Source organism: Lipophrys pholis, assembly GCF_963383615.2.
Source record: "Lipophrys pholis genome assembly, chromosome: 13".
Taxonomy (NCBI): domain Eukaryota; kingdom Metazoa; phylum Chordata; class Actinopteri; order Blenniiformes; family Blenniidae; genus Lipophrys; species Lipophrys pholis.
In genome coordinates this window covers 20899054-21164752 of record NC_137632.1, presented here as the reverse complement: position 1 = coordinate 21164752, position 265699 = coordinate 20899054, and the positions used below count along the sequence as shown (strand labels likewise).

General features: G+C 41.2%; 7 protein-coding genes across 9 annotated transcripts; 5 read left to right on the top strand and 2 right to left on the bottom strand.

Annotated features, from left to right (window-relative positions):
• The first annotated feature begins 5607 nt into the window (after positions 1–5607).
• Positions 5608–14499, top strand: gjc4b (gap junction protein gamma 4b). Its single transcript, XM_080478512.1, has 3 exons — positions 5608–5994; positions 11745–12921; positions 13010–14499. The coding sequence occupies exons 2-3, from the start codon at positions 11775–11777 to the stop codon at positions 13021–13023; spliced, it is 1161 nt and encodes a 386-aa protein (XP_080334638.1). The 5' UTR covers positions 5608–5994; positions 11745–11774; the 3' UTR covers positions 13024–14499.
• A 5861-nt stretch (positions 14500–20360) lies between these two features.
• Positions 20361–27230, top strand: LOC308118710 (lactase/phlorizin hydrolase-like; the record flags this gene model as incomplete). The annotated part of the gene is made up of 12 exons (XM_080478220.1): positions 20361–20963; positions 21047–21695; positions 21782–23335; positions 23575–23843; positions 23921–24211; positions 24648–24846; positions 24969–25159; positions 25235–25341; positions 25924–26058; positions 26276–26499; positions 26651–26881; positions 26986–27230. 12 exons carry the CDS (start codon positions 20361–20363, stop codon positions 27228–27230), a joined length of 4698 nt encoding a protein of 1565 aa, XP_080334346.1.
• A 5028-nt stretch (positions 27231–32258) lies between these two features.
• Positions 32259–43106, top strand: LOC308118709 (lactase/phlorizin hydrolase-like; the record flags this gene model as incomplete). Its single annotated transcript, XM_080478219.1, has 17 exons — positions 32259–32715; positions 33822–33886; positions 34068–34151; positions 34246–34351; positions 34450–34528; positions 34978–35581; positions 35665–36313; positions 36400–37950; positions 38187–38455; positions 38564–38854; positions 39286–39484; positions 40069–40259; positions 40453–40559; positions 41779–41910; positions 42102–42325; positions 42518–42748; positions 42862–43106. 17 exons carry the CDS (start codon positions 32259–32261, stop codon positions 43104–43106), a joined length of 5484 nt encoding a protein of 1827 aa, XP_080334345.1.
• Positions 43107–46342: 3236 nt separating this feature from the next.
• LOC308118708 (lactase/phlorizin hydrolase-like) lies at positions 46343–56009 on the bottom strand (the record flags this gene model as incomplete). The annotated part of the gene is made up of 17 exons (XM_080478218.1): positions 46343–46710; positions 46919–47155; positions 47922–48145; positions 48248–48379; positions 48491–48597; positions 48681–48883; positions 48993–49191; positions 49289–49579; positions 49688–49956; positions 50212–51762; positions 51853–52501; positions 52585–53257; positions 53348–53432; positions 54139–54229; positions 54327–54404; positions 54833–54903; positions 55397–56009. The coding sequence occupies 17 exons, from the start codon at positions 56007–56009 to the stop codon at positions 46526–46528; spliced, it is 5658 nt and encodes a 1885-aa protein (XP_080334344.1). The 3' UTR covers positions 46343–46525.
• Positions 56010–62688: 6679 nt separating this feature from the next.
• On the top strand, positions 62689–69525 carry LOC308118706 (lactase/phlorizin hydrolase-like; the record flags this gene model as incomplete). The annotated part of the gene is made up of 12 exons (XM_080478216.1): positions 62689–63291; positions 63375–64023; positions 64110–65666; positions 65878–66146; positions 66274–66564; positions 67058–67256; positions 67448–67638; positions 67756–67862; positions 68080–68214; positions 68376–68599; positions 68759–68989; positions 69142–69525. 12 exons carry the CDS (start codon positions 62689–62691, stop codon positions 69348–69350), a joined length of 4665 nt encoding a protein of 1554 aa, XP_080334342.1. The 3' UTR covers positions 69351–69525.
• Positions 69526–97546: 28021 nt separating this feature from the next.
• On the top strand, positions 97547–243329 carry hdac4 (histone deacetylase 4). 3 transcript variants are annotated; one of them, XM_080478328.1, is made up of 28 exons: positions 97547–97704; positions 110319–110510; positions 147250–147312; positions 174974–175171; positions 175723–175868; positions 176698–176848; positions 181114–181234; positions 184025–184143; positions 192401–192529; positions 192800–192906; positions 193772–193888; positions 194075–194288; positions 195481–195698; positions 201899–202171; positions 203990–204176; positions 204591–204724; positions 206368–206470; positions 208374–208420; positions 212959–213066; positions 217623–217678; positions 217823–217910; positions 219550–219669; positions 219770–219867; positions 230339–230457; positions 231069–231202; positions 240629–240713; positions 242420–242561; positions 242752–243329. In XM_080478328.1, exons 2-28 carry the CDS (start codon positions 110489–110491, stop codon positions 242789–242791), a joined length of 3339 nt encoding a protein of 1112 aa, XP_080334454.1. In that variant the 5' UTR covers positions 97547–97704; positions 110319–110488; the 3' UTR covers positions 242792–243329. The 3 variants fall into 3 exon arrangements, with proteins under 3 accessions (XP_080334454.1, XP_080334456.1, XP_080334455.1); XM_080478330.1 differs by lacking the exon at positions 110319–110510 and having other exon boundaries at positions 97560–97704; XM_080478329.1 differs by lacking the exons at positions 97547–97704; positions 110319–110510; positions 147250–147312 and adding an exon at positions 167249–167542.
• A 16846-nt stretch (positions 243330–260175) lies between these two features.
• twist2 lies at positions 260176–262965 on the bottom strand. The gene is made up of 2 exons (XM_080477829.1): positions 262238–262965; positions 260176–260315 (listed from the first exon to the last, which is right to left on the bottom strand). The coding sequence occupies exon 1, from the start codon at positions 262764–262766 to the stop codon at positions 262272–262274; it is 495 nt and encodes a 164-aa protein (XP_080333955.1). The 5' UTR covers positions 262767–262965; the 3' UTR covers positions 260176–260315; positions 262238–262271.
• Positions 262966–265699: the final 2734 nt, after the last annotated feature.

Genomic DNA, 265699 nt, shown 5'->3' with positions numbered 1-265699 from the left:
GGAGTCAGTTCATCCATTGCGAACAGTTTGTGATTCAGTGTCTTGCTCAAAGGCACTTGGACATATGGATGACGGAACCTGTGACCTTCTGATTGAAAGACAACCTACTGAGCCACAGCCACCCTAAATTATAAGTCACCAAAGTTAACTTTGGTGACTTATAGTTTTTTTGTTGGTTTGTTTCTACATAATTCTTACACCGACCACATTCTTACTCAAATAAAGTATTTTATAACACATTTACAAGATTTAAATTGATATATTTTTTTATAGCTCCATATGCAATTAGTGGCTGTAGTGCTATAATTATATGGATGTTTCTTGGCGTGGCACAAACACCTCTTGTGGGATGTGGGATTGTAGGCGTGATATACATTATGGATTTTAGGCCTGTAAGCACATTTTTCCTTCCAGACTTCTTTTTCGTCTTTATGGTGCAGTCAGTGTGAAAACTCTCGACCAGCGATAATAAGCCCACTCACTCCCCTCTTTTACGGATACATTATTGGGCTAAATTAAAGTGAGTTACTCTGATCTGAGGCAGAACCTTATTAGGCACTATTTGGGATACAAAAGACTCCTAAACAACACAGATGGAAAGCATTAGTCTTGCTGGCAGGAAGCTCCACTTCCCTGTTGCACTGTGAATGAAAATGTTTCAGCTCTGGCTCAGTTTGCTGCCTCACAGGTGCAGGTAGATCTGCTAGTTCGATCTTAACATTTAGAAAAGGATGTGTGATTAGAGGGGGGAAACTGTGTTGCATAAACAATGAGACTCCAGGAGAACGTAAAGTCATTAAAAACAAAGTTGCGCAACCATCAGGCCGGGCATGCAGGGGAAAGGAATTTCAACGTGAGCCAGGACGAATACGCAGCCGGTCATTTTTCCTCAAGTCATCTTGGAAGTTTGCCAGGCTAACCCTGCGCTAATGCCATTTAATAAAGTGAGTCGCGCCCCCTCATGCATTTTCCCGGGTGTGTTGGCACGGAGACGGCCTCAAAAATGCAAGTTAAAAAATTAAACCCAGCGAGAGTGTACCGCCAGCTTTTCTGCAAACATCGGGGCCTCATTATGTATGCTTTGCATTGGTGTGCCTGTTGCGTTGACACTGCAAAGATTGTGCTAATGAGGACTAAAGGGGATCCCTTTAAAGTGTATTTGTAACATGAGGATGAATCAACACGTTGTCTGTTATTACAAAAGATAACAGAGGAAACAGTTGGTCAGAGAATGACTCTTGTGGGGGAGAGGCTTTTTTTTTTTTTTTTTTTTTTCCATCTCCGTGGCCTTCTGTGGCTTTTCAGCTCCTTCTTCCTTCTGCTGTCAGAGAAGCTGACCACAACTGCCAAAAGAGGAACGTGGTGACTTTCCTGGTATAAACTTCCACGAGCATGCAGGCGCAACCCGTTCTGGGATGAGTCAGTCATCTGAAGTGTATGCACGGGTGATTGTATTCGTGTGTGTCTAGCAGAAAAGCAAATATCACAAGGATGTGATTCACTGTCGGTCAAGTTTTGACGTGAACGTGAGGGCAAATCTTGAGCAAAACCCTTTCACCTAATTTGGTGGTTGCGGTGTTACAACATCGTATCTGTGGTGCAATCTTCTTTTTATAGTAAAAGTTCAAATTTTAAAATAGAAGAAGAGATTAGGAAACAGAAACAAACAAAGGGTTGTGGGGTTTTATAAAACACTATACCGTGGATGAGTCATAAAATTATATATTTTTTTCTTTTTAATGTCTAAAACTAACTATGGAGCCCACACTGAAAAACAACAACAAAAAACTAATCAACAGAGGAATGTCAAGCCCTCCTTCGTTGGATAATCACAGACCACTTGAGCAAGCAGCTTTAAGCCGGGCTGTATTTCATAAAGCCCCATCTCCAATAAGGGTGTGTACACACCCGGCAGGTTTGCCTCCAATAAAACAAACTCTGGTGGGTTTCATTCTGCAAGTCAACAGGACGTAACTAGAGTCTGAACTGAGATTTCCTTTCATTCATTGCTATGAGCAAGACAGGAATTCCTGCTGCCGTTTTGACTCCCTTCTATATTTTATCAGCTCGTTGTGAGTTCTGACCAACATAACGCTGGATTCAACTCAGCTTTGTATGTAATATGAAAGTTCTACCATCATAAAGGTATCTCATATGGCTTCTACACCCTAATTAAGATGATGTTTTTACGGGAGGGTTTGGGTTGAATTCAGGTGTAAATGCTGTTCTGGTCTGTTTCATTTCAACACCCCCCCCCCATGAAAGCCGTCATCTGCTGCATTCCAGTTATATCTGGACATCGCATTGGAACAACCTGGGTGGTACCGTTTCAGTTAATCACAACATCGCCACAGGTCTTTAAAAAGATAGCGACACATGAAGGAAAGTTCCCTCTTGCTGTAGCTCTTTACTTGTATACACAAAGACAGTTCTCTGTGTTTCATTCAGAAGAGAAGACCACACTTTCATTCCAATTAGCAACATAATGACCAAACTGCATGAGCGAAAAACACCTTAATTGATGACAAAAGCTGCATTGATAAATAGTTTTTACCAGGGGAGTCAAACACATTTTAGTTCAGGGGCCATACACAGCCAACTTTCCTGTTGACTGGGCTGCACCGGTAAAATAGTAATAACCTTAAATTTGACACTTTAAAGTTTCTATTTGTTGTGGTGCAAAATATATGTAATTAAAATGTTGATATTTTCATAATTGCGGCAGAAAATGACAACAATCTCAACATAAAGCCAATTTTAAAAATACCTTCTGATGCAAAATATAGTGAAATGTCATTGAATGAATATTGTGTGGTGTCTGCTATTCTAGGGACATTTCTTTAAAAAAAAAAAAATCTTTTTCCTTTGAATTGCTTTACAGTTTGTTTGGTGGACCAGATTGGGCCTGATGTTTGAAAACCCTGGTTTATGCAAACATGTCACACTGAGTGCAGTCACAATTAACTCTCAACTCTAACACAGTCTTCAACATTGTCCTTTTCTGTACCCATCACTATTGGAAACTGTGAGGTGGGAGAACATCTCAGCCATATTATTAGCTCCTCCTGAAATGTCGACACAGCGCTGACCAAAGACTTGTCTAATAAGACCGAACACAGGACGTGACAGGCGTCACAATCCTTGGCCTCTTTGCAGCAGGTCTTCGTTGACGTGTGCAATGCAGGACTGGACTGAGCGCTCCAGAATATTCAAATAATAACCATAAAGGATCAATAGATTATTACAGTAAAGCAAAGATGATAACCATGATGGACTATTTATCGGAACACACACACTTGTTCAACCAACCAAACTCTGAAGGAGCCACCAGGCCAGGCCCTCAGCCTCCACGTTATCGCCTGTCATCTGGACTGTGGTTTACCAAGGCACCCCACATTACACCCTGTGAATAAAAGCACGCTTGCAGTTCACAATAGAGCTTCTGCTGCACCCTGAGAAGGGGGAAGGGCTTTGCATTCCTCCACTGACCTCCTGTTTAGCAGCAGATATCAAACAATAACCGCCGCTCTTTGTGTGCCTTCACCAAGCAGCCAGTTATCCAAAACGACAAGATGAAGCTCAGCGGTTCCTCCATTAAAAAAAACCCCCAGAAAACGCTGGACCTAATTCACATTTCTGTTCAGAGGAGTGAGTAAACGATGAAGACCGGTCCGGGAAGAACAATGCGATCATTCAATCCGAGTGGCTACCTCAGGAGACTGATGTCTGACTGGATGCCTGAGGTATTTAATCTCGGTGACCGCACGTACCTCATTTAAGTCACTTCTCGAGAAATAGTGCAGCATCAGCCGAGTGGAAACGCAACAGCTCGAGGAAAAGATCACCTTTGATTGATTGCTAATATCACGGTGCAGATGGCAGATGCCACACTCCCCCTCCACCTCAGATAAAGTGTCCATAATGTGCTGAGTTCAGACATCTGTGCTGTTCGCCGTGTGATTTATGACACAACTGATCCGCGTTTGACACGAAAACAGAGAAAAAGCTGGTCGATGACTCTCAGAGTGGGGTCAGGCGAGTGTTACAAAGTGGGGGAGTGAGGAAGCGCATGTGCTGCCCTGGCCAAAGAAAGTGTGACATGAATGAAGGGACCTCATGGTAGCAACAACTTCCGAACATCTGCACGAGCAGGAAGAGCGAGCGGGGGCTGTGTGTTGCTCCACATCCCCAACAGAGATAAGGAGGAGACAATCAGATAGCCCTCACCCACAGGGTATACGATGCACTACTTTAAATCTTTAAATGCATAACACAAACCTGAAGGTAGCACAAAAGAAAGAGGCTATACTTTACAGCGACTAAATGTCCAGACATCTGCACTTTTCTCGGTCAGTGGCTTTTATAAATGTCCAGCTTTAATTGTTTTGCAACGGTAAACGGTACAGCAATTTGCTGTGTGTTGTAAGACAGCAGACATTGGACCAATTTGCGGTGGAGTGAACACGTGTTTGTGTCTCATAAAGATCCAGGAGGCCTCAGAGCTCAGAGTAAAACAGAAAAAGACAAAATATTGACATTTTTTGTTTGTTGAACTAGTATTTTTGTAAGGCTATTGTTTGCACCAATACATTAGAACGTTCTATTTTACAGTTATTCAGTGCATGATTTCATATTTTCTCTGCTGATTTGTCCAATAAAGATTTGTTGGTGTGTTTTGATTCTCAACGCAGAAGAGGCATTACTTCTATCATTATTTTCCTGAAAGGATTTTACAGTTACTTTTGTAAGATTAATTGTTGAATACAGACTATTTTAGACATAGCAAAAGGTGTCAAACAAATTTTTGTTCATGGGTCACATGCAGCCCAATTTCATCTTGAGGTCGCCAGACCAGTAAAATAGTACCATAATAACCTTTAAATTAAAATGTTAAAGTCTTTGTTGTGACGCAGAGTATATGTGATGGATATGTCTGTATTTTCCATGAAAACCAAGCAATTACTCTACTAAACTGACTACAATCTAAACATAAATCCAATTTTAATGATAGCTTTTGGCACAAAATACAGTTTAATGCAAATTTCTCCACATGCGAGATAAATAAAGGGATATCTTATCTTATCTTAATGTCAAAAATCAACTTCCATTGTTGCAACATGCATGTTTTCATAAACTCACCCTGGCCGCATGGTTTCGAGGATAGTTTGATAGCAATGATCTCAGGGTCTCAGTGTTGTGTCTGCTTAAAAAGCTAAATGCATTTTTTTTAAAAATCTATATTTTCTTTGAAATGTTTACCATTTGCTTGGGGGTTTGGCTGAATTGGAGCCTCTTTGCGAGCCGGTTTTGGCCCACGGGCCTTATGTTTGACAACAGGCACCTCTGAGAAGTTAAATGTATTGAAAGATATATATCAATTTGTTCTATGACTGAGTTTTCTGAAGATATTTAAATCATAAGGCAGATTTAAGAGAGGTCCTAGAACAATTGAAGTACCTCCAGGCCTGGCCAAGTGTCCACTTGGTTGGAAATCAAAATAATTCAAGTGCTCAGCTCCTTGTCATTGCTTCCGACTTGAATACTGGGTGTCGCCCTGTGAGAGCTTCTCCTGGTACTCATTTTAATCTTTTAGAGTCTTCCCGTCCCACTGAATCTAAGCTGGAGTTTACAGCAGAGTGAAAAAGGGACGCGGCAGCAGAGATTGCATCAGGAATGCTGGCAGTTGATGGTTTTCCTCCACTCTGCGCAGACAGGGGGTGGGGTGCCCGGATCAATGGGAGGAGAAAAGAGGGGGGAGGTGGAAAAGAGGAGGAGGAAGAGGGGGGGATTTAGGAATATTCTTTGTCCTCGGCCCGCAGTACTACACACAACTGGAGAAGGACGCGGGGCGCTCCTCTGTCTGGAAGAACAACAGGAGAGAAAAATAACCTGGATGGCTTGATAGTAAAGCGGGAGGGCGCTTATTTAAAGAAGAGAAAAAACGCCAGGAAGGAGACTCACCGCAACTTGGACGTCTGAAATTCTCCACTGAAGGTAAAAAAAAAAACCCCACGTACACAAAAAGCGTAGCGGCGGCACAGGGACGCCGCAACAGCATACATTTTCTTACGCGTTTTGGGTTAGTTTTTTTGGGGCTTTAAGTTGAGAATCCAACTCTGGCACGACGCTTGGTGCTTTTTCCGAAGCTTAAAACGGGATTTCCACCCTTTAATGACGCGTGTTTGTCTCCCAGCTGCGTTCAAACGTGTCGTTTCATGGATCAACTTTTACGCGCAAAGACTGGCAGGCGGCTAATTACGGCAGGCAAAATAGCCGCGTTACGCAGAAGAAATCTCGCCAACTTACGGCAGGTTTAAGCAATAATTGTATTGGAAAATCGCTTGAATCACTGGCGCCAGGTGTTTTGTTCGCCGTCGTGGCTCCAGTGTTGCTAATTTCGACTCCACTTTTCAGCTGTGTCGGTGGGATTTGGTGATGGGAGGGAAGCGCAGGGATCAGGGCTGAATTGTGGTTTTCCACTCTTCCTTAAAGCCTCACACCCGCTTGTACGGCTTTAAAATATATGTATCAATATGCGCGAGTTCTTAGCATTTTTAAAAAGACTTTGTTAGGGGATATTTGAGGAAACGACTGGCTCTGCTGGTCGTCGAGGGTTGGCATGGAGAGCATGTGGAGGAGCTCTGCCGCGTCCCGTTAGCCACGAGGAGGGTTTCTCCACATGATTGGGGATTCCAGGTTCTATTTTATCGCGGTTTTTTTGTTGTTTTTTTATAACAGGAATGTCTTATTAACCACATTTCCTTCATGTTAGTATTTGTTTATGACTTTACCCCATAAATGATGAGGATACATGAGGTTGATGAGCGGATGTGTCCCTCCAGCTTTGAACAGCCTGGGTTGTAGTCACCCTCCTCCTGCCTGGTGTTCTCTCCTCTCTCAGCTGAAGGGCTCTTGGGATACACTGGGGTTAACTGTAACTACCCTCCCCAGATGTGAGGGGCCACAAAAGCCCCTGTGTGTGGAATCTCGTGTGCTGCCTGGAAGCAGACTGTTCTGTGTTGAGTGTCCACGGATAGGCCCAGACCGACCAACTGGGCAATGAGTGGAAATGATACATGAAGCTTTTCCCTGCTAAAACACATCCCTCTCTATCAACCAGACCAAGGGTCTGCAACCTGCTGCTCTAGAGCCACATGTGGCTCTTTAGTTCATCTGTATTGGCTCTTTTGAAGCTTTAATGGACATTATATGTAAATGGTTTCACTTATTTGCCGCTTTTCCATCGCTTGAGCAGTCCCCAAAGGGCTTTCCATTGTTGATCACATTCATGCACGGCGCTCAATCCATTAGGAGCAATTGGAGGTTTAGTGTCTTGCTCAAGGACACTTGCAACATTCCAATTGAGGGAAGACCCAGAGCTGCTCTAATAAAACATTTTTATTTTATTTTTGAAGGTTTATTTGCATACCTGGCTTATTTTTAAAGAGACTCTCTAACATAGTTCAAAAGGCTTAAACCACTAAAATTGCAAATAGAATTAGGTTACAAACTGCTAAAATGGTTAAAAAACAGAATCTTTGTTGTTTGTTTTTTTTTTGCCAAAATGTTAAATGCCACAAAAAGAGCAAAATCAGGTCAAAAAGCTGACATGATTGGATAAACACAGTCAAATGGCTAAAACAACCAATCAAGCTAAATTAGTTAAAGTTGGCTAAAAGGGGTAAAACTACCAAAAAAAATGGCTGCATAAACTAAACCCACAAAATGAATTCTGAATTGTAGTCATGAAACGTCATCTATATACATACTACGTATAGAACCTTTAAGCTGTGTGATCTTTCATAATGAAACATGATTTGTGGCTCCAGAAGAATTTCATTTGTTGGTAAGGTTGCAGATCAGAACGGCACGAATGCAGAAATGATTGAAGAATGTCCTTCAGGAGGTAGATGATGGTGCGGATTCTACATATTTGTTCGTCAACATGTGGCGATTGCGCTTCAAGATCCAAGAGCTGGTGCTTGTTCACCAAAAGAAATCAAACCCTCAGATGTTGGTGGATTATTTTGATGCACAATATGTAGACGAAGTTCTAACAAGATGTGGTGTGAGGTTTTTCTTGAGGTATTTCTTCTGGATATGATTACTGGGTGTTTTGAATGTAAGATGCATGGGTAAATGTGAACTGCTAAACCTTTTTCTTGACATCAAAGTAAGACTTCAGCATTTCCCTCAAATCTGTACTTATTCAAATTCACTTAAATGTAGACGATTTAAATTACTTTCCCAAATATTTATTGTCTACAGCCAAGTTTGTGCAATCTTCAGATTCTTTAATCTATTACTTGGATTTAGGAGGAGAATGTCCCTGCTTTGAGTCTGTGTTGGGCTTTCGGGTCTCTGTAGGGAGTTTTCATGTTCTCCTTGTAAGCGTTTTCTCCTGGAACACCACTTTCCCCCTACAAACTTACTTTATAACTATGATAGTGTGTGTGTGATGTACAGGGTGCAGTTGGCTGGGATTGGCTCTGTTGATCTGCAACCCTTTGTTGGATAAAGCATTGTTGAAGACGGATGCATGCATGTATAAATATGTGCACCACAATCTTTTGTTTTCTTCTTGTGTCTCTGTGGCATCAATTGTGACGCACAAACACTGAACAACATCTCGTATCTGATTTAGAGCTGTGTTTTACATCCAGGAAATCCAGTGCCATGCCCTGGTTAAAATGAATGGGCCGTATTGAAGTTGCGCAGATAAAATCCTGATTGAATCTGTTGTGTCCCGGTGGGGAAAGCAATTCACTACCAGGGTTACTTGTGATCTAACAACCTGTGATCTGGACAATGAAAAGGCTGAGGTTTCTTGTCCAGTAGCTTAATTTATTTTTTTATTTTTCCAGCATGTGAGATCACAAAAGTTGGAAAGGTGCATGCATGGGGTGGATTTCCCAGCAGAAAGTGAATCAATACTTAGAAAAGTTAGTATTTAACATGGCAGCCTTTGTTTGATTTGCTGCCTGTTGGCGCTATTTGTAGTTTCACAGTTGAGCACAGGCCTGTGAGGAAGTTCCTTGGATCTACTATCAGCTCTGACAGTCGCTTGGTGCAATTTCTAACCGTTAACCGAGATTACAAGCAGCCGAGCAGTGCCGTTGATTGTTTCTTCTCCCCAGCAGCCTGAATCGAGAACACTGTGGTCAAGTTGTACCACGTCAGTGACGGGGAACACGTTTTATATTCACACCTAATGCTTGATTCCTTATGTGCTGTTCACTCTGTTTCAACTTTTGTGCTATTATGGATTAGTGAAAAGCAGTTCAGTTCAGGTGATGTAGATCTGTCAAAACAATCTTGCGGCAAGTCACAGCAACGGTTGTTGGGATTCCTTTTTTTTTTTTTTTTTTTATTCCTTATGGTCGACTCCCGTGGAAGTCTCTAGAAAGAAGAAGTTATTCTCAAGCACCTTTCACACAACAGGTTGGATCATTATAGTTCAACATGGATGGTGCTTGACAGGAACGTCGCCTCAGTCTGGCATGTTGGCATCTGTAGCCCCCCCCCCCCCCCCCCCCCCCCCCCCCATTAGTGCTGGTTGTAATTTATCAATGCAGATATACTTCCCATTCGGACCAGGGATTCATACCCACACACACCAAGAGATGATGGTCCATGTGAGCACTGAATGAACTGCGTTGTTTATAAAAAGAGCGCTTGTGCCGGGAAATTCAGAAATTTGTTTCACCGCATTGCTTTCAGAGACATGGGATCCTCAGCTCGTTCTACAGCTTTCCTCCATGTGTGTTTCACATGTGAATATTCACTCATCAGGCAATAATCAGTTTTCCTCTTCAAAGAATGTGACGAGCGACAAGTCTCAAACTGCTCTTTTCAACTGTCAAACAGCTGACGTTTTCTCTGCCGTCTTCCCTCATTTAAACTTTGTCATTGTTTTTATCAAAACATCCAACTTTGTGACTGTTGTTTCATAGCATATGTTCAAATTAATGTTCTGAAAGCACATTTTCATCAATTAGTAGTTGTCTGCAAGAAAATGTACTATGACCAGGGTCTATTTCCTTTTTTTCATTTAGTTTCCAGATAGTATGTGGAATGGAAGAATACATCTTTAACAAAACATTTAGAAGACACCAAGTTATTGAATGTCAGTCAAAAACAAAACTAAAGAGTTGTCCTCATACATGGGTTTCCTAATATATTTGGAAATGTGTAGAAGAGATTCACAAACCAACCATGTACCTGAACCTTCACATAGTACTGTTTAGCACTAAATGCTACTGCTCTGCTACACACACACAAATGTACTGCAGAGATGCAGCAAGACTTTATTTTGCAGTCATTGCAAAAAACCTGAAACGTTTGAACACAGTTACAAAGCACATCTGTTCTCCAATTCTCAGTTGACCTAAATTTCTCAAAAGAAAAATCCACATTTCTCCCAAAGCACAAATCATAAGGGCCCGATTTGAAGTGCGCAGAGTTTCAGTCAAATGCTCTTTTTAGGTGGAGCCGCTGACACTGGAAGGCAGCGCCATAAATATTACGTAGCTGCCCACATCCTGGGATAGGCTGAATAAAGTGGAGCCTTTCATGTCGAGGCTTTTCTCTGCGCTGGGTTTCAACTGAGCATTCTTTGAACCCGTCCAGCGCTGGAGTGCCATTTAAAGTAGTGGCTGTCCTCGGACATCCAGCCCTTGTTGGTGTAAAGAGTTTCGGATCGCATTCTGTTAACGCTAACTCGGCTTTCTCCATATTGAGGCACCTATGGGAACCTTTCTGCGCAATGTCGCTCTCTACTGAGTCAAAGAAGATTTCTGCAACAACCTTTGCATTCACGTTTAAGGAAAAACAAGCTTTATGTGGAAAAAATATGAATGTGTGTGTTTTCTTAGAGGGCCAACTTTGTTCAGTATATAGCCACTTTCCTGGTTTCTTCACTGATCACTTTTGACAGGTGACCATATGGACCACAGTGGTTAGACACAAACCAGAGGGCCAATGTGGCGTGAAACCGGTCTCCAACCAAAGTCAAAAGTGAAATGTAGGATTCCTCCTTGGTAAAAGCATGTTGACGCACTTTAAAAAGGCAGATAATTACTCGGCGGAAGTTGTTTTATGAGGTTTGTCGCAGATGGCGTGAAACCACAGGCGCTCCTCATTACCTCTTCGGTGGGAGCCCGATTATTAAACCACGGCTGCCAAGCGAAGGAATGCGACTGGTTTGAGTGTGTAAAATGCTGAGGCTAAATTGTACACAGTTATGTGTAACTGTGGTATTTGCATTCGGGAGAGCTTGGAAACACGGCCTGGAGTTGTAAAGCGCAGCTGGTCACACGTGCTGAAGCTAGACTCTCATGTTTGGGGGGAAAAGTGTGATAAACTTTGTTGAGGTCATAAGTTTATAGTTTAGAAAGTGCAAGGCCAAGTACTTGAAAGTCTTTCACACATTAGAGTAGAACGCCTAAGAAACTTCTTTATGACCTTCTTGGTTAATCTTCTCACCTCTTTTATATGGTTTTTCCAATTGAATCTGACTCATACAACCTGCCTGGAGCCTCCCTCCACAGGCTTTTTGTAATGTGTTAATGTTGTTGGTTTGCGCCTACTGGGGGTTCCTTGTCTGAGAGGAGCTGGGAGTGGTTACTTCGTGTTATTTAATGGCTCCACCTAGTGGCCAACTGGTGTAATCAAGCAGTCTATATGAGCTTTTTTATAAATGAGACACACTTTTTTTTTTTTCTCCCCCTCCTTCTTCACTGCAGGTCTGAAAGTCTCCCCGTCTCGCAGACAAAATGAGCTGGAGCTTCCTCACACGTTTGCTAGATGAGATCTCCAACCACTCGACCTTTGTGGGCAAGATCTGGCTCACGCTCCTCATCGTTTTCCGGATTGTGCTGACAGCGGTCGGCGGCGAGTCGATCTACTACGATGAACAGAGTAAATTTGTGTGCAACACGCAGCAGCCCGGTTGCGAGAACGTGTGCTACGATGCGTTCGCGCCGCTCTCGCACATTCGGTTCTGGGTGTTCCAGGTGATCATGATCACCACGCCCACCATCCTGTACCTCGGGTTCGCCATGCACAAGATCGCCCGAATGGAGGACGACGACTACAGGCCCCGGAGCAGGAAGAGGATGCCCATAGTGAGCCGTGGCGCCAACCGGGACTATGAAGAGGCGGAGGACAACGGAGAGGAGGATCCCATGATCCTGGAGGAGATCGAGCCGGACAAGGAGAAGGATGTGGTTGAGAAGCCCAGCAAAAAGCACGATGGCCGCCGCCGCATCAAGAGAGATGGGCTGATGAAGGTCTACGTATTTCAGCTCTTTTCCCGTGCCATCTTCGAGGCCTCGTTCCTGTTTGGGCAGTACGTCCTTTACGGGCTGGAGGTGTCGCCGTCGTACGTTTGCACGCGCTCTCCCTGCCCGCACACCGTGGACTGCTTCATCTCTCGCCCAACGGAGAAAACCATCTTCCTACTCATCATGTACGCCGTCAGCGCCTTGTGTCTGCTCTTCACCATGCTGGAGATCATTCACCTGGGCATCAGTGGCATCCGCGATTGCTTCTGCGGGCCGAGATCCCGCCCTCCCACCCCTCGCCACCCAGCGCTGGCCAGCCAAAGGTCTTCCATCTCCCGCCAGCCTTCTGCGCCTCCGGGCTACCACACCGCTCTGAAGAAGGACCCCTCGGGCAAACTGGGCTTCAGGGACAACCTGGGAGACTCGGGCCGGGAGTCGTTTGGGGACGAGGCGTCGTCGCGGGAGCTGGAGAGGCTGCGCCGGCACCTGAAACTGGCCCAGCAACACCTGGATTTAGCGTACCAGAACGAGGAGAACAGCCCGTCGCGCAGCAGCAGCCCGGAGTCCAACGGCACGGCGGTGGAGCAGAACAGACTGAACTTCGCCCAGGAGAAGCAGAGCAGCACCTGTGATAAAAGTGAGTCTCCAACCTTCGCCGACCGTGTGTGACCTGTATTGTTGATCGTACAAGTATTTTACTGACGCCTACAAACTCTCTTCTCCAGGTCTCCGTGCGTAGGTCCTCTCCAGCTGGTCAGCTGACACGAGGAAGACTCGAGGGAACAGGGCAGAGCAGTGTGAATGCGTACGTGTGACATTGTGAATTGGCTTGAGGTGGACTGAAGCCAGCCCCAAGCCTTCCAGTGTTATTGGCTGACCGCAGTCCAGCATCAAGTCATAGGAGGACGGGGCGTCTCAATCCAGCAATACTTGAGTCGACCAGCCTGTCTGAAGAGCCAAAGTGCTTACAAACTGCGTCCGTGCAAAAAGAACAATTAAGGTGAACATGTCCTTTTTCCTCAGGGCAGCTATTTTTCTTTTTAAATTTGTTTTACGAAACTTAGAGCTGTTAGTCATTTTTTTAAGAGTTTGTTGTCGGATGTTCGGTGAGTGCATCTCAAGTTTGCCTTAGACTTAAACTGGAACTCCCATTTTATGGCATTTTGGTTAGGTGATCCCAAGCCAGTTGTGCAAAAAAACCAACAAAAAAAAAACAGCTTAAAACTGTAAGACTTTTTTTGTGAGTAAAGTGAGCGAGTGACCGAGCGAGCGAATGCTTAAGGATGCAAATCAAAGGTTAACAGACAGGGCACCACTCATCAAGAAAAGGTACTGGAGGTATTGTCATGCTTATGAAGACTTTTTGAGTTGATTTTCATACAAAGGTGTTTGGACGTTTTTGGGGTCAATGTTGACACTGCACCAGTCGACATTCCCGAGTCCGGTACCTGGATTGTAACTGGACCACACTTGGGGTGCCTTTGTCCAAAGGAATAAACAAACCTGGGTAATGCTTGAAGAACAAAAGAAAAAAAAAAAAACGTATCTCTTGATATTGTCTTGTATGGTTTCACACATTTGATAATGTCCTTTTTATTTTTGTATTAGTTTATGTATTGTGTTGACGAAAGCTTTTGTCACTGTGGCAAACATGTTAAATTTGAAAATTACATTTACTACTGTTGAAGCTTCCGAAGCCCGATTCCGACCAATGCAGACTGAAGACATAACGGTTTGGTACAATCTTGGTTCGATTGCAGCAGTTTTCCTTTTGAATAATTCCATTCTTTTGTCAATATTGTCTAGCTTATTTTATTAGGTACAAGTCATCTTTGACTAAGTGTTTACTTATTTTTTATGCAGACCTGAATTACTTTTGTATTCATGTTCAAAAAAGGGATCAAAATGTCCGTGTTCTTTCAGAAAGCGCCGATTGTTCTCACCGATCCATAATCTACATGAGGGTTGTAAAAAAAAAAAAAAATAAATGAAATCATTTCAATGTGAACTCAATGCCTTGAATGCGCTCTAATAAGATGCCATCTTTTGTTTTTTTTTCTTTTTTGAATATTCTGATAATACCCACAGTGCCACGAGTACCGACTCAAATGTGTTGTCATCTCAAGTTATTTTTGACCAATGCTTTTTGTACTTTTATACTTTTTGTATTGATAGTACTTTGTGGTTAGTTTTTGAAATAAATTTTTTAAAACCATGTTTTTCTTAAGTGTTTTGTCAACATTCTGTTGGAAAGTTGCCAAAGTTCCTTGTCACTACTTTTGAAAGTAAGCCTAGTTCCACACACACACACACACACTAGTCACTTGGAGAATAATTACCTTTATGTTTTCCACGATCATCAGGTGGTGTTGGGAAGATGCTCATAAACCTGAACCATGTGTTTGAACACATTTTAGTTGAGCCAAATTTCATCTCAAGTAGGCCAGACTGGTGAAACGGTAGCATAATAACCTTTAAATGTATTAAGTTTTTCTTTGCCGCAGGGTTTAGTAAAACGTGTGAAAGTCATTTTTGCAAATTTTTTCACTCTTACTGAAACCTGGTGCAAAATGCAGTGAAATGTCAACCGTTGTGCTTTGCAGGCAACTATAAGCTCACTCTGACAGCGTGGCTTTGAGGCTAGTTTATAGCTTATATGACATTGTCACAGATATCTCAGGTTCTGTCTTTTATTGTGCCTGCAACTTTAAAAACCACAAAAGGAATGTTTTTGTTTCTTTGAAATTTTGAGTTTCTTTGGTGGCTTGGTCAGATTACAGCCTCCTGTGGGTTGGTTTTGGCCCCACGGGCCTTATGTACAACCTTCCTGGCCTAGACGCATATAGGAACTAATGAGAAGCAGCAAGACAACTTCATAAACTACCAACCTCTCTATGATGGTCAAAACTGCATTGCATCTAATGTAGAAAGAGAAAATTCCCACAGTTCGATATTTAAGTTCTTACAAAGGCTAAGTAGAAGATTAATGAGGGTTTTCCCACCAGGGAACAATTTGGTTAATTAGTAATTAAGAAAATAGCTTTGGCTATTGTTTCAACTAACAGAACAGAGTAGGAATACTTTATTACTCCCTGAAGGAACAGTGTCGTTCTACACATGATAGAGTATAAAATGGAATATAAAGTTAAGATATCAAATAAGATACAAGATTCCAAAACTAAAAAGCAGACCAAAAACCACATGTATTTAATTTTTTTAAATATTTCCAAATGTCCAAAATAAAATGTGTTAAAAGTCATACTCCCTTTTTTCCCCCCACATTCGATACATTACTGAGCACTCATGTCTGGCAATATAATTAAATAATGTCCAAAAACGAAACTTTCAAGATAAGTTTCAAAAGGACATACTTGAACTTGCAATCCTCCAGCAGCCTCTAGTGGCAGCAGGTGATACCTACACCAAATCAAAGTCCACCAATCAGTTGATCTTCTCAGTGGTTCTCAACCTTTTCTCACTGCTGTAACTGTCAGTTTATAATAAATACTGATTAAAAAGGAAGAAAAATATTCTTACAAATACAATCAGGCAATAGATATATAAATTTGAGCATCAGTGAACACAGCAAACACAGTTTGAACCCGTCATTAACCTCGGGGCAACCTTACAGATGATGCGAGCTTGTTTGATAACATCGATGCCTGTAGTCGTGAAGTTGTGCAGAAGGAAGTGAAGTGCACGGAAATCTAACAATATGTAAAAAAAATTTTTTAAATCCTGTCAGAATCTAGTCTAATCATGGAAATTACTGTTACACACATTTTCAGTGTAGTGCACTTTGGTGCAGTCGTTGCAGGGATGACGCAGAGGTAAGAGACGACCGATTGTTTTTAAAAACTGTTAACACTAAATCCCAAACTTCATGTTTTCCACAGCTTGTACTTAAATACAGAACCTGATAACTTCAATACAAAGATACAGCAGCTTAGTGGCCAGCTTTCCAGAGCAAAGAGCAGTCATGTTTAAGTTAACGGCTCAGGGCTGTCAAGTAGGTCTTTAGATTACATATATATGTATATATATATATAAAAAAGACAACCTCATGATAGTTTTTTTGTTTTGTTTAGTTTTTTTTTTTTTTGCATAAACTGACTGATTGTAAAAAACACGTCCACTCCACAGCAGATAATTGGCCTAGTTAAAATTTACCAGCAAGAAGAAACCATAGTAATCAGTTCCCTTTGATAAGACTCTCATGATTTGCAGCTTTTATGATTATTGTATCGTGAAGGTTTATGATATTGCAGTTTACAACTCAGTTGTAATCTGTTTGGTCATTAAAAATGTATCACAGCAATAGTAATGGTCATTGATGTCGATTAAATTGTTGTATAAATGTCAGATCAGGTGAACAAGAGTTCACAAAAAAATGAGTTGAAGGATAATGCCTGCACTGCCATTTAAACTATTAATAGAATTCCTCTAATCGATCAATACTATCTGTTTGGAACACGGGGAAATAAATAGAATTTTTTTTAATTTAAATGACATTTACCTTGAAGGAAATATCCCGAGAAGCTGATACTGACTGTGGACACAATCATTAACTGTCATCTTGTATGCCAGGATGGGCACATTTCCAATTTCCTACATAATAGCATAATGGTCTTGTAGCTGCTGTGTCATGGCCTTTTGGAAAAAGGGCTAGCAAAGTTCAAACAAACACTGTGTCATACTTTGTGTTTTTTTCTTTTAATCTCCATTGTAAAGTTGGCTGGCAAATCACAGCCACAGTCAATGTGCACCGTCAAGAAATCCAACACAGCTTTTATGACAACGCAAGTTCTGCAAATACACGTGCGTGTATACATACACACATTCTAACTGTTGGCAAAACGTTGAACAACTTGATTTAAAAATTTTTTTACTAATGAGATAACACATGAAATACACATTTTTGAGTTAAAAGGAACAAATTATTGCTAAATATAGAGAACGATTTACACTCACCAAGTTGCAGATAATACGATGCTTTATTCTCATGAATTGTTGCAGTTTTATTAAAAAAAATTGACGCGTTTAAAAGTGTGGCAGATATGCAAATTTGTGACGCCCCTGCAATAGAAGAAATATGTACGAAAGGTGCTGATAAGAAATCAAGCCCCAGAGCAGATTGTTCAATTAGAAAGTGAAAAAAATAAAATAAATTCATCTCTATTTGAACTGCAATCTGACACACAATCGTACACTTTTATGTGGGAAGTAGAGAAAACATATTGTTAACGTTGAACATGTTGCAGGAACAAAGTCCCCCTGTTGGATCAACTCACTGCTCCGAACAAACACAAAACCCCCGACAGATTCTCCAAAGTGGCCCTAAAAGGATGAACTTCTGCTGTCTGCTGATGACCAAGCGTCTTTCTCTTAGCACAGCTTTCCATAATGCAAAACAATATTATCTTCCAATATTACAGCCTGCAGCGTTTTATTGTAGCGTTTACTGTGATGTGGTCAGAAAGACTCTGGACTCTGTGATAACCGGATCTCCAGCCTGAACTTTTTCAACATATTTTATATTTCTAAACCCATAAATGTTTGTTCGGAACCTTCATGTGACTTTCTTCATCGGAAGAAACACTATTATTTAATTATTTGTATGAGTTATGCAGGCAATCTCACAAGCTCTCATTTCCAAGAGGGTTTTGTGAAAACACACACTTATATGACATGAAGTTTTTATCAGATAAATCACAAATTAGTTTGATGTTAGACATTTTCATTCATTTAAAAATATAATAAAAATTAACAAGACCCTTTAGATTTGATTCAAGGTTGATGTTTAAGAATAAGAGTCTTTGTCGTGACGTGTATGTAAAAGAAGCATGCAGGCTGATAAATCAGGTGGCAGCGTTCCAAAGACGATACGGATTATAAGGTTTATCAGTGTACAAATGTGCAAACGGATAGTGATGGCCAATTCAATACAGAAGTGCAATGATGGGTAGGATGTTTACATAACCATTATGAATCTTTGGGCTTGGAGATAAGCTGAATCTCAGACCATGTTTACACGTTTCAAGGGAAAACGCATCGTCTCTGAAACGTTTTTCATTTCAGAAGAATTTCCCGTTTACACAGCAATGGCAGGGATACTGAAAAGGCTGAAGTTAGCGTGTTACGTCACGTGTTGGCGGTTTGGGTTGTTCTTGTGTTGAACGACAACGTTCTTGTTTCACGACAACGGTTTAATGACACGCTTTTTATAAGAGCTCCACCAATCACCTGCGTCCGCGCGCACCATTAAGATCAAATACATTAAGTGGTAAAAATAACTAGCGTGGACAGAAAAAAGCAAAATCAATATAATAATCGGCGTGTGAACTTGGTAAGTTCATTCATTTTAAGCTGTGTAAAAATTAATTACATTTTTATGAGTTTCATCATCATGACATAAAAGAATTTTCGTGATTACACATTTTTAATACAGCCCAAGATATTTGATTTATTTATTTTAGTCTCCATTCATTACTATGAGCACAGAGTGCCTTTTTTTGTCTTTCTTCCTTTCACTAACAACCAATCACAGCTTTATAAATACAGACTACAATTTGTGAATGGAAAATGACCCTCTCTTTGGTTTGCACATCTACCCTATTGCTGAGTTAAAGTTCTGTAAAGCAGACTTGCATTCAAAAGCAGATGTTTTATACTTCATTTGAATTAACAAGAAAGAGATCTGTGTTTGGAATAGTCATTTTAGTCTGTGTATTAGCTATAAGTGTTTGTTGGGACACATGCATTCAGATCTTGGAGAGAAGTTCTCGTGTATGTTGTTTGTTAATATGGGATAAATAGAATTTATTTGTTTAAGGCAAAGAGAATATTTAAAAAATGTGCAGGACTCGATGCAGGTCCTAGATTCAATCTCACAACTTCTTAATTTTCTCTACATGTAAAACTGTTCATATTGGTGCTGTGTGACTTATGTCTGCAGCAATTGTTCTCTAATGAGGCAGAGCAACATCCAGTAATGAAAGTTTTGTCGATCATACTTCCATTTCATAATGTTAAAAACACAATTCAAATATACTCTAATTGCCCCCAGTCTGTGACGGTCAAATGGTTTAAATCATAAATGAATGACTAAACAAACTTTATTTGGTTATTCATTGTTAGGTTACGTGAACTAAACAGCCTCTTATTTCACTTCTATACAGACATTTATATCATAAATCTATTCTGTTTGAACCTCTGTGTTCTATCAGAAACTCGCACCATAAATCCTCACAACAGCATGAGCATGACAGTTATGAAACTGTGTTCTGACTGAAAGTTCAAGATTGTAAACAGGACTCCTATATAAGATTAGCCTGCTTGGGCTCGTTCATTCACAACAAGACAACATGTGTTTGTTGGAGAAAACACACCTCTTGGTGTGTCTGATAGCTGCTTTAAGCAGCTGCATGTGCCTGGAGCATGGCGATGCACAACAGGCCGTGTTTCTTTCAGGCCCAGTGACCAATGAACAGGAGAAGAGCCCGAGCTGGAAAACATCTGAAAACCAGTTGCTGGACACTTTTGCAGCTGATTCCTCCCAAAAAAGGTATTGTATGGCATGAGAAAGCTAGAATAGTTGCATTTGTGTGAACTTACAAACTGTTTTAGATATTGTAGCTGTTTGGCTCACAAATAACATTGGAAAATCAAAGATCATAGTGCAATACGTTTTGAATCCAGTTTTACCAAAAGTACAAAAAAAATAAAGGGTGTTTAAAACAACATGAAAAACAAATTGCAAGTGTATTTGTATGTGAACTTAAAGAAACCTCAGACCATGAGATACAGTTTTGACTGAACTACTTTGGGAATGTTTGTAGTAAACCAGACAGTAATATACAATATTATGGCAGTTTTTTCTCAGTCATGACTCACAATCAATAACAAATTTAATGATATTTGTTGGCTTCGTTCTGAAGTATCTCCTTCTAATTTTGTAATGTTTTCTTTTTTTGATCATCATTCCAAAGGCTTACTGGAGAGACCAGAAATGATGTTCATCAACAACCATCTTCCTGTTCTGGGTCCTACTGCAAAACTTTAAACAAATTTTCCAGCATGCCCTTATCAACGCGAGACTCCTTCCTGAATGAATCGTTCCCTAATGGCTTCCAGTGGGCCACCTCCTCTGAGTCCTTTAAGGTTGAAGGAGGGTGGTCAGATGGAGGGAAGGGTGAGACCATTTGGGACCGCTTTGGGCATGAAGGTCAAGCTTTTGAGAATCAGACCGCTGACCTTGCATGTGACAGTTACCACAAGGTGGATTATGACGTCTACCTGCTGCGAGGTCTTCAAGTCAACACCTTCCAGTTTTCTCTCTCCTGGGCCCGTATTTTCCCTTCAGGCTACAAAGACAGCCAATCAGAAGATGGAGTTCTCTACTATAACAACCTCATCAATGCTCTTCTTGAATCAGGCATCAAACCTATTGTCACTCTCTACCACTGGGATCTGCCCCAGAAACTGCAGGACCACGGTGGGTGGAACAATGCTTCCATTATACAGGCCTTCAAAGAGTATGCAGACTTGTGTTTTTCCAAATTTGGAGACCGGGTCAAGACCTGGAACACATTCAGTAGTCCGTGGGTGGTGAGCCATGCTGGGTATGGAACCGGTGAACATGCTCCTGGTGGCAAGGACTATGTGGTTTCCTCCTACCAGGTAATGATAATACTAATAATAAACATTTTATTGTTTCACTGGTGCTGTGGTGCATTCAACTCATCAATTATTTCTGTTTTCAGGTCACTCACAATATGCTCAAGTCCCATGCTGAAGCCTGGCATGTCTACAATGACAAGTACAGGAAAACACAAGGTGGTCAAGTGGGCATTGCATTAAACTCTGACTGGGCAGAACCAACTGATCCCTCCAAACCTGTAGATGTTGCTGCTGCAGATCACTACCTCCAGTTTATGCTGGGTTGGTTTGCACATCCCATATTTGTAAACGGAGACTATCCACCAACTCTGAAAACTCAGATTGAACAGAAAAGAACAGAGTGTCCGTCCTCCGAGCCCGCAAGACTACCAGTTTTCACTGCTGAAGAGATGAAGAGAATCACTGGAACTGCTGACTTTTTTGGACTAAACCATTACACCTCCCGGTTAATCACCGACACTAATGGTGGCTGCACCCCAGGTCCTGAGGGGGTGGGCAACTTCAAAGCAAATGTGGATCCCTCATGGAACTCTACAGCTTCTGACTGGATCTACTCTGCACCCTGGGGCCTCAGAAGGCTTCTCAACTACATTTCCACAGAGTACTTAACTACTGCCAAAGTACCAATCTATATCACTGGGAATGGGATGCCAACAGAGTACACTGGGGACGTCATCAATGATCAGAGCAGAGTGGAGTACTTGAAGAGTTACATCAATGAGGCATTGAAAGGTATGTGTAGAATAACAATTCTTTCATACATTTCAAACATCTATAAATGCAGTATTGTGGCTAAACATCTTCATTCTTTCCAACAGCTATAAACTTGGACAACATAAATGTGCAGAGATTTACTGTACAGTCGCTTCTGGATGGTTTTGAAGGTCCACAAGGCTACAGTGAACGTTTTGGTCTGCACTATGTAGACTTTAATCTGGCTGACAGACCCAGGACCCCAAAACAGTCGGCCTATTTTTACTCACAGGTCATTGAGAAAAATGGTTTTGGCCCCAAAAACACTAACTTCCATAGTTCACAAGTTAAACACCTGCAGTTAAGGAAGGTAGGACCATTGCCTCCCTCCACCGTCCCATCCGCTGCCAAAGATGTTTGGAGAAGATTCTCAGGTCAAAGTATTTTGGAGAGGAAAGTTTATCATTACGGTACTTTCCCAAAAGACTTTAGCTGGGGTGTTTCAACCTCTGCATACCAGATTGAAGGTGGCTGGAATGCTGATGGGAAAGGGCCCAGTATCTGGGATACCTTCACTCAAAAACCTGGTAACATCCCTGCAAATGCCAATGGAAATGTAGCCTGTGACAGTTACAACAGAGTTGATGAAGATCTTTACATGCTGCGAGGTCTGAGAGTAAATTCATACAGATTTTCTATATCCTGGTCCAGGATCTTTCCTGATGGGAGGCGTACCTCCCTGAACCAGGAAGGGGTCGACTACTACAACAGGCTCATTAACAGCCTTGTAGCAGCTGGTATCTCCCCAATAGTAACACTTTATCATTATGACCTCCCTCAAGCTTTGCAAACTAGTGGTGGCTGGGAAAACACTGAAATGATTAACATTTTTAATGACTTTTGTGACTTCTGTTTTGCCACTTTTGGTGACAGAGTGAAATTTTGGATAACTTTCCAGCAGCCCTACACAATTGCCTGGTCAGGATATGGACTTGGAGAGTTTCCTCCAAACATTAAGAATCCAGGAACAGCACCATACCAAGTTGCACACAACCTGATAAAAGCTCACGCTACAGCTTACCACACATATGATGACAAGTATCGCACTTCCCAAGGTGGAAAAGTCTCCATTGCCCTAAATGCTGATTGGGTTGAGCCTCTCAATCATAATGCTCCCCGTGAAGTAGTCGCTGCTGACCGTGCAATGCAGTTCCAATTGGGTTGGTTTGCCCACCCCATTTTTAAGAATGGTGACTATCCTGATGCAATGAAGTGGCAAGTTGGAAACAAAAGTGAACTCCAAGATCTTTCAGCATCAAGACTACCTTCCTTCAGTGATGAAGAAAAGAACTTCATCAGGGGAACTGCTGACATGTTTTGTGCAAATCATTACACTACAAAAATAGCAAGCCATGTAATAACTCTGAATACCCCCCTATCCGTTGAGAATGACTGGGACTTTGCACTGAGTGAAATAATTGATCAACCAACCACACCAATTCAAAACCAGAGAGCTGTGTCTCACGGCTTGAGAAGACTTCTCAACTGGGTCAAGGAGGAGTATGGGAATCCAGAGATTTACATTACTGAGGGTGGAGTGGCTTCAGATATTTCGACCACATTTGATGACACGGACAGAATCTTTTTCTACAAAAGTTACATTGATGAGGCTTTAAAGGGTGAGTGTGCACATCAGTTTTAAGCTTTGTTTTTTGTTTTTATAAGACTTTTAGTTCCATAATGTAGTCAAAAATGATATTTACATTTGCAACCACTTCTTTTAATCACTTTTTGTGACTTTTGTATTAGTTACGATACTATGCAACATTGCATCTCATCACAAATAGGCTATGTTTGACAACATAAGTGACATTTTTATAGGTTATCGGTTAAATCGATCCTGTCATTTATCATACAGCTCAGAATCTTGATGGAGTGAAGGTGAAAGGATACATGGCTACATCGCTCATGGATTCCTTTGAGTGGCTCAGAGGATACCAACTTGCATTCGGTCTACACCATGTTGATTTCTCAAATCCTAATCAGCCAAGGACACCAAAGCGCTCAGCACATTATTACTCCCAGATCGTAAAAGACAATGGCTTCCCAATTCCAGAGGAGGAGAAGTTTCTTTATGGACACTTTCCTAAAGACTTTACCTGGAGCACTTCCAGCTCTGCATATCAGGTAGGTCATCGTGGCACACCATTTTCAACAGGTTTTTTGGGGAATGACTCCTTACTTTATGGTTATTATCATTTCAGATTGAAGGAGGATGGAGATCCCATGGAAAAGGACTGAGCATCTGGGATAAGTTTTCTCACACTCCTTCCAAAGTGGCCAACAGTGACAGTGGGGACATTGCCTGTGATAGCTACAACAAGATTGAGAAAGATGTGGAAGTGCTTAAGAGACTGAAAGTCACGTCCTATCGATTTTCTGTCTCCTGGCCCAGAGTGCTGCCTGATGGCACTACCAGCTACATCAATGAGGCTGGACTGGACTACTACAGTAGATTAATTGATGCCTTGCTTGCAGAGAACATTCAACCACAGGTAAACAGTGTCATTGTCTGTTTTACTAAAAGCCTTATATTATATTTAAACTGGCAATGGCTGCAATGTGTAGCATTTGAATATACTGTGATAGTTCCCAGAGGAACTAACAGTCTAGGCATGAACAAAAACCCCTGCAAGAGGTTACCTGAGATAATCTTGTTGGGTCTCTGAACTCCAAACATATTCCCTTATGATTTGGCTGCAATATGAACGTAGTCTCAACCACAAGAAGCATCAGAAGAAGCGTTTTAAGTTTCATGTAGTCATTTAAAGAAAATGCTTGCGTGAATGCTAAGGAAGCTTCATGGTGCAATAGTGGATTATTTTCTAATGTAGTCCAGACCAACAGAACCTCAACCTAACTATTGAAACACATGATGTGATGAAATATGGTCAATATGATGACTTAATCACACTCTCTCTCATTTTTCAGGTTACTTTGTACCATTGGGACCTTCCCTTGGCTCTGCAGGATGTGGGAGGCTGGGAGAATGAAACCATCGTCCAGCGATTCAGAGATTATGCTGATGTTGTATTCAGCAGACTCGGAAACAGAGTGAAGTTTTGGATCACTCACAATGAAGCTTGGATTGTGGCCCATCTTGGCTATGGTGTTGGTGCTTTTGCTCCAGGTAACAACTTCCTCTACGTCAAATTCACTTTGCCTTGAACGAATTCAAACATTCATGAATTTTGTCTGGAACTAACATTCTTGAAAACCTAATACAAAACACTATATTTTTGCATGCTCCAGGTCTTGTAGGCAACCAGTATATTGCAGCTCACAACCTGATCAGGTCCCATGCTGAGGCTTGGCATATTTACAATGACAAGTACCGAGCCACACAAAAGGGCATCATCTCTATAACTATCAATTCGGAATGGGCGGAGCCAAGAAACCCATACAAGCAGGAGGACCATGTTGCACAAGAGCGCTACATGCAGGTAGACAAATTTGTCGATTTTTCAGCACATTTATTGCCATGAAGACATTTTCAACTAATCATAACTGTTCCACAGTTCTTCATCGGCTGGTTTGCCCATCCCATCTTCAGAGGCGATTATCCCGAGGTAATGAAAACAACAGTTCGAAGAAGAAGCCTTGCTGCAGGACTGCCTGAATCACGGTAAAACAATGATTGGTACTAACACACACATAGTCCTGACCTTGGGTTGAGACCATGGTGTTGGAAGTTCAATCAATCAAAAAACTGTATGTTATTCTACCGATACTCCCACAGATTATTTCTACGCTCAAAGAAATGGTTTTTCAAAGTGTGGGGCTTCTTTGGTGACGCAAATAGCTTTACAAATGGAGGGAGTTGCAGTCTAAATATAAAGACTTATCAGATCATTTAAAGTATAAGCCAACAACCACTAAAGGGGCAGTGCTTATGTGTTTATGGATCCATTAATATTATGATATTATTACAAGTGAAAAATATGAGGATATCTGACAATCAGTCAGAAACTACTGCATGGTATGAGACACAGAATGTGTGACATGAGAGTTGTTGGGTGGAACCATGTGAACGGGACTCATCCGGCCATACTTTCAAAACGACCTTTAAGTATATAAAAACCGATCTAGATTTTATTTATATAAAGCACATTTATTAAAATTGAACAAAGGACTGAATGGCATGTACTGTATAAGAGAAGTTTCAAAAAAAAGTTTTAAAATGTCTTTTTTTTTTCTTCTTATGCAGACTTCCAGAGTTTACCCCTGAGGAAATCAAGAGGATCAATGGAACTCATGATTACTTTGGCTTTAACTTTTACACATCAGTTCTTGGATTTCATATCGACTCCCCAATCGATCAGCAGAATTATGAAGGTGATCGGTAAGTTGAAATCAAAACAAGACTTTTAAACACAGTAACTTATGAGTGGAGTAATCACAAAAGTAGAATTAATTGTTCAAAAAGGCACCATAGCCTGCTTTGAGAGTATGTCACATAAAAATATATAAAAATGAAAGACACTTGAATTAAACATCAAAATGTTAAACCGATGGTTATACAGTCACTGGTGCTGACTCATCTCTGATCAAATACACAGGGGAGTTGCTTTCATTCCTGACCGTACCTGGATTGATGCGGGCTCTTCCTGGCTGAAGATCACACCATTTGGATTCAGGAGACTCCTCAAATTCATTAAGGATGAATATGGAAACCCACCCGTCTACGTCACAGAGAACGGGATCTCGGAACGAGGAGAGGTGGACTTAAACGACACCCACAGAATATACTTCTATGAGAACTACATTAACGCAGGCTTGAAAGGTATCAGCTTTATTGCCCAATATGTTTTGCATACATTAAATGTAAAAAATAAAAAAATAAAAAAAGCACATCAGGTGCTCTTAGCTTGTCACATTTTCTAATCTTCTTCAGATATTTTGGAAAACCATAACAATTCTGTTGTTATTTTCAGCCCTTGTTGTAGATGGAGTAGATCTGAGAGGATACACCGCCTGGTCATTAATGGACAACTTCGAGTGGGCTGCTGGCTACGAAGAGCGTTTTGGGCTTTTCTTCGTGAACCGCTCCGACCCCAACCTTCCTCGAATCCCTAAAGCGTCAGCGTCTCGTTATTCCACCATCATCAAGTGCAGCGGTTTTCCAGATCCAGTCCTTGGACCTCATGAGTGTTTGGAGCCTGAAGGTACGATGTTCTCATATTCAGAAACAATATACTCACTCAAAGATTTGGGTGCAAATACTGAAGTTCCCCATGTTTTTTTTTCTTTTGTCACCCTCTGTCTACAGCTCCTCCTCCTACAACTGCTACGACAACTACTAAGAACCCTACTCCCCGGCCCATTGTCAGGAAACTAGTGGACTTTTTGGGTTTGGAGCTTATGGCTAAAGATGCTGAAGTGGCACTTTACATCCTCTTTGCTTTTGTCCTCGTGGGTGTTCTCAGCATCGCCTTTGTTGTTTATATGCTCCTTAAAACTAAAAAGCAAATGAAGAATGTGTCCAATGACAACTTGAAGATTGAGAGAATGTGAGAAAAAAAGAAAAGCTTTGTAATTTGTATTTAACTTCCGCAACCTGTCTTGTTTTCTATCCCTTGTGTTATGGTCATGGATGACTGAGAAATGTAAACAGTATATAACTTTTTGTTCTGTTGTTAAAAATTCATAATGCAACATATACAAATATTAAAATATTTAATAAATATTGGTCATGTATACATTATCTTGTCAGTGTCATCATCCATCAGTCCCCTATTATGTGAAACAAAGAAAGCTGGAGGGATGGATGGATGGATGGATGGATGGATGGATGGATGGATGATCTATATACCTTGTCAAAATGTCGGTCAATATTGCTGAATGAGGGCACAATTCAAATGCGCCCCCCCCCCCAACCCTGAATATAATTAAATGATAAAGTGGTATAGAAGTCGGCTGGAGTTACTATGACTCAGTTGTGTGATCAAAGAGTGACATTTTTGACTTAAATATAAAACATATGAGTTACATCTATGAAAGGGTATAGATCGCAAAAGGCTTTACGAAAATAAACAGAGCCCCGCATTGTTTAGTTTTCCTACCAACGTAAAGATGTGTGGGGTTTTGTCTTCATAGACATTGCTCCAAATCTCCAGAGCAAATTATAAGTAATCTTGAAAAATATTACTTTAAGAGACTGTTGTCCAGAATTTCAATTTAAAACTGGAACTCATGACCACCTAGCCATTTGGGGATAATGATGTACCCTCAAGCTATCAAACAACTGCTTTTTTAAGTCACACTGAGAAATTGTGCAAGCTTTGCATCACTATGAAGTCAGGGTTCGACTCAAACCTCTGCAACTAAATATAATCTTCATCGGATAAAAAACTTGCTCGTATAGGAACACATGAGTCATAAAATACTTGCAATGAGACACAACACTGGCAGAAATCAGGTTTTAGTACCTGAAAAAATACATTTAAAAAGCTATTAATATAGTTATATGGACATAAATATAAGGGAAAAATTCAAATCCCATCAAAACACATTGGTAATATTTTAGGGAACACGATGAGAGGTATTTATTTCAAAACTGACATTTTGTCATCAAGGTATTAATAACTAAGGCATACACGAGTAATGTTTTATGATTGACTAGTTGCCATTGTCTCCTTGTAAAAAACTTGTAAACAGTCAGCTATGACTGACAGTCCACTTTATTGTGTCGTTATCTAGAAGATTACTAAACACATTATTTATGTTGCACTGTGTCCTGCTGTGTCAGGACATTTTTTAGGTGAAGGATCAAAAACTACACAGTATCAATAAAGATATTCTGATTATTGAATTCAATAAATTTATACTGAACTTCCGACAGATAAAAAAAGACTGTTGATGGATGACACTCCTCTGTCTCTCTTCCAATCTTAAAGAATAACTTTCCTGTTATCTCTGACCTCTTATCGTGTTTCTAAGTATTGAAAATGTGGTTTACTCGTACCTTTCTCAAACTTAGACATAAAACTGTAATTCTTCTTGTTTGCACAAAATGACCACTCTGTCAACCGGAGAGCTTTTCATTAAACATTGACAGCCCTCCAGTGAATCCCTCCCCTCAGATCAAGAGTCTGCCTGCTATCAGTCGTATGAGAGCTCTCTCCGTTTCCCTCCCTCTCTGAAACCACCTCTATTAGTTGAAGCAGGTTTGTACCTCAGCTGCACCATCCACTGTTTTTTCTTTTGTGTTTATTTACTATATCACTCTTGTAGAGTGTCTTTTAATTCTATTTTTGACATCTGTGTTATCTGTTTTTTCAACCCGACTTTCAAGGAAGCAGTACACAAGAATTCCTATGTGCCCAAACTCTCGGTTTATGTGTACAAATGGCAAATAAATATCTTGAATCACTGTCCATCCAGCTATTAACAGCACATTCATACTGCTCGTCACCTCCCACCTTGTTTACCAGGACAATAGAGGGAGAGGGGTTTAAATACACAAGGAAGGGGTAGACACAGGTGGAACACAGTGATGGGCGCACACAGAGGGATAAGGCCATTGGTTAATTGGAAACACGAGGTGAGACACACAGAGACCTGACAGGTTCATTCAAAATCCTGCTCCTTACTTCCAGAGCCCTCCTCCTCCTTTTGCTTTTTAATAACACAAACGTCTGCACACTCAGGTCCTCCGCCTCCCTCCTCCTGCCCGTCTGTCCATCACTTTGTGCGTTTTCTCCTGAGATGTTGTCACCTAAACAAGGCTTTAACCTGACTGTTTTGATAGTATTTATGACCAGTTTTAATGTAAACACCCCCAAGAGTTTTGAAAGGTGCCTATAAAGGTGTCCACCCGGTGGTAACATCAATCATCTGGGTGTATTGGTCCAGGTCCACCTGTCTTCCAGAAACATTATGCATTTTACTTCTCTGTGTTTGGGAGTTTAAGTGTTTTTATCACCAGAGCTTTGATAGCAGATCCCTGAAGCCTCATACCACAGTCCCCCCACTCTGCCTTGAGATCTGCTGCTGCCACTTCCCACCCTGCCTCTTCTCTAGGAGGTCGTCAGCAGCTGGCCTCACTAGCCTCTGAGGTGAGATCGAATCCTTATTGCGGGATAGGGTTTGAAACAGGTTTTCATCTCACCCACTCACTTTGCAATCTCCCTTCTAAACTCCCACCTTTATGGTTGTTTATTTCAATCAGCATGGATTGACAGCTGGAAGGATTGTAAAATGCGTGCTCTCAGGCTGTATTCCATGATACACGTGCTTGGCCTTGGAAAACTTTACCAGCTCACAGCCAGAAGAAACCACACTAATCAATGCCCTTTGATGAGACTCCCAAGAATCACAGCGTTTGTGATTATTGTATTGTAAACTTTTATCATATTGTAGTTGACAACAGTCAAGAGTTGTAATCTGTTTGGGCTTTAAAAACATAACATCGGACACTTAGTGGCACTTATTGTTCTGGTGTGACTTGCCATCTTTAAATGGTTGTGTGAATGTCAAAACAAGTGAACATTTTTACACAAAAGTTGACTAACTCTGATGGAAAAACAGAAAAGTTATATTGTTCCACGAAGAAAGCTGTTTTTTTGTAGAAAAAAAACACATCAACATTATGGAGGAAATCTGCAAAACGGCTGGCCGTGCCTCTGACTGCAGGCATATACTTGCATATCTTGCATATCAGGATGGGGAACTATCCAATTTCCTACAACGTTTCATAATGTGCTTGCCGCGACACTCGTACACAGTCGCACCCTTTGGGTAACTAATGTTTTTTAGCTGCTTTGCTGTGAAGCTATATTCTATATGTAAATTCAAATGATCTACTTGTCAAATATACACACACACATGCATGCACGCACACACACAGAATTGATCACACTGATTGCTGTTCCCTGCCTTGATGTGCACACGGATTAAAGCACAAAAACCTCCCTTCTTAGTACTTTTGTTCATGTGTGACGTCGGTGGGTTTGTTCTTTAAATCTAAAATCTAAATCACCAGCAAAATACAACTGAAAGCACAATCGGTTTGCATGAGCATGCAATCTCCCCACATCATGTAATATCTTAGTAAATCAAGCCCAGACATTCATATCTGTTCAACACAAAGTTACAGCAGGACACGCTTTAACGTCGCCAAAGTTTATGAATCAATATAACTTTGTTTGGTTACTTATCCTAATAACCTTACAGTGACATCGATCACCATCATCAATCAACCTAAATATATTGTTCTGATGTACTTAGTCACTGTTTCTTTGGTGAAATATCTGTGGGTGATTGATGTTCACTGTTGACATTGACATCTGATAATGAGCATGTCAGAAATAAAAAAATGTATTAAAAAAATTACAATTGAATAAAATTGAGTCATCTCAACAATTGATATGAAAAAATACAACAACAAAAAATACGGAAAAAAAAAAAATAATTAAAAAAATATATATATATATATACAGGGTTGGGAAGGTTAATTGAAAACTGTAATCCGTTACAATTACAAGCTACCTGTTAAAAAAAGGAATCAGTAACTTACTCTAAATACCAAAATAAAAAAGTAATGTACCAGAGTACTTTTAGTTACTTTTGGATTACTTCACCAGCAAACATACAAAATGAAGACAAGAAAGAATAGAATGTGTCATCTGCTCAGTGTATTGACAAATACACAAATTGCACTTAACAGAACAAGTGTTGAACTATCAAAACTCAGAAACAAATCAGGTGTCTAACACTGATTCTGACAACACTCTACAGTTAGATAGTAATAATGAGAGGGACGTTCTTCTGACCACCTCGATCTCCCTTTCTCTCTCTCTCTCTCTCTCTCTCTCTCTCTCTCTCTCTCTCTCTCTCTCTCTCTCTCTCTGTTGTTTTTAATGTTGTTTTTTTCCGGACTAAATATAAATGTTTGATGGGTTTGAGAGGCTGTATTTGGCAGTATAAATCACTGATTGATAATAACTGAACAACCCGCTGGATGTCTTTCAATTTGAAGTAAAGCAGTTGAGAGTGAAAGTCACAAGATTAAATCTAAACTCATTCACCGCACACCTCACACTGTGTAGTATATTACAGATTTAGTTTTGGTAATCATACTACTGAGTGAATTTAAAAATATATCTGGTCTGATCACCCGAACAGATTCCAGTATCTAAAGGCCAAATGTTTGAAATCATTAATGAGTGCAGTATTTATTTGTTTATTCATTGTGAGGTCACGTCAACCAAACCGCCTCTTGTTTGACTTCTGTACAGATATTTATGTCATAAATCTCTTCAGTTTGAACCTTTGATTTGTATCAGAAACTCTGGACCACATCATAAATCCTCACAACAGCATGACCGTGACAGTTGTAAAACTGTGGTCTGACTGAAAGTTCAAGATTGTAAACAGGACTCCTATATAAGGTTAGCCCTGCTGGGGCTCATTCATTCCCAACAAGACAACATGTCTTTGTTGGAGAAAACACACCTTTTGGTTTGTCTTATAGCTGCTTTAAGCAGCTGCATGTGCCTAGAGCATGGCGATGAACGCCAGGCCATGTTTCTTGCAGGCCCAATGACCAATGATTTTGACTGCAGTCTTCCGATTCCCCCTGGTACCAAACAGTACTTTGAGTCCCTCCACAGCAGAGGAGTGACTCATTTCAAATTGCCACTGTCTTGGGAGAGACTCCTGCCTACAGGCCTCTCTAAGCAGCCCCAGCAGGCCGTTGTTCGCTGTTACCAGACCTTGCTGAAACAGCTGCATGAGGTGGGACTCCAGCCTCTGGTCATCCTCCACGGATCAGCAGTTACAGAGTCTCTGAGGTCCAGGTACGGCGACTGGGAAAGCCAGGAGCTGGTAAAGATGTTCCAGCAGTATGCAGAGTTTGTTTTTGTGGAGTTTGGAGATCTGGCACAGACCTGGGTGACCCTGAGCAGCTTGGATGAGCTTCACGAAACACACCTGCAAAATGCCCTCAAAGCACATGCCAGTGTTTACCATCGCTACCACCAGCTTTTCCCAGGCAAAGGTAATATATCAGTCTTTCATTGCTTACCAAAAGTTAATCTGTAGAGTGAAATTAGCATTCAGAGCATGATGCTGTTGCTTTAACTCAAAAAAAGAAAATGGCCATAAATAGTCAAATTAAAAAGATTGATTGTTGAAATCTACAAACCCATTGTAATACCCCCCCCCCCCCCCCCCCCCCCAATTTTGGCCAAAAATTAAAGAAGAAATGTGTTTTTGTTAAAGAATGTATTTTGTATTTCTGTCTGAAAATATTGTATAAATGCAGCTTGACCAGTTGTGCTTGATGGTTGTAGACACCCCCCCCCCAAAAAAAACACACAAAAAAAACTTATAATAGTATGAAGACAGAAGTGTTTTATTTTTCTAAGTTGTTTTTTTTTAAATCACCAGTAAAATCCATCCTCATTGAAGAATGTTATTTCTTCTCTTTGAGATAAGCTGAACACTAATTATGGCAGCACAAGTGATATGAATGGTTCATTGACTGTTCGCCACTTGTTTCAAACCCCAAGATAAGGATGATAAAGACATTCATTTGAAAGGCAGTCAAGGTCTTATTGCCAGATGGTGAAAGTCAGATTTTCCTGCAATGCAGTCACAAACATAATGGATAATGCAATCCCCCTCACCTACTTGGGGGCTGAGTAATCTGACAATAAAGCATGATTGGACTAACCTAATGTCATTACTTTCTACTACTAATTTAATATCACGGTTTCAGATAACTCCATTACTTGTTAGTTTGGCTGTGAATGAAGACATTTTAAAAGCTGTTATAAGTCTCATCCTGCACATAAACTTTGCCATCAGCCAAAGCTTTTGTTTTTTTAAATTACTGTTTCACTAAACTCTGTTTCTGTGCAGAAGGAACGCCTCAATAATTCTGAATTTATCCTGAACGAGTATTTGTAGCAACAGATAAACTTTGGCGTACCTCCCTGAGAGTTGCATGCTGTTGTCTGCATCTTGGTAGTTTATTGCAGCTGTGTTATTTTCATGAGTTCAATAAATCTTTCAAGGATCACGAACATCCAGATTATAGAGTAAAGATACATTTTTATAATATTACATTTATATAAGTTAATCACTGATGTCTTTGTGTAGGTGGACAAATTTCAGTTGGGGTGAAAGCCAAGAACATCCAAATAATCCCAGACAACCAACTGCTGGTAAGATCACACACAGTCATATGACAAAACACAATCTTAGGATTAAAGTAGGAATGATGGCTGTCAGGATTTAATCAATATGATAATGTCAAGACTTTTCCTGATGCAATTAACAGTCTGTGTTATGAAAAAGCATACGTTTTTCACATCAACTGCACTCATACCTACATTATTCTCTCAGACATATTTGGATTTCCTGTCAGTCAAAGTTGAATATGACTGTACCACTGGAAGAAACCTGGCTGAGGAACTGCAGACTGTTATGGTAGGTTGGTTTCAATTACTCCAGCTGCATCAATGGAAAATCTTTTTTTATTTATTTTCTGTTACAAGTACTGAATATTTATGTTTTCTTGTAGGGCTTGTGTAAAGACAAACCTTTCATCTTTTATGAGATGACAATCCAACACTGCTCTCCCACACAGTTCCTGGGAGGTAGTGAAATATTTAACGGTATGCTCAATGGTATGTGGATGAAAAGCTGAAATAATCTTTACAACTGATGGATGAATGGAAGAATATAGGAATGGATAAAAAAAAAACATTTTTGGTATATTCTGCAGTGCTGACTCATGGAGACCCAAATGTTCTTGGATTTGACATCATGGATATGTTACGTGCATCTGACTCTTCTCCACAAAGGTAACAAAGGGACTTAAAAACCTGTTAAAGCAGCTAACACACAACAATGTGTTGTGAACCTGTTTTGCCAGAACTAACACCCAGAAAAAAAAGTATAATATTTATTTCCAGCAATACAGTTGACAACAAACATTAATACATTTTTTTAAACATATTTATATGTAGGCAAAACAAACCTGAGAATATGAATGACAGTTTTGGCAGAACAAGTTTGAGAACATTTACACTAAAACAGGAGGTTTGGGTTTTGTTAGTTAAACGCTACAATTAAAGTACAGAACATCTGTTGGCTTTATACTAATGAATCTCCAACTAATTTAATTATGTTTTCTTTCATTGATCATCATACAATGACACCAAAATCATACCAGAGAGACCAGAAATGATGTTCATCAACAACTGTCTTCCTGTTCTGGGTCCTACTGCAAAACTTTGAACAAATTCTCCAGCATGCCCTTATCAACGCGAGACTCCTTCCTGAATGAATCGTTCCCTAATGGCTTCCAGTGGGCCACCTCCTCTGAGTCCTTTAAGGTTGAAGGAGGGTGGTCACAGGGAGGGAAGGGTGAGACCATTTGGGACCGCTTTGGGCATGAAGGTCAAGCTTTTGAGAATCAGACCGCTGACCTTGCATGTGACAGTTACCACAAGGTGGATTATGACGTCTACCTGCTGCGAGGTCTTCAAGTCAACACCTTCCAGTTTTCTCTCTCCTGGGCCCGTATTTTCCCTTCAGGCTACAAAGACAGCCAATCAGAAGATGGAGTTCTCTACTATAACAACCTCATCAATGCTCTTCTTGAATCAGGCATCAAACCTATTGTCACTCTCTACCACTGGGATCTGCCCCAGAAACTGCAGGACCACGGTGGGTGGAACAATGCTTCCATTATACAGGCCTTCAAAGAGTATGCAGACTTGTGTTTTTCCAAATTTGGAGACCGGGTCAAGACCTGGAACACATTCAGTAGTCCGTGGGTGGTGAGCCATGCTGGGTATGGAACCGGTGAACATGCTCCTGGTGGCAAGGACTATGTGGTTTCCTCCTACCAGGTAATGATAATACTAATAATAAACATTTTATTGTTTCACTGGTGCTGTGGTGCATTCAACTCATCAATTATTTCTGTTTTCAGGTCACTCACAATATGCTCAAGTCCCATGCTGAAGCCTGGCATATCTACAATGACAAGTACAGGAAAACACAAGGTGGTCAAGTGGGCATTGCATTAAACTCTGACTGGGCAGAACCAACTGATCCCTCCAAACCTGTAGATGTTGCTGCTGCAGATCGCTACCTCCAGTTTATGCTGGGTTGGTTTGCACATCCCATATTTGTAAACGGAGACTATCCACCAACTCTGAAAACTCAGATTGAACAGAAAAGAACAGAGTGTCCGTCCTCCGAGCCCGCAAGACTACCAGTTTTCACTTCTGAAGAGATGAAGAGAATCACTGGAACTGCTGACTTTTTTGGACTAAACCATTACACCTCCCGGTTAATCACCAACATTAATGGTGGCTGCACCCCAGGTCCTGAGGGGGTGGGTAACTACAAAGCAAATGTGGATCCCTCATGGAACTCTACAGCTTCTGACTGGATCTACTCTGCACCCTGGGGCCTCAGAAGGCTTCTCAACTACATTTCCACAGAGTACTTAACTACTGCCAAAGTACCAATCTATATCACTGGGAACGGTATGCCAACAGAGTACATTGGGGATGTCATCAATGATCAGAGCAGAGTGGAGTACTTGAAGAGTTACATCAATGAGGCATTGAAAGGTATGTGGAGAATAATAATTCTTTCATACATTTCAAACATCTATAAACGCAGTATTGTGGCTAAACATCTTCATTCTTTCCAACAGCTATAAACTTGGACAACATAAATGTGCAGAGATTTACTGTACAGTCGCTTCTGGATGGTTTTGAAGGTCCACAAGGCTACAGTGAACGTTTTGGTCTGCACTATGTAGACTTTAATCTGGCTGACAGACCCAGGACCCCAAAACAGTCGGCCTATTTTTACTCACAGGTCATTGAGAAAAATGGTTTTGCCACCAACACTAAATTCCATAGTTCACAAGGGAAAAGCCTGGAGTTAAGGAAGGTAGGGCCATTGCCTCCCTCCACCGTCCCATCCGCTGCCAAAGATGTTTGGAGAAGATTCACAAGTCAAACAAATTTGGAAAGGAAGCTCTATCATTACGGTACTTTCCCAAAAGACTTTAGCTGGGGTGTTTCAACCTCTGCATACCAGATTGAAGGTGGCTGGAATGCTGATGGGAAAGGGCCCAGTGTCTGGGATACCTTCACTCAAAAACCTGGTAACATCCCTGCAAATGCCAATGGAAATGTAGCCTGTGACAGTTACAACAGAGTTGATGAAGATCTTTACATGCTGCGAGGTCTGAGGGTAAATTCATACAGATTTTCTATATCCTGGTCCAGGATCTTTCCAGATGGGAGACGTACCTCCCTGAACCAGGAAGGGGTCGACTACTACAACAGGCTCATTAACAGCCTTGTAGCAGCTGGTATCTCCCCAATAGTAACACTTTATCATTATGACCTCCCTCAAGCTTTGCAAACTAGTGGTGGCTGGGAAAACACTGAAATGATTAACATTTTTAATGACTTTTGTGACTTCTGTTTTGCCACTTTTGGTGACAGAGTGAAATTTTGGATAACTTTCCAGCAGCCCTACACAATTGCCTGGTCAGGATATGGACTTGGAGAGTTTCCTCCAAACGTTAAGAATCCAGGAACAGCACCATACCAAGTTGCACACAACCTCATAAAAGCTCACGCTACAGCTTACCACACATATGATGAGAAGTATCGCACTTCCCAAGGTGGAAAAGTCTCCATTGCCCTAAATGCTGATTGGTTGGAGCCTCTCGATGTTAATACTCCCCGTGAAATACTTGCTGCTGACCGTGCAATGCAGTTCCAATTGGGTTGGTTTGCCCACCCCATTTTTAAGAATGGTGACTATCCTGATGCAATGAAGTGGCAAGTTGGAAACAAAAGTGAATTCCAAGATCTTTCAACATCAAGACTACCTTCCTTCAGTGACGAAGAAAAGAACTTCATCAGGGGAACTGCTGACATGTTTTGTGCAAATCATTACACTACAAAAATAGCAAGCCATGTAATAACTCGGATAACTCCCCACTCCTTTGAGAATGACTGGGACTTTGCACTGAAAGAGGAAAGTGATGCACCAAGCACAGTCATCAGTAACCAGAGAGCTGTGGCTTGGGGCTTGAGAAGACTTCTTAACTGGATCAAAGAGGAGTATGGAGATCCAGAAGTTTACATTACTGAGAATGGAGTGGCAACAAACACTGCAACGACATATGATGACACAGACAGATTTTTTTTCTACAAAACTTACATTGATGAGGCTTTAAAGGGTGAGTGTACACATGAATTACCAAAGTTTTTGTTTTTTCAACACTGTTAAGGTCCATGATGTAGTGGAACTTAACTTGACACAACTAGTGTTTTTAAAAAATATCAATTAACCCCACTACCCCTTTTTTTAATCATCTTTATTTAGATTTCTCAGAAAAAATAGGCCATGTTTGACAATATAAGTTACACTTCTCTAGTTTATCAGGTTATATCTATCTCATCATTTATTTTACAGCTCACAATCTTGATGGAGTGAAGGTGAAAGGATACATGGCTACATCTCTCATGGATTCCTTTGAGTGGCTCAGAGGATACCAACTTGCATTTGGTCTACACCATGTTGATTTCTCAAATCCTAATCAGCCAAGGACACCAAAACGCTCAGCACATTATTACTCTAAGATCATAAAGGACAATGGCTTCCCATTGCCAGATGATGAGAAGATTCTTCACGGACATTTTCCCAAAGGTTTTCGCTGGAGCACTGCCAGCGCTGCTCATCAGGTAGGTCAACGCCACACATCCTTTTCAACAGCAACAGATAATAATAATTTTGTAGTGTTTGAATGGAACTGGTATGAGATGTTTTTTTTTGTTTGTTTTCAATTTTAGATCGAAGGGAGCTGGAGAACTCATGGAAAAGGGTTGAGCATCTGGGACAAGTTTTCACATACCCCTTACAGAGTGGCAAACGGTGACACTGCGGACCTTGCCTGTGACAGCTTTAACAAGATTGATGAGGATGTGGAAGTGCTCAAGAAGCTGAAAGTGTCCAACTATCGATTTTCGATCTCCTGGCCAAGAGTGCTGCCTGATGGCACTACCAGATACATCAGTGAAGCTGGACTGGACTACTACAGTAGATTGATAGATGCCTTACATGCAGAAAACATTCAACCACAGGTAGGTAGTGGCATTTTCTGTATCACTAAAAGACAGATTTTATCATTGAATTTGATTGAATTCAGTGTTTTTTTCTTTCTTTCTTTATTTTACCAGATAAGAATAGCATGTGTAGCATTTAAATATACTTGACTTTGCTAGTTTCTTGTGGAATTAACAGGGTGAATCTCTGATTCATCTTGTGAGGGAGATGACACCACCTTAAAATCTGCATCTTCATAAACAGGCTGTGCTGACATATATTACTGTTTGAAAACCACTGTAAAGTGAATTTTGCATTCCGTAATATGGGACTTTAAAGATGCCTACTATTTCGAAAAATGAAAACCTGCATAGACAATTGCCTTGGTGAAAAACAGTCAATATTACTGATGAGAACTTGATCATAGTTCCAACTGTAAAACCCATCCACACTGTTGTTAATTTTTCAGGTTACCTTGTATCACTGGGACCTTCCCTTGGCACTACACAGAGTGGGAGGCTGGGAGAATGAGACCATAGTCCAGCGATTCAGAGATTATGCCGATGTTATATTCAGTAAACTCGGGCACAAAGTGAAGTTCTGGATCACTCTCAATGAACCATACATTGTGGCCAACCTTGGCTACGGATATGGCACTTTTGCTCCAGGTAACAATTTCCTCTATGTCACAGGCCCTCTGCCTTGAACAATCTTGAGCATTCATCATTGAAAAATATTTCTATTATCTAGATCTTTTATGGCACTAATTTTTAATCATCACAGTATTTGTTGGAATATAAACAAAATGCTGCTACACCACCACCACCACTGAAAAGCCTCTATTATTACTTTATTTGACTAAAAGCTCAAACACAAGAAGAAGAAGAAAGAGCTATACAGCAAAAATTTTAATAAAGATTAAAAAAAAATATACAGATGGAAACAGCAGCAGAAAGAAAATTTAGAGTGTCGGAGAAACTGTCAGTGTGATAGGGAAAACAAAAAATGCTAATTGAGGCGAAGAGCATAAATGGTCAAAAGTGGGTTTCCCAACAACAGCTGGTTCTTGATGGTGCGGTTCTGTGTCTGAACATGGAAAAACAAATCAATTTCAAACATCAATGTAACTCCTGTATGTTATTTTTCTCTCCATCATCCAATTGTTTAACACATGTGACTTACAGTATACTCAGTTGCAACTTAAGACGGTACGTAAAGAATCATGCAAAAAAACTATTTTTGAATGTTACAGGTATTATTCGTAAGCAGTACATTGCAGCTCACAACCTGCTCAAGGCCCATGCGGAGGCTTGGCATCTTTATAATGACAAGTATCGAGCAGTACAGAACGGGCTCATTTCCATCACCATCAACTCGGACTGGGCGGAGCCAGGAAACCCATACAAGCAGGAGGACCATGATGCAACTGAGCGCTACTTGCAGGTAGAGAAATACAATAAACGTCAATGCTAGAGTTCTATTTGCCATACGTTACTGCTTTTTTCTCCTTCACTGCTAACCAAACAGATGAGATTTAATCGGTGAGTTCAGCAGGTCCCCCTTGTAGTCTTTCTTGTAGATTATTAACTTTTAAGACACCTTTGACTAATTATGTTGGGTACATATTGTTCTACAGTTCTTCATTGGCTGGTTCGCCCACCCCGTCTTTAATGGTGATTATCCTGAGCTGATGAAAAGAATTGTTCGTGAAAGAAGCCTTGCTGCAGGACTTCCACAATCACGGTAAAAAAAAATTAAAATCGGTACTGTACTATTATATGCACAGCACTGACTTTGGGTTCATACAAGGTATAATATCAGTCCCTAGGCCATGATGTTGAGGTTAAATCCATCAAAACACAGGATCTAAGGAATTGTTTCAAAATCGGGGTCCTCCCATGGTGTTTGTATAAACCTTTTAAAAAAAAAAGAGAGAGTAACTGAAAGAATTTTAAATTCTGAAATAAACTTTAGGGTAAAACCATCAGCTCAACAGTTCAGTCTCAGCAGCATGCTCCATATAAACAATTATCAGATATGTTGACGTAAGTGATAAATAAAAGCTATGCTTGTTAGTGCCTTGTGGATCCAAGAGCCATCAAAAAATCTCATCTACTTACGTGGAAAGAGCATTGGAGCGGCTGTGGCTCAGGTGGTAGTGTAATGTACCAACAATGTAATAATGACCAGTAACATTATACCTGCCAATAATGTAATGTTTTTTTGTCATTTTCAATGTAGTAAAGCCAATAATGTAATAACTTGTTTATAGTGTAATATGATAGTTGAACCATTGCCAAATTAACATTTTGCAAACATTCTAACAAGGAGTATTACTGCAGGCATTATTGGAATAATATTTAAAAAATATAAAAAAAATTCTTGAAAATAAAGCCTCTTTTTTGCCGGTTTTGTGCTTTATCAAGAGTAGGTATAGTGGATGGTATGGACATACTCATTCATTGAGGATACATACTGTGCAACACTCAATTCTGATTGTAAAGTTATTTTAAAAATGGCCAAGATGATTACATTACTGGCAGTTGGTACAATTCATCTTTTAGTCTTATGTCCCCCTGTATATATGGAGAAGGTTGCCTGAGCAAAGCACTGATCTGAGCTCCAGAATTCTCACAATGGTGTGTGTGGGTGTGTGTGTGTGTGTGTGTGTGTGTGTGTGTGTGTGTGTGTGTGTGTGTGTGTGTGTGTGTGTGTGTGTGTGTGTGTGTGTGTGTGTGTGTGTGTGTGTGTGTGTGTGTGTGTGTGTGTGTGTGTGTGTGTGTGTGGTTTGAGTCGTGCTGAAGCTGTGGAAAACTACAATATAAGTGATGTCCAGTTACCATTGCTTATCAGGACAGAAAGTCATTCAAACCACGTGAACTGAACAAAGGATGGAATGTCATTTATCTGAGAATTCTTGAATAAAGTAAAAAAAAATAAAAAGCATTTTCTTGTTATGCAGTCTTCCAGAGTTTACCCCTGAGGAAATCCAGAGGATCAAGGGGACTCATGATTACTTTGGTTTTAACCATTACACAACAATCCTCGCATTTCCTGTGAAAAGAGGGAATCTGCAGGATTATGAAGGTGATCGGTAAGTCGAAACCCAAACAAGACATTAAGACACAATAACTTCAACTAAGTAATAAGCACCGTGGGGTTTTATTAATTTTTTGGCACTATCTCACATGAAAATGTTTACATAAAAGGAAAGGTGCTAGAAATATAGGTCAAAATATTCAAATGAAAATTACACAGTCAACTAATCTCCAATCAAATCTACAGGGCAGTTGAAACTGTTGCTGACCGCTCCTGGATTCAGTCGGGCTCTTTCTGGCTGAAGATCACCCCATTCGGATTCAGGAAAATCCTCAAGTTCATAAAGGATAATTATGGAAACCCACCCATCTACGTCACAGAGAACGGGATCTCTGGACGAGGAGAGGTGGACTTGAACGACGCTCACAGAGTACACTACTATGAGACCTACATTAACGCAGCCTTGAAAGGTATCAAAATGGAGAGCAAACAAGATGTAGACAGATTTAATAGAGCTTTATAGCCTAACTTAGTGCGTATACCTTATGAAAAGAAATCACAAAGAGCTGCATCATAAGTTTATGGAATCTTGTTCACGTTTTCAATATTCTGACATGTTTTGGAAGATTGTACCAGTTTCAGTTGTTGTGTGTGTTTTTCAGCACAAGTTCTGGATGGAGTAGATCTGAGAGGATACACCGCCTGGTCATTAATGGACAACTTCGAGTGGGCTGCTGGCTATGATGAGCAATTTGGACTTTTCTTCGTGAACCGCTCCGACCCCAACCTTCCTCGAATCCCTAAAGCGTCAGCGTTTTGTTATGCCACCATCATCAAGTGCAATGGTTTTCCAGATCCAGCCCTTGGACCTCATGAGTGTTTGGAGCCTGAAGGTACGATGTTCTCATATTCAGAAACAATATACTCACTCAAAGATTTGGGTGCAAATACTGAAATTCCCCATGTTTTCTTTTTTTCTTTTCCTTTTGTCAACCTCTGTCTGCAGCTCCTCCTCCTACAACTGCTACGACAACTACTAAGAACCCTACTCCCCGGCCCATTGTCAGGAAACTAGTGGACTTTTTGGGTTTGGAGCTTATGGCTAAAGATGCTGAAGTGGCACTTTACATCCTCTTTGCTTTTGTCCTCGTGGGTGTTCTCAGCATCGCCTTTGTTGTTTATATGCTCCTTAAAACTAAAAAGCAAATGAAGAATGTGTCCAATGACAACTTGAAGATGGAGAGAATGTGAGAAAAAAAGAAAAGCTTTGTAATTTGTATTTAACTTCCACAACCTGTCTTGTTTTCTATCCCTTGTGTTATGGTCATGGATGACTGAGAAGTGTAAACAGTATATAACTTTTTTGTTGCGAATAATAGTTATATTTATATAATTAATTTTCCAAGTTTTTTAAATGTAGCATTTTGAACAACTTAAACTCCTGTTTTTTATGAACTTATATATATATATATATGTGTGTGTGTGTGTGTGTGTGTGTGTGTGTGTGTGTGTGTGTGTGTGTGTGTGTGTGTGTGTGTGTGTTGAGAAAACTGTATGAGTTTAAGTGATTTTGTCAATGTCGTCATCCACCTCTCCCCTAATATGAAAAAAATTAAAAAAACATATATATACTTGTACTATGCCTCATCTCTCTATAATTCTGGATCTATTGACTTGCACTGTGCATGTCTGATGACAGATTCCCTCATTAAGTTCCAATTAAGGGACATTATTTTTTTTACTTTGGATTGTTCATAATTTCCAGTATTTTTTAAAGCTCAATTTGACTTTCAAGAATAGGCCATGATGTTATTGGGGTCTCACCAGACCTCAGAAAAACAGTGCAGCCCCCAAGCATCAAATCCTGGCCCCTCCCCTCTCAAGGGACACTGACTGCCCCCATGGTCTCTCAGCCAGTCGCTGATTGGTTAGAGCTCACAGACACCTTTGAATGCCCCAACCCAATCAAAAGCCATTGGTGCATTCACACTGAGGTTGCAGCCATGCAAGGTGCTGTCAATCCATTGGGAGCAATTTGGGATTCCATGTCTTCCTCAAGCACACTGTGGACAGGTGGAGATGGGAATCCTACCTGCAACCTTCCGATTAGGAGATGACCTCTCTACCAACCGAACCATGCCACCCCAGAGTTAGCACGGACATGCTAACTGCAAACAGAGGAACACCAGCTTCCTCTCGGCCTGGACAACAACCAGCCCCCTTTTTCAAAGACACTAAGGACATGGTAAATATTGGGCATTACATGAGATGATTAGTCAAACATGATGCTAAGCACTGAAATGTTTAACTTTCATGAAGATGTGGTGATTCTATCACTTGTGAATTAGTTCTGTTGGTCACCACCGTTTGACTGTAGTTTCTTGTGATTTGCCATTTTGCTTGTAGTTCCATCACATGTCTCACACGTTCTCTCTGCATCACACACACACACACACACACACACACACACACACACACACACACACACACACACACACACACACACACACACTCCAGCACTGTTCAAGAATCATAAGTTTCTTTTTGAAAAAAGTAAACAAAAACTAAAAGCAGAACAGAATAGAAAGAGAAAAAAAGAAAAAATGCTGATGTTGAACAGTATAGCTCTTATTGTCGTACAGATTGGACAGGATAACAAATCTTTTGACTGGTTTCAGTGGAGAAACTCGGTAAATTTTGACAATTAATCAATTGATTATCTTTTTTGGTCCATCTGCGAGGGGAAATACTGAGCAGGGATACAACAATAGGGGCTTGTGGGTCCAATGTAAGAATTTTTGAAAAACAATGAAAAGAAAGGTTTTTTTGCACTCAATACCTGTTGTTCTATAGCATCGACAGCCATTGCCGAACGTGTTGTCCTTGACACTGCTGGTAAAACATTGTTGATAACTTCTCAATTTGTCCACCAGAGGACAGTCAAATGCTGCTCCTTGACTCCAACAGTGACATACCATTGATATCCCAGTTGCCTCCAAAAGATGCTTTGACCCACAGACACCTTTGTTGTCTCTTCAGCTGTCCTACCAGTTGTTACACTTACTACTTAAAGGTGATAAAGAGCATTACCTTTGGTCAGACCCATGTTGAAGTAGTGTTGGTTCTCAAGGCTGATACTTCTGCCATCAACAGAATTCTGAGTCCCACAAAGAAGCCATTCAATGTCTTCAACTGGTCTAAACTTCACTCTGCTTTCTTTTGGACACTTCCCCACAATGGAAGTGTCTGTTCATTATTATCTGATCATAAATTTAGAGATGTTATGGAAAGTGACCTCATGAAAAGGCCTGCTGCAAGAGGTTGTTTTAATAATTAGGCCGGAAAAATCTGAGCGATTTTACAGAGCCAGATTTAACAATCGGGGTATTTCTTAATTATTTTGCCGTGAAATAATTAGTTTTTTTTCTGTAAGAGTCCCTTTAAATGACTGTGCATTTGGCGCTATATAAATAAAAGTGAATTGAATTGGTATGGTCCCACAGCATGCAATAGTTTAGATCTGAGACTGGGAGTTCCTGTGTTCAGTGTGCATGTTCTACCTGTGTGTGTTTGTGTTCAGTATCTGTGAGGGACTGTTGACCAGTCAAGGATGTTTGCAGCCTTTTGTCTACTGTCAGTGGAGACAGGTTCCAGCTCTCATAACAGCAATATGGAGAGAGCATTATGAAAGATGAAGATGGATGGATTGATGGTGTGGCTCACAATGTTTTCTTCAATCCTACGGCAGCCTCTAGTGGCGGCAGGAGATTTCTACAGAACTCAAAGTGCATCAAGCTTTCTAGACCAACAGGGCACTTCAAGTAATCCCAGCTGTGAATGCAAGGCCCCTGGAGTCACTGGAGTTTCACCTTTAGCGTGTCTGAACACAGCAAACAACACAGTTTGAACCCAACATTCACCTCAAATGAACCGGCCAAACTGGTATCTATCTAAAGAAATTACAAGGAAATGTTCGGTAACAGAGAGAGTTGTTTCACAACATTATGCTGTTGATGCCAGCAGTAATTATGTAGTGTTGAAGTAATGTCACAAACTGCAAGAACATGCATGTTAGGGCCTGTGACTTGCACAGTTTATTTGCTGGAAAAACAAAACACATTCCACAGAATGTGTTTTGTAATTGTGATATTATATAGATTACTGTATAATACATTGTCAGTGTAGTACAGTGTTTGTTGCTCTTGGTATGCTTACTTACATCATTTATTCCATTTTAATTTAAAATCGGGAACAAGGAGCGGCTGTGACTAATTCTGTGGGCTTTCACACTAGTAATGTCAACATAACTCCTCTGTCTAAAATGCTGAGGGCATGAAAGGTGGTGGAGGTTCATTCATTTTACACCTACAGACAATATAAACCACTGTTTACCCTAACATACAGGTCTTTGAAATTTGGGTGAAAGCTGACTCATTCCACCCACAGTGTGAAACAACAACAACAGGGTGTTAAAAAGACGATATCATGGATCATATTATGGATCTTTATTTATTCCAAGTGTAAAGAACAGCAGTAATAATCAGGATCAAAACATGTTACAGAGAACCCTTCAAGTAGGGTTTCAGACATTTAAAGCTTGCGTGTTCACATTTTTCATATTGAGGAGTTTCATTATACTTCATTCAAATTTCTTCTGCATGTTGATAAATTTAGCCTATTCTTGTTCTTGTTAAATGTTTTTTGGCACGAAAGAAGCAAAAAGATGTACAAATCACACCCAAAACCGCAACAATCAGGAGAGCGAATGTGGTGTAAAGTCCGGTCTCAGCATCGGCGAACGTGAGCTTCATTCCGAGGAAATCCACAGCGTCATCAGTGATTGGTGCACTTGTTCCTACAGGGACAACACAGAGGTACCAGGGTGATCAGGTTTACTTTTTTCTTTTGTTTTTTTAAACGTTGGTTGACACTAAATGTTGAACTTCATGTTTTCTACATTTTTCCAAATTGCCCAAAGCTTCCCCCAAAAATTTTAACTTGTCATTTTTCATTATAAATCTAGTTCATATGGCAGGATATATATGCGAGTGTGTCAGTTTCACCTTCCGGCCCGGGATTTAAGCAGTCATTGGGTCCTGAAGCAGGATCAGGGAATCCGTTACAGCTGATTATTGTTGAGTATGAAGAGACCGAGGACTTGGCTATTCGAGGAAGATTAGGGTCTGAATGATTGACATAGAAAAGGCCAAATCTCTCAGAAAATCCAGTGGCCCACTCAAGATTGTCCATGAGTGACCATGCTGTGTAACCTTGGATGTTCACACCATCTGTTTGGAAAGCTGGAAGAAGAATATTTATACTCTTTAACATACAAATAAATAAAATCAATTGTTCTTTTTAGCACTTGCAAGTCAGTTTTCATGGTTTAAATTCACCACAAATTGTTTTGCTGCATCTATTATACTCAAAATATTATATGACATACTATACTATAATATGATTTGACAAAGGCCCCCTTTACACAACGTTTCAAGAGAAAGCGCATCACCTTTGCGTTTTCCTTTTTAGAAAAGTTTCGCATTTATGCAGCAACATTTTGAAAACAATGCTCACTTACATGGAAACAACAGAAATACCGAAAAAGATGTTTGGCTATTAGTGAGTGCTGTTGTTTGTTTTTGTCACATGCTTACAAAGAACAATACAATATAAGAACTAACAGTGGCAAGTACACAGGCATTTGTATAGACAGATGACGAAGTTGGATTATGGGTGAGTCTCAGCTATGAAACTATCAAGTTCTAGGAGGAGACACCATTGTTGTTGTTGTCCATCTACCCGCACATGTGCAGAAGAACTATTTCCTACGGCCGTGGTGCACATACCCTGTAGCGGTGTTTATGCTGTCCACACGGAGATGGAGTTGGCGCATTTTCAAAAATTTGTGTTTCTATTGACTTCGAGCACCGTTGTCATGTAAACGAACACCAAGGACGCGACGAAAGTTTGGTGTTTTTACTTGAAACCGTTGTTGTGTAAACCAGGCCTGAGTCTCTGTATTATTGATCCTGGACTTAGCTCCATTACATAGGAGTTATACAATACCTTTCAAAGCCTGGTTGATGTATTTTTCATAGAAGTAGCTCCTGTAATTATCATTCAGGTCGATTGGGCCCCGCTCTGAAATGCCATTTTCTGTAATGATAATCAGTGGATCTCCATATTCCTCCTTAATGAAGTTTAATATCTTTCGGAAGCCAAATGGTGAAACCTTCAGCCAGGATGAACCCGAATCCAGCCAGGTACGATCAGCAATTGTTCCTGCACCCCTGTAATTGTTTTAATTAGAAGTTGAATTATAAAAAGACAATGTTGGCAGTGTAACAATGTGCTGGGTTTTTTAGCTTTAAAAAAATACCTTCTTTGCTTACCTGTCGGCGTCATAATGTTGAAGCTTTCCGTAATCCACCGGAAATGCCAGGACAGTGGTGTAGTGGTTGAATCCAAAATAATCATAGGTTCCTTTAATCCTTTGTACCTCTGCTGGAGTAAACTCAGGTAACCTGGAAAAATGGAGAAGAAACTGAACTGAAATACTGTCAAAGAAGAAAAAAACAAAACAGTTCCTAAGATACAGTAATCAGAAAATCCTTAATATACATTTTTAGTATTACCTAGATTTTGGCAGGCCAGCAGCGAGACTTCTGTCCCGTATGATTGTTTTCATCATATCGCTATAGTCACCGTTGAAGACAGGATGGGCAAACCATCCAATGTAGAACTGTCAAAAAGGAGACATAACTTACTTACTAAAAACGTCTGCCACACACCTCAGTTGTTAAATATCAAAGGATCCCGGTGTACCTGCACCACACGTCTTGCAGCATCAACGTCCTCTTGTTTATAGGGATTTCTTGGTTCTGACCAGTCAGAGTTAATGGTGATGGAGACGCGTCCATTCTGACTGGCACGATACTTATCATTGTAGAGGTGCCAGGCCTCTGCGTGTGCTTTCAGTAGGTTATGACCAACAATATAAGGCAGTGTACCGGGTCTGAAACTGATACCTTGACACATGGAGAGTGACAGACATTATTGTTGAGACAGATCAAGATTTGTACTTTAGTCTATGAACTTCTCATTGTTTTGTTTGCATTAGCATTACATAAATCTTACCCGGAGCAGCTACACCATATCCATGACCTACATTAGCTATATTGTATGGCTCATTGATGGTGATCCAAAGTTTCACTTTATGACCGAGAGCACTGAAGATGAGATCAGCATAATCCTTGAATTTTGCGACAATAGTGTCATTTTCCCAGCCTCCAACTTTCTGCAGGGCTTGTGGGAGGTCCCAGTGGTACAGGGTGATCTGACGGCAAAGAAGAAGCATTTAGGGCTCAACAAAGCAGGACACTTTCAGTTACTAATATTTATTTGGGTGAGAAGCGACAAAGACTTGCGCTTACATGAGGCTGGATATTTGTAGCAAGCAATGCATCTACCAGTCTGTGGTAATAGTTGAGTCCAGCCTCATTAATGTGTCTTGTGGTGCCATCAGGAAGTACCCTTGGCCAGGATATGGAGAAACGATAATGTGTCACCTTGAGTTGTTTCAATATAGCAACATCCTCCTCAACTTTATTGTAACTGTTGCAGGCAATGTCCCCAACGTCATCGTTGAACACCCGGAGAGGAGTGTGTGCAAACTTGTCCCAGATGCTGAGACCTTTTCCGTCTGCTCTCCATCCTCCTTCAATCTAAGAAAAGTAAACGCATAACAGGGACTTAACACAATGGAACCCAAGCGAACATATGTGCCGTACCCCGATCTAGCAAGATAAAGATGTTTTCAGCTCTGTGCTCACCTGGTATGCTGCTGTAGCAGTGCTCCAAATGAATCCTTTACTGAAATGTCCATAAATCATCTTCTCATCATCTGGTATGGGGAAACCATTATCTTTTATGATGTGGTAGTAGTAATGAGCTGAATATTTGGGTGTTCTTGGTCGATGAGGGTGAGTAAAGTCCACATGGTGCAGCCCAAATGCGATTTTGTGTCCATGTAGCCACTCAAATGAATCCATAAGGGAAGTTGCAAGGTATCCCTTCACTCTCACTCCATCAAGTTCATAGGCTGTTGTTAAAACACACACACACACACACACACACACACACACACACACACACACACACACACACACACACACACACACACACACACACACACACACACACACACACACACACACACACACACACACACACACACACACACACACACACACACACACACACACACACACACACACACACACACACAGACACAGAAAAGGTCATGATGTAAACTGCAAACAACTGAATGTATCATGCAGAGTTTATTTTTACATACCTTTGAGAGCCTCATCAATATAGGTCTTGTAGTAAAATACTCTGTCGATGTCATCCCACGTGGTCTTTGAGTTTGTTGCCACTCCATTCTCAGTAATGTAAACTTCTGGATCTCCATACTCCTCTTTGATCCAGTTAAGAAGTCTTCTCAAGCCCCAAGCCACAGCTCTCTGGTTACTGATGACTGTGCTTGGTGCATCACTTTCCTCTTTCAGTGCAAAGTCCCAGTCACTCTCAAAGGAGTGGGGAGTTATCCGAGTTATTACATGGCTTGCTATTTTTGTAGTGTAATGATTTGCACAAAACATGTCAGCAGTTCCCCTGATGAAGTTCTTTTCTTCATCACTGAAGGAAGGTAGTCTTGATGCTGAAAGATCTTGGAGTTCACTTTTGTTTCCAACTTGCCACTTCATTGCATCAGGATAGTCACCATTCTTAAAAATGGGGTGGGCAAACCAACCCAATTGGAACTGCATTGCACGGTCAGCAGCAAGTATTTCACGGGGAGTATTAACATCGAGAGGCTCCAACCAATCAGCATTTAGGGCAATGGAGACTTTTCCACCTTGGGAAGTGCGATACTTGTCATCATATGTGTGGTAAGCTGTAGCGTGAGCTTTTATCAGGTTGTGTGCAACTTGGTATGGTGCTGTTCCTGGATTCTTAACGTTTGAAGGAAACTCTCCAAGTCCATATCCTGACCAGGCAATTGTGTAGGGCTGTTGAAAGGTTATCCAAAATTTCACTCTGTCACCAAAAGTGGCAAAACAGAAGTCACAAAAGTCATTAAAAATGTTAATCATTTCAGTGTTTTCCCAGCCACCACTAGTTTGCAAAGCTTGAGGGAGGTCATAATGATAAAGTGTTACTATTGGGGAGATACCAGCTGCTACAAGGCTGTTAATGAGCCTGTTGTAGTAGTCGACCCCATTCTGGTTCATGGAGGTACGTCTCCCATCAGGAAAGATCCTGGACCAGGATATAGAAAATCTGTATGAATTTACCCTCAGACCTCGCAGCATGTAAAGATCTTCATCAACTCTGTTGTAACTGTCACAGGCTACATTTCCAGTGGCATTTGCAGGGATGTTACCAGGTTTTTGAGTGAAGGTATCCCAGATACTGGGCCCTTTCCCATCAGCATTCCAGCCACCTTCAATCTGGTATGCAGAGGTTGAAACACCCCAGCTAAAGTCTTTTGGGAATGTACCATAGTGGTACATTTTTCTCTGGAAATTTGACTGGTGTGAAAACTTTTCCCAGACTACTTTTGATTTAGAAGGAACATCTGAGGGTGACAAAGAGGCTGAATAGTGATGAGGATGCATTACAACTGTTGTTATAACTCTACTTTTGTGTGAACTAAAACCATTTTGATTGATAATTTCAGCATAGACATATGCAGATTGCTTTGGTGTTCGTGGTCTATTTGCGTCTTCAAAGTCGACATAGTGAAGACCAAATCTTTCCCTGTAGCCTTGATTTCCTTCAAATCCGTCCATGAGTGACTGCACTGTGAAACGCTGCACATTTATTCCATCCAAGGATATAGCTACAACATGAACACATAAAGCAAAATATTAAAGGTGTGAAAGCTTTCTTCATTTTTTGTTTGAAAACAGTTCAAACTCTTAACACTAACCTTTCAATGCCTCATTGATGTAACTCTTCAAGTACTCCACTCTGCTCTGATCATTGATGACATCCCCAATGTACTCTGTTGGCATCCCATTCCCAGTGATATAGATTGGTACTTTGGCAGTAGTTAAGTACTCTGTGGAAATGTAGTTGAGAAGCCTTCTGAGGCCCCAGGGTGCAGAGTAGATCCAGTCAGAAGCTGTAGAGTTCCATGAGGGATCCACATTTGCTTTGAAGTTGCCCACCCCCTCAGGACCTGGGGTGCAGCCACCATTAGTGTCGGTGATTAACCGGGAGGTGTAATGGTTTAGTCCAAAAAAGTCAGCAGTTCCAGTGATTCTCTTCATCTCTTCAGAAGTGAAAACTGGTAGTCTTGCGGGCTCGGAGGACGGACACTCTGTTCTTTTCTGTTCAATCTGAGTTTTCAGAGTTGGTGGATAGTCTCCGTTTACAAATATGGGATGTGCAAACCAGCCCAGCATAAACTGGAGGTAGCGATCTGCAGCAGCAACATCTACAGATTTGGAGGGATCAGTTGGTTCTGCCCAGTCAGAGTTTAATGCAATGCCCACTTGACCACCTTGTGTTTTCCTGTACTTGTCATTGTAGACATGCCAGGCTTCAGCATGGGACTTGAGCATATTGTGAGTGACCTGAAAACAGAAATAATTGATGAGTTGAATGCACCACAGCACCAGTGAAACAATAAAATGTTCATTATGAGTATTATCATTACCTGGTAGGAGGAAACCACATAGTCCTTGCCACCAGGAGCATGTTCACCGGTTCCATACCCAGCATGGCTCACCACCCACGGACTACTGAATGTGTTCCAGGTCTTGACCCGGTCTCCAAATTTGGAAAAACACAAGTCTGCATACTCTTTGAAGGCCTGTATAATGGAAGCATTGTTCCACCCACCGTGGTCCTGCAGTTTCTGGAGCAGATCCCAGTGGTAGAGAGTGACAATAGGTTTGATGCCTGATTCAAGAAGAGCATTGATGAGGTTGTTATAGTAGAGAACTCCATCTTCTGATTGGCTGTCTTTGTAGCCTGAAGGGAAAATACGGGCCCAGGAGAGAGAAAACTGAAAGGTGTTGACTTGAAGACCTCGCAGCAGGTAGACGTCATAATCCACTTTACGGTAACTGTCACATGCAAGGTCAGCGGTCTGATTCTCAAAAGCTTGACCTTCATGCCCAAAGCGGTCCCAAATGGTCTCACCCTTCCCTCCCTCTGACCACCCTCCTTCAACCTTAAAGGACTCAGTGGAGGTGGCCCACTGGAAGCCATTCGGGAACGATTCATTCAGGAAGGAGTCTCGTTCGATTTGGGTTTGACCTTCGAACTTTTGCCACACATTATGGTAATTGCTTCTGAAATCACTCATCTCCATGTATTCTGGAATGCTGTGGGTTGTCAAAAAAAGAATTGACATGTGAAAACCAAAACAATTTGTATACCATTGCCATTCCTAATTTATCTTTAGAAATTCTTACTTGATTGATGCATCCTCAATGTTCAGTTCACCTAACATATCCGTCACATCAGTGCCCATAATGTTCAGCGCATTGGTTTTCATGACTGTGAGGTGAATACAGCAGAATGAATCATATATACAGGCATCACATTATGTCGTATTTAAAACGTTTTCACACAAATCATAAAGTTGAAATATGCCAGCCTTTGAAAAACTTGTAATCTTATAAATCACTATCACAGAATGAAATTTAAAAAAATTCCATCCAATAAATAACATAACTTAAAGAGGAGGGATGATCCAAGAGGGACTGATTTGTGCAAATTTGTTCCTTATGTTAGAAAGTTTGACTTCAAATCTGATAAACATGTTCTAAAAGTTTTATCTTGCTCACTCGCTTACACAAGCTCCTTTCTACACCCCACCTCTGATGGTTATTTATTTTTAACAGCTTGGAAAATAAATGATTAACCTTGTTAAACTTTACCAGCTCATAGCATTGAGACAAAACCATAGTGATCAATGCCCTTTAATATGACTCCCAAGAATTGCAGCTTTTATGATTATTGTATTGTAAAGGTTTATGATATTGCAGTTTATGATTTTGTTGTAATCTGTTTGGTCTTCAGAAACGAATTACACAGATGAAAAAATTTGCGTTGAAGGATGATGCATGTAACCGTATTCCCACTTACAAGTTTTTAATTGATGAAAACATATGTGATGAAATCCTTTTTTTTTTTGAACGGATACATTTTGGAAAATGGAATGAAATGAACTCAAAACAAATGAAACTGAAATGACATTTACCTTGCAGGAACTGTCCAAGAAGCTGATACTGACTGTTGGTACAATCACGAACTGTCATCTTGTATATCAGGATGGGCAAACCTCCAATTTCCTACAATATAGCATAATGGTCTGTTGCAGTAGCGTAATGGCCTTTTTAGAAAACCATTAGCAAAGTTCAATCAAACATAGTGGCACCCTTCATCTACCTGCAATGTTTTTAGCGCCTTTGCAAAGTTTGCTGACAAATCACAGCTATGGTCAATGTGCACAGTCCAGAAATCCATCTGTCAAAACATGAAGCACAACACGGCATGCCTTTATCTGTACTGACAGTCCCTTTTTTTTTATAACATGTCTTACAATCGGTAAAAACACACAGCAAACCTTTGACTCCTATTCGAAACACTGGCGGACTATGTCGATTTTTGTAGGTGCAATGATCTGACCTAAAAATCTCATTTGTGTTTTTATGATCAAGAAAGACAGCAGAAATATGTCCAGACGGTGTAAATAAAAATAAAATAAAATCAATCAATCAAAATGAATGGCAAATAAAACCAATTAGCAGAGTGTATTATGAGAAAGTCAGTCGCCAATATTTCAATATGAATTATTCTCTGACACTCAAGCACAAACTCTTATGTAGGGAGTGGGAAAAAACATTCTCTAAAAGGTAAACATTTGAAAGGAAGAAGGAGAAGATGCAGCTTACTGTTGTCGAAGCTTTAATGTGGGAAAGAGTAGCCATATCATTCACTCTCAACCCAATCGACAGCCGTCTCCCTGCAAATATCATTATTCCCATGTTATGTATTGTCCTTGAAAAGTACTGATTTCCTTAACTTGTAAAAAAACAACCATGTTTTAAAAAATCTGATTGCACAAATATATGCAAATAATCAGAAGCATAAAAGTTTAATGTAGAAATGTTACAATAATTGATTACTGACAATGCGCTATGATCATTAATGTCAGTTATAAATATTTTGGTGAAAGGTTTTGGTATCAGTTAGTCATAAAGCAGATTTCTGAGAACAGACATTCGATAACTTTCCCATCACCTATACCCCCATTATCATTCATTGAAATAGGGGTCATGAAGCATTGGAGCCTATATGATCTCAAGATGACCAGAAAGCAGAACATGATGCCTGACGAATTATTGATTAAATAGTACTTAAAATTGCAAGAAAAGATGACAAATAAATATGTTTTAGTCACAACATAATCAAAATGATGCCACTAATACTGCATCACGTCCCTTGGTAAAACTCACCTTCTTCTGGAAAGTGTTGATGGTAGAACTGGTAAATGTTCTGGTTGAGCTGGAGGATATTTTGCAGAACACTGGAAGCACCTGCTGCCTGCCAGTCGTCTTCCAAGTTGCTCAGTGTCACCCATGAGTGTGCAAGTGCTGCAAACTCCTGGAAGGCAAATTCTGCATACTGCTGGAACATCTCTAACAGGTCTTGACTCTCCCAGCCTCCGAACCTCAACCTCAGAGCGTCTGGAACTGTCGAGCCATGGATGATGACCAGAGGCTCAAGTCCCACATCATGCAGCTGCTTCATCAGGTTTCGATAGCATAGAACCACAGCCTGTTGGGGTTGGCTCGGGTGGCCTGTGGGAAGCAGCTGAACCCATGACAGTGGCACTTTAAAATGTGTCACTCCTCTACTCTGCAGGTACTCGAAGTACTGTTTAGACCCCTGAGGCATGGGTTCGCTGCAGTCGAAGGCATCGTTCACCCCGGGAGTCGAGCTTTTGCCTGTCGGCTTTTTCAGTGGACCTGCAAGAAGCATAAAGTCCTCTCCTGAATTCAGATCACTGCTCTCACAACCATACAGGCAAAACAAATACAGACACAAAACCCACAACAGATTTTCCATTGTGGGATGGAAAAAAAATGAACTTCTGTTGTCTACTAATAGCCAACGTTCTTCTTCTTAATGCATTCCTACACAATTCAGAGAAGGAGCATGCGAATATTGCAATCTGTGTTGTTTTATTGCGGCGCTCTGATATGACATGATATGGTTAGAAAGACTCTGAACTCACGGAAGAGATAACTGGATCCCCAGCCTGTATTTGTGCTGGCAACTATGAAATGCAAAAAGCTTATTTAAGTATAATGAAGGAAAGGGCTTTTTCTGATTTATTTGAACCCATAAGTCTTCAAATAGATAAATAAATGAATAAATAATCTTAGAAATCACAATAAATGGGAACTAGAGAAGACTTTGTCTATTTCAAACGTACAAGTGGCATTCTGAGCAACATGTACATCTAATCTAAACCCCAAAAGTATTTCTTCTTGCAGTTGAAATTCTCACGCTCTTTTCAGACCGGACCTATTCTTTGACAGTATCCAGCTAAAACTGTAAACAAACTCTTTGGTTGGTTGTTCAACACCTTAGATAATAAGAATAAAAACCCTGTTAGTGTCTTTGGCTTGCATGATTTGTAAGATGTTTCTTTAGAGCAATTTTACTGAATTTGACCAACATTTTGACTAGTTATTGATCACATATTTTAATCCATATTCTTTCATTCCCAGGAAGGGGGGGCAACCTGTGGCTTGCGAGCCACATGCAGCTCTTTGTCTGGCAGTGCCTTGCAGTTTTGCAATTTGCAGACGGTCCCTGCACAGTTGTGTGGGCTGAGGGAATGAAATTGTTCCTGTTAATGCAGTAAATCCTCCCCTTGCCAACAGTTGTAAGTCCATACGGAGATCTATCCTACATTGTGTATGTATTTTCCCTTTATGTTATTTCATTGTTTGTGTGAGAGGGATCTTATTTTTTCAGCCCAATTTGTACGACGTGACTCTTTGGAGTACTCCCTAAGTTTTGTGGCTCTTGGTCTCTGACTGGTTGGCCACCCCTGACAGGTGTAACTAATTTCGTTGGTTTTCCAATGGTTACACCTACAATCAATTAAGAATCACCAATTACCCAAACATTACACGTTTTTTGAATATGGGTGGAAGTTGGAACAACCTGCACTCTACAGATTGCTCAGCATTAATCTGTGAACACCATAATGAACAACTCTGTTTATGGTGTGTGTGATGCACGCCACACAAACTGTCCTCAGACTGACCCCACATGTGAATAACACTCCAATCACTTGCTACTTTCAACCTTTATCCATGCTGAATGACAAATAAACTCTTTTCACGCATGATGAGGTCAATAATTCTAATAAGGTAGATAGGACCAAAGGTCAAAATAACATGGAAGATCTTTTACAACTTTTATCACTCTGCAATAAATTGCTCAGCTATAAGCCGGTGTCTACCGACAAGGCCATCTGAGGTTTTATAAGCCTTAGTGACTATACAGGGCATAATGTCAACACAATCTAAATGTGGGTGGGGGACTGTCTTGGTTTGTAAAGCAGTCAAGATGGCAGGTCAACATTTTTTCTCCCTTTTGCTCTCTTTTCTGTAGTTTTTCCATACAGTACGAGCCATGCGCAACTTTTTTTTTCACAATACAAGGAGACATTGCAAGTGAGCATGAGCTGCATACACACTCAAAAAGTTGTTTAGTTTACATATCAGAAATATGTTTGATTAACATGAGCATATTGAGTTTCTTTTTGTTGAATGCTTCATTCTAATGTATGTTGTTCAGATAATATGATTAAAACGGATTCAATCTACTTAATCTGAATAGATGGAATTATGCGACATGATTAAATGATATTAACTCAACAAAAAAATTTTTGAGTTCGTGACTGCTTCTTCATCATGTCATTGGTTAATTTTGGGCACACTTTTGGAGAAGATGAGGGCGCCATTCAGAAACACAGTTTAAAAGAAGTGAAGGTCTCACTTCCTGTGTAGAAGTGCATGTAAGTGACGGTATCGTTGAAAGTTGTGCTTCTTTTGAAACTTCAAGTAAAATGAAATGTATTTCCCCATGCCAAACCTCATTCAGCTAAATACTCGGTAGAACCTTTTTCAACTTTAACATCTGAACTCCTCCCAATCATTAAGCTCATTTATTAGCGATCACATAGTTGTTTAATGCATTTATACAATTCATTTAGAAAAAATTATCTTATGATGAATTCCACAAATAAGAGGCAGCTGACCAAATGCTTCTCACCACAATGACTGCAGAATCTCTGTTATGTGCAGATCAGTTTTGAACCTCTTTTTCCAAATGTGATGGAAACCGAAGCGTTCATAAACATAAACAACTGCCATTAGCAGATCAACTTCGACACGTGTGTGGAATTTCAAGTTTGTGCCTGTTTCATTTAGTAGATCCAGCTCATGAAAGAGTGGTAGACAGTAACAACAGGTTCTTTGCTAAAGTAAAATAGACTGTTGATAAACTTGTCATAGTTAAAAGCCCTGTTTTTTTATATGACTGGCGTACTCTGCGGCCTGAAAAAAAAAAAAAGAAGCCTTGTTTGTCAAACATATCCCTTCCCCATATCTTCTTCTTTAATGGTCCGAACATAAATCATGAGGTTGACGTACTTAGTCATGGGAAAACTTGTTATTGTACAGTTGCGAGGATTGATATAGATTTAACTAAGATTTATACAACTAAAAATGACTTTGAAAAAAAAAAAAAAAGAAGAAAAATCAGCATGATGCCAATTTGTGCATCTTGCCCACTTGCTTTTACAATCTCCTAAATTCAAGTTATGAAAGTTGTTTATTTCAATTAAAATACATTGTGAACTGGACCGATTGTAAGAAGCATGTTAAGAAAAGACTTGTGGGCTTTATGATTATTGTATTGTAAAGGTTTATGATATCGGTCTACAGCTCAGATATAATTGCTTGACAATACAATCAAATTTTCCCCTTGTAAATCTTAATTTTACACCGGATGTATTCATAACATAATATGCATGTAGTGGTGTCGTAGAGGTTTGCGAGATAACTGGCAATATTAAAATCAAGCACCTTGTAATGCTTTGTGTATTCTTTTGCTCTCAACCCAAATGCCAGTCGTCTTCCTGTGAATTACTCATAAAAATGTTTCCAGATTATGTAATATCCTGGGCAGGTACTTATTTTATTTTATCTTGCAAGAAGGAACACCTACCTGATTTGAAAATTATTGAGTGAGCAAAGGTGTGCAATGAGGTGCATTCATGGTTATTATACTGATAGAGCACTGATTGATTACTGTGGCAAGGGCCATGATTTATATAAGTTATCAATGTTATGAATAATTTGGTGAAAGGTTTTGATATGAGTTGGACATAAAGCAGATTTCTGCTAATAACCATTGCTTACTTTGTCTTTCACTTATACCCGTTTGTCTTGTATTGAGGTACAGATCATGTCATTAGAGTGCATGCCAGCTCAAGACACCCACTAAATGCAACATAGTGTAATTACAAATACTTGAATAATTGGTAACTGCAACGGCAGAAAGATAAGACAATCAAGTCCCAGTTATAATCAAGAAAATCTGCCTAGTCATAATTGACCTGATCGGGAAACAATTTGAATGAATGCATCGTTCATCCCAGGAGGAGAGCGCTTGTCTTTCTGCTTCGTCAGAGAACCTGCAATCAGCTTAAAGTCCTCCTGAGCTCAGCGCTAACATCTGTATAGAGAAAACATGTACGGACACAAAAACAACAACAGAGTCTCCATTGTGGCCCGGGAAGGATGAACTTCTACTGTCTGCCGAAAGAAAAACCCTTCAAACCAATAGTTTTGTTGTTAGAGGATTCTTACATAATTTAGAGGGATATCATGTTGCTTGGAAAGATTCTGAACTCAGAAGTAATAACTGAATTCCCAACTTGAACTGGTGTGGAAATAGCCTCTTTCATAATCCTTTATCGGGATTATGAAAGATGGCCGTTTTGATAAATGACACTATGATTTTATATAACCAAAAGAGTAATAGCCTTGTTGACTGTGGGCACCTACGTGTGACTTGTGTGTACACCTCAGTAAAACATAATAGTTTGAATGACTGTTGTTTCAATAAACTATTTCTCTCCCAGCTACATTTCTTGTATTATTTTCAAACTTCGGATTAAATTATAAACAGTTAAATTATAAGCAGTTCTTCAGTTGGGAACTTGATGGATGATTAACCATTGAAATCAACAAAACTTAATTTAATTCTTTCTTTTAATCATGAATTATTCTGAGGAACCAGCAGCATTAATGCAAAAAAAATAAAATAAAAAAATAAATAAACCATCCATACTGTCAAATTTGATTTTATATAATATACTTCCTTTATATATTTAAGAAACTGTATTCAATGTGGAAAAGTTTTTATGGTCTCTGTCTGATGTGTTGTAATGAGTCAATGATTACATAGCAGATTTCCCCATCCTCTTGGAGGCTGGGCTACTTCAAGGATACCAAGTGACATTTAGGACTAACTTCACGTTCTTTATACTGACAACATTTTAAAATCGGAATGCATAAAGCCTGGAATAATAACATAGCAGATATTGCTATTTTACCATGGTGGTGGCACTGCGTGTTGAGTAACTTGAAGTTTATTTATCAACGTTTTTGCTTAGTAATGATGATCAATGAGTCACGGATGACACGTTGTCACAATAATCATCTCTATCTCAACATGTGAGCTCTTAATCAGTACTAGCTCTGAGATTGTTATATGGCAATTTCTTATTTCAGGAAATTAAGCAAGAGTTTTATGTATCAGTCAAAGGTTTCCCTGATCAATAGACGCACCAACACAATGCAAAACCGCCTGGTTTTTGATAAAGCCCCAAAACTAGCATGTAAAAAACAAACAACACCCCCGCCGCATTGCCCCCCACCCTCACCAAGAAAAAAAAAAGGAAAGAGTGTGATATTAGTGGCACATTGATATTGGCACATGCTAATCAGCATGCAGTCATCATGCTGTTATATATGCAGGGCAAGGTTGACACATCTAATTTTTCTGCTGAATCATTTTTACAGCGAGTAGCAATGAAATTTATACCCACTGCATCATGATTAAAGCTTACTCATTCCCAGATCAGACCCTCCCCCCTCCAAAAAAAAAAAGGAGACTAGAATGAACCTCTCTGATTTCTTGAAACTGTCACCTCTCACACATTAGGAAGGACATTAACGAGATTAACTCTAAACGTTGTTACCAGAACATTAACAGCTGGAAAAATGCACAAAAAGACACAATTAAAGATTGTACGATCACCAGCAATCGATAGTGGCAAAAATAACATAAAATAAATTGAAGATAACATTTCAAACATAGTTATGTTCGTGAGAGAGGAGAGATATACTGTAGCATGAATCTGATATTTTTGTCTTTATTACATCCAGACTTCATGAGCTCTTCATTGAGATGAGGATTCGATGCGGATCCTACATTTTTTCTCATAACTCCTTCATCTTCTTCAAATGTAAAACAGTTCATATTTACGCTGTATGGATGTATGTCTGGTCATTGTTCTCTGATACAGCAGAGCCAATGAGATGCCTATTAGTAACGCATATTGGTGGGGCACATAATATAAAAAACTATAAAAAAAAAAAAAAAAGAAATTCATCCAGTTATTAATGTGCAAAACACCATTAAAATATACCCTAATCACTCGAAACAAACTCCAGATTTTCAACGGCAAATGGTTTAAAGAATCAATAAATCCTTATTGAATGAAGTTTATATTTGGTGATTCATTGTTAGGTTACGTGAACTAAACAGCCTCTTATTTCACTTCTATACAGACATTTATATCATAAATCTATTCTGTTTGAACCTCTGTGTTCTATCAGAAACTCGCACCATAAATCCTCACAACAGCGTGAGCATGACAGTTATGAAACTGTGTTCTGACTGAAAGTTCAAGATTGTAAACAGGACTCCTATATAAGATTAGCCTGCTTGGGCTCATTCATTCACAACAAGACAACATGTGTTTGTTGGAGAAAACACACCTCTTGGTGTGTCTGATAGCTGCTTTAAGCAGCTGCATGTGCCTGGAGCATGGCGATGCACAACAGGCTGTGTTTCTTTCAGGCCCTATGATCAATGAACTGGAGAAGAGTCTGAGCTGGAAAACATCTGAAAAAAGGTATTGTACGGCATGAGAAAGCTAGAATATTTGCTTTTGTGTGAACTTACAAACTGTTTTAGATGTTGTAGCTGTTTGGTTCACAAATAACATTGGAAAATCAAAGATCATAGTGCAATACGTTTTGAATCCAGTTTTACCAAAAGTACAAAAAAAAGTAAAAAATCGTGTTTAAAACAACATGAAAAACAAATTGCAAGTGTATTTGTATGTGAGCTTAAAGAAACCTCAGACCATGAGATACAGTTTTGACTGAACTACTTTGGGAATGTTTGTAGTAAACCAGACAGTAATATACAATATTATGGCAGTTTTTTCTCAGTCACGACTCACAATCAATAACAAATTTAATGATATTTGTTGGCTTCGTTCTGAAGTATCTCCATCTAATTTTGTAATGTTTTCTTTTTTTGATCATCATTCCAAAGGCTTATTGGAGAGACCAGAAATGATGTTCATCAACAACCGTCTTCCTGTTCTGGGTCCTACTGCAAAACTTTGAACAAATTCTCCAGCATGCCCTTATCAACGCGAGACTCCTTCCTGAATGAATCGTTCCCTAATGGCTTCCAGTGGGCCACCTCCTCTGAGTCCTTTAAGGTTGAAGGAGGGTGGTCAGATGGAGGGAAGGGTGAGACCATTTGGGACCGCTTTGGGCATGAAGGTCAAGCTTTTGAGAATCAGACCGCTGACCTTGCATGTGACAGTTACCGTAAAGTGGATTATGACGTCTACCTGCTGCGAGGTCTTCAAGTCAACACCTTTCAGTTTTCTCTCTCCTGGGCCCGTATTTTCCCTTCAGGCTACAAAGACAGCCAATCAGAAGATGGAGTTCTCTACTATAACAACCTCATCAATGCTCTTCTTGAATCAGGCATCAAACCTATTGTCACTCTCTACCACTGGGATCTGCCCCAGAAACTGCAGGACCAAGGTGGGTGGAACAATGCTTCCATTATACAGGCCTTCAAAGTGTATGCAGACTTGTGTTTTTCCAAATTTGGAGACCGGGTCAAGACCTGGAACACATTCAGTAGTCCGTGGGTGGTGAGCCATGCTGGGTATGGAACCGGTGAACATGCTCCTGGTGGCAAGGACTATGTGGTTTCCTCCTACCAGGTAATGATAATACTCATAATGAACATTTTATTGTTTCACTGGTGCTGTGGTGCATTCAACTCATCAATTATTTCTGTTTTCAGGTCACTCACAATATGCTCAAGTCCCATGCTGAAGCCTGGCATATCTACAATGACAAGTACAGGAAAACACAAGGTGGTCAAGTGGGCATTGCATTAAACTCTGACTGGGCAGAACCAACTGATCCCTCCAAACCTGTAGATGTTGCTGCTGCAGATCGCTACCTCCAGTTTATGCTGGGCTGGTTTGCACATCCCATATTTGTAAACGGAGACTATCCACTAACTCTGAAAACTCAGATTGAACAGAAAAGAACAGAGTGTCCGTTCTCCGAGCCCGCAAGACTACCAGTTTTCACTGCTGAAGAGATGAAGAGAATCACTGGAACTGCTGACTTTTTTGGACTAAACCATTACACCTCCCGGTTAATCACCGACACTAATGGTGGCTGCACCCCAGGTCCTGAGGGGGTGGGTAACTACAAAGCAAATGTGGATCCCTCATGGAACTCTACAGCTTCTGACTGGATCTACTCTGCACCCTGGGGCCTCAGAAGGCTTCTCAACTACATTTCCACAGAGTACTTAACTACTGCCAAAGTACCAATCTATATCACTGGGAATGGGATGCCAACAGAGTACACTGGGGACGTCATCAATGATCAGAGCAGAGTGGAGTACTTGAAGAGTTACATCAATGAGGCATTGAAAGGTATGTGTAGAATAACAATTCTTTCATACATTTCAAACATCTATAAATGCAGTATTGTGGCTAAACATCTTCATTCTTTCCAACAGCTATAAACTTGGACAACATAAATGTGCAGAGATTTACTGTACAGTCGCTTCTGGATGGTTTTGAAGGTCCACAAGGCTACAGTGAACGTTTTGGTCTGCACTATGTAGACTTTAATCTGGCTGACAGACCCAGGACCCCAAAACAGTCGGCCTATTTTTACTCACAGGTCATTGAGAAAAATGGTTTTGGCCCCAAAAACACTAACTTCCATAGTTCACAAGTTAAACACCTGCAGTTAAGGAAGGTAGGGCCATTGCCTCCCTCCACCGTCCCATCCGCTGCCAAAGATGTTTGGAGAAGATTCTCAGGTCAAAGTATTTTGGAGAGGAAAGTTTATCATTATGGTACTTTCCCAAAAGACTTTAGCTGGGGTGTTTCAACCTCTGCATACCAGATTGAAGGTGGCTGGAATGCTGATGGGAAAGGGTCCAGTGTCTGGGATACCTTCACCAACACACCTGGGAGTGGTATCCCAGAGGATGCCACTGGAAATGTAGCCTGTGACAGTTACAACAGAGTTGATGAAGATCTTTACATGCTGCGAGGTCTGAGGGTAAATTCATACAGATTTTCTATATCCTGGTCCAGGATCTTTCCAGATGGGAGACGTACCTCCCTGAACCAGAAAGGGGTCGACTACTACAACAGGCTCATTAACAGCCTTGTAGCAGCTGGTATCTCCCCAATAGTAACACTTTATCATTATGACCTCCCTCAAGCTTTGCAAACTAGTGGTGGCTGGGAAAACACTGAAATGATTAACATTTTTAATGACTTTTGTGACTTCTGTTTTGCCACTTTTGGTGACAGAGTGAAATTTTGGATAACTTTCCAGCAGCCCTACACAATTGCCTGGTCAGGATATGGACTTGGAGAGTTTCCTCCAAACGTTAAGAATCCAGGAACAGCACCATACCAAGTTGCACACAACCTGATAAAAGCTCATGCTACAGCTTACCACACATATGATGACAAGTATCGCACTTCCCAAGGTGGAAAAGTCTCCATTGCCCTAAATGCTGATTGGGTTGAGCCTCTCAATCATAATGCTCCCCGTGAAGTAGTCGCTGCTGACCGTGCAATGCAGTTCCAAGTGGGTTGGTTTGCCCACCCCATTTTTAAGAATGGTGACTATCCTGATGCAATGAAGTGGCAAGTTGGAAACAAAAGTGAACTCCAATATCTTTCAACATCAAGACTACCTTCCTTCAGTGATGAAGAAAAGAACTTCATCAGGGGAACTGCTGACATGTTTTGTGCAAATCATTACACTACAAAAATAGCAAGCCATGTAATAACTCCGAATACCCCCCTATCCCTTGAGAATGACTGGGACTTTGCACTGAGAGAAATACTTGATCAACCAACCACACCGATCCACAACCAGAGAGCTGTGTCTCACGGCTTGAGAAGACTTCTCAACTGGGTCAAGGAGGAGTATGGGAATCCAGAGGTTTACATTACTGAGACTGGAGTGGCTTCAGATATTTCGACCACATTTGATGACACGGACAGAAATTTTTACTTCAAAACCTACATTGATGAGGCTTTAAAGGGTGAGTGTGCACATCAGTTTTGTTGTTTGTTCTTTCAGTTCCACAATGTATAGATAATTCTATTAGTTACATTTGCAACTGCTTATCACTTTTTGTGACTTTTGTATCAGTTACCATACTATGCAAGATTAGTTATAGCAAATGGGCTATGTTTGACTATATAAGTGACATTTTTATAGGTTAATAGTTATATCAATCCTTTATCATACAGCTCAGAATCTTGATGGAGTGAATGTGAAAGGATTCATGGCTACCTCTCTCATGGATTCCTTTGAGTGGCTCAGAGGATACCAACAATGGTTTGGTATATACCATGTTGATTTCAAAAACCCCAACCTACCAAGGACACCAAAGCGCTCAGCACACTATTACTCCCAGATTGTAAAGGACAATGGCTTCCCAATTCCAGAGGAGGAGAAGTTTCTTTATGCTCACTTTCCTGCAAGTTTTCGCTGGAGCACTGCCAGCTCTGCGTATCAGGTAGGTCAACACCTCACATTATTCTCAACAGCGGCAGACAATGTTTTATACTGCAGCGGCGAAGAAGTGTTGGAGTGGAACTGAATTGTCATCTTGTGTGAACAGTTTTAACTTCTTTTGATTTTAGATTGAAGGAAGCTGGAGAACCCATGGAAAAGGACTGAGCATCTGGGATGCGTATTCTCACACTCCTAACAAAGTGGGCAACAGTGACACTGGCGATCTTGCCTGTGACAGCTTCAACAAGATTGATGAGGATGTGGAAGTGCTCAAGAGTCTGAAAGTGTCCAGCTATCGATTTTCTATCTCCTGGCCCAGGGTGCTGCCTGATGGCACTAACAGATACATCAGTGAAGCTGGACTGAACTACTACAGCAGATTAATCGATGCCTTGCTTGCAGAGAACATTCAACCACAGGTAGGTCATGGTACTGTCTGTATGAACAGTGTATGAACACAGTTGCAACCTAAGTTATATTGGGGGGAAAAAAACAAAGATCATGACAGTTAATCCATTCCATCCTCTCCTTCTACTATATTTTGGTCAAGAAATACTAAAGTTTGTTTGTTGAAAATTGTTTGTCAACATGCAATTCCTTCCTAAATCATGAATTCCTGGACTCAGGAATGATCAAGTGCCATTAGTGTTATAACATCAGGCCAATAAGAGCAAACTAGGACATGCATCCTTTGTGAAAATTAAAAAAACAATTCAAGTTTCATGTACTGTAATCTTTCATGTAAAGTTGAGATATTGCTGAGGTGAATGCTAATAGCATTCACCTCAGCTAATAATCAAGGATAATTTTTTGCTTTTGTCCAGACAGTGTCAAAAAAAACAACCCAACTTGCTATTAACTATCACACTTCCAGCTCTAAAACCCATTTGCACTGTATCCTTTATTTTTCAGGTTACTTTGTACCACTGGGATCTTCCCTTGGATCTGCAGGATGTGGGAGGCTGGGAGAATGAAACCATCGTCCAGCGATTCAGAGATTATGCTGATGTTTTATTCAGTCGACTCGGAGACAGAGTGAAGTTCTGGATCACTCACAATGAACCATACATTGTGGCCAACCTTGGATATGGATATGGTAGTTTTGCTCCAGGTAACAAGTTCTTCTGTGTCAAATGGACTCCGCTTTGAACAATTTGAAACACTTGTCACATTTTTCTTTTCTTAAATGTCTCGGCGTGTGTAGTAAAGTAGAAATTACCCACTTTTCATTTAGCACACTAAACATATTATTATTGTTAACTTAAAGGATATTGACAAACACTCTTGATTTGATTGTTGCAGGTATTGTAAACAAGCAGTACATTGCAGCTCACAACCTCATCAAGTCACATGCTGAGGTCTGGCATCTGTATAATGATAAGTATCGTGCGACACAAAAGGGACTCATCTCCATCACCGTCAATTCGGACTGGGCGGAGCCAAGGAACAAATACAAGCACGAGGATCATGTTGCAGCCGATCGTTACATGCAGGTACAGAAATGCATGTCAGCGCAAAAGAAATTGTGTATCATATCATACTGGTTTTACCTTCTTTACTGCTTACCAAATCTGCTCATTAAATCTCCTGATGTATGATTGGTTCCATAGTTCTTCCTTGGCTGGTTTGCCCATCCCATCTTTAATGGTGATTATCCTGAGGTGATGAAAACAGCAATTCGTGAAAGAAGCCTTGCTGCAGGATTTTCAGAATCAAGGTAAAAACCCCAAAAAAAGGATTGATACCATAACGTCCACAGCATTGGCATTGGCTTCATATGAAGAATAATCTTCATCTCTAAAACATGTTCCCTCTTTTGTCTTACTGATACTCTGACTCCACCATCATCTTGTTCAAACTTAAAGGACTGAATGCCATGCATGTGCGAAGTCTCGGGCCAAGTTTGAAATATCCTTTTTTTTCTTCTTTTGCAGACTTCCAGAGTTTACCCCCGAGGAAGTCAAGAGGATCAATGGGACTTATGATTACTTTGGCTTGAACCATTACACATCAGTTCTTGCATTCCATATCAATACAGCGATAGGGCAGCAGGATTATGAAGGCGATAAGTAAGTTGAAGACAAAACAAAACATTGAGAGACTGTAACTTTAGAGTTCATTGTAAACGAAGAGGAATTACACTCACAAATAAGCATGATTGCCCAAATGTTCGTGTAAAAGAAAGTCACACAATTACTGATGCTCAACTAATCTCTGCTGGATTACACAGGTCAGTTGCCGTCATCTCTGACCGTACCTGGATTGAAACGGGCTCCACCTGGCTGAGGATCTCGCCGTTCGGATTCAGAAAACTCCTCAAATTCATCAAGGACAATTATAGAAACCCGCCCATCTACGTGACAGAGAATGGGGTTTCAGAACGAGGAGAGGTGGACTTAAATGACGCTCACAGAAAATACTACTATGAGAACTACATCAATCAAGCTTTGAAAGGTACCAGAGTGCACAGGAAACGAGAAGTAGACACAACTACTAGAGCTTTATTGTCTAATATATTTTGTATAGTATCACATATTTATGGGCTTTTAATTGCTCACATTTTTAAAATCTTTTTGAAGTATTTTGGAAAACTGTACCGATGTTTTTTTTCAGCCCGTCTTGTGGATGGAGCTGATGTGAGCGGCTACACTGCCTGGTCATTAATGGACAACTTTGAGTGGGCTGCTGGCTACGATGAGCGTTTTGGACTTTTCTACGTGAACCGCTCCGACCCCAACCTTCCACGAATCCCTAAAGAATCGGCATCTCACTACACCACCATCATCAAGTGCAACGGCTTCCCAGATCCAGCCCTTGGACCCCATGAGTGTATGGACCCTGAAGGTACGACGTTCTCATATTCAAAAAGAATAGAAATGGTCAAACATTCAGCAAGCTACACTTAATGTGCAATGGTTTGTCTGAATCGAGACTGAATTGGCAGATTTATTCACATTTGCATTTTTCCCCCCTTTTTTGTCTCCCTCTTGCTACAGGTCCCATCACTCCCCCCGGCACCAAGAGAATAGTGGACTTTTTGGGTTTGGAGCTTTTGGCTGAAGATGCTGAAGTGGCACTTTACGTCCTCTTTGCATTTCTCCTCGTGGGTGTTCTCAGCATCGCCATTGCTGTTTATATGCTCCTTAAAACTAAAAAGCGAGCGAAGAAAGTGTCTTCTGACAAGTTGAACATGGAAAGAATGTGAAAAAAAAAAAGTAACTTAACTTAACTTTAACTTAATCCTGACCACCATTTCATGTTGTTTGTCCCTTGTACTATGACCATGGGCTGCAGAGAAATCTGTACAAGATCTTCCTATTTTGTTGTGTTGCTCAAAATTGAAAAAGCTGTGAAAAATTATTTAATAAATATTGTTTGCTGAAGTTCTGAGTCTATGCCATTTTGTGAATGTCATGTTGTCGTCCACCAATCCCCAGTGAGACAGAAAACAAAAATACTCTTGTCCCTCTATATAATTCATGGATGGATGGATGGATGAATGAATATACCGTTTCCAATTGTCAATGTTGCTAAATGACCTCTGGAGGGCGCCAGTCAATTATTTTCAACTGACACTATCACTCATTTCTTTGTTCAATGAGTAAGGTATTAGTCTCATTATAGATGAGAGATCATTTCTGCCTGAAATATAAGATACAACCCATAAAAGACATAGATTGCAAAATTACTTTAAGCGGACAACATATTATTCTTAAAAGAAATTGCCATCCTAGCTTCTTTTTTTTAACCGTCATTCAAAGAAATACATCAAATGTGCTGAAAATGAAAGTTTTCAGTTGCAGAGGTTTAAGTCAAGCCCTGACATTGTGACCTCCCCCTGACTTCATAGTGATGCAATGTTTGCACAATTTCCCAGTGTGACTAAAAAAGCACTTTATTTATATTTGATAGCTTGAGGGTACATCATCAGGCTCAAACTGCTGGGCAGTCATGAGTTCCAGTTTTTTTTTTTTTTCTTTTCAAATTCCTTGATTCGGGACAACAGGCTCTTATTGAGAGGGGTGGGGTCGAATTTGCTTTCACCTCCATCTTTTTCAGGATTATGTCAAATTTCCTCTGGCGATATGGAACAATTTCTATGCAGACACAATTTCAGACGTCTTGCCTTCATGGGGCACTGATTAAAAACCATGACATCCTCCTGGAAGAAAGACATATCTCCACACCTCAACGCAGTGACATCATCCACACAAATACGATCAAGCGGGTCAAATACACATCCCCTCTGCTCCCACCCGCTCATATACTCACATGTCTCCAGGGTGACCGTCCATCTCAACAGGATGTGAGCATCAGGCACTCTGGGTATCAGTTCTGCATGCTGCTTGCTCCTCACCACCTCTGATCAACAAGGGGTCTGTTTGGTATCTGAAACCCCAGAGACTGCCAGTGTGGGGTATGAGTCACATGGGAGGAAAACACGTGTGCCCATTGTCTTGTGAAATGTTTTCAGGTCAAGCTGATTAATGTGTGTAAAAATTTGATGACTTGCTCATGTATGAACCCCTGACCCAGACAACACTTGCATAAGATACGACACTGGTGGATGAAGGGCACCTGCTCAGGTTGTAATTATGTACACTATGCATGTGTAGTTACCAAAACACATGCTTCCCACGGTGTCAGTTGCAGTTTGAATTCAATTATTGAAATGTAACGATACCAAAGTATTTTTGATTGTTTTCTTTTTCATAGAAAAACAGCTTACCGGAATTGCAGTGGTCTGACATGACGATAAAGACAGAGACTCTGCAATACTTAAGTTTTTCAGAACTAAGGTGTAGATTGAATATTTATCTGAGTGGCAAAAGCCGAACAACAACATGAGAACAGCCCTCATCAGACCCTCTCCTTAAGAAAACCACCCCAGACCCAGACATGCTCACCAACAAGACCCATTACAAAATTTGAGTTTTTGTTCAAAGTTCTCGACAATGTAGTAGCTGCTTAGCTGCCTGAACCAAGAAATTATTTGAAACAAGTAACTCTGTTTGCATTAATAAGTCATCAATAAAGTTATTTTAGTATTCAGTATTTTAACAGTGCTCCACTCGACAATCTCCTATAATTGCATCTAATCTTTCACAGTGATGCATAAAATTGGTAATTGGACGACTTATTTAAAGTTAGTTGCACAACATTAATTAAAAAAAAAAAACAACAGCGACCATCACAGTTCCTTCTTTTATCACAACAGAAAGATGTTGATATGCACTGACCCGCTGAATTAATGTCCTACACGTCTCCTGCTCGGCGCAGCCTCTCCATGCTGTGTTTTACAAAGAAGCGACTCAGTGTTTGCTTTCATCAGATGCTTGCTGTGTGGAGGTCTCCCCTTTGTGCCATGAAAGGAGAGTGATGATAATTGTAAACTGCCACATCCACTCTGTGCTCCCCAGTTTAGCGAGAAACAGAAACTCTCATCTGGAATTTTTCAAAGCAGAGAAAATTGCTTGACCTCACGTGTTGTTTTCCTCTGACTGTGTGACGGATCATCATTAAACGCTGTCATCATCACTCAATGGGTGATGACATTTCACTTTAAAAAAAGAAAGAAAGAAGTTTAATTTTTGCAGTAAACTGGGAGGTTTCTTTTCCCTCCTTCTTTCCAGGAAAGAGGGCGACCTCTTCCTATTTGACATACTAAACCAGGAAAACATTATTGTTAAAGAATTGTGTGGGCGGGAAAGCTGGAATGGAAGCCTTGCAAAGATGGAGGAGGAATATTTTCATTCCAGTAACAACAATGTGATACTTTAAGAATGTTTCCAGCTGAGCGGTTGAATTTCTGGAGGTTATAACGGGTGCACTTCTTTCAAAGTTTGATCTTACCAAAACACTCACATTTTTAAAAATGTATAACTTTACAATTTTTATAGGTCTCCACGAGGCCAGTGAACATCAAACTTCCCACGATGAGGCAGGAGTGTTTAGAATGACAAAACTCTGAGGCCCTCAATATTAATTGGATAAAATTGAGGGGAAAAAGCTGAATGTTGAAAAGGTTTATCCAGTGGTCACATAAAAAACACAATATGTTGATGTTTAAAATTTTTTTTTTTAATTTACCAACAATATTTTTTACTAAGGTTTTTATTGTGATATTTATTTTTCCCTTTTATTGTTCATTCCAAATACTCTTCTTTGGAAGAGTTTATATTTTAAGAACCATTTTTACTTTTCATTGCAGTTTTTACTTAATTTCTTGATTACTGAATAGTGATTAGAAAAGTTTTGTTCTCAAGATGGTCTTTAGAGTTCAACTTGTTTGAAATTATAATTCAGGAAATAGAAATCCCTCCTCTTTTCTTGCATTTTTAGATATTTTGGACCATTTCATGGCCCAATGCTTTAGCGTTGGTGCTGTCACATTATGAAGCAATGTTTATGACCAAAAAAAGTATTTTTTTGCGACTTTGCAGCAAATCAGATTGAATTGGAATCACAAAGCGTGTTTGCGTCTAAATTGAAGCTCGCAGCTTCTAAAGTTTCAGATATCTATCTATCTTACCATGCAGTTCTGAAGTTTCTATTACTATTTATATTGGTAAACCTTTCATACATTTTCAGGTTTTTCACGCCACATTTAGCAGCTTTACCCTTCTTTTTCTGCAAATTTTGGACAATTCTGACATTTTAGCTGTTTTCACTATATTGACCATTTTTTAAACAGTTCTGCATGTTTTTCCCCCCAATTTTAACCTTTTTCTTTTAGGAAATGTAGTCATTTTAGGTTGGGTATTTTGTTTCCAGCATTTTTTTCATTTTCTCATTTCTTGTAGTTTTACCAATTTTTCAAATTTTAGTTATTGTGAATTTTTTCAAAGCCATTTTTTGCCAAGAGATAAGAGTCTATTTGAAATGATTCTGACGTGTAAATAAAATAAAAATAAGATGAAATGTTTTTGACCTTTTTAACCTATAATTTACAGTGAACGCTTCAAGAGCCACTACAGAGAGGCTGAAGAGTAAAATGTGTGCAGACCGCTGCCATGGCCCATGATCCTAATAGAGGTAAGACCTAAAGCATAATGTTCTAAACTGCATACACTGCCTGCTTTAGCGGATCTTTAATTCTCATTTTCTGACAATGTTTGCCGCTGAGCCTTATCCTGATTTGGGCCCCGAGACATCTGGGGAACCAAATCAGGATAGCATTCAACACAAATATGACTTGAGCTGTACAGCACTAAGTAATGTACAGACTGTAATAGCAAGATGCAATTAACTGTATAATATTTTCATCTGTTAATTGAGATATGTATCTGACTTTGGTTCAATTCACACTGTTCAACAGATCTCATCAGATATAAATACTATGATTAAAAATCTGCTTTACTTTCACACGTTTCACTCAGTTTTCTCTAAGGGTTAATGAAATTTAATGTAATTGCAGTATGTTAGAAACATTTGAAGACACACACACACACACACACACACACACACACACACACACACACACACACACACACACACACACACACACACACACACACACAGATATACCATCTGTACCATCTGTAAAAAATTAGAGTAATAAATGGCTGTTGGGCGTTGTTGTGTCTGCTTCCCATGGCAACCTCTCAGATGTGTAAACCCAGGTTGGTGAACATGTGGCTGTTTGTTACTCCGAGGAGTTTAATTATCAAAGTATGTTCTCCCTCTTGATCTGCACAATGCCCAAGTGGTATGCACACTATATCTCTGGTTCAAATCCAAGCGCGGAGTTTTCATGTCCCTCGCTTAGCGGAAGTGTGTGAGTGTGTGCATGTGTGTGAGTGTGTGTATGTGCGTGTGCGTGTGCGTGTGCGTGTGTGTGTGTGTGTGTGTGTGTGAGTTTTCACTGTGTACTTCAGTTTCCACACAGAAACATTGCCCATCGTGTTAAATGTAGGTGTGTCTATAATTGCCGCTGCCCTTTCCAGAGTGGCAGCGACCACCAATAATGGAATAATGGCTAATGCTACTCATTAATGTAATAACTTATTAGATTATTGGTAAATGTTATTACAATAATGGGTCCAATATAAAACAATTTATTACATTTCTCATCTTCAAGTTAATATCGTTAGCAGCTGTGGATTTAGACTTACAGTTTATACATATAGTCACCTGTTTTTTTGGAGTTGTGTTTCCTGCCACCTGGTGACTGTAAGTTTAATACCTGCTCTCATTTGACTCCAGTTTTTCTCCCCCTGAACTCTTGAGGGAAACATCTGGTTTTGGTGCAGCTAAATGGTCCTCTGTGTTTAACTGTGTGTGTGTGTGTGTGTGTGTGTGTGTGTGTGTGTGTGTGTGTGTGTGTGTGTGTGTGTGTGTGTGTGTGTGTGTGTGTGTGTGTGTGTGTGTGTGTGTGTGTGTGTGTGTGTGTGTGTGTGTGTGTGTGTGTGTGTGTGTGTGTGTGTGTGTGTGTGTGTGTGTGTGTGTGTGTGTGTGTGTGTGTGCAGAGGAATTTAAACATGTTTCTCTTGGTGATAGTCAGATTCTCCTTCAATGAGTTGCACATTTCAACAAAATTAGATGAATGAGTGGGAAGAAGATATCACTGTGACGCGGATGTTTCTTTAATGAAGCACATTTATAAGATAAGAGATAAGATAATATGTTTGCATATTTGTTTTCTCATTATTTTTTCAATTTCCCTTAATTGTTTTGGTTTATCCTCTGCTGACTGAAATGGATAAGCTTGTTATCACATGTCTAAAGAGAAATACACAGCGCCTTTGTAACAGCTGTGTTAAAATGGCATTATGAGTGAACGATAAGTGAACCTCAATAAGGCATGTGAGATAGATAGGGTTGTGCTGATTTTGTGGACGGGACCCTCGGGGGGGGGGGGGGCTCCGCACATGACTTAGTGAGGGAAACATGGTGGATCTGTGAGGTGGCAATTATGTGAAAGGATTGACAACGTGGTTACCGGCCTACAACTGACAAGAAAACTCTGGTTGCAACTTGCGGTGGTACTCTTCACACGCAAAACTTTGATATATGTTTGGATTTTAGGGCAACTTTGTGTTCTGTGCATTGTATACTTGCAGTGATGATGACTCGGCAACAACAACAAAAAGATCCGAGCTTTGCGAAGGTTCTCCTCTCGTCCACCTCCTCGGTCATCTCCAGGGGCGTCCAGACTCCAGACCCCTCTCGCAGTGTCAAAATATGTGCTAAACAGACTCCTGCAGACTCTGAAGGACCTACTCAGTAGGTGGAGTCCACTTTGACCTTTCTTAGGCCACGTTTCCAGAACATTTCAAGTGGAAACGCAACGTTTCAAAAACGTTTTGCATTTACCCACCGACATGTTGAGAATGAATTCTACTACGTGGGAATGGCAGAAACTCTGAAAAGGGTATAGTAAACACGCCAGGTCAGGAGTGGGAGCTGTCGGTTCTTTTTGTAATGAAATTACACACAAACATAAACATTAACAACGGGCGTACGCGGGCATTCGTACGGACAGACGGCCAAGTTTGATTGCTATTAGTCGTGACTGTCAACTATAAAACTACCAAGTCCCAGGAGAAAATGGACTGGGAGTCGTGACACTCCGGAGGCCGCAATTATTGTTATTGTACATTAACGTGGGCATTTGGAGGAGAACTATTTACTACGGCTGTTTTTCAGGTGTACTTATGAAATGAAGTTGTTGCAAGTAGTTGATCTAATGTCAGAAGACTATCCCTCAAGTGAGCAATTAAGAAGAGTTTATAAAAAGATACAGAACACTGTCACAATAAATGACTTGTAGCTGCTTCAGTCTTTCCCTTTTTACCCATCCATCCACATATTGATCCACCTTCTATTCTGCATTATACTACTCAGGGCGGTGTGGTTGTTGGTACTGATGCGAGCACATAATGAGCAAAGGCACCTTAATGATCACTTGTTGAACTGAGACATCATTTTGACTTGATGATAAACAGAAAAGAAGAAAAATGTGTTATTGTGCATGAACTCTGATACGTGCCACTGCAATTCATGATCAGCGAAGCAACAAATTAATTTTTTAATGTGTGAATCACTGAATTTATTCCATCCATAAAGATGCCAAAACAGCCCGTGGCTTTTAATCTGTGATCGACACGCTGGCTTTGAAAGGGGGAATCGCGGTATGAATGCCATTCATTAAATGACTTTTCAAGCAGGATATAATGGCGTTTTCAACCTCGCGTGGTAATCAAATGAGGATGAGAAAGGGAAGAACATCCTTGGTTAATTCAACTTCAAACACATAAAGGTTGAACGAGCAAATAAATGGCCGACCAGGTAACAGGTTTGAGGTGAACGCAGCACTCGTTTTGAAGTCAGACAGCGACCACCACTGAGTTCGGAGCAGGATCTCTGGTGGGAATCCTGCTAACTCGGTTTGAATGCGCCCTTATGTTTTCACTGCGATCATGATCACAGATATTGCCTTTGACAGAATCAATTTCCTCGTTTTGCGCTCAATGGTGCCGTATCGGCTAAATGCTGCATTCCTCCTTGGCGAGCCCCACGTTACAGGTCCCTGCACGAAATAAAGCTGGGATGGAAACTGGAGCAGGAAATTGAAAAGAGGGGTCCTGTTGTGTTGCGCAGACTGCTGTGCCTGCTGCTATTTCCTCTGCACATGCCAGTCTTGCGCACTCACCAGATGCACATGTGCCCTCCTCGCAGGCCCGCAGGGGAAAATTCTGGTCAGACGTGTAACGCTGTAATACCCACAACTCTTCTGCTGTTTCGAAGCTCGATTATGTTTTATTGTGGGGGTATGGCGTTAGCGCGCCGTCGGCCCACCTCAAGTGGCCCGGTCCTGCCGTCGCACTTCAAAGGACGTGGAGCAGGAGGCGTGGGGCGGCTGGTGTCGGGTTTGGCGTTTCTCTGTGGCTTTGCAGACTGTTTACTGATGTTTACTGAACTGCCAGAGACAGTTCAGAGCGTCGGCTAATTATTTTCAGGAGTGAAAAACAACACTTGAGTCACCACAGTCTGCTTTTGCGCCATCTTAGCTCTTTTGAGTGGATGTAAAGTGGTTCTTGAACACTGATGGAAACACCTACTCTCACCAACACACAAAGGGTTGTTTCTGATATCTGTGATACTTTCTAGTAACGGTCTTAATTTGTGAAAATAGAAGACCCAGTTTACATGACAACATTTCAAGTGAAAATACATTTTCGTTTCAGAAAAGTTTCCTGTTTCCTCGACAGTGTTTTAAAAAACGATGTCTGTTCACACGGAAACGAAATGCTGAAAACAATGTAGTTGGCATGCCAGGCCAACAACAGCCGCAGTTGTTTTTGTAATGAAATCACAAAGACATGCACGGACAACAGTACGCCACAGGCATTAACAATTGTGAATAGACGGAAATTCGTACAGAGAGACAACGAAGTTGGATTGCTCTTATGGCTGACTGTCAACTATAAAATGACCAAGTCACAGGAGAATATTGACTGGGAGTCATGACACTCTGAAGGCAATCATTATTATGATTGTCCATCTACAGCATGTCCAGCAGAACTGTTTACTACAGCCGTGGTGGGCATGCGCAGCAGCAGCGTTTTAGAAAAGTTGCATTTTCCCCCGTTTACATGAAGACGGTGTTGTAGCATTGTCAAAACATTCCACCTTTTGGGGCCGTTTTCAAAAAGTAGCATTTATTTTAGTGGCCCTGAGCACAAAAGGCAACAAACACAACAGAGGTTTTCCATTTTCACATGAAAATGTTGTCCTGGCATTTCCTGAGCAGGCAGGGCTCGCCCTCTGGAAGTCCTGGAACTTAGATTGGGAAACCTTGCTGAAGCAATTTGAATGAAAAATGCCATTCTTCTTCTATTATGCCAAGGTTCCCTTTAAAACCAAGTATGTCCCACCTTAAGTTAAGTTAAGTTTTCTAATTTCCCCCCGTCACAGTTATTATTTATGACCTTGGTGGATGGCAGCCTTCATGTAATCAGCTGTTCTGTAAAAGTATACCTTCACAATCCTGAGAAGGTAATTCCAAAGCCGTTGTTCGCTGCCCACAGGGTGGCTTCAACCGACTTTATCTGGCAGGCTGGACTGTTTGAAAGTCCTAATTAGGTCTGGCTGTCTGCTGCACCGCTAGTCTCTGGCAAACAATTAGCAACAGAAGCACCATGACAGGATGTAGTCCGTCACTCTCGCACCAGGCCGGCTCGCCCTGCTGAGAAAGACCTGTGCCGCTGTCTCCTCTCCCTGCAATAAACAAACACCTGGAGAAGCTTCAGGATCATCAGGTGTCAGGGTTTCTTTGGATCTTATAGCGACCGATTGCACATGGTGGACTTTTTTCTTGTTTATCGGCGTATGGCACGTGTTGTAATTCGATCGTATTGGGAAATCTTTTCAAATAATATACAACAGTATATTATTTAATGAAAAGATAAAACTATTATGACATATGTTATAATTATATAAATATGTACAGCGACTTAAGCAAGGTTTTCTATTGCCAACCATATCTTATTGGGCACACTACAAAATATTTATAATAAACGTGGTGTAAAGGGTGAGAATTGATTTACTACCATAGCTTCTTCTGGCTGGCCTTGGTTTCCACAGGCATGTCCAAAGTCTGGCCCCACGGCCAATCATGGCCCAAGGTCATATTTTATAGGACCAATATCCTGTGTAATGAAATACTATATTTAATGGAATAAACAAAATTAAATAATATGACCCGCAAGTTCGAACTAGAAACACCACTGCATTATAAGGGGACAGCGTGTTTTCAGGAAAATTGGCAAGTTACGGTTGTAAGTTTATTGACGATCAAGCTAAATCAACACAATGTCATTTGAAAGCAAAGAATACATTCCATTGGTCAGGTCCTTCAAGTGGTAAAATTCCTGTTATGTCCAATAACACGTTGACTTTTTTGCATTAACATTATAAAAAGTACCTTTTTTTAAATACCATTGTTGAGTTTTGAAGGCTATTACTGAGAGGTTGAATGAGTAAAATTATAAAGTTTGAACACCGCGTGTCATACAAGATCAAGCACAGTCAGATTTCTTGACTGGATCTCTCACACAACTCAATTAGTTTCGAGTATTTTTAGGTTGACTGGCATTAAGGGGAGGATAGAATGAAAAGATCTTTGACGGTTGATGTCCCCGGATATGTTGAACTAAGAAAGAAACCAGTTATAAAGGCTGATTTGCACAACCCTTTGACTATGATTGTAGGTTAGACGCTCTATACATGCAGCTGATGAATCAGCCTCTGACGCATGAGGGAAATGTCAGCTGATGCGAGTGTGACTCCAGTGCAGATACACACTTCTCAGTTTGAACCAAACTTTTGTACAAAGGCTGTAAATGGCCGCAAATCCACTGATTACTTCACACAATTTGCAGTCCACAGTCTATTTCTGAGAAGATTCGACCACAAATGTGGCAATCACTGATGTGGAAATAAAGCAAACAATATCACTATTATCACATCAACCCCCCCCCTTTTTTTTTTTTAAATCTACTGTCACTGAACACTGAACAACATTTCCATTATTTTCTGCATGTTGTTCCATTTCTCATAATTTCTGGGAAGAAACCATGGCTTTAAAAAAAGAAAGACTGAAGTGCATGGCAAAACTATTATTTATCTTAATTAAAGTCACTTTCTTGACTGAATTGATGAATTAAGATGGTCAAGATACAAGAGGTTGGTTCAAATAAGCTTCGATTTTTTTATTTTCAGACATGATTACTGTTTATGTGCATGTGTGATATGAACTACTGTTTAGAGATATAAACTGTCTGCATAATTGTGTATAAATGTAAATATGTAAATATGTTTGTTTTTTTAATAGTTTTTTCTTTTTTTTGCTGATAGATGCCAAAAGCCATTTAACAGCATACCGTATGAAAGATTGTCAAATATAGTATTCCTCCATAACTTTATTTCATTTGAGATAAAACATGCATTAGAGTTGTACGTTCACATTGTGGGGGCTCATGGTCTATCGAGCACATGACCTATGTTGCATAGCATCTCTCCCTTATGTATGTATCTATATGCAATAGTGGTGAAGATGCAGAAAGAGGGAACAAGTGAAACTATCTCTACATGAATACGTTTTTCTTTTTTTAGCTCAGTGCTGCCAGTTGAAGCCCAATGAGTCACTGTCTGACTCATATGCCATTCACTGCCTCCACTTCTGCACATGTGAGACAGAGTCAAAAGCAGTTCGACAAAAGAAGACCTGTTGACTTTTTAAATATTCAGCCAAAATACTAATTCTCTTCCGAACTTTAAACAAGAACGAAAATGACTCGTTTCAACTTTATCTTAACTCCAAAGTGTGGGAGAGATGGCCTGTAGAAAAACAACAAATCCAAACTTAAACAACACTTTGTTTTCTCCAAACTGTCCACGCCTGCGCTAAGGCACACCACATTAATTGAACCTACTTTGCATGAGATGAGGTGTGACTTTGCGCAGCCGGAGTAATTACATCCAGGCCGCCTCCCCGGAGGGGACGTCCACAAGAACACAATCTGTTGATGCACTTTTAAGGATATTCCATAATGAGAACTTGCTTCTGCCTGTGGATTATAGCCTAAATAGGAGACGGCAGTCAAACTGTGTTCAAATAGCATTTATGAAAGCAGCACATTCATAATGCAGAAAGCTGTGCCTGTAGGGAAGGTCAACACAGTGTGAATCAGTCAGTCCCCATCCAAGTAATTACAAAGACACCGTCAACAAGTCTAATATCCCACGCTCCACCACAGCTTCAATGTAACGTGTACGATCAGGTTTTCTGTCAGACTCCATTCAAATCATTTATTTTAGTTCCAGAAACAAACGATGTGGGGCGTACAGGTTAGGTTTGTTTAGTACGTGCTCGGTAACCTATCAGTGTAAAAAACGTCAGAGCAGGAGCAGATTTAATTAAAACTAGTAAGGCAATGTGTGAACTTGTTGGAGTTCATTTGTTATTTATATGGAAGTCATGCTCATTATCTTTCATCTGTACTTACAGTGATGTGTTTCTCCAGGGAGCGACTCATACTAACGGCCTGCTTTCTCTCACAGCACAAACATGACAATGACTATTTGTGTTTTCGTATAATTTCAAACAAAAATGTTGCATAAAAATGTTTCTTTAAAGATTTATTTGGACTTTTTCCGATGGTCTTGAAATGTCATTGTGTAAACAGAGCCCAGTGGTTTTTCGGTGTGAGTATGTTGATGTTAGTATTTAGGTTTAGTGCCGAAATGTTCTCTTTCTCCACTCAGACTCAGTGCACTTACTTGACTGATTAATGCACGCGTATACACAAAACTCTGAGCGTAAGGGCATAAGTGCATGCTTTGCACTGCAGATTGAGCCTTGTGTTTCTGGTGTCAGTGTGAGTGATAATAGTGGTTCCTCAATGTGCAAACACAAACTTTTAAAAAACAAGTGAAGCAAAACTATTTCAGTACATTGAAATAATAACAGAACAAGCCAGCATGTTCGTCCTCGACTGAGTAGAATTGCTACAAAGAAAACACCTGTTACTCGAACCCTGCTGTGAAGAAAAACGCTCCGCTTAATTAATTCTCTTAATTGAAAACACAATCAAAATGTTCCAAGGGGCTTTGAGTTGGAAGTACTTTCGGAGAGCAAAATGAACAAATTAGTTTCAATTTCACCCAGGAATACAATTAGGACTGAGAGATTCTCTTGACCAGGTGGATTTTACTGCACGAGAGAACAATATTGCACTCTGTTTCACATGGTTATCTCTCGGAGATGGATTCCTGTGTACCATTTATGTGATCATCAGACAAGGCATCCCCAGTAGATTTTGGGGAAAACATGACATGAACGGCACACCGTCCCTAAGTAGTATCAAAAGTAGTTTGCGGTCTCAGGGTGGGTTATGAAAGGGTCTTCACTTTGATGGTACAATTTGAGTTGCAGTCGGAGTGGCAGCCTACAACAGAAATTTGCTTGGGGAGGTAAATAGTTGATAAACTTTACTCATATAACATGTTTTCGCTGCTTTTGCAGGCTGAGCGTTATCTGAACCACAGCCTGTCCTCATAGTTATCAAAGTCACTTCAACAGAAGCCCTGCACATATCTCTTTTAATGTTTGTAAATTGCTATGACTTGAGTACAGCTTCTCACTGAATGACATTGTCACTGTTCTTCAGCTCATGGAGCTCAAGAGATGTAGTTTGCGCTGCTCCTTTCACCGTAGGTCTGAATCCGTGCACAAGTGTATTGCAATGTAGAAATAAAAAGTAAGCGCAGCTACTTAACAACATAAATCAAGTGAATTAATCCGTGGGAGTATAGAACAACCTCCTGGTTATTGTATAATAATAAGAATTTTACAGGAAATTTGCATATTGACAGAAAAATGCACATTTTGAAACTGTAGGATTATAAATACTTTGGGCATGAGCTACTGAAGGTCGGTTCAGATTGGTTTTAATGCTGGTTGTAAAAATTCTACCTAGACAAAACATAAATGAAACTCAAATGAGGTTAGACGTACACTGGAGTTTCAAGAAACCTGAATAAAATCACTGCCGCAGTGGACGAGGAAGGTGTCAAATTACAAATATTTCATAGTGCATGGTTGCAATTTCAGTGTTTGTTTTTGTTTTTAATTAGAGATTTATCATAAAATGGCCAGTTTGACAAAATGAGTTGAGCAGGTGAACACGTTTACAGACAGAAGCAAAAGCAGCTTATTTCAAATAGAAATATGAAAAGCAGAGTGTCAGAGTATTATAAAGACACCCTGAGAATGATTATGACTGCAATCCAGGACTCATGCAATGAAAATGAACTTCATGGTGTAGATAAAAGGGGTTATATATATTCAGCAGATATAATTAACCATATTTACATAATCAAGCAGCCTAGATTTAGCAGAAGAGAAATACTTTAAATACTTTTTAACAGCAAAGTGAGGAAAATTATTATTACATGCAATGGCATTTAGCGGATGCGATTTCTAAGTGGCTTTGGGCAGGTAAGTCCTGTGATTTCACTGTGATGAAGAGTCATTTTTTACGCAGATATATTTACATAGAGGAATGTGTATAAAGTGTCTGGACAGGATGTTTGAGTATCATACTTGTACTATGTGATTCCAATATTTGTTCATTTTTCTTATATATATTTTTTAAAGAGTTACAGTTACATGAATTAATGAGATGGTACAATAAAAAGTGGCAGTTGGGACTTATTGAAAGATATCCAAAAAGTGTGTGTGTGTTTTCACATCCGGAATTCATAAATGCATTTGTTATTGTGACTCTGTCCATGTAAAAGTCAGAAAAATGCTCCCAGTGCCAACTAATGCGGAGCAATGGAACCCACCCACACTTGAACTGTACAACAAAACCAGCAACAATGTCAGTCTTTATCCAGCGGGTTTAAGTGCACAGCCCTGGTTATGTAATGGATGATAATCCACTGTAACCACTGTAATGATGCTCACATCTGGTGTGGCGACTGCAAGTATCAAAGCGCCTCTCCCAACTCGCTGCCGGTCCTCGAGCACCCGCGCCCATGTGTCGGTGTCGTCGGTGGATTAGAGCTGCTGTTCTGTTTTATCGCACTGTTGCAGGACTCGGCTGGAAGTCTTCTCCACACCTCTTAGTCCCGTTCAGACCTTTCCCAGGAGCATTACCGCGCCGGCACGTAAACAAGCATGAAGTCTGGAAAACATACTACTGAGTCAAAGCCTGCGACATGAAAAATGTATCGTGTGTCCCTCGTGTTCGGTTTCTTGGTAATCAGAAACAAAATTTGCTGCAGCAGAACAAGATTGTTCGATTCCAGAGGAAAGTACACACCTAATCCCTGTTAAGCTCGATCTAATGAAAAACATGAGCGCGAGTGAAAGAGAGAGGCAAACTGTTCCGGTTTGGAGGTAAGTGAAGCAGGGATTTATTGATGTGGTATGAAGCGGGTGTAATAGTTCAGTGAAGTGATGTCTCAGTGTTACAGAGGGTCAGCATTCAGACAGGAGCTCAGATGGTATAATTAAAGACTAAACTAAGAGATTATGATGGAATCTCATTTAATTTGATACATTCAAGAGACAAATTTCTTATTGCAAAAGTTATTATCTGGCTCAGCCGAATTCACAAGACTATTAGGAAGGGAAAAGGGAGGAACAAAGCATGGAAAGGGCATGGGAGATATCCAGGGAGACGTGATCACAGTGATCCTCAGTGTCAGGAGACCCTCGAGGGATCACTGAGACCGAACATCGTTTGAATTACTGCGGCCATGCCTGGATGGGCTTAACAGGATTGGCTGGTGTTTTGTGGCTTGGATACCATTAATCCCCCTTATCCACTCGCTGCACCTTAAACTGTGGAGGAAGCATGTGCAGTATAGCGAGCTGTTGATATCTCCAGTTGGTCTTTAAACCTGCAGGAGAGGAAAACATGCATCCAATCCAAAACCACTTACTCATACCATTTGGAAAATGTTTGCAAATCTCCAGGACTTTGATCTTATTAGTCACTGGCATGGACGTTTGTATCAATCTCACCGTGTGCTGTTTTTCACAAAGTCCTAAAATTGTAACATTTCTGAATCACTTTCTCATTGAAACCAAACAATTTTACTATTATTAGCACAATAACATAGCTATTGGCAGTTTGACTAGTCACAATGATATAGGATCAAAATGTCCAACTGCACCTTCTCGTGTTGATTAGTGAAACAGAGGATTACCTGCTCCAATCAGTCAATCAATCAAAAAGACAAGAGAAACAGAGCAAACCACGAAAATGCTGAACGTGATGCATATTAAATTAGGGTCACACACGACAACAATGTGCTATATTGAGCTTCCCTTTTGTTTGACATCCCTAAACCAAGTCAGTGTCCTCCATAGGACATAAAAGAATCGAATATAATTTGTTTTGAACATCTGTTAGAAGTTTGATATTTGTGTCCCCGCATGCTATGAGTGTAAATTTCTTGCATTGACCGTTTTCAAGAATGTAGAATGGCCTTCAGAGTAAATAGAGAATAAAGCTGTATCACAGTGGTGTCAAACACATTTTAGTTCAGGAGCTACATACAGTCCTAGTTCATCTTGAGCAGACCGGAACAGTAAAATAGTCCCATAATAACCTTTAAATTTACACTTTAAAGTTTATCTTTGTTGTGGGGAAGAGTATACTTGATGGAAAATGTCGATATTTTCCCAAAATAAAACAATTTGTACTGCAAATTTCCCCAATCTCAATGTGAAACTAATTTTCAAACTAAAACGAAACAATAGCTCAGCTCAGGTCTCAGTGTTGTGTTGTGTTCACCCCTCTTAGGGAATTTGCTTAAAAAATGTCAGTTTTCTTGGACTAAATTTATTTTTTTATCCGCTGGTTGGTTAGTCGGGCCGAAGTGGAGCCTCTGATGGGCCAGTTTTGGCCCACGGGCCTTATGTTTGATACCCCTGATGTATCATATCAAATTGTATCATTGACCATATCGTATTGTATTGTTTTGTACCTTATCTTGTATTGGACTGTGTTGTGATGCATTGTATCATGTTAAAGGTGGATGACATAATACTGTCATGTCAAATCTGTTGATAGTGTATGAAATCCTATCATATCATGTCATCGTCAGATCATGTCATACCATATGGTTCAGATTTGCATCATTACATATTGCCATCATGCTTTATTACTCCGTGTCATATCGTATAGCGTATCACCGAGTAGAATATCATGTTGTATCGTATCACGTAGTGTCAAGCAGTATCATATAGTGTTGTGTTGTGTCATATGGTATGGCATAGTGTAATAATTTACTGCAATATTGTGATATATATCTTCTATTTTTTCATATATAAGACCTGACTCACTATGATCCTGCATAAAGCCAACTGTATTGCACCTCACGCAAACAGATTGCGTAATGTTTGTTGGTGATTTACTTACAATAACACCTTGAGTGACATCATGTGCTAACAGGAGCATTCAAATAAAGGTTTTCATGCATTAAAGCCAGTTTACATAGACATAATCTGCTGAAACATGACCCGTTTCTTTTCTTTACTTGAGGATCTTATCTAGTGATTGGAAAGTGCGCTGATTATCAGAAGTCTCTTAAATAAAAATTTGTGGCAAGCCCTTATAATTGTGCAAGGTATTTCCTCAGCTGGGTCAGCGATATAACAGCACCATTTCTGTGACCTCCTTTTCAAACGAAGACTGAAGCAATCATAAACATTGCAAAGATTTTCAAACGAAGAAATCACATTGCAGGTTGTACAATTAACCACTTAGCATTAACGTCTCCCAGTATGTTCAACTGGTCTGAAAAGCATGGCCTTTATTCAAATGAAACCAAAAGAAAACAAGTTAAAGCCTCATATATATGTTTCATATGTGAGCAATATTACTTTTTCGCCCATTTTTATATGTATGAACCTTTTGGGGATCAGATTAACAGCGTTACTTCATCACAACTTGCAACACTTTGATCTTACGTCTTAGTTTTCTGCAGGAATCTTTTCCCACTAACAAAGAATTGGTGCCCTCAAGTATGCTGTCATGCAATCTCTTCTATTCTGTGGCCATCATCTAAAGTAGGAAATCTTGCTTTTCACCGTCTTGAATAAAACTCCCTTGAGTCTGAAAGAAAATTGTCTGTGTGCTGGACCAGTGGCTAAAATCAATGAGCCGAGCATTCATGACAGAAAGGACTGAAACCGTAGGCCTTAATTAAGTTAGATTGATGCACAAAAGCGCGCCCTCTTAGCTTTTTTTGCTCTTCTTCTGCGGGTGGCTGAAATCTTGAAATTAAATAAGATAATGGCAAAGAGGAACATTATTGGATTATTCCACAAGGGTTACAAGTTAAGCCCTGGTCTCTGCACAGCAGTTTATAGCAAGTCCCAGCAATTTCCCGTCTCCGTCACGTGTGCCACGCATTTGCATGCCCTGGCATCTACCCCAGCTCCTCTTTCCCACTTTGAATTGCATTAACCTACTGTGTGTGAATGTGCCAACGTTAGCTTATCTCCTAAAAGATAATGCTGTGCTCTCCCGGGAACGCTCCGCTATCGTCTGCTTGGAGGAATTGATCTTCCCGTCATAACGTGCAGGAAATCCATCCTCTGCTGTCAAAGCAATATTACAATGAAAGGCGGACCTTGTGTGTATCCTGGAGATCTTGGATGACACTGGAGCTCAAATACAATTAGCAGTCAGTATTCGGAAGGAAAAGTGTCTCGATTTAATGAAGCCGGTGGTTTTTTTTTTTTTTTTTTAAAGGAGTGTGCTGGCAATTTTGGAAAGCTGCTGACAGTGATTGGGGTGCAAGCTGCTTCCATTAGCTGAGAGGAATTAGCAGCGCTTTATTAGCATTTCTTTGTGATTAGGACTGATTGCAGAAGGCTTTCAGCAACAAGCAACAACCTTTTTTTAGTCTGTGTGAAGAGTTTGTACTTCATCATTCTGAGATTTTATATTAGCACCTGAAAACTAACTTTTGTAACTCCAAAAGTGAACTATAGCATCAGGAACTGTTGTGGTTAAAGTATTGTTTACAACCTCATACCTTCATCAGAGGTTTATCACATGACCTACTCATTTATCCTCATACTACTTCATCACATAAAGCCTTTGTCTACCCCAGAAGGCTTTGTTAGGCACTAATGACTTTTTTATGAGTTCCGGTTGACGTGTTCTTAAATCTCAGAAGCATTCGGGTTGTTTTCCAGCCTCTTTTAAAGAGTTTCACTGCTCAAGGGGCAATGCTGTGTGCTAAATCAAGACATCGCCTGATATCATAGGAGGGGTCCAAAGCTTTGTCCAATTAGAGCCCGTTTACACGAGAAGATTTTTCCAATAAAACTTGAGAACTTTCCATTAATGGTGGTCAGAGCCTCTGAAAATGCAACTTTTTGAAAAAAAGGTCCATAAAGAATATGATAGAATGGAATAGAATTCTTTATTGTCACTCTGTTAAAACAGTTCAGAAATAAAATGTACAAGCAGCATCAGCATGAATATGCGAAGCTATATGCAGAATAAAATACACAGGAGTTAAAAATGTGGAACTTTTCAAAAACGCTCAGAGTCTGTGTCTGTGTAAACAGGGAAAAATGCAACATTTTGAAAACACTTCAACTTTTCTGAAACGCTGCTGCTACGCATGCACACCACAGCCGCAGTAAATAGTTAGACAATAATGACAATTTTGTGTCATGACTCCCAGCTCATCCTCTCCTGGGGCTTGGTAGTTTTATAGTTGACAGTCACGGTAACAACAATCCAACTTGGTCGTCTGTCCATATGATTTTCTGTGCACCATCTCTCTCGTCTCGGAATGTTACAGTGCAATAAGAGAAAGAAAGATTGTGAAAAAGTTTCATTAAATATTACACAACTTACTTAGGATGCTGCTTTTTTTTTTCTTAACAATTGATTCACATTAAAATTGATTTTGAAATCCAACACTGGATATACAGTGAAGGTAGCCAGTTAATCCCAAATGGTGTACCCTGACTTCGCAGAGTCAGCAGCAAGTTTGAGGGATGTCTTAGTTTTTCCCCCCAACTTTTTCATCTTGAATGTTCATTGAGCAAAAATCTAGAAAAAAAAAAAAGATGTATACCAAAGTGAAATATTTGGGCAGCTTTAATCATGAGGGGCACAACTTGAAAGCAACGCACATGAATGTCAATGATCTCACAGCATTAGCAGGGACTCCAGGCTCATGGTGGTCCGTGATGGTTTTATTAAATCTGTGTGACTGCAGAGCTGGATAAGGTTTGCAAATAACAACAATAAGTATTGTGAAGAATGTGACTGTAATTCATGCTGGCATAGCCTTGATAAAAAATAAATGAAACTGTCACAATAGTACAACTTAGCTTTGGGTGGTGTTTCTTTTTTTTTAATGTCACCTGTGATTAGCAGACTGCCTGTTTGATCCATTTTCCTTCTTTAAAAGTTGCCATCATGACACATGTGGACGTTGTGAAAATTATCCCAGAAATTATTTTGGTTTTTCTAGTTTATTGAGAGTTACCCTAAGTGATTTCATCCAATAGTTCCAATCTTTGGGACCTCCTTGTGGGGGCGCCAGAGTTCACAAGGCAGGTCCAAAGCGGTTCCTCTTGCTCTGAGGTTGGTTGCTCTTTTGTATGTTGGGGAGAGTGGGTGTTTCTTCCACTATTTAACTTCAGGATAATGTTTTGATAAATCCACAGCTTTTCTTAGAGGCAATATGAGGAGGCTCAAAGGGAGGGGAAAAAAAGAAAGCTTGGCAATCAATAGGAGGATTAAGAATGGATCACTGTGCAACGGCAAAGAAAATGTGCAATTGTGTGAAATTGTATAAGCGATTCCATGTCATAACTTTTCAACTATCTCACTCGCAAATCATCATGGTTTCTCAGTGCAACAAAGCAGTGGCATATCAGAATGCTCTTTGCTATTTATCCAGGCGTCATTAATTCCATGCTTTGCTGTGATAATGCTGTCCACACGGATGGTTCATAGACATAAATAGCATGGAAACATTAAGTGCAAAACATGAAGTTAACTTCAGACGAGTAGGAATGGTGGCATTTAGTTATGAATAAAAAAATAAATAAGTCCTAATTTAAATTCAGATGCGATTAGATCAGATTAGATTCAAACCATTCTCAAGGGAACCTGGGTTCTTCCCCATGTCAACAGAATATGTCCTTCAGATGTGGTGTGGCGGACCAAAGTGGTGTCCTGCTTGAAAGATTAACTTTCCTTCTGCCATCCATTGTAGAGTAGACGTAGTTTTTTTCTTAAAAAAAAAAAAAAAAGAGTAGTCCTTTTTTAGTGGATTCCCTTTCTACCAAAGTCAAATCTTACCTTTTCTCCGTCTCCTTCTATCCAACAAAGAAAACTTTACTCCGTCCACTTTCCTTTGTGTCCTCCTCTTCATAGATCTGCTATTGTGACGATGATTGTGACTGACAAGAGCTGACAGAAGCATTTCAGTGGAGATCAATTGTCGTCCTGTACAAATGGACACTGTCAAACACGCTTCATCAAAATAGCTTCGGTCTCTTTGAAAGGAGAATCCACACAAAAGCAGGTTCCAGGTTTGAACTTGCAGACATGACTTTAATAGAGCTTGTATGTAAATGCACCTGCTGAAAATACATTGATGGAGAAGTTTCTCTGAATCTTGTTCGATCAGAAATCCTTTACTTCTTGCAATGTTTTTCAGATGCTAGGGAGTTGATTGTATCAGTGTCTTAATGTGGTTGTTGAATTTCGGGTCTGAGTCAATAATTACACCCAGATCTCTGGCTTGATTTGTTGTCTTGAGTGACCTGGCGTCAAGGTGAGCGCTGATTTTTAACATTTGTTCTTTGGAGCCAAAACTGTGTGGATTTTCCGGGAGGTGTGTCACGCAATGGGGACTGCGTCAAGGACCGGTTTGTTTCTTTTTTCAACTCACAATCAGTAAGTTACTCTCAGTCATTATCGGTGATGCTCCATTGGTTCTTATCTGCAAGTTGAGACAGAAACACAGACGAAATGAACGCATAGTAGAGATGGAAGACGTTGTGTGTCTTGATAAGCACGGAATGAGTCCTGACGTGGATAAAGCTTGTGTCGACTCTCTTTCTTATCAGTGCATTCAGAGTGAATTCGAACTTACCAATTGATAATCGTTCAGTATCAAAGGGTAACGCACTGCCGAGCAGAGCACACAAAATATGCTTGGTTGTTAAATGTGGATCAAAGAGTTTAGTGAGTACATTTTCTCACCCCTCAGTCTCATTGCAGTCGGTTGTGAAGTTATTAAGTTGAGTGGGTGGTTGGAAGACTGTCATGTTGCAAAGCTGCAGTAACATTTTGCTCAGGGACAGTCTCACTGTCTCGCAGAAACTGTGAAGCTAAAAGCGGGCAGACTTACCGAAGAAACAGGCTTTCACATTTATTGTTCCGAGCGCTGCCTTCGCGTCTTAATTTCAAATGCAAAAAGCCTGCATACGGCTGAAATGATGTTTCTTCATCGCATAGGATTTCAGAGAGTATGAAGGTTTCCTCTTGTTGTGCAGAGCAAGTCTTTTGTCTTTCGAGTAGTTATAATTTGCAAAGATTTGGACATCAGTAACACGACCTGGAATTATTTGAGTGGGGGTTAGTTTTGTAAGATGTGTTTACAAAGTCTTTTGTCTGCAGGAGGTCTAATTTGGGCCTAAATATAAATGGAGAGTGCTCGACACACTGTGCTAATTATATTGCAGACCACTTGCAGTGATCTTGAACGGTTTCATGGCTCTTCTATCGTTATATCAAGAGTGCTTCCACCTCTGCTCACGACATCAAACTTCTCAGTGGCCTTCACTGTGCGGACGCATGGATGGATGGATGGACATGTATGACATGCTCATTTACACGCTGATGCTTCTCGCTATTTAATTTAATGTATAAATTCATCCAACTTGTCAACACAATGTTGGCCTCATGCATAACCATGCACAGCCCGTGCAAGTCCATTTTTAAAGATGTACCGTACATCGGGGATGTCAAACATAGGGCCCGTGGGCCAGAACTGGCCCGCAAGAGGCTCCAACATAGGCATGCAACCATCATACCTGTTTCGCATGTTTTACCACTATGGCTTTTTTAATATAAATTTTTTTTTTCATTACATTTAACAGTCGATTGTAAAAATTTATGAGGAGAATCTTCGTTTGTTCAGTAATCACACCCTATGAAATGTAATGTCATTATTAGTGTGAGTGAAATATACAGGTTAGAAGTACTGCTTGGTTTAAATTCATTCTTTGAACACATGGCAACACCAAAATTATAATTCTTTTTTGTATTCCATGTTGTTTGTTGTTATGAGGTTGTCGCATTTTGTGATTTAACAGGAATACACCCATAACATAATCTTATAGCGGCTTACTTTATACCAGATGAACTGTGAATGCATCCCATTCTACAATTGCATGGATGAGTTTTAGAGGAATGCTTATTATGTTGTCAGTGTGGAGAGTGGCCGGGTTGAGCTGTCCCATCTATGCTCAAATCAGCTTTCTTTATTCGCTAATGTGGACTGGCCTATTTGAGTGGATGCTTATTATGTTGTCAGTGTTGTTGTTGGGTTTTTTTCCGTCTATGAACAGCTCCACTGGGTTTAGTCGTTGCATTTCTTTTCAGATGATCCTACTCTTTTAGGGTTGGAACATCAGTGTTTGTTTGAGCCCAGTCTTACACGTGTGGTAGCATCAGGTGACCCTTCGAGCTTGAAAGTAATAAAGTCCACTGTTTGCCAAAGCTTATATCAGTGGTATGTATCCGTGACTACTGTATTCGGCTGTATGTCCTTAAACAAAGGAGAAATATCACACAATTCTCACAAGTGTCCTGCTATTGTTTGCCCTTTCCTTTCATCCTCCATGGGTGCTCTGTACTCTGCAGATCTTTAGAAAGGAAGAAGCCGTCACAGGTTCTGCTTTGATCGTGAAATAAAAGAATAAGAACAAAAAAAAAAACCCAACAATGCTATTATCTTCTGCCCACTTTCCATTATCAGCTTCAGACTGTTTGGATAATCAGTTGTTGAATGAACAGTGTTGGTCGAGGGATGGGGTGAGTCATATCTGAGTATGCTGCGTTTCTCCACCTAATTAAACCTGTTTTCACACCGAGCGTTGTTTTCACTCAGACTGTGTCATCTTTTGTTTTTAAACAGTCTCCTGTTTGTGATGTCTGTGCTGCTATTTTAAGATGGAGTTAGTTAACAAAGGATTTCTGCTGGGATGGATGGAGTGGTGATTTACATTACCTTTCTTGATATTTGTATACATTTACTATAATGGGAAACATCGACGATACATACAATGAATCAGGCAATAAAATACACCCCTTCTCATGGACATGCAAATACAGAATTTAAATAAAGGGGAACAAGGGTGTCACTGAGTTGTCTACTGGGGACTTTTTAACCTTCCTCTTATTACTGGTTGAGTCAAAACTTTAACCACTGCGTGATTAAACACTATGGCCCCCAAATGATTCATCCACACGTGTTTTCTGTTATGTTATTGCTTTTCTCACTGTTTTTGACTGCAGAAACACAGAAGGCAGAATCATAATAAAGAGGAGTTTGGTTGTAATAGTCCTATTTTAGGATTTCTTCAACTGGCACATTTTTTTGCATATTAAAAACAATTCTCTGTGTTTTTAAATGGAATTAGAAAAAGGAAAAACAAAAAAACAATTGCACCACACATGAATTGTCTCACACAAAGTTATGAATATGCTTTATTATAAGCTGTTCAATAAAATATCTGACTGCTGACAGCTGTTTGGAACCATAAGTGTGTTTTTGAAAAATCAAGATAAGAGGAAATCAGACTTTGATTAACTCACATGGCGAAATTTTGCAATCACAGCAGCTCCATGGTACACCAATACAAGAAAATGAGTATATTGAATTATAATAAATATTAGACAAGGCATGACAAGGCAAATAGCACCATTCAGACACAAGATGATTCAGTGTTTTACAAGGAAATATAGGAAATACATTAAAATGAATTAAAAAAATGAAAAGCGATTAGGAAAAGCATGACAAGGAGAAAACCCTTAAAAAAAAAAAAAAGTTTAATGGAAAACCTGATCAAATTATATGATTTTAAGTCCACAATCAATGAATCTGTGTTGAGTATTTGGTGGATATGATCTGATTCACGGATCCTAACTTTTTCTCGTTGACTGTGCGAAACTCTGAGGCTCACACTTTATCTTTCTTACACCGACCAAAGATCTGATAGCAAGTCCACCTCCAAAGATATATAATGGTTACACCATGTGGTGCTTCTGGGGAAACTTTCTGCACATGAAAAACCTGCTTCAGTTAGTTGGAGGAAGTCAAAGCGGTTCTCACAAATGATGACCCACTTAAAACATCAAATAGAGCTTCGGGTTTGTACAGATAGCTGTGGGTTTCGTTTTGTTGTGTGTTTTTTTAGCTCCTAACCTGCTCTTTAAGTACTTGAAAACAGCTGTTTATGAGTCACCCAACTCCAAACCCAAAAGCTTTGAATAGTTTAAGCCAAGGAAACACTAAATTGTTGTTTAATATTTTGCACATTTTGTGTCAGCACCACTTAAAAGTGTACCATGTCTGTATTTTTTCTTTTTTTCTTTTATGTTGTTACAACGTCAGTGTGTGTGTCGGACATAACTGTCTGTAATGCTTTGTTCACTTGAGAGTATCCTCTTCAAGTATCTGATAAGTGTGGTCAGTGTCGGGGTGAGGAGGTTAATGCGCATGCAGTCATAAACTCTATGATATATGATCGCATCAGACTGTATATGAGGGCAGAGCCCAGGAAGGGTGGAGCTCAGAAGGCTTGTCATTAAAACTTTAATAAAACTGCTGCATCTGGAAAAAATACAACAGGATTTTTTGGCAGGAAGGTAAAGGTGTGCCTGAAAAGTTAAAATTAGAATAACGTTAAGGGTTAGAATGACCTATAATTCAGTCTAGAGCCAAAAGCAGGAAGGTGATATAAATCAATGCAATGACCCAGAAATACACACGCATCCTTGTCTTACACACTGTGTGGACTGTTTTATCCTGATCTAGCAGGGGTGTCAAACATAAGGCCTGTGGGGCTAAACCAGCCCGCAAGAGGCTGCAATGTGGCCAAACCAGCAAGCAAATTACACAAATTTCAACGAAAACCTTTTTTTTTTTTTTTACTAATTTCCTAAGAGTAGCAGACACAACACTCAGACCCGAGCTGGGATATCGCTGATGCTCGTTGCTACCAGCAGGTTTGTTAAAAATTGGTTTTATGTTAAGTTTGTAGTCATTTCAAGTAGTAATTGTTTGTTTTTGTGAAAATACAGACATTTTGATCACGTACATACTGCGCCTTAAAAAATAACTGTAAAGGTAAAATTCTAAGTTTATTATGGCACTATGTCATTGGGCTGGCCCATTCCAGATGAAATTTGGCTGTATGTGGCCCCTGAACAATTTTCTTTTGACACTGGCCTAACCTACACTATGCACTTTAGATGATTTATCTGTTGATGTGATTTGTTTTCTTTTACTTTTTTTTCCAACAGTTTAATATTGAATTTGCGGTTTCTATCAAACATGGAGTGAAAAGGTGTGTCGTAGAGTTTGAATGTAAAAAATAATGTGTTTGTGTGTGTGTGTGTGTGTGTGTGTGTGTGTGTGTGTGTGTGTCTAGATGGGGAGAACCTGGGAATGTTGGTTTGTGAACTGTTAATCTTGTTGGCTCTGGGCTATAACATTCACATCCACTGTGTGTTTGCAGGTATAATTGGGGCTGAGTGTCGGGGCTCCTGGGTCCAGTCATCCGACCACGCAGCCATGAATTCTGGACTTCAGGAACTTGTTTTTGTCTGATCCACAACATGCTGTACAAATAACAATTTCCACTATAATTCATGTAGAACTCATCCAGCCCAGCCATGATCCCACACAGTTTGCAAACTAGTCATGACGAAAGCACTCAGGATTAGATTAGGGTAAAAAGCTGCTTCACCTCAATCATTGGGCGCCACAAGTAAACCTGTACAAAAGTATATGTAGCAATTAAAACCTTTTTATTTACTCAAATATTTCAAGGCAGTAATCTGGCTGGGAAAATTGTACAATTTACCGCCTAGAAAGCTGAAGGAAGCCTCGTAATTGTGTTCATTCTAGTCGATGTCTCTACTTCAGTTGGTGAATTATCAGCTCCGCAATCATCCCTCATACGAAGCCTCATGTCCTTGTGAACATGTGCATCACGCGTCACGCGTTGCCTCTCCCAAATGGAACATCTACCATTGATGCATGTCTCCCTACATACGTTTTATAAGAGCTACTGAGTGTGGCGTGTCGATGCTTGTTCTCTGGTTGCCTGGGAGTCACTACCAGAAAGGGAAGAAGGTGAGGCCTCATGATGCCGTGCAGAGAAGAGAGTTTTAGTGTTTGGTCGTTATGGCTGCTGTTTTCTGGCAGGAAAGGGTGTCGGAGGACAGAATGTGTGACCATAATGTACAAATTGAAAATCTGTCAGAAATACACCAATAATATAATCATAAGGGTGTATGACTTGACTGTTTCTCCACCAGTACTCATATCTTTTGTGTACTTGTAACTGCTACTTCATTAGCTGTGGGGCTGCACAGGTGGGTTTTCTTTGGTCTGTTTTCTCACATAAACATGCTGGTCACCATGGGAATGGTGATGCTTTCCTTTGGTCAATATAGCCACTGAACCTGCTGTTCAGCACTCAAGAAGATGTGCCCTTGAACCGATGAACCTTAAGATGGCCTGTTATGTCAGTATGAAAACCACGCTGACTGAAAGTTATATTTGGTTAAATGAGGGAAACACCACATTAATTAAAAAACAACATTTGTGCTGATTTTGGAAAAATGTGTAGGTGTTTTTTCTTACAATACCATTAAAACTATCGTGCCTGACGTAATTTTCAATTAGATGCCCCGATTGATGCACTTTACTTATAAATATGAGTAAAACCGTGCTTATATATGTGAAGTGTACATGGAAAACTACTGCAAATGACAGTATATAAACTAAAGCACACACCAAATAAGCCGAGCAAATCATGTTTACTGTTCTTTGCATTGGAATACAGTAGTAGTCAAACATGTTTAGCCAAAGCCTGTAAAGTCCCGTTCTGTAATTTTGCAAAACAAAAATGGTAACAATTTATGTGATTTTGATCCACTTTACAATAGATTTCATAGTACACTCGTGTTTTCTCGAAAAGAAAAAGCAAAGTAGGTTTTTAACCAGAACTGGTTTTTTAGACATGACCATTACTTTTAAAAGCTATTTAAGCTTTTTTTCTTTTCCCTCTTATAAGTTATCGTCATATTATGGGTTTGTCAGGTTTCTAAGCTGTTTTTGCATTTTATTCCCAATTTCTTGTGGTACTAGCTATTTTAGTTGTTTTGCCTTTTATTAAAACCAGTTTAAGCCAAGAGAGAGGAGTCATTCTGAAAATGACTCTGATATGCAAACAAAAATAATAATAAGGTGCAAAGTTTTTTTCCATATAATTTAAAGCTTCATTTTAAAGCTTCTGGGAGGCACTACAGAGGAGCTGAAGAGCCACATGTGCCACTAGAGCTGCAGGTTGCAGACCCCGTGCTAAAACTTTAAGTTATGTGATGTTGTTTACTTAAGCACTGATTTTCAGTTTCATTTGGGGAAAAAAAAAAATTACATTAAAAATTTCTGATGGATGTCAAAAAGTGCCTGATGTGAGTGAACCAGGTAAACAGTGCACGTGTGTGTGTCTGTCCGTCCACCGACGCTCCTCTCAACTGTCAATCACCGCTGGCCGCAGACCCCGCCCCCTACAGGGAAATACAGGCGGCTGTCCGACACGTGATTAATTCAGTATGGCGGAGTTTGTTGGCTCAGTGATTTTTTACCCCCTTTGACAACACTAACGGGTCCTAAAACCCCGCACTGTGGATGCTACCGGAGAGTGGGAGGAAATCTAGCGACTGTGCGCCCGAGGGTGCTTGATCCAGGTAGCGTCTCCTTTGCGTCTTTGTCGCAGATCCTCCTCCGTACGCATGGAGAGAGGAGCTTGACTAGGGGGAAGGAAAAAAAAAAAAAAGTTGCCTGTGTTTATGTTACGTGCTGTTGCGCTTTCTCTCCTTGGGGCCAGCCTCAGTGTGTCTCTGCTTTACTTTACTTTCCCCTTCATAAGCACGCTCGGTACTTTGCAGCCAGGAGAAAGAAAAGCGTCAAATACAAAGTTGCACAATCCTTGGATTGTTGTGTTTTAGCAGGTTGGAGTGGATTTACCCAAAAAAAAAAACAAGCTGCCGAGTATTGTGCAACAACTTTCTCTGCTCTATTGAGACGTAGCAGATACGTTGTTTCCACACTGTTGGAAAGTTTAATAGATTTGAACATAAACTTCCCTCCCAATCGCAGCGCAGCTCCGCGCGTTGCTTTCGGTTGGGCTCGTGGAGTATAAACGCCTGCCAGATGTAGTGAGGAATTCTGTCACCCTGTTTTAAGTTGTGAACCACAGGGCATTATCGCAGCGCACTAAAAAGTTCCCTCGGTGAGAAATGAACCGACAAGAAGTGTGCGCCAGACCCCACGTATTGGCACCGGCGGCAGGTAAGGCTTGCGCTCACGTGCGTCATTTTACGCACGACTGGATGGGTGCGAAGAGTTTGTGTGATGTGCTGAAGGGGTTTGTGCTGAGGTCGAACCGCCGCTGCCGCAGCTTTGGGTGTAAACTTGTGTCTTCTTGAAGTGTAAACACAGGAGAGAGTAGCAGCAGCAGCAACAGCAGAGTGTCTGGGCTTTGCTCACTCTCCCTTTACTCGTGGAAACTATTCCCTCAGCCTTACAAGCTTCCAGGGGACTGCTGGCACATGCTTGTAAACTCCAGGCCCCACAGGAACAAGGTCAGAGTGGCCTTCTGGAAAAGAAAAGAAGGTCTCTGAGTTTTCCTGCCTAAAGGATGAAAGTGCAGCTCAAGCTCCCTCAGTGATTTGTCAGAACAATACGTGATCCGAGTAGACACCACATGATGTTAAAGATAAATAGTTCCCACCCCAGGATCAGTAACCCCTCTCTTTATGTTCTTCAAGGCTGTCAAATGAAACCTTAATGAGACACTTTCTGAAATCTAAAGCAGACCTCGGAAACTCCACAAACGCTTTTTTTAAGTGTCTGCCTGTGTTTGAGTTTTAGGAGAGCCAATATCAAAGGGGGAGGGGGAGGGGGGGGGTGTCATTTGATTCAATGTACGTATGAAAATATATTAGATCCAACATTAAGTCACTTGGTTTCCTTTTAAAATGTGTGGTCTTGCTCAAGGATTTAACCTGAAACACATCAGTCACTGCAGGATTCGAATCAGCGCCGCAGTATTGCGTGATAACCAAGTTTAAGGGCCACTTCCAACTCTTATTGATTTTAATCAGGCGGAACCAGAAAAATAACTCCTGAATCTAAAAATACCTCCAAAGATTTTATGCCATTCCATTCAATGTTAAATGGCTTTTTACAAAACATATAGAGAACAGAGTTTTCTCTTTTAAAAAGGAAATCTTAAATCCTCAGCCTGTAACTCCTCCAGACACATGATTTCTGTAGCGTGTTTTCACAAACTCCGCCTCAAACATCAGTTTTGATGTTACTGAGTAAAACTTTAAGTGAAAAAAAACTTTAGTTAATTTGTTTTGCAGGTCATCTCGCCGGCCAGGTTGAACCTTCTGACACCCCTGTTTAATCCTGCTTTTGCCCATGGCAAGTAATTTAAATAATACATCTGCTTCAGCGCGGGAAAAAAACACAATATGTTTACATTGCCAATCTGCATTTAGAATTTTGTGTGAGGATTACACAGGTCGGCAGGTAGAAATCACATTCGTCAATTAGAGGGTTGCTAAGGTCACTAAAGTGGCATAAACACCAAAAACTAATTTAATGACGTGACAACAGACGATGCTTTCAGTCGTTCGCTCTGTGAAATCGTTCTGCAAATCAGAAAATAGTTTAATCCCAGTGGTGTAGTGCAGGGTATTCACGGTACACGGTGTACACCCGCTTACTTTTCAGTCAGCATTGTGGAAACGCAAACACTGTGGACGGATTTTCACTAAATAGTGAAAATAACATTATATGCCACTCTTTCTTTAAAAAAAAAAAAAAAGTAAGTTTCCGTGTTGCTGTCCCAAATTCAACCTCGGTATTCCCACCGTAACGGGCCGAGTCGTTTTACATCAGTTCTGTGACTTCAAGCAACAACAGGCAGCTGGATGCATTGTTGGTCTCCAGCAGCGGAGCCTATTATATCCATTGTGTTGTTGAAATATGTCAACAAGTGTCCCGAGATCTCTCCTCCTCTAATGTGCAAGTGGCAGTGCAGGTACACTCCAAATCATTAAGTGTTGGCGAAGACTTCAATGAGGTATTTCTTGTATTGCGCCGGTATTGCAGAAGCCCCTGCGTGGCGGAGTGCAGTGACGTCCCACGCAAACGGTAAAGCGGCGCGGGGAAAATGTGACAGAGGCGGCATTTCGGTGTCTCCACCGGTTCCCGTGGTAACTGTTGACGGCTGTCTAACGTCGTCGGTGGCTGCTGTTTGTTACAGCAGATGTTGAATGTGAGAGAAAGCGTGTAGTAGCACTCCCAGAAAAGCACGGAGCACGTAAACACACAAGTCTGTTTTTGGTCAGTTTTGTTGATTTTGAATTTGGTGTTAAATTTGGGTTTTTAATCCTCATTTACATCTAGAAATTAAATCCCGGCCTGCATCATTTTGATTTATAGACAGGATGTTTTAACTTTTAAAGTAGCTCGCAAGATGTAAAACTGTTGGCGCCCGTGGTCTGGAGCTACATCAGAGTATGACCTAAGAAAAGGGAAAAAGATCGTAAGGCCAAGCTGCCTTAAGAAATATTATGTATTGCATTAGTAGTGTGATTTAATCTTAGTCTCTATGTTGATTGCAGTCCTGCAGTGTTTCACACACACACACAGATAAAGGGAAGCGCTCACATGACTCTGCCGTGTTCCCTCTTCGCCGCAGGAGTTGTCGGTGTTTATAAATATGTAAATCACTTTCTTGTTTCCTGTCTGGTGGTGAAGCTATTTCTGGAATGTGCAACACGTCCTTCAACAGGGCTGCGTTTCGGTCTTCATGAACTACGGATGACTCGTATTTCTGTCTGCGTTAGACGATCTCTCCTGCCACGGCTGAGGAGGATATTGGTCAAAAGTCCATAAAAACCTCAGTAACAGCTCGTGTTTATGCAGTGGACTCTCTGTGTAGCCGACACCCATCTGTGCACATTTGTGAGTATCAGATCTTGAGGTATTTGGATGTACACACTAGACATTATCCGTTCACTGTTTCAGCGGTGCTATCGGATTTATAACCCAAATATTAACATTTTCATTCAGATTATTCTCAGCCTTGGGAGTGATGCGTTTAGTTTAGATGTGAGAAACTTGCTTTGCAGGTTGCGATGTTAATTTTAACTGAAGTTTATCAATTATAAAAAAAGAAACTGCACAGATGTTTAATCAGTAGCTGGACTTGTGTTCATAGTTTATATATTTAGTTCTGAGTGCATCTCTGTTGGACTTCCTGTCTCACTGACTTGTTCTCTGGGAAGAAATGGCTGTGGATGGATTACAGCACTGCCACCTAGCAGCCAAAAGAAGAAGTGGTTCACTGTGTTTCAGCTGGCAAATATTGGAAATGTTGGATGTTGATAAACTAATCTAACAAATTAGATATTGAATGGTATTAATTGTGGTTCTGATTGCAGAAAAAGTATGTATTTTGTGTAAAAAGTCCTTTTAAAATTTGAGTTTTTTTACAAAATGGTCTTAGTTTGCTGCCACGCGTTGTGATATTTTGGATGTCCATACAATCATATGTGCTTTTATCTCTGTTAAATCAAGCGCTGCTCACTTCCTTTGAGCTCGCTAGCTCTTTTTCTGTTTGTTGCAATGGCCTCTTCAAAGTTGAGGAGCTTTCTGTTTCTTTGACTTAGTATTTTCAGCCGCTAGACATTAAAATGTAAAGATTCAAAGTTAAGTGTCTTCAGATAAACAGCTGGTGGCGTTATTCTCTACTGGTGGAGATAAATCCCAGCAGAAGAAGTAGTCCCCGTGAGAGAGGATGCCTGTAGAGGAGCAGCAGTTACACCTCGGCTGGTGGAAAACGGCTTGGAAACAGTGATGAAAATATGACTCTTGTGTTAGTTTAATCCAGCTGTTTTCATGCAGATGAACGGAAATGATTATGCAGAGTGATTGCGGTCAGCTCACATAATGGCAGGCCAGAGATTATGTAATGATTGTGACGGGCCTAGTTCATCTTTTCCTTTTTCATTCAGGCTTTATATGCTGTTTAATCTCACGCACAAACTTTCAAATGACTGCCTTACCACAGCGAGCGAGTGATTAATTCTCCCCCCCCTCGCCCTTTACTGCTCATAAAGTTTGCGTCTCATAATCTCATTAATAAGCTCATTTAGCTCGGTTTCAGTGTGCTTTGTCAGGGCGCAGGGTCTGACTTTCCAACTTACTGGTATTTATCTAGCCCAGTAGTTGGCACTTGGTACGTTTGCTTGTTTGTGGACATTTTGTGGATGTTGTCACACTAATGGATTGTAATGCGCTTTATTAATGCCTCGGTTGTGCCTGGGGACAAATAAGGTGACAGGAGCCTGTAATGCACAGACACATTTACCCAGCAGGAATTCGTTTGGCAGGGACTTCCCTTCAGCTCTGAGCTGCCCAGCGTAATACTGCATCTTTGTTCCCACTCTCTTGTTTATTTACGTTTCTTTCTTTTGATCGCACACGTTGTTGGAAAAGACACTAATATGGTCTGAATGACAACTTGAGGGAATCCGGAAACCAATTACGATAACATGCATACTCATCAGTTTGAATCTTCTTTTTATTCCTTGGTTTATTTGAGCATTTGAAGCAAAGGTGAAGTCCGTCTTTGCACAGTTACTTTACTTCTCCTGCGTACTGTTACGCAAGTTACTCAAAGAAGGGGAGTTGGATGTTGGCCAGAGAAGCGGTAAAAGTAGACAAGAAGAAGATTCCAAGCAGTTAAAGGGACGCAGAGCTTTTAATGGGCGACTATACAGAAGCTCTCAGCCTCGACTGATGTGATTTGAGGCTCGATGAATCCCTGTGTTGATCCTTGTGGCCGCCCAATGAGTTCATGGCTGTGAATCGTTCTCCCACATTCAGCCCCCTTATACCCCGTTGTGCCTCACAACTTGAATAATAAACCCATTTTAGCTCCTTTGTGCTGTGCCAGGACCTTGTCCTGACTTTGAACCCACCCCGGCTCCCTCAAATCAGTTAGCAAGTGGCTGGCAATTTGAGGTAAGGCATCCTCGTTGGTGCTCATGTCGAGGATGCAACACTGAGTCGGTCTATTAACGGAAGAGGCAATGCCGGGGACGAGCTCTGGTACCTGTGGTGCATCAGCACACTCAACCAGCAGGACTGTAAAAAAACCAGCATACCCCCTTCCCGACCACATCATCTCACTCAAACCGAGCGCACTGATCCCCTGGCATGTTGCATTTTGTTGCAAACAAATGCTACAAATGTAAAATACCCTCATGATGATAGTTAACGTTTGTTTGTTTTTTTTTGTTTTTTTTCCAGCAACTCAAAACTAATTTAAACTTTACTTTCTGTTTGCGTCAGTGGGTGGTGGTTCATTTAGCAGGAATGTGCGTATACTTAAAAACAGAGCAAAGTCTATTTAATTCTTTTAGAGTTGAAACATCGAGTGTCTGGTTTCAGGACTACTTTTGCTCAAATTTATCTAACCTGGTTTATGTATCTTTCGTAGTAGTAGCTCCTGTAATTATCACTTGGGGCAATTGGGCCCCACTTTGAAATGCTATTTTCTTTCATGATAATTGATGGATCGCGACACTCCTCCGTAATGAAGTTTAATATCTTTCGGAAACCAAATGGTCCTTCAGCCAGGAGGAATCCGAATCCAGCCAGGTACGATCAGCAATTGTTCCTGCACCCCTACAATTGTTGAAATATGGAAAGACAGAAGTTTTTGTTCAACCAACACAGGAATCTATTGGTGGCAGTGTACTAATGAGCAGTATAATGTTTATGTACTCCATAACTCCGGCTTCACACGTCTGTCTGTGGGACAGGTAAAGACCTCTTTCTCACCCAGCTGGATTGGTTCTGGAGTTTGTGCAACAGCTCAGGAAGAATTTACTCCGAATCAAATGAAGAAAGTTGATATTTGGCTGAATTCATTGAAAGAAGATCGCCACAAAAACCACAGCCAGAATGAATGCCACAAAAATAAATGCTTCCCTTGTCTGTTCTCACAGTCTTGCATGTTGTTTTCATCTCTTATTTTTAGTTTCCCCTAATGAGCATTGACTTAATAATAATAATAATCATAATTATAATCTCAAAATGCTAAAACGATATAATTTTCTGATTATTTTCATGGGAGAATTTGGTGAAAGTTGCTTCTCGGTATCTGACTACAGAGAAGAAAGGTCACAGGACAGCTCTGTGTCCATATTTGAACCCTGGGTTAGTGTTCCCGACTCCTGACGCATTTATTGTGCAGTACGTTGCGTCATGAGGCCGGGCGTCATCACTTTCTTTGTAGAGAATGATATTAGTCGGCGGTCTGATCATGTGAAAGCTGCTTCACGCTTTTCATTTACACAGCAATCATAGAAAACCCAGTATGTGAGAAGAGAGTGCGAAACAGCCAGCTCCCAGAAGAAAAAAGCTTTTAAAACGCTTAGCGCAGAAAGGAAAGATGGATAATTAGTGATGTAAATATGTGGACCTGAAGCTATAAAAATACATTGGTTAAAGAACTGCTTAGAAAGGAGCCACTTTCTGCTTTTTATTTGTCCGAGAATAAATAATGTTTTGTAGCAACATTAAAATCCTATAAATATTCAATTATTCAATGATATCCAGGTAACAAATGCCCCAATGTCTTTTCTTTTTCTACTAGTTGGCAAGAGGATGGTCTATAAGGCAGTGAGCACTGTGAAACAAAAAAACCCCAACAGCCTTAAAACCTCAGTTATTTCCTATTCCACACTTTGGTAGGACCCCCCCCCCCCCCCCCCCATTGTCTTTCACAACAATATCAATAAGAGATGAATTAAGTTGTTCAGGCTGATGCAGTCAAAAAAACAAAAAAAAAACAGGGAAGGACTGAAGGCGTTATGATGTGTTACGTTACCGGATGCCAAAAATTGTAATCGCCAACCCCGCATTCCTCTCCAGGATTGCCCACTCGCACATTCAAAGGAATCATGGCGCTTTCCAGCTTTTTCCCACTGACTTGAATCATATATTTGAACTCGGACATCCCCAGCTTGAGCTCACCAGACTTGAAGAAGTTCACCTGTCTCGCTCACTTGCGTCACTTTCACGGGTACAAACGCACAGTTCTGAGAGATTTAACACCGACACAAACCATTACCAGAACGTGCTGAATTAGTTAGTTGTTGACAGGAAGCATTACCTTTCATGCTCGGGTTATCCGTCGGCCACATCTGGCTTGTGAAAGGACGCGGTGCTGTAGAACTGCTAAATGAAGAGCCTGTCGGTTTAGAGATAAGACTTTTGAACTTTTATGCTGCTATCAAATCCTTTTGAGAGGCCGTTGAGAATTTTCTTCATGTATTCGTTGTTTGCATCCAGCCCAGTTATGCATGTCGGCATAGATTTCTTCAACATCTAACAAGTGTTTTTTGCAAAATTGAGGTGAGGAAAGTGAGGAGAAAAAAAGGTTTTGTGAAGTCTTGACCGAGACTGTGGAGGAGTCGGTTTGGAATCCCTGTTGTGGCGGGATGGACACCCAGTGTTAAAAAGGTTCTAATGATCCTCAGTTCTCTTATCTTCAAAGTGATTTTAGGACATTTTTCATGCACCATTTAAGGATTGTCTGTTATTTGTTGCCGCACACTCTTCTGTCATCAGCTTTGACCAACACATCTACAATCACACAGAGATGTGTGTATGTTCTTGACATATTCGCTGTTGACATGAGCTGCTGTCTGGTCGTACGCTGTGACACAACTGTCCCCAGGCTGTTGGAGCTGTGCGCCAACAAGAAAAATGACCCCGCTTTGCCACTTGATACTGGCCGTCCTTGTTTGTTGTCTTGTCACTGTTTAGCCAACGGCTGATTCATGTGATGTCCTGCGGTCGTAGCCGAACAAGCAGCAGAGAATGCTGCCTTACTGCAGGCCGAGCCATGCGAGGCAATGTGCTCACTTGCTCCAGTGTGATCAGTTTTCTCCAATGTTGCACATATCACGTTATCATTTAGCCCCTCCCTCTTATTCAAATACAGAAGAGACTATTTCAGTTTGATGGAGTCATGTCCTGAGCTGAACCAGCAACAGCTGGACACGGTGTTTTCTCTCTTCTTGTTGCAGAAGCAGTTGTATATGCGACGTCTTCATCGGAGTTTCCATGTTGACTTAAGAAAGATAATGCCACATATCTGAACTATTTTTGCAAACACCAAAGACAATTTGGGAACAAATCAATCTGTGGCATGTAAGTGATGCTGATAATCTCTTTTGCCACATGAATAATTCATAGTCAATTAGAGCTGAAAGGCCTAAGCAGTCTTCATGGAACACTTGCATTTTCAATGATTCATTTCACTAGCTATGCAAGGGGGTCTCTTAATTGTTGTTTACTGCTCACTATCTGACCACATGTTATTTTTATGCCACCGTGATTACTCCCGGCAGTGCTCGGAGTGCTTGGGAAATGAAGTCCATTAAGGCGCCCGGAGAGCCGTTTTCCTGTCAAGTGCCATGAAACGTTTTACAGATTCAAACTTGACTTGCACGAGAACAATAAATCTCATCCGATCATCAGTGTCCGCAGGTAGAAATAACGCAAACGATTCGTTAGAAAATTCTGTACGTGCATCGCTGTGTACAGGTGCTTTTTGAGTGAAGAGATAAAATCACCTGTAAGCGTCATCGCAACCTCCGCTGCTGATAACAAGGCTTCTCTTGCAGGCTTTGTCATCAGTAAAAGAGCATTTCCCTTTGAGCTGTGCCTTTATATGTGTGCCGCAAAGAGGGAGAGCGAAAGGGACGTCATGCCTGAGTTCATTGCTGACATAGTATTCCAAGCCGTGAAAGCACAGATTCCAGAGTGACGGAAGGTTCCTTTGACAAAAATAGGCCGCTTGATCTGAGACGAGCACCGCTGGCCTCCTTTTGACACGCTGAGGGTTTTTTTTGGGTGACATATCATGCCACAGCAAATCCATCAACACATCTTGTGTCCCCAACTCCTTCATTTAAGTATCGGCAGTACGCGCGTCACTAAAGGCGGGTGCTTGTCAGACATTTTTCACACAGACATTGGAAGCTCTGTTGGGGTTGTTTGCACTCAAATCTGAGAAACTCAAAAATGCTAAGGGAAGTTTTCGCTTTTGCAATATAGAAATAAACGAAAGCTCATTGTGACACTAAATTTTCCGAACTCGGGGGTCTGCAACCTGTGGCTCTTCAGCCCCCCTGTAAAAGCTCCCTGACCTTTTCAGAAAATGTCCAGAAAAATTGCTGTAATAGCTGGAATTTCCCCTCCCAAAACAAGATAAAATAGCTCAAACTACTCAAATAATGTAATTTAGAATAGAGGGCTTCTTTTAGGAAAAATGGAAAGAGGGAAAAAGAAGAAAAGAGGAAAAAAAAGAAGTAAAAATAGAAAATAAAATGCTGGTGTAGCTAAAGCTGCTCTTACATAAAATAGAAAAAAATGGAACAATCTATAAAAATGTTAATAAATTGTACCTATGACATATTGTAAATGCAACCTTTTTCTTTCTTTTGTGTAGCAATTTCTTCAAGATGTTTTTTTCTTTATTTCAGAGAATTTACACGTTTTTAACCATTTTTGGTAAAATGGCTCTTTTGGTCCTAAAGGTTGCAGACCCCTGGCCGAGCTGATTACATGTAAGGATAGCAGAGGCTGCAGCAGAGATTAATAAAAAAATATCTTGGCACTAGATGGAGTAGAAAACATCATAAATAATTTAGTAGGGACTTAATGTCAGGGTGGGATGAGCCAGGGTCTCGGTTCAGGTGTGATTCATTTGCAAGTTGAACTTGGAGAGGTGAACATCTCCCGGCTGCTGCGAGGACTCGCCTCTAGGGGACGCCCCGGGAGGCGGCAGTGGCCCAAAGCACCACTCGATGAGAAGTATAAGAATGGTACGCGTCACGTCAGACCCTCCTAAAGTCTCCCAATAACACCAGAAAAAGTTACTTTATTTGTTGCTCATCACTTTTTGGAGTTGGGTCGCTCGACAGGTGTTAATTGGTGTTAAATATAGTATAATATAATATATATATATAATATAGTGACATAGTAACTCTGACTTCAGTATATCTTCTTTAAGACTGTGGTGATCAGTGGCTGGTTATGTGGCACAAGAACCCTATTGTGTCTTGATTATTTTTTTTTTTGGATCATTTTGAAGCAAGCAAGAGATAATTAGTCAAAGCAAATGTGCAAAGCTCAACAGTATTTGGCATTTTTATAATTTTATAAGATATCTTAAAATCCTGCCATACTACATGCTTCTCGATGTACTACATGAACTATTTATTTTAATCAGTGATTGTTTATGACTCACCCTGGCTAGTTTGGAAGATAGAACAGTAAATATACTTGTGATGGTGCACAAGATCCTCGGCTAGAGCCTGTTGTCTTGCTCTATTAACAGTAAGGGAAAGTGTCATCACCAGTTTTGGTTTCTGTTGACACGTTTTCAGGCCACCGTGCTGAGCCAGGGGTCACTCTTGGTCTGCTCTGCATCCTTAGACTGTTTGACCCTAACAGGGGAATAATACTCTAGATGACGTAGCTCTAAAGGTTGTAGGCACAAACTATCCCACCATGTTGACGTAGTGATCTAGTAGAATATGAGGTTTGTGCCAAACGTGGACACGTCTTTATTGTTGAGATTTCATGCATGTTGTCTCATTATCGTGGCTCTACACAGTGAACAGCCCTTCTCCTCTACAAATCCTGTCATTCCTTTTGTTTATGTCACTAGTTGCCATCTATAAAAGCTGGGCCTATGTTAAATTTGCCATGTATTGGTTAATATATATATATTTTAGTGATCGCTCCTGGTAAGCGATGTTTTTTCCTGTGAAGTTCTATCTGTCTGAGTACTTGGACTTCTTTGTCGGCGATTCAGTTGAACAGCTTTTACGTCCCGGGGATGGCAGTGGAAGAAGAGTGAGGAACGGAGCTCATCCACACGCTTCCCGCGGCCTCTGCGGGGTTTCTATTGACTGATTGTAGCTCTCATTACCACTTGTTTGTGTTCAGCTCTGTTGACACCTGTTCGATGTGACAGAGGTGAGTTTCTCCTGGTTAGTGCGTGGGTGTGTGTGTGTGTGTGTGTGTGCGCCCATGGTTGTTTACATACTTCTCACAGTTTGGTTGCATAAGACCCACTCACATAAAAGACAGTATGAAAATGTTCCTCCCTTTTCTGCTGTGCTGTTGACTCAGAGGTAAGATGAAGCCGTCAGGAGGCCTCTGTTTACATAGAATTTTGGGCTCCGCTACAGAGATGACCGTTTCATCGAGGCTGCGACTTCCAATGCTGACCATGCAAATCTGTGGAAGTGAAATGATTGCAGTGAAAAGTGTTAAACCTCTTGGAAAGTTGTGTTCAGGGTTATTAAAATGTGGATTTTTTTTTTTGGAACCATTAGTTTGTGATGGTTTAGCTGGATGAGCACCGAGAGTCAGTGTATGTCAACATGCTTTAAGTTTTGTAAATCCAGAAGGGCACTTTTCTGTATTTGTAAAAAAAAGGTTTTCTCTTTCTTGTCATTTAGCAAGTAACTTTAAAAAAAAGTCTCACTTTTAATTACTCTCCAACAATGTGTTCCTCCTCTTTATACACTGATCAGCCAAAACATTGGGACCACTAACAGGTAATCAATGTTTTGTTTGGGTGTTTGGCTGCCTGGATTTGCCCCTTCGGGCTTTATGTTTTCTACCCCTGTTCTTCGATCAGCAAAATCCCCAAAGTATTCCCTTAGTATCTACAGAGCTGATACACACAGCTTTACAGTCTCACCCCCAACCAGTTTGGTTACGGGTGAACACAAGAAACAGGCCTTTGACTTCCTTTTACAATTCAGAGTTCAGATACATAGAGACTTTATTATTCCTGTATTATTTATAATTCACAGAGTACAGGAATGACACGCACGCTTCTGTGACAGACTCATTTCATTACTGGTGATTGCAGCAGTCGTACACATGCTGCCGTCTCCGACAGTATTTCATTGAGAAGCTCTCAGTGGAAAAGTTCTTAAAGAGTTAGGAGTTTTGTCAGATTTTAAAAGCAGCCAAAAAGTGCTGAGTGAACCTCACTTCTGTGCGTTTGTTTCCTCCATCAGGGACACACTACACCACTGCTCTTTCCTGTTATTACACATTTGATTTCTTTTTAAAGGAACCAAATAGTCCCACAAAGGAAGTTGTACACAACCCACTCTGAAGTGACTTTCATTTACGGGAACACTGCTTCTTCTTCTTCTTCTTCTTCTTCTTACAGCCCGACAGTTTTGTGGAAAGAGTTTCGGTGTGATGGCGCTCTGAGAAGCGGTTCCCCTCTGTGCCTCCTCGGTTTACCTGGGCAGCACATGGTGGTCACTACACCCCCCTCACAGGGGCATTGACACCACCGCGCCTTCCCCACCAAGCCCACACCAGCTAACCACCGCCATGAACTCTCACAGCCGACAAGGTAAGATGGGGAAAGAAAATTGTTTTTATCGCAACGACTTCTTCGCCTTGACGTTTAAAAGCTTCGGGCTGTTGGAATAAAGGAGGGAGGGATTATAATTCCGATGACGATTTTGCGCAGCAGGGGTCAACGTTTGATTCTTTCGTAACAGAGATGAAGGTTCTTAAACCCAACTCCCAACTTAATGTGTGTGACACCGTTAACTGCAGTTACATTATAGCCTGTGACAAGTATTCATGGATTGTGCAGGCACACAAGTTTTTCAGTGACCCAAAAAAAAGTTTTGAAGCGACAAAAGTACCAATAAAACACTAAAAGAAAACAGCGGTTTGTCCTCTTTGAAACGAAATCTGGAGGGTTCAGGGAGGTCGGATGCTTCGCCTAGTGCTGCCTTTGCAGGGAACAAACCTTTTTCTTGCACCTGAAAGAGAAGGAGCAGTGGTGTGGGAGGAATTGGGTCGTCTGTCCTCAGTGGCATCAGTTCAAGGGACATTTTTCTTGCAAATTCATCTTTGCTTTTTTTTTTTTTTTTTTTTTTTGGGGGGGGGGGGGTATGCGTCACTCTTCCTACCTTTCCTTCCTGTGGCTGTACTTTTAAATTACCTACGTTTTGCCCATGACACATCTGATAAAAGCATCAGTGGGAGAGTTAAGAACATTCTTTTATGTGCATCTTGTATTGTGAATGTCTTTAAATTTTTTATTTTTAGCGCTCGTGACCTGTTCTTTCAGTGTGTCTCTCCCTTTATAAAAAAAACCAGGTTCTTAAATTACCCTGAAAAATCGTTCTTCTTTTTCAGGTGCTTTTTTGTCCGTTTTGTGCTTTTTTTGATGTTTTTATTCGGGAAGAACTGTGGTCTGTTTCCTGTCGCATTTCTCTTTAGGGACACTTGAGAAAATTGCAACTAAATGTCAAGGCCAGTTGAACACAGGAACTCTGCTTCAAAGATCCAGCTCGTGGTCAAAAGGTGGTGACATGACTGCATTTGGGATTCCACTTAAGCTTTTTTTTTTTTTTTTTTTTTTTTTTTTTTTACGGAAGATAATGGCAGCACAAAAAAAAGGGACATGGTTCAAAATTGAATCACACTTGCGTTGTGGGTGTAACTTAAAATTAGAGAACCATATCTCTCTTCTTTTTTTTTATTTTTTTATTAGGAACCAGATGCACTCGCACCTTTGTGCTTTGCCGGTGTTGTCAGATTCGACAAGCTGTGATTGAGTTGGAAACTGAGGCGAGCTGCTGTCTGACACGTAGAGTGTGACTGTACGAGAGTTCACCTGAGAGTTGACAGAATGTCACGCTTACTTACCGATCGTTTTTGAGGTAAATGATGGAGTTCCTGCTTTCTACAATGGAAATAGGCACAAGTGTCAACCACTCCACGGATGCACATTCACACGCCGCCGTTGGCTCATCCTGAGAGTAATTGAGTAGTTAATGGCACCATCAGGTGTTTGAATTGTAGAAGAAAGCTGAATTTTGTGGAGCAAACCCACTCCGACTTTGCGAAGAATTTGAACTTTCTTGCTGTGGGGTGGATTTTTTTAACCACGACATCCTTCCTGGTGTAAGGCATTGTCAGCCGTCTGGCTTGGGAGACATATTACTCAGCACTGGTAAATACCAGGAAAAGCACAGTGGTTTTTTTTACTTGGAAAAACATTTTTTTAGCTGGTCAGAGGTGCACCTGCTTTCTGCCGCTTCATTGTAGCCTTGCATTAATTAGGAAAAATCGAGGCCCAACCGGTGATCACACTTTTTTAGTTTATGAGCCACTTTTAACAAGATCGGATAACGGGGCAAACTTGAATTGGGTAGAATTGTCCGACGATGCACACATTCCTCATAGAGCACATCCTCGTTCCCATTGGTGCATCGATTGCATTTGCATGGACGTTTGGCGAGAAAATGATGGCTTTGGTTGTTACATTTTAATGTGCGTTTCCTTCTTGAATAATTAAAAAACCCATTGTGCGTTTGACCTCGATTCTATGAAAGCTACTCATGTGGTCCTTTCCCTCCTCATCACCACCATGACATAAAGCTGGATTTACCTCAGCTGAAGACCAGGATGGACAAAAGGACAATTGTGTACTCCATCCCCGTTGTGCTTTGGTTGTCTTGGTCACATTGAGCAGATTGATGTCACGGCCATTGATTAATTGTGGCAGTCTTAAGGGTCTTGTGTGGCACGATGTCTGCTCTTGGCATCTGCTTATTTCTCTTGGTGCCGTGTGGCCAATAAGGCCTGCGTCAGAGTGGCTGTTTGAGATGGGCACGTCAGGCCAAACGGCGGAACAGGCCAAGAAATATGTCTGTGTTTTCTTAGGTCATCTTCCTTCATTAAAATCCTTGTGTTATGGGAGTGGATCGTTGAGAGTGGACCCTGTTTGAAAGTGTTTGCTTCTTTTAAAATTGTTTCAAGGACTTTCATTCAGAGGTAGAATTGTCAATTTTGATATGTATTTATATGCTTTCACACTTGTCGATTGTTTCATTGGACAACAATTCCATTTCAGTGTGAAGGGAAGAAGAGGAAGCATTTTTTTTGTCATAGTCCAACCTTATTCTAGTTGGGAAACATTTTGCTTAAAGTATGGCATCTCTTTCCACCAAACATAAACATTCATCAATGGGTAATTCTTTTAAAATGTTGTAACTCGCCATACCGTTTCAGCCGTCAGACTTTTCCTTCCCGTTTGGGAGTTCAGAAATGAAGAACGGATCCCTTCTCAGCTCGCCTCCTGTTCGCAGTTCATTTTCCCCTCGTCGCCCTCTAGTCTGTGCAGCACCACTGAGCCCTTTTCCACATATGACAAATCATCGTTTCCTATTCTCAAACCACCATTTTAGAGCACTGAAGGGCCTTTTTGTGAGATTTTGAAACCTGGGTGGTGAAAGCTGGCACGTTGACATGCTACTTCGCATTTTGGAGCTGGGGGTTTATGGCCTTGGAGGCCGAGCTAGAACACACACACACACACACACACACACACACACACACACACACACACACAAGGAAAAGAAACTCTCATCCTCTCACCCTCCTCTCCGGCTGCAGTAATCGGTGGCAGGTCCTGGCTCGGAGAGATCTTGCGTCAATAAATCGTCATGCTCTGCGACTCCCTAGGCCTGGAACGCAAACAGAGAGAGGCCGTCTGCTACTGGAGGCCTTGTAGAGCTTGTTTAAAACACTCCCAGGCCTGTGCTGCAGTTTGACCAACATACTGTAATAAAAAAAAAAAAAAGCAAATGCTAGATTTTTTTTTTAGGTCCACGCTGACCCCTGGCACGTCCTCTTGTCTTATCCGAGCTGGTATAGTTGTGTCTGGCTGATGAGCAAGCCGAGTTTCTCCTGTCTGCTCGTATGTGTTTGCAAAGTGAGGCAAGGAAAACTCTTCTCCCCTGTGAGTTGTGTCATAGATATCTGAATTTCCCTCCGGACCTACTTTATTTCTTTCTTTCTTTTTCATTTTTGGCCCATTCTCTTGTTCCTGTTCCATCTTGGGAATATATTGTATTTACTCTATTTGCATACGCCTGCTCGAACATCTCTCCATCTTCAAATTAACTAACACACACGCCAGAAAGAACAGAGTCCGTGCAACAAGAAGGAGACTTATAACACGCACTCGCAGTTTTTTTAAACTAGCTGGGTGGCGTGTGGGGGATTGCAGTTGTCACTCAGTTGTCAAAGCAGTGCAGTGGAGTACACGGTACATGAAGCTGCACAGCCGCTATCGGTCATATTTCAGTGTTTTTTTATTTTCATAAGATAACCACAAGAACTCCCTGCATACACAGTTTGACCGTGCATCTTTGTTAGAATTAATTTTTTAACTTTTTCATTTTAACGCGACTCCAAAGAAGCAATGACAACAAGCGAATCGCACCTCCTCACTTTGTTTTTCTAGACCGCTGGTCTGTGGCAGATGGTTGTGAATAATTCACGACAAGTTCTGGGGATGACCACAGCCATGTGTAGATATTATTCCAGAGATTATTCTCTATCAGAGAGAAAGAAAAACACGACTGAGAAGAATTGTGCCTCACAATTGGAGTGTAAACATCTAATGCCAGATAAGGCTGTTGTTACGACTGTGGATGCCTCGCCGTGTCATCATCCATGATCGAAGCTCCTTCAGTCATAATACTTGACTTATTTTAACTTTTCATTCTAAATGAGTGTTTTTGCCGCCTCTCTTGAAATAAATAAGTAGTCCTTGTTCATAATTTTGGAATGGAACCACACAGACACACATAAATGCCGAGAACAATTCTCCGGATTGTTATTCCGAGTGACTCCCACCTATAAAACTACCAAGTTTAAGGAGAATATGGACTGGGAGTCATGAGTCGTTCTTATTATTGTCCATCTACTGATTGTAGGATGAAGCCAGCTCAACAGGGAAATACACCCCTGCTCAGTGAGAACATGCAAACTTACGAACACACCTAATTTGACCCGAGTGTTGTTGCTAACCACTACTTTTACTGTTTTATCATCTATTCATATTAATTTCTCTTCTCAGAATCAGGAAGTACTACCTTTGTTTCTGTGTTAAAGACGTAACTGTCACAGTGTCATCTTAAAGTGTGGTGATGTGATGGTGTATTTGAGGAGGTTCTTGTCATATTATGACTTATTTCCATTCTGGTATTTTTGGGTCAGGTCTCTTACCTTAATTTAAGCCTCAGTATTCCATGCAGATTTAATGAAAGGCAGCTGAGGTGCACTTTATGTGCTTTGCTTCTGAAATGACAGTCTTTTTTTAAATTAATTTTTTTTATCTTTTTCTCACCCTTCCTTGTCTTCTGTCACTCTAATTTCTGTATCTGTGTTTCTTTTCCTTTTTTTTTTTTTTTTTTCTTTTCCGACACACCGTTTTAATCAGTAACCGTAATAAGGACTCACAGTGGGAGCTATCAAAAGCCTGCAGTGGTGGATTAGGGGAGACAGGCTAGTGTCTGGGCCAGGCCACTGGAAAGTGTGGCGTAATCTTCAAAAAGGGAGAGCTTAACACCTGCCGGCCCACGCTGATGAATCCTCATTTGCGGAGGCCACTGTCACAAGGAAAAGGCTCCGGGTGTTAATTGATGCTTTTAGTTGGGAACGTTTTGAAAGTTGTCAGGAGATGACTGAAGTCGACCGAGGCGAGAGGCGAAATGAAGTTGAGAGGAGCTTATTGAGGAGAAGTTATTAAGAAAAAGTGACGGCGCTCACTGGATGTGTACTCGGGGAGCCCCGCAGCCGCTGCTATCTAGTGATTGCCCAAATGGAGCTGGAGGGGCACAATAGCGCTCTCTGCTATCCGCGTTTGATGGCTGCATGGACGCAGTGGAGAAATTATTGTTATTTCTCCTTGGCTCTGCAGAATATTTCTGCGCATAGAGACGGATCGGAACGGGGGCTGAACCCGACTAAACAGAAGAGGCTTTTTCGGAGCACAATGGAAGCTGCTGTGGAGAAATTAGATTACTGTTTCATTATTGTCTTCCTCTCCACAGTTTTCCAGAATATTCCATTCGCCTAATCTCATTGTCAGATGAAACAAGTGTGCAATGTGGCCCTGGGAAGAATTTATTAAGCATTCAAAGCTTTGCTTCTGCAGGAAGAGAGGCTCAGAATTAAATTATGGGTTTTGTGCTCAAACTGCGATGCAGTTTTGTTTCTAATAAACAAAGATGATTACATAATTAGATAAAGCTTTTATGGGTGCTTTGGCAGCTGAATTAGATGTTTAACAATAACTTACCTTTTTAGTTTTTTCCTTCTTTCTTGTTGATTCAGACTTAGCTTCGGCACAAACGCTGTTGCTTTGAGGGAGAACATGTAATTAAAGCTCAGTGGGTTTTTACAGGAGTTGAGCTTGTAATGGAGGCCTAAGATAGAAGTTCTTCTCAAGCCTGAGCCGACACTGGACAGAGATGGAGCTATTAACTTGTGATGCCTCTACACAGCTGTCAGGACAGCCCAGATGTCCAGTCTGCCATGGATAGGGAGATTAAGAATACCCAAGACCTGAAAGATTAACCTATAAGGATTCACATCTGCTGTGGAGCTTTCGGCACAGTCGGGGCTTGAAGGTCTCGTTGTCCGGCAGGGGCTCTGCCCAGTGAGTAACTCCAGTACAGTGAGGAAGACAAACCAGCTCTGCTTTGTTTCTCATGTTTTGGGGCGGTACGGGTTCAATGGGGGAAAGCGGGGAGGAGGGAGGCGGGTCAGGTGGGTCCCTGAGGATGTAATCCTCCTGCTTCTATGAACAAAACAAAATCAAAAGTTCCCAGCAGTTACACAATCCCTGTTAGGAAGGGCTCAGTGCACCCTGGGTCTCCCAGGGCAGAATGAACTTTTCCAGGCACTAATCCGAGGATAAGCCCCAAAACAGAGGCCTTCAAGCTCCGCTGTGTGCCGCACTGTGCTAAAAATGCATGAAATGCCCCACAGAGCTGTTGACTATGATTGGCTTTGCCTGCAGGTTCGTACTCACCACACCGCAGCAGTGATTCCAGGATGCAGACCGTGCCCTTCAGGAGGGCTGTTTGAATGCAGAAATTGTATCTTTCTGCCTTTTATGTTCCCAGAAAGAGTTGTAGGCTCCTCAGACTGATGCTTTTTCATGGATTTATAATCCATTATAAATGATTCACCAAGCCTCCTCCACACACCACGGTATACAGCAGGAATACAAAAAGATCTCAGCTGTCATTCTTAAGGTTTGGTTGTATGCAGATTTAATGCTGCTGGTCTTGAATAAATATTCTGTTTTAAACTAAGAGAGGGATATACAGCACAGGAACACATCTTTTAGCGAGGGGCACCTGGAATCATATGGGAAGACCCAGAGGCTTTGTCTGGTTTTAGTTTTTGGGGGGTTTGTACGTTAAAGAAAACTGTCATAAGACACCTACAGAAACTGCTAATGCTTTTATATGTTCGTTAGTTTGGCTTCATCGTAAGGTTTTGGCAGAAATCAGATTGGAGAAGGGGTTGCACAGCATTTTTGAAAGGGGACAGATTTTCTCATGAAAATAAGGTCAGGAACCAGCTAAAGATTTAGGACAGGGGTGTCAAACATATGGCCTGTGGGCCAAAACTGGCCGGCTCGAGGCTCCAATCTGGTCCAATAAATGGCCAAACACATTCTAAGATTACAGAGAAACTATAAACTTTTTAACCAAGTTTAGCTGCACAACGTCAAGTGAACATGTGATATACAATAATCTTGTAAGATTTTGCCACTGCTTTACACCAGTTGTTACGGGGCTGTCTTTCCGTTCATTTTTTCATACACTTTATGACCACAACTGCTCATATCTATCTCGGAGGCCGGCATCTTGGGCTGTTTGACCCCATTTGATTGGCCAATGTTGGCCAAATTATGTTTCAAACATGGAAACAATTTACTTGCAGTCCAATCAGTTTTATTTTAAATAATAATAATTAGCTACTTTGCTAATAATAATAATAATAATAATAATAATAATAATACTTTTGTCATGTGTTGTGTGTCCCTACCTTGTGGTTGACATTTGATGACTCTGTTTGCTGCTTGTTTGTTGTTATTATGCCTTTATTGGTCTGCACAGTGTGTGTGAATAACATTAAGGTTGAGTGGCAAATCCATTTTCCCCTACTCTGTGCCAGCTTTCCTGTATCGGTCATACCAGGTTGCACCAAAGGTGAGACAAAGTCGTGTTTTTAGGTGCCAACCTAAGAAGACATGGCTGACCGCACTCCACTGCAAGTTGAATGTTCAAAAAGTTCAGGTTGCACCCTTAATATTTCACCATAATGAAAGAAAGATTTGTTTTTCCAGCTTCAATTCAGTCCCATCCCCTTTCCTAACCACTAAACACTGCTACTCTCAGGTCGTAGCATTTCAGGTAAACTCAGCATTGGCAGATTGATCGACATGATGTGATTTCACAGCCAAATAGCATTGGCATAATTTTGCCAGATATGGCATTTCTTTGGCATTTATGCGAGTTAGATATCTTACAGCAAACATGAAGTTTTGAATTGGTCTCGATAAAATGTGTTTAGTTACAAAAATATATGTTTTAGGAGGTTGTTTTTTTTAACCATAACTTCTGAAAAGGAAGAAGGTGTACGGGGAAAATATTTCCTCTCCCAACTCCTCTGCGACGTACATTCTTGACCTGACCTTGGTGGAAGTGGTTGTGTCTCTGTTGCAGGAAGACATTTGTGGTTAGAAAAAAATCAAACCCGTTGGTCTGAGCTTGGTTGAATCCTGTGTGAAATGAACTGATAAGGGACACTGTCTGACAGAGGCCAGTGTTTGTTTCCACCTCGAGCAGGCAGCAGTAGGGGTACTGTGTCACGACTCCTTCATAGTGGGCGTCTCTGCCTCTGGCCTGGTCAAAAGACTACATTTCAGTCCTCTCTCCACTTGATCCCGACATCCATCCATTGCATTTGCTTCGAATGCAAACCGATTCTTTCCACTTGGGACTTAACATTTGACGTTTATAAGCGGCGCTGCACCGCAGGTCCCCTGTGAACCGTTGCAATTTACTCTGTAGCGAGAGACTCGTCCAAATTTGCCCCAAGTGGTGTATGACTAAACTTTCCTGAGGTAGTGGAAGACGATTTTAAATCAGGAGTTTTCTGGTTTTATAAGTCAGTTCCAACTGGGGAAATCAGGGTTGTTTGCGTGAACGCGTTATGTTCCTCTCTGAGCCTTCTACTCAGCAAGTCTTTTGAACTCCTACTGCTCCGCTGGAGCTGCTCCACTGCCAAGAGCAGACTCCTGTGGCTGCACTTGGCAACTCGCATGTGTGAATGTGTGTGATTTTAAATGCCTTTTTAGAAAAAATAAAAGCTTGCCTTCTTAGCAAATATCTCTGAAAGAGCAGTTAAAATGGCCTCTCAGCTTCTTCTTTGGAAGAGTTAAAACACACAAACCTGTGTTTGGATCTCCTTTTGCCTTTCATCTATCGTCTCTCAGGGTAATGTAAATGAAGAAACATTTATTTGATTGTGCAATTAAGATTTTTTTTTGCCAGACCAGTCCCCTTGTTAATTTCCAGTGTACAAACCTGCAAGAGTTTGAGCTTATTATCTCAGTGTTTTGGATAAACAAGCCTGCTATTTTGGATCTAGAGTGATAAACGGGTGGGTGGTTGATGTGCACGGTGCCAAGTTTTTGCTTCAGGTATATTTAGCGGCACAGAATGAACTGTACAGACCCATGAAGAGTTCTAAACATGTACGATTAAAACCACATAAAGTGGATTTACTGTCTGCTGAGATGTTAGATGTGTCACAGGAGATCTATGGACTTAACGATGCTCATAGTTTTGGGCCACCCTATGCTGTCATCTTTGGTTCGTTATGACAAATCATATTTGACACAGCCAAAATGATATTTCAAGGAGAAAATGTACCTTCAGGCTACTCTATGGTTTGTTCGCAAAGGAATTTTTTTGACACTGATTCAATGTGCCTTTGATATTTCCAAAAAATACACACTTGATATCTTTACTATGGCGAAGAGTAACCCGCAAATTGGGGAGTGTTGTGTGATTAGTATTACAACACATCCTCCATTCGATAAAAGTATAACCTATCACGCAAGCAGCTCCCAGCTCAGGTTTCCTATCAGTCCAATCTAATCCCCTGCTTGGTGAATTCTGCTTCACAATGATGGGAAGAGCCAATAGCGACAACCAAGAAATGCTATAAATACTTGACCGCCTCAAGCCTGTCATACTTGTGGTAACTTTTCTGATGCCTCCTGCTTAAAACCCATAAAGTCAGAAGGATCATGAGGCCCTGCCTTCATGGTCTGTATTCATATCAAGATCAAGTGAGCGTTTACCCTCCCAGAAGTTTCAATCCCTCTTGAGCTCGTCTTAGGACCCGTGCATGTTTTAGGACCTTTTAGTCATTGTCGTGACTCAAACATCCCTGGAAACCAATTGAGTGGCTGTACATGTGATGATTTTCATGCACAAATGTCAACAATTTCTATTGCTTCATATAAATAATGCAACACTGGCTCATTCAACAACTTCCCCTCATGAGAGCAAGGAACTAGTGTGACATCCAGTAACGGCAAACATTTTAAAGGTGACCTGCTTTGCTCTGCTGTGTTTTCATTTGTTTTTATATCCTGAAACAATTCAATAAAACTGAACCGACTGCAGCCTGCCACTTTATGTTCTGTCTGAAACAAAAAGCGCAATATTTTATTTTTTATCCTTCAGCGGGCAGAAAGCTGCATCCTTGAGCAGGTGTAATTTGACACCAGCTTCATGGTCTTGCTGGCTTCAGCTGTGCCTGCAGCACTGAAATCTGTGGCACTCTGTCAGCTCTTGTCGTCATGGTCCAAAGTATACATTGCAGACAAACTTTTGTTGCGTTTTGGGTGTCCATTCACACGGCAACGGCGCTCGGAGCCACTGAACTTTTTGAAAACGTTCCATTTCTGTGTCAGTGCCAGAAAACCCAACTTTTCCGAAACGCTACTACTACACGTGCACCCCGGCCACAGTAAATAGTTCTTCTGCACGTGCTCCAGTAGATGGACAATCATGACGTTTGTCTCCAGAGTGTCATGACTCCCTGTCCATATTCTCCTGGGACTTGGTGGTTTTATAGTTTACAGTCACCCGGAATAGCAATCGAACTTTGCCGTCTGTCCATATGAATGTACATTTCCTTGCCATTCTTAAGTGCATGGGTGTGTGTGCTTTTAATTCAAAGACATCAAACAGCGCCACCTCGTGGCCAGGCATGCATTTTCTTTCAGCATTTTCTGAAATGAAATGAAAACACAAAAAAGATTAATTTTCACTTAAGACGGTGCCTAAAACATTTCCATCCACCACAGTATCAGTGCAATAACAACCTCTATCAAGAATTTCACATTTTCCTTTGTTAGGAAGACACTGTATGTACGTATTTATGTATAGAATTGTTTACAGGCCAGAGGTATAGTGATGAGTCGTCTCACACCACAGTGGGAAACCTCATTTCGTGTGTGGGCTTGGTGGCCTGTGGGGCTTGCACGTTCTCCCTGTGCATATGTGATTTTTATGTTGGTTTAGTTTTCGTCAAGTCTTCTCATCAGAATAGCCAGACTACTTGGCAACTGCAAGCAGTGCAGCACATGGCATTACCACATGAGGGATTCACTACACCAGAGAAGTTGCTGTAGAAATTCTTGCAAGATCACCGAGTTCAGTCGAACTGGCCATCAGTCAAATTGCATGAAAATTAGGTTTGTCGTCCTCCCGCTTTGTAATTTACCAGACTTTTCATACGACCATTAGCATAACGTATCAAGCTCATTTCTCCAGCTTTCCCGCGCGCAGTAGTCTGTTAGATGAATGGGAGTGTTCCAGCGTGCTGTAAACTTGGTACCGACTAGATAAATGAGGTGGTTGGGAACGCGCTGGTTGAATAGAAAATACGGCTTGCTGTGACCTGTGATTTTGTAAGCTTGTCACTAAAATGAATTGTCAGAAAGGCGAGCACTCTGATGGATTTGCCCTTTCCCTTTCAGCGAGTTGATTTTGTTTGTTAAACGACACAGCGGAGGGGGTCGTATATGCTACGGCGAGGCGCGTTCGGCTGGGATCAAAACGGCGAGTTCTCCGTTTAGGGGGGGAATAAATGCAGAATTGTTATAAAATGGAGGTCTGTCAACATGCCCGCGTCTGCGCGGCTCCTGAAATGTCACTGATGGTTAGCTCATGCTAAACTCGCTCCTCTTTGTCAACCTGACGAGGATTCTGCCTTTTGTGTCGGCGTCCATCAGGCTCACTGTCGTTCTCACACGACTGCACCGGGAGCTAACACTCTAATGAGCATCCGTGCAACGCCGAGCCTGTGCGGCAAAGCATTCCCCTTCTCATGGAAATGCGCGGGGAAGATGCTGACGCATCGTGTACTACACGCAAACACGCCGGGCCCTCCGTGGGAATGTTTATTTGACCTGACAAAGATGCACTCTCGCAGGGTTGTGTGGACCGAACAATTAGATGGTTTGTGGCAAACACACTGGGTGCAGAAAGCGACACTTGGACACTGAAGCTCACTGCAGCATTTGATGAAGGTTATGTGTTCACATGACGGAGCAGGGGAGACTAAATGTACAATAAATTCAATATAAATGCTTTTCTGATGCGTCATTGTTTTTTTTTTAAGCCAAAACAATCGTCTTTTGGCATTTGACTCCTCTGCTAAACTTCAAAACGGGGGTCTTCAGCCTTCAAGTAGTACAAAAAGTGCACTTTTACTTTCCATTTTTATGATTTCGGATACTTTCTCGTCATCCTGAAAGATCTCACTAAAGCTTTTTTATTAACTAACAAATGAACTAATTAATACTCTCAGCAGGCCAGACATGTTGCGGCATTTCTTCTCGTAGTTTCTTCATATCCATTTACAAAAAAAGCTATGTGGATACATTTTTGAGATAGCTCTAATAGGTAAACAAAAAGAAACTAAAAACCCCCCAACATTCTTCTGCTGCTGCTGTTGCAAGGTCAGCTTTTTTTTTCTGATTGAACTAGAAATCATAAATCTAATGGTGAGCAAAATAATTGAAAAAAAAAAATTCTTATTTTTGACATCAAATTGCATTAGTACATAATTTTAAATATAATTTGGTATCGCAGTGCAGAAAAAGGAAGATTGGGACAGGAAGTAGCCCCCAGGCCTGGAGTTTGAGATCCACACTCTAAAACATTAAAAAAATAAATAAATACATCAGCCTAGTTTATAAAATGTAAGGATTTATGATGTATCTTCGTTGAACTGTTAAATCGGCAAGATGATAACGACGTCATCCAGACCATAGGCTTTTGTATTAAAATTGTGCTTGTAGTGATGGTGCAGTAAGTTACAGTTTTTAAAAGAAATTCAGGAAACTGTTTTCTTATTCTCTATCTTGACGTCAAACAGAGTGTTAGTGGCCAGCTAATATCTGAAAAGCATCACAGGTTACATTTGAAAGATGCTTCTGATGTGAACCAGGAAATACGACCTGAATAAATACTTTCAAATCTGATGGAAAAAACGGTTATTGAAAAACGGCAACTGCAAATGCTAAAAAGCAATACTTTAACATTAAATTTGATCCAAAAACCAAACCATTGTGTTATCGTAAGTACCGGTACGTTGGTATCGATATGCACGGCCAATTTCTTTCCTTCCTTTTTTTTTATTCTTTTCTTTTTCTTGTAAAATATAAAATAACTTTGTTCTTGTGAGGCATATTTTCACCTTTTACTATGTCTGAGGCTGTCGGCCGCCTGGAAGCTGCAGCGCTTCACCACAGTCCTGAAATGTTGAAAGCATACCGTTTGGTTCGCCTCAGTATCAACAATCTACCACCACACCATACTCGGTCATCAGCAGCAATAGAAAAAAAATCCACTTGGTGCTCAGGATTGTTAATTAACGGACGTAGAGAAGGGGACCCATTAATGCTTTTCATCTATTCGCGGACACTATTAATAGCCACCATTTATCTGCGCGCTCCAGTGTTTTCCTCCCTCACAAATTTATTTTATTTAGAGAACAGAGGACATTTTGTTGCAGATCTAATGGGGCCCCCTGTTCCCTTTTGTCCGCACCAGACGCTCAGTAGCCTCATGCCAAAACACAAATAAACAAACTGCATCAGAGTGCAAACTCGGCTGTGCGATCCCCCGCCGCCTGTGTGATGCTAGTTCTCCACCACAGAGGGGATTACACTGGCATTAAAGTTAATTTCCAAGTTTGTTCTCAAGTAGCACATGTAAAAATGGGTCCAGGAGAATTCTAACTGTTGCCAACCTGGATAACAAGAGGCTCCCATTTCAATATTTATGGTTGTTTATTGCTGGTAATGGTTTGCTTTATGCTCCCGGTGCACTGTGACTCACCGATGCACTGCAGCACTATATAGCACCCTGTCTACAGATGAGAATCAAAGCAGGCAGCTGCTAATCAATGAAGTGAAGTCCTGTAATAACCTCCATGATGATATAAGAGAGGCCCTAGATTACAATGCATTACTCATGTTATTCATTTGTACATGTCATTTAAGGCAAGAATGCCAACTGTGAAGTTTAGATTGTGAGCAAATTTCACACCACCTTTGCTAATTTAACCCTTTTATAGACCATTTATTTGAACACTTTCAGGAATTAAACTTACACATTCATTTCTCACACCTGTGACAATTTGATGTAAGTAAAAAGCCGATACGATATTCTCCCTCAGAGGTAATAGCATTTGTGTGAGGGCCTTTTTTGGGCGAAAATCTTATTTTGAAAGGCAAATTGCAGACTTCCTGTTGGATTTAGGTCAGGGGTATCGGTGCGTGATTTTTAGGCCTTGATGAGGTGAACAATTGAGTTTTGGTTGGATCTCCCTACGACATTCCTAATGGTCGTGGTGGCTGTTTTAGTGTTTCTAGGTGGTGCTAAAGAGCACATTTTTGAACTCTAGGGTATTTATTTTACATTCCCTAAAGATTTTCACCAGTCTTGATGAGCGTGCCAAATTTGATCAATGTTTGAGCGTGTTTAGTGGGTCAAATTTCGCAGTCTTCCACTGGGGTCTGAGCGTCAAATAACCTTCTCATGCCAATAAAGATCTTCTTACGCATATCCGTGTTTGAGTCTTTTCAGGGTTGAACTGTTAATATCCATCTCCTCGCGCATGTGCAGAAGAACTATTACTAATGCCGTGATGTGCACGCGCACCAGCAGTGTTTTCAGAAAAGTTGCCTGTTGCACAGACAAGGAGTCGGGAGTGTTTTTAAAAAGATGCGTTTTCAGTGTTTGAGTACCACTGTCGTGTTAATGGGCGTCCAAAACTCAACAAAAGTTGGATGTTTTCACTTGAAACATTCTTGTGTAAACGGGGCCCCGAGTCTTTTCATCGGTTCTAGAGCTTGTTCTTTTAATTAGTTCTCTGTTTTGTATACAACACTGCTAAACCTACACGACTCCCATCACGTTTCCTCTTCAAGGAACTCATGCTTTCACTAGTGACGGATGTCTTTATTGAAATGTTAAAATCCTAAATTCAGATAACCCCTGCTGATCTTCAACGTTAATAAATCTTGAAAGGTGAATTATACCATGATTTGGGTCAGTCAATTTATGCTACGACAAAAACCTCTTCAGGCCCTGGGATCAGAAGCAACAACAGAACCGAACCATTAGTATTGTGGCTGGAGGAGGCGACGACCTTCCAACTCAAAGGTCAAGCTGCGCATAGTCCTCTGCCATTCAGGCCCCTTTGTCACTGCGACCACAACAAACAAGCGAGCCATTCTCAGCTCTGTGTGAGTATGCTTATGCTGCATGAAAACAAGCGTGACTATTTTAATTGTAATTAGAGGAGGGAAATTGGTGTAGGGACTGAGCCAATTGTGGGCTTGAACAAACTACTGCGTGCGTGCGTGCGTGTGTGTGTGTGTGTATTAGAAGATATATTCTTTGAGCATTTGTCCGGGGTGAGCACAATCTGAAGCGCTTTCATATTTCTCGATGTGTGAATAACGCAGCCGTGGTGACTGACATTTCGTGAAGCAACGCTTTAAAATGATGCATTCAAATATCTTCATTGTTTCGTCTTTAGTCACACCAACTAATGTATGAAGAGTGTAAGTGTTCTGGAGGGGGGGTATGTTACCTTTATTTAGCTGCCTCTTCATTTGAATGACTCACATTCAAACATATTTTTCTCCGGTGTGTCATCTCCACTTACAAGAATCTGCAGCATTCTGAGTGAGATTTAATAAATTTTTTATGCGGAGAGTGTTGATGCTGCATGAAAGATAACAAACGACCATTAGCCTCAAAGCCATGTTTCCAGGGTGAATTGAACAGTTAAAGGAATTATTTTTTTTTATTAGACATTTCACTGGATTTTGCACCATAAAGTTTCATTAAAATTGGCTTTATGTTGAGATCGTAGACAGTTTCATTAGTAATTGTTTGGTTTTGTGAAAATATAGATGTTTGCATCACATATACTCTGTGCCACAACAAAGCAAAACTTTAAGTGGTGAGTACTCTCGCCTCACGGCGAGAAGCTGGTGGGTTCAAATATGGCCTTTCTGTGTGGAGTTTGCATTTTCTCCCCGTGGGTTTCTTCCGGGTACTCGGGTTTCCTCCCACATTCCCAAAAACATGCACCGGGGGTCCTTAAGCCAGACCCTCGGCCCCCCCAGCTGCTCTGTGTGGCTTACCAATGGGTCAATTCAGGAAGGAAATATCCCCTCTGGGGATTAATACAGTGCTATAAAAAATTTAATAAAATTTAATTAAAGTTGGTCCGTATGTGGCCTCTTTATTCATATAAAACTGTCCTGCGCCCACTCGCCACTAGTTGGCACTAACGAGACATCAGACTGCAGTCTGCCTCACCACAATGGAAATCAAATGAGAGCATACAGCATATGCTAGAGTACACCAAGAGACATCTTCTGATAGATTATGATGAAAGAAAAAGTAATCTGTCGCTGTTATTATTTCAACTTAACAAACCCCGTCACACTGCTGTGCCTTTTCATCGAATGCAGCTCTTCTCATAATCAGCCAGCATTCTAAATACCCTGTGATATACATTTCAGGTCACACCACTCTGCCACACAGTGAATGCGCTCCTAAAGGTGTTTAAAACTCTGTTTGTGTCTCGAAGGGATTATCCACACTTCCCCTTACCGCAGACAAAGCTTGATCTTACTCAACCCCCTCCCCCCTCCCCACATCCCTGCATTTTGCTTCAGTCAAACGATTTATGTCTAATTACCGGGTATAAGCTCTGCACTTCCTCTGAAAGGCTCCATATTAGAAACCAAATCTTATAATTAACCCATCCTCTCACATGAAAGTAATGGCAGTGCTCTGCCTTGTCAGAGGCCCATGTTGACAGTTCTGTCATCTCAGCACAGCCCTCCCCCAGCGATGCAGCCTCCCCAAATATGCCAGCGGTTTAAGGAAAGATGAGCTGGCTAATGGACTGCTTACCAGTGGATAGGGGCAATGAGATTGACCTTGAAGGTTTTTGTTTGGCGAAGTTGCCAGGAGAGAGCGGGGGAGAACGAGAGAAGAGAGCATCCTCTAAATTGGTCAGGGAATGCGATCCTGCTAAGCTGCGGATTGCCAAATATCTTTTTTAGATAAGTGACACTTTAAGTGCTAATGTGTGTGCAAACATTCTGGATGTTTTTGTTTCATCATTAATATGGAATCAGTCATTCTGTAAAGGATGAGCAGAATTAGTGTTCCTCTCAGGATCCCATTTCATATAATAATACTGTCCTTTTTCAAGTGAGGTTGGATTGTGTGTTTTTTTTTTTTATGGTTCATATATAAAGTTATGTCATCTGCATATGTGATTCAAAGGGTGGATCATTGGGTTTAGATTAATACTGATACTGCACCAGACAACATCCAAAAAGCAGAGCGGTGGTAGAGCGACTAATCTTTCACTCCTAATGTTGGTGGTTTGTTTCTTTGTCTCACCCTGACCATGTGTCCAAGTGTCTTTGGGGGAAACAAGTTGCTCGAAATAGTGTGCGATCACTGCATAGCAGTTGGTTTTATTGTTTGGTGTGTTATTGAATGTAAAGTTCACTTAGATTGCTCTGTAAAGGCAAAAATGGAATTTCCTCTTTGGGAGATCACTTCATTTCTAGTTGAAGATGCGGTTGAAGGCCAGACTACAGTTAGGCTTAGGCAAATAGTCGGTATAAATTAGTTCCCAGTAATGTCATTTCTTTACAATACCTTTATGTATGTGAATGTTAATCATCTACAATGTTGCATCCAAATAACTTTAGCCAAGGGACTTACACACTCGTTGGATTTTGGTTGGCCATTTTTCAGTAGTACTTATCAATGTATTTTAAAGATATAAAGACATAATAATCTCATTGTGGTCACTTTCTATTCATGTCATTTTGGTCATCTGTGTAACTTGACCTGTGATGTCGCACGGCACTTCAGTGTGATCCTTCACTTCTTCAGCTTGCACACAGTCACTGTTCTCTCAGTGCAGGGATGTGATGGACAGTGCAGCGTGTCAGATGGCCGATATGTTCATAACAATTTTTCCACGAGGTGATTTCTTCAGTTCTGAACAAACTGTGTGAAACTTGGCCATCCCTCAGTTTGTTGCCTCTGATAACTGATCTCTGGGAGTTTCTGCAGTGGATTAGTGTTGCTGAAGGAGCTTGTTGACATCAGATGGCATGGGAACTTCGAATCTACACACAAGGCTCAGCGAAGGAGCTCAGGCAAACCTGCACCGGGCACGTAGAGAGAGGGAGAAAAACAAATAAACTAAGCCCACAGTCAGTATCCGCACAGTTGGCCTGTTCCCATGGACATTTGGTGAAGGAAGGAAAGACTTGATCAGAAATGTCCCAGCTATTTGTAACAATGCGAATGGATTTGTTAAAAGCCACCGAGCCATTTTTAAGATGGATAATTATTGAGTAGTGAAATTATGATTTTATTTTTTTAGTTGGTTGTAATGTTTATTTTAGTAAAAGCTGCACAAACACTCAGCTCATCCTATCTCTCTTGGTTATGTGTAGTTCAAGTACAATGTTTGATTAGGTGATTGGGCAAAACTGGCACTTTATAATAGAACCATTGAATGTAAATCACAGATCCCAGTATGAATAATAATAATAATGACAGCACAATCCACTCTGCATCAGATTGCTTTGTAATCCCACAGTAAACTCTCGCTAAAACCTGAGTGAGTCAGTATTATTACAGATAATCCCCTGGTCTGGTTTATGTGACGTGCTGCTGAACACAGAGCTGAAACACACACACACATACACACACACACGGCTATTGTCTCACTTTCAGCAGAGACACAGATCACAGTGTAAAGCAGATGGCTGATGTACATAATTCTTTTCTATCATGTTATGTTGTCATCAGCTAAATGTAGGCCCCCCCCATTCACATATACTTAACAAAAACCAGGTCATTACACATGGATTTACATTAAAGGAGTTAGAGTTGAAGCCTCCACATAACATTTTCACAGCAGGAATAAAGACTTAATAGTGTATGCAAATACAGAGGAATACATAACACAAAAGGTACGATAACAGCAATGAAAAAAACAACTATAGAATGGAATAAACAGCAGAAAACATGCGTATATGGTCTGGAGGAGAATGTTCTGTGTCTGTGTTTGTGTCTGTGTAAAGGGAATGGTGTACTGGAATGACCTTTGAGCAGTAGTAAATGAAGCATGGACACTTATACATGAGGAAAAATCATGACAGACGAGCAGTTAAATATGTTTCGGGTGTCTTTTGTTCTACATTATAGAGCCACAGCAATTTCTTGATGAAATAGTCAGATCGACACATAACAAAATGTAATTAGAGTAGTTTTTGGTAGCAAGGTGACTGACCCTTATTATTATAACAAGAGATTCAGAGATTTTGATTATTTTCTCCCCAACTCAATTTCAACAAAAACTTCTATTGTTTTTTCTCACGCAGTAGTGTTTTTTTTTTAATTACAGGGCCCATTTACAACCTTTCAAGTGAAAATGCATCGCTTTTGAGTTTTTTTTGTTTCAGAAAGGATTTGCATTCACAAGGCAGTGTCTTTGAAAACGTCTGTTTTTGTAATGAAACCACACACTTGCGAGCAGAGAATAATACGCTATAAACATTAACAATGATGAGTACATGAACGTTGTGCAAACTAGGCTGCCTACAACAGATCCAGTCCTCAGCACCATCATAAACAACACAGTGCTAAATATGAATACAGTAGTAATATTGCTAGTACAGTAGTAATACACATTACCTTCAGACAGAAGCGACTAGACAGGCCTGGATCAGCTTCCTTTACTTTACTGAACTCGCCTGTTGCTGCTCCTCAAGAGTCCATCTCTGACTCTCAAATATGAAACTACAAATTTTATTGTCCATTGCAGTAGCAGCATTTCAGAAAAGTAGCTTTTCCAATCCCCTTTACACAGAGGGTAGTTTCAAAGAGTTGCTAATTCAGTGGCTCCAGGCACCGTTGTCTTGTAAACAGACACCCAAAACGTGATGAAAGTTTTCCATTTCCACTTGAAAATGTTATCTTGTTAACAGGGCTTTAGTTTTTTTTTGTCCGGGACTCCAGCACTTTTCCCTCAACATGTCGAGAAAGACTTGGCTTTTAAGCACTCTTCTCTAAATATCTCAAACCGTTTTGCCCTCCTCCTGCCCGAACCAGTCTGACTATTGCCAACACACTCACAAACACGGGAGAGCCAAATACTTGAACTGGGGTTACCATGCTCATCCCCTGCTTGCTTATTAAACAAGCAAAAGCAAAAAAAAAAAAAAAAATCTCTCCTCTTTCCCTCCCCTGAAACTCTCCTAGCACCCAGGTCCAGGAGGTGTGCCAACAGCAGCCTCACACTAAACATTCACAGCTCCGGGGGGAAGAGAAAGCAAACTCTGGGAAGGTACAGGATTGACGTCAGAGAGAGCCACATGTAAGAAATTCCTTCCTAATTACTGGGAATGCTCTGGCTTATTGTATGAAAAAAAAAAAAAAAAAAAGGTTCCAGTCCATATTCATCTTTTAATAGGTGTCTCTTTGTTTTATAGCTTGTGAGTCCTTTCAGTGGAGTAATAACTCTCTCAGCCCTCGCATATTAGAATTCTCTGCAAAAGTAACATCCTCTGTTCCAAGTCGCTTTTCCTTTTTTTTGCCCCCAACTTGGGTCCAATTTCATCCTCTGCCTCCTTCTCTCTTTCCACCCACCTTTACCCCCTCCTCCTGCACACCCTACTTCCTTCCTTCCTTCCTCTTCCACTCCCAACTTACAAAGTTGGGGTAGATCATTTCAAATTACCAAGTGACACTCTATGCCCACCTCTGCTGTTTTTTTTTTTTTTTTTTTTTTTGCATGTGTTTGGATTATTCCTGCTGAACTTTCCCAGATCCTCGTCCTCCTCCCAAGCAAAGTGGTAGAAAAACACCACCGTTTCAAACGTGACTCAACTAGTTTGCTTCAGTCTTTATTGCTGTATTAACCGATACATTTAACAGTCGCATAACCTGTTCTCAAAGCTTTTGTGCTTATTATAAATTGTGGCTGTGACGTCATTCTCAGTCAGTTTTATTTTTCAACTACTGCATGCGCAGGGTAGATGCACAATCACAACATCAGCCTCCAGAGTTTCATGACTCCCAGTCCATATTATCCGCACAGTCGCCATTGTAGCGTATCGTTCGCTTGTAGTTTTCAGTGTTTTTGCCATTTCCGTGTAAACAAACATCTTTTCAAAATGTTGCAGTGTAAACCCCAAACTTTCCTCTAACGAAAATGCAAAAGTGGTTTGTGTTGACTTGAAAAACTACCCGTAGATATACTATTTACTGGTGAAATAATTAAAATGTTCTTTTATTGTGTGTTCCCAAAAATAGAAAAGTAGCAAACAAAGCTGTTTAATCAGGATGTATTTACAAGTTTGACATATATGATATAAAATCAACTCTTGCTGTAGCTTGTACTGAGGGGAATTGAACTAAGAACGCATTACAGATTTCTCAGAGGTCAGAAATGCTAATCTAAACAGTTTAAAGTTGGAATTGTTTTTTGAAGGTGACGGGCCATTTTAAATTTCCCTTTTACAACTTCAACAGCTGCTCTGAATCTTCTATTCTGAGGAAACTGGAACACACTGATAGCAGAGCCACCTAATCGATTACACGGGACCGTGTCGCTGTCATAGCGACAAAGAAAACTACACCAATTTAATGTAAATAGGCTGCTCCAGGAGCAAAACGCTGGTTCTCAAAAGTCTTGCCGTGGAGCTTTCCACTTTCCTTGGAGAAAGGTTGTGGACTCCCTTTTGATGTCCGTTTTGCCAAAACGTTGAGTGTTGGCAATTTTCTCCCTTTACTAGGGAGGCAATAATCTCTTGATACAGGAGGTTACATCCCACTTCAAGACAGCTGGAATATGGAAATTATTCAGAACTGTTTCATATAAATGTGTTTCTGGAGATTTAGGCCATTTACACAACATTAAAGTGAAAAGCTAAGTTGTATTAAAAATACATTAACAATGTTGAGTAGATGAAGTTGTATTATTACAAATGAATCGTTATTGTCTATCTGCACACGTATGTGCAGAAGGAATGTAAGTCATTCCTGATTAAAAACTTCATTAGCTTTGTTTGTGAGCTCCGTTCACACATCGGGATCGATATTATACGTCTTAAAAAGTCTCAATTATTTTTATTTTACTAATTGTTTTTTCTTTCTGTAACGTGCAAAAAGTATGACTGCACTTTGGATTTTAAGTTTAGATCTTCAGTTTCAGTTTGAAGTGAATTAGATGAGTGTAGGGATGGTTGATTTAGGAGAAAGCACTATGATGGTGAGGTGAGAGGGTTTCACACACAGGGAGGATTTGTGCTGAAAATGGAGACGGGAGGGAACTTGGGGATTTATAGGGGCTCCCATATCGACCCAAGGAATGCCTTTGAAGGTCTTTCTTTCTCCTTCTGGAAGCTTTTTATTAGAGAGGGACAGCTACTGATCGGCCATATTCCGCTGGACAAAGAGACAGATGTTGGGATCGAAATGGACTCAGCAGACGAGGAAAATGAGGCCAAAAGCTGCAAACCTGTCGATGCCATTCCACACGATCCAGCCTGACCGTATGACATCTGTGAGCAGCAGTCTCTGGGCCCCCTAATGCTATTGACATATCTTTGGCTCTCACCACTTCACTGGCCACGGCGCAGACATTATTCTGGGAAGATGTGAAGTGTGTCAGACGGACCTCTCACTCCACCCCTTAACCCTGCACTCCTGCCAAAGGCACCTGAGGCTTTGGGGGCAGTGGGACCATCCACTCAACTTCCGTAGGCGGACACAGTACGCCTCTCAGTTAGCTGTACTGCGTCACGACATTTTAATCCCTCACTTTTATTTTTTGATTCCTACCTTGGTCACGTTCGTTGGAAAAGTACGGATCAAGCTGGTTAATGGTTATTTGTCAGGTGTTACCTTTATCTTACTGAGGACGTATTGATTTGCTGTTTTATTGCCAAAAGTGGATAACTATAAGATAAGATAAGATATCCCTTTATTTATTTCACATGTGGAGAAATTTGAAATTTCATTTGTCAGATGTGTTTGCTGGTGGAATTAAGATTTTGACCAAATGATAGTATCAGACGTAGGTTTGTATGTACATTGAAGTTAATGTTTTAACTTAACATGCAGGCAAAGCATTGCATATGTGCATGCATCATGTTTAATTTAAATACTTTATATTATGACTGCTGTTGGATTATTTTCACACCATCATTTGGTTCGGGTTACATTCACATTAACTTTTGACATTGGATCAAACAGCTGCTCGTTTGGGGGTGCTGTCGCCCGAAACAAACACTGACCAGAGAGGAAGTAAAGAATAAACACGGCTCATTGATTGGTCTGGACCAAAAGCGGAAGTCCCGCTGCTTTAGCGTGTGGTGGCTAAGATAATTTTGCTCAACAAACAAAAAAATTTAAATAAGATAAAAATAAATAATAAGTAACCACAAACAACCCCAATATATAGTCTCCAGATCAGATATCAATGAGCGCCTTTCTCTCTACGTCTTCCTCACTACCCCACCTCTGCCCGGGAGATATTTTCCACATTTTTCTTTCTCCGTTTGCTTCTTCCGATTTGTGCAGTGAGCTTTGCTTGTTTACTACCCACAATGCATTGCACACTACATCACGTCCCTCACACCGCCCGCTGGAAAGATCGTTTGAATGAGAACCGAGACCCAGCTTTTCAAGGGGACCAGAGATCGCTTGTTAAATCCGGTTCGGAGTTCGGGGGAGAATTCACGTCGCCCAAACGAAACGTTTTTTTCATTGAAGGGAACTCCGGTCAGAATCATGCAGGGGAATATGAATGCCCCCAAGACACTTATTCAAATCCTCCCTCTCTACGTTGACAGTTTGTGAAACTCTGATTGTTTTCTACCATGAATACATTGAAATAGTTTCTGCGCATTTTGGAAGACTTGGATGAATGTGACGGGATAAATTCGTAAATTGAACTGAATGGTAAAAGAGCATTTGTATGTCGAGGAGCATTCGTCCATCTATTTCTCCATGCGTATGTTCGTCCATTCTCTATACCCTCCCTAGGGTTGCATTAAGTAACTGAGATATAAACCCCAGCTATACACATCTAAAATCTGATGACGTCAATCAATCAAAGTTTCACAATTGCTCCACAATTGCTCCACCCTGTGTTTTCCTGTGTTTTCAAAAACACAGGAAAACGTCTTGGTCTGTTGAGCTTTCCAGCCTCCATTCAGTTCATTTCTTTGATTAATAATATGTATTATATGATTGAGTCACAGAATATCTCATTTTACCTCACAAAATTTAGGATATCTGGTTGTAGACATGTTGCAGGTTACATATTTCTCTGAAGTCTTGGTATGAAACTCTTGACTCGCTATGAAAGTTCAATGAATCTTATTCCAAGCAAGTTTACTGAAACCAATGGTAAAATCAATGGAAAGTAAATAGTCTTCATTCACTTGATGCATTTTTTTTTTTTACTTGTTCAGCAGTTTCTAAGTGCTTCACACGGTCACACTCACCTTTCACAAACACACTGACACATGACTGCCATTAGAAGTAATTTGGGGGTCCAGCTGCCCCGAGGTGAGTTTAGTTATAAAGGGTTGTAAAAGGATTGTATTATTGGTACAGTTTCTTATAGTAATTTTGAAGATACTCAAAAATGTGTGGTTCTTCAAAAAAAAGTCACGTTACTTGTATAGAAGTTTCGGAATTGCGTGTCTGTTGGGTTGTCCTGTTAACACAAGTCCAAGGAAGCATGGCGGTGCTATTGCTTTCACTTTGCCTGCCAAGCCACACACATAGCCTATAGAGAGAGAGACACTAATCACAGGCCTTGACAACATGCACACACACAGGACACATGCACAAAATTAACGTGATTCAACGTGACTGGACATGTTGGGAATCACACCCATATTCCAGGCCTCACCGCACAGCTCAATACAGTTCTTGTGAAAACACACTGCGAATCACAAAAGGTGTTATTAACTCCAGTGGTTACAGGCTGCTGGTGAAGCGATCTCATCATGGCCAGTGTCTGTCTCACTCTTTGAAACCTATACTGTAGGAGGTAAAAGCACACGGGTGTACGGACGGTGAGTCTGGAGAAAGCTAAGTGGGACAGATTTAGAGTTTGTATAACACTTGGATTCGTTTTGCATGAATCGTGTGTCATTGTCATAGTGGCCTCACTCACATTTTGGATTTGCCATGTCTACAAACAACACAAAAGATTTCTAGGCTCAATTCTTCTTCTTAAGACCCTATTCCTTGCTTTCACTCCGAAATAAGGAATAGGATTGAGATTTCCTCTGAGTATTCAGGGTCTAAAGCCAACATTTCGGAGCCTACATATCGAGAGAGGATCTATAGAAGGACTCATTCTAATTTCTTAGTCTCTTGCTACATTTTCTTGGTCTTTCAGTGAAGCTGAAGGTCAGTTAAACGGGTCAGTAGGCTGATTCTGTTTGGCAACATCTGACAGCAGATCCTTTACTGATGTGCTCAGAGCATTAACAATGCTGTCCATCTTTTCTATGGAGACATAGCCTTGAGCGCACAAGTATATTGAACTTTACTTGAATAATGCTACCGTGACGATTGCAATATAGCCACAATTACTCAAATGTTCTTTTCTTAAAGTTTAAAGTGGAAATACAGAACAGTGTCCTAACCTTTTGGGGAAAAGCTCCTCCTGTCTTTTTATTCAATTTCTCTATTTACTTCCATTCCCTTCCGAAATCAAACAAAATGTGATCTTTCCCTTTGGGATTCCATACCTTTGGATAAAGTTGTTTATATTGTAATGTTTGTGACCTATTATAAGTGGATTCTACCATGTGATGCCCACATGTCTGATGTTATTACAAAGAGAAAGGCCCTTCTCTCTACCCAGTGACCCCTGCTCTCCCATGCAGATGTCTCGGTTTCTTTTAGTACACTTTCAGGCCCTTTCACAAACACGCCGCTCAGATGTCTCCCCGTCTTTGGTGTCACGAGGATCTCTCGTCTCCCTGTGGACCTGCTCGATGCTCCCCGCCTGCTGCCAGACCACATGGCCTCTGTTTGTGCTCGCTTACTGTGTGGGCGCGGAGCGTTGACAGTGAGACACCGTCGGCTCAAACTTCATGATCCAAAATCTGACAATTAAACTTTATAGAAACAATAATGTACTTTCATGTTTCCTTTGATTGAGAACAGTCTGAAGTCATTAGAGGGCTTCTAGTTATAGCAACACATCACGATTCTATTGGCAGGGGGATGTCATTCCTTACCCCTTTGTTAATTTGTGATGGTGCAGATCATTACGCCTGACCAGCACACAGTAAAGTATTACTTTTGTCGCATTTTCACTACAATTGAAAACATGTTGAGGTTTATTTTTCATTTTCGTTTCAGAAAAGTTTTATGTTTACATGGCAATGTTTTGAAAACAATGTCCATTTACATGGAAATGCCAGAAACGCTGAAAACAATGTAGTGAGCATGTTGTTTTTGTAATGAAACCACACACACACACACACACACACACACACACACACACACACACACACACACACACACACACACACACACACACACACACACACACACACACACACACACACACTTGTTTTCCCCTGTTTCGAAGATGGATTTGGAGCGTTTTTGAAAAGGTCCATCTTGGGAGCCCCGAACACCGTTGTGTAAACAGACCCTGAAAGTGCAATAAAAATGTTCAGGTTATTCTTGAAAACATTGTGTAAACAGGGCATCAAACCTTATAAACACAACTAAAACTTTATTGTAACACTAACTTAGCATCTTCCTGCAACTCACCATGTGCTGTGGTGAAATCCACAGGGATGTACAGTAGGTGAGTGTGGCTGAGCAGCATTGTGTGTGCAAAGATCCCAAAGATTCAGTTTTCCAATATCAAGAAAATCTTCAATATCGATATATTGCAACAGCCTTAGTCTGAAATTGTGTAATTGCAGTGAGACTGCATTCACAGTTCAGGTAAGCCATAGTGCCACTCACTGTGAGTACCTGGATGGCGTGTCCATAGTGGTCAGCCACATGTGGATTCCACTTTGGCTGTCTACATCATGTTTTGGCAATAATTAGGCTGTGAGAGCTGATTGGCATCACTCTGGACGATGCACTGAAGAGAGCTTCATTGAGAGGCTTCTGGAAGAAGCTCCCGGCTCCACTAAAATTACGCTTTTTTTAATCTATTTTTGACTGCATCAGCCTGCACAAATCAGATCAGATCAGTTGGGCAGGAAGGTGTTTTTCTAAGTTTCACATCCATTTTTGAAACTAAACACCCTGCATGGACTCTCAATTGTATATTACCCCCCTGTGAATTCTGCCTAACAGGCACTGTATGTGAAATACAGATCTAAAATAATAATGGAGATACATCTATTTTTAACACCTAAACCACTGTCAGGGATCTTTGATGTCTGTTGTTCAAAGCTCCAGCAGTGCTCTTTGTTGGCCACAGCTGAAAAAGTATAAAATGGCAAAACATCTTTTAAAGTAGATAGCCAAATGAAACCTCACACTGTATTCCACCCATAGTTAGGGACGGGTCTGATCTGATCCAGTATCGGTATCAGGTTCCAATATCAACGTAATTCACGGATCGGAAATTTCCGATCCAACCTGCGGAGATTTCCGATCCATGAAGCCTCGTCTGTGCTTTACGGTTACTGAAATGCCTCAAGTGTTTCCCTGCTGCTCACCTCGCTGGCTGCAAAATGTGGACTGGATTTCCTGAAGGGAGGCGGGTCTCAATGGGACGAGGAGTAATGAGCCATGAAATCCATTCCACAGTTTGCAGCCAGTGAGCAGGCTAACGTAATAGCACTGCGCTATTCATGACGACATGACGCTGTTTGGACGTATTTTATGCTCAAAATGCAGCAAAGCAATGGGCAATGTTTGCAATGCCGTTGTACAGTTTTCTTTTTGGCGTTGTGTGGCTCTACAGCACACGGACCGAGCACTATATAAAGGTCCAACAGTAAAAAAGTAAAGCGAAAGATTGTGGTTGGGCCTGTGAGTTAGAAATGCCCAGAGGAAGTGTTGGTTAGTTGGTAAACATGGCCGCAACACCAGCAAGTGGTTTGTAGCAATGCAGCTGTGAGAAGTTTAATTATAGATGCAGTCCTGCATCTGGTGGCAAACATTCTTCTTAATGTCCATGTACCCGCACATGTGCAGAAGAACGATTCACTACGGCCATGGTGCACATGCGCAGTAGCAGTGTTTCAGAAAAGTTTTCCCCCTATTGGTGTAGAAGAATTTTCAAAAAGTTCTCCTTTTGGAGCTGTTATCAAAAAGTTGCATTTTCATTGTCTCCAAGCACTGTTGTGTAAACAGGCACCCAACATGCAGGGAAAACTTTCTGATTTCACTTGGAAACATTGTGTAAACAGGGCCTGAATTTGAATCTACTCAAGCCTCATTAGACTCTGATACCTGTTTGTCTTCAATAACACAAAATCTAAACACTGTTAAAAATATTCTTCCAAATCCTTCTTACCCATTCACTGTTACTCAGAAATGGACTGATAAGACTTGAGAATGACAGTTTTTGTCATAACAAGAACTTTTAAATTTCTTAAATAATTTTTCTTATTATGGGAGACAAGCTCTCTTTCTTTCTTACATGATTTAATTACATTTTGCTGGCTAAAGCTCAAGTTGTTCCTTCTTTTGGGTAATTTAAGTATCTCAAGAAAGCCTTGAGGAAACATTTTTGTATTTGCCACAAACGTTCTCAGGCACTTCAGATTTTTGTCGTAAAAGTCTCTTATTTGTCCCATTATGATGAACAATCCATCTCAGGAAAGCCCGTGCTTGATAGATTGTATTGCATTCTTCACAGCCTTCACTGCATATGCAGTACGAACATGGACAGACAATATCAAACGGCAACTTCAGTTGTTGGCAGTCACGTACATTTGCGAAGCAGTAATTCCCATCCTCCTTCTGTTTCAGTGGAACAAAAAGACAGTATATATAAAGTTGCCATATGACCACGTGAACTTGATATAACTAGAATCTTCATATTTACTGGTGACTGTGTGTGTGAAAAACAACCGACTAAAGAATCTTCTCCAGACTAGATCGATTAAAGGAACTTCTTATTTCAAGTAATATCAAATTTCGACTGTTGATCTCTTGAAGAGGTTGAAATTGCGGTCATTTATGTTTGTCATTTTCGGGACCACTGCCTGTGTCCCTAAGTGGCTTGAAGCAACACAGAATTAGCATTTTAACTACAACCAGTTCAGTGGTAGTTACTGCTGTGCTCATAATACAGCGAGTTGTTTCTTTCTTTTTTTTTTTTAAAGCTTGTTATGTGAAAAAGACATTTCTGCCAATATCCTACAGTTATATTCACTTTCCATGAGAAAACTGAGATGAAGAAAAGGACCATTGTCTCTGCTAAATTCACAAATTGCAAGTTTATCTAGAGAAAAAGTAATTTTTTTTCTCAGTTACATGATGGATATCTCAATTTGGAATGAGTCTCTTCATATGTTGGACGCTCGGCAGATAATCTCGTGGTTTAGAGTGGTGGTGACAGGTTGGCGTTGCTGGCACACTTTCGGGCTGGCTCCGAGTTTGCTTGTAGCAGAAGGGCAATTTTGGTGGAGCCTCAGCAGACAGGATGGCATAGTTGGCAGAGCGGAGGGTGGCAGAGCTGTGACGCCGGTATCGGGAGCTCGGAATACACCAGACTGAGTTGTAGAGGACTAGACAGGTTGGCAATGGCCGGCGCGCTGTCGGGACGACTGCTTGTCAGGTGTTGGAGAAGAAAGTGGCACCAAACGAGACAACTTCCGATCTGACAGGGGAAAGTGCGTCAGTGTTTTTGTCATACTTTTCGTGTCGCTTATTTTACCGGCTTTGCATCTGGTCATTGCATTGTTGAAAGGTTCTCCTTAGCATTGTACGCCCGGGTGTGTATCCACTGAACCAGCACTCCTGCTTCCTGCTTGCCTCGGAGCCAACTTGTCGTCTTGCCAGGCATCGGTAACTTGGCACTGCCCCTCTTCCTTTTCCATGTGGTGATCACGTATGTCTGTCCACGAGGAAGTCTGTCGACATATCCCCGCTTTTAAAAATGGGATGTGACACTTTGAGGAAAAAAAAAAAAGTAAGAAAAGAAAATCACTTTCCTGTGTCATACTTTTTAACATCTAGCTTCACTTTTACCGGCATCATAGTTTATATGAGTAGGGAATAGGTTTGGCTGAGAGGCAGCTATGTGGCAGATGTCGCATAGGTCGGCACATCAAAGCAGGCATCACATGGCGTTCTTCATTGGAACGGCAACATGGTGGTAACAGCCTGCAATACTTAAGTACACTCATAATAACACATTAGCATGTAAAGATACCTCTTGGCAAGGTTTGATTTCCCAATGGACCTCCATGCCACCCTTTAGTGCCCTCCTCTCCATCTTTATACACTCCTGAGTGAAAGCTTGGACCACAGGTTCCTCTGTAAGTGGCTGGGATCCTCTCTGTCTCATCTCTCTTGAACTTTATCTCACTTTAGCACCATAACCGCAGATACTGGTCATACTGTGGAACGTGCAAACATTCAAAACAATGCTGAAAACAACCGGGACATGATTTGGCCTGTGTGGCTGAGCACCTTGTTGAGCGTGGACTATTCTGCTCCAAGCCCGCAGCTCTCCACCTGGTGTCCTCTGTAGTGGGCTTTGAACACAACCGTTCTATTTTCTGTGTCTTCAATTGGAATGTGGCACATTTGAAGCCACAGAAAACTAGACCAGTGTTTAATTCTTGCATGATGGATAAGAATTAACATCCATCATGTAAGACCAACAGAAATGAGTCGGATTTGCTTCACGTTAATGCTGCAACAGAGAAAAGGAATGCAAAGCATACAGCATGTTTTTACCAAGAAGTACCTTCAGCGTAAAGAACAAGGGGTCCTGGAAGTGGTGGTGTTGCCCACATAGGGCCCTGATCTTGGCATAATAAAGTCTGTGTGGGTTTTCCTGAAGAGACAAAATAATCTGAACCAGGCTACATCCACAAAGGATCTGTGCTTAGTTCTCCTAAAACAACCTCCCTGCACACTCCCTTAAGAACCGTGTGCTGAGAAGAATTGATGCTGCTTTGAAGACCAATGGTAATCACTCCATATACTGATTTCTCACTGGCCTTTTTACTTTGTAATTGCGGGAAGTTGATGAAAATAACGTTCTTGCATGTCTTCCACACCTTTCTGACAGCACACTGTCTAGGACTTTATAACCTTGAATAGATAATAAGCCAAGTTGATCCAAGTTATTGTAATACGTTCAAATAACTAAATAGACTTTGTTCAATACAAAGCAATGACATGATTTTGCTATTTATTTATTTATTTTTATCGCAAAGAGTTTGTGGCTTGCAAAACCAAATATATGCTTTGTTTATCTCATAGAATGGCACCCTGTGGAGGTTTAACTTGGACTTGCCTGTGTGGAACCTTTTCTTGAGACATGACTGACATAAGACTCTAAGACAGGGTCAAGTTTTTCTTTGTTTTTACGCAGAGTGAAGAAAATGTCTATATTTTATTGCTACTTTGCGAGCAGGTAAGTGTCTTTCTTGGCAGCATCACTAACATCTCAGCTCAGGTCCCAGTGTTTTGTCTGCTACTCTAAAAAAAAAAAAAACAACCAATAAAAACCTGTTAAAACAATTAATATTACAATTTGTTTAGTGGTCTGGCGGACCAGACTGGAGCCTCTTGCTGGCTACTTTTTGACCCATGGGCCTTTATGTTTGACACCCCTGATCTAAGATCTAATTTGCTTAACAATATCTCCTCATCCAGCTTAGTTTTCTCTTTGCTTGTAAGTAAGACGAACAGCAGACTCTAGAGAACAATAGCAAAATACTTGTTGCTGCTGCTTCCTTTTTTTTTTTCTCAACCCTGATCTTATTAATGATCCTAACCTCCTAAAGTGTCACCATGTTATGTTTACATTGCACACTAATTAAGTTGTGCACACGGCTGCTCCGCTTGTTGTCCAGGGACTGTTTGGCATTCATCAGCTTCCGTGCGGTGAAATACATTGACAGTCAGCAACTGGCACTGAGACTGCTCGACTTTTCTGCATTATATGTGTCTACTGAGACTCTAGAATATTCAAACTGTTTAGATTTTTTTCTTTTTCTTTTTAAAAGACGGTCTTTATTTGAGCTGCAAGTCCATCTCTGTGTTTCTCTGTATATTTGTTTGCTCCGGTTCCCATAGAGATTTCCTCCCATCACAGTGTGTCAAGGCAGAGAGCACTTGACCTCTCTTCCTGCTCAGGCGCTGCAGGTCACTGTGGACAAGCCATAAAGCCCCCCCCGGTTACCATGACGCGAGTTTCCTGCACACACGCAGATAAATGCACACACTTGTGTACGTTCTTCACAATCAGCTATCCCGGCGCCTCTTCCACTGAGGCTGAGCTGTTCATTGATGGGTTTTCTAGTGTTTCCGCACAGTAACGGGTTATTTCACAGCAAAACAGCAGATTGTTTAATGTCTGTTTAAGTCACGGGCATCAAATCTGGATCCCAGAAAGCAATTTTTTCAGGCGTGTTTTCAGGTTTGTGGTGCTCTGGTTGTTCTTCTGAACTGCTTTCTTAAGACAAAGTAAACAAAAGCAATACTGCAGACAAAAATGGTTTTGTTTAATTAATATAGTTCACACATAACTATGTATCAACCTATCTACCTAAATTTATACAGACATGCTCACTTTATCAACACTGGGGTCACAGTTCATTAAGCAAGAAGCAGGTCAAACGAGGAATGGGGCCAATTACTGTAACTAAATTTAATATTTCAACTCATGAAGATACACCAACAAACAAGAATGTCCCTCTGGTATTTCCGGATCCGTCCATCCATTCTTCCATCCATCTGTCCGTACTTCCATCTATGCGCCCATCCGTGGACTCATCAATTCATACATTTGTTCCATCCATCCATCCATCCATCCATCCATCCATCCATCCATCCATCCATCCATCCATCCATCCATCCATCCATCCATCCATCCACAAGCAGAAGAAAAAGTAATTCAGTGTTATTATCATGAACATTTGTGTTCATTCCCACACTCGTCTCTTCCTCCACTCATGTGCACCTCCACATTTCCCTTCTCACTCTGTCTGTATTTACTGTGGTTCAAGTCGAGCAAAAGAGATATTGAGGGGACTGAAGGAGGACGTTACAAATGAGGTGACGGCCGTTAGTGTAACAGAGGGAAGATTCCTAGCACTCACTTGCAGTTTCAACTCCTCCTTTGTACGTGTGTTTGGGTGTGTGATTGCTTGGCCTGTCTCTTGCCCGTCAAGCTCTGGTGTCGTCTTTCTGCCATCTGCCACTGCCACCCTACTGACACGCACGCACATACTCTATTCAGATTTCTTATAATAGTCCGTCAATTTGAAACCTTCTCTTATCTCGGAGAGGACTTCTCTCTTGCTTTGTTTGCTCTTCACAAATAAGAAGTCTGTCTGTAGACTTAATAATTTTTTGGGGGGTGTATGGGGTGTGGGGGCTGGGCTTTACCAATCTGGTAAGCTGGCTGACACTGAAGGCCCAGGCTCAGGATGCTGGCAGCGTTGATTTGGTTCTGGTTCTGAAGGGACTGTTGAAGGCTCAGCTGAGATTTGAGCATTCCTGTCGTTTATTGTTGGAAGATTTGCATGGATTCAGACATAATTGGTTGATTCAGGATGTCTTCTGGGGTGGGATGGTGTGTGTTGTTCTATTCCTGATTTAATAAACAAAAACAAAAAAACATTAATTTGGTTCAAATTATTTTCTTTTTTTTTTATGTTTACTTTTCATTTAAAACACAATTATTCAATGAAGGGACTTTGAAAAGCAATTCTCTTCCGCTTGTATTGCTTTCTGTTTTCATCTGCTTTGTTTCTGTCGGGAAAACAAAGGGAGCAGGCTTTTCCCAGAATATGAAATTCAAGAAATGCATTTGGTGTGTGTATGTGTGTACGGCATGAATATTTAATTGGGCTCCTCCTCCTGTCATGTATAAATCATGGAGCAGTCTGCTCGGGCTGAAAATAGCACCTAGCAACCCAGAAAAACAAAGTCCATAGTAGTGGTGGGTATGTCATGCGCCGCTGCTTTCTCATGTGTGACACAGCACATGGTCTCTGTTCACATTTTCCTTCTGCGTGGGTCCCCCTCTCTCATGCCGGTGCCTTCTAATTTAGGACAAACATCGGTGGGGATTTGTGATCTTTCCACGTGCATTTTGCAAAAAAAGAGAAAAAAACCCCTGACATCTTTAAAAATCTTTTCATCGCTTTTGGAAGGTATTTCATCAGTTTCAAAGTAAACCCCGACAGCCTGCTGTCTGTGCTGACACCCACTGAGCATACACAAAGTTAGAAAAATGCAGCTTTAAAAGCGTTTGCTTCCTGAAAGCTGCAATAATTGCAGGATTACTGACCCCGCCATCCGCAGCTGCTGCCAATCTTAAAGATAAACTAATGTAGGCTGAATGATTGCATAATGTCAGCAAGCCTGGCAGCGCACAGCTTGGAGCAGAAGTACGGCAAAAAACAAATATATAGAGTGAGAGCAGAGACTTTCACAGATGCTTGAATTTGATCTACATGAAAAGTAAAAACCAAAAAAAAAATGTATCAAGTAGGTAAAGTTTGAGCCACTATAAAATGTAAATTGACTGGCCTTCTGATAGTTCAGCACACAAGGGTATTTATAGTACAATCGGAAAGCATTAGGACTGTGGTCTATGGGTTTCTGTTTCACTGGAATATATTTTTCATAAGTGATTATTAGGTGCTGGCCTTCAGACTGAAAGACTTACAGGGATAAGTCATCTAACTTCGTTATTGCATAAACGGAGGATTATCACATGATGTCTGTTCTTTTGATTTCTTTGCCAAATATTAAGAGAATATGGCTTTATAATGCAAAAAAGAAAATTGGGTAATAATTGAGAAATATTGATGTGGTCACCAATAAGGATATTTAATATGGTCAAGTATGTCGTTTTGTCTTTCATTTTATACTTGCTTCCTCCATTCCTGCTTCATCCAGACTAAGGCCACGCTTACGGCGATGTTCCGTCAATCTTCTGCATTTTAAATGAAGGTTTTCTGAATTAAACTCCGAAAGCTGATGGAGTGTTTTTCCCCCCATCCTTTGGATTAGTTTTTCTCCGTATTTGCCATTTGAACTATAATCAAGTCCCTAAATCCTACTGAAAAAACTACAATTGCTGTTTACATCCCTTCAGAACACAAGGAAGTCAGAAGTATTTATTCTGGTTTGTGACTCAAGAATGTTCCTGAAACCCAAGTAGAAGAACCTCGTAGTTCATTTCTCTTTAAATGTTCCTTTAAGAAAATATAATATAGATATTAACAATGGGAGGACAGAGACTGACATTGGATTGTTATTACTATCAACTATAAAACTAGCAAGTCCCAGGAGAATATGGACTGGGAGTTATGACCCTCTGGAGGCAGACATTGTTGTTATTGTCCATTTATTGTGCATGTGCAGCAACAGGTCCACCTTTGGGAATACACAAAGTTGTGTTCTTGTGTAAATAAACGCCAAAATGAAATTTTTCACTTGAAAAAGTTGCCAACAAATGGCATGAAAATTTTACTTTGAACAGGCCTGAACTCCCCAAAAACGGGATAAACACTGTTCCGTTATAACGTGTGTATTGTTGGACAAACCCAGAGCTCTCCCAATCGTCAATAGTTTTTCATCATTGTAACTTTTTCTTCTCAGTAACTAACCTGATAATAGTTAAGAGCAACAATTTTTAAAAAGATACATCTGCAACTATGCCCAATGTACCTTTTAGCCGTTCACGAAAAAAAACAACCCACCTTCACCCATTTATATGATGTTGGGCAGAAAGCAGATCAAAACATATTTCTTCAGTTTATGAGGCGTTATTGCGAGAATTGTGCAGATCTGTCTTCCTAATGGTTGTTCACTACAACAACTGTCGCAGAAAATGATTAGAAAACAGAGGACTGAAAAGAAGTAAGTGTGCAGGAAATGGTTCTGCAGCCGTATACTCACTGATCTTATTAGTTTTAGTAGAAACCACATCATCAGACATCACAGACGAGTGCATGTTTTAGTGTCACGCATTAGAGACCTGGCTTCTGGACAAGCCTTGAGTGTAGTTCTGGCTGGACGAGCAAACTCCTCAAACTGGATTTATCATTTTACATTCCAGAGGCGTCAACCAAAAACATTGTTCATATCGTCTGGGTCATTCTCTTGTCAGAAGAATAAATACGCACTCATGGACAAATATAACAGACATCAATTTTATGCACGTCCTTTTGGTGGTGAAGGCAGTTTAGCAAACAGTCTTGAGATGAAGTCTCAAGTCTTCAGTTTTTTTTTTTTTTTTCCCTGCCTCTAAAATATATCAAAGTGTGAAAACTCTCACTCAGCAACAGTGGATGAAATTATTTGTATTTAACATGATCTAAAACTTTGTGATCCAATCATAACTGTAGCAGGACTGATCATATTAACGTGACTTCCCTTCTTTTACAGGCGGCCTGACCAGTAAGGAGCAGCCACTGGAGCTTCTCAAACCAGCTGCACACAACCACTTCGGTAAGTCTTGTGCATTTGTGTGTCTGTGTTTTTGTTTTCAGTCTCGCCACGACTGTTAAGATAAACTCTCCAAAGGGTTTTGATGCGATGGCTGAAATGAGAGGACAGGAATGTGTTGTCAAAGAATCCCGTTTTATCTTGTTGATGATAACGTAACAGAATGATTCATTTTCCATTTAAAAAAAAAAATAAAAAATAAAATAAAATAAATAAAAATAAAATATGTAGTATGGACAACTGGCACTCCATTTATTGATGCACAGGGAGGTTATCGATGCATGATTTCTGTTCATATATTGGACATTATTGTGAAGCATATAAACTGTCCTTTGACATCTCCTGAAAACAGATTCTTCTTCCCTCCTGTGGGATTATTAGTATCTGAATGGACTCTGGTGCTTTCCTGTAGCACCCATAGCCAACAGAAATACTTTGCAGCTGAGTGATTGATCCTGTCATGCGCTTGTTTTTTTTTTTTTTCCTCTTTTAACGCACCACAGGTGATTACAGAACGTTGGCGCTCAATGGGGGCTTTAGCAGTACCGTTGCTGCCTTTGCCTGCTAATGCGCAGCTTAGGAACTCACTCTGTCAGTGCCTGTTTATGAGGAAACTTATCATTTAGTCCCAAGCATGTAATCATTTTCCGCCAGCTGACGTCGCACGTCGTTTTTAGTACACGACGATGTATTATTCAGTGACCGACTCCATTTAGAATTGGCGCTCCGTGTGTCGGTGCCCGTGTGCGTTTACGTGAGAGCGCACGTGAATCCAGGCGAATTTTGTCAGGGCCTTAATGTTCCTGTTGACTTTCGCGTAGGACGGTCGCACCACATCAGCATGTCATCAGCCCACAAGCGGTATGTTTGTCCCATGTGGCGGGAGGAAACGCTGACGCGGCGCTGATGTCACTGACATGGGTGCCAGGACCTGAAGCCGGAGTCTGTTAATGGCATGTTTCGTGGCCCGGAGATGTGACACACGTACGCTGATGGCATAAACAAAGAGACAGATGTGCGCTCATTCAGTGTTAGAGGTTCGGGCCCAAGCATGACAGTGGACCCCGGCGTACAATCAGACAAAAAGAAGTGTCTTCGATGTCTGGAGGGACCCGGAGTCATGGAACAGATGGTGTGGCCCCCACAGAGGCCTGATCTCAACATCATGGAGTCAATCTGGGAGTGCAATGCAGAGACAGACGGCACATCCCACAACCACAGAAGAAAAGTGGCTTCTCAAGATGTTTTCAACAACCTACATGACAAAAATCTCAAATTGTGTCTGCATGAGTTAATCTAAAAGAAAATACGTTACTTCACTGGTCGCATTTAGATTTTTTCAGGTCACTGCACTTTTTTACATTTCTTAAGAGTCTAGGAAAATACAAACGTTAATCTATGTGCTTGGGATTTGTTTTTAGTAACAGTCCTCTTTTCTCTTGCCCCCTTCAATTTGGCCTTGTTTCTTTTTACATTTCTCCATCACATTCCGTTTTTCTCCAGGTATGGAATATTACAAAATTAAATACATTTTATTTAAACTAGTTAATTGCACAATTTTTGGGAAATCATGAATAATTATATTTGATATTGTAGTTGATATAAGATTCTGTCATTTTGAAAAGAATGAATATGTTTGCATGCATGGTGTATAGACACATTATTTATTGCAATATGTTTACCGTGAATGCTGATGAGGATTCAACCAAAGAAAGGTTCAACTTTACACATGTAAAGAACCCCCCCCCAAGCATTACTTAGTTAATGTTTTCTCAGTGGATCAATTATTAATATACAATTAATCATTGCTGTATGACTTGATATACTGGAGGTGTGATTATAATAAAATATACAGCTGGATAAAGACAGTCCCTGAACAGGCCAACATATGTTATCTCGCGCTGCTTTACCACATTGATTTAATCCTTCGAGTGTGGGTTCGATACCTGCCTTTAGTGAGCTGGCATCTTTAATAAGAATTTGAATTAATTTGATGATATTACCATTCACAGGTTATTTAACCCGCTCCCGAATGAGAGAGCGAAACAGAAAGACGATAAACGTGTGGGCGAGTGAGCGTACAGCGAGAGGAAGAAGTGGCTGTGAAACTTCTCTGTATTTGGTAATGATGTACTATAATTCTGTGGTCTGTGAGAAGCTGTAACTTGCGTTCTCTGCAATTAGTGACAAGCAGAGATTAACCTCCGACGGCTGTCTCGTGTGAGTGGGTCAAACACACGTTCAGACCAACCTCCGTCGTACTTACGCGTCTTTCACTTCAGTGCTGCTCGCACGTTTAAGCCGGAGCCTACAATAGACTCTTCAGTTGTCTGTCATTTAGACTGACGTCAAATCTACCTTCTGCAATTTATTCTGTTCATGTGGATGGAAAGAACACCTAGTTCGAAATAAAAATAATGGTGGCGAGAGCATGTAGCATTGACAAGGGGTGCAAACTGGTAATGAATAATGCTATGATAAGCAGGATAAGTGCATTCAGTGACCTTTTTTGGCTGTTGTGTAACCGAGGCTTATAAATGGGTGTTAGGACGCTGACATACAGAGACTCTGGAGAAGCCGTGGGTGTTTAGAGTGGTTTCTTTACTTGAGCAAATAACTCAAGTACCGGATGAGTGTCACAGTTTTGAATTAATTTCCAGCCTTCAATCACTTCCCACTTGAAATGACTTGAAATGTCACATATTGATGTCAGAAAGATAACTTTTCTTCTGATGTTTCCTAACCTGAGAGCCAGTGTCGTTGCTTCAGATGTCGCTCATGCTCCTACGTGATGAGATAAAGTGTCGCAAATCGTCTGCGTTGGAGTTTAAGCATACTGCGCATTGTAGTGCTATGGCTCTTTAACTGGGAGCACAGAGTGATGCCTTCATGGGGATGTATTACAGGATTGTATTACAGGTGACGCTCAACTACAAAACTACCAAGTCCCAAGAGGTTATGGACTGGAAGTCATGACACTCAGGTGGGCAAACAAACATTGTTGTTGTTGTCCATCTACGCGTGCATGTGCAGAAGAGCCATTTACTGCAGCTGTGGGGCACATGTGCAGTTGTAGCGTTTCAGAAAAGTTGTTTTCCGCCATTTTACACAGAGACAAAGTTGAAGTGTTTTCAAAAAGTTCCACCTTCGTTTTGATTTAAAAAGTTTTCAGTTGCCCCGGGCACTGTTGTCGTGTAAGCAGACACCCGAAATGATATCCAACAAAAATTGCCCGTTTCCACTTGAAAACGTTGTGGGGTAAGTGGAGCCCTGGGCTTGTGCTTACAGATTTCAGAATGTTAAGTGAAGTTCACGATAAGTATACAAATAGACAGTTAAGCCCCATTTCACGTCATTTATTAAAGTCTTCATCACATCAAAAGTGAGAGGCACAACAGTACAAATTCAAAATGTGGTTATATTTTAAACCCAGTGTATCTCTAAGGTTAAGAGTTGTAACAGCCAATAAGTGAACAGCATGTAAATGAATTAATATTTAGTATATCAGTACTTGGTAGCATCCATGACCTGAATGTAAAAACACTTTTTTTCTCGACATTTTACTGGGAAAACGAAACAAAACAACAACAAAAAACCCGCTCTCCATCTAGTCCTGGGACTGACTAGTGAATTTAAGACACTTTGCTTCTATGCTCCGTGTTGACGATCACTGGATCAACTAGCTGAATATATTCAGTAGAAAAATGCCAAGTTTGTTCCAGCTCTAAGAATAACTAAACATTTAAGCGCCTGCCAAAAAAAAGGACAACAGCATTTTATTGGAATAAGTACAGTACAATGCTCTATTAACACATTCAGAGGATGTGTTAGAATTAATTAACTGGATGCCAAGAGCAACAGTGACACTTCCTCTCTCTCTCTCTGTGTGTGTGTGTGTGTGTGTGTGTGTGTGTGTGTGTGTGTGTGTGTGTGTGTGTGTGTGTGTGTGTGTGTGTGTGTGTGTGTGTGTGTGTGTGTGTGTGTGTGTGTGTGTGTGTGTGTGTGTGTGTGTGTGTGTGTGTGTGTGTGTGTGTGTGTGTGTGTGTGTGTGTGTGTGTGTGTGTGTGTGTGTGTGTGTGTGTGTGTGTGTGTGTGTGTGTGTGTGTGTGTGTGTGTGTGTGTGTGTGTGTGTGTGTGTGTGTGTGTGTGTGTGTGTGTGTGTGTGTGTGTGTTTTCTGTCCTGTAACGTCCTATAAAATAGGCCTTAATGCGATGGCAGCAGCAGTTGGCACCAGTCACGTCGTGTGTGTGTGTGGATCAGAAGAGGGATCATAAGGAGAATGGGTGTCAGTCGGAGGGAATGATTAATATGAAAGAAACTTAAAAAAAAAAAGAAGAATGAAGGAGAGAGGCAGTGAGGAGGAGGAGGATGAAGAAGACTGTGATGGAAACAGATTTGGGTGCATATTAATCAGTATGACTAAACTGCACACAGGAGGAGGTACTGTACGAGGAGCAGAAGTCGGCACCTTTCAAAGTCACTTCCACACTTGGATGTCAATGGAGGTCGGAGCATCTGTTTGTATCTCTGAAAGCACAGAAGAGGGACTGACAATTACAGACTAAACAAACCTGTATAAGTGAGCGAGAGAGTGTGTGTGTGTTTGCATGTCTGTCCATCCATCCCACCGTATAAGCTAAACTGGGCTTTTTTTTTCTTCTTTTTTTTTCTCCTCTGCAAGCCAAAACAGCTTTCTCCCACTCTGCACAAATTAGCAGCAGCCCACGCTCCACTCACACATAACTGTCAGAGCACAGACGCTGCAGGGAGTGAGGAGGAGGGAGGGGAAGGTGAGAGAAGTGATGGAGGAGGAGGAGGAGGAGGTGGAGGAGGACGAAGACAAATTGAGAGCATTGGGGGAAAAAAATTGGAGGAGCGGAGTGGGAGAAGGAGCAGAAGTGACAGATAATGTAGACCAGAAGTGGTTTTGTAGCTCGCAGAAGGGCTTCGTTATGGCTCCTTTCATCAGTGCCTGCCTGGCGCGCACTGCTGTAATCTGCAAGAAACATGACAGTTGTCTTTTTTTAGTTTTTTTTTTTTTTTTCATGTCTCATTGCTTTTGTGCACATGTCCATTTTCTGTCTGCTCAGCCCCGATATTAAGACACGGACGTACAAGTAATGGTGAGCCAGCGAGCCGACAGAATGGGATGACCTGTTGGTCAGCCCTCTGTCCTCCGGCCCATCTTATCCTTATTTAGACTTGTCAATAATCTATGAGCACTTAAGAATGTGAGAGCAGGTTAGAGGGAGAGGCAGGAGAAGGTAAAATAAATGCGATGAATGGAGGTGGGTGGAGGGACATGGTGAAGGAATGAGAGAGAGAAACGGGAGGGGAACGGCAATTTGAGGAGAAGAGGGCATGAATAAATAGAAAAAGAGGGATGAGGAAAGGCACATTATGCAAATACCAGCAGCCTCATTACCATTTCAAAACTCTGGGAAGGAAATTACAAAAAGTGGAGAGAGATTTTCAAAAAAATTTTTTTGGACTGTGCCAAATTCCTTCTCACTCTGCATCTCCCATTTATATACACAAATCACACACTTGTGCATCTTTATATCTCTGGCGTAATCTTTGCTACGACCCTCAAACCTTCGCACAACCTCACTGAACTGCCGTTGAGTCAAAACTTGCCCACATGTTAAACGCATTTACAAAAAAAAAAAAAAAAAAAAGAAAAACTAAGCAGATGTAACACTCAATCAGAAATAGAGAGGAGTGCAGGATGAAAGCTGACAGTCTTCCTGTTGAAAAGCTCGAGATTGGAGGGCGAGGTGTGTTCCAAAGGACAACCCATCTGTAGGTCACCATGACCAGACACTTGTCTGCCAGCCAGACCCCCCCCCCCCCCCCCGCCGCCGCCACCGCCTCCCTCCCCTCCTCTCCCTGCAACATGGAGTTTAGTGTTCATGTGCATGACTGAATGCTTGACCTTAATCCTCGCATTGTTGATATGTGTGTTTGCTCTATTAATGCAAAGAAACACGACACCCATCATTTTTGGGGAAGCACATTGTTGTTGTTTTTTTTAATGAACAATCCTACATGCTACTCTGGCTTCACATCATCTCTCTCGTTTTATTAGAGTGAATGTTGTGGTTTGCCCAGACCTTCATTTATCGATGATTCACCAAAGCGTATGAGAATGATAGATTTCTCTTACAAATTGTTATTTCCACTATTTTTAGTTATACTTGTCTTTCTCACCAAATCTTTTGGCAATCAGTGGTAGCTGAGATCACGGAAGGTTTTAATGTATAACTCTCCTTTTTTTTTTTTTTTTTTTTGGTAATTTTGGACGAAATGCTTGGATTTATTTTTTCTTTTTTCTGTCAACAACTTCTGTCTGTCCTGTTGTCACCAGGTAGGATGTGATGTTGCATAAATGATGTGAAATATGATCTGTTGTCAACACAATCTGGGGCAGTAGGGCTCCATCTGATTGGCCAAATATGTTGACATGCAGAGAATGAATGCACAGTGCACAATATGTAAAATGTGCTACGATGCCAGTATATTTGGGGTATGCAGTGCAACCCCATATCTTAAATTAGGAGGACTCCTCTCCTTACCTCACAATCCTACAGTTTTCTGTCATCGTAGCAACCACCGATTTCCAATATATTTGCTAGACACACGCATTGGAGCCTTATTTCAGTCAATCATTAGTAAACCTCTTTTATTTATATACACGTGTGACCACAATGAAATGGTTTTGGCAGGTCTTTGCTCGCTGTAAACCGTCTGAACAGCGTTCTCTCGAGCTCTGAAAGACATTTGAATGAGCGCTGACGTCAGAAGGATACATGTCAGGACGAGGAAGCTTGGCTACAGTCCTGAGATGAACTGTATGGGTGTAACGTTGGGATTTATATCAAAAGTATTTGGTATACAAAAAAAGAGTATTGTTTGTACTATTTCATATTAAAATTGCACAAGAGTTATGTCTTACTTGTTCCCTAACAGGCCTCTTTAGACAGAGATAGAGAAACTTAATGGCATCCCCACCCTCCTAAATAAGAATGTGTCTTGCCTTCCTCCCCCCGTTTTGTTGTTGTACTTCATGTAGCAGTGTACCCAATCTGGCTCTCATTGTCTCTGCAATTCTTTAATTTGCAATAAGGGCTCAAATATTGTATTCAATTGTTGCTGTCATAAGGTAACGTCTATTGCCTCCAAAGATAAAATCAAGCCAGCCTCTTCAACCAAAGAACACAAGCTACCTGGGCACGCAGCAATAGTTCATATTTCTTTGGCTGCTGTTCTCCATTTGAGAGACTCACGATAGTTTATTTCTCATTTTCCAGTTTCTACAGCCTGATGAAAACTGTAGAAAAAAAATATATATATAGAGTGTATATATATAAAAAAAACCAACCTCCAATGATGTGTACATTTCTAACAAGATTACATATCGATCACATTCTTTTGAACTATAATCCTCAACCTTGCACCGATTGATTCATCTGCACCTGCCGAATTCACACTTGTCCAAATGGAGGACCACTTGTTTCACCATGCATATGCCCACAAAGGAGACCACATGGTTGTCAGGCCCAAATCCCAAACCCCCCAGATGGGTCCCTGGAGCCACCTACCAACTTCCCCCTGCACCCACCCTCACTCTCTGACCTGGCAGGGATTCTCCTGCCTAGTGCCAGTTTGGTGTAGGAAGGAGTTGGTTGGCAGCTGCTACTTTCCTACGAAGCCATCACACACGCACACGCACACGCACCCGCACGTCAAAGTCACCGCCCAAGGGAAGTTTCCAGATCATTCTTTTGAACTTGTGATGAACTGAAATTTAGGAAATTTAATCTTCTGTACTTTGCTTCTTGTGAAGTCTGTCTTCGCTTCTGTTGCACAATATCACAGGTTCAGTATTATTAGAATATATAAATGAGGCCTTGAAGTCTGCAAGCAGTTGTTTTAAGCCATCACGCTACCAGAAATTGAAAGGTGTCTGTCACTCCAAGATGAAATCGAATTTGATCCTGAGTGAAACGTTAGAGTTTAGAGACAGTTCAAGACAATGTACCAGTGGCTAATTGTATATATAGACATAGCCTGAGGTTGAAGCCTTGATGTCAACCCAGTTAAAGAGAGACATACTCACACTTTCCCCAGTTAGGTCTCAAGTACGGCGGAGTGCTGCGAGCCAGACTTGTTTTTGTCTTCCGGCAGAACAGGCAATGCCTTAACCTACTTTGCCTGCATCGGTGCCATTATCCTGACAGCCACAGCAGGTTGTGAAAGCAACTTTGCGTGGATGTCATGGATGGGCGAAGATTTCTACTGTGTTAGCATGTTATAAATATTGCATATGGCCTGGTGTAGTTTGCCGAGCTGTCTGGCTGTGTGGCTCAGCTTTCCAGGAGGTACCAGACGTCTGGATACTGAAGTAGCATATGCGCACAAATGCTTGTTTTATTTTTATTTTTTTTATAACTTGAGATGTCAAACAAGCAGAAAGGTGGGATAAAGGTAGGATAAGAGGTGTGTGAGTTCAAGGGAAGTTCAAATATTCACAATGAGTGTTTTTACCGAGACAAAGGGTTCTTGAGACAAGACAAGCAATGTTCTTGACACCAAGTATTCACTTGTTCCCAGTCATCAGATACAAAATCAAGCACTTAAATAAGATTTTCTTTTAACTTATTAGTATTGACCACAGTCAAAACAAAGATACATACAAAACGATTAAAAACATACAGATGGCATGGTGTTCGGTTATGCATTCTAATGCCTCCGCAATAATAAATATACCAGAAGAAGACATTCCGCTGTCTGTCTACAAAAGTCGACTAGAAGCTTTGCGGTATGAGGAAATGGAGAAATCAGGGGGTTTGGGTGAAGATGACAGTTTTGGTTATTTCTCAAAAGTTTCTGACTGCAAAAATAATTAAAACATTTAACCTTGAAAGACTGAACGTTACACTGACAGATATTCATACTCGTATGTGCCTTAATGTGTTCTGTGTCAGCTTGTGTGTCAATGTAAAACTAATATATATTCTATACATTCGGCTCTCGCTATTCTTTGCCACTTCATTTCCTGTTAACCTCACTTGTTAATGCAGAGGTGTGTTTTGTAAAGGCTTTTAAAAGTCCTACAAGGACCATATGGGCTCGAGGAGAGTCCTCTTGAAGCCATCTATTATGAATGACCACTTCAAGGTTCAGACCTTTGTTTTTTGCTTGCATGGGTTTGCTAGCATCTGGTCAGAACACCATCACCACCACGGGCTGGCCCTCCTCGGTCCGGGAAGAGGGAGTTCATTATAGACGAGCCCGCAGCCTAATGGCTACAACCAGACTATCAGAGAAAGACCGTTTTACCACAGACTCATTTTAGAGAAGAAACAGGCCACGGTTCTCCATCAGCGATTGTAAGTAGCTTTTATTTCTAAAGGGAGTGGACCTGTTATTAGTTGTGAAGTTGGAAATGCTTTGGGCATTTGCAGAATTGTGACAAAAAAGTTTCATTCGAGAATCTTAATTCCACACTCAACACTTATTAATTTACACAGTTGAATACCTTCCCAACATTTAATCATCCATTCTTTAAGCTTTTTTTTATTTTTTATTGTTGCTCTCCATTCCCATTGCCATTTTACTGCCTCCACTCGATATTGACAAGCTTGTTGCTTTTATCTGTACTCGATCCATGAAAAAAATCTGAGTGTTGCGCTATTGTGCAGAGGGGCAGTCCCGTGACCCATGTGATTTTTAAGAATGCGAGGAGCTGTGCGGTGAGCTGACATCTTTCATAAGTTCAGTTTAGCATCGCTGACAGCTAATGGTTCTCTGTCTGCTGTGAGCTCGGTGCAGACGGGGAAGGCATTACCATTGAGATGGAAGGGAAAGGCGTAAAATATGAATGAACGGCAGCTCCCCACAGCAGCCAGAAGCTAAAATCGGCTCTTTTTATGCTTCGTCTGGCTTTTACAAAGTCTTCTTTGGAGCTGTCAGAATTAGATTTTTGTGTGCATTAGTAGAACCAGATCAGATCGAAAGTCTCAAGCAAACTTCAGCCGATTATGGTTTTTGTATGTCGGTGGAAGTGTACAGATTTTGTTATGGCAGAACAATTGTGTGTGTTATCTCAACACACCATATACAATTAAGCGTTGCTGAAACAACTGTTGTTCGTTATATTTAAAGTCCTGAAAGGACATAATCTAGGGGGTGGCCAACCAGGCAGAGACCAAGAGCCACAAAAATGACGGTGAACTACAAAGAGCCATATCATACAAATTGGGCTGCCCAAAAAAAAATAAAAAAATCTCTCACATAGACACGATGTGACATAAAGTGAAAATACAAACATAATATATGATACATTTCCATATGGAATTACAAAAATTAGACAACAGTCGGCAAGGCATGCATTTACAGCATTAACAGAAATAATTTCACCCCCCCAGCCCACATAAATGTGCAGGGACCGTCTGCAAATTGCAAAACCGCTACAAGAGCGAAGACAGATACTATAAACCATACATCACTGTCAAATCAAGTACTGTGGTATGATCAAGTGAAGGATGCAGTGACTTTGGTGGCATTGCTGCGAATACCAGTTATGTTATTAGGTAATGTTGTGGTATCTGTCTTTGTCTTTGCAGCGGTTTGCTATTTGCAGACGGTCCCTGCACTCTGGTCACGCAACAGGCTGTTCATAGAGAACAATATTGTTTTCGATGCTCTAAAGACAAATACTTTTGAAAGAAAAATGAGCTTGTAGCATATTGTCTACCTCACACTGATGGGAAAGAGGCGTCATTCGTGTGTTGATGACGTTTTGTTAGAGTTGTTGACGCTGGAACTTCATCGAGCTGCGCTCAGCAGGTGTGTCTGAGTGTAATCCACTAATTAACTCCAACTTCTTCACATACCTGCTTCGTGCGGCATATCTGAAGTGTCTTTGTAAGCGAGCCTTTGTTTACTTACGATTGTGTGCTCTAACTAGCCCGACCTGCCAAATATATTGTAGTGGAGTGTCATTGACGCTGTTGGGGAGGAAGTAGCCGTCATGTTGCTGTGTGCCGAGTGATGCATTCAAGTACAACTTAAGAAAGTCCGAGCTCTGAGTTTCACGCAAGAACTATTTGTACTTGGGAGAGCTGCACTCCAATAATTTCAGATAATGGATCAAAGAGCTGCAGGTTTGCCACCTCTGACATAATCCATCCATGATCACAGTGATTAATGCTACTTCATGACCGCTACGGACAAAAGGTGAATAAAATATATCATATCTGTAAAGTACTGCAGGTTTGGGATCAAGCTATAAGGTGTCTATTCATTCATAGAGATGAGGCCATACATATCCAATAATTGTTGTTATGTTGTCTATTTTAGTATAAAGCTAGGCAACCAAGTATAGAATATTTTATATATATAGCAGAGTATATCAGAATGAAGGTAGCAGGTTTACAATATATACACTGGAAAAATAGGAATATCATAAACAAAGTTAAAAGTTATACAGATAGAGCCGATACTTTTCAAAAATTGGCATATTTACACATCACAGGATTTTGAGAATGCTCCGACTGTGTTCTGTGTGTAGACGGTGGAAAATGCAACGTTTCTGAAATGCTGCTACTGCACATGCTCATCACGGCCCAGTCTTCCGCACCAGTTAGAGTAGATGAACAACAACAATTGCGGCCTCCAGAGTCGCATGACAGTCAGTTCATGTTCTCCTTGGAAACTTAAAAACATCGTCATGTAAATGAGGCCCAAATCTATGTTAATATGGCTGCTTTTGAACCTTGTGACAAATGGGAGCTCCCATTGCCAACACCACAAAAGCAAAAACCTCCAGCACCTCATATAGGTGCCTATGCCATCATATATCTTTCCAATAAAATCAAACCATCCAAAGTGGAGTCAGACGGTTTATTCTGAGGTTGTTGAAGTGGCGCTGCTCCTCGTCATATTTCAGCCAAAGCTGTTTGTGTATGTGTGAGAAAGAAAAACACAGCAACTTGGAGATTTTTATTTTCATTTTTCTGTTAATACTTAATATACAAAACACTATGAATTCACAAATCATCAATTCCCCCACAATTATTTTAAACGTACCTTTTTAAACAGAACCAACCATCCTCATGTCTGTTGCCGTGTACAAGCGAAATTAATAGACGTAAATGATTTTCTCATAAGAAAACTTTGCCATGTCTGTATACTTTTATTTTTATTTTTTATTATGTCTAGAATATATTTCATTCTTTGGCTAATTTGAGATTAAATAAGTAATCAGTAATGACAAACTCATCATTCATCATGTATCTAATAATGGATTTCACTTAAATAGCACTTTTCCTCTGCGTAAGCGGTCCACAAAGTGCATTCCGCTGTTAGTCACATTCACCTATTTACACGCCAATGGAGGCTGCTGCCATGCAAAGCCATCTATTAGAAATAGTTTAGGGTTCAGTGTCTTGCTCGAGGACTCTTAGACATGTCGACAGGTGGAGATGGGAATCGAACCCACAACCAACCAATTGGCAGATAACCGCTCTACCAACCAAGCCACAGTTGCCCCCGAATCAGTCTACATTCTAAATCTGTTTTTAATGACAGAGGATCAAAAAATGAAACAATTTTGGGGGACATATTGAACAGAATATGAAAAGCAGTGTCAAACTTACCGTGTGCATTTTGAGATCCCCCAAGATACTAGTCAATGGGACAGGAGGCAAAGAGAGAGGAGAGACGTATAAGGAGGAGAGAGGGGTTACAGAGAGAGTGAGGGTGTGTATTATAAATAACCCAAATCAATAATAAACGACACAGTATCTCACATATTTAGAGTCGGGTCTGGGGTTCTCTGGGGAGATGGATGAAAAAAAGCAACCCTGCCCCCCCATCCCCCTGTCACTATTCAGAAGTGTGTGTGTGTGTGTGTGGGGGGGGGGCATGAGTGCACGAAGCTACAAAAATAAGATCTGCTGTCTATTCTCCCCCCTGAGTATGAACAGGCTTGTGGTTATGGTTTGCATGCATGCCTCGTGCGTGCGTGTGTGTGTGTGTGTCTGTGTGTACATTACGAGTCGGACGCCATCCATTACTTATTCATCAGTCCTGTCTGCCTGGTTGCCACAGCGTGTACTTCAGCATGCCTTGCAATCATTATTCTGCATGCATTATTTAAAGCACACGTGCGTGCTGACGCTGATGCAGATAGCTACACAAGCTATTTATCTCGGATACACTCACTTATCGCCTACTCCGGTTCTTGGCTCGGGCTGTTGTGAATAACTCGGCTTCACATTCATTCGCTTGCCTTCAGGGTTTCTGTCAGGAAGGCTGCTTGGCCCGAAGGCCAAGTGTCTTTTATGACGAGGCTGTTTATTTGCCAAAAATTAGGTTTTGGTCTAAGATATTCTTTCTTGTAACCAGGTACATCCTCCCTGTGACTACAGCTGATGTGACTCTCATACATCTCATTTCCATTTCATTTGCAGAGTAGCTGTTTTAAACACCGCAATATATATATGGATATTTGTTGTTGAATGTATTCAGTATTAAGTAGCTGTCAGGGCATTTCCGAGCACCATTCATACAGTCCTACCTTTGTGAAATGTGTTGTAGGAAATCACTCTAGAGCAAGAGTCTTAAACTCGGCTGAGCAGGGTCCCACTGATGACACTGTCATCTCATTGGAGGGACACTTCAGTCCAATGCTGTGATTTCTCAAAATGTGTCCTCATGTTTCCAAAATTGGATCAGAATACAAAACTGCAAACAGGAGGTGCAGCTATTTTTCTTCATTCTTAAATAACTAACTGAACCCCCGCCCCCGAAAAACCAACAAAAGGACCATTTTCTACTCTCTTCTTCACTCTTATTTTAAAACATATTCTGCTTCCTCTTCTACCCTGAACAACTACTTTATCTCATTCTGCTTCTGCTTTTTTCTATTGAATGTTTTTTTTTTTCACCAGCGAAATTGCACAAGACATGTCAATTTTAATCTCTTGGGCCAGAAGTAGGAGGGTTGCGGGCTAGAAGTGGCTCACATATACCAGGAGATTGAAACCTCTGCTCTACAGTGTCGTCCGTCCTCAGATCAGTACTGAGCATGTTACACGGAACTGTGAATGCAACACCTGTTCAGGGTGAAGAGTAAACTGCTAAACCTGGAGTGGGCAATTAATTTTCCAAAAGGGGTTAAAATTAAAAAATGGTGGGAGGTGGAGCCAGAAGTTTTACTCATTTCTGCTCAATATAAACACATTTCTTAAAAAAAAAAAAGTGCTGCAGAGTTTAGATACTGTACCTATCTGTCTGAATCGAGTTCTTGTGGATAATTTTGTGTGTGCATGTTCTGTGTGATGAAAGTGATTCAAACTGTAAACCTTTAACAAAATGAACATTGGTAGTGGTTCACTCACGAACACAAACTGTTAAATAAAGCCACTTAAATAATCTAAGCAGGGATCTATTGCATGCATAAAATTCAGTAACTGTCATTTTATTCATCAACTTCTGTCTGTCAAGCCATACATGGTTTATGACTTTGAAGCTTTTTTGCATTTGAGTCAAGTAAATCTAGTACGAACAATCTTATTGTTCTAAAAAGTGTATAAAGAGCTTAACCTGCTTTTGTATGTGTATGTCTGTGTCGAGACTGAACCATTTTAACAAAACATTGCTTTTCAGTACATTTTTCTGAAACCAAGACATCAATAAATGAAGTAGGAAGAGACTGTATTGCACCAAATCATTGCGACAAACAACAGCAAGGGAAAAAGTTAGCACAATTTAATAAAGACCGCAAGATCTGCACATTTTGTCTGTTTTTGCTTTGATTTTTGCGAATCCGACTATCTCACCGTGCTTGGAAAACACTTAAGGTTTAATTGCTTCTGTAGTGTGGTGTTGTTCGCATCAGTTATATGAGTGCACTGGTAGTCTTGTTTTCAGCGTATTATATAGTTCAGCACATTTTGAAAAGCTGCCCACATCCTCCCTACTGTTCAAGTTTCACAAGCTGCAGGTTGATTGTGTTCTTGTCCACAAGTCCATGTCCATACATTGATTTTTCACTGCAGGGCCCACCCAATGTTCTCCTCCTCGGTCCCACAGTCTGGTCACTGCCCTCCTCTGTTGGTGATACTCTCTGTTCTAAAAATGAAAACTTGTTTGTGTGTGTGTGCTGTTGAGGTTTGGGATCAGTAGCATTAGTTGTTATCAGTTTCATGGCTGCATGAAGCTTAGCTAAGCCTTTGACGTCAACGCCATCCAACGCGCTGATAACGCGGGGCTCTATCGCAGCCAGGTGTGTCGGTGTGTTGTCTGATCAAACAAAACCGGGCTTCCTGGATTCTACGTTGGACTTTCAAAAATAGCTTCTGCAAACACACGTCCTGAATCAGGCCACCACACGTGCGCCCACACCTGTCTGCCCAAAGTCACACACAGGCGCAGAAATGAGATAATAAAGCCGTGTGTGTGAACAACACACTCGTGCACCGATTAGTGTTGGATTCACACAGGTTACTTTTCAGGACTGTAGAATCAGGTCACAGTAATTGAGATGTAAAATAAAAAGGTTTGCGCTTACACCCCTGTGTGTGACACCCCCTGCTCAAGACTGCGTTGGTATGTTCAGATTAGGTTGACCGCTCTCACGCAATTCCTTTAGATTTGTTTTACACATTAAACCCTAATTGTACTTGTTTATACAACCTCAGAATATCTAGTAATTCTGTATATGAGGTCAGAGTGAGAAGACATAGGAGAAAAGAACAACCACATTCAACTCCTGGAAAGATAACTTTTTTTTATATGTATTTGTCAAGTGAAGGAAGTAAAGCTAAAATCTGTTCATCAAATGTCATTTAATGTATGGTCTAAACATTTTTATTTATTTTATTTTTTTTGGTCAACGTGTTGAGGTAGTGAAAATTCGTAAAGAGCTCTTTTTGCAATGTCAGACTGGGATTTGATCACATTTGTGCGCACATGCCAATTGTGCTGTTTGTTTGTTGCACACCTCCCACTTGTTTGAGTCAATATCTGTTACCTCTGAGGCCGTTGGTGCAACGTAGACACCCTGCAAAGCTGCATATGCATCACACTGGTAGGAGAGATGCAACAAAGATGTTGGATTAAGAAGCTGAAGCCAAATGAGACACTCCTTTTACACCGTTTGGAGAGAAAAGGGAGAGAATTGCATCTGACTCGGACCCAGGGCAAGATCTAGGAACATGTTTTTAATTCAAGAAGTCTTCAGGAGAGATCCTGTGTGACCCTGAAGTTGTGTAACAGAACACCCTCCAAACCAAGGTGTTCGATCATTGTTTCTACTTGTCTCTGGATGAAGGGTCTGTTGAACAGGGAGAAGCTCGGTGCATTGTCTCGTCTGAGCGACTGTCCATTGAAGCTCTGTCAGATTGCGTGTGTTTGTGAATGTGTGCTGACAATGTAAGTCGCCTTTCTGATGGTGATGCTGTGAAAGCAGGAGATGTGATATATTGAGACAGTCACTATGTAATACGAGGCAGGTACTTGGGAAGAGTAGAGCTCACAAGCTCGAATAAATACTCGTGATCATCAGCATAGAAAATAAACATACGCTGAAACTGAACGGTTAGTCACTGAGAATGTATAATGTAAAGACATTTCGTAAGAACATTTAGTTTTTTTGCTGAGAAGCACATTTGTCTCACAGCAGGAAAACCCTGGTACAGTTATGTATTCAGGGTCACCCAAGATTCTTTTGAATTTATAAAGTTGAGAGCTTCTGTGACATCATACAGTAAAACTGTTGTTAAATTAACAAAACAAACAGAAACAAGACTAGAGAGAACCAGGCCAATAATTCATAGTTGCTTTACACTATAAAATATAATAATTTCTTTAAAGTCAGATATTAATCTGACCTGGCAGTTTATTCAAATGGTATAATGGTTTGATAGCCATTGGTTGTCGGACAGTCATCTTGCTATGGTGACCTGACCCCATGTGGACTGTTTGCGATAGAAGATGAATGGATGAGGGAAATAAAAACAAAACTAAAATTTTTTTTTTCATGAAAATCAAAACAAACACAAATGTTTTCCTTGGAGAACATTTGCATGACATGAGATATTTCTCAATCCGTCAACATCGCGCTGCGCACCAGTCTTTGAGTGTTTGATTTGTTGCTGCCAGCAACACGTTCGCTTAACAACTCGGAATCCTGTCATTCCTCCACCGATTGACCATGTAGCACTTGATGAAGGGGAGTATAAAGCAGCCACTTTTGCCAATGGGGACTGGCCCGACTGCAGTCATTTTTATTCAATTGCACAACTACCACGTCAGTTCATTCTGCGGTCAGTCTCATCCTGCAGCCAGAATATCAAACCGTCTATTAATATGACGGCAAGACATCCGTCAGGTATCACCCCCAGTGGAGCTGTGTTCATTAGTCGACTAATTCCATTCAGTTGGCGAGTCCTGCAGCCGCCTTAATTGCTCCTCATTATCACTCAATCTAGAAGTCATCTCTGATTTGCATCTCACTTTTCATGTATTAATGTGAGTGTGTGCTATGAATCGGCTGCTCTGTGTCTCTGTATGGGTCACACGTTCCTGGTTAGAAAAACTCACTTGTCTGCCCCCGTGTGCTTTCAAGTGCACCACGGTCCTAATGGTCTTTCTGCACATGTGCGAGTAGATGAACAATAACAACAATGGTGGCCTCCAGTGGAATGACTCCCAGTCTATATTTTCGCCACCCATAAGAGCAATCCCACTTCGTCAGTACATACGAATGTCCGTGTAGTCCCATTGTTAATGTTTATAGTGTATGGTTCTCTGGGTGTTTCTGTGGTTTCTGTTTAAATGGACATTTTCAAAATGTTGCCGTGTAAACACAAAACCTTACTGAAACTCAAACGCTAAAACAATGTGTTATGACTTGAATTGCTGTGTAAATGGGGCCTGGAAGTGTCTGAAACTCATACATAAGTACTAGAAAATGTTTCATGTATCTTTATTCAAAATAATACAAGTGCAATTACTACTGAAAAATCAAAATTTTTGAACATTGGTAAAATCCAATGAGTTGTCTTCTCATGATTATGTAGTTTAAAGACAACATGCATAGCTGAAAGCAACTCCTCAGAGTACTGTTTGATTTTACAAATGTACCTGAAATAAATTTACCTCCAAACAGTATTTGCTATTTGCAGGGGAATGTGACTGTCTGAAAAACGCAAGTCCTTTTGAGGAAATCCATTATATTTTTAGATGAAGAGATGCTTTAAGGTCAAACTACGGGTGTTTTCACACCAGTTGGTGTGGAGCAGAGGACACATTGGATACAGACCAAATTGTGAATGGGCTCTCTTTAAACCAAACACAGCACTAACAGAATGGAGTGTCTCGTTCCCATGCCTGCTGAATGAATGCATGGAGAGCATCACATTCATCCCCCAAAACGTTTTTATCGTTAGCATTGTTATACAGAGCAATTATTGCCCCTCTCTATGGGCCATTTACTGAACATTGCAAACATCACGATTCTTGTGAGTTGTGGGTAGGTATGCATTTACAAAGGTCATCTGACCAAATGTCTGAGAGGCAGTGAATCTTGCTTCAGCTCCATGTTTGGCCATAATTTGTTTTTCACCTTGTTTCACTGCGTTTAATCAGATGTGAAATGCATTGGAATTCTGACTGAGGGAGACTTCTCATCTCAAACTTGTGGTATACACAGTCTGCAGTCTACTGTGATTGTTTCTGTATCTTAAGGAGGTTTTATCAAAGTGGGTAGTTGGCCCACCGCTCAACCCTCAACCTGGAGGACAAGACTCACTCTTTGTCTGGTCTCTATCCTTCCGCCTGTTTGGCGTGGATGTACCTTCCTAGGAGTACTAGACTCCAGTTGACAACTCTCGGGATCATGGAGATACGCAAACTGTCCCACCACGGGTAGGTAGTGATCCCTGCGTGACAGATCAGCGGAACAAGAACTATGTCAGAGTGGCAGAAGATCGCCAGATTAGCTCAAGATCTTTGGGAGTGGCATATTTCTGACAATGCCCTGCGCTCCTCCTATGAGCAATGGAGTTGACAAAAGCTGCTGCGATAGCTATCACACTGCTTTCACCAAAACTGTAGATGCTTTGAGACCACTTCTTCAGACTTTTAAGCTCATCCCAAATACTCAACTGAGTCCAGCTAAATACTGTCGGTGTGAAAACCCCTTAAGGATAGGGTAGGGTTCGAGTTGTAGTGGCAGCTGAATTGCAGGAAATTAGCTATATGTGGGGTACATCAAAGTACTGTTAGGGTTTACAGTTGATTCTATAAAAATAATAATTAAGTAAGGTAAGATCATTGGTGTTACCCAAGAGATGACCAGGATGCAAAAAACAAATGTGAATAGGTAGCACAGGTAGCACCAAATCCATGATGCCAAAGGCTTGTCCTCACAAGTGATGCATGCTGTATAGAAGTTTGTGTGTGGGAACAAGAGAAATGCCTGTGACAGTTCATAGCTGCAAAGTGTTCAACTTGCAAAGCCACGCAGCATCTATTGTCAAGTCAACTTCACAGCTGTCTGTGCTTCTGACTTGCTGCTGTGTGGGAGGACTTTATCGAGGAGCCAGAGTAGTATATGTGCAACAATTACAGCAGTTTAAAAAAAAAAAAAAGGAAAAGAAAAGATTTTTACAACAATGAGTTACGTTCAGGGAAACGATGCACAGGTTGTGTGTAAAAGCAGAGCTGGAATTTGGTCACAAACAACCTACCTCGCTGTTGGTAGGTGAGTCAGGAGGCAGAGGGAGCAACACTCATAACATGCTCAACATGCCTGAGACTGCCCTCTGATGTCAGAGAGAGGGAGAGGGAGAGAGAGAGAGAGAGAGAGAGAGAGAGAGTGGGAGGGGACCGGAGGAACAGAGGGAGCGAAAGAGAGAGAGTGGCAGCTGGAGGGCAGAGCAAAACACGTCAGTGAGGGAAGCAGAGCGAGGCGACAGAGTGAGAGACGGGAGTGTGGGAAAGACGGAGAGGGAGAGAGATCGGCTCTCGCTACCAAAGCCAGCGTTGGTCTGCTGTGTCTTCAGGCTGCGGCGGACTTTTACGGCTCTGTTCAGAGTCTCACTTTTGGCTACGAATACACTTTCTTTCACTTGTGCTCAGCTATTGTACCTTACACACACACACACACTCACACAAATACAGGCGTGCACCAACCGGACAGCACGGCGTAACTGATGGGTAAGTACTGTTGTTGTTACGAGCTGTTCACTGTATCGCAGTGTGGTGATCAATTTCAGTTGTGTTGAGTTGGAAGTCTTGAGTCTGGAGTTTTTTTTTTTTTTAGTGCTTGTATGTTCACTGAATGCTCTTAATCTGTATGTGATCCCCAGACATGCATTTGTTTGTACACATACATGTTTCTCTATATGTATAGTTTGTTCACATAAGAGGTGTGTGCATGGGTAAATATGTGTGTGCGTGTGTGTGTGTGTTTGTGTGTTTGAGTGCATCTTCTTTGGCTGCGTGGGTGTGCTGCTTTGAGTAGTGACAGTGTTTATTGAATGGTACTGATGTATGGAGGCTCGCTCAGCACCACTCAGCGCTGCCTTTAACTGAATGGAGCAGATGGCAGTGGCTGCGCTTGTCTTTCTGCACAGTCTTTTGTGTACAAGTGTGCGTTTGCAAGAATATTTATGAAAGTTTGCGTTTGAACACAGCACGATCTAGGCTTGCAATGCGAAAACATAGAAAAGACTAGGTTTTCACTTATGCTTGTTTTTTTTTCTGATGAAAGCACACACAGACAGTAAATGATCTGCCCTCTGGGGTGTTTTTTTGCAGTTTAGTTTGCATAATGTGCATGCTGTGTCACCATGTGGCTCTGCTTTATGTGTAATGTCTTATTCCAGTTTACTTCAGCCCCCAAAGTAACAGTTTTGCCGTGCTTTCTTGAAAGTAGCAGTGAGGTGTCTCGGTGCGCCCAAACAAGAGCTCTGTGGACTTGAATAATTTTTTCAAAGCACTTGATTAGCTGCTCTTTGGATTGCTGAATCCACCGGAGTCAGTCTGTGGGAATCGTCAGAGCGATGAGGAAAACAAAGAGGTAGCAGCGCACGCGACTACTAACTAACTACTGCACTCCGGGGACATGCAACGCGATGAGCATCAACACACCAATAAACCCGTGCATACCCATTCAGTTTTCATGTGATGTGTTTGGTGCCCATGCAGGCCGTTTGTTGAACCACTTGCTCACCCTCATTGGTTGACACTTCACCTTAAGCCCCACCCTTCATTCTCCTCTCTGTCCAACCGCTGGCCACAGTCCCACCAGTCGCCATGGTGTTTGCCTCCCTCCCCTGCGAGCACCTGTGTCAGTGGGGCTCCCCAACGGGGTGACACCATGTCAGCGATTGCCATTCATTGTTAATCTGCGCGAGCAAAGCCAATGGCACATGCCTTTTTTTTTTTTTTGATTTGTCAGCTTTGTTTTTAATACATGTTAACACTTGCGGGATATATATAAATTGTGTGAGAGGGCTCGGTTTCCCATGAACTGTGAGTAAACATGAAATGGCTGGGGAAAGGCAAGAGGTGGGCAGGTTCCCTTTGAGTGGGGGCGAGGAAATTCCCTCGGGAATCCTAGTCTATAAATAACTCCTGTCTGTCTGATCCATAATCTGAGCCCGATCACGGGAGAGAGACAGAGGGTGATGGAGGGGAGGAGAAGGGGCAGAGTTAAAGAGTGTGAGACACACAGATTGATGGGTGGATGGGAGAGCGATAGAGAAGACGAGGCACAGCCTAACAATTTTACCAGATTTGTTTGTGCCTGTCGTATGGAAATCTGACAGCTTTATGGGATTTTCTCAAAGTAAACAGAATTTCCTGTTTGTAGCTCAGCTGTTTATCTCACTTCCGCCCTTTATAGCTTTAATGATCATGTAGCTGCTGAAGACCCTCAGGCTTAAACATGCTGTGAATCTCCCATTTTCATTCATAAACTGCATTGGTGAGTCAAAGGAAAAGCAAATCATTTTGTCACTAATGTCAAATTTTTTTCTTTAGGTGGCAATGATGTAAGACTTTCATGTATCTCTGGTCGTTTCTTATTTTAGACACGGGTATCAACATTTATTGTGAGCCACTCTGTGGTGTTTGCATTATCATGTCCTGATGCTTTCAGGATGAGTCAGCTTGTGTATCCAGCTCTCTTCCCATTGGCTGAGCACCGCAGCCTCACAGCCGCATTCACGGAGTGGCGTCCTTGTGAGATTGACTAATTACCTCATGTGTGCGTGCCCCCCATTGGGTGTTTGGATGTTTGTCAAGGCTCTGTTTACTATAAACATGCTTTCTGAGGATTTTAGTATTGAGTATTTAGCAGTAATCCTTCAGTCGTGTCAGCCTGACTGTGACCCGTCAGTGACACAAATATCCGTCCTGCGTGCTATCAAAACTTTGGGCAGCTCTTCAAGACGGCCTTGATTTAATCCGGAATAGACTTGTCCTGCAAATAGTGGAAAAAACGGAGTCAAACCCCTGTGATGTTTGGAAAAAGTGCCTCATGGAAACGCCATCAAAGTGCAATTTTTGATGAATCTTGGTGAGGGAAGAAACGGTTACCTCTTTAATGAATACCCACTGTAAAATTTCTGGTGGTTTGAATTTACCTTTCAAATTTTATAGCTTAAAACTGTGTGTAATTAAGATGCCTTGAAAGCCTAACTGTAAATACTGTCTCGCCTCAACCAAAGTTAGCAACAGCCTCTGTGATGCAAGCGCACATGTGCAGCAAAACCACATGGGTTTGTTTTGGGGTCAGCGAATACGCGGCTGGAGGCTTTGCTCTGGAGGTTTTTCCCACCTCTCAGTGGATAAAGTTTCTAAAGTCTTGCTGTGACTTTTTCTGCTGGTTTTATCCAGATGAGGTTCACGGGAGATTACAGCAAAGGATATAAACAATGCTACAAATATAATAGGAATAAATATATCATAAATTGTGAGTAAGTCTTCGTACTAGGGCCTAACGTATTCACAAAAGACCTTTCTGATTAGGTGTGCAAGACGTACAATGACTTTATTGTTGCTGGTTTTGGTTTTTAATGCCATCCATCCTTTATCTTTCCTTCCTTCCAGGGATGCTCTAGTCTTGGTCTTGACTCGGTCTTCGGCCCCATGAAGTGAGACTAACATTTCTATCACTAATTTAAAGTCTCAAGTGTAGCTGACTTGCATGGTTTTGGATTCGGATGCTGGATTACTTGGGGAAAGTTGACGTACAGGGCAACAGAAATGCTCTGGCCTCGAATCAAACCCAGATATTTTCTTTTGTGAGTTGACAGTGCTAACCATACTCCAGCTATGTTTTCAACATCGGAGCTCTTATCATGCTTAATGTACAGTGATGACTGAGTCCGGATCAAGCCTTTCTCGATGGATACATTTGGTCAGGTGTTGTTCAGCCATAAAACTTGACCTACAAAGGCAAACGCGTTCACTCTGGATACCAAAAACATTTGTATCTGACACGTCTCTGTGTGTTTCAGGTAAAAGCTGTAATGTTGACGCATAAATAAATCAAGGTTCCTAAGTGCTTGGATGCGTGACTTTGTGTAGCTAACATCCGAGACTGTAGCCAGCAATAGCTCTCAGTGCACAGTCTTAATGTGCCAGCCAGTGTAGTTGGCCTCCAAGCAGCTTGTTGGGAACAGTGATTACATTGCCTCCTACTTTCTCGCTCTCTCTCTCTCTCTCTCGCTCTGTGCTGCCTGCACTTGGAGCCCCTTAGTTTGAGGATAAGTGGCTGTACATTATTTTCCTGCCTTCTTTTAGACTTGATCAAAGGTTTTTAGCTGATCATCCCTCTTAACAGAGTTTAAAAAAAAAAATATTGATAATCACCCTGTTGTTCCTTCAAAAGAGACCTGAGTGTCATTTGAACAGCTCACATTCTGTGGAGAAAGGTATATTGAAAGTCCTATATCGTATGCATTCACTGTATTGCATTTCACGTTTGGCATTGATCCGTTTTTTTTCCCATTTCTTGTTGCACCTGCTGGATGAGTCTGTTGGAGGTAAAAGCTATTGCTGTGGTGTCTTGAGGTTACTCCTCTTTACCAACAGAGATTGAAGTGTCTTGTCTTTTTTTTTTTTTAAGGAGGAGGAAATGTGCTTATTTATCTAATTAAATATGACGTGTCACCTTTTTTGACTAAATGTTTGTATTTTCAGTGGAAACCTTATTAACCTTTGCTATGTCTTGACTTGTTTGTAGTTAAAAAGCCACCACATTATTTTGCATAACTTCTGTGTCACAAGGATTCATTCATATTTATGTTCCTAATCAAGTTCCTAATAAAGTGAAAAAACACACGTAAAGCCCCTTTATGGGATTGGCTGGGTACAATTTTTCTGTATGAAATCATAGAGGCAGAATGTGTAGTTTATTTGGTTGCGAGCCCATGGAAACAAACCGCCTTTGTGAAAGCCCTTGTGGGATGCCAATTGAGATAGGCACTTGTGTACGTGAATATGAACAGTGTGTGTAGTTGATAGTTCGGGCCAAAGCCCCATTTAGAGCAAATTGGGATGGCATTAGTGTCGCTCACCTACGTCCATATGGGAAAATTCACATCAGAGATGACGTTTCTGTGTGACTAAAATAGCTGGGGCCCTGGATTCCCCAAGCTACTAAGGGCCATAAGTGTGTGAGAGGGACAGACATGGCTGCCAGGCAAACAAAAGGTTTTGTTTGTTTGACCTCAGTGTTTACCGCTTATTAGTTCACCGCCTGTTAAATGTGTGTGTAAACAGTCGACAGGCATGTTTGTATATATGCATGCGTGCTGAAAGCTCGCCACGGTTTCACTCTGAAAGGCTTTTGTCTTGGCCTGCACGAGTGATTGGCACCAACAATTCAGAGTGAAATTGACAATCGCCGGCATTTCCTTTTGAGGGTCTTCTGATTGGGTCGTTACGTCGAGGTGAAAACATGCCCATTTGTAGGTCAGGGGTTCAGGAATCAGTCGGCACAGCATGTAAACACAACTGCCCACCCTCCCTGTCATGTCACACCAAGTGTTGCTAAATACTTCGGACTTTATATTTATAGTTACACAGAGGTGAAGGGATACAGACAAGCCGTCGTACATACCTGCTGCTCACGTCGAGCTCCTGAACAAGTCCTTACAAGTACAGCGATGCCATTAAACGTGCACACATTTGCACCAGTGAAGCACTAGTTTGTCTGGCCTGGCCACACCCTTTCTTTTCTGCCCCCCCCAAACCACCACTACACACACACACACACACACACACACACACACACACACACACACACACACACACACACACACACACACACACACACACACACACACACACACACACACACACACACACACACACTGTCTGTCCCATTGGGTGGTGTCAAGTTTCCCTCCCGCACTGAAAACCTGCCCAGTTACCAAAGATGTCATTGGCTCTCTCAGCAAGTAGCTGCAACTCCATCACCGCCTCATTGGTCACTGGGGGGGTTGCTGAGACATCTGCGATAGGCTGGGGGTGCTGTGCACCAGTTTGTGGGTATTGATCACCGGCAGAGGGCTTGGCACGGTCCAAGGTGGTTCTCCACAGAGCAGATATCGATCAGAGAAGACTGAATGACACACAGGAGGATTTTGATCCTGAAGTGGAGGATTTATGTGGTTGCATCGCTCTGAATATGTTCTGTTTTGACTTACGTATCAGGTTTTCCTCACTTGACATTTACATTGGCATCATCTACACGACGGTGCTCAGTTTAAGTAGGAACACTAAACAACACTGCCAATTTCAGATGGAAAATCAAAGCCTGCAATTCTGCACAATGAATGAAATGACACGGTGACGTTGTTTGATCAAGGCACGCCACATTCCAGTTACATTATGAGGCTTCAAAGTTGGCAAGCAGTCTTGTTTGTATTCCTGTTTCCCCTGTGTTGTGTAGGGTTGTAGTCCTGTTTGTGTGTAAGCTTCTATGTTGTTTGCTTGTCACAGAGAATTAATCTGATTGCACTAGTTCCCCAGTTTGTCGCATGTCAACATTTGTCTTATTTTTTTTATTTATTTATTGCTCTTACTGTCCATGTTTCAGCTTCACAACAGGCCAGTGCCACGGATTATTTATTTAAAGCAGATTAAATCCCGCGGATTGAAGGAAGTAATGTAACACAAGCAGAAGGTTATATCCTTGTGCAACGCACTTGGATTGCACAGATTAGTTCTGCTCAGTTCTTTTTTTAGTTTTCTGTTGATAAACACTTTTTCAGTTGAAAAACACTAAACACTTAATTGATTTCAGAGAAGTCTGAGAATTACCACATAGTCTCTGGCTTGACAAAATAGGAAAACTTCTGATTTTATTGAATTTATTAATATCTTGAGATTCTCCATTTCTGATTGTCTTTATGTAAACAAAACAACAAACATTTTTGAAACATTTAAATTAATTTGTCATTAATCAAAATTGCATGTGACAAATCATTGTTGCTATGGGAATTTTCCAGAAATTTTTTTTTTTTTTTTTTTTAATTTATGCATATATTTTGGCAGTTTTCTTGAATAAAAGCACAAATAAAAGCAAGAACACTGCTGTTGTAGAAGGATAGTGATGGTACTCTTGAGCCACGGTTCTTAGAGCTTTGGCAGATCAGCTCCTGGTTACAAATTCTCTTAATGGTTTGTTGATAGTTGGAGTTTTTCCCATTATAGGCGATTGCTGCTTGGTGTCCATAGGGAATAGATACATAACTCTTCTCTTAAAAGTTGGACGTCTTCAAGGTCTTTCTAAAGGTTTGGTTTTACATTCAAACCTCTTCTTAAATTCATGTTATTGCTTTTATACTTACAATAAAACCTTCGATTTATCCTTGACTTATTTGGTCTTATTTTATTTTATTTTTATCTTGTTTTATCATTGTTTTTTCCAGTCTAAAAGTACAATGTCTTTTCTGCCTCAAAATTTGGAAAAATCCGAATAAAATTTGTAATATTTATTTCTCAGGCCTCTTTCCTAAAGTCGCACTGGAAATATCTTAATTTTATATTCATTGACAAGTGTATTTTTTTGTTAACTATTATTAACAGTTATCCTGTTGAAATTAAAGATTGGGCTGGAATATTATCATCTGTTTAAATCCACAGCCACCAGTCTAGAAAATACTGCAGAAACCATTCACGTATCCACAAGAAAACAACGCAGCTGTCCTGAAACGCTTCCCTGCAAGAGGATTGCTCTCCTCTCCCATGTTGACAGATTTATGTAAACACTATATTTGGGGAGGCTTCCTACACACTTTTTTCTCCCACTGCTCTGATGATCTCCGGCTTTTTAAAACGTCAGACGCATTTTGTGTTTTTAGAGTTCTGCTAATGCTCTTATCCAGTGTTTACAGGTCTAGAACAGACTTATGTCCTCAGTGTGGCAATGTTAGGCGAGCGCTCATGTAATTCTGTAACTGTTGACTTTCCAGTGCCAGGGCCGCTGATATAACAACTGTTTCGTCTGTCTGATTAACACCAGAGTCGACGGGCTGCTTCTAATTCTACGATTGAAGAATATTGAAAAAGTGGATTTAGAGTAATTTACATGAACGTTGTCTTCGTCTTGGCTTTTTCTCTTTTCAGTGGACGTGAGCACAGCAGCGCTGCCCACGCAGGTGCCCCCCACCTCCACAGCCATCCTTCCCATGGACCTGCGCGTAGTGGACCACCCCCACCACCACCACCACCAGCAGCAGCCTGCCTTCGGCCTGGTTCCCCAAGCCCACCTTGCACCGGCCACCTCCAATCCTTCGGCCGAGACGGGACGTGGGCCAGGCATCAGTAAGCAGTTTCATTACACCATATACTGAGCGCTTGATTGCAAGTGCAAGTTACTTGTAACTCTTGCTGAGTTTATCTGAGGTGTAAGCACTGTGGGTCAGTCTGATGGCTGATTCACTCTTTGAGTTCAGCCGAGGTGAGTAGGAGGAAGATGCTCTACAATCTGGAGGTTAGAGGATCTTGTTTTCTGAAATGATGAAGACGAGACGGCTGAGATAAAATAGAAATATGCAGACGGCAAGAAGCTGTCACAAAGGGAAGCTAATTTCAGGAAAATATATCAGATGATGTACACGTGGGCTGATAATGTTACTGTGTTAACGTCAGGAGAACTGAGATTCAAGAATAATACGACCGTCCTCTAGAAAAAAGGAGTTGGGTCATTGAGCAGGGTAAAGACAAGATACAATAACGGCATTATATTTCTTCCTAATTTCACAACAGTAATCTGTCGGTGAGTGACGGTCATTGCCGAGCCGTCCTGTGGGAGCCTGATTATTGGGACTGTGGACGAGTGATGCCATCTTTTTCTTTTCAAACCTTCCCTCCAGACCCCCCGGAGCAGCACCTGCAGCAGGAGCTGGTGGCTCTTAAACACAAGCAGCAGCTTCAGAGGCAGCTCCTGATCGCAGAGTTTCAGAGGCAGCACGAGCAGCTGTCACGACAACATGAAGTCCAGCTGCAGGAACATATCAAGGTGAGACGGTGATGGGAGAGGGTAGTAAAAGCCTCCTCTCCTCCGAGTAGAGGGGAAGGGGGAGAGGAGGCAGTTCTTCCTTGGATACAGCCGCTGCAGGACTGTGCTCAGCAGAATTGCACAGTGTGAAGGACAGAAGGAAACAAGTGCATGTGTACGTTTAAGTGTGTGTATGGTGCTGTAATTTGATCTGGTGGCAGGATTCTGCTGCTTGGTTATCTCCATGGGAACCTTGGCCCCAGTAAACTCTGTGTGTGTGTGTGTGTGTGTGTGTGTGTGTGTGTGTGTGTGTGTGTGTGTGTGTGTGTGTGTGTGTGTGTGTGTGTGTGTGTGTGTGTGTGTGTGTGTGTGTGTGTGTGTGTGTGTGTGTGTGTGTGTGTGTGTGTGTGTGTGTGTGTGTGTGTGTGTGTGTGTGTGTGTGTGTGTGTGTGTGTGTGTGTGTGTGTGTGTGTGTGTGTGTGTGTGTGTTCCTGTAACGTCCTATAAAATAGAATTTTGAATGCAGCTCGCTCTGCTAAAAAGCCTCACTCGGGTGTTGCTGCGACCGCAAAGCAAGCCAACAATGATGATCGGTTTTGGCTGAAAATAACTCTGATGTGTGCCGTCCAATCTGCTCAGCCTCTAGATTATTATTGCACTCCAGCCTGGTGATGTCATGGTTTAGAAAAGCTAGATTCGAAATCATTTATTGCTCGCAGTGAGCCGTGGCAGCACCCTGTTGAAACAGTCCACACAGAGTTTATTATTCTTGGACATGCACAATTTTTTATTTTTTTTTAAATTTCGCATCATTTTCCCATCTTTATCTCCATCCTTCTCTCTCTTTTAGCACCAACAGGATTTGCTGGCGCTCAAGCACCAGCAAGAGCTGCTGGAGCATCACAGAAAGATTGAGCAGCAGCGGCACGAGCAGCAGCTGGAGAAGCAGCAGCGGGAACACAAACTTCAGCAGCTCAAACACAAGGAGAGGGGACAAGAGAGTGAGTAGCGGAGATGTTGAGAGAGCTGTCTCTCGTGTTCCTGTAACTACTGCCTCCATCGATGGATGTCCAAACGCTCTGTTGATTCCCGAGGGAAGATGGAACATGTAGGCAGTATTTGAGCAAGAAAATGACAGGAAAGGACTGGGAGGATTGAAAAAAAAAAACTGTAAAAGTTTATGAAATTTCAGCGAGTTGTAGTGGTTTCTGATGAAGAGTTAGTGTTGGAATTTCACGTATCTTGAACTATAAAGGCAGTCGATTGAAGGTCTGCTTGAAGAATTGTTATATTTTATGTATATATATATATATATATATATTATATTATTTACTGGATGAAAGTTGGCAAACTTTCTTATATTTCTTATATTTAAAAACAGTCCCAAAAGTGACACAACATACACTGCAAAGGGAACAAAGTCCATCAAAACAAAAAAAAGTAGCCAAATTAAGAAAAATCTTAACCTTTTTAATAGTTTTACCTTATGTTGTCAGCTCACCAGCTCAGGCTCTATAGGCTACTGGGTTTTATTTATCCCTCCTGCGTATTTTCTTCATCGGGTATGTGAGACCATGTTTTTTTTACTACATGCTTTTTCAAAGCTCCTGCACTAATGGCGTGTCAAAAATCATGACACGTTCATAATAAAAACTGAGTGTGGCCACAGTGAATAGTTGAGTCTTGCAGCAATGTTTTGGCTCTGATCAAAAACACCTCATCCTGGAGAAACCCCACAGTTATTCCACACAGAAAATCAAGACGGCGCTACAGAGATGGATGAAGATCAGCCAGTCGGCGTCTTTTCATCCATCCATCCATCCATCCATCCATCCATCCACGCTAATACATTTAATTGACTTTACAGATATTAAGATTATAATCAAAACACCAGAGGACAAGACAACACTAAGATCCTGAATAAGAGAATAGGATTATTACAATTTAATTAAATAAAGAGCTGGATTAAATATACCTTGTGAGAATACAAATAAAACGGCAAATACTAAACCAACAGTGTGGTGGTTAAAAATAGCCTAATATATCATTTAAAACACTTAAACAATACCAACAAATATGAAATAAGAAAACTAAATCTTTATGTTTTGGTTAAAAGCCAAACTGAATTTGTAGATTTTGCATGTTTAAACTTTTCTCGCTGCTCTCAGATGTCATGATGGGAGTTAAAACGAATGTAGTTTGTACTAATTCACTTATATACTAATATAAGTACTAAATTCCTTAAAGTACAAATAAAAGTATTTTATAATTATACTATTACAATTTAGTATACTATTATGTTCGGGTCGATAGATTTGCTCTCCAGTAGTTCAGCGATCTCTTAAAAAAAAAAAAATAAATAAATAAATAAATTAAGCTGTCGTGTTTGACAGACCACATCCTTCATGTCTTGTGCGCTGCCAACATCTGTTGTACCTGCGCTGAAGCCCTGTCGTTGTTACCGCAGCGGGTGTCACAGAGACTCGGCCCGCCTCACCTCCTCTGTCTCGGCGCCCGTCGTTACGGCGCAGCAGCCGGAGCAGCCTGACCTCTCGCACTCACCGCAGGCGTAATCAGGAGCAGACGGCCAAGAACAGGGTCAGAGGAGCAGAGACGGTGTCCCACTGCCGGGTAGATCCACAATGAAGACGAGGCCAATCATTTTTTTTTTTTTTTTTTTTTTTTTTAAATGCTCATCGTTGCATCACCTAAGGATGATTTGGAAATAATAGTTTTTTTTCTCCTAAGGGAGACAGATTTTACCGCTTCATGCCTCAGGTACTTTTGGGTATGCCCAAGTCCATGTTCGAATACCCAAAGAGCCAGGTGCACTGGCACATCGTTGGTTGTGTGGTAGATTTGCAAAGCTGCCAAAAGAAGGCTCATTTGTTTAGAATCTACTCTGATGTGATGCTAACAATGCAAAAATGATGTGATTAAACCTGTATTATGTCTAATGATAAATTGGTTCCCAAGCTGCGGTGCAGGACCCTATAGAGGAGATTAGAGATCTTGAAGCAGCCTGACATTTTGCCCAGTTTGAGGTTGGAAAAAAAAATGTCGCTGAAGACCAGGACAAGAGACTCTCCCGAATCCAGATCAGCAGTAATGTTTTGAAAAATGAGACATAACTGATTTTTGGTTTGCAGCCTTTCAAAATTGAAAACCACTGTGATATTACTGATCATTAGGAGTTGGTCGGTTGTTCACACTGGCTGGAGGCAACGGTGACTAACTAATCCAAACTTACCGATACTTAAATTGAGCTTTGATATAAACTGACAGATAAAACTGAAGACAAACCATTTGCTTACCTGCTTCTTGTTGTTTGACACCAGAGAAATAAAAAAATGTCTCTTCTTAGCAAGACAATAGCGGCTCTTTAGTTTGTTTTTGAAAAGGACCATAATCTTGAACTCATCTTTATTCAACAATAGATGCTGCTTATTTTTTACCCACTGAATTAAGAACTTTAGCTTCCCTTGTAATGTAATAAAACATATCTCTTCTAATTTTGCAAGTGTGGATTCGCACACATTTTTAATAGGAATATAATATCTTTCATGATTTGGATTAAGTTTTTATTAAACGCTTATCTTCTGTTTTCTGCGATGAAAATTTGGATTTTTATCAAACCTATAAATTGAATAAACACTGCACCCTGCAACTTGGATCGAGTAAAATCGGGTATAATATGAAAGAATGACAACACAGTGTCAGGTGATATTGAAGTTGGGGTCTAATCAAAAACAAGAATTACACTACCATTATGAACCTACGCTGCAATCAAAAGTTACATTGATGAAATTATACAAAACATTGCGAAAACGCTGTGGTAGCATTTATGTGCATGGAATTGAAGAGTAAGCTGAAAAATATTGGAGCAGTCTTGTGTATTATTTGCAAATTAATATTTAGGTGATCGTGGGTGACTATCATCCTTTAATTCAGACATTTACATCAGATTATCTCAGCCTAACTTTGCTTGCAAGAGTGTTTATTGTTGTCCACTCGCATTACAAAGTTGCACAGTTTGTACCTTCATTAATGGGGAGCAAGTGTTTGTTTATTTGATATGCCCGATTCAGTAATTCCAAGCTCACATTGATGCTCATAGAGGTGAAGGGAATAACCTGAATGGCTGAGTCTCATTGCTTTACTTGGGAGTGAAATCTTGCATGTGTGGTCCGATCAACTCACCAGCGACTGTAGCTGAAACTACAGCAGAGGTTAATGCCCATTCTGCACAAAACATCATAATTTGGCACGTAAAGGGCTGCAACTTCTAAACCTAATCTAAAAATTGGAACGGTAGTCCTAATGTTACGGCTCGAGAACAAGCTTGCAAAGTTGTTTCCCCCCCCCCCCCCCCCCCCCCCCCCCCAATAATCCAGCGCTGGGAAAAGTGAGCCTACAGTCTGACGTCTATGGAAAAAGGATTGGGGTGGTAAACAGAGGAAGCTTTGTTAAGTATTTCCCTAAATTGCATTGAAAGCAGCCTCATAAAAGCCAATTTGCTTCAGTGGCAAAGCGGACATATTGGGATGTCAGCACTTCCATCTGCACTGTGATTTAGGCAACATATATTTACTCCTGTGTCACGCTCACGTCCTGGATTTATCACTTCGCTTCCAAGCTTGACACATCACCTGTTCGCGCTCTTTCCGTCACTTTCTAATGATACCACACCTTTGCTGTTTGTCTTCTTTTCTCTAAACACCTATTTTTTCTTTTTTCTTCTTTTTGGGCTGTGTAGTCACCTTTGTTGCACACTGTGCCCTGTTCCTCGTGTTTTTCTCCTCGTCTTTCCTTCCTCTCTCTCACTCATCCCCGTCTTTCCTCCCTGGACAATTTGTTTGTAGCTGTGAGGGGAGGCTGGTAATTGAGCCGAGACCGGGAGCTGAGTGAAACTCCTGATGTGCGTCTTCGAGGCGAATTACACGGCGCCGCTTTCGTCTCTGTGGAATTTCAATGAAACTGATGCAAGATTGTGCTCCCTGCTTGTTGTGCGAACCCATTATCTGTCAAAGTATGGATGGATACTGTTATAATCTTCATGTTAGTGTCACGGCTGAGGCTGCAGGTACAATAGATCGGAAGCTCTGAGGCGCAATCTCCTGTAGAAACGCAATAATGAAAGATGTGTTTATATGTAGGGCAAGAGGCCTGTGGGTGTATGAGTGTGTCGGTGTTTGAGTAGAGTTTTTCTGGAAGAAGTGCACTTCCCTTTGTTTACTCTTCTCCTGGCCTGTGTCTCTCTGTGTAGGTGCAGTCGCCAGCACAGAGGTAAAGATGCGACTTCAGGAATTTGTCCTCAACAAGAAGAAAGCGCTGGCTCAGCGAAGCCTTAACCACTGTCTGCCCAGTGACCCCCGCTACTGGTATGGGTGAGTGTCCCCCACCCGCTGCTGCACTACTGCCTACTGCCTGGATTATAATGCACAGGACACCAATAAAACTGTTTTTTGTTTCATGCCGTAATTCATATTCCAAACTTATTCATGAACCTTGTTATTTGGCTCAACCATGTTCATTCATTCATTCATTTTCTTCCGCTTATCCGTTTCCGGGTCGCAGGGGTGACAGTCTGAGCACCGTCACCCAGATCACAATGCACCTATTAAGAACCTTCCTGCAGGTGGTGAGCCCACGGGAAGGTGACATCTCAACCATGTTGTTAAAATCTTAAAGATAAATAGGCCACTGGGATGCTTTGCACAGAGGAAATTGAAGCGTATCTCACCTGAATGTCACCAAACTGAATGATTGAAACAGACTTTATCGTCTGTCATTACGAGAACAGCTACTTTGAATGATCACAAATTCTCCAAACCATTCATGACGTCATATCGGCATTGGTGCCAAGCCTTAGGGGAAATTTCTAATACTAGTATAGTAATTTCACATAAGATACTTTCGTTTACAGCTTTTGAAACCAAATTTCTGTTGTCTGGAAGTGAGAACTTTTTACTTTGAATTTGTATTGAAAGGATTTGTGTATAGCCAAGTAACTGTAAGACCCGTTTTTAAATTTGATTGAGGCCTCGTTTAAAAGGGCAACGATTTCAAGTGAGAACAGAAAACTTTCATTCCGTTTTGGTTGTTTGGTTGTTTACACCACAACGGTGGTCGGCACCACTGAAAACAACTCGAGGAGTGCTTACAAGGTGAAACTCTTCAGAAACGCTTGTCTCTGTGGAAATGTGAAAATGCGCAAGTACACCCCGGCCTTGGTAAATCATTCTTCTGCACATGCACAAGTAGATGGACAATAACAACAATGGCGGCCTCGAGAGTGTCCTGACTCCCAGTTCATATTCTCCTGGGACCTGGTCGTCTGATAGTTGAGAGTCACTGTAATAGAAGTCCAATGTGGTTGTTGGTTCACATGAATATCTGTGTTGTTAATGTTTATAGTGCATTGTTATCTTAGCCTGTGTTTGTGTGGTTTCATTACAAAAACAAACAACGCCCACTATTGCATCTTTTTCAAAGCGAAAATGTTAAAACGTTTCCTGAAATGAAAATGCAAAAATTCAGCATTTTCACTTAAAGCGTTATGTAAAATGGGCCTGAGCTTCGATTACAGTAACATTATATAAAATCTATATTTGTTTTAACCATCATCATCATCATCGTCGTCTTTCATCATGTTTTCCACAGTAGGAAATGTTTTACGTACAGGCCATCACACATTGCATGGAAGTGTATTTATTCATGCGGCGAATGACACACTTTCAAGCTGTTGTATTGAAGCTTCAGCTTGATTCATACAATATTCTTCTGCAATTTGTCTGGAATTTTAGGGATTACAAGACTGTCATCACTGTTTGGGTTTGATGAGTTTAATTAATGAGGATTTGTCAGTATCAGACTGGTGGACATTTTTTCTTCAATGTAAGTGGCACCATTGATTGTGTGCATATCTTTTTTTTTTCCAGAAACTGTTTGTACATTTACTATTATTTATCAATAATTTAATCTTTTTCCTTCAACTAAGAAAGACATCACTTTTGATGAGACAGTTGATAGTCCACTCAACTTCCAAAAAGTGTAGTTAATGTGCTTATAAATCCAAATACATCAATGCAATACTTATTTCAATTATTCACTTTGTATGATTGCATGTTTTTCATTTCAATGTGTTGAGATTAATGAAGGTTTTAGAGATGAATGGACCTCTTAACTCTTAATATATTTAGTGTCTTTGAAAGTAGGAGCTATCGGATATCAGCGAATCTGTTTTTTTTCTGGGTTATGAGACGTTGAGTCTTGGCTCCGCCGTAGATGAATACCAGACATGAAAGCCGGTGATGAGTGACATAAAAGTCCCCTCATCATCGTGGCTTTGCAAACATGACGAAACCCCGCTGTGTTACAAACCCCTGTTGTGTGGGTGTTTGTCATTGATGTTTCTTTGTGTACCCATCAGCATTACGGCTTTCTTAGGAAAAACTACAGAAGGGAAAAAAAACAATGAAGCCTGGATGCTTTTTTTATCATCAGTGTTTGTTGTTTGTGATTGACAGCTGATCTGCTTTGAGGCGTGTGTTTGAAGTGGGCAGAGAGAGAAAAGAAGACAACAGTACCTTTCCCGTGCTTTAAATATTTGAAGAGGTTTTCAGCAGTGAAAACGTTCCTGCCACTGCAGACAGTAATGCAACGAGCCAAAGACAGTGCTGGTGTCTTCCTATTGCCTTCATTATGGTTTCCTATTCTACCTGTTGGTGTTCTTCTGTCCTCTTCCATATGGCATTTGTCTTCCCTCTTTCTTGTTTTGCGTCTCTCTCCTATTTCCTCCCCTTATCTCTTGATTTTCTAACCTCCCTCCAGAGAGGAGACCAGACCCGGGCCTCTCCTCAAAAGATGCTCTCAGCTTTTTTGGCTTAGTCTCTGCTCTTTATCCACTCTTTGCTTCTTCCTCCGCTCCTCCCACATTGTTCTCTGTCTGCTGTGTCTTTTATAGTGTTGACCTTGGAGAGGCAGATAGAAGCTGCCTGTTTCCCTCTTGTGTGGGTGTGTATGTGTGCATGTGTGCTTTGAGAACATCAGGTATAGTACTAAACATTGTTATAGGTGGAGCTATTCCGACTTGAAAAGATTTACCTGATGTTCTATTTCTTGACGCATGCAGGTATTTAATGATGTTTCTTTTGTTTATTCTTTCTTCTTTGTAGAAAAACACAGCACAGCTCTTTGGATCAGAGCTCGCCTCCACAAACAGCATTATCAGCATACAACCATCCAATGCTGGGCACGTACGACTCGAAAGACGACTTCCCCCTCCGTAAAACAGGTAGACAATGGACGGCTCTGCTGACATACTGCCACTCTCTGATTTTCACACTCTTCCTCTTCTTTGCCTTTTGAGAGCAGTTCACTAATCTTCCCTCTTTTCTGCTTTAGCAACCCAAAGTAAAATTGGCTTATTAGATTTCAAATCAGCACGCTGGAGTCAGCCACTGGAGGAGCACCTAAAATATTCTTTAAAAAAAGAGATATCAAAGTTCTTTCATGCAGTCCTTTGATTCATTGTGATGTTAATGAGGGTGGATGAAAGATAATATAGCCACTCTAAAGTGGAACATTTGAAAGTCTGACATGCGTTGAAGGAACATTTGCTTTCTTACTGAAGGTGAAGCTTTGATTTCCAACCCGGGGTCCGTGGCCCCTTTGGGAGTGCTCTCGAGATTTCAAGGAGTGGTGCTTGACTTGGTCTGCTTTGATGCTGTCCAAATTATATTTGAATTTATCAAACAAGAAAACAAGACTCAGACACTCAGAACTTTTGATTGTGAGCGTTTGTGTCCCAGATTAAATGGCTTCACTGTAAAGCCTGGCAAATGGAAGTTGCATTGTTTTTCCCAGGCAGACTGGTTGGTTTCAAGGAGAAAAAAAAAGAAAAAGTGGAAAAACATTGACTAAAGCATGCAATTTAAAGCGCAAGGCATAGTGCATCTGGATCCGTCCAAGCAAACATTTGATATTTTCATCTTGAATTTGAGTGCAAAACATGCCTCAAAGGAAGGAATTTCGTAATCCCAGTTGTCTCAGCTGTGATTTTAAGTCGGTTAATGAGAGTGCCATATTCTTTCCTTTTAAAGAACCGTTCTGCATGCCATGATGCATGTTATGATTATGGATTTGACTAGCAGCGAGGAAGGAAGCTGATCTGTTCAGAGGGAACGCTCCAGCTTGGTGAACAGCTGCTGTGTGCCATATAAACTGTGAATGGGTGAAAGATCTCCTGTCAGAAGGGACGAAAACTCCACCAGGTCATCTTATAATGACCGCTGCTGTCCTCGATGGTTGGGAAATCAATTAGCAGATCGCGAGGTTGCTTCTGTTAACTGTTCACTTTGCCGGCATCCATATTGCCTACAGTATTTAATGACACTTTCAAATGCTGCAATTAATTAACAAATTAGCCATTCATCTTTATTGGTGCGTGGTACATTTTGCCTGAAATAATACGAAGAAATACTTTTCCATCCATTGGCATAAAACCCTAATTCAATAAGTCTTTCGCTTTCCATTGTTTCAAGATAGCGATGCACCGCTAATGTATCTGACCCGACCTCGTGTTCAGACCAGCATACCTGTGGCTGCAAACATGGGCACAAGTAGTTTCTCTGTTTGCACAGCTGCTTCACTTTAAAATGCTGGCATTGCACTTGGTGTCTCTGCACCTCGTATATAATAGGGTTAGGCCAGGTTTTGAAGGATTCCAGTGTTATTTATTTTATTTAGCACCTGTATATGTTAGCTTAGCATGAGGACAAAAGAGTACAAGGTTTGAAAGTTTTACAGTAAATGCATGAGATAATTTGCAGCACGAAGGGCATTTAACAGTAATGTTGTTGCAAGATTATTTTCTTTCATAGAGTTTGTTGGCCGCTCTGCTATTTAAATCCATTCACCCAGATATTGATTAACACATTCAGTCACACCTCTTCACGGACGTCATAGCTCATTCTGTTCAACAAAACAACTCTGGACTACCTTTGTGAGGTGTCCCAGCAGGCATGTGCAATCACACTTCCTGCGATCTGAATGAAATACACTCTGTCCATCTGTCCACACTGCGGACGGCCAAACCGTGATTATTCACTTAGCGTCAGCAGCTGCTTTGGCCGTATCGCTGGCTGCTTTCACAGCTGGAGGCCAAACTCCGTGTACTCTGCACTCCTGCCCACCTGCCGCGAGCTGGCGGCAGGAAGGATTTTTCCTGGCACAAAATCTCAGACTCTGAGTCTCAACTTTCAGGGACACTCAGATGTAAGACAGGAATTTTTCTCTTGAGAACTGTCCATACTTTATGGATAGTTTTTACTGACGCTCGACATATGACTCAGTTACCACAGTACACTTCTTTGGAATAATGCATTTGTTGGGAGAAGGCCTTTTTAATTATATTTATATAAGTTCTGAGGGGAGGACTGTAAGAAATACTAACTATACACACGGCAACAGGTCTTTAGATCTTGTGGAGGTCATGTTTTTAATCAAGCCTCGCAGGGCTCACCCTTTCTGAAGTGTGTAAAAGTCTCATTATGGGAACTGAAGCGGCAAAATATTAGACTAGCAATGGTGGGTACTGACCATATTTTGACCATATAATGTGTGGAGAAACGTGATTACCTACCTGCTGGGAAGTGCAGAACATGTTTGTCTGTGTCCGTATGGAAAAACATGCATTTCCAACCAGGCGTAAAGATTTCACAAGCCCCTTCAGAATGGCCTTTGTATTCATCTGAAAGGCTTCCTGAGGACCATCATTTTAGTTCCTGTAATTTTTTCAGGCCCTACAACTTAATGCATATATAGATAAAAGTCCCCATAAAGTAAAACAAACAAACACACAATCACAACGATATGGGGACACACATACTTAATAACTAACGGTACATGCATTTCCTGAAGAATTACATGAGACTCTGAAATGAAATACAGCTTTCCTAATTCTAACCTGCTCCCTAAACTTAACCCTAACTTGGTCCTAAAAACCTCATTGTTGCCTAATTTATTGTGCTTACATGAGTACCAACAAGCTCTATGAGATCAGAAGGAGACGCATTCAGAGAGTTATCAACTCCATTGACTTTACATTCATAAAGATTTAACATATTCACCTTAATCATAACTACTGGTTTTCTTCTACTCTTAGTCCAACCTCAAATGTCATTGTAAAATGCAATTTGTCAATGATAAATAAATGTTTTACATTATGGGGGATGCAGTTTTTGTCACCATATTTCATACATGTCTTCAATATGTTAACCCAGTTTCGGTTCTCACAATGGAGATTAGGCACACTGATGTGCATACAGCTGTTGAGGAACTCTTGTGCAAATACTGTGCAGACACAGATCAGATTAGACTGGCCGACAGAGAGATGAGCCCACTTCAACAGGAAGTGAGTGACAGTGATGGTGGTCATCGCAGTCTCTGACGACTGTAGCTGTCGTCAATGACGCGTTTTATCCACTTTGGTCATGCATCTATGTGAATTATAAATGTACATTTAAAATTCTTTTGCTGTCCGGCAAGTCCAGGCACACAGTATATAACAACAGGGGGTCATTGTCCAAGTCTTAAGGGGCTTTGTGATCGTGGCTCTAAGGACACAGAGGGGCACTTTGAATACTGTGGCAGGAAGTCTGTAAGGCCATCATGACAGAGGAAGACTTGTCAAGCTGACCCTGTAATTCTTCCTCCTGCTTTCACACACAGACATTCCCATACCACACTTGGCACTGAACTACTCCCATGCTGGATAGCTGCACTTCACCATTCTCACGTTATGGTCACTGTACATTTTACCATTCAGAATCGTAGGAAGTGGAGTTGTCTCCATTACAGTCTTCTTTTGAGCAGAGTATATTTTTCTATAACAAAAATGGGCAACTGGTGGAATTATTTAGAAAAAATGGTGATGCAACTATTGAGGTCAAATGATCATATTTTACCTCAATCAATTACAATTATTCCTCAAATATACTCAAACTAAATGCATTTTAAGGTGGGAATGACAATGCATGTACTGTACAGTTATTTGTTAGTAGCTCCAATTCTTATTCATTGTTAAAATAGTTAATTACAATTTGAATGGTAGAGACAATGAAACCTTTGTGGCCTCCACCATGATCAAAGTGTCCTATTCCTGTCATAGGGTGCAATCCAAGTGTTTTGGTCATTGGTCAACTAATTAAAAGCAATTTGTGAATTAATGATGCATTGCTATGAGAACGCAGAGCCCATTAAGGTGCACAGACTCAACACTTGAGGGTTTTCTTGAAAGTGTTGGCATGAATTTTGGATTTGTTGCTTTGATCGTGTTGCAGACGTTTCCCCTAAGAGTTTATGAAATACCTGTTACATCATCTCAGTACATTGTCTCTAAAGTGAGACACTGCCCAATTTTGCACTGAGTAGAAGAAACATCATTATTTACTTATAGGCCTGGAAGACAGAGATAATCTTAAGTATTTCAATTTTTACTTCAGTGGTGAGCTGTCACACATAAACGGTCTATATAATGGAAAAGGTTTTCTACCCCATGGCTTCTCAACCCCTCACAGCAGCAGTAACACTCCTAAAAGAACCCAGAAAGAATATTAGATGAACATGTGATTGTTTTACTTGACTTTACACCAGAAAGATGACTAGAATTTTAAAGAAAATAGGTAATATGACTTTAATACAAGTCGCAACCTTTGCATGCAGATTCACCCCGGGCTTTAGATTGTCAAAACAGGGCCACTTAATTCCACTGACTGTTGGTAAACACTTATTACCTCCTGATATAAAGCTAAAATGAACTGTTAAAAGCCTGGTATTTCCTACAGTTAATGTCAGAGCCTGTTTTGTTGTTTGCAATGCTGATGGAATTTAAATTGGGTGTGCAGGTGCACTCTCTGGTTGTTGTGGTATGTTATAAGTGGCAGTTAAATAGCTGCAATGTAAAAAAAAAATTTAAAATCCCCATCTGATCTTCCACCCACCTGACTCAGATACCACTCGCTTATTACAACAAGCAGTAAATGGACATGACGGATTTTAACATTCTCGTGTCGCCTCCATGAGAAGGCCTCATTAGTTGTCCCATCAGAGGGAGAAATCTCAACCTTTTGGTCTTTTCTGCTCTCATCCGTTTTAAAAGCACAGTGAAAAGATGGTTCAATGGTGGATGGTTTTGATGGATTTAGTTGTTGTCTCAGTAAAATTTTAACGACTTCGGGAAAAGACGTAAACGAGACAAATCTGTTTGTCCACATGTCCATCTCTGCGCTTTCTGTCCATCCTATCTGTTCATCTAATGTATCATCCACATATGATGTTTCTCGGAAGCTCTGTTGATGAGCTTCACCGAACGGCCCCTATCGATTCCTATAAATCTCCCATCCTCTCTCTCCTCTTCTTGGCAGGACCCCGCGGCTTCCCCCAGCTCGGGACTCCTATCTGTCAAAACAGATGAGCACCTGATCGATATGTTTTGTAGCAGAGAGACGAGTTTCCCCGTGAACTCCCTGTTGAAATATTAAACAGCACTCATGCACACGTTTAGCCTGAATCTCATGATGGTGATCTTGAATTAGAACAGTGGATCGGAGGGAGATTTTCAATGTTTTAAGATATGTAATTCAACGGGCAACTGAGTTTATAGTGAACGGATTCTGCCTTGGAGGTACATCCTCCCTTATTAATGTTTGTTGCGAGTTGGGCTGAAAAAATGACCTGCTGATTTAATTACATCTAAAAGACTAGAGAAGAAGAGTTGATGTAAACTTTAAAGAAAACTCAACCTGTAAATGTTTGGAGAAAATAGACGTTTTTTGTGCGTTATTATTGTTGTAAAGCAGATCAATAACATGAGGTGACTCCAGAGGAACTAGTGAGGTGTAGAATCAGAGGCAGTGAGGGAGAGGAGGAGGAGGAGGAGGAGACGGATAGAGGTGAAGGAGTGAGAAAGGGCTGCAGTAAATCGCCAGCATCAGCAGTAAAGCCAGTCTGGGCCCTCTGCAGCGAGTGTGTTCGCACGTGTGCACGCTGGCGTGCTTTTGCCCAGTCGGCATTAACACCCTTCAAAGTCACTGTGTCCTGAGGTGAACACCCCCACGGTGACCGATGCCCCCTCAAACACACGGCCCGACTTCACCCTCCCTCTCCGTCATCGGTCCACCCTTCTGATCTGCCAGATTCTCTCAGCAGTATACTTGTAAACAAAGTCTTTTGTATTTATTCATTTAGGATACTGGCACACAAGCTTGAAGAGCCCTTCTTTTTACTCTCTTCTGTGGGCTTCGTTCAGTGGATCTGTCAGATGCAGTCGATGCATCCAAGCGAATACTGGGCTCACAACGGGCTCATATTATAGCGTCATAAGGAGAGGCAATTAGTATTAAATACAAACAAAACCCCCGTTGACCAAATTATTTATATTTGAAATTGTACTGTGACCACAAAGCTTATTCTTAAAAGCAAACATAAATATAAACCCCCAGTGGTTGGAGGCTTTATATTTACTAGTCGTTTGTTGGTCCAGCCTTCCCATTCTTTTTAATGCTAGGACCTAAGAGGTTGTCTGCCAATATCCCTCAATTGCAAAGTTGGACCTGATTTGATGGCTGTGGTCACGAGTCAAGGTCATTGTGACAATACAAAACACAATATCTCGCCATGAGCCATGTGAAAAATGGCTATCCAAACAGCGAATATGAAACCGTCTCTGTCGTTACGGTCTTGTTTGACAGTGTTCTCTGTGAGAAAACCTTCTTGTATTTATATTGCATGAGTCTGTGCAGACTTTAATAGCAGCCAGATACTCACTGATTGGCAACGGGATCCTCCCCCGCCACGTCAGCCACATGCTGAAACAACTAGAGCTCTTTATGCTTTAAAGAATGATGGATCATTTTAAGAGGGGAAATCCGATTTTCGAACTAGTGTTTTACAATAAATCTGACAGTACTGTGGTTCTCATAATGGTTAAATGTCAAACAATTACAATCCAGCAGACTAAAATGAAGCTTTTATGCTCCGTGCTCCTCCAGTCCAACTAATGCATGGCATTTCATCGTGACCCACCCCGTCCCTCTTAACAAAGACTTCACAAGAGTGCCCTCCACTTAGAAGTAGGTCTTTTTTAAATAATTGAGTTTCAGAAGTTCAGCAGTATTGTTTCCCCTTAAAATTGAGAGTGCACTTGAAAAAGTGCTCGGGCATTATAGATTCACGATATCTCGTCCCCACTGACCGGGAGGCATAATGAGAGCTGGCACCTCTTTGAAGTGCATTAAAACTTTGCGCTTTGCCCTGCGTTGATTAGCATGTCAGCGGCCGGAGGGTTCTTAATGGCCCACAATAAGTCTTTTTAATACAGGATAAACCACTACAGTATGCAAATAACAAATCTTTTGCTTCCACTCTGCTTTATGAAAAAGCCCCACCTCCTTCCATGAGGCTCACGGACATAGCATGGCCTGTCTTGATTCAAGTTCATCGGACGAGCATAGGGTCAACAGTTGGTCAGCTGTCCAGTTTTAACTAATTGAACGGAAGGAAGCCAAGTAGAGGAGGGAATAGAAGTGTCTGTGTTTGGTGGAGCGTGACAGAGATAGAGACTATAGCAGGCCGGGCTCTGTCATGACAAAACTCAGAATATGTTGCATGCGTGCTTGTCGCCCATCCTGCATGCGCATGCAGCTCACACTGATGGAGCGCCTTCATACCCAGGAAACCCTGAGCAGGAGCATCTGTTTGCAGGAAAAGCCCAAAGAAATATAGGAGTAGGCACACGTCTACCGAATGCACGCAAACACGTGAAGATTCACACTGCCTGTTTGTTTTTTTTTGTATGTGTGTGTGTGTGCGCGCACGCTTGAAATTATGCGGAAAACAAGCAAGTGTTCATTAGTAGAACGTCGAAGCAGCATCATTAAGCACGGGGTCAAGAAAGCTGCCAGTTGGCTGCTCCCCCTGTTGCTGCAGCGCTTCCCACTGTCACATGATGACGGCTAACCTCGGCTCCCGAATCTGTCGGCCAGCGCATACAGTGTGGCCTATAGGGGCGAGCTCATTAGCACCGCTTCGTGCCAATGAACAAGCTCCCGCTTGTGCGGCCCAGCAATCCACCACAGTTCTGACTGCCAGAGTAGCAGTTTCAAGAGACTCTGTCATTTTTTTTTTCGAAGCATTTATGAGGCTAATTTGGGCTGTAGCACATTAATATTTCTGGAATTATTGGCTCGATTGGAAAGCTAACACTTAACCCTGGCAACAGCTCAGCTCCGTCTCTTATTAGTGATCTGCTTCATGGCCGATACACCGGGTGCAACAAGCAAATACAGATATTGACAACACTTTCATTGCTTTTTAAAGACCAGCACGAACGTCTCCTGTGAAAATCAAAGATTTGTTTTTCCTACCGAGAGTTTCAGTTGTTTTAATTTATACTGCAAAATGAAGCTTTTCTCAATAAGGCTGATATAGGATTTATTGTAAAGCTAGTATGTTATTTGTGTTTAAGTCTGTTCCCATCTGTGTCTCCTCAGCTTCTGAGCCCAACCTGAAGCTTCGTTCCCGGCTAAAGCAGAAGGTGACAGAGCGTCGCAGCAGCCCTCTACTCCGCAGGAAGGATGGAGCCATCACCTCTGCTAAGAAGCGTTCCTTAGACGTGGCCGGTGATGATCCTCTTGTATTAAATCTGTTTTGGTGGTGTCATGATTAGGCCAATAAAAAATATCCACAAACCTTATCACAAAATCTTTTCCCTCCAGAGCTCTCAGGCACTATATTTCACGCTACGTGGAGATTTTATTGTTTCAAATGATGTCATCAATTAGTTATTTAAATCACTAACTTTAAGGAGGTTTGGAGAATTAAAACTGTAATCAGGATTCTTCGTGCAAAATCTGATTTAATGGATTCAATTTCTGTTGTGTTTATTTTAGAGTCTGCATGTAATAGTGCACCAGGTTCAGGTCCCAGTTCCCCAAACAACAGCTCCAGTAACATCCCCAATGAGAACGGGATCACCATCTCCAGCAGCCCCGGAGAGGTACACACCGTGTGTGTGCGTCTGTGTGTGTGTGACTTATATCTGCACGTGTGTGTAATGTCTTGAAATGAAGGAGATATGAAACGTCTGCTCATTCTAATCAAGGTGTGCTTGTGTGAAAACAGTAAGGCCTTCAAATATTTAGTTGAGAGCATGTTTTCAGGTTTCATGAAAGGTTTTTTACAGAAAGAGTAATTATGGCTTTGTGTAGTGTAAGTGTGTGAACGTATGTCAGTCGACTCTGCTTGGAAATGTCTTAAACGGGTGGGTCTATGTGAGGACCTAGGTCCGTTTCCCTTCTCATTATGGGAACTTGCCCTTAAATTTGGAAAGAACTTAAGTTCCATTCATCTAAATAAATCAATCTCGAGATGAAAACACGTTTTAAGTTTGGCTGAGGTTAGGTTTAGGTTAGGATTAGCAGTGCTTGATTATGGTTTGGCAATTACCAGTTACGGCTGAGGTTTACAGTAAGTCTGCAAAATATCATGAACTGTTCCCACAGGACTCCAAAGAACAATGTGAGTGTTTTACAATACCACTGTGGGGTCTTAGGTCTGTCCCCCTTCTTAGGTCATGAGGATTTGCCTAAAATAGAACTTGAAAAAAAATAAAAATAAAATCTAATCCTGATTATGTAAATTACTACACTTTTATGTTAAGACATGTTTTAAAGATATAGTAAGACACCATGCAGTTATTCTTAATGGAAGAGTATATCTTAAGGTAGTTAATGGAAGTCGATGTGAAGTGGCCTGTCGTGATGGAACCATAATTGCGTGTGTGTGTTGAAAAGAGAGTGAAAGAAATGTACCGTGCCTGCTTTGTGTCCACGGTGGCTAATTTTTCCACTGTGTGTCTCCAGGCCTCTCTGCTTCAGAGGCTGGCTGCGAGGGAAGGTTCGATTAGCCAGCTCTCTCTCTACACCTCGCCTTCTCTGCCCAATATCACCCTGGGACTTCCAGCCACAGGTCCTAGCACAGTGAGTACATGTAATCAACAATAGTACACAATGTACAAATTTAGATGTCCACACATACAATATGTACCAAGCTAATGCCCATTGAGTTTATAGTAGATAATAATGTTGGGTGAGAGTGAATTCTGTATTATTGGCTTCATTAGACTCTTCCCTTCTCCCTCTTCTTCCATTTCTCTCTCTATCGAGGTGGTATCGGGGCACCAAGATGGTGAGAGTCATCTGGCGCTGCCGGCGTTGCAGCAGGGCATTCCTCTGACCCCTCCGTTCCTGCCTGCTGCCCACCTGTCCTCCTACTTGGCATCTTCAGCGCTGGACCGGGAGGGGGCTGGAGGGGGCACGGCTGGCCACAACTCTCTCCTACAACACATGGTCCTGCTGGAGCAGAGCCACAGTCCAATGGGTCAGTGTCCTCTGCAGCTTTTTATTCTCCTCTCTGCCGGTCAGTGACTGGAGTTCCTGTTATTGGTCTGATCATTAAATGAATCAACAGCCGAATGCATCTCGAACTTCTTGATTTGACTTTTTAAGACGGTGTAAAAAAAAAGGTTTGCTATTGTGAATGCCTATGACATAATTTGGTGGTTGTAGTTCCACAGAGTAGTGTAATGGTTGTTGCGGTCCTTTCTGTCTAATTTGTATGTTCTTCTTGTGTGAGCTTGATTTTTCACCAGGTTCTCTGCTTTCCAAACTTGTGTATTTGAGGTTTATTGGTTACTCTTGATTGCCCATTAATGTGAATATGTGTTACTGCTCTCTGTCTCTGTGTTTGCCCTGTGATCGATCGGCGACCTGTCCAGAGTGTACTCTGCCCTGGGTGAATTTCAGGGACACCGACCATACAGTCGCCACATCACTTTTGGGCCTGAAACTTGTTGAAAATGTTGTGATATTTATGTATATAGTATCACTTCACCCATCATCTTATGCAAGCTTTATCCAAGTTAAGGTCATAGAAACAATTCCAGTGTGAGGAAACCAATGTACGTGAAGAGAATTAATACAGTGGCAGGGAGAACATGCAAACTCCATATTAGCCATCAGTCAAAGAAGAGATGTTTTGTGTTGTGAGTTTTCACTGCTTTATAAGCACGCTTTAGCAACATTGGTATTTGCCTGAAACTTTTGAGGGTATAATTTCTCATCTCAGAAAACCACTTTACGCAACACAAAGCAATCAAATGCAATTGTGGAACGACATGAGGTGGAACAAATAATGCCAAGGCCAGAGATAATCTGCTGTTGTTAATGTGATTCTAGTGGAAAAAGTAGCTAAAGCTTGATTGTCGAGCCTGAAAATACCTGCACGTCGCAACCAAAATGTACTTTTAAAATTTGTGTTCCTCTTCTGCTGCAGACAGAAGAATGATAGAAAGGTTACCGAGATTCACGTCTCAATTTATTAGACTCAAGTGATCAAAGCATGAATGTAAACTGCAACTGCTCCGGCTTGAGGTGGTTATTTTAGTTGGCCAGCAGTTCGAGTCCATCAACAGTCCCCACTTTGTAACATACTGCATACAAGTTCGTCTCAAAGTGATGGAATGTATCGGTAACCCAAACGTCTACAGCTTGTTGTCTCTATTTATTCTCAGTTGGTCTAGGTGGCCTGCCTCTACCGTCGCCCTCCGTCTCCAAGCTGGTGCGGGGCCACCGTCCCCTGGGGAGGACCCAGTCGGCCCCCCTGCCCCAGCAGCAGTGCGGACAGGCCCAGGCCCTGCAGCAACTGGTGGTCCAGCAGCAGCACCAGCAGTTCCTGGAGAAACACAAGCAACTGTTCCAGCAGCAGCAGCAGCAGCACATCATCAACAAGGTATGTTGGTGTGTGTGTGTGTGTGTGTGTGTGTGTGTGTGTGTGTCTGTGGGTGTGCACACAACTGTGCCGTATCAAAAGCAACATTTGAACAGCTGTGGCAGAACGGCCAGCGACATGTTTGCTCTCATACATATGAGCATATACTCTCTGTGTGTCTGTGGGTGTGTGGGAGTACTGTATTTGTCCGTCTCTGTGACACTGGTTTGGTTAATGTCTGTGAATCCTGCCTCCTCTCCTCGAGCAGGATGAATCAGGCTGCAATCAGCAAGTCTTTTAGCCAGCTTTTCTTGTCCCTACTTCTTCGTGTCACCCTGGCAACTGTGCACAAGAGGAAGCGGCCTCCATATATGCTCATACAGGAAATGTGACTCATTGCATCACTGTAGAAGTGTGTGTGCGTGCGTGAAAGGTGATGTGGGGAGCTGGAGTGTTGCAAGGTCGTTATGGAGAGCGAGGCGGTTGTTTATGTTTTGTGTGCATCCGTACCTGTATGTATGTATGTATGTATGTGTGTGTGTGTATGTGTGATTAGATTCCCCAAGGATCAGAGCAGCATTCATTATCTTGTGTCACTGTGTTGTTGGCGTCTGTCCGTGGACTGCAGGCGTCTGTCTCGCTACTTCACATAAACTCAGGTGTAAAAACATTTCATTAGCATGTGGTTAGTGCTCTTAAAATTAGACAGACTTTGATGACTTGTACTGGAAGCACAAGCCAGAATGTGGCGTATGCTTTTTCAGAGGTGTGATTGTACGCTTTTCGACTTTTTCCATACAGATTGTCTGGACTCCATTAATCCGATTAATATAGACCTTTCACTACAGATGAATGCTGGATACTGACCAGATATATGATCCACCCTCCAGAATGCTAATGCAGATTAATGTTTGACTGCCTGTGCATATGAAAACACCACATTGGAAAGATGTGATCACAGGGAACATTTTTGGCTTGGTCCCATACGGTTACTGATGTTTTATATTCAGACACATCATACCTTTTACAATGTACACAGATGCAAACCACATGTGTAAAATCTCCTCACATCACCTCTGGAAGCTCCGCAAGTGCGATTTTGAAGCAAGCCATGTGTCAAATTGTTTCATTCTGATCCACGAAACTGCACCCGAAGTTAGAATTTACAACATGGCTGCACTAAAAATTATTACCTCATTACTTTGTGAGTGAGAAAACATGGAACAAGCGTAATAAAGTGCAGTGTAGCTGCAGTATATGTTATTCTCCATTCATAATTTGACTGTTCCATTCGTTGCAATAAACATATCCATTCTACAGCAACAGTTTAACAAAATGGATTTATTTATATAGTGCTTAACATTTTCATTACACATTTTGCTATACCCTCACTAGCAGAGGTGGGGGAAATACATTCTTTACTTTAGGAGAATTACAGACACATGAAAATAGACCTTCTTTACATTTTTTTTTGTGTGTTTTCTTTTCAGAAAAGTTTGAACATTTTGAAAATGATGTTAGAAACAACAGAAATGCTGAAAAACGATGTAGTTTTCATGTGGAGCCACTATTGAGTGCTGCTGTTTTTTTTTGCAATCAAACCACACCAGCGGGCAGAGAACAGTACATTTTCAAAAAGTTGCATTTCCAGTGGCTCTGGGCATCATTGTTGTGTAAATGGACACCCAAAATGCAATGAAAGTTTTGCGTATTGACTTGAAAAACGTTCATGGTCGAACTCGGATTAATCTAGAATCAGTTGCATCACTTTAGGAGAAAAAAAATAGAATTAAGAAAAATCTGCTCTGAGATGCACTTCTGCATGAACGTAAAAGTGTATTATTAAAAAAAAACACATTGCATCTATGGAGGCATCTCTTTTTCTGGTGCGAGAGTCATTTGAAGCTAAATGTCTGTTACAGGCCTGACTATATATGACTTTATATAACGTTTAAAATGTAAACATAAATGCCTTTCATTCAAACTCGAATAAGTATATATTTTATTAAAAGCGAACAGCCTTGTGAATGAATAACAAAATATATGTTGTAGTATTTTTTCACATTGATAAAATTAGATAAATGACGAATTGCTTCATAGATAAGATAAGATAATGCAGACCAGTCCTCTCAATCAATAAACAGAATATTTAGTACAGTGAAAGTAAAAGCCTTCTATACCACTGGTCATAAAATTACATTAAGGGTTTCGAGACTCGCACACTCAAATGAAGATCTACTCTGTAACTGTGCATGTTTTCTCTCTCTGGTTGGCTTTTCCTCTGTTTTTATTCTCTATTATGTCAAGTCGTCCTCTGTAGACGTCGAAATATGTCACTAGTTGGTTTTTAAAAAAATAAAAGCAGTAGAATCCCAATTCACTATTTGCACTCTGCTCACTAGCCACTACATTGGCCGTACGTTTTACCTTGCAGTTGCGAGTTAAGCTCATTTTCTTTCAGAACTGTCTTGGTGCATAAATTCAACAGGGAGTGTAAAAGTTAGTTTCTTTCCCTCAGTGTTGACGTGACAGCATCACACAGCTTGAGTTTAAGAAAGCAGTTAAAGATGATTGGAGCCTTGTGGTTTCCCAGCTGGAAGTATCCATCAAAAGACGTTACCCTGGATGGAATCGGTCTGTAGCGATAGTATAGATTATGTCTTTTAAACAAAGATCAGTTGATAAGGAGAGGCCCAGCAGCAGCAGCCTGAACTGTTGAAACATTGCATAAAAGCTCCATACTGTCATTATATAGATCACGTTCTCACTCAACTGCCCGAAGACTGCCCAATCTTCTATTTAGTTTGGTTGGATCCATGTGAATCACTTCACTTCCCTGTTTTACCCACTGTGGTTTCAGAAATGATCTTTTACATATCTTGTTTGTACCGGTGCTTAATTGAGCTGATTTTGAATTGCGGACATCTTCAAACATCCTGACTCTTCTCTATCCAGAGAACTGACGCTCATGAGATCATTTCTTTCTTTGCGCATCAGCCAGCACAATCGCAAAACCTTACATAACCTTCCTTGATCATGCCTCCAGATTTAACTGCACTAAAATGCTGATTTGTGATCGACTGATCAGGTGCACCCATCGTTGTTGTGAGACATTTTTGTTGTTGTCATTTCTAAAAAAAGTAAAAAATAGAAAAGGATTTGTGTGATAGCTCCATCTACTGATCTGCCTACAGTATATTTTCATTTTCCACTTCTCGCTTCTACATTAGTCTGTATGGTGAACATGCCTGAACTTTTAGCTCTGGCGGACATCATCACTTGGGTTTCTGCCGACACCCGCTGCCTGTAGAGTCATTTAAACTGAAGGTTCGGGGTCGGCTTTTAGCAAAATGTCAGTATTCACTTAAGTTTATTGACAAGATGAGGCTGTTCCTGTGAGCAGATACAGCGGGGACAGGTTGGCGGTTTTCCGGTAAACTGGAGCCTTGAGACGTTCACTATTGCTTGAAAAGGTCACTTTGCTTAAACGGCCTATTTGGGGAATGAAGAGTCACCTGTGTAACCTGTCATTTCCACTCCATTACTTCAATTATCCCTGGACAACACGTACAGATCTGACTTCAGGCGGCTTCTATGCTGATACCGGCTCACATATTGTATGACACGATTGGAAAGATATTGGCTTTAATACATTTGAAATTGCATCATTTGTTGCCGCACACCTGCGAGAGGAGTTATTATGTGAAGCATGTTAGTTGAGGATTATGAGGTGCTCCTTATGAAATAGTAACAAAGCACCTCTTTAACGGAGAAGAATTCTGCCTTGTGTACTGTCGATAGATAGCAACATGTCTGCACCTTCAACCGGACACAGATTGGTTCCGGGACATATTTTTAGAACTGTCCTATTCACGTCCTTTGCGTTTCTTCAATATATAGCACATTGCGAAACATTTGCAGCTGTGGTTTCCTTCCTTCCTTAATTTATTTATTTATTTATTTTCATGCTCGTCAGCAGTGTAAAGCGGGGCTGCTGAAAACCTGAAATGTGGCTGTGAGAGGCAGCAAGATGAGGAATGAGTCTTAAATCAGCTCCAACCTGAGGCTAAACTGTGGTGTATATTCTACTGTTGTCCGAGTGTGTAAGTGAGAGAGACCGAGATAGATAGAAAATGTCAACTCGTGTCAAGTGTTTGTGTATACAACTGCCTCCCCTTCCCACCTCCTGCTCTTTCCATCTTCCAGCTGATTTAACAGGCGTATTTAGTGCCTGTCCCCCTTATGGTTCACAACCCAGCAAGTATTTCCTCTGTTAAAGAGAGAGAGAAAGAGAAGAGCATTTGCGAACCGAGGAGTGAGAATCCGTGCAACGGGAGTGGATGAGTGTTTTGAGTTTGTTTGGAGAAGAGGGACTGCGATGAGGCAAGAGCCGGCTCTCTGACGTCAATGGACTGTTCCCTGGGCAATATGCCAGCCGCGTGTGCGTATGTGTGTGTGTGTGTGTGTGTGTGTGTGTTTCTCTTTCTGTGTGTGCACGCTCTCCACGCACAAACCAGTCCCGTCCAATCATGACCTGCACACACGGAGGTTGGGGTCTTTGACGACAGGGACGGGGACAGCTGCCACAACAAGATTACTGCCGGCGCTCCTCTCTACTTCTTCCTCTCCCTCTTTCTCTTTCTCCCTCGAGCCCCTGTGCGCGCGCGCTCTCTCTCTCTCTCTCTCTCTCTCTCTCTCTCTCTCTCTCTCTCTCTCTGTGTCTCTGTCTCTGTCTCTGTCTCTCTCTCTCTCTCTCTCTCTCTCTCTCTCTCTCTCTCTCTCTCTCTCTCTCTCTCTCTCTCTCTCTGTCTCTGTCTCTGTCTCTGTCTCTGTCTCTCTCTCTGTCTCTCTCTCTGTCTCTCTCCTCTGCAGCTTCAGACGTCATGAACTTAATGACACAAATTACAAACAGTTGTAGAGATTCAGTCGGGCTCTTCCTATGACAAATAACCAAGGAGAGTCCAGGGTTCAGACGAGGAGGTTTTATCTCCATGTGTACAGAAGGTAGAGGGGGCCTGGCTAATGTTAGCTCTTGTTTGGTTAAACTTGAGGTCTCTTACGTTGTTTTTGTACTCGGAACTATTTTTGGAATGAAAAACATCTCCAGTGGACCAGCGCCGGCCAAAGTGGGGCAGGTTTTGCCTCATGGTTGCCGTCCCTGATTATAAAACGATGATTCTTCCCTTTATCTGTTCTGGAAGCTTTCCCGCTTTCCTCATTAGGTCCTTTCTGTTACTTTCTCTCACCGCCCACTATTAATTCCCTAATCTAAGGGTTTGGCTCCACAATTCCATTCCCAATGAAATCTCAAGCGTCAGCAAAAACAGCAGTGTGGTTTTTTTTTTTCTTTCTCGGTAGATTTTAAAGACGGACAAATAAAATGAGAATATTGATATTTTGAAACCTAAAAAGAGTCTCTGCTGTCATTTGTTGTGTAATTTGTGTCTTTGTCCGAAAGGTTGACGAAATAACTCTACAAGTCACATTTACTTGTCTGTGCCCCGAAGATCTTTATCTTTATCTTCATTATGGTAACAGTTTCTCTACTTTTCTCCACTCCCTCACAAGTTCCTCACGCTCGTCCTTTTTGCTGCTTTCTTTCTGTTCTCTGCTGCACATTCTGTCATTTCTATTCTAAATTCTGCCATCTAGCTTTCTTAGTGGTATTTTTCTAGATCTTTTAGTCATACAGTAGTTATGGCGGTTTTTCTGTTATTGTAGCAGCTTTCTGTTGTCATACAGTGACATCTAGTGGTCCTACAGGGTATGTACCAGTGTAATTTGATACATAAGTTGCATGACCATCTGTATTTTTAGTAGATTTTTTTGCCCTTTCTGGCAGATTCTCTATATGACCCCATTTTTTTTAAAGGGTTGATGCTCTGGATTTATTTGGAGTTTTAAGGCTGTAGGATTGTCATAAAGTCAATCTTCAATCACCAGTGGTCTCTCTATGTATATTACAAATGTGTGACACATTGGTGAATGGTTTGTGATTCGATGGTCGTACTGCAGAAGTTCTGGGGGATCGTGATAATTATCTCTGCCTTCGGGTAGCTTTGGGAATTTTTTAAAATGTCATAAAATGTACAGGAGTTATTATTATGAGAAGTACAGAAGTCTAATCCTGCCAGTGATGATAGAATAAGAGTTTAAAAGTTGAGGAATAGAAACAATAACCTGATGCTCTGTGAGACTACAGTGTTGTTCTCCGCCTCCAGATCATGTCCAAGCCCGGTGATCCGGTCTCGGCCCCGGGCCCCGGCGGCTCGGGGCCGGGGAGACAGCACCAGAGTCACCCGGAGGAGACGGAAGAGGAGCTCAGGGAGCACCAGGGTTTCTCCTCGTCCCCCCCGACCTCCCCCTCCATGCCGGCGCAGGAGACGACGGTGCTGCGTGGCCTGGTCATCAAGCAGGAGCCTCCCGACCCGCAGGAGCAGGAGGACAGGGAGCAGAGGGAGAGACTGGTCGAGCAGGACTTCCTGTTCAAACAGGTGAGAATGGAGAACAGAAACCGGGGAATAAAAGGACGAAACTTTAGTTTTGTACCTTCACAAATTCAGCAAATGTTTACGCGATGACATAATATGACGGTAAGGAGATCAGTCCTCGGAAGCTGTAATGCATTGTGGTAATATTTATCTATCAGAACCAGCATGGCCGTCTGCTGCAGTGTTGATTTACAGTAGCTCGTCTGTTAAATCACAGGACTTACAACTTTCACTCCCCACATACATCAGTAAGCTTTGGTTTTACACGACCTGTCGCTGATTCACTGCTTTTCCTTCTCTACGACTGAATTAATCTTTCTTTGGAACACTTCACAGGAGCTGCAGTTTTGCAGATCATATAGCCTTTTTTTTTTTCGACCCTTTTCTACCGTGATAAATTCTTACGTTGATCCGTTTGTTTTCTTATTATTTTGCTTCTCGCATTTCAACTTTGAAGGGGAATCTGTTCACGTGTTTCCCTGATATATCCCATCACTTCACATGTACATCAGGGGTCATAATGTTAAGGCTGAATAGAAAGTATAGGAATTTAAATTGTAATTGCACTTGACTTCGAGAGCTCATTCCATCACTTTAGCAGTGTCAAAGGCTTTGCTGATGGCTGCCATGGTTCGTATTCAGTCTCCACTGGTAGAAATTTGGGCTTTTGTGTCTGGCACAAGGTCAGGTTGACCCGGGGACAAGGCGAGATTGGAAATCAAACTGCAAATATTGGAATTGTAAAACGACCTCCTCGAGCAATTCAGCGACGGCTGCTCTTTTGTAATGAAACTGTGATTTAAAAAAAAAAAAAAAAAAAAAAAAAGTACACAAAAATAGCTGGATAGTAGAGATAGATGGAGCATTTAGTTACATTACACTCTACATTTGATCTGACTAATGACTGACCAGCTCACTTTCCAGGATCATTTCAGTTCTGTTCCCCCTCCCAAAACGAGCCAATAAAACATTCTCTATTTTGAGTGCATGCTTTTATGAGTGGATTATTTCATTTTTATCCATTTTCTATTGAGATTAAAAACCTACATTTCAAAATCACACAGTTAAAAAAAACAAAAAAACAAAGGTTTTTCAAATATAATGGAAAAGTCATTCTCTTGCTATACATCTCCTTCAATGACCCTACACACAACCCTCACTCCCACATAAAGATTACTCAGATATGTGAATTGCAAGTGTGTATCCCTCACTGTGTGTGTGTGTGGCCACGCTCTGTGCACCACCAGGACAGCGTGTCCTCATCTGTCCGGCCCATCCCTGCTGTCCGCTCAGCCAAATTCAATCAGGCACTCCTCTCACTGTCGCCATGGCGCCCCGAGCTCAGGCGGACACGCCCATCACAGCGGGATAACAGGATTGCTTGGCGAGAGTCTTTCTCTTGAGTGTAAAGAGCCACGAATTGTTCCACTCAGATTCTTTTGACTTCGTCACATCATTTATATGTACGGTCGCTATTCAAACACATTGTTTGGAGGTTTGATGGGTTATAATTAGGATTGTCTGGAAGCTAAAGCAGCTTTCCTTATAATTACAGGAGGAGAGTAGTCATTATGTGAGGTAAAGTAGAAAATGGAGTAGTTTTCTTTAAATAGCGGCTCATATTCTTGTTATAATCAGTAGAACCATCTTGTAAGATTGTGGAGTTTTATGTAACCAAAACAAAACTGTACTTTCCCGTTTAGTACCGATGTATATTGTAGTGAGTCTTAATAGTGAATTACAGCAGAAATGAATGTGGAAGTATTTAGTGCCATCTCCTGGCATGATAAATGCATTGCAATCTGTTTTGTGTGTGAGCAGCAGGCTTTGCTGTTGGAGCAGCAGCGGATACACCAGCTGAGGAACTACCAAGCCTCCATGGAAGCGGCGGGTCTGGCAGTCAGCTTCGCGGGGCACCGCCCCCTGTCCAGGGCTCAGTCGTCGCCGGCCTCGGCCTCCTTCCCCTTGGTGGTGCAGGAGCCGGCAGCCAAGCCTCGATTCACCACAGGTCCGCCCACAGCAAACTCAAACATGCTTCTTACACGGCTAATTATGAAATGCTTCTTTTATTTTATCTGGGCGCTGCTCTTACCTGGACGTCCATCAGATCTGCACGCCGTGATGTAGACAAACAATCCCGCCCCCCCGGTAACGCACAGCGTTATGATCCAGGAGCTGTTAATGCATAAAGCTGTTGCCAATCATTGCCAAGCACTACTGGTGTAATCACTGCACAGATTCACCACATTTCTCTGGACTGTCGCCATGTGATGTTTTGTTTATGATGTAGCAGGTGCACCAGATAATCACACCATGTCTTACGGTGTGATTATAGAGATGTTGTTGTGACAGCTGCTCTAATGCTTACAGTCAGCGGCTCATAATCACACACAACCCGTGTGTGTGTGTGTGTATTGTCCAGGTCTGGTGTATGACTCCTTGATGCAGAAACATCAGTGCATGTGTGGTAACACCACCAGTCATCCAGAGCACGCCGGCCGCATCCAGAGCATCTGGTCCCGCCTACAGGAGACGGGCCTCCGGGCGCACTGCGAGGTAAGGCCGGAGACGTGAGCTCGGGTGAATCCGCTGGTAGATGATCAAGTTAGGAAGTAATGTAATACTTTTATCGACTACTGCCGTGAAATCATTCAAACATTTAAAATGAATAAGAATTGAATGGGTGTCTTCCTTGTTGCACTTACCTAATTAATAACATTACCGATTATGAATTAGCATTCTTCCCTTTGTATGTATCCGTGTGTGCTGGTCACTGCTTCTTCTCGTTAGTGATTTTCAAGCATTTTCCTTCAAATAACCTCAGTTGAACTTAAGTCATTTGACTGACGCACACTATGCTGACAACTACAATTTTACAGCTTTTCATTGAGTATTTGAATTACCTTGCAAATGATTATTTAAAAAAAAAAAAGTCTATTTATGCACAGCACTGGTTCAGACGTGGTTGTATTTAAAGTGTTCTAGAAATAAAGTGTAGATTTTTTGGAAAAAATAGCAGTAATTAGTTCATTTCTACTCACTTGCACAATGCTGGTTAACAAACCTGTGCATTACTCACAAGTCAACTACTTTGCCCTTAAATCACATTGTCCTGCTCTTGGAATGAGAGTGAAACAACACTCTCTATTTTATCTTGTGTGCACATTTTATATTCACAAAGGTCGTAGTTTTCCATATTTTAAATTCCTTCAGTTCATCATTGGACATATATTTTGTTTCATCGCCTCAAGAAAGTTGAATATATTTCATATTGATCTATAACATACATTTATGATGACTAATCCTAGTCTTAATATTTTGCTTTTATGCACCGATCAGTGCAAGTTGCCACATTTTCATCATGTACAATGGTGTTTGTGAACAAAAGAGTGGAAAAACTAATTATGTAAAATATGAAGTTGCATCTTGAAAAATGCAATATGAAACAAGATTTAGCTTTGTGAGATATCTCTGCACTTGTCCTCATCCCTACACATAAATCAGAACATTTATAAAATGTGAATTGTTCTCACTGTAGTCTCTGATCAAATGTATTTTAATCTCTTGAAATAATAATTTTTCTTTCATTAATCTCAAATATATGTAGTTTTCCTGAATTGAACTGTGTGGAAAATGAATTGTATTATAATGAAATGTTTCATCGTGCACCTTATAAAAGATTGTAGCACTAATATGTCACTTTCTTCATAAATTGTAAATATCTTCTGTTTTCTTGTTTCTTATTGTTTATGGACAGCTTAACTTGTCATTTGAGAGACATATTAATACATAAATATGGCTGCATTTCTCATCTTGCCATGTGACATTGATGAAGCAATGGTTTTTCCTCACTTTTGTTCACCTCCATGCTCCTCAGCATTATCATTTTGTATGAATGTGTAGGTTCGTATTGCAACCAGAGGGGGGCAGTGTTAATCCGTGTTCTGTTGTTCTATGCTTTCACCCTTAGAACTCATACACGATCCATTAAAAAGGATCTGATATTAGTCTGAATTGTGGCATGATTAGGATTTTTTCCTTCGACTTACATGTAGATTTCTTTGGTTCACAGCATGTGGCTACTTTTACCCACTACTCTATTTTTACATTGTTTTGGGTGACCACGTCAGGAAGTCGGGTATGGAAAACTAATCAGGGGTTCTCTTTGGTTCTTCTCTTTTCGGTTTCTCTGTTTTCAGTGCATCCGTGGTCGGAAAGCCTCGTTGGAGGAGTTACAGTTGGTCCACTCAGAAGCCCACGTCCTGCTTTATGGAACGAACCCTCTGAGGCAGAAGCTGGACTGTAAGGAGAAAAAAAAAACACCCTGCTTCTTCCAAATGCGTGCCGCTAGATCGCCCTCTGTACAGTTTTCCCACAGGCCCAGTGCAAAATAATGCTCGCTCATGTGTTTCACAGCACTTGTTGCACTCGGCTCAATTTACAACACACAAGCAACATTTAAGTATTCAGTGACTTTGTCAAATTGAGCGAGCCCATGTCTCGGAGCTCGGCGCCCGTGTAAATGTCACAAATGTGCAGCGTGCGTTAAAAGCAGTCTGCTTTAATGCTTAAACCGTGTCATAACAAATGGTCCGTTCTAATAAAGTCCTGGAGGTGTTACGATAAGACGAGGACCCGCTGAAGCTGTTAAACTAAGTCACACAGGCTGCTCAGTCACTTAGGTCTGGCCTTAAAGTGCAGGGGTGTGTGTGTGTGTGTGTGTGTGTGTGTGTGTGTGTGTGTGTGTGTGTGTGTGTGTGTGTGTGTGTGTGTGTGTGTGTGTGTGTGTGTGTGTGTGTGTGTGTGTGTGTGTGTGTGTGTGTGTGTGTGTGTGTGTGTGTGTGTGTGTGTGTGTGTGTGTGTGTGTGTGTGTGTGTGTGTGTGTGTGTGTGTGTGTGTGTGTGTGTGTGTGTGTGTGAGAAAGCGAGTGAGAGTGTGTGTCTATGTGCTAACCCCAGTGGTCATCTTAGCTTTCATTCCTGTGGAGACAGAAATTCCTCTTATTATTAGTGCTTACACGGGAGTATTACCAGATCCTCCTGTGTGAAGGCTCAGCAGACAAGTAGGAAGGGAAAACGGCTCTAAAACCACTGAGGTGGCAACTCGTCGTGGATTAAAGTATTTCTGGACACTATAATAAATATCTGTCAGCAGCTGTTTTCCTTTGTCAGACACAGATGAGCACATGTCTATAATAGAGTAGGAAAAAAAAAAAGAGTTACCTGTTATGAATGATGGTTTTGATCTCCTGGACGTATGCCCAAATGTCCTCGGGCGAGACACTGAACTGCTGATATTTAGTGGTGTGTGAGTGTGTGTTAACGGTGTAATACCGGACCAATGTGACGGCACTGGATTGAGATCTGAGCATTTCCTTCTTGTGGGTTTTAAACAAGTTGGTTTTTTTGTTTTTTATACACTCGTACCTAAACACTCACATGGATTTGTGAGTAAATCACAGGTCGAGGATTGTTTCTCACCTTATTCTTTGGAATATTTTAGAGGAAATTGTTTTTGTTTTACCTCCATCAAAACACCTTTTAGAATTCAAAGTGCCATCAAACATAATAAACTCTACTATAGAACCAGTAGAGTAACCGGTTTAACGGTTTCAGGGATTTTTAGGAAGACGTGACTTTTCACCGTGATTAAAAGTTTGAGTTATCGGCTGTTTTTTTAGTAGATTTGGTCACTATTTATCTCCCACCATGAAGAGACAGAATGTTTCCTCCGACAGTTGAATAATTTACCTGAAGAGGGAATGAACCAGGGAGGCGTTTATACCCCCTCTTGAAATTGCACCCTGGATACACGCGCGTAAAATTCGAAGGCCGTGTTGTTGGAAGGAAATTGTGATTGTCGTTTACACTGCAGACAAAGTCCGTTCAAGGCGTTCGTCTGGTTCTTGTTTATTTTCTGCTGTCAGAAACCTGAAGTGAGTTTTCCATCCTCAGTGACAGGACAGGAATAAAACCCCACCTCCCCCCTGCTTGATTGAAAGGTCAATGAGATGCATGTTGTTCCTCCTCACCTCGCCCAGTTAAAGCACAGCACTGTGTACTCTCGCTGTTAGATCAGGTCAGAGAGTCAAATTCTCCGATTTAGGGGGGTCGCGCACCCTTTTCACCCCGTGCTACCTCTTCACCCAGTAAACTTTTGCACTTTCTCTTTCATCCCTTCTGATTCCTGCTTCTCCGTCTCTCAGGTTCGGTCAGTCCCATGTTTGTGAGGCTACCATGTGGAGGCATCGGGGTAAGTTTGCTCACTTTTTTCTTGAGTCATTTCACAAATATCCTCCATCTAATTAAGTATTTCTGATTGCGCCCCTGATACTTGTTGGAAACCTGCGTCGTTAAGTCATGCTGGTTTATTCGGTGGAAAATGGTTGTCATCGGCTGTTGTGTTTTAACAACAGTGTTTTAATCTAATCAATACCCATCTGGCACCACTCCATCAGACTCTGCACCCAAACACATCAGCATAGTTTCAGCATCATCAAGTCGTGGCGTAATAAGTGGGTCTCCTTCGCCTGCTCCCTCCGTCTTGCTCTCTGTTTTTGCCCCCCCCCCCCGCTTAAATAATGGTCCCATTTGTTCTTGTTCCACCAAACAAACTCGTGCACACACACACACACACACGCAGCCCCTAAAGGTCCAGAGGCAACAAAAGCTGTTGCTTGCCTTTCCGCCGTGTTGGTAATTATAACCAGATGTTTCAAGCTCTGTGTGTGTTTCTGTGTGTGTCTAGTGGTAGGGGGCAGTGTATGATTTTTGTTTGTGTGCACAGCTCTGTGTTTGGGGATGTTTGTGTGCTAAGGCAATGGTTTCGAGTTGGAAACACTCTCTTCAGAATCAATGGTGCACCTGTATTTGTGTGAGTGCATCTTTTTTTTTCCTTTTTATTTTTCTTCTCCTACAAAGTTGATGGTTCGCAGAAGCCTGTCGAGCACTCACCTACTCTGCCCTGGTTTTGCTCTTTCTACATCTCCATTTCTTTTAGAACGTCCCTCTTTCCTCCAGGCATCTTTTTCTCGTTTTTCTCTGAAACCCCCCCCACCCCGCATGTCTGCCCTCCTTTGGGGTTACTGCTGCTGCTGTGGTGGGAACGAGAAGAGCCCGAGCCCCACACTGCTCTGTTCTGCTCTTTATAATAGCAAATGGGACTAAATTGTTGTCTTCCTGTCATACACACACATACGCGTGTGCACACGCTCCCACATACATACACACACACACACACACACACACACGCACAGGAAAGGGGCTGAAATTAGGCTGCCAGCCTGTGGAGAGCCGTCATTCTGTCATACCAGCACGTTCCCGCTCTCTTTTTACACACACACACACACACACACACACACACACACACACACACACACACACACACACACACACACACACACACACACACACACACACACACACACACACACACACACCCTGCTTCCCTTTCACTTTTGTTTTTCCTGCTTCGCTTGTGTCCCACTGCTGGCTCGAGGCAAAACTAACATCAACATGGGAAATAATAAACCACTCGGTCTCCACATGCTGACTTGGAACAGCATCTGTTTGTGCTCATTAACCTGACTTGTATATATGATTCAGTTTCCCACTCACTCACTCGACTCTCGCTCGCTCATTGACTGAACTGCTGCACGCTGACTTCGGTTCCATTAGTCACTCGTCAACAACGCGCTTCATACTTCCTCAATCTTTTTTTTTTTTACTTTAGACTATGTTGAATGCTGCACAGTTGTACTTCATGACAAAGTCTTTCTTGGCACAGCTTGAAAAGCTTCTCTGTGGATGTTTTTATGGGGCGATGGTCCAGCCTTGATCAGTTCCATCACTGGAGACGGGGGTGGAGGCTGGGGGTGGTGATAGTCCGGCTGGCTGAAAAGCTGTCGTCTTGCTTAATACCCCAACTGGTTGAGGGGCCGAGGAGCTGACTGTGTGGCTGAGGTTAATGCTCCACTCGGCCTGGCGACTTCATGAAAGGTCCCACTCGCAGAAAGAGTGATGTCACTTGAATGCCTCACAACAAAATGTACAAATCTCTTCAACTTCAAAGATACAAATGTCATCTTCGACTTGGATGACTTTCTCTCATAAGCCTGGAAAATGCTGCAGCTTTTTTACATGTGCACACTGTTGGAATGAGGCATTCTGAAATGAAGCGTTACTGGTACAGCACTACTTTTGGTAACGAGAACTGTATACGTACTTAAAATGACTTGATGTCCTGTAAGCCTGTAATTTATTACTTTAGTTGTAGATGAAAACTATTGCAGATCTGCTGTCTCTCTGTGTTGCTCCATCGGCCTGCTGGGATGTATTCACCACCCTAAAAAAAACATTAACTAGTCTTTATGAAGCCTTTCTGCTGCTCTGGATGTTGCTATTGTGTCTCAGCCATGGCCTGCTAATGAATCCGGTGTTATGCTGACTTCTGCATGACTGCAGATGGAAATACTGACCTCGATTAACCTGCAAAATAATGTCTTTAAACTACCATTTGACTTCCAGCTAACAGCACAGGCACACTGTTGACACCTCAAAATTAAAAGACTCTTAAAGGTAATGTACTGCTGCTTTTTTCACAGTAACTACTACTCAACTACTGTGTCAAACATAAGGTCTGTGGGCCAAAGCCAGCCCGCAACAAGTTCCAATCCAGCCACACCAACAAGCAAATTGTAAAAATTTCAAAGAAAACGTTCATTTTATTTTTGAAAACAAATGTTATAAGAGTGGCGGACACAACACAACACTGAGACCTGAACTGAGATTTGAGTGATGCTGCCATGAAAACTAGTAAAACCTTCTTGCTTTAAAAATAGAGTCAAAGTCGTGCCGTCATGGCAAAACACTGATAAAGCAACAGCTGTAGGCAAAGTTTTGTTGGGGATTCACTGCATTTTGCACCAGAACATTTCATTAAAATTGGTCTTATGTTTGAGATTGGAGTTTTTTTCCGTAGAAATTGTTTGCTTTTATAAAAATATAGACATTTCTATCACATATACTTTGCAGCACAACAAAGTAAACCTTTAAGGTTTAAATGTAAAGGTTATTATGACAGTATTTTATCAGTCCAGCTCACTCAAGATTAAATTGTGCTGATTGTGGCCCCTTGAACTAAAATGTGCTTCAAAGAGTTTTATAGTAATTTTATTTGGGTTTATTTCTGGTTAAATTAACTTTAGGATAAGGACAAGATAGCATTTTTATATTGGGAACATTCATGTATTTCCTCTCCTCTCTTAGGAGTGCCTTTGACTCATCACACCTCTACTGACTCATGTGATGTCATGCTTCATTTAGTTTGTTGTGGTTAGTAGGAAGGTTCTCAGTAACATTATCACTTTTATTAATACAATTTGATATTTAGCTTTAATCAGGCTTGACTACTGAATTGTTCCCTTGCTGTATCGAGCACACCCACTTGCATAAACATGAACACAATCAGATATTTTTTCCCCACAATATAAGGAACAAACAAATGCTCCCACTTTTGTAATCTTTTCCAATTAGTCACAGTGGCATACTTCTATCAATGAAGGAAGAGTTTATGTGTTAATCATGTTACGATCCAAAGTTTAAATATCCAAATTCAGTATTATACTCCTGGCCAGCGTACAGTCATTGCTTCTGAACCTGGCAAAGGACATATTTTTGAGGCATTTATCCCACCCGGAGGAAAATAATCTAGAAAGGGTGTAGATTTCAAATAAATGTTTTCTTAACCAGAACTGAACGTCCCAACAAATCTGGCCCGGCAGACTTACCATTTCAGGGAAAAATGTAGTGTCCAACAAACATTTATTCACTGGATCTGCCGGTAGTAGTTTTCTTTCGCCAGGAGAGAACGTCTTTTCTTGTGAACAGATATTGTGCAAACTGAAAATAATTGGTTAAAACAGTGTCACGATGACCCACAGATGGATCGGGAACGAATACATTTGGGGTTCAATAGACGAGTCTGGATGGAAAGATGACTGAGCAGATACCATGATTGATTGTATTTTTGTTCTAAAACAAACCCTTTCAAATGGAGTGGAAAACCTGAAACAAACAAACTCAATCTCAAACAAAAAAAACCAACTGAATCCATACTATTATATATCCCAAAAGAAAAACACATTAAATGGTCCAACTATTATGTTCTGAGTATGTAATGACTTCAGTTAATACTCCACTGGATCACCGGAGTGGGTGGTGGCACGCAGGCACACACACACACACACACACACACACACACACACACACACACACACACACACACACACACACACACACACACACACACACACACACACACACACACACACACACACACACACACACACACACACACACACACGCACACACAGCTTGTAACAATCAGCATTGCTTAATACAGGATTAAATGTTTAAGGTTTTAAAAAGACAGTCTTTGTAGTTACTTGGCTGTGAACATCTGCTCTGGTACTCTGCGTGATTAAGCGTCTAAATATGTGTTCCTGTCTCATATTTTTTCCATTTTCATTCCCCATTGTTTTCCCAAAAGCACATTTTAGCCTCTCCCAACCCCGTCGCTTCTTCACCCATAGGAGACGCGTCTCCGGAGCGCCGCTTTGATCTTGTGAAGGGACACGAGCTGAGCGATTTCAAATGCGGCTTTACGACTTCTGTCTCGCTGACGTGTTGTAAATGACGGCAGTCATATGTCCCCGAAAGCCGTATGAACTTGTGCGTTAGCCTCTATTTAGAAAAATGTGACATCGCCGGCCTCTCTTTGTGTGTTGGCAGGTGGACAGCGACACCATTTGGAACGAGGTCCATTCGTCCAGCGCGGCTCGTCTGGCCGTGGGCTCGGTGGTGGAGCTGGTTTTCAAAGTAGCATCAGGAGAGCTGAAGGTGGGTTTCGAACAGAGGGGCGTCACGGTGGTAGAGTGGTTCACACTGTCTCAGAAGATCCCCAGCAATTTGAATGATTTAAGGCAGGGGTTTCAAACATAAGGCCCTTGGATCAAAACATGGCTGCAAGTGACTCCAATCCAGCCAAACCACCAAGAAATTGAAAATTGCAGGTAAACCATCGACTTTTTACCAGAGTTTTCTTAAGAGTAACCGACACAACCCTTAGACCTGAGCTGAGATATCGGTGATGAGGCCATGAAAGCTATAAAACTCGCCTCAAAGCCATGCTGTCAGGGTGAGTTTGTAAAAACATCCACGATGCAACCGTTAAAAGGGATCAGTTTTAGACATTTCAATGTATTGAGCACCAGAAAGTGTCATTGAGTTTGGTTGTTTGTTGACATTGTAGTATATTTTTGGTGCCGATTGTGAAATGTTTTGCAAAAACTTCAACTTTTTCAAAACGTTTACCCCACGCCACAACAAAGAAAAACTTTAAAGTTCGAATTTAAAGGTTATTGTGGCACTATTTTACCAGTCTGGCCCACTCAAGATGTAAGTGGGCTCTATGTGGCCCTTGACTTAATGATTTTATGCGTTTGTATTGTCCATGTTGTTTTATGGGTGCATTTATAGACTTCAATGCAACATAAAAATGCAGACATAAACTCAAATGTATGAGGGCGTTATTTCAAGTCCTGCTTTCTTCCATTCTCAACTCGAATTCCGAACACATATCATATGTTTGTTAAATTAATTTGTTTTTGATTCTTAGTCCAGATGTGAGTTGCTACTCGCTGTAAAGGAAACGAATAATAATACTAATAATAAGACAAAAATATATATCGTTGATCTCCTTGGAGAAATTGTTTCCTCACATTTAATTACATTTATTTATTTATTTAATTACATTAACTACACATACTACAATGCAGCACCTGGGTAGTTGCAAAAGTTGAAGCGTGAGTGACTCACTACGTATGATTTGTTAGCGCGCATCATACACAAACTATTTTAGTGATTGTTTGAGTTTTTTTTTAATGCTTTCGTTTGGCAGGGAAAAACGCAATGTATCTTTTTAAAAACACCAATAATCCCTGCACATGGGCAAGCATGTAAACGTCCCCCTCTCTTCCCCTCCACACTATGATTTTAATGTGCAATCCATCCACACCTCCAGAAAGGAGACCCCTTCTTCCCAGAAGCATCATTAGCACCCCCCCAGACAGACAGACAGACGTCCCCTCCCCTCCTCGCCACGCCTCGTCCCTCCAGCCAGCCTTCATGTGTCTGTGGCAGTGGCTGCTTACTGTTTGAACCCAGCGGGGAGCCCCCGGTGCACAGGCCCTGCAAACACCAGCCGGCCCCGCTAACAGGCCTCTTTTATTAGTATTACACCAAAGCCACCCGCAGAGCAGCCGTAGCACTCAGCGTTAGCTTAGCACCAGCATACCACAGACTAATGACATTCCTCCGAGAGAGACAGTAGCGCACCGCGCTAATGCCCACATGGTTTCTGGCTTTGGTTGCTTGCTCTCAGCCCCTTTTTATGTGGGCATGATTTGGTCTTTAATATACGTGCCTTCTGCACGATTGGCAATATCGCGGCTTCAAATGAAAACCAAATGTAGAGTTTTAATAAGAACTCAACAGGCCTTTGGGCCACTTTTCTGTGATATGTAAATCTGTAATCGGAACCGCTATATACGAGTAAATATAGTGGTTAAACCCAGCTGAAGCCTACTGGTACCACTTAATGTGGATTATGATCTCATGTATGAGATTTTATAGGCAAAATGCATGAAAATTACAGTCGAGACCAAGAATATTTGGATAAATCTTTCAGCAGTTTGACTTTGTAAGCATCCACAATGCATTTGAAATAAAACACTCATTTGTTTTAAGTGTAGACTTTCTGCTGCTTTTTTAGATTTTGGGGGTACTTGCATCCAAATAACACAGAGCTGTCAAACTCTCTTCACGTACAGAGTAATTTGATCACAAGTGAACTGGACAATTAAATAATAGCATTGATATATTGTGAAGAAGTCCACATTTAATGAACTATCCTTTTACAAAACATGACAAACCTGAAATTTGAATAAAAGGACTGCAATTTTCAACAATATTCTGTCTCACTTCACCATGTGCTTTACAACTTACAGATAACAGTTGATTTTTATTACACTATTTATATTGCAATTGAGGAATTGATGCCGTTTTTTTCTTTGTATATGTCACGTCATTGTCAAAATGTTAATTAAAATAGTGCAGGTAGTTTTTCATTAAACCTGCAGACAAATGTTACACTCAGTAAACAGAACCCTCCTGAAGGAGGTAATGGTTCAACGGTTTCACACGTCAACTAAACTTAACATACGCATGCAAAAGTGTACAAATTACTAAGCACACACGCTCTCACCCTCACATCCTTTACACGCATGCAGATGGTCCTCTGAGGCTCTACCACAGCCAAGTGACCAAATTCCACCTGCACCAACAACCCTCTGAACTCCACAGAAAGCCGTAAATCCACTCCAGTCTCACACACTCTGTGCCGCCACCTGCAGCCTTCTACGCTTTTCCTCACGTCTGCTTCGATTTAATTGTTACTTTTCCCTGATGTAAAGACAAGCGCCCGCCTCCTTCGTGTCTCCTGGACTTTCACGTTGGGACGGTGTCATGAGGAGTTCTTCAACTGAGGCACTTGTCCCTGTAGTAACCATCCGGCTGGCTGCTAATCCACAGCAGCTGACTCAACATCATTAGCCCGGCTCGCCTCGCTCCACATCAGGCCAAACATTTATCTAATGTCCCCGCAGTGGGAACCTCCAGAAATAGCCGCTTGGAGGACTGCCTCAACAAAATTCCCCTTAAATGACCCACTGTGAGCATCTGCTTCCGTGTGTGCGAGTCTTCAAAGAAATGTGGTGAAGTTATATTCAGAGATAGCTGTGACGGGTGATACGATGGACCAAGGTGACGTTGTATATCCATCCAGACATCCTCCGCCTCGGCTGTAAGCAACGTCGAGGTCACACGGAGGGGTAAAAATCAGGGCACGTCATCACTGAGGCCACACGAGCCAAAACGACCTTTTTTCCTCCCCGGAATTCTTAAAAAAAATTCCGTCCACATCAACCAATCTTTATTTGTAAAACACATTTCATACAGTCAAATGAAGCACAAAGTGATTGACATGATATGAAAGGTGCTCCACTAATGATCCATCACATAGAACAGACACCTACTCACCAAAAATTTTTTCTTTATTTAAACAGGAGAAAAAAAAACATGATGATCACGATCTCTTTTCCAAGGCTGACCTGGCCAAGAAGTCCTCAGCACACATTACATCCTCAAATGTCATATTATACAACAGTTTAAATGATAAAATGCTGATTTCTATAGACAATTTGAAAAGATAAAATGCATGTTACTGAAACAAATCGAAATCAAGTGCAATAGACGGCTATTAAAGTGTATTAGTTTGCTGTAAAATACACACTGGATAAAAATCCAATAATCCAACTTTGAAGGGTCATGTTCAATCACAAGTGATCTCTTGTGAACCCCAGGAGCCCTAAAGCCCTAAATAGAATTTGAGATCTTGGGTGACACGCCCAAAAGGTTTAAATACCTGAGCTTCCTGTCATATAGTTAACTGGCCAGCCCGGTCCAATGAACAGCTTGAACTGATGAAGTCACTTTGGGTCAGGAGCAAAACATCTTCCAAGATTATGTGACCCGGTCCAGTTTGACCTGGTTCAATTGTTTTGAGATCCATGCAGACACGGTTAGAGACTCAAACATCCAGCGGCTAAGCACAGATCAACCAGGGAACATCATCACTGGGATCGTCTGGACCGGGAACACTTGAGCCCCTGCCTCACTGAGCTCGGTCAGAGTGGGAAACAAGTTTAAGACAGTCGGAGATCAGGATATTTCCCAACGGGAGATTTAGAGTCGTCAGTTACACCGGTGAATTTATAAACTGAAGCTGGAGTACCTGGAGAAAACCAACACATGCGCAAACTGCACTCAAAAAGGCCCTAAGCAGGAATCGAACCAGGAAAATTTCTTTTCAATTCCCATCCATCTTCTTTGCTGCTTTATCCAACTTAAGGTTGAAGCATTCTGCAGCCGATCCAAGCTTACAATGAGTGACTGGCCCGTTACACCCTGAACTCCAGTCCATCACAGCACCAACACGCACTCAATGTCACATGTCGAGAGGCGGCACCTCGTGGGAGGAAGTGTCCAGAGAAACCCCTCGCATACATCAAAAGAACATGCAAACTCTTCTCAGAAAGGCCCGGAGCCCAAACTGAACCTGGTTGCTTCTGCTGGGAAACAAGAGCGTTAATCATTAACTGGTGTTCCATGTGTTTGTGTACCTACATGATAAGTTTGTGTATTAGTTCCTGATCTTAATCCAGTGCATCAAGATTGTGAATGATGTCTGCACGTTTTGATCATTAGATCCTCAGAACAATAAAAATGTATGCTTGGATAGAATAGGTGTATGAACCGTTGGTGTTTTTCTCTTGCAGAATGGTTTCGCTGTGGTCCGACCACCAGGACACCACGCTGAGGAGAGCACGCCGATGTGAGTGAATTTGCAATTTTGACAAAGAAAAAAAAAACACCGTACATCTCTTAAATGCTATTGTTGCTTCCCTAAAAGTTTGTGGCATTGAAAATCATGTGATTTCAGGCTTTTCCAGTCAATATCTTCTCTCTCCTTTCTCAGGGGCTTCTGCTACTTCAACTCTGTCGCCATCGCAGCCAAACTTTTGCAGCAGAGACTCAATGTCAGCAAAATCCTTATCGTGGACTGGGTGAGTTCTACAGGCTACCTGAATTACTCCATTTCTTATTACGTAATAGTCACTTTTGTAGGCGTCTTCATGTGCCTCTTCATCTCATTGATTTTTATAGTAATAGAAGTTGCATTTCCTCCCTAATCAACCAGTAATTGTGATTCAGTATGTGGATATTTTTCCCAGATGTCATTATCTGGGAGAAATCACTTTGGTGTTATTAAATTTAATGCGCCAGACTTTGTAACGTGAACATCTCAAGGGGAAAAAAAAGAATAAAGTGTCTTCTCCCCTGCTTATAGCCAGAGGAAGATATTTCAGCATCTTATCTTTTATCTCTTTGGAGATTCTTTGCAGCCTCCAGAGGAAAATTCCAACTTATCGGTGATCCCTGTTCCCTCTGTTCGTCACACTTTTTGGCCCCTCTAAGTAAAATATATCCATGTACGTCCAGATCAAAAAAATAATAATTCTGCTTCGCAAACTCGTTTAATAACAGCTGATCGGTAGAAAATGGATACTTACAAAATTTTCAGCTCATTTTCCTCAGGCGGAGAATCTTTTAATGTTCCCACAGTTTTGAATTCACATGAAGAAGAAAATCGATTTGATTGTCAAGCGAGAAATCATTTCTTAAGCCACTATGTCACTTGGCTGCAACAAATTGGGAAATTATGAGGAAGTTTCCAGAATACCTCCACATATTTTGCCGGGGTTTGCAAATTTTCTTGGAGGGTCTTACAAAGAGCTGAGAGAGTTGAAGAAGCAATAAATGACGCTTCAGCATCAGTCTACTCTTTCTCCAGTTTGAGGTATTCGTTCAGCGGCTCCTTCACTTCTTTTGTGAGCTGCATTATGCTTGATGTCAGAAAGCAAAATAATTTCTGGATTAACAAAAGAGTCAACGTTTATATTCTCGAGATTGTTGCAAGACATCCGTGCAGATATTGCAACAAAGAAAGTTTGTCATTTAATCTGGTGACTGTCATGCATATGATAAATGGATATCACCACTTTGTACAATGTTCAAGTGAAAAGTTCTTTCATTTCTCTGGTTTTAACTATTCCCGGGTTGCCCCGCTCTGTAAGATCAAAGCTTTAATTGTCATTATTGGCTGAACTTTTCACCTTGTCTTTGTTTTTTTCGGGTCAGAAAATATCGTCTCTATTGGTTTTTTTTTTTTTTTTTTTCCTCCAAAGAGACGCAAAGTAATTTCTGCGTCGGTAGGGCAAAGCCTTTGTCGTGTCCATGTCCAGAAGCGGTGCTCTTCTCCAGCATCCCCGCCTGGTCACGGCCATTCCCCAAAGTCTTTGAAGGGCCCTTTTTTCATTTCCTCCGCCGTCTGTCGCAGGGGAACAGGCTCATTGTCATGCCACTGGTCCTCGGGGCTGCCGGGGACATTTCGTGGATCAGTGTATTAAAGCATTCTTGGGTTATAGAAAAATGAGGTCATTTAATTAATGTCACGTTGCTGGCAAACCATGCGCGGCTTTTGAAGTGTTTTATTGGATCCTTCTGACCGTCGCACAGACAGTGACCGTCTCGTTGAAAGGAGGCAGCTTTTCGTATTTTAATCCATTTGAAGGAATTAATTGGAAAATTGTTGTTATTTGCTGATTAATGACACATTTTGCTGGAATCTCTTGTTTTTTCTAGGATGTTCACCACGGTAACGGCACCCAGCAGGCCTTCTACGCCGACCCCAGCGTGCTTTACTTGTCTCTGCATCGCTACGATGACGGGAACTTCTTCCCTGGCAGCGGAGCTCCCGATGAGGTGGGAAAACTCCACCGCTCTGTTTTTATTCTCCTTTGTTTTCTGTGTGTTAAACTTGTGTGTGTTGGTGTGTGTGTGTGTGTGTGTGTGTGTGTCGCAGGTGGGCAGCGGAGCAGCCGCGGGCTTCAATGTGAACATGGCCTTTACCGGAGGACTGGAGCCTCCTATGGGTGATGCAGACTACCTCGCTGCATTCAGGTAAGACGATGATTTCACAGAGGTCAGAGGTCGCACGGCAAGTTCATGATTCACTTACGGGAAATGGAAAAATTGCAACTTCCCACTGGGAAAATTTCAGGAGCTACCAACAGCGAACATGAAACGTCATTCCTCACACGTCATAGCAGCGCCACTGCACAAAAAAGTTCCAGCTGACTATGAGAGTCACTCACAATCATATTTACAGCCAATTCAGAGCGATCATTTAAATTTACATGTTTTTTGTTTTTTTTTTTACACTGAAGAAACCGGAATGCCTTTATAAAATCAAAAAGTGGGGGGGTCACAGAAAGACCACAAGCCTAGAACTATACTAATGGCTTCTTGGTGTGGGGCAGGAGTGGTAATCACGACACCGTTGTGTCGCAATAAAATCATTAAATATTGATGATTTCCATCGGGAGGGAGTAGTTAGATGTATTTCTTTCTTGTCACGTGAACTTTCTCAGGTAGGAATTTCCAAACTGGAAGCTTTTGGAGTATACGTCTTTATAAATGCGGCAATATTTCCTCTTTATGTGAATATCTGGAAAAGTAAAGGGTTTTCAAAGAAATGAAAAGGTTTGAGTTTGCACTCTACGATATCTCTAAAACTGTACCGCTCTGTGAGACCTGATTTTTATTGGCTCCACCTTTGGAGCTATAAATAACCTCATACACGCACGCACACCTCGCACAGAGTCATGGACGTGACACAGACATGTACTTGTCTCGTACGCATTTTTGCTTCATACAGCTGGGGTGGACGCAGGCCTGGATTCGTTCCAGAGCCCTTTGAAGACGACTCGGTGGTTTTTAGCCGCGGGTCCATCTGGCCGGACCCGTCACATCAAACCGACAGGCCACTGTCTTCTGGCAGCTTTCGGCACGCTATCCACCGGAAGCACACCTTAGCCAGCTAATGCACCCCAGAACTCTGCTTATTCTCCCTCTCCCTCAGTTTTATCCCTTTCTTCCCCTCGTCTCACTCTAACCTTTCAACCCTTCTTTGTCCATGTGCGCTGATGACAACCACGTAAAATATATCACACCCCACATCGTGTTCAGACTCAGCAGCTGCTACAGTGTGCGGTTCAAAAGCTTGGATTGATTTCCAGAGTGTGGATACAAAGAAACTGAATATTCTATAAAGATTTTGAAATGATCAAATAACTTTGACCATGTTGAATCAATAGTTGTAATGGGTATTATTCAGAACTTGGAGTTATTGCTGGAAATGCATGCTAATCTAAAACATTAAATCTTTAATGTAGTTACAGTTCCATATCAATTTTGATTTGGCTTCCTTTTTGTTTTAATACTTTACAATGCTTTCAATTTCAGGCATGCAACATTCACGTTCTGTATTCGTCCAATCAACTTCAATGACTTCTGAATATTGCTGAATACAATATATTAAAGGCTTTAAATGAAAATTGGTGAAACACATTTGAAAGTGGAAGCTTCATAGTCCAAAATAAGGCAGAAAGCAAACAATGTAACGTGGATAATAATAATTCTATATAAACAATAGAATGCACAATGTAGATTGAGATGGCAGAAAATGTGTTATTTGTGGCTTTTGTCGTCTGGGAAACCGTTACAAGTGTTAACTAGGATTGTGTGGTGTTAATCTGCCTCATTAATCCGAGCAGGCGTTCTCAAACCTTTTCTTCTCAAGAATATCTTCTCAATCTGAAATAGAAACATAACATCACTACACTCACCAACTACTGACAACCAACACAACAAAACCACCAATTCAAAATTAATCAATAATCAATTCCTCGCAACTTCTAAATCGAGTTAAGAGAGGATACACTGAGCAGTTTTAAAATCAGAATTTTTGTATCTGTAGCTGTAAAAAAGATTCAGTCTACTTATTGTTGCTCAGCATCTGTCTTCTTCCTTGTACTGTTGTTTAGTTGATATTATAAAAGCCGCGATGAACAATTTACTTGGCACCTTGAGGGCATCTGCAAGGTCACAAGGGTCATGAGTGAGAGTGAGAGACATATGAGTCAAAGAGCAGGGGTGTTAAAATTGTTTTAGTCCAGCAGCCACAATCTGCTGCATTTGATTTGATCCGGGCCAGATCAGTAAAATAGAAGCATAACAACCTTTACATTTTTGGACATTTGCGTTAATGCAAATCATATCATGATGATTCAAAGAAGTCCACATTCAATTTCATGTATTTGTTAAATAATCAGAAAAGTTGAACATTTCTGAGAAGAATTTGAGTGATTTCAATATTATTGTTATTTTCTTTAACGAGACCGTTTTTGGTGCAATTATGCCTTCAACATAGTGGGCAGTAAAAAAAAAAAAAAAGCAGTTGCTTTATTGGAAACTCCCATTCAGTCTCTTTGTTTTTAGTCCCTGCAATTTCATCTTGTATACCCACAGTTTGGAAACGTTGCATTGTCATGAACCCCCCCACTGAAGGTACATTGTGACAATAGGACGGCGATGCAGGGTGTGTGCGTGGGCTTGGTTTGGTGTGATTTGGTGCCCTCAGCCAACATTTTTAACAAGGTTCACGCCGCTTTTCTAAAAGTTTGCTTGTGTCTGGGTCTTGTCAGTGCAATGTATGTAACCTGCAATGTGAGACTTGATTTAGAATGTGCCATCACCGAGCAGCTTTTAAAAGACTGCAACCAAACAAATTAACAAGGACAAAGAAAACAGACAAGGAAAAGCTGCTGCCACCAGGTGCACCTCCATACTTTGTATAAGTTCATCTTTACCACTAATATGTAAGCGTAAACATTTCGCTTTCACAGTTTAATCAGCAGTATCTGATGGTCAAAAGTGTCTTTTGGAATAGTGCTGCACTTTTAGTACGAAAGCCTTAAAAAAATATGCATACACTTGTTTTTCTTTGCTGCTTGAAAATGTATTGACCAAAAAAATGAAAGCTCAAGCTGACAACATCATCTGGAACCACTTACCCATATACAGTAGTTTTGGTGTGTTGATTGTGCCTTCATGCATCTCAAGCAAACATGCATGTGGTGGCCTCTGTGTGTGTGTGTGTGTGTGTGTGTGTGTGTGTGTGTGTGTGTGTGTGTGTGTGTGTGTGTGTGTGTGTGTGTGTGTGTGTGTGTGTGTGTGTGTGTGTGTGTGTGTGTGTGTGTGTGTGTGTGTGTGTGTGTGTGTGTGTGTGTGTGTGTGTGTGTGTGTGTGTGTGTGTGTGTGTGTGTGTGTGTGTGTGTGTGTGTGTGTGTGTGTGTGTGTGTGTGTTTAGGAATCAGGCTCCTTTGCATTAAAGGAGAATACCAAAGATATAAAGAGATGGAGAGATTGCAATGCAGGCGCCATTTATTCCCAAAGGATCAAATATTATCTGCACATATTTCTGGGCCTCACAGGACGCCAGCATATGTTACACACACACTTGCATTTGTGTCTTGTCTGTACACATGTAAAGTGACAGACACACATGCTGCTTACTGGTGTTTATTTCCAATACATGGCGCACAGTGACTCGGCTCATCTGTGCATGAGGGTGCATGAATACGCAGAAAACAGATGTGCAAAGTCCTCTCAGAAACCCCTTTTAATATCATGTCACCTGACGCACCAAGACCCTGTCTTTGGTTGGTTCTGTCTGTGTGTCGTGGTCCTCTCCTCGCTCCCTCGCTCCCCCTCTGTGATTTCGGGGAGGGGATGCATGCGTGCCTCTGCAGCCGGCACCTTCCCATTTCTCCGCTGGCTTGTGCCACGTTGCATTTACAGGGGCTCAAGTCTGAGCCTCCAGAAAGCACAGAGAAAAAAGATAAGAAAATTGGCCCTAATGAAAACCAGAAGCACCGTCTCTCCTCTCTCTTTCTCTCTCTCTCTCTCTCACCCTCTCACCCCCCACCCACCTCCCCCACCCACCCTCAGCCCCCTCTCTGCCATGAACTTGGAAAGACGAGAGAGGAGGAGAATTAAATTTAATTCAAACCAGCTCTCCGCAGCACCAGATGACAGGGCTTTGATGTGTAAGTGTGCGTGTGCAAGTCTCTCTCTCTCTCTCTCTCGCTCTCTCTCTCTCTCGCTCTCTCTTACGCTCTCGCTTACTACTTTTTTGTGAACGAAGGGGGAAAGCCTTCAAGCTCTGCAATTTAACCTGTTCTTTGCTGGTTTGGTGGAAAAAGCTCCCTCTAAAGGACAAAGTCCATATTCTCCTTCAAAATGTGTCCCGCCGCTTTTCAACGGTGCGGTGTGTATTGTATTTTAATTTCATTTTTAAAAATAAGCTAATCCAACAGTTATTCATCAACCCATTGATTTATTTTTTTTGTGTGTGTGTGTTGCTGTAGATATGGATACATAAGTGAGGAGACTAACCACTAGAATGATCAAAATTTCAAGTATGCTGGACCAGTAAAACAATAGGATGCCTTTAAAAAAAAATTAAAACAGCAACTCCACGTGTCTAAATGCCAATAAGTAGGTGTAGATTATATAAAAAAAGTCAATATTTCAGTTGGTTGTTCAAAATAAGATCACATTTCAACATTAAACCATTCTCCTGGTGTCTTCTAGTGTAAGAGGCTGTGAACTATAATAAACAAAAAAAAAAAACAATTTTGCACCAATATTTGCTCTTTGAATTTTAAAACCCCAAATGTAAAGATGCTTCATTTGGCTTCTATAAAATCATATTTTGGCAACTTTGTCACTTCTAGAAACAAATGATTTCTGTAGCTTCAGCGTGTTTTTAAGTTCACAAATTCACACTCTTCGAAAGGATTTGAGGCTGATGCTACTTTGCTGTTAATGTGTTCACCTTATATAACACAGAGCTCTGACCTTCAGGCGTTGTTTCCAGTTCTGGGTCTAAAATGGTGTGAACCCCAGTGGAAAAGTTGGGAACTGCAGTTACATTCAGTGAACGGTTAATATCCTATTTGTCATTTTTCCCATTTTTCAAGAAAGCTCATCCTTCAGGCCCACTTCACACTCTCTTGGAGGCCAATGTTGGCCTCGACAACCAGGTCTGTTCTCGGTCAAATTGGCTATGTTTAACAAACTGCATGTCTGAAGTCTTTAAGTTAAGTGTTATATTTAAAGTGATCGATAAAAATATGTTGATGATGGTCGATTTTGTTTTAGAATTTATCATTCAATAAATCACGAAAGATCTTCACAAAACCATCAATATTTTGTCAAGAGGTTATACACCCTGGAGTGGACTAAAGGCAAAGGTCAAGACCTGCCGAATTGCAAAGTTGAGTGATTCCACAAAGATCAGTAGCCCCATGAGAGGAAGTTTTCCTTGGCTCTGAAGACAACCACTGACGTGCTGTGGGTTTAGAGATTTAGAGCCAACAACTGAAAGAGCTCTCTGGGACCCGAAGTGAAGAAATAGTCTCTAAATGAAGGGGGGAAAATCCCTTTATAGTAGAGTTTTTACGCTGATTTTACCATTTGAAAATCAGTGGGAACACAACTCGACTAGATTTGAGTTCTACGATATTTATCGGAGCACTGTGAAGCTGTGTTCCCACCTGTTGGGTGTTGCCTTGATCTAAATCGTAGTTCACTTCATGTCCACTCATTGTTAACATTAGAACACATGCATGCTAATACGGGCTGTGGAATATATCACAAGTTTGTCTTCATCGCAATATCAACATGCGCGAGAGACTGTCCTGAAAACGATGTTTCCATGCATTGGACATTCACGGTCTGCAAGTTTAAAATGAATTATAAAAGAAAAGTGCAATTACTTGAGGATAATTCACAAAACATTTACAATTTGTAATGTAACCAAACACACACACATGCGCACAGAGAACAATATTCTACCAACATGCCGGGTTCACGGACATTCGTGTGGACAGACGATGAAGTTGGACAGTTAGGGGGAATATGAACTGGAAGTCATGACACTCTCGAGGTCGCTATTGTTGTTCTAGTCCATCTACTCACACATGTGCAGAACAAGCGTTTACTACAGCCGTGCTGCGCATATGCAGTAGCGGCGTTTCAGAAAGTTGTGTTTTCCTCTGTTTACACAGATAAGAAGAGTGTTTTCAAAAAGTTGTGTTTTCAGTGGCTTTGAGCTTCATTGTAAACGGACACCCGAAACACAACAAAAGTTTTCCCTTTGCGTTTAAAAACTTGACATAAACGGAGCTTTAGTGGGGGAATTTTACCAACTAAAAAATCTCAAGCAACACATAAAATGTAAACAATTTGAAATTATGGCAAGAACTTCTTCATTATGCTTATAAATGACGATAAACTAGAGTATTTTGGCGCTTCTAAAGTCTGCGACATCCTTCATTCTCGTACGTCTTCGGCTGTGCTGTGTGCAGACCTCCATCCGACTTTAATTGAGCCAAACCAGAGTACAAGCAAGGTCCAATTGTGTGGTATTCATCAGGGTGCAGATGGAAATGTTCACACTTTGTAATCGTCCCAGCGTTTCCTATACATGCCCACTGGTTGCCCAGGAATGTAAAAAAAATTGTCAACAAATGTTACCTTTTAAAACCGGAGCCTTTTTTTATTCAGAGTGCGTACAAAGCGGGTCGAGAAGCAGCATGTCTGCAGGACGGCAACCTTTTCTCAGGATGTTCTGCAGCTCACGACTCGTAAACTCGCCCGTCCCTCAATTAGCAAGAAAATCTTTTTAATCCTTGCATTCATGGCTGGTGATTCACTCGCAATTAATGTTCCTCAAAAACCACTGGCTTCCTCCTGCGTCCGTCTGCTAATTAGTCACTGAGGCTTTTCTTGTCCTTTAAATGTCAGGGTATTACTCCGAGGGAGGAGTTGGTACTCATGACACCAGCAAGTTTTCTGCATGTTTCTGCCCGTGTTCAAGGTTGGAGGAGTTGAGGCGGGTGGTAGGAACCAATAGTGGGTGAAGTATACTCGGTGGTCTAGAGTGTGGCTTTTTGCTGTGGGGTCTTATTTGGCTAAGATGTTATTTGGAAAAGTGTGTGTGTGGTCACATTTGTGAGCAGTGGGAGCAAATAGGACAAAGGATAATATGCAAAGTTCATTTAGCTGGGAGTTTCCTCTGATTGACATGTTTTTGTTGGGGACTTCTGCCATTAGAAAGTAAACAAAGTCATCTGGACTACTGTCTACCTCTAAAGCAGTAAAAACTTAAATTGTTATCACCGTTTCTCTAACCAAAGGTCATTGTTCTCATGTTGTTCATTACTCGGTTATAGCCACATTCTCATTGTAGCCAGTTTTGTGTTTATTTTTTACTTGCAGTCTGCATCGCTGTCTTTCTCTCTTTCATCTCCTTTGCAATGACGTCTTCTCCTGAAACTTTGCCAGATGCACACAATCGCACGGTGACGCACACACTCCATGTATCCCCGCTGTCTGGGACTCCCAGAAAAACCTCACAACGCTACCTCCCGCCTCTCCCTCAGACAGCTGTGTGTACGTAGGAGTGTTGTGTTGTGGCAGTGGAGGTGGGGTGTGCACTGCTTGGGGATGTAATTTGGCGGTGAGCAATAGATGGAAAACCCTGTGGCCTACGGAGCCCGGGGCACGCTGCTCACCCGCAGCCGGCAAACCAGCGCCGTGTTCTTGAGGTCAGAAAAGTACAGGGGACCTACAACAGCACCCTGTGGTACTCCCAGCTCTCACAGGGCTCACCAAAACGCCACTCGCCCAAATATCTTTGGGTCCAAAAATGGAATCTTAGCCAAAAGCCAGAGGTTTCACAGTGAATCAGAGCGAGGCACTTGTTTTGCCATCTGGAAAGTCCAACTATTTATGAACTGAGCGCGACATCCTAAATGATTCCAAACCAAAATGCTAGGACACATGATACTTTTCTACAAAGTCGACTCTGTTTGTAGTCTGCTGCTCCTGAAATTATCGACTTAAATGGTGATTGATTATTATGGGGTTCTAATTTATAGGCGCTTGTACAGATCCTAAAAATTCCAAAGACTTGCATAATTAGCATTTTTTTTCTATGCCTCTACTCAGTGGCAACATGTTTTCTGATTGTCCCTACATCCATGCACTCATGGGTACTACTTTGGCTGGTAGGTGACCGCTCAAGAAAGCCTTGAGGAAATGTCTTCCAATGGAACACAAATGGTTAAATGGACTCAAAGATGGTGATAACAGTGGTGACTACTGGCAACCTCCATTGGGAACAATTTAGGATTTGGTGCCTTGCCTTCGGGCACTTTGACATATGCACGGGGTGAAATGGGAACTCCAGCCACCAACATTGGGGATTCAAGATGATTCCCTCCTCGAAATATCTGCTTGGTGATCAGTGAATTATATGAAGAGCAATCTGTAGTAGAAACAATAATATTCATTTAAACTCCTAGGTTATTGTAATTAGTAATGTACTAAATGATTGGAGTTGTTACTGGCTGCTGCCTTCATAATTTCATTGGAATGCTTCCTGCTAAATCTGAGTTGAAATGATAATGAAACGTAATTATAAACAGATAAAGCAAAAGTCACAGAGCCTGAAAAGTCAGAGTATAATTTCCAATAGTCAATACAGTGAATTCTAGTAAATTCTCAAAATCAAGTTCAATATTGGAAGATTTTTGGATTAGATTTTTGACGTTTGTGTGAACTTGCTCTACTCACATGTGGTCAAAATGAGGATTGCACACACAGTAAATGATAAACTGATTAACAAAATACAGCAGACATGGGAAACTGCTTTTAATTCAAGGGCTCCTGCTTATTGTTGCAGTGTTTTTCTCAAAGTAAATGTTTTGGAAAAATGGTTGCGCACCACTGATCTCTGATTTAATCTCTTCAGTATGACTGTGGACGTGTTACTTGTTGGTTCCCTATCTTTTTATTCAGTCTGGTCAAAAAACAGACGGCTTAGTAATTCTTTTATTTTCCAACATGTGTTTAGATTCCCTGGTATTTGATTTAAAGCGTTTCGTGAAGCTCCCTGGAAAAAAAAAAAGGACCTTATAGATTTAAACTACTTTAATCTACTGATTATATGCCGAACTCTCTTAAACGTGAACACACATGTTTGTTGTTTTTTCTCCCGTCAATAAGGGCGATCGTTTAAACTTGAGTAGATTTTCCAACCGCAGCTCACATTGAATCATTACCACAGGATCCCACGGCTGATGTGGTTCCTCTGCGTGACATATTATTGCTCCCAAACTCTTCTCAGTTTGGTTGTGTGTATGTTGTAGGTTGTAAACAAAGCACACCCATCTAGCAGTGTCAGAAATATTCCTCAAACTTTACACACGTCTCATTATGTTTCTCTTTCTGGAAATATCTGTGTGCGTCCTAATTTCCGACTTTTCCACTTTGAAAGCTGTACGTAGTAATTCACCGCGCCAAACACATACCGTACCGTCTTAAATCCGTCTTTCATTAAACATAGGTGAATGGGTTCATGAAGCGGTTAGTTTTCCAACACAAACTTCATAATTTCATCAAGTTGTTTTTTTTTTGTTTTTTTTTCCTTACCCCTGAAAATATGTGGAATTTACATCTACTTTGGCCTTTAATGTCCTCAGAGCTTCATTTTGGAACCTCCTGTATATTCAGCTGTGAGATCCTCATCTTTTGATTCGGTTACATGTATTGGAATTGTGGTTGTGGAAAAATAACAAACTGTTTATATTCACATGGGATAGCTTCCAATATTGGTTTTATTTAAATCTTGAAGGCTTTGCTCATCAAGCTCAGCGGTTTCGACTATACTTAGAGTAAATTACATCTAATGTGTTTTGTGTTGGTAGCCCCTTACATCCTGGCATTCCTTATAAAGAGATGTGGATATTCAAAAATATCTCCTATTTAAGCAAGGCATTCAATAGAGCTGCTTGAGAATAAAATGGACCGCACATTGTGCTTTAGGTGGATTTTAAGGCCTTTGCTATTATGGCTGTCAAACCAAGTCAATGCATGGACTCATGTTCATGCAAAATCTTGTTTATGATCCAAATGAAATGATTATAGATCAGGGGTGTCAAAACAGTTTTAGTTCAGGGACCACAAACAGATCAATTCCATCTTGATTCGGACTGAACGGGAAAAATGTGCTATTGTAATCTTCACATTTAAACTTTGATGTTTTTCTTTGTTGTAGCGCAGAGTACACGTGAAGAAAATGTCTATATTTTCATAAAACCAAACATTTACTACCAAGAATCACGCCAATCTCAACGTAAAGCCAATTTTAATGAATTGAATGTGTAAAAAAAAAAAAAAAAAACAGGTTAGCGATCGACTGCATAGTTATACACATTTTATATTAATACTTGATTCACACACTATTTTATCTCCACGTTTTAGTTGAATGTATATTATTGTGCTTAATAAAGGTTTTCTGGTCATACACTGTATATTTTAAACTTACCTTTTTGCACCATTCAGTTGAAACTGTCTGACTTTATTCATGCAGCTCATATAATGACAGTGAAGGCATTGAATTCAATTTTACCAGGAAAGTATTGTTTTGTTGATTTTATTGTATTTCTGTTTCCTCCAGAACGGTGGTGATGCCTATAGCCAACGAGTTTGCCCCAGACATGGTGCTGGTGTCGTCTGGCTTTGATGCGGTGGACGGACATGCCCCGCCGCTGGGCGGATACAAGCTGACGGCCAAATGTAAGCTCCTGCTACAGCTCCGTGCAATTGTCTGTCTGAGAGCTGCACATTTTATCAATTGTATGCCCTCTATTTCTGAAAGCATGACACATGCACCTTTTGTTCCCTGTAACTTGTGCCTTAGCGTGCCAGCCTCGAGCTTTTCCTAAAAGATCTCACATAAGACCATGGGTCCTGGTTGTCTCAGGGGGTGATATGGGTGATTTCGAGGGGACTTAAGGAAGAAGGGACCGGGTAGAATTCAGGCTGGAATAAAGCTTTGTTTGAATGCATATATTAGAAGTGCCTCTATTCCCGAGAGGAAGAACATCAAAGAGTGCGACCAGGACGAAATGCAAAGCCACATTTATTAAAATTAAACCTGGCTCGTATTAGGGCTTGTTTTTTGGCCCCCAGTAAATCCACATTGCTCCGCCGTTCTCTTTTCCTCTCTTTAATGCAGTCATCTCTTCCTTCATCCATGCTCCAACCCCTCTCTCCGACTTTTTGCTTTGATCGATATCCAAAAAGGAAGTTGAAGGAAGTCAGAGGCTGAACAGCAGTCCTACCCCCATCTCATTCCCTCCGTTTCTCTCTCTTCCTCCTCTTGCTGTCATTTCCTGTGTGTCCAGGTTTTGGCTACCTGACCAGGCAGCTGATGGCTCTGGCGGGCGGGCGGCTGGTTCTTGCCCTGGAGGGCGGTCACGACCTCACGGCCATCTGCGATGCTTCTGAAGCCTGCATCTCTGCTCTGCTTGGCAATGAGGTAAGATGTGAGCCGAGAGGAGGAGGAATTAATTACCGACATAAGATCGTCATAAATTACTGTCCAAACCCCTCTTGTGCAAGGCAATTTAGATGAAAGTTGGGTTTTTTTTTTTTTTTTTTAGTTGACATGTAGAAATTCCAGGTTGCAAATGCTTGACTGATAAAAGACGAATATCACCGGTTGAAAACTTTAAAAGATTGTGTGTATGTACATGTACAATCATTGTCACAGTCGTTTTCATGTTCAAGTTCAAATACTAGAAGTGAACCATACTAGTAGAAAAATGCACACAAAACATACACATTGTACTGTATAGTGAGTGCATTGTGTAGATTAGAAGTGGGTAAAAAGTGTTACACAACATGGATGCTTTAGATTTGACACTTGTGTTCATCTTATGAGTCTATAATATTTTTTATTATAGGCTGCATAGTGCAGACGTGTCAAACGTACGAGCGAGACATACACAGATGTAGAAGTGTGTTGACATTAGAAATCATTTCTAGAATTGGACAAGTTATTCTGATCTATATTTTTGAGCTCCAGCTCCATCTGGCCAAATGTTTAATGTCTTTGAAGATGCAAATAGCGCAATAAAAATCCACTGTGATCTGTAAGCTGCAAAGCACGGGGCGAACTGATGCAGAATATTGTTGAAATTTCCGGTTTGTCAAGAATAGTTCATTAAATATGGTAATGCTTTATTGCAATAAAACAACGAAATAGATTTAGAGTTGTAGTTATCATTTACCCGTTCGGCTGATTTGAGATTAAATTGCGCTGGAAGTAAAATGAGTTTGACACCCCCCGCCGTCGTGGTTAGCACTCTCTTTTCATAGTGACAATTCCCTGGTTTATATCCTTGTTGGGCTTACAGATCTTACTGGGTGTAGTTTCAATGTTCTTTCTGTGCATGGGTGAGTTTTCTCTGGATATTGCAGTCTCTTCCCTATGTCCAAAAACACACATGGTGAATAGAAATTGATCATAGGTGTGAATATATCTGTGATAATCTGTCCGCCTGTATTTGCCTCCATGTGGTGGTGAAATAGTGGATTGCATTTCAAAGGAAGATTTGACACGGTAAATAATATTAAAAACTGTTAGAATACAAGACATCGACCTTTGGAGTATTTGAAGTCTGGGTTACATTTCAGACATCTCTTAATTGTAAACATCTCCGCCAAAACCTCTCACATGGTTTCATTTTAATATCAGTTTAAATTACCTAATATCTCACACAAATATCAAAGATTAGAGTCAAAGTCCAAAAACTGAAAACACATTTGTGTATCAGACGTTTTCCTGTTTCGTCTTTCCTCTTGCATTAATCATTTCGTGACCCTCCAGATTTATCAGACGTCGCAGTTTATTAAACTAAATGCAGTTCTAACATACTCGACTCTGCTGCAGCATCAGCCTTAACATGCTGCTAATGCGTTTATGTGTCACAATTAATCATCAAAATATGTTAAATTATGTGTAATGACAGTAGAGGGAAAATGATGGATACATAAATTATTAGTTTTTCTTTACATTTTGACATTTTATGCATTTTTTTTTTCCAATGCTTTCTTGGTGATTATCCTTTTATTTCCCACCAAAACCAAACATTTGCCACTAACAGGAAATCTACACACACACACACACACACACACACACACACACACACACACACACACACACACACACACACACACACACACACACACACACACACACACACACACACACACACACACACACACACACACACACACGTCAAGAGTAGAGGATTTCCAGGCAGAAGGTTAATTATGAGAGTGTGTAGGTTGGGTCAGCAGACATCAGTGCTCTGATTCCTGGCGAGCAGCAGTGAGTCTCTCTCTTCTTATAGCTTAACGGGAGAGGCTGGAGTGGATTTTGCACAGGATACATCCAAGATATGTCACTACTCATTTCTTGTCAGAGGAGTGCTGAATGGTTGTATTGAGAGGAAAATTTACTCGGAAGTACTTCAATGACTATCATCTGGAGTTTTGCTTCAAATATGAAGATATGCAAGAAAATATCTCAAGTGCTGACTTTTTTTTGGCCACATGCACCGACCGGACAGGTGACAAATTGTGCAGGATGCACACCCTGGTGTCCATGCATGTGCAGATTATAACCTTTTGAAGAGTCAAGTGCACCAACAGCCCCTATCCCAAGTAAACCTTGTATATCAGTAAGTGAAAATCCAGATGGACGTTTCATTAAATTCTTTTATTTTCAGAAAGTGACCGCTCTCAAGTGTTGCTGCAGGCCTCAGCCACAAGCACGCCCTCACACTGTTTGGTTGTCACTGGAATGACTTCTGTACCTGCTAAAGCCATTATCTTCTGCCCTGTGAGACGTTGAGAATACCACTTGCTGTCTACAAACTATGCTGTGCTGCAGATAGCAATTACATGGTGTGACAATAGTGCTGTTAGAAAAACTTTAATCTTACATAAACGTATTTCGTGTGAGCAAAACTGTTATATTAATTCCTGAAAAACAAACCTGGAAGTCTAGAAAGTTCAAAGATTCTAGGAGGAAAATCTGCACTATTTTTCATTTCAACAATGGCCTGATGTAATGAACTGCCTAGAGGCTCAATTATTAAAGTTTATCACGTGTTCACCTACAGAAAGACGGAAGTCATTAAGCTAACCAGCCAGACTCTGGATTTTAAGTGTTGATGTTCTGAGAGCCGGACTGTTGATTGATTGGCGCACCACCACCAAAACCACAACAGATTTTACATTCGGCACCTTTTAAGGTTTCAGCTGAATGTGTCCCGGCCCTGTTGACTGTAGACACTCAGCATCCCTCGGCTTCTTGCCTCCACCTCTGCAGATCTCTGGAGTTATAAATGAGTTCATCGAGTCATAAAAAATAAAAAGCGTGGCCGTAATCCATGTGGCTCTTGGAGCATGAGCAAAACAAACAAAAGAATAACACGAGATCATATGAGTTATAGAACTACTAAAAAGAAAAAAACACTTCATCTCTCTATCCAACATGGAGATACTGACCACTACTGACTGATTAAACTGAAAGGACTTCAAATCCTCAAACGCAATGTAGAACGGAGCATCATTACCCAACTGTTCAAAGAAAGCCAACGATTCAACAATATACAGAAAGTTATAGGTTTAACCAAACAGTCGGGCTGTGTTTACCTGCACTGTGCCCACCTGTGGTTCAGCTCGACGGCTCACACCGCCGCTGGTACATCTGGTAATTCTTCAGAACTTCAAGGACTCTACAGCAGGGCGGATGAATTTTGGCTGTCACGGAGGTTCCAAGTTTGAAGGACGCTCCTGTTATTCAAAACACCGCCCTGCAGCAGAAATAATGAACCGGACCGGGGGCTTTATGCGGCTTAGGTTTCAGCAGCCTGCAGAGCACGGGCCGTAACCGATGTTTGGAGGAGCTCCCTGGATGGGTGCCACTGGGAGCAGAAAATTTGAAAATAGGCAGGAGTCGGGGGTGGGGGGATGCTCAATTGGCTGGACTCCGCAGGGCACCTCTCTCACCCTCTCACCCAGGGCCCCATCACCGATACACATCTGAGAACGGTTACCCTCACACCTCTTCCAACGGGGTCAGCCTGGGTCTGGGGATCAGATAATAAAAGGAAATAGCACAATCATTTGAAGCTTGGAAGGAGGAAACCATTGTTATTAAGCAGCTGCACAGTGAACTGTACCTGTGCCGCTCTTTAAAGCCGAGAAAGGTAAGGTGGGACAGTTAATCAAAGACAGGCTTGATGAAAAAAAGTCCTGTCTAGTCTATTGGACCAAACTTAATACTATTCATGGATTTCTACAGTGTGTAACATTCTATTTTTGATTAAAATGAGCATTTCTTCATTTTGAAATTTTCACTTTTCTACCTTGTTACGTACTATAAAATTAATAAAAGCAACTTCCCGATTGAAAATGCTGTAAAGACGATCTTGAGTACTCTTTTTTTTTTCTCTCTCTCTCTCTCTCTCACTAACTACATGCAGAGAGCTTTCTTGACTTAGATTCTCTGGCAGCAAATGATGTCAGCTGTTTGAATAAACACAGATCATCCAGTGTGGTGCCGTTTTGATAGCTGATAGCGAAAGGAGAAGGAGAAAACAAAAAAAGGATAAAATGTCCCCAATCAGATCAAAACGACAGGATGAAAGATTTGTAATCATAAACTCTGCAGAAGGTCTCAGTAATGGAGGTGGAATGTAGCTGGAGAATGTCAGCGGGGGATTCAGATTGAAAGGGAAGTTAAAAAAAAAAAAGGCCTGTTTTCTTGTTTTGCTTTTTTGTTCACCGTCAAAGTTTGGCAATGGCTACAGATTGCAAATCTTTAAAGCCGGGATTTCCAGGCCTGAAGGCGGTGAGCAATGAGGCCGTCTGAGCAACAAGTGGCCTTCAGTCGAGAAGAATTCGAGACTTTTTGGGTCACTCTTTTTCTTGAGAATATATTTCACTTTGAGCGTGTGTTTGTGTGTGTTTGTATGTGTTGGCTGAGTGGGCTCATGCATAAGACCACAGTTGGATTAACCGGACAGCTGTGCTTTTGTTTATGTTCTATTCAAACCACCTTAGAGTTTGTATTGTCTGGAGGTGCACAACCCAGTACGTCACCATAACAGAACTCCTGATCTAAGTTTAGTATCTATAGTAGCATCATGTATAAAATGTGGGTCGCTCTTTGTACTTGTCATAGTGGGTATTCAGAACTGATGCAATCCCACAGAATGTGGTCATTAAATTACAGTTCAAACAGTTATTAACTTTTACCGATGACTAACATTTCTGTAACTGGTGTTTGTTTTTATTGTCTTCCAGCTGGATTTTGGAGTTGAAAACATCCTAAAGGTGTTTCTTATATCCTCCTCTCCATCTGTGCCGCCTGTACTTTTAGTACTTCGCTGTGGACTCGTGTGAGAAATATAGCCTTGCTTTTATTGGCAGGTTAAGACAAGCTTTGCTATAATGAGCGTTGGGTTTCGTTTGAAAGCGGCTCAAATTAGCTGGGAAAGAGAGCGATGAAAATTGCTGAATGGACTTTACAGGCCTTTTTTTTTTTTTTTTTTTTTTTTTTCATTCCCCCTCCTCACCCTGCCCATCTCTGTAATGTGTAATGGTGAAGTCTCCCTAGTTAAATAGCTCATGAATGATGCATTGGCGACTACACTAGTCAACTCTGAACTCGGGACTAATTGATGATTGCTCACAAACAGATGTTGGCCCGGCTCGAAAACCACGGTTGTTAGCGATTATTTGATAAACAACTGGCTAATATGCTAATTGTTAGCAGCTGTTGGTGAGGTTATACTGAGTGTTTACACTCCAGTTACAGTAAGACGCTCAGCTGCACCTGTCCCCCCCCCCCCCCCCCCCGCTTTGGGCCCTATTGCTCTTAAAAACAAAAAAAAAGTGAACTTACTCTCTTTTCCGAAAAGGTTGCCTGTCTTGCACAACACACACACCATTAGCTCGTTCAGTTAGCATAACATAATCAACCGGTTTTAGTGACTGCCAGCACATGTCCAGGGACGCAACGGTAAACAATGAATTCATTGTGCGCTTTCCTTACGCTGAACAAGTGGAATTCCTCCTCTTTTCCACTGTTTTGGTTAAAGCCTCCCTCAGGAATGTTTTTTACCGGGGCACATTCCTCGCGTTCGGCTCGTGGCTTTCCTTGGTGTCTCAAAAGTCTTCTGGCCAAGGACTTTGTACTTTTTGTTCGATCTGTCGCCTCGAGAAGGGGGACCTCCTCAAAAATCAGTCAAATCCCAAATAAAAGTTATTCCTGTCAACGTCAGAGAATGCCATACACCCGTTCGCACAAAAAGTACAGGCAAAGGCAGGATCACAAACTCAAACAAACAAAAACAAAATGTCACCATGGTGTACAGACATGTGCTTGCATCTTAGTCTGTGTTGGCATGCCATACCTGCCGGGCGGGGGCCTCCTGGAATACCCCTGACAAGAGCCATTAAAGTTTATAAGCGTGAGGCCCGGCTGTCAATCAAGCTGACAGGCCGGCCCTGTCCAACTCCGCTGTAGAGGTGAACCCCCATGAAACCACAGAGAACCCCTGACCTTGTTCTGACAGGGAGCTGAGGCAAGCGGGATTAGTAGGTAGAGCTCTGCAGGGCTGGGACTCTCTAGTTTTGGTGGGTAAATGATGACTGTTGCCAGAAATTCAGAAAAAGTCGGTTCAGCAGTGAAGATTGATGTTGGAGTCGAGAGATTTGGAAATTTTGGAGTCGCATTGATGATTAAGTACGTGACATTTCCAGCCGATGTTCAACCCTGCTGTAGATGACTGTAGACCAGAGGTCTCAAACTTGGAAGGCTGCAACCCTGCATGTCTTCCATGTCTCCCTTCTTTAACACACCTGAATGTCCTGATGGTTCATCACCACATTCAGCACAAAGCCAGAAAACGAGCCGCTCATTGCAAATCAGCCATGTTGAAGCAGGGAAACATGGAAAACAGGCAGGGCTGCGGCCCTCCAGGATCCGAGTTTGAGACCCCTGCTGTAGACAGAAGGATGCACATGGTTTCGTCCATATACTGTATCACTGTGGAAAGTCCTAATGGAGTATTAAGACTGATGTTCCAGTAAACAAACTGCTTGTCATCTGATCGTTTGCATATACAGTTTGTTCCTGCGAATGCATTCGATTTGTCAACATCTTCTTGCTGCTTGTACTCTGGCCCTTTTCTTTTTTGTAGGAGACCTTGTCACCGGATTGTGATCCTACACTATTGTTTTCTGAACACAACATAAAAGTTAACCCCACCCCCCGGTTATAATCTGAGCTGAAGTGTTTACATGTGTGCTTACAGTTGTTTATTGGAAGAGCTGCGGATCATGCTTTATGAAAATGAAGGCAAGTGCATAGTCATTTGATATCAAACAGGATGCTGGAGTCACTAGTAATAGATGAATAGCTTCCAGACAGTAATTTAATATTGAGAGACTGAGATTATAAGAAAATCCCTAACTATTATGTGGGTTGATTTGCTTGCTTTAATGCCAAGCCAGCCAACATTTTTAATTTCTAAAAGTTCCCGTTTAACCTCTCGATTTTAACTATCAAAGTGTGGAATAAATCAGATTGACCTTGACTTATTACATGGATAAACTGTAGAATTAAACAGGGATTGACATGATGCTGGAATTGCTTGTCGTTCAGTAAAATGAGGAGATTCAGAATCCTCAATTTGAAATATTCTAAGTTTCCCTGGTTGAGAGAAGATAAGTTAAAATGACACATGCTGCATCTGGCCAGTATAATGGGACTGTAACACATCAGTTTTTTGGTCGCATAGTGTTCATAAATGGCCATTTGAAGAAAAACAATTTCCGCTAAGTTGCATTTGCTAAGATTGTTTGAGTTTTGATAGTGGAAGAGTGCTAATCCCTGCAATGCATTTGCAATCATAAATTGATATCAGCCTTGCTTCATGAGTAATATTTCTTTTGTCTTTATGCGCTTGTATTTCTTTCCGAACATCGGCCATTGATGAATTGTCTCCACCCTCTGCCTCTCCAGCTGTTTCAGTCCCTTCTTCTTGAACTCTCGTCCTGTGCTCCTTCTCGAGGTGTTTTTCGGTCCTCCTCTGCCTCACTTGCCTTGTGGGTTCCACATCGAGCACCTCCTCCTCCTTAACAGCTGCAGTTCTCAGTGGATCTTGTTTGGTGTGTTCGCACAGGTTGATGTTGATGATTTTCTTTGAACAGAAGATCTTTAGTATGCGTCTTAAGCCGTGGTTGGATCCATAGAGCAGTGTGTTCTTAATGTTGGAGATAAAGGGTTTGAGCTTGGTCAGTCGGTCTTTTCCAGATTTTATTGAGAATATTGAATGCTGCTTTAGCTTTCCCTATTCTTATTCCTCTTATTTCCTATTCCACTGCAATTACACTCCCAGTTGACTTGGTCGACTTCTTCCATTGCCCGGCCCCCAGCAGTTTATCAGATTTCTGCATTTGCTCCATCTCCACATGATTTTAGTTTTTGGTCTGTTTATTTTGATGCTTTATCTCAGTTCTTCTCTTGCCGCCTCTTCTCGTTCCTCATCAGTTCATGAATCAATTATTAACAAGAATTCTGAACATCCAGCTTCCTCCGGCTCGGTGATGTAATTTCCGCTGAATTTAATGACTGCCTCGGACTGACTCACAGTATTAATGCAGGAAAGGAAAGAAGTAACTAGTGTTTGTAATGTGTGCCTGTGCACACGCCTCTGTCCGCTCCTCAGCGTATGATGCAGCCTGTCGTGCCACAGCAGGATTAAAGTATCCCTCTCCCTAGACTGCCTTTTCCCTCAGCCCGCGCGGACCCCTCCCACACACTATTTGCTTTAATTAAATGAAAACTTCCAGTCTCGGCCAAGCAAGACCAACCGACGATGACTTTTTCCTCTTCTCTCTCTCTCTCTCTCTCTGGCATTCAGCTCTCGAAATCCAAGGCCAAACCTTATTTTTTTTTCCTCGCTCACTCGCTCCTTTCTCGCCATGTCTCTCTGTACATGTTTCTCAGTCTGCCTTTTATTCCATCGGAGTTATGACTGAGCAGAAAAGCGATGTATGTTGTCTGCTTAGAAATGTTCAGCTTCTATGAGCCCGTTCGACAAAAACGGGATGAAAAAGTGTCGTGCGTGAAGTCGGCCAAACGGGGAAATTGAATCATTCCGGGTTGGGAAGGCACTTTGGGGAATAGCCCCGTTTCCTCTGAATTGTGGTTTGGAGACTTTCATTGGCTTAGCGCTGCTCCCTGAGGTGTGTATATATGTGTGAGTGTGTGTGTGTGCGTGCTTGTGTTGGAGTGGGCAGGCAGTTTCCACGTGCGCGCATCTGTGTTTGTGTCTTCTGAGTGGGATTCAGTACAAAGCAACACATTGTAGTGTGTGTGTCGAAAAAAAAGTAGCAAAGCCCTGAGTGAGTGGGAGGCGTTGTGCATCTGCAGGTCGACTTTGTATTCCGTCAGCAGATTGAGATTGTTCCCTACCTCTTGGATTGACTCATCGGGCCGGCGGCCACACTTAAGACTGATCCTTCAAACCAGGAGGGAATCGCATTATTGTAAATGAGATTTCGGAGAAACGCTCCTGAACACCTGTCAGTCACATTCACATGAATGCATAACTTGCCCTGCTCACTATATTTCAAATAAAGAAATAATGCTGTGAGACTTTTAATGCTCTTACCTGATGCTCCCAACGGGCACAGGCTCAATGCCAGTGGTACCAGCAGTTACATTTAAGCACAAGTGTCCAATATGATCCTAAACATATGGACAGAAGATACATATGATGCTCATAGTAGAAAAAATATGCACCACAGTTTTATGTTGAAAATGTTTTAAAGGGAGTTTTTCTTTCTTGTTAAAACTATTTTCTGTTTATTTCAGCTGGATCCCATTCCTGACGAGGTGCTGCAGCAGAGACCTAATGCCAATGCTGTGCACTCCATGGAGAAAGTCATTGAAGCTCACAGTGAGTAACTACTCACCCCGTACATCAGCATTTCATTCATTCATTATAATAACACACCATCCCAAGCCAAAATTAAAGTACATACATCCAACTATCTCTTAGACATATAGCACAGTGAAGAAAATGTGAGCCCTTCAGAACCATCTCCATTTAAAATGAACATGTTGTCGACCAAACAACACGTGTGTCATTTGAAGGTGTAATTCATATGAAAGGAATGAAAATTTGCATGCTGTGCGTACTACCCATGCTTTCTCTCATGACAAGTACTAATTTCAACTTGCTACCAAAACCCACTTAATCTGGTTTATCATAGTTTTTAACTGTTGTAACTGTAACTGCTCTGCTGTTAGTAGTGAATGATTACAATTTGGCTCTTTTGAACTTATACAATACATTTTAATAATCTATGTTTTGATAGAATATTTAGTTTTGCCTTCCATTTTGCCTTTTCATCATGATCCTGTCTCAAATAGTTAAGTAAAATAATAATGTTAGTAAAAGTCCTGATACCTGATCTTTATAGTTTTCATCATTCAGGTGTGGTTTCGACCAATTTGACAATTCATATAGAATTTATAATTTATGCTCAAAACTCCTCGACATCTTGTTCTAAAGGACGGAGTGCTTGTCATGAATTTACTCCCATGCTTGGATCGTTCGCTGAAAGTGTATTTATGTATAGTATCTATCAATATAGCAAACACAGCAGAGTCATATAGAGAAATGAAGTTCCAGTTAAAATGGAAATCCTAGTTGTTTTATTGAAAGTTTTAATAGAAATTTCCCACACCTGGTTATTTGTCCAGGACTCCACTACTTCACTGTACTTCAACGCATAACAAACCCTGAGGCTTTTCCCTTCTCATTTTTCATGCTGGTCAAACAGTTAAAAGCTCTACCTGCAGATCCTCTGATAAAAACTTCTTGGAGACTTCTTTTTCCATCAACTTTTCAGCTGTCAGGATGAATTTCTTTGCATGTTTAAATCGAGGGAAAATCTGCACCTGTTTGAAATCTAAAACCGGTGCAGATCATTTGACCGCTCAATGGAATCACTGATTTTAGATCAACTGGAAATCTTCTTAAACTACTTGCCAGGTTAAAAAGCATCCGCAACCTTTCTGCTACAAGCTTCTTCCCACCTCTTTCTTATTGATATTAAAACTCCACCAGCTTCTGTTGGAAGTCTCCAGACCAGAGCCTGAATGTTAAGCGTTCATGAATAAACGGCCAAACTTCGTGTTGGACTTATGTTTCCTCACGAGAGCATAATATTTTATCGTCTCAACCCATAAAATCATTGTACAGCATTTGTATGTTTCTCTTTAGGACCGAGTGCAGCAGCTTGTGTCTCTTGAGCTCAGCAAAACATTTTTTCTGTCTACTGTATTCCAGCAGCTAACTAACATGAACTAAAAATGTTCACATTGCATCCAGTTCTGAAGGAAAATATAACCAATATAAATATAAACATTCCATATAATACGGATATGTAGTTGTAATAGCAGTACCACCGAGCTCATTGAGAGACGCCTTCAAACTGGCTTTTCCCTGAAGGCAGTACAGAGGAAAATGATTAGATTTGTCCTAAACCTTTTCCTTCAGCATTGCACTTATAAGTTCTTGTTAAAGCGCAACAGCTGCGTCTCTCCCTGCGTTTGACTGCATTATTGAGACGTCGCCCCTTTAATCTTCCATTGTAGGTAAACACTGGCGCTCACTCCAGCGCTCTGCCTCCACGCTCGGCTGTTCGTTGAGTGAAGCTCTCCAGCGTGACGCAGAGGAAGCCGAGACTGTGTCGGCCATGGCCTCGCTGTCTGTCGCCAACAAGCACATTGGAAAGAGGTTTGTATTGTTAGTCCACCGTTGGTCTTCTTGTTGGCCTCTCGGCTTGTTTGAGCTACTTGTCTCAGTTTGTAAGGCTCATCATGAGGTTCCCATCAAGCCTTTTTAACCATGTCCAACGGTTAGGTTTATGCAGTGACTTTACCAAGAGCAAATATTTACCTTTGTCATGGTGGTGTTTGTTTCCCAGAACGGAAGAGGAGCCAATGGAAGAGGAGCCTCCCATGTAAAGAAACAAGTCCGGCCTTTGACCACTCAGATCAGTCTTCACATTTGATTGTCATTCTCCCGCGTCTCACCATTGCCGCATCCAGATGGCGTTTTATCCCGGGAGACGACGGGCCGAGCTGACCGAAGTGGCACTCAAAGGAGAGCGTGACACTGAGGACTGGCGATGCATTCACTGCTCATCAGTGCACAGAGCACTCAGCTTGAACTTGTTGCATTGCAAGTGGATGTGAATCGGAACCGACTTGGTTTGAGCGCCTCGAGTGCCCGTGCTTTTGAAAACACTACACAGTTGTAACTTTTTGTGGTCGCCAGTCTGGAGCGTACACCGATGATCTGCACTCGTCTACTTATCACGTTGTTCTGTTCTTTCTGTGCTTTATCTTCATCTCCTCACTTTGATCAAGACCACCAGAGCTAGTGTGATTGTGACTCTGCACTAAAGACGGATTCCTGCGTCTTTCAAGGTATCTGAATAGAAATTGTCACATTTTTGACACAAGAGAAAAGTCGGTGCGATTCCAGGACACCTCCCCCCCCAAAAAAAACAAACAAACAAAAAACTTGTGTCAGTAAAAAGACTGTGCATTTGTGCCTTTTCTTTGTCAAACCCGGTGGATTTTTGAGCTTCACTTGAGGAGCTCTGCCTTAAAAACGGGTTTGGAAACGAGGCCTCTTCTCCCCTTGAACATTTCTAACCTGGCGAAAACAGCCACTGCCTGCATGTTGTTGGCACATAGACCAGAGGACCTTGGCATGTTTACCTATAATTCCCTTCAAAGCCAGCCTACTGTACCTTGTCTCCCTCCATCCTTGTGTTTTGTTTTTTTTTACCCCCCCACCCCCCCACCCCACCACCCCCATTTTCGATGTCGACTTGGAAGGTAGTTCCTGGCCACGAGTTGGAGGTGGCTGACTTTTCTAGGAAACTTGTTTCACGTAGACATCGGTTCTTCTTCATACGGGAAGAGAAGTACAGTAGCATGCACTTTACTAAAGCAACGAGGACTTGTGAAAAGTAGAATCCTTTACATATTGTATGTGGTAGTTGGACAACAATGAAGCCAAAGCATGCCGGGTATTGGAGTCGAGCAACTCGCCAACTCACACGTACAGAAAACTGTCAGCGGCTCCCGCGTTGGCCTTGGTCTCACTTGGTGCAGATTATTGAGGGATAAAGACGATTAAATTTTTTAATAGGCTAATTTGCTGAAGCAGCCCCGTCTCATAGACGAGCGCGTTGAGGCGGTTACAAGGAGCACACCACCTGGGGGTTTCCAGAGGGGTGTTCACGTACTCCACGTACAGCTGGCTTCACATCTTCACAGCTCTTGTTAAGCACATCTGTTCTCCAAATGTCAGGTGCTATGAGGCAGATGTGTACACACCTGTCCATTTCTATACAGTGAAGCACAAACTGGTCTTTATAAAAATTCAGTGGCATCACGCGTGCATTTAGATAGCTGCTATATATGAGATTTTGGGTTTATTTTTTATTTTTTTTTTTTTTGACTTGCCATACCTTAGTGGGTCAGATAGATAGGTTTTCCATTTTCAATAGCACATGTAGCTCAGTCTTTTCTCTGGATACGGAATCCTCTCGCAGGTTTAACTTTCATAAGTGTCTGATTAAATTGAAATGCAGCGTCAGCTCTTGATCCTTCTTGAATCGAAGTTATAACTACGTTACTATTTAAGAAAACAGGAGCTAAAGGTTTAATAATTCTTAATGATGTGGGATATTTTAAAGCTAAATCCACAGTAAAGCTGCCAGTCCAGTCAAGATAAACACACAGAGCACCACACCAGCCGCCAGCTTAGCTTTTGTTCTTCCCCCCTCTGCCGCTACGACTTTCCTGCGTATAACCATCCTCGCCACTTGTGTTCAGCCTCTGGGCAACTACCTTCTGCCGCCTCTATTTCATCTCCGAGCTCGTCATGTGTTTAGCTTATCTTTTTCCAGTAAACCGAAAACGGAGTGCCGTGGTGTTTACTGTTGTTTACTGTACATAGGACACCGATATCCCAAGTATTCCCACCGCACACGCTCATCAGTGACCGCCTTCGCCGACCCCATCTGTGTCTCTCTCCTCTGCTATCGCTTCGCCCTTCCAGTGGACTCCAGTGACTTATTTTTGTACTTTTTTAGCCGCGTTCCCCCTCGTTGTTTTGTACATATCGTCCACGCTCGCCTCTCTGCCGCTCTGTTACCTTGTAAAGCCGACAAACTTCGCAGCAGTTGAGGGTTCAGACATGTTTTTAGTAGACGTTGCTACACGGGGATGTTTTCCGATTCGGGAGGGAGGGGGTTGGTTTGTGGGTGGGCTTGTTGGGACGCAAATGTTTCTACTTTGTAAAATGATGGACAATTGTTTATTTACTGTCTGTTCATAGTAGATTTATATATATATATATATATATATATAAAAGAAATGAGTATATTATATATATCTATACATACTGAAATGCTACGATCTTGTTTCTGAAGTTGGTATTGAAACTTTTAATGGGTCTGGCTACAGTACTGGCCCTTTTCCGGTGTCCCTGAAGGCACCGTCTGCTGTCCCGGGTCACAGCTGATTATGTGTTTCGAGCAGCGTTTTACTGGCTGTCCTTTTTGTCTGTCAACAGTGATGACTGGTTTTTCACTTTATTTATCCCACTGGTACCTTAACACTGTTACAGCAGGTGTGTGCAGCCACACGTGTTCACGCACACACTCGTTTCGATTCAACACTTTTCCGATATGTCTTTTGTTGTCGGTGTTGTCGTAGAAAAAAACAAATATTGCCTGGCACCGGTTTGATCCACTTGTTTCTAAGAAATGTGATACACAAAATTTAGTTTTTCTCTCAAATGATCACAGTAGTATTCCTTCACGCTTGTTTTTCTTTTTTTTTAAGTTTCAAACATGCTTGATGGAACAAAAACAAGGAATTGGGTGGGCTCTGTTAAATTCTTTGTAAAGGATTTTGCATTACATTGGTTTAAAAACTTTCCAAATTTGACCAAATTTCTATCAAGCATGTGATTGCATTTGTTGGTGAGTTTGGGTGTGTCCGCCAGTGTTTGGCTTCACTGTAATCTTTTTTTTTTTTTTTTTTTTATCAGATATCAGCGAGGGTCCACAGCTTTTCTCAGAGGCAATCTGGAGGAGTTCCTAGTAAAAAAGGTTGGAGATCACTTATATAGTATATTGGCAAGGCTCCTTTTGTACCCCGCTGGATGCTCAGGTGTTTAATCCCTGCAGCAGCCCACGTTCATCTTCTAAATTTAATCTTGGAGTTTTTTGTTTCCAAAAACAAGGTGAAAATACAAAAACGTAAATTTTAAATAAAAAAAACATTTATTTGATACTTTCACATAATGGCCCTCCCTCTAACTCCACCTCTGATCTCGTAAAATCAGTCATGACGTCTTATTCTTATTCTAGAAGACTCAACAGGTCGGAGTTCACATGTATTTAAGTTTATGTTATGGACCACTGTGGTTTTCAGAGTATGGGGGCTGGGAGAGCTCCAACGGATGCAAGACTGGGTCAGGGGGATGCTTTTTCCCAGCACGTGTTTCTTCTTTTAACTTTTGATAAACTGGAGGATAACATTATAATTGAGCTTGGTGCAGAAATGCAAGTGCAAAAGTTAACGGTTACAGAGTGCATATGAAGATTTAATAATGAGAGCTGATCATTTTCTGGAAGAAAACAAAACATATCCAGTGTCACATGCTTGTTTTTTTTTTTTTTTTACGCTCGGTATGTGGCAGAGCATGCTCATGTTCCCATGCTACGTTTTTTTTTTTTACCCTCATACATATCCTTACAACGCATTATGGATATTTTGTTGTAGTCTTATTAGTGGACATGTATGGTGTGTTAATATATGGCCATGAGTTTAGTCACATGCCCTATTTTTTAATTAGTCCATAGATGTTTTTTTACATTTGCACATGACTGATGGACAATATTATACAGGAACATGTCGTACCAAATTTACCTCAAATATCCCACATAAAACATCAATCACTTAATCTGTGTGTCAATATATGCTCATACACTCGTGATGAGCTTCCAGTCAATGAATGAATTTATGGTCATTTGTAAACAAGTTTGCCTTAGACTTTTCTCTTAACGTATGGACTCATATACATCTCTTTTTTTTGTGAAAAATATGTTAGTGTACAGGGGTAGAAAGAGTATGTGACACTGACAACTAACTCGGCATTAGACAAAGCACTTGCAGCCAAACGAGTTAACGGGGCTCATTCTCTCCCACATTTTGAAAATCTCTGATCCATAGCGTAGAAAGTTAACAAGAACATGTGATAAAAAATTAGTAGTAAAAGTTTTTCATTGCTTTGTCATTGCACAGCACATCATTACACCCTTGCATTCTGCTTTTTTCTTTACATTCCTACTTCATTAGTCACAGATGCACTACTACTCCCTTCTTTACCATTTGTGTGGACGCTTCATGCATACAGGTTTTATTTGTTGTCGTTGGGATATGAAAACGTCGATAACCAGTCTCTCCTGAGCATCTCGTCGGCCGGAACACGCTCGACCTCTCTGCACGTTTTGACTCACTTGCGGAGAAGCGCTGCAGTAACCCAGCCTAGAACATTCCCAGAAACCTTTGCACTGCATTGCCAGTCGTGGCTTTTCTACCGTTTCATGCTTTGGTTTTTTGAGCGCTGCCAAAACTAGCACTGTCTGGCTATTCTGGCCATCTGTCTTCACTGTCAGTCTTAAAACAATGTCCAGTGACCAGAAAGAGAGAAGCAGCAACATTCCATTAGGTTATCATTTCCATTTATTTGGAGGCAGATTTTTAGTTTTTGTACATTCGAACCGTTGTAGGTGTGAGATTTGTCTTTTTCGGTGATCTGACTCCACTGCATTCGTCTTTGCTCTCTGCATGATCTGAACGTCTGCATGCACTGCCGACCTGTCTGTCTGTCCCCTGCCACATACCAATACAAGGGATCGAGCACTGAAGGACAATAGTACTTTCACTGTATCCAAACTGTCTAATCTCTTGAACTGCTTTTTTTGTTTTGTTTTTGTAGCATTTATGCACCCCCCCACACACCCACCCCCACCCCCCTCCCCCATCGTGCTTCTAACTGTTGCAAATGCAATCTGGTATACCTAAGTTAAAAAATTCACAAAAAAAAGGGAAAACGTATCTAGCACAGGCGATAGACTTTAATGTATTTATGTAGAAAAACAGACATTTAGTGGGGCGCTTTGTAAACTGCATCAATTGTCTGTCATTTTATGCTTACACGCGAGATGTGACTCTGGTGGGGGGTTTTTTGGAAAACTTTTCAGTTCCTTGTCACATCTGGACTTCTCAAAGGGCTCCATCCAGGTGCCTGGTTCTCTTTACGGTCGTCCATTCCCATGAATAAGCCAGTTATCTCTATGACCACTGTGGTTCAAATACAGCTCTAGGTTTACATATGTATAAAATGCATATTCGTTATTTGTTTTTTGTTTTTTATCAGTTATGTTCTTGACTTGTTCCACCATTGTTACAGAAATAGTATAATTTTTCTTGGGAACTTTTGCTCTAACATGTTGTCATTGACATCTACGATATAAAGTATTGTTTTGGAAAAACTGCACTGTCTGGTTTTTATGTCTATAAGGCAGGTCGCTGGTTCCCATTGGAGAGAAAATGCATGTTCACGGGCGGGGTAAAGGGGTCTACAAGGCAGATGTTAAAGATATGTGCGTGTTCTCATGCATAATAATAGAAAACAGGACTCTTCCATAAAAGCATGGTAGATAAAAGATTGAATTCATCGTGTGAGCCTTCAGGTATGCGTTTCATTGTGCTTTGCAGTACTTACTACTGGTATTGCAGAGTTAGCATTGTAATCCTTGTTTATGTCTAACAACAAACTTTTATTGTAAATAAGTAAAGAAATTGATACATTAGAGACCATTTTGACGTAAATGCCAACAAATTTAATAGTACACAATGACATCATCCTCAAAAGATTATCAGGCATTTTTTCATTCTTATAAAAATTGTAAAGTAAGTTCTTACTGTAACACCACAACTATTGCAGCATACAATAGTAACTGCTTAGTAATAGAACACGAATTGGTCACTTTTCCAATACTTCAGAAGAGTTGTAGGGCCGCTGTCTATTAGCATTAGTCAAAGCGTTTGTCCTAGTTACTATTACACTAAACATATTTACTGGAGCCTCAGTAATCCTTCACTGGGTGTCAGAAACTTTCTTACCTGTTTATCTAATACCTGTGAAAAGAAATTATAAGGTCTACCTGCATGATGGTAGCTTATGTCAACCATTTTGATGCCGTTTCTTCAAGTAAACAAAATAGTCAGAAAATAGACAACCTTGGACTGACCAAAGTAGCATATGTGGACAAACAAGTAACTCTATCCAAGTTCCTATTTTCCACATTACCCCTTTAACTTGTCTTTATGTAGACTCATTAATAGGAAGCAGGTAAAATGATGAACAGAACTATGAGTGACCTGTGTGTAGGAGAGGCTGTCTGAGTTTCTCAAACTTGTGTTTTGCTCGTCCAGACTAATGCAAACAGAAACGAGGGCAATGTTTGGAGTCTGATTCACTTTGCACTGGCACTTCCAACAGCAGACCTAAAGAAATGAATTGTTGTTAAACGTTGGATAGCTAATGATACATATTCTGAAGCATGATGTTCACATCAGTGCTACAATCTCGGCTAAATGCAATAATATCATGGAGGATTTTACCAGCAAAAGACTTGGTGGCAACCTGTAAAATGTAAATGTAAAAACATAAATATAGACTATCAATTTCAGTTCATATCTTATCAGACCTCGGCTAAGTGATATTACTGGCTCAGTCGGGTTAGTTTAAGTTTTTCAGGAAGTATTATACGAGTGTATTATATCCTGTAAAGAGTCAATGTTAACTACACAGTAGCAGTGGACTACTACTACTATGACTTCTCCTACTATATATATATATCTATAACTACATTTTTTTTCCTCAGCATTGCTTCTGGTCTCACATAAAGTCATTTATTGTACAGTCCAGTGATACACAATGTGTTGTCTGATTTAGTAAAAGCTCTTTTCCTACTGTGGTTATTAGTAACACCATTTTCACTCCAAAAGTAAGTAAGAAACTAAGTTTAATCAAGGACCATTGTTACCTCATTTGTCTTCCACATTGATGAAGACTTTATCGATGCGTATCTATCTTTTTGAAACTGTGAGGTTCTCAGTAACAAAGAGCTACTTCCATGTTTATGGAAATAAATATTCCTATATTGAAAATGCTCACACAGTTAACAATACTTCACAATTATAGGAAAGATTGTTTCAAGACAATATATTGAATTATTTGTTTTTATATCCATTTGTTTCAAGCCTTGAAAATCAGTTTACACAGCTCTATTTCCATCCATTCATCTCCTCTTTAACTTCCTCCTTGTCAGGGTCGTAGGGTCTAAGCCAAGCTAACAATGGGCTGGACAGGTCGTCAGTCCATCACGGGGCAAACAGAGAAACAGTCACTCACACCCACATGACATTTAGGGTCACCCGTGGACCTCAGATCAATGTTGTTGGACTGTGGGAGGTAACTAGAGGAGGTTTAGAATGATTCCAGACTCCACACAGAAAGGCCTGTCCTGGACTTGAACCCACAACCTTTTTTGCTGAGAGGGGAACCAGTGTGAGGCCGACACTTCTAAAGATCCTATTCAAAATCCCAACTTTTTCACTTTTCACTCATTTATCACTTTGGTGACATTGCGTTTTAAGGCCATGTTGCTTGTACTGACCACTATGTTCAGAACATGCACGATGGGCGAATGACACAATGACTGTGGGATAGCTGTTGCTCATGGGCACCACGTCGGCCACCCCTTATCTAAATTAATGTGGCAAAAGCATAACTGTTTAATCCCTTATAAATCTCCTCCTTTCATGCTTTTATGTGCTCTTGCTCAAAGATTGAAACAGGCAGTGGCTCCACCGCACAACACAGTGGTTTAACCTTCAGCTCAGATCAGGAGGGCAATGTATCACGCTGTGCGAAGCTCCCTCTGGAACCACAAAAGGCTCCGCACAACAAGTTTTGACACAAAAAGTAGTTCTGTGAACAGACTTTGTTGTGTAAAACTGGAGGGAGTTCTCATTTAAGTCCAGAGGGAGGCATCATAGGCAAGAACTGCGACACGAGCCCCACGGTAGCATTGACTGGGATTAACCACCCATTTGGAGGGGTCAAAGGTCCGAGCTGGTGTCCAAATAAACGGTAGTGAATCCCTGTTGGTGGTGGAACTAAGACAACAGTCCCAAGGCAAACAAAACCAATCCGGCCTTACCTCCCCTCAAATAAACATGCATTCCTCTGCTTTCGTTCAAACTCTGAAGGTAGCGAGTAACAGTGTCAATAATCCCGACAGCAGGCTTCTCACAATCCCTGTAAATCACCAAGGTTTGAGACATCGCGCTGCGTCAGGAGCAAACGAAAAACTCACATCTCCGGCTCCACGAGGGAATAAGGTTAAATGGAGACATGAGGGACAATATTTACGTTCTTACATGTGCTGAAAAGATCCGTGAAGGCTCCCAGAAGAAAAATGGGTGACAGTAAAGTTGGGAATGTGCCCTCTTTATTGTTCCTGTGTGGCCGGTGATGCTCCAACAACAGCGCTTGTGACATGCAGACTGCCCGGCTCACCTATCTCTACTTACGTGGTGACACACAACCCCCGTGGCCTCCAGGTTAGGTCGGGTCAGACGAGAGGTGGAGCCCTGCCTGTTGAACTTTACCCTCAAGATGGCTGCCTCTGTCCCACAACAAAGCACTGAAATGTCAGAATGCTTCCCCTTCTCTATTTTCCCTCTCGCTTTCCTCCGTAGTGACATTCTGGTCTGTGGCGGCTCGTCTTCTCGCAGTTATCAGCTCTGTTATTACCCAGCCGCCCGTATGTGTAAAGGAAAAAAAAAAAAAAAAGGCCTTGTCCTCCCAGCTGCACTCATCACCACGTTTTTTAATTGCTGGTTCCAGTAACTCCAAACGGGCGATGAGGCTTTGGCCAGCGGCTCAGATGACAAATAAAAGTAATTATAGAAGACAGTCATTGGAACCAAAACAAAGGTCATCGACACGCATTGACATGTAAAAACATTGGGGATATTCAAAGGGGTTGTACCAAGCGCCTGTAATGTGGAATATAACGGCGGCCCAGTCAAGGTCAGTCGATGGCGCGTTAAAGAGAGAAAGGCCAAGAAAAAGACTATAAAAATTAGAACATATTCAGCAGTCAGCCTCGACTTATTTCATCCCGAGCACGACTTTGGAAACAATGGAAATGTGTATGAAGACCCCGCATCCATTCGCAGTTATTTCCACTGGATCTTCCACCAGCCCGGTTGGGGCGTCTGATCCGTGGTGTGTTTGAAAAGCTGCGCAGCATTTGTTTGCCTTGCTACTGTATGTGTTTAGTCTGCTGTACTGACTTCAAAAGGAGGGGGAGGGAGAACACACACAGGGTGCTTTTGCAAACATAACAGCAAGACTGGGCGACAGTCATCTTCGGTGTTACGAGCAGAAGCGTCAGGATGGAGTTCAGTGGTGGTCAGCAGCTTTTCCCGCTCACACGGTTGGCACCGGAATCCTTCTTCACGCTGCTTCACTATTCCGGTAAAGAGAGAATATGTCATCAGATAGTTTCTCAGGACCAAAACGGGATTGCCTATATTTCACTGTGGCACATGCTCTTCAGCTTCTTGTTTATGTATTTTAATATCTTTATTTATAAACTGCTTATGTCTGCACTCAGACTTTTAAAGATTGATTTCCGTTTTTAAAGTTTCTTTCAGCATTTCAAACATACATACATACATACATACATCACTATGAATTGAAAGGCAGGATACGCCCCTGTAGTTCACGTAGAGATAGACATAACAAAACTAAACGGTCTTTGTAATTCTCAACTAATAAGCTGCAATAACTGCTCAAGACCAGTGTAAATACATCCACACTTTAGGGAATGGGAAAATATATGTGGGTTGTCAAACAAGGCAGGAAGTTTCTCATAATTTTGTAAATACAGTGTTAACGGCGAGATACAAAAAGAGCTTTATTTCCAGTCCCTTGATCATATTTATTTTTCTAGCATAATGAGTTTTGTGAGTGATGACATTGTTTCTGTCATTTCACTTGTGGGAACTCTTAGTTGTTAATGATTTGGAGCAGCAGTGACACAGTGGGTAGTGAGCTGTCTTCCAGTCCCATGGTTGGAGGTTCGATCCCACATCTCACTCTGTCCAAAGTGTCCTTGGGCAAGACACTGAACCTCAAGTTGCTCCCAATGATGACAGCAGTCACTACTGGTGTGAGTGAGTGTATGGATAAATGTGAGTAATTGAGTAAAATATAAAGATTACAAGGTGCTTTACAGCAATAAAAGCAGAAGGCCCAGTGAAATTGCACAATGTGATGCATATACACAAGTAATGTGCGTTTAGGCTGTAAATATACTTTTACTCATTTTGGGGGTTTTATAGTGATGTCTTTCTTACGATCTTGACTTTGTTAGATTAAGCAGGCACTTATTTACCTGCATACGTGATCAGGACACACTGATTTATAGGCGCATGAATGCACCACAACCTCTACAGAAAGTCTGGCCATGAATCTCTTATTGCACTTAAGGTGTGTTGGAGCAGAGACCCCAATGTGCCCTACCGTGGCCCACCTGGGCCATCTGCATGAAAACTTCAGCAAGTTCAATGAAGTAATGTCCATTTCCAGTATCTGTTTCAGTAAAAGCTCCTGAAGTTCAAAGGAAAAGCTTTTAAGGAGACAGTAGTTATATAAAATGGTTTGGCATAAAAGCCTTGGTATTCATCGCTTTGTTTTTCAGTCAAGTGACACGCAGCTTTTGTGTAACAAATCTTTGCCTAATGATTCAGTTTTATATAGTACAAGTCTGACAAAAGTTTTCCTATTCAGCTTTCATCTTGAATTTAGTAATCAATTGACATTTAGTTTTATATACGTGTAAGTATGCGTTCTACATGAACAGCCAGTATTGGACATTCTTATATCAAGATCAAACCTTGAAGTTCAGGTTTCGTAGCATGTTGTGTGTACTGTAAATCACCTCGTGAGTGAAGTGAAAACCTATCCCGGTCGTAGAGAAAGTCGGCTCCTGAGGTGTTGTGACCCGGTGACCCCTGCCGACCCCTGCAGTTATCACCAGTGCTAATGAAGTCCAACAAAGGGGGCAACATGTAGACCTACAAACACAGCTCACAAAAACAACCCCTCACCTCCCCCAAAAGCACTACTGCCTCCCCATCTCCTCACTAGTCTGAAGACTAATCAAGTTTCACAGCTGAAGGTGGGCAGGATGTCGGAGGGTTACTGGCTTTTGGATGCAAAACGAGGCAGGAAAGAGAAAATGACTGCGGCTTTTGATCGAGGTCAAGGTACCGCCCCGAAACTCGGCCTTGCGATTGGCTCGGTGTTCATAGCTAGGGCAAACTGACAGGCCTCAAACAGTTAGCCAAATCATAAAACACGAGAAGAGAGAAGTGGCTTGTTATTGTCCGATCCCAGACACCATCCAGTATTAAATCAATCCAGCGTGCATGTCGATGATTGACCACATATTTATGTTTTGTTTGTGTGTTTGTGAAGGCAGTAAACAGTCAAATCATGCAAGTGCTTCAACGTTTGGATGACGTCCTCCTTCTTCCCCTCGTGTGAACTGGTTCGTGATACTGTAATTACCATTTGGTGGACATCAAACCACACGAACAGCATTTTCCTACTTTGCGGACACTGATTCATGAGGGTCCTGCTGCAGTTCGTTTCTTGGCCCACCTGCTTACAAAGGTTAAATGGCAGTGCGGGGGAACAGAGAAAGATGGGTGAAGAGTGATATATTCAGGCACGACACAGATGAGGAACTCAATTTATAATATGTTGTTATTGTCCACATCAGTTAGTTTACACTTTATGCATGTGTGTATTTGTGTGTGTGTGTGTGTGTGTGCGTGTGTGCGTGTGTGTGTGTGTGTGTGTATGAGATGAGGCCAGATGGACTCGAGACAATGCCAAAAGAAAAGATGTTCTCCGAGGCTTAGAGCCAAGAGCGAAGTTACACACAGAACAATGAGCCACATATTCCCATACACACTGTGCACCACCTGCTGAGGTAAAGGCTGTGCTCAGCTGTGACTTTTTGTCCATTAATTAGTTCTATTCTTTCACTAATTCTACGATTCCCAAACTTGAAGCGGGCGCCTACATTTTTGCCTCCTCCTGACTTGTCAAAACTTAGTTTGCACAAGTCAAGGAAACTGATCAAACCCCGACAAGATCTGGAAACAAACGTATTGACTGAATGAATCCATGTGCATGAAGATCTCAGCTTAAAAGCGAACAATACGTAACCGTTTTAACCTCTTTCAGAGAAAAACCGCTAATTTCAGGCTTCATACACGGCAAAATTGTAATCAAACGCATCGGCCCCAAGATCAGTTTATCTCGCGGTCTTCCTCTTTTTTTGTCATCTTCCCTCTTCGTTAATAACAACAGGCATCCTGTACACAGAGATAGGAAAACAACATGACAGCTCCGGCTTTGATCGCGTGGCCTCCAATGGGTCACAAATCAAAAGTGAAAGGTGTTTTCTGAACCGCAGCACAGATGTTATTTTCAGGGAGAAAAAAAAAAAAAGAAGAAGAAAGAAAGAAAGAAACGAGAGGAAAAAATGCTCTTTCTCCTACACTCAGCCTCTAGGATAGTCTTGGCTTTGCTGGACGAGCTTTTTACAACTATATTCTCCGGTCCAGCTCCCCACCCCCGTCTTCCACACTGTGCAAGAACTCCCAGAGGAGCCGCGCAGTAAAAGAGCCAGGGCTCGAACATGAGAGGAGGAGGCCCTGTAGGATTCACAGATTTTCAGTTTTATAACACTCACCATGCAAAGATTTGAGGAATTATTAGCTGTTTCTCATATGATGCTGTAGCTTTGGAGATACTCTCACATTTTTCGGTTAATTCCTTGTTGCTTTAGGACCATGTGCAGAGGATTTTTTTTCCTCTCACAAGCAGGGGAAGAAAAGGATCAAACAGTTTATTTGAAAATGCTTTAACACCCACTGAAGTGATGTTATTGTCTCTTGCTGTGATTTAGAGACACACAGCTTTTATTGGGAATTAGAAACATCTTGTTGAGTTGGGATTGTTGAGGTTGGAGGGTGTGGATTAATATTTTTGGGAATAATCTGAACCAGGGTTTATGAAAAACCCCAAATGTTGCTTTATTATTTCCGTCTCTAGTTTTGCTACAAGTAACACACATTATAGTTGCAGACATGATGAAAGAAAATCTTTAATATAGTTTCATTTTGTCAACTTCAACTGAAAGATAAAAGTCCCTGAAAGTTTAAATGTACAAAATTAAAAGTGTGTTTTTCTTCTTGTCAAAGCTCCACAAAGCCACCAGAGAGAAGCACAAGAGGTGCATGTGGTTCATGAACCGCAGCTTATCCTGATTCACAGACCGACAAAGATTTGAGGAAGAAAGGCACAGATTTCACTCTTCATGGATTAGTTATTGCTCGAGTTCGTCCTTCTCATACACTTACACATACTCAAAGACTTTAGAGAAGGTGCCTGTAGGTGAATGATGACATGATTCTGATTCTGAATGGAGACGGTGGATACTATGTAGAAAAAAAGAGATTTTAGGTGGATACGTATGATTTTGCTTAGTAGTAACGTCACGTTTTATTGGACCCGATTAAACCATGAGTGGAGGAAAGATGGAGGTAAGATACAAAAAAATACAAAGCTTAGACATCAGATTGAACTCATATGTTCTCATTTGCATTGTTTCTTTTGCTCATGTGCATCAAAATTTAACTTCTCTATTTTCAGTTTTATCATTTCATGATTGAACTTACTGTGACATCATTATGAGAATTCAATTAATGTCCTTAGGAGATATTGTGAATTACATATTGTTTTTGTTAAAAAGAAAAAAAGAAGAGATACGAAAACTGTGGTGTGGTTTCATAGCAAAGTTGCTGTTTCGTGTGTTTTTGAAGTGACTTGATAAAGTGATCCTCACACAATAGAAGAAAAAAAAAAGGAGGGAGATCAGCACTTGATGCATATTTGGAGTCTGAGTAATGCTTTGTGTGCCCTGGTGGCAGCCTACACAGCTGACTTTCAGCACTGCCAAAACACACACACACACACACACACACACACACACACACACACACACACACACACACACACACACACACACACACACACACACACACACACACACACACACACACACACACACACACACACACACACACACACACAGGAAGTTGATTCCAGCCAACATCAAGTGGTATAAGGCTAACCTTTGGAGGTTTTTTTTTTTCTTCTTCTTCTTTCTAACTGAACCAGACGAACACCGAATACCGTTTGAGGCTTGCAGAGTGTAAACCTTCACTTTATTCCCTTTTTACTGCAAATTAAAGTTTTGTAGCTTTTTCCGTCTGATTTTACGGGAAACATCTGGATCTCTCGCACCACTGGAGCAGTGGCCCCGGGTGATTCTGTGCTGCTCAGCTGTGAGGGCCCGGGATAATGAGCAGGTATCAAACAGGCTCCCATGGATAAGCCGGCCTTGGTAGGAAGGGTTTGCCCAACAGCGTCCAAGACCACCATGCCAAAAGTGACTGCACACTGTGGCATCTGTTCATCTTTAACAAGTTATTGTGAACAAATTAAAAAAGGATTCTGTCCGGTATTGTTTCAACTCCATGCACAGGTTGCAACTCTACACGAAGAGCTTTTGTGCTGATTATCAAGAGAAAACAATTTTTTTTTAATGTATTGTTTTGTCATAAGCATGCATATATATCTACCAAAATGAACAAGAGCTTGATCCCAAATCATCATGCAGACACAGTCATGTCACTCCAGAAGCAGCCAACTCAGAACTAGTCACTTAGATCAGAGTACTACACCACACTCTTCATCAGCTATATCAATTTATCCCTTGTAACCAGGAAGCTAACCAGAATTTAATGGGCATCACTGAGATCATGCCTTTAAAGTGCTTTATAAAGTCTGGACACTGCCTCATTCATCCAGATTTATTGGCTCAACTGTGTGAGTTTGGTGCATCAGCATCTTCTCCCTGCAGCTGGAGGGGAAGGCTGGTGTGCTTGCAGGTGTTTCCTTGTTCGGCCCACATTCACAGACCTTTGAAAAAAAAAATCTAACAGAATAGTGCTAAAATAGTCCTGGAGAGATTTAAGATATTTAGAAAAACAGCTATTTTATCACACATCATCACCATCCAGGACTGAATCATCCAGCTTATATTACACTTGTCAATAGGATTTTTTTTTTTTGTTCTGCTGCACTGTCATAAAGGTTCTTTTAGATTTTAAACTAACAGCTGGATGTTGTACTTGACAGTATCACAATTGTGATTCAGCTTACTGACTGAAAATCACATCATATGAAAAAAATGTATTGAATATCAATCACCAAACATTGCTCTTTTACTTCAACAATTGCGGAGCTGTGTTTCACTTAACTCGGGCCAAGATTAAAAATATCAACCAATGCAGGACATTTTGGATAACTGAAAATGTCAACTAAATGTAGAGTTGTTTAGACTTTCAACATTTTGATTGAGGGTTCATGCAAAATCTGTAATTTTCTTCTTCCAGTGACTAAATTCTGCTGTTAGTCGAGTTTTAGGTTGCATGTTTATTACTGCTACGGCCAAGTATAGTTGCCCTAAAGTTTTCCTTCTTCATTTGCAATTCACAGTAACACAGGGTGCACACGTCCTGTTTAATGTAATGTTGCTGAAATACTGTTGAAGTTAGAGAAATCTGTTAGAATGACGGTATGAAATAGCCAAATAGGAAATATTACAGAGGGGTTGCTGCTGTACTGAATAGCAGCACGGCTGTGATCACTCCATATTCATCCCAGCAGTGTGATACTGCTTGAACACTGTATGGTTGACAGCAACACAAATAAAACAGTGATTGTTGCTAAGGAGCACATTTTTTTTTCTGCTTAGATTTCTTCAGGGCCGCATTTCTACATGGACCTTATCATTTATTTGTATTTTTGTTTTCCATATAAAGAAAAGAAAAGAGCATCCAAGTCAGTTTTGTAAAGCTAGATCCAAAGTAAACTGTCATTAACAGAACTTTTAACCCCGATGAGGCAGAATGAAGTCTCCCAATGCAGTTATACTGAATATCAGCATTCACAAGTTTGATTCTTCTTTCATAACTATAAAATATTATAAAGATGACGACATTAAATCATGAGAGGATCAGGCATTTCTGCAGTTTGGATTCATCAACCTCTTTAAAGCAGCAGTGCAGAGTCTCAGCCACCACACACCAGCCCCCCCTTATAACAATAAGCCCCTTATAGTGTTTAGATAGCATCTAACCACGTCTGGGAAAGCGGGATGTAAACAGTGTTTTAATGTATTAAGCGAGCAGGAGCGATTAAAAGGCATTTCTTTGCTCTCAAGTGGTTCTGTGAAGCAGTGTGCGGAGTTTTTGTCCTTATCTGCGGCTGTTGAGGCTCCCTGCTCGTTAAAGAGCCCAAAGGCGTCGCTATTTGAAACGATTACTCGTTATTTGAGCGGACAAACATTTTATACGGCCCCGCTTTAAAATTGGCTCGAGTTTCCTCCACTGTTAATGAAGCTGTATTTTTTTTATGGTATGTTGGTTCCCCCCCCCCCCCTCCTCTCTTTGACTTTTTTTTTTTCTTTCCATAACAAGAGGAGGGGGCGACTTCTCACACCCTGCAGAGAAAAATGTAGGAGAACAGGCCAAGACGCATTATTTATTATTTTATTTTTTTTGCACGTTGTTTCAAATAATTGGCTCAGCCCGACCCTTTTTTATGTATTTATTTTACTTTAACTCCATCGTTCATTTGTTGTTAGAGTCTATATATGGAGTTTAAAAAAGAGCCTTGTTTCGTTCCAAAAATACGTGTTTTAATAAATAAGCAGAACAACAAAAAATGTACATTGGACGGATTTTGGATGAAAAAAGTCGGTGAAATGAATCCATGCAGAGAAACTCTCTAAATTGCATTGGTCCCTTTACAGACTACAGGCGTACAAGTATGTACAATATGCATTCATCTCTCTATATATATTCATTTATATTTATACTTTGGTTTAAAGTCTTTGCAATCAAAATATATTCCCTTCTTTACGGTTAAAGGATGACTCTGGTGATACAGGCCGTACATCCGAGCTGTTTGTTGAACTCAGTTGTTGTTGTTTTTTCTCTGCGTGCCACAATCAGCTCCAAATGCAGCGTGATGAATCTGCATCCACATACACACATATGCGCTCCTCCAAGAGAGTGTGTGCGTGACATTACGTCTCCATGCCCGTGAGGTCGATGGGTTCTTCATTAATCCACTTGGTCTTCAATCTTTGCAGAAGTAAACAGTCTGTAACGAGAAAGAGAGGCGGGGGCAAAATAAAAGGAAACATTATTGATAAAGCTGTGAGCACGCGTAAAAGCGCATTGAAAAAGACGCACTGGCTCAGTCTGTGGGAAGTCATTAATGAATCAGAGTGAAACCACACGCAAACGTTTAGTGTTTGAACCGTGCTACAGTCAAATACAGAAAGAGTTGTTTTTTTTTTAATTGGAAACACCTGAGTAAATTCACGCCTTTTCATTTCCGTCTGGATTACAGGATAAGCCTAAAACAGTAAAATCCAAATCCCCAGAGGAACACTAAACCCACCAAACTTTTCAAAGTACATCACCACCTTCCACAAGCCACAAACTTTAAAGTACCTTTTTTAAAGTATTTATTTTTAAGGTAGAGCTGCGCCCACGCCGGTTTAACAGTGTGCATTATCTTTCATTTGAAATGCATGTGGAGGGGGAAAAAACCTTGAGTACTGTCTAAGTTTGAAGTCCAAAAGCAGCTTAGACAGTTTTCTTCTGCTCATTTCTCCACGCTTTGTTATTTTCCTTCACATTCCACTGATGTCAATTCAGCTCAGAGAAAAGACCCACCCTCAAATTTACTGTGCTTACACAAATCAGTGTAATGAAGCTAAGTCCTCACCCCCTCACCCCCCTCACCCCTTCACAGTGTAACGACAACAAAGCCTCGCTGATGACTGGCACTTAGGATCAGGCGGTGTGGTAACTGCATGTCAAACCCACCAAAACTAAATAAACCCTGATTCTGCTTATTTTATCCAGGAAGGTGTTATTTGGGTGTCGTCTTCTTTACTTCAAACTATCTCACAGATTCATTAAAGATAACCAGCATATATTTCTTATTGAGTATGTTGAATATTTAGGTGAAACTCACAATTCTCCAACAAAACTTTAAATATACATACCCCACCCTACCCTTTTTTTTTTTTCAAAAGATCAAACTGAGTTTCCCCCACAACAATTACATTAAAAAAACAAAACAAAACAAAAAACAGATCAACCCAAGAAAATGTCACATCTGTGTGCTTTACGCACTGCATGCACGGAGCTCTTCACAACGCAAAATGACACTTCTATCCCTTCTGCTCGTTAATATGGGCCTCTGCTTTTATTGTCTTGCTCTGGCTTGAACTTTCATGTCCAGCCGAGCTGCCCATTCCTGCGGTCTCCACACAGGAAAGCGCTCTATTGTGAATATAAATTACCCGTGGTGGCAATAGAGCAACGTTTCGCTCAAGACAAGCTCTTTTTCTACCTCACTCATTAGAAAATGCTATTAAAACGACATGAATAAAAAAACTGAATTTCAGAAGACGTTTGACGTTTAAATATAGCACAGAAAGACATACATTGTCCATGTCTTGCTTGTGAAAGATTTACAAAACTATTATCCGCCCACATCTCTCCGCGTAAATTCTCAAAACAAACATAAAGTCCCGTTTTCCAAATCTTAAACTTTGAGCCTTCTCATCGAGGAGTATGGATGGCTGTGACTGGCTGCCCCGCACTGCAACATCCGGACGCACCGAGAAGGATTTCAACAAGATGCTGAGGCCTCAGCGTGAAACCTGTCACAGGTTAATTGGCGCGTAAAACCCGGATTGTGCTATTTGAAGCGCGCTGATTTAATCTTAAATCGCAGCTGAAAGGATGAGTGAGGTTTTAATAAGCTCATCAACATCTGGCCACAACTGTCCTTCAAACCCAAAACACGTGGACGCACTATTTCCTGCTAGATATTACAGAGAAATTCAGTTTCTGTTGCGAAAATTATATTTAAATGTAAAAATCATGTGATGATCGAACTTGTTGATGTCGGTTTTTGATTCGCGTAATAGAAGCAGTTTATTTACGAATAGTTCCCAATAGCCTAAGGCCTACTGATACTAGTTTGTTGGATGTGGTACCCACCGCTTTGGCATTGTGAGTGAAGGATCTCTGCGTGCTAGTGAGAAGCTGACATAGACCAAGCGCCCTCCATCCTCCACACGGAGAACGCGTAACTGAGTCTTTCGTGCGCGACGTAGCTGCAGCTGGACATCTTGCTGTCCATCTCGTCGCTCTGCAGCACCTGACAGAGAAAGTCTATATATCTGGAGGCCAGCTTAAGCGTCTGTATCTTGCTGAGTTTGTCCGACGGCAGCGTGGGGATAATTTTGCGCAAAGACGCAAAGGCCTCGTTCAGAGACTGAGTCCGCTGCCTCTCCCGGACGTTGGCGAGAACGCGCTGGTTCTGCAGCTCCTCGTATGACTGGTTGCTGCTCGGGCTCGGCTTCTTCCCCCGCTTGACCGGCCCCGGGCTGCTGCCGCTGCTGTCCTCGCAGGACTTCTTGCTGTGTCTCCTCTTCCTATCGAAACACTTCTGCTGCCTGTCCAGCTCCTCCTCGCTGGTCACCAGACTATCCACAGGGGAGACCGGAGAACTGGAGCCCTCTTCCATTTCTTTCTTGAAGAAATGCAGGGATAGAGAGGAAAAAACGTTGTCCACCTTTGAAGCCGTGGTTACGCAAAATAAATGTACCGCTATCCTTGAAATATGAGGGGGGCGGACAATGTCAGACTGCGTCTGTCTGCGCGTCTTCAGAAGAGACGGGGTTCGAGACGCTGCGGCTGGCACACTTCTCCGCTCGCAGGAAGTTTTTTCCTTACTATTTTTTGGAAACTTTATCCCGGTTTCAGATGCTAAATAGTTTTGAGAGTGGAAGGGGAGGGGTTAGGAGGGCGGAGGGGGAGCCAGGCAGCGTGCGGCCTGGTGCTCTTAATAAGCAGGAGGGACCAGTCATGGTTTCATGTATCTGAGATGAGAGAGACGAGGTGCTCATTTACTGTTAAAACCAACGGATCGCTTGTATATTTGTTTAACCTTTTTTGCCTTTTACGCACGCATTGGCGGAGATCAAAGCGATGCATGGGAGCTTTTCTCTTCCCGTCCCCCTGTCTTCTCAAATATATAATATGTGAGAATACAACTTAAAGTAAATGTGACAAATCGTCACACAAAACGAAAATAATAGTTTTGCAAAGCTACACAATTCTATAAGTCAAATCTCTAACAACCTTCATAGCGCCCCAAAATTGATATTGACACCCCCCACCCCCCCATGATTAAATGCCGACCCTTGTTAGGTTACTCCCATCAAACTGACCAGTTATTACATTTACTAGGATTTACACGTTAACATTTTTCAGTTACTTTTGTTGGACTATCAAATGATTTAAATTTAAATAAGTAGTTGACATTATATAAACATAATATTCGCTACGCACTTTAATTGCACGTCACTCATTATAGTAAAAGTACATATTTGTGATATATAGCAATATTTTCTAGAAATAATAATAGTTTGACTAGTTTGAAACAAGATTCCTTCTTGAAATGGCATTCAAATATGTCTCATGTTTTTTAAAATAGAGTTCAGATGGAGCCTTGTGGGCCAATAAAGCCATCGAATAAATGGCAGCAGTATAAAATCCATTTGCTCTCGGAGAGTTGAGGCTTTGCGCCACTCTCCATGAGGCCTACAACTTCCACCCAAACCATCAGTGTACAGTAAATACATGCACTTCAACTGCGGAGGACAATTTACGCGCACATATTCGCCGCAGTGCTGGAAATCCACCCGCTTGATCCCTAATCGAATCAAGTCTCCCTGTTCCTATAATGTAGAAGTTAAACAGGAAGGAGGCTTTAAACTAAGCGACGGTTTGTGCAGGGATCCCTCCAGCAGACGCTTCTCTCCATGCGTTTTGTCAGCTCTTCATCTGTCATGTCAGGTTTCCCCTGCGCGGAGCGGCGCGCAGGTGGATCATATTATGCAGCTGAACTGCCAGCATGCAATGCAGAGTTTGTCCAAATCAGCTGGCTGACCCCTGGAGATCACTGGGACTCAAAACAGTCCACTTAGACTCCCACTAACTGGAAAATATTAGTCTTTTTTTTCATTTTCCTTCTTTTTTAAATCCATGAAAAGATTAGAAAAACACAATTCCAATGAATTTCTATAAAGGAGCGCCAAGCAACAAAGTACAAATACTTAATCTTTTCACTTGTACTTTCTAAACCTGACCATAGATAGCTGTACTTTGTGTTAGTGCATTGACTAAACTACTCCACAAGATGATGGCTTGAACTTCCTGTGTTTTAACCTCTCATAAGTACCCCTCAACAATAGGCTTTTTTGCCTTATCTATTTTCTGCATTTTGCAAATAGGATCCATAGATAATGTGGTTTCTCCAAAGAATGGAAGGTAAAAATCCCCCTTGTTTCTGCCTCTGCTAATATGCAAATCTTGAAATGGCACAAACAAGACAAAACCTTCTAATGAAGATTAAGGAATACAGGTGATGTTCAGTATATCTGACTGTAGTTTCAGTTGTACACGGGTCTTCAATACTGTGTGACCTTTTTAAGGAAATAAGATTTCGACTGTTATTGTGAAGCCATCGTTAATCAAATTGTTCGGACTAATTCTGTTGTTTTAGGCAGCAATTTAGCTAATCTACACTGTAATGTACTCCTCAGCTCAACAAAAGGGTCCGAAAAAGAGGAATGACTATCTTAGTGTCCATGTTGTGTGTTTTGGACATATCCAGTGAGACTGCTCATTATAAATGGGCTGGAACAGAGTACCTCCTGAAAAGTTGCTCAACTTTGTTCAATCCCACGACTGGTAGAGGCTCGCTCAGCTCAGAGGAGAGCACAGTCTGCTTTGTGTTTTTGGGCTCTGGTGGTAATCGTTACTGTCACACTACTTTTACTCAATGCCAGGGGTCTTAGTTCAGACTGTGGCATGCCTCTGCACAGGTTTTTTTCTTTCTATTCTATTAAAAAAAAAAGAAGAAGAAGAAGTAATGTCGTACATACGCAAGTACAAGAGCATTGCATCACTATGTGCATGCGCTCAGCATGACAGAAAAAATACACAGTTGCAGGAAAGCGAGTGTAATCACAAACACTTTCCCTGATTATGACCTTTGACCTTCAGCTCAGAGGGCTGGGTTGCTGGTGGTGGTGGGGGGGGGGGGGGGGGCACGTTCAGTGTCTGTGAGGGAAGTGTTCTACATAGACAAAGTCTACAAAAACAAATGATAAGGAACACCCTTTCAAGAATTTGTGGCCCAGTTTTACACACTAAAGGCTTATATCTTTAGCTAATGTATATCTATGCATCAAACAGATGGTCCGTGGCCCAAGAGGCTGCAATCAGGCCTGCCAAACAGCAAGCAAATTGTACAGATTTCAAAGAAAACAATGACTTTTTTTTTTTAACACATTTCTTAAGAGTAGCTGATGGGACACAAAACTGAAACCCTGAGATCATTGCGAACAAACTAGCATTAGACGCAAAGCCACGCTGTTAGTGCGCGTTTAC

What these genes read in the sequence shown, in the direction of transcription:
- hdac4 (XM_080478328.1), top strand. Translation starts at nt 110,489, where the DNA reads ATGAACTCTCACAGCCGACAAG. An exon ending in TCTCCAGCAGCCCCGGAGAG is followed by an intron (nt 192,907 to 193,771) that starts GTACACACCGTG and finishes GTGTGTCTCCAG; the next exon opens with GCCTCTCTGCTTCAGAGGCT. An exon ending in GCAGAGCCACAGTCCAATGG is followed by an intron (nt 194,289 to 195,480) that starts GTCAGTGTCCTC and finishes ATTTATTCTCAG; the next exon opens with TTGGTCTAGGTGGCCTGCCT.
- gjc4b (XM_080478512.1), top strand. Translation starts at nt 11,775, where the DNA reads ATGAGCTGGAGCTTCCTCACACGTTTGCTAGATGAGATCTCCAACCAC.
- twist2 (XM_080477829.1), bottom strand. Translation starts at nt 262,766, where the DNA reads ATGGAAGAGGGCTCCAGTTCTCCGGTCTCCCCTGTGGATAGTCTGGTG.